Here is a 288,358-nt window from a genome sequence, read left to right on the forward strand (position 1 = left end):
TTAATTTTTAATTTAATTTAATTTAATTTAATTTAATTTAATTTAATTTAATTTAATTTAATTTAATTTAATTTAATTTAATTTAATTTAATTTAATTTTTAATTAATTTTTTTTAAATTTTATTTTTACCCCCACCTATCCATTCTTCAAACTGTATATGTAGGGTCACAGGGCTGCTGCATATGCCATAGGCAAGGAAACAACCTGAAAGGATGGCCAGTCCAAGTATTTATTTTATTTTATAGTCATAGTATGTCTTAATTAATTTTTTTTTTCAAGATTAAATATAAGAAACCAGAATCTTACATTAAATGCTACAGTAGGTTCTTGCTTGTTTGTCTATGACAGATTTTATTTTTTAATAGTGATTAGAACAATTAAATACTAGTTCAGTAGACCATTTTCATCACCATTTCACACTCACAGTCCTGAGTTGTGGTGAGACGAATATGCATCTGGCTGTTTTCACCATTTAAAGCGCGGCTGTCAGCATCTGTCCTTAGAGCTGTTAAAGCCCATGCAGTCATGCTTCAGTTCTCTCAAACACCAAAACAACATCTGTGCTTGTCCAAGGAGTGCTAATGTGCCTGGGACTGTCAGACGCCTCAGAGATTTCACCGATAGGTGCCATAATACAGCAAACACTTATGTCTAAAATACAGTTCTTTGCATTTATGTAGGCTGTGGCTGCTTACATCAGACGTCCTTTATCTGGGGCTGCTTTTGTAAGCGATGAATGTTTTAATTACAATTTACATTGACCAGCCTGGTCCCAAGGCTAATCATAGAGGATTGAGAATCAACATAGTCTTGTATTGCTGTGTAAGTCCATTACATCATCATCAGTCACTGAGCTCCATTTCTGCCAATCTGCCCAAGAATGTCATTTAGGCTAAAGCTGTTAACGACTGAATGAAAGACCTTTGACCAGGGCTAAATGAAGAGCTGACCTTCTGCCCTATTAATCTATAATAATCTCTTTCTGATGCCATATTCCTCGTAAGTGCGTGTCTGTTTTCCGTTTCTGCCTTGAAATTAGTAATTGGGCCTGGCTTGACCTGAGTTCTCCCAACTGCACTTACAAGTGAATCACAGCACACTAAAAATAACCCAGAAGACTGGACTCAGGAAATGAGTAAGGCTCTCGGGTCCTGAGAATCGAGTGATGTCCGCCGCTTTACACTGACCCCTCTTCACTGGATTACAGCCTGACGTCTTCCACTGCAGGAGATCCAAAGACAAACAGATGTTTCCTTAAGATGTAAGGCCGATAATGTTCTAGTTTCAGTCTTTATGTTTGTTTCTGCTGACTCATGATATTGGATTTCCTTTCATCCTGAAACCTCAGCCGCACCTGTAAAAGGAATACAGGTTTGACCACTTTGTACGTTGAGTATTCACATTCTTTAAAGCTTTTTATAATTTTTAGGCCGTGATGCAACCAGTTTGACAGTTACCCATATAACTTGCTTGATGCATTATTGTGATGTTTGGAATGACATTAACATGACTGAGTGCATTGAAGTACTATGTGTGTTGTTTAGGAGTGAGCATTAGGTGTGATTTAAACACATACCAAATTAAATCAAGCCTAACAAAGCCATTTTTGACTGATGGTCTGATTAGTGACATATGTGACCATGGAGCACAAAACAAGTCTCAAGTCGCTGGGGTATATTTGTTGGAATAGGCAACAATACATTGTATAAAATTATTGATTTTTCTTTTATGCCAAAATCATTAGGATAATAATTAAAGATCATGTTCCGTGAAGATATTTTGGAGATTTCCTACCATAAATATATCAAAACTTAATTTTTGATTAGTAATATGCATTGCTAAGAACTTCATTTGGACAGATTTAAAGGCAATTCTCTCAATATTAATTTTTTTTCGCACCCTCAGATTACAGATTTTCAAATAGTTGTATTTCGGCCAAATATTGTCCTATCCTAACAAAGCTTATATATTCAGCTTTCAGGTAATGTATAAATATCAATTTCGAAAAAACTTACCTTTATGACTGGCTTTGTGGTCCAGGGTCACATATAGTGTTGGATGGATGGATATTCAATACAGTACCAAATGGTGGGGCCGGTAAAATTTATTTGATAAAAAATACAGTAAAAACAGTAATATTGTGACATATTATTACATTTCAAAATAACATACAATTATTATTTATTATTAAAAGAATAAATAATGTTAATATTTAAAATAATTTTTTTATATTTACATTTTGTTTATTTATTCCTGTGATTACAAAGCTGAATTTTTAGCAGCCATTACTCCCGTCTTCAGTGTCACATGATCCTTCAGAAATCATCAGTGTTGAAAGCAATACTATCTCACAAGCAATTCATACTTTTTTTACAAGGTGACTGATTCGAACAAATTTGTACAACCTCACTCGTACGATTTTGTACGATTTCTGTGAAGGGTAGGTTTAGAGGCGGGGTTAGGTGTGGTCCTTCATATGAATTCCTACGAATTTGCCACCTCATAAAATATGTATGATTTTTCACAAATCGTACAGATTCGAACAAGTGAGGTCCTACGCATTTGTACAAATTAGGCACCTTGTACAATATGTATGAATTGCCATGATAATGTGCTGCTTAATTTTTTTGTGGAAACCATGATAATTTTTTTCAGTATTCTAGAAGGATGTATTTACATTTATTTACATTTACATTTATTTACATTTAGCTGACGCTTTTATCCAAAGCGACTTACAATTGCTATATATGTCAGAGGTCGCACGCCTCTGGAGCAACTAGGGGGTTAAGTGTCTTGCTCAGGGACACATTGGTGTCTCACAGTGGATTCGAACCTGAGTCTCTCACACCAAAGGCATGTGTCTTATCCACTGCGCCATCACCACCCCATTTACTGTTATTTTTGATCAGTTCAATGCATCCCTTAAAAACAAAAGTGTTATAAAGTATTTTTTATAAATAAAAAAATGAACGCCGTTACTGACGCTGAACTTTTGAACCATAGTGTACCCATAACTTACACTGTGTATACCAATTCTAAGCAACAAACCACAATTTCTTAAAGTAGGATTTCTACATTAAAAATAGTGTATTTTAGTGTATCACATGAGATTTTGATTTGTCATATTCATAACTCAGAGTCATGCCCCAATGATGCTTTTCAAGAGGGTAGGAATTTCTATGGTTATGTACCTCGGTATCTTTTGATCATCACTTTGGTTTTGGTGATGCAATGACTTTTGTTACATTTGTTTTTCTTCCAGTTTTACTAAATGATTTTGCATTGTCTTAATCACCATAATGTGTATTCCTATAACCAAACCGCAAGCGCTCCAAGAATTTACACTGAGAATCTAGGTTTTATTTAAATTGGCAATAAACAGAAGATTTCTGAATTGTTTTCATTTTTTAAACAAGAAAACTTATGACATATAGAGAAATATTTAGAAATTCTGTAATTTCTAAATATTTTCTTGAGACTAAGAAATACACAACATTTATTATTTAACACTAAGTGTCTATGAGTCATCACATAAAAATGTATCTTGAATTAGTTCAATTAGCTAGTTGTGAAAGTAGTTGAAAAACGTGGAAGTATTGTCACCAGACTTCTGTCTGCAGCTCTCACAAGTTGGAAACCATGTGACCTGTTCAATGGAAAAGAAAGTGGTTGGAAAAACAGTTCAGCTATTTTAGGCTTGAATGATGATGATGATCACACTTTGCAGTGTGTATGTTAACCACAAAAGTCAACAGGAAGCTGACATATCAGAAAAAGGCCATGCTGCATAGAAACAATCCAACGCAAGGAAACAACTGTACACAAAGAACTCTGATGGCAAAGAGGCTGTAAACAAACATTGTGTGTTACAAACACAGGTGTCTATGTTGAGATACGTTTCCACAGGATGCATCTATAAATGGGTTGTGAGTTCATCTAGCATAGTTGACATACATTAAGACTTCTTTCCACTGAAATCTGAGGTGTACTCTGGTAAGGTACACCTGTGGTCTCATTATCAATATTATGCGTTTGCAGATGATCTGAGTTTCTTATATAGAAAAATACAGCAGCTAAAAGTGATATTTATTAGATTAGATTAGATTCAACTTTATTGTCACTGTGCAGAGTACAAGTACAGAGCCAATGAAATGCAGTTAGCATCTAACCAGAAGTGCAAATAACAAAGTATATAAATAAATATAACAAATGTGTATATACATTAAGTTTTATGACATATAGTGCAAATTATGAGGTGGAGGGGGAGAGACTAGCTCAGAGCAAATGACTGTACATACAACTTAGGTTGCAAGGAAGTATAAACAGAAGGTGCATTATAAAGTGAGGTATGTAAGTAGCATATGTTTATATATGGCCAATGACCTTATGCAGCAGCAATAAAAAATTTTGACCAAATATTGCAGCATGTGATGATATGAGATGCATTTACTTTTTTACACAGGCTCATGGTGGTGTTTATGGCACCAACGAGCAAAAAGTCTGTCATTAGGCAGTGCTGCATTCCAGTTGCAGTGGGCACAGATTCATCACCTTGATGTCTGTTTGGGTGAGGTCCAGTGCTCCACATCTCAAGCATATTGCTTCACTGAGCTCTGCCAGAAAGGGAGAGAGAACATCATGGAGTCAGGAAAGCTCTGCATTCTGCCATATTTTAGTTCTGGCACATTCTGGTCTTTTGTTGCTCATTTATTTTATTTAATTTCATTAAATTAAAAATGTTGGCATATTTTAAAATTTGTTTTAAAATGTTTTTGTTCTGGCGCATCTCTTTTGTTGCTCAGGTTTGAGTTTTTTTTGTTTGTTGTTTTAGTTGCACCTACATGATATGTGTGCATGACATGTGATTTAAACATATTTCTATTATTTCTTTAACCTATTTATTTTACACATGAAAAAGGAAAAAAAGAACACTCGGAAAATGTCATTTTTTGTCATGAACAGCCAAAAAGTTTTTTTTTAATTATTTATTATTTATTTATTTTTACTTAAGAAAACAAAAAAGAAAAAAACGTTTAACTTTTGTTCCTCGCTCTTTGCGTCCACTTGTATAACCAAACAATAAATCTTAAAAAGGTGCATAACATGTAAGGTCTTTCTGTGAAGGATTTTGACACTGGCACAGAATAGCATCTAACCAGATGCTTCAGTTCTGTGCAACATGTTTCTTTTTGTTTAGCAGATGCTTTTTAACCAAAGTGACGCATATGCTGATTGCAGGGACGGTCCCTCTGGAGCAGCACATTTTTTCTTTCACAGGAACAGTGAAGGGAGGAGGGGATCTCAGCGACTTTACAATTCTTAGATTGAATTCTTATCTGTATTCAAATCTGTAACCTTTACATTGACAAGGTAATGAGACTGTCTGACTTATAAGCTTGCATCAATATTTGAATCAGAAAACATGTCAAAAAATTAATGTAGCATTGACCTTGATCAGTGGTTTGTCCTCAAAGCATCCAATAAGTGAATGTAGGAATGGCTTTGGGTATTTATTTACACAAAAGCAGAAGTTAGGACAATTGAGTGCCATTGATTGCCGTCAGCAACGTCAGTTCTGCATGACGCTCTGGTCTATTGTGTACGGCTGCTGAGTTCTGCTGCACATGAAGTGCATTGTAATAATACCCTGCAAAGAAAAGTACCCAACAAACTTGCCTTTGTCACCAAGTTTGAAAATTTCAACAGAATTTCTACAGTTCTACAGAATGAAGTATATTGATTCACAAGTTTGATGCAGTGCTGCAGTTTGCACAGTTGCACCTCTGGCTCTTGCCCTTGTGCATGATGATTATGAAATGGTGATGCTCACATTGTGGTAAATGGTGAGTATTTATTAGAACTGGAAAATTTTGTTTACTGAGCAGCTTTTTATGTGTGAGTTGGTGATGCCTTGCAAGAGGGTTTTTGTGGTTATGCTAATCTGTTTCCTTTTGATCTGTTTTATTTTCGCATCTGCATCTTTCTTTCACTTAGGTAAAATCACCCTGGGTTAGGTGGCAAACACTTTTTGGCTAAAAGAAGATTAAAAAAACATTTGTGTCAAGGATAATGTAATTTCTAATACATATAAATAGAGAAATAAAACCGTGAGGCTTTCATAAAGTAGGTTTTGACTTTATCTGTTCACACTTAATACACATAATGTGGTCATTCAGAAACAAATAAAACTTTACCAGATAAATGTATTCATCAGCAATCTGTAACTGTCAAGGTGAACTTCCTTTAACTTAACATCAGGCACTTCCTGTTTGTGTATGTATATGCTGATGGCTAGGCCCACACAGAAACTTCATCTGAAAAAATACCACAGATTTCTGTTAAATTGGGCCTTCTGTGAATTTGATCATTTAGATCAGAATTTGATCATTTAGAACTTCTGTGAGTTCTAAATGAACTCAATTCTGTGAGTTCTAAATTATCAAATCAAATTATGCTTTCAGATACTAATAAAAGTGTAGTACTCTCATTTTCAAGTAACATATTTTATCATGTCCATTAAATCCATTGTGCAGAATTTAGCAGCATTTTTGTCAAAATTGGTAAACAACAAATTCTCTCTGGGCTTAGCAATGACACATGACAATGCCATTACTTGATTTTTGCACAAATTAAATTAAATTAAATTAAATTAAATTAAATTAAATTAAATTAAATTAAATTAAATTAAATTAAATTAAATTAAATTAAATTAAATTAAATTAAATTAAATTAAATTAAATTAAATTAAATTAAATTCAGGTATGGCAACCAAAACCCAACGAATCCTAGACGTCATAATGGTAACGTCCACACAACATCAAATTCTAACATCATTTGACGTTGATCTTCAGTTATTTTTAGGTTGTGGCATTAACTAACCAAAATTCAACGTCTGTCCAACATTGGAGATTGACGTCAATCTGACGTTGGGTTCTGACATCAGTATGACGTTGGGTTCTGACGTCAACCCGATTTTCATTTTCAACCAAAATTCAACGTCTCTCCGACGTTGGGGTCCAACGTCAATCTGACGTTATATTGACGTCCGGTGCCTGCTGGGTAAGTAATTATATTTATAAAAAATTACCCTGTTGAAAAAACAGCATATGCTGGTTAGGTATGTTTTGAAGCATGGCAGCTGGTTTGAGCTGGTCCTGAGTTGGTTATAAGTTGGTCCTGAGAAGGAAATAGTTGCTTAATAGTTGCTTAAGCTGTCAGCACGTGACAGCTTAAACCAGCTCATAACCAGCTTTTAACCAGCTCAAACCAGCTGCCATTCTTCAAAACATACCTAACCAGCATATGCCTGTTTTTCAATTGGGCACTGTTGGAGCTGTAGTGCAGTGGAAGGTTCTTGCTTGATATGTTGGTTCAAGGGAAAGTAAGTCTGTGTCTGGCATTTTGGCATGAGGATTGGAAGAATAAGTGTAAAAGTTCTAAAGTTTCAATGAGAATGATTGACCAATTCTAATACTTGATCCTCTCTCAACTATCGTACTATTACAGCACTTTTTAAAGACAAAACACTGAGCATTTGCCTCTAGGGTACTATAAGAAGCTCAGTGTACTCTCAGATAATGAAGAAAGTCTTCCTCTCCATTTGGGAGTTTGTGAGTTGCTCTAGTTTTCAGGTTAGATTTCCTAATGTGTTTTTGTCCTGCTGATTTGAGGATGTACAGCTGTTTATTTGAAGCCTGACAGCAGTAGCAGCTCTGCTGCCTGGGTGGCTGATTATCTGGGTGGCAGGCAGCAAGCCATTTAAACTTGTGCTTGTCCTGATTGTGGCTGTCCTATATACTCTCTTTTTGGAGTTTTCTAAAGTATTTCAGTTTGGTAGATAGCTCTTATGTGTTAAATGTGGGGTTAAATGTTTTACTAACTTTCTTCCTTCACTAAAATTCCTTATTTTGTGCAAATGCTGTGGCATAATCATTTTAATTGATGATCATGTTGCATTAAATTCATTTTAATTAATACAATGTATTACTAACAAAACTGAGTGTTCTTAGACTAAAACCTCAAAATGTGTCAGTAGTGATCTGCTTGTTATTTGTTGACTTGCTCTATACAGAGGTACCTGCCACAGTTCTCAGGAAAAAAACTGGATGATTATATAAATGCAGCATAAATCTCTTGAGAAATGTCACAGTTATGTTGGCACAAACAAAACAGCTACTTGATGCAGTTAGGTCAGACTCGTTTTCAGTTTTTACACATATATACTTAGATTCACACCTTTCTTGTGCATGTTTTCAAGGCCAGTTGCAACCACAAGATATTTTCAGACACCAAAAGAGGAGTGTCATGTCATGTGTGGTTTCAAGGTCGAGAGAATGAAATCAACACATTTTGATGTACGTGGTGGTGCGTTAAGTAGTTATTCTTTGTCTAGTCTGAAATCGTCAAAAATTCAAATATTCAGTATACTGCACATTTTGTTATGGTTACAGAGGAATCAGCCAAACAAACATGTGCACATTACCCAAGAAGTAACTTACTGAATGACAAATTGCCTGGTTTAGTGATGCTCAGTAGTCAGAAGTAAAAATAAATCAGAGCTTAGCTCCAGATAAGTATTTAAGTGAGATAATAGCAGATGACAACATTGCACTGTAACCATAACAAAGTGACGAAAGCACGCAGCAAGAACATTGTCCTAATCAGAACAATCAGTGTGATAGATCATCACTGTCACTGCTGTCTATGCAATTATGCGTCATGCAATATCAGAAAACTTTGGCAAGATGGAATCACAAGTCACAAAAGAGTTTAAAGAAATAGTTCACATTTACGATAAATGTGGACTGAAGTACTATATGTCAGTTTTGTCAACGGAATCATTCCTTGAAACAATCTGACTCAAATGAACATGCCAAAGAGCTAGAATTTAAGATTTTCAGTGAATAGTGACTTAAAGGAATATTTCACCCAAAAATGAAACATTTTGTCACTTGCTCACAGATAGATCCCCTGCAGTGAATGGGTGCCGTCAGAATGAGTCCAAATAGCTAATAAAAAAAATCCCAATAATCTACAACATGACTGTAGTCCATCAATTAATGTTGAAAAGTGTTTGTATAAACAAGACATTTTTAAAATCAAACCTTTACATCCAGCTAAAAAGAATCCTCTATCCATAAACAATGGACTTGAGTCATGTTGTGGATTATTGTAATCAGCTGTTTGGACTCCTTTAAACTTTTCAGCAAATTTCAGTTTGAAAGTTTTTGAAACAGCATGAGGATGAGTAAATGATGACTATATTTTAATTTCTGGGTGAAATGTCCCTTTAACTGCAGCCTACTTGATTTGCAAATTATGAGCTCACGCTTGAATGCTTTTTTTTTTTTATATGATCCGAAACTTACTGAACTATGTCTTCTCTATTTGTGTAAGGCTAATCAAGGCTGTAATGATAGCAATGAACGTAAATGTGTACAGTATCTTTTTAAATATATATTTTTTTATCTGATCACATGTTTGTTTATTGTCTTAGCAGTGTCAGTGGAGCCCTGTAAAACACTCGAAGCCAAATGACAATTACCACACCTTGTCAAAGTCTGCGTCTCACAGACATAAATAAGTGCCGATTATTACTCACACAATACAGTGCAATAAAGTGCACTCCTTTCAGGTATAGTAAAGATAAAACTGATATTTATAATATATGTGCATGTATCTATGCTTATGTGTGAACAAGGCAGAAACTCAGTCGGATCATCTTTGTTTCCAAGGCCATACCACCCACGCAAGCTAGACAACGATCCCAAAACGGGGTTTCCTCTCACACCTTGCCTTTGCAGAGCCCGAGCTGATCCTGCCTGTGACGGCAGCCGCTTGTGCGTCACGGCAACTGTTCTCCTGGCGTTTCACAAACGCCCACAGCTCCCTGAGCTCTTTCCCATAGCTTCTCATCACGGCTAGTGAGAGACTTCCACACCTTAAAGAGTCACTTCTGGCTATCAACCAGACAGAACGCAAACAGTCTTGGGCACAGTAACATCTACTGTTTATACTGTGTGATCTCAGAATTGATTAATTGCGAATCACGAATTTGTGAAACACTTTATTCTCATTCGTATTAATGTCCACGAATGCATTCATCTACTGAAATAACTTCTGTTTATTATATTCTTGGACTCTTATTCCACTGATGCATCAAGTAAAAAAGACATATCCTTGTGTTGTGCGCTGCCTCTGAGAGAAAAAATTGCCATATTTTGTTACCTCCAGTGAGAGTTCACTCTAGCTTCCTAAGACCACAGTTAGCATTAGGGATTTATGGAGCTCAGAGAGGTTCTTCTCAATTGAGTCTTTGTGTAGTACACCTCTAAATAATCAAGTTTAACCTTCTTCAATTTTCAGCTTTGTTTTGTGCACAAATCAGTTTATGTAAGTTTAGAAATGGGTCTGGGATGAGGAAATTGGAATAATATTCTAAGGCATGATCTGGATCTTTGGGCTAATGCCTTGGCCGGATATCAAGGTTCACTTTTTACTTCAGAATTAGCCTGAAAATTCTTCTTTTGTGTGTGTAAATAGCTGCCTGCCTGTCTGTCTGTCTGTCTAATCTATTTATCTGTCTATCTATCCATTCATCTATCTGTATGTTCGTCTGTCCATTTAATATAGATATACATATCATATATAATGGAAAATTTCTTCTCTTTCTTTCTTTCTTTCTTTCTTTCTTTCTTTCTTTCTTTCTTTCTTTCTTTCTTTCTTTCTTTCTTTTTCTCTATTCATCTGTCTGTCTCTGTTTATCCATCCATCTATCCATATGGCTGTCTGCCATATGTCTATCATATACAATGGGAAATCTGTCTGTCTGTCTGACTGTTTGTCTGCCTGTCTATATATCCATCCATCCGTATGACTGTTTGCCATCTAATATATAAACACATATCATATAAAATAGAAAATATCTACCTATCAATCTAGTATACATGTTATATAGCACTATATAACAAACAAGTGCACTAACAAAGAGAATGGCATTCTTCTCTTTCAGCATAATGAAATAAAGAGACATCCCTCCCCCTACACCTACGGGAGGTCAGTGACAGATGGGGGCAGCCCTGAACTGGCTTCACAGACAGCTGCCGGTGTTTGGGGGTGACATGTTAAAGGTCAGCTCTTTTAGACTGCAGATCCCTACATTGCACACACTGGTGGCCTGACAGTCAGACTTGCTGCAGACCCACTGTCAAAGTAGATTATAACTGTCCCAAAGAGAGTTTTTATCTTGCTTTTGATCTGACGTGGGGGTGTCACTTCAGCTGCTGTCCTCATTAATCATGTTGCATGTGGGATTCAGGTATAAGTATGAACGGGGAGCGTATGAGTGTGTTTGTTTGAGGTGGGTGAAGGGGATGTTGTGCTAACCGACTAGCCTTTTCCAAAAGATAATCTAACAAGTTTTACCTCCTTACTCCAGCATTAGAAGATGTCAGTACACAATGTAAGCACAGTCTATCACTGCTGCTCTGCCAGTAAAGGGGTAAAGGATATCCTTCCTGTGGATGTGAGGGGGTGTTTCCAGAATGCATCTACACAAAGTATTTTTAAGTATGAGCTAAAAGTGACAACACCAGTGACAGAATCTGACATGGTCCCAGACATGGAAATGTACTTTTGATTTATCAGTTTGACACCTTCTTCACAGACTATCATAAACTTGCTAAGGAACACCCAGTGACATTTCCAATAAATCCAATAAGTAAAGACGCAGAAGAGCAGTTCGTTTTGCTGCTTCATATCTAACACTGTGTAAAAGACTGAAAAAACAAAGCCAAGTGCTCAACATCATTAGGGCCAAACTTAAAAAATTAGCACAGGTCAAACCACAACTTCCTCCAAGCTAAAGTTAAATTCTCTGGTCTGCAGACATAATCATTTTAAACTAGGTTGTGGCCAATCATTTTACAGGTGTGGGTGGGAGATGGAGGACAGAGAAAGAGAAAAAGATATATTGAGGGATTTTAATGGAAAATAATGTTGGTTTTTGTGGTTTATGTGGACTCTCCATAGGCGTAATGGTTTTTATACTGAACAAACTGTGTGTGCTATTGCCCTGCACCAACCCTACACCTAAACTTAGCCCTCACAGGAGACTTTGTGCATTTTTAGATTTAAAAAAAAACACCATTTTGTATGTTTTTTAAGCCTTTTGAATTACGGGGGTATAGGCAGTGTCCTCATAAACCACCTTCATATTGTAATACCTCTGTCATACCCATGTCATTATACAAATTTGTGTCCTTATAAACCACATAAACATGCACACACACACACACACACACACACATACATAGAATACAAATTTTACATTAAAATGTAATTTATAGCAATATACCACAGTTTTAAAGTTTTAACAGGTTAATTTCCTGCATAACATTAAGACAAACGCACACACACACACACACACACACACACATGCACACAGCATACAGTATATAGTATACAAATTTTACATTTTCTGTGATTTTGTATTTTTATTTTAATTTTTTGGAACCAAAAAGCATTACATAACATTGCATAACATTTAATTGTCGATCTGTTTCATAAGAATTTTAAATAATGGCTGCATGTTGAGCACTGGATAAATAAACTACGATTTATGCTTGACCTTTAAGTTTCTTTTGTGTTGAATGTTATTCTTTCTTATCTTATCTTACTTTTTTAATTTTTAAGTTGTGTCTTGGCAAACTCTAGTAATTTTTTGACATTATGAGAAAAGTTTTAAGTGCACATTACACGTTCTCTCTCAAAATGACACTAGGAAAAAGCCCTCCGGAAAGGAGAAACAGACTTCAATGCTGCTGCCGGCTTGTTAAATGTGTATAACCAGCTTCAGCTCCTAATGAAAGGGCAAAGGATTTGTTACTGGTCAGCCTGTATCAGGTGTTCACTGCAGTTGTGCTTTTAGAAATGTGCTGAGCCCTCTGGCTATATTACAAACGCTTACACAAACACATAAGAACAGAAAGACACCATGAAATAGCATTCCTTTAAGGAGTAACCAAGGCAATGCAGTGACAGGTGTACAGACACAAACACACACACACTTTATTTCATTAAGTGAAAAGCTAAAAGGTCTGTTTGGGGCCTCCAGTCTGTGTTATATGCCCAGAGTGACAGACGTGCAGACTCCTCTATTGTGTGTGCAATGCCGTTGGGCCTCTTTCTCTCTACCGCCGGAGGCTGCGGCGGTGGGGGCTACTACCAGGGTCGCGTGCCCCACTTTCACAGCAGCAGATGGGGGATGAACCCCACTCGCTGCTTCCGGACCTCCGGACAGAGGGTGTCTACACCACCTGTCAAGACCATACAAAAGCCAGACCGCTACGTCACAAAGCCCAAGATGATCTGTAGACTGCTGAACCCAAAGTTGCTTTTCATGCAGCGCCAAGCGTGTAAACACGGAACATACTGATATTTAAAACAGGTCTTGTAGGGGTCACATGAATACTAACAACACACATCTGCCATTGATTCTTCTTGTTCTCCTTCAATCCTTTCCCAAATTCAGTTTTTTGGAAATAGGAATGGTTATCATTAAAAAAATAATAATTATTTGGGTTCCAAATCATAATTCAGGTTCTTGAATGATTCCTTTAATGAATTCCTTTAATTTAATTTGATGAATAAAAATTTGGACAACATAAATGAAATTCTATTGTCAAATGCTGGGATCATTTCAATCTCAAAATACATGTGAAACAATAATGAACAAAAGATGTGGGATGTCGTACTGTATATTAACATATTTACACATTGTGGTTTTTAAAATAAAAATCTTATTGTGTATCTTTAACTATTGTCGTATGAACACCGAGCCAGAAGCTACAATAATTTAAGTGCTGATCTTCACAAGCTTTTAGAACAACAAAACACAATATCACTTCTTTGTTCACAGAAACTGACAACTGATTCATAAGAATTTGTGATTCACTAAAAAGAACTGTTCAGAAGAGTCTTTCATGCTGGAATCAGACTTCTCTGTCCGTGCTATATGATTTTGATTCACATGAAAGAATAGGCTCATACATTTTTTGCTCAGGAATCAGACTTATCTGGTCACTTTGTATGTTTTTGATTCACTAAAAAGAAGGGACTCGTAAGAGTCAATGCTTTGGAATTCGATATCTCTTGCCACACTCTCTGCTTTTGATTCACTAAAAAGAACTGATTCATAAGAGTCAAATCGCTCATGAATCAGAAAACCTGGTAGCACTGTGTGTTTTTGATATGCTAAAAAGAACCAGCTCATATGAATCATTCACTTGAGCATCAGACTTCTCTGAATACAGTATATTTTTTTGATTCACTCAAAAGATCAGCTGACATTCGGATGAGACAGTGCTCCGATCATGTCCATAGAACAATGATAAAACGGAATCAAGTGTAATGAAAATCTGAAAAGTCTGAATATTAAAAAAAAAAAAAAATGTTAACAAAACTAGTTCTGAAGAAAAACAAATAGCCTCTTAGTCTACATTTCCAACCATTTTCTGTCTGAAGTCCTATCAGTGACGAAACATGTTTTGACAATTTGAAAGAACATGAAAATGTACTTAGAGCTGAATGCTTTGTCCTGTGGAAATCCTAACAACTTGGATTTGTAATCATAAGTTATCTAAGCTGCTAAAAGGCTGCAAGACTTGTATCATCATCATCAACCCTTAAATTTTGAGACCTTACACAATGCATACTTATTTCACCTATAACCTACTTGCCCTCTTTTTCTGTTTTGTACATTCATTTTGTTGTCCATAATGATAAGTGCTTTAGGGCTGAAGCAAGCAGTTTGTATATGTAAACTTTGAAAAGGACTCTATAATCAGTACATAACAAGCTCTTACTTAACAATTACTTGTGCATTGACTTTAGGTGAATGCAAGAGCGAATGCATGTATTATGTAATGGGGCATTTGTCTGATTCGATTATGAAAGGAGCGCATGTCTACAATGAGATGACATCATTGACTGTGTCCCAGCACTGTCTGAGTGTGTTTTCCCCTCTCCATCTGTGTGTGGGCTGCAGCATATTCATGGAGCTCCTTTAGCAGCATCTGACAGTCTCTGCCAGTCATAGCCTGAGCCCTGCAATTATATGTACTCTCTTGCTCTCTCTCTCTCTCTCTCTCTGCTTCTCGAAATTTCCATGCGCACATCTCTCCTCTCCCTCTCCTTGTGAAGCAATGCTAATTGCTCTGATGAGGGTGCTTCGTGTTGATTCCTCTGATTGATTCTGCACCTGCTGCTGGATGTTTTAAGGGTTATTTTAGCACAGTTTCCTCGTTCGGCAAGAGAAGAGAGGAATCCAGCAAGGACCTGCAACAATCACACTGTGTCTTCAATGCATATTTGATGTTAAAGGGATAGTTCACCTATAAAGGAAAATTCTGTTGCTCTCAGTGGTATGACTTTCTTTCTTCCATGGGACAGTAAGGGTAAACTTTGGAGTATATCATAACCTTTTCAATATAATGAAAACACGTGTCAAACTTCAAAAATGAAGTTGAAGTTGAAAAGTGAAGCAAATGCAATAGCTTTGTATGAGACGAACTGATTTTTGATTCGTTATTCACTAAAGGTCTGGACATCTGCTCTAGCTATAGTATTGGCTGATTAGTAAACAGCCAGTCAGATCAGTCCAATAAATCAGGTGATTCAGTTCACAAAACTGAGGATTTTTTCATGAATCCGATTGATTTAGTTAGTGATTAACAGTAATATTATCGTTTTATAATCTGCACATCTCAAAGTTATCAAATGACTTCAGAAGATTTAAAGGAACATGAGTCTTATAGATTACTTTTGTGATTCTTTTATGGTATTTTAGTATCCTTTTTGAAGCTTGCAGAACTGCTCAGAATCATGATTCACCCAGAAATCAGACATAGACTCATTAAAAAAAATGGACTCATAAGAGTCATTCACCCATGAAACAGACATCTCTGGTTGGGCTGTATGTTTTTGATTCACTAAAGAGAACCAGCTGGCATTCGCTCGTGAATCAGTAGGGTTCAGTTCAGTGAATCAATGAAAACTTGAGTCCCTAGTCATTGTGATGCATTGAAGAGAGATACCAGCACATTTTTAGAAATTTCTTCTTTGGTTCTCCACAAAAAAAAAAAAAAAAAAGTAAAAGAAAAGAAAAGAAAAAAGGTTGTTTGAAACTGATATTTTATTTGATACTATTTTAGTATCAGTATTAGTTTTTATAAATAAATTATAAAAATGAAAATAATTTTCTATTAATATTAGTTCTTTTTCTGTTTACATTTTTATTTTAATTAAAGTTTTAATAATGTTGTTCTGTGTGTGTTTTTAATATTTCTATATAGTTTTAAAAAATAATATTTATTCAGTTTTAGTTATTGTAGTACATCAAGTTAAACTTACTGAAAATTAGAAATCTTGTGGCGACTAGGTGATATACAGTAAAATAAGTTTTTTGGGGGGAATGTTTTGGTTAAATTTTATTTCAAGTAACAATAATCTGTTTCCATTGTTCTAGTTATGGTTACATAATAACCCTGGTTTGTAACAACATGAGAGTACATTTTTGAGTCTGCTATCGATTCAGAGCTATGTGTCAGTGACAAATTCTTTTGTAATCAGTTTTTGAGGTGGCATTCCTCTCTAGAGGATTACATCACTCAATCGAGGTCAAACTGAAACACAATCTAAAATTCACACTTTCAAATAGCAGTTCACTGCTGTCAGCCATTAAACCTGTCATGGCGTGTGTGCTGATGCAGATGCACTGTATTACATTGCCCTCATTTACAGCGGAAGCATAGAAATTGCAATCGGTCTCAGACTTCAGTGCTACAGCTGTACACTCCAGCAGCATATCAAAGCAATTAATTACCCTTGCACAGAAACACACAAGGACTCTACATAATTCTGCGTAAGCACTCTGAGTATTTCAGTTTTGAACTGTTGTTCAAAACCTGCTGTTTTCACATGCATTGTATGCAGCTCCACGACCGAATGAATGGATAGAAATATACAGCTCAGAGGTATCCATTGATACTGAATGGATGTCATTTAAGCTGTGTTTGAGTGAGGCAGGCAACAGGAAGTCCATGTGATGTGTAACCTAATTCCTTACCGTACAGATTGCCACACAGCAAACCGAGAAATGATGCCAAGCATTGATCTTCTGTCGGGTACATTGATGTAATGCCGGCTTAAGGAGATGAGTGTTTTTTCTGCTTTGTAGCTCTAGTTTATTAGGAAGATCTGATGTGTAATTAATTTATAAATATATTCTGTGTAGATTGTGATAAATTGGAAATTATTTTCCAATTTTACAAATCAGAAAAAAAGTCAACATTATGCAAAGGATTCTAACGTTTTCATGTACATATGTAAAGTATGTAAACAGTCAGTGGTTTTGTCAGTTTTAAGCAATTAATAACTTTCTAGTGCCCAAAGGCTGATCATAGTTCAAAAACAAACAATATGCAGGTGCTTCTCCCTGAGAAAATATTCCATGAATGTGAAAGAGAAACAAATGCGCGTAATGGCTGCTGGCCGGATGGCTGTTTCGTCTGAACTAGGATTACTATGCAAGTTATGTTCCTGTGTTGACTGTGCTTTATGCTGAGGTTTTTTGTCTGTTCTCACACTGCACTCTCTTCCAAGGACGTAGTGTGAGGACACTTTTTTTTTCTCCTCTCTTTCCTCATGTTATGCTGTATTTCTTCTTCTCTATTGCATTTCGTTGCCTTGTACCTACATGTGCAATGACAATAAATTGAATCCAATCCAATCCAATCCAAAATCTCTAGGCATTCCTGAAATCCCAAGGCTGTACATTAGCGATACTAGATACTTGTGATAGTAGACATATCTGATATATAATTGGTTGAGACTTAAGTGTATGTTATGTGCCAGACAAAACCAAAAACAAAAATGATAGTTATGTATAATGATAGATCTGTGTAAGCATTTCTTAGGCAGCAGAAAAACTACAGTCCTTCGTTCGTGTGTCCCATTTTTTGAGTGTTTATCTATATTATCTTCTCACTTTATTGTCTTTTCTAATTTAGTTTTTGTTTTCACTTGTCATTTTTAGTTTTCTAGTTTTTATTTAGTTAGCTTAGTTTTACTGTTTTATGGTTGTCAAAGTTAATGTGCTAAGTAGTGTCATTTAAAAAAAAATGCATGTTATGTTCAATTTTTCTGTGTTATTTCTGTCTAACGTCAATTTCATGTTTAATGCAGGTGGGCTGTGAAAGGTTTTATACAATGCACTAAAAACTGAAAGAAAATTTATTTGTGTCCATTTTTATTTTAGCTTAGTAAATTTGAATCATAAAAAAGTATTTTAATTTAGTTTATTGTTTTAGTATATTTTTTACTCTTCTAAGTTAGTTGTTATTTTTGTTTCATATTTAGTTTTCATTTGCTATACTGTATGTACTAAGCACTATTCATATATTCCATCAGACATGGTGTGAGTTCCTGTCAATGATTTCTATCAGCAAAAGGTGTGAAATTCTATCAAAACCTCAGCAAAATCTCAAGGGTGTTGTATGTATCTTCAGATTTTTAATTGGCCTCCATATAAAATAATCTGTGATGGTACATTGGCAATGGTCCCATCCTTCCGCTGTAAATCTTTTATTGTTGTCATTTTGTTTTATAGAAAACTCTATTGATTTTCCCAGATCACCAGGACAGGGAGCCACAGACTCATTGCATAGTTGATCCCCTGAATTATAAATGTGTGTATATGTGTGCTGGTGCATTGCCACACATTTTCCTGCCATAATGTCTGTGTATATCTTTTTGTTGGAGAAATACTCTTCTTTCAGTAGGCAGAAACAAGGCAATCAAATAGCTTATGATTTATTCAAGCTTTGTTTTTTATTCCCTGGAGTGTTTTCTGATTGCTTACATAATTATGTGGCTTTCTCTCACTTAGTTCTGCTTTGGAGAGGTGCACATTGCTGGCAGGCATGATTCATCATTTGGGCTGCATTGCTTTACTCACTTAATTGAATGGAGCTCGGGCTACATGCCTTCTTGCCTCAGTGCTTATGAGGCCCATGTGAACTTTCTTACATCAGCTGTTTTGACCTATTCAGATGCTTTCCTCTGATTAAAAGCTCACTTTGGTGAGTTTGGTTTCTGGGAAAGGGAGTTGGTGAATTTTAGATCTGCTACTAAAAGTTAATGCTTTGTCATATCTGAAATGGTGTTTGTAGTAGATGTTATGGTTTGTAACCAACGTGTTGTTAATTTACAGTATGTAGAAACCCAGAGGAACATTTTATTGCTCATTTGTGGGCTTTCATTGTTCAAGAGTTTTCAGATATGCTCTCAACGGTAGGTATTAACGTTTAGGAATAAAAACAGAAATTGTTGCAATTGCAATTGTTGGCATATAAAGTAAGCTATAAAATTGATGTAGACAACATTTTTTAGATTATATATATATATATATATATATATATATATATATTGAAATATTGAGTACAAAGTCTCTGGATTTAATGGCAAGGCTTAGTAACTTGGCAAATCTGAACACAGTTTGAGACCTCTTTAAAATCTCTTCTAGGAGACTGTCGATCCAAAAATGAAAATTCTGTCATCATTATGCATAAAATAAACTAAAATTCTGGAACATAAAATTCAGAAAAATGCCTCAGTGTTGAAAGTCCAAATCTATCTGGTTACCAACATTCTTCACTCTTAAAAATAAAGGTTCTTTATTGGCATTAATGGTTCAGTGAAGAACATTTAACATCCATGGAAGCTCTACATAGCATGTTTTTCACACAAAGAAAACTATGTTTTTTGAAGAACTGTTCGTTGAAAGGTTATTCTTTGGCGAACCCATAATGGTTCTTCTATGTGAAAACCTCCTTTTGGAAACTTGGAGTTTTTAAAATATTTTCTTTTATATTTCACAGAAGAAAGTAAGTCATACAATGGCATGATCATTTTAGGTTTAACCATCTATTTAAACAAAAGCCTTCTCGACATTTAATCTTATAGCTGTTAAAAAAAAAAAAAAAGTTGAGATACTGTATTTACGAGACCTTGTTTGTGATTTGGGAATAGTTTGTAATCAGGTTATCCATCAGCAAAATAGGGCACTGCATATAGCACCAGTAATATGAATGATTAACAGACATGAGATTAGATCCAAGATAATGAAACAGCTGTATGTTGTCGTCAAGGAGTGTCGTTTTGTGTGGTGATGCTGGGAGACTCACATGCATTAGTTTCTGGCTCAGACTTCAGTGAGCTCATCCTATGATTACTCTGTGTGGCTGACTTATGGCCAGAAACCAGGGAACCTTCCTGCTGCTGTTGTCAGGGAAACCAAGTTGAACCCTCTGATTTCGAGACATTGTGTTCACAAGCTTTAGGTGTAATAATAAGTGGTGAATCAGTGCTTTAAGTAAAGATTGAGCTTGTGTCATAAGCAGGGACATTCAGTTTCACATACTCTGATATGTTGTACCATGGTGCTTATGTGGGTTTGAACCATTTCCTGTCCTTTCTCTATTACCCACTAAATAAATAGGTAGCAAAAAAAGGTAGAAAAGGATCATGCAACTATAATCTAAGCATTAAATATTGTTTTTATCTATTTATCCAACTGTTCAAACTGAAGCCCTCCAGAAGGCCACAAGTGAGTGCTAGGGGCTTCATGGAAAATTTGAAAGAATGTAAAATGATTAAAAAATATATCAATAGCAATCTATATAGTTTTGTAACATGCAAATGTATAGTTTATGTACAACTGTATAGTATGCATATTTTGCATGCCTGCTGTTATTGCTTGATAACTGGTGCTGGATCAACATTTGTTGTAAAAATAAATAAAAACAATAAAATAATAAAACAATAAAAATAATAATGATTAAAAAATTGGATCATTGTTTTTCTCACAAATGTCAATACCAATGCATCACTTCTCAAACTTTCACTGACTTTTTCATAAAACACCTCTCACTGTATATTTGTCACTTTCTGAATCACTTGTTCAGTGCATGCGAAGCCTATGACAAAGTGCCATTGCACTATTCTGTAATCTTCAACCATGAGGTTCAAGTGAACATCTGCTACTGATGAATGAATGCAACGACTACCTTCAATTCTAAACGACCACTCTTAGCATTTATACTCTAGGGGTCAAAGTTTAGAATATCAACTACTAGACATCTTGGTGCTCATGAGCACTCTTCTTTGCTTTGATGTGTAGTTGGGAGGGCCGGAGCCGTTTTGACATTACATGTGGAATCTATATTAAAAGCAGTCAAGATTATAAAGTCTTCCCTCCTGCTGACGCACACAGAGAAACTGGCCTTTACGGTCCTCTATAGAGGGATGCAGTGTTTAGAAAGGTGTCAGCTGTCTGTGTGAGAAGATTGCGTGGTGCACTATTTCACTCGAAGGGTGCTATTGACTGTGCAGCATCTCACACCTCCGTGCTGTAAAGCTAGGAGAGACTGAGCTGAGGAAAACACCCATGGTGTCAGCCCTCTCACCCCACTGTTTACATTCCTCTTTCACACAGCATGGGAAATCACCCTGTGTGTCTGACACCAAAACAGCATTACCCTCTGCTCAAAGAGACCAGTGATTTAGAACATAATTGCACTGTATTTTCAGCTACATTATCCAAGAGTCTCGAGATTTTCTCTTCTGTTCTTCTGTTCTAAAAGACAGTGTGTGTATATATATATATTCTCTTTTTTAAAGATTGTTTTAAAGATTTCTATTCATCAAAGAAAAAGAGGAAAGAAAATTGACGTGGGTGTGGAATCTATATTAAAAGCAGTCCTCTTTGATATATATATATATATATCAAAGAAATTTACATACCACATGATGCATAGTTGTGCTTTTACTTTGTTGCTAAGATCCTACATCCTGCTTATACACATATATGGAAAGAGAGCGGGGTGGGGGTGGGGGTGGGCTGGCTGTGACCCACCAGAGTGACGGAGTATAAATATGGATCTGCCTGTGGATGACTCATCGTATCCTTGATTTGATGATAGGTTTGGAGGTTTCCCATGGCAACAGGCACATTTCCATACAGGGGTCCCATCTAACTGCGTAGATGGGTTGACCACAAGTGATGCCTAATTACGTAAACAGACTTTTTATTCCATTTTAACATCCAGTTAACATTGCTTGAATGGTAAACAATCCCTAAACGGTTCTTAGAACAAGTAAAAGTAGTTATCAGAGCGTGGTGAAGTATACCAAACCATCTGTGTTTAATGGTTACATAAAGCAATTTTTTCAGTAGAAAGCACTGTTTAGTGTGCACACTAATTATTCTAGTCTTCCTGGCAGAGAGATCACGAAGCCTCTCAGATGTGAATAACAGAGAGCGCTGATGCACCTGGTGCCTGGACATTCCAGCACACCGGCTTTTCCCCTGGATAGAATCAAATGTGTTCTGGAAAGTAAGTAGCAACATGAACATCACACCAGGAAACAGATGTGAGGGGGAGAGAGAGAAAGAGAAAGAGAAAGAGGAGGGTGGGGGCAGCTGCCTGAGGAGATAATGTGTGACTGGAAATACAATGAGAACGTCTCACGCTCTTTCTTTCTGTCTCTCTCGATGGGAAGCCCCTCTGCCGGCTTCGGCAGACTGTACCCTGATTAATCACGGCTGTAATGCTGTAAGATTAATACAGAGAGCAGCTCTGTGGTGCTTTGGGAAATAAACACAAAGTAAACACAGTACATGGTGGGGGGCAAATGCTCCATTTTTTTGCTGCACCTGTGCATGCCAGATTAGCAGGATGATCGATATTTGCGAGTAAACGTGTCAAAATTCTTGTGCTTTCATATTATGTGATAAATTTGATGGAGAACGTTTTGATTTTTATGCAGGATTGCATTCCTAATCCTACACTGATTTCACAAACCGTTATGAATAAAAGGCCTAGTGTTGGGAAGGTAACTTTGGAAATGTAATAGTTTAAAGATTACAAGTTACCCTATTTAAAATGTAATAAGTAGTGTAACTATTTCAATTACTTTATTAAAGTAATGTAACGGGATTACTTTTTGATCCGTTAAAAACACATTTCTAAAATTCTAACGAATGCTTTCAACTGTTAATCATTTTCAACCATTTGGGTTAACCTTAGTTGTCAACACTGATTACTATCAGATTTTCAAAATCAAAATTTCCTTTTAAAGCACAGCCAAATCTTTTTACTTTGAGAATGTTCTGATTTCTGATGTTTACATTTTCAGTGCTGGAAATGCATTTTTATCATTTGCCATGGTGGCAACTCTCAGACAAGTTGTAGCTTTTAGCAGCAATGTGGATTGATGTAATTGGCAGATGTAGTGTGCGGAAAACAAGAAAACCAATCAAAATCATCAGAATACCAACACTTTAGTAAATGGCCTTTAAATGGCAGGAGGCATTGTGCACATCAAAAACAGGCAAAGCAACAAATTAATGTTATTCAACATATCCTAAATTTTTACAGAAAATATTCAAATGTAATCGTTAACATTTTAATAAGTAACTTTTTTAATAATAACATTTTTAATGGATTACAGTAAATTTTTTTGTAATTAAATGATCTAACTAGTTACGTGTAACTAGTTACTCCCCAACACTTCAAGTGACACTGAATTATATGTGAAATTTTGAAGTAGAAAAGCTGAAATAGTACTTTCTTGTAATCTTCCATGTTGGCGTAGTCCTTTGACCTGTGTGTTTTTGTGATCTATGATACTATTGATCATGAAAACTGTTTACTCGAGTGTTGGTAGACAAGTATAATGTAAACACAGGATTTTTTATTTTTTGGTATCTATTGCACTTACTGCATGGCTCATAGTTTTCTGCCGTTTTTCTAAGTGATGGTTCCCAATGGTCTCATGAGACAGCAAGGCATCCACTGGTTGCACAATTTAGAACCTCAACAGATGCAGTACTTCATCTGTATATGTTTACCTGCTGTATCATGGAGACTCAATATTCGGACATGTATACTGTGTATGCATATGCAAAACTGTACATTTTAGATTAGAGGTTTACAATCCTGCTTCTATAGGGCCAATGGCCTGTAGGATTTAGCTTCTACCAGCTTCAACACACTTGTCAGAAAGTTTCAAGCGAGTCTGATGACCTTGATTAGCTAGTTTATGTGTGTTCTATTAAGGCTGGGGCTAAACTGTGCCAAACAGTGGCCCCTAAGGAACAGGTTTGGACCCCCCTGTTTTAGATGTTTAGATGGTCTTTATGACCTGAATTCAGTATGTCAAATAAGGAAGATCCAAAATGTGCCATTAGTGCTAACATGGTGCTAATATGACTGAGGTATGTATTATTTTGCTGCTGCTTCTGATGATTTTGCAATGACATGACTCAATCTAATCATTTGCATGTCATGTGTCTCATTGCAGTGTATTGACTCCGTATTTTTAACAGATAAGATCCTCTTTTATCAGGGTGCAAACCTAAGAAGGAACAGTGTCCTCTCCACACAAATGCAGCTTGTTTCAGACAGCAGCATTTTCGGCTGTGGTTGGCTGGCCCGGAGATACTCTCTTGAGGGAGTTTGGATTCATTTGAGTCCTTCCCATCAGCAGAGCACTCACGCAATCCCTGAATGAATAAAATCTCAGCTCTGCTCGCATATCACAGCACATTTCCTGCCTCCAATGTACCAGGCGTGAAGGCACACCGTTCTGTGTAGATTTGAGAAAGACAGTGATTTATATATATAAAGGTGCAGTGTGTCATTTACAGACTTGAGCAACAAGTCTTGATGCTAAATGCGGAGAGAGTCCAGTATCAGTCAAAATATATCTGAGTAATAGCACAGATAAGTTGAATTCTTGCTGTATCTTTCCTCCCATAAAATTTTCTCTCTCAAGGCATGCCGCCAATTTTTATGTTTTTACATCAGAGAGACATTAGGGAGTTTCGCTTGTCACTCCCATAAAAATTAATTTTATCTGTTGGCCGGCTTTAAGAGCTCTTGTATTTCAAAGATAATCCCCTGAAGTAATATCTCTCACCACACATCGCCTGAGAACTTTGGAAATAACCTAAAAACACACTAAGAGCTTCCTTGTTGTTGTTCAGACGACCCTTAGGACTCAGTTCTTGACCTCAGAGCCTCCTCATGCTGTGTTAATCTACTCGAAAAGGTCACCCACATGGACATCAACACTCCAGACGTACCACCTGCCTCCTACTGAAATCAACTAACACCGTTAGTGTTACTGAACGCGATTTACCGAGAGGAATGCAGAAAGCAATCTTTATGGAGGGTGAACATCCCCTCGTAACACGAACGCGAACGCGATTTCTACCAATTTCTACCCGAGTGGATATGCTCTCCAGGGGGCCCAGAAAACATAGCGGCACCCTTGTGTGAGGGTGCCTATTGAAATCCTTCTACCTCCATGTGGAGAAAAATTCATTTTTTTCTCCTAACAATTGATCATACCTGAACATGCTCAGTTGTCAGTTCCTTCACTTTCATAATCTAAACGTAATATTGTTCATAATTTTCCATAAAAAACTATGCATCAAGACTTATGCAACAGTTACTTAGCATTTTGAGCAGTTGTATCAACTGATAGTTTGATCAATGTAATGAACTGAATAGACACTCAACTCAGATATAATGTGTGAGTTGAATTTTGAAATAGTAATACTTTGATGTTAAGTTGTGTCATTTTAAACCAGTGAACAAATGATCTGGTTTATGTGTATTGTATCCAAGCATTTGAAAAAAGTGTTTTTTGACTGTAAATATATAGAGTTTATCGGTGCTGTGTTGTTAGCTTAGCATAATGCTACCATCTGACTCTATAAAAAGAGATATATTATAAGGTCACACCACACACACAAATGTCACGTCAGGGTATAGTAAGACCTCTCGGCAACTGTGGTGACAGTGCAGTCAGTGGATGGACATTTCCAGTGTGTGGGACTGAGGGGTTGTACTGTTGTTTCAGTTTTAGTTTACTATGGGCATACATTTGTGATATAAATAACCCCTGGGGTTAGATTTGTGATTCTTATCAGCTTGATAAAATTATGAAAGGCTTTGCACTTACGCACTCTCATGCAAACACACGCAAACAAGCCCATATAAACATTTATACAGAATTAATGAGGGGAACATATACACATGCAAAACCCATGAAACATGGTGTATTTAGTACACTGTGCTCATGGAAATTAAATCCATTAATCCACTGTTAACTTTAGATTGGGTTTTGTAAGAATTCTGTAGCACAAAAGCGGTAGTGTTTTCAAAATTAGAATTGCTACCCATGACAGAGAACATCCCAGAATTATCGTGCTTTATTCATAAGCATTTTGGGGCAGCAGAAAGTACAATAAATTTCCCAGCAGATTTCTTGTTCTTTGTTGTTGTTGTTCTTTTTTTTACTCCCTCTTTCTCTACTCTAAAAAATGAGCAGCAGATAGTTAGAGATGTCTGGTTTATGACTGAAGAACTGGGGAGTTTTTGGAGAGAAAGGCACGGTGCTGTCCCGAACTGACAGATGAACATCAAGAGAAGTGTCTTGCATTCCACGCTTCTGAGACACAAGTATTTATTTATTTATTTACCCTGCAATAAAGTATTAAACAAGGTAAATGAATGACAAAAAAGTATAAATTATAAATAAATAAATAAGTAATATGTGTGTGTGTAATAAATAAATAAATAGATTATACATATTTAAAAAATATACATTTCTCAGTATTTCTTATAATTTCACATCGTTTTTTTCTTTAGATTTAGATTTACTGTAGTCTTCACATTCTTTACATTCACATTCTTCTTCATCATCTTCCTCTCTATTATTATTATTATTGTTAGGAAAGGCCCCTTTTGGGTTTTCCTCTGACTGAGTAAAACATTTGTCCTCCGCCCACAGTCTCCCTCAGTGTCTTTCTGTTTCAGCGCGTGATGCTCTTGTCTCCCTCGATTACATTGTCGTCAGAGTTGCACACCTTCAAAACCGTAACCTCCCACTGTTCTGAATGTCACCTCTGAAAAACCCTGTCAACGGATCAAGCATAAACACCCACATATTTCTGTGAAAGAAAAGTTCAGAACTGAACAAAGTGTTGACTGACAGTGTATAGCTAATAACAGTAACGTGTCTCATTTTGAGCTCAGCTAACAGCCTTCAACATGAGAAGCTGAGATGAAACACCTTAGCGTCTACCTTGTAAGGGCAGCATTTCTTCTGAATTTTGAGTTCAAATTGATATCTTAGACTTGAATAAGATCTTTCATTATTAAACAGATTATAATTTGTTTGTGAGAACCTTTAGAAAGGTCAGAAGGTTGAGTCTGGCCTGTTAAGATATATGTATATTATATAAATGGAGAAGTTGTGCCTCTCTGAGTTAATTTAAATGTAATTTTTTTTTTTTTTTTTTTCATACTAGTTTTACAGAAATCAGCTGATTTAACTATTTTTGTACTAAGATAAGTAACTGGAACAGGTTTATTATTATCTTGAACGTCACTGCTTCTGATTAGAAAAATGTTTGTTGTTATTCACAAAAATTCAATATGAATTTTGACCCTAGTTTTGGGTCAACTAAAAATGATGTCAGGCTTTTTACTGATAAGATATGTATGCCAAACAAAAACTTTGTACTTTAACTTTGAGGGAAAGTACAAAGTCGTGTCTAACAGAAGTAAATCACTTTGTCTAAACATGTAGGAGATATACTTCAAGCCTTTGGCTTTAGTGCTGCTGTGATGTGCATCTGGGATCCAGGCAGCCATAATAATCAGCAGGGAATGTTGTGGGAATTCCCCCTATCTATTACTTTGGAATGTCTTATTGGTCTGGCATAATATTTGGGCCTGTAAAAAGAGAAGGTTCAAAGAAAGAAAGAATGAGAATGATAAAGCTTAAAGTCAAAGGACAGATGTTGTACTTTAGTCTGAAATCATTCAAAGCTGTGTATTTGTGCTTTTTCATTTAAATGAATCCAGCTCTGGTTTTGGATTGTTCACATAGTACATGATCATGAAATGCTTAAAAAACATTTTGTCCATTAATTCAAATTATATTTCCATTTGCGTCACAATGATACATTTCCAGTCCAGATGGTGAATGAGCAGGGAGAGTGGGTCATACTGACAATATGTTATTAATAATTCACAGTTTAAGAAAAGATCAGCCATCCATGTGTCATATTTCATGTTATTATTCATTTGTGGACTGTGTCAGAAATCAGTTTTATACATGTTAATGAGTCAAGTAAAATAATTAAATAAATTGAAGAGGTCTAACAACAATGCAGATTAGCAGAAATTATAGAATTTTTCTATATTTTTTAGTTAGTTTTAATTTTTAATATTTAAAATATATTGGCCGGTAGGCTATATTGCCATATGGAAACTAAATTAAATTAAAGTAAATTAAGCATTTTTTCATGCACCTGTTAAATTTGAGATTTTGAGTTTTTTTGTTTTTTCATAAAGTATTTTTTCAGACTAGTGGAAAGAAAACATCCAAAAGACACTGTTAAGTGTTTCTTTTATAGCACTTTATCTATTTGTGTCAATAGATTTCAATTACAATACATATTTTATTGTACTCAACATGAGTTTTCTCTCCTACATTGAGCCATATATCTCCACTTCAGTAGCACTTACACACACCAAACTTTACATCTTTATTCCTATCTATATCCTGAAGGTTTTTACAGAGAGATTTGTTCATATATAATTTGCTTGATTATATACAAGATTTTATTCCCCCAAAAATTGTGAAAATGTTTTGTTTTCTGTCAGTTCTAAGTATTTTCTGAATTATGGAGTGACAAAATGAGATACCCAAAATCCCCTCTGTAAAAACTTTTGACTCTAATATGTCAATAAAATGAAATAAGAATTTTGAAATCAACTTCATCCAGTGTTTAGATTTTTGTTCTAGAAATGTATGCAAATTAGTGCATATTTCATTAAATAATGGCTCATTTGCATATTTAAACATTTTAGAAAGCTTGTAATACAAAAAATGTTTGCAATTATCAATGTAATCAATCAACTAGGTATAAGTAAGGTGATAACTATTAGTTAATTTTTTTACCCTATTAACCTGCAGTGTCTCGCCACCAGATATAATGTGACATACATTTTACTTTATAGTTTACAAAATCAGATGAAATCTTTGGCAGTGACAAACAACAAGTTATAGGAGGTGTCCACATCCTTGGCTGCTGTAGAGACATCTTGCCTGCAATATTGATCCTATTAGTTAATGTTTTTGTCGAATGAGCCTGCTGCTGACACATCAGATCTTGAAAGTCGAAGCAGAGCTTTGCAGTGAGACAAAACTGTCTTTAGGGTGATCGTATTGACACAAAATCTGAGAAAACAGTGTTAAAAGTCAAACAATGCTTTTACTTACCACAGTGTGACTATCATCACATGTGCAATAAAGAATAAAAAGACTGAAAAGGAAGTCGCCATTCCACCCTTAACCAGTTTCGTATGAATCAATTCATTCACACTTTGTTGTAAATGTTTTTGGTTTAATGACAGACCCCTTTCACTAACAAATACACCCTCACTATTTTTTGCTGAGGCAAACTAGGGGGCTTTCCCTGAAAATACTTCTACACACAAAGCTCTGCTTATCTGGCCCTGCCCTGGGCCTGTGCCGGTGTTCAGAGGAAGTTCACAACAGTCTCCCATCACCCACCACCCCTACAATCCCTGCTTTTGTCAGGAAACAAGCCAGCGGACAAGGCCTTGTTTGGTCTTCAGAGTGTTGCCATGTGCTGGGACTGAGGAAGTTCCTAATTAAAACCAGTCGCTAAACATCAGCAATCGCTCTTTCAATAGGTTTGACCACTTCCTCTTTCTGTAGATTACCATGAGGTTTTCCTTAAAGTCCCCATAAAATCCCAAACGGAGTTTTGTGGTATTTAATTCATGTTTGTCATCTATACCAGTGGTTTGGGCTGGGGTCCATAAGTGGGCCTCAGCAAAGGGGGGCTAAAAAAGTCTTACAATTATTTAAATGAGTTATATTAACATAATCTTAATCAAAATGCTGTTGAGTTGAAACATTATTTTTGATTTTTGTTTTGTAAGAACAGAAGCAGGCCCGGCTCCAGAATCAAATCACTGAGGGTGCTTCTTATTAAATTACTGAGGGTTTTGTCACTCATCTTAGTTCATCGTGATCTCACAAAGTTATGTTATCAATATAGTTCTCTACGCTGCACAACAAATCTCTTATTTCCATTGCGTCAACACTTTGTTACAATGAGATGATTCGCGCTGAACACAACCTGAACAAAAACTCTGCCGATTTGAGCAGTGAGTGGATTCTAACTTAAACGCCTCTGATTCAAGAAATCAACAGATATGTCTGTGATTGACTACATTGCTCAATGTTGAAACAGAAATTGATCTCCAGAGCGCAAACCATAATGCACTGGGTATGCCAAATCTGCAATAAAATACCATTAATACAGTTTTTACTGAGGGCGCTTTTGATTTTGTTTGAGGGTGCTTAGCACCCCCATAGAACCGGGCCTGAACAGAAGTACCAGAAGTACACATTTAAAAATGTCTTTGACAAAATGAGGTCTTGGGAGTCAAAAATTGAGACAAAAATCTGACAAAACGACTCTTAATGAGGTATATGCATTTGATATTTGCAGTTTTTTTCTTATAGGAAAACAGACCCAAAGTTTTGATGACTCATCCTGCACTACATTTATTTGGTCCAATCATATGCTCCCTAGTATGAGAATGTCCCGCCCCCTCACACAGCCTAGTAAGTGACAAAAATGAACATTCTGTCATCATTTATTCACCCTCATGTTGTTTCAAACCTTTATGACTTTCTTCAGTAGAGTCAAAATAACATTGGACCCCATTGACTTTCATTGTATGGACAAAAATAGAAGCACAAAAGTTTTCATTTTTTGGGTGACCTGTCCCTTTAATACTTTTGGCATAACTAAAGGCTAAAAATATGGGAAGAGCTCACATGTGTTTGTATAAGGGTCTCTCATTTTCTTTACACTAGATCATATAAGTGATATGCTCTGGGCACAGTTTGTGTTACTCAGCAGAGTCTCTCAGATCAGCCCACCAGCTGAACCTGGCCAAGGAGGCGGCAGCGTGCTATGAAGTTGTGCTAAGGAAATGGAAGAAGCTGTCGAAAGGAAACGAAACTCCTGTCAGACTCCATTTTGTTGTGGTTCCCGAATGTGATTCACTGGTTCTAAGACTGCCTCTGGAAAAACTGGCAAGTGGGTGACAGCGGATTGCTCAGTCAGAGTGAGAAACACACCCCAGCTTTTTACTGTTACTTTTTACTCATGCAGCCTTACTCAAAACATCAAACAACTGCAACGTCAGGTTATGAGAGCTGTGGGATATTTATGAGACAAAGTCATATGTTTAGGTTAAAAAGTAAGCGTTTCATTTCTTACTTTCACCATGATTAACACGTTAGCAAAGAGTTTGATTAACAATTAGACTGTACAATTAGATTTTTGTAGTCTTTGTTTTTGAAGAATGCCTCTTATGCTCTCCAGGGTTGCATTTATTTGATCAAAAATACAGTAAAAACTGTAATATTATTACAATTTAAAATAACTGTTTTATATATTTTAAAATTGTATTTATTCCTGTGATGGCAAAGATAAATTTCCGGGATCATTACACCAGTCTTCAGTATCACATGATCCTTTAGAAATAATTCTAATATGCTGATTTGGTGCTCAAGAAACATTTCTCATTAACATCAATGTCAAAAATAGTACTACTTATTTTTTTTTCTTCAGTATTCTTTAATAATTAGAAAGTTTAAAAGAGTTATTTTTAATAATGTAAAGGTTTTTATTGTCACTTTTTGATCAATTTAATCCTTCATTCTGAATAAAACTATTGGTTTTTGATTGAAACGTACTAATCCCTATGTCTCTTTGGCATGTCATCTGCGTGCCACGCTATGCACACCCACATGTTCTGTGTATGAAACATTGTACATTTAATTGGGATTCAGAAAAGAGGTTTATCTGACACCATGATTAAAGCCAATGAAAAATGCATCAGCGTAAGTCTCGATGAATAATGCAGAGAAACAGAATACTTTGATATGATAATAGGTCAAAATATCAATTCGGGTCTGAATATGCATCTATGGATTAAACATCCATCTTATATTTTGTAGTAGAGAACAGAATCTGTTTAGTAGTTTTGAATTGACACCACTTATAAATCGCACTCAAAAATGTTTTGACTTGTAGATTGTTTGACTAGGGAGGTAACTTTATCAGTAATTATCATTACTTTAATAGATCTGAGGGATATTCATCTTATTGCGATAGTTCATCTAAAAAAGAAAATTATTTTGTTCATGTCATTCCAAACATATATGATGTTCTTTCTTCTTTGGAACAAAAATTATGACATTTTATTTTAATTAGATATTTTTATCTTTTTAGTGAAAGATTTATAATTCAGAAAGAATGATTTGTTCATGTTCGTTCTGACTTCTGTGTCCTGACGAGAAAAAGGGCTCTGCTATCTCAGCTCCAGATTGAGTACAGACTGATCCAGTGCTCCTCTAAATGTTTCAGTTGGGTGACATCAATAGACCTGACGTACGTAGTATTTAAATTGTGTAACACTAGAGCCCTCAGGCCTCTGAGTACAATCAGAGTTGAATTGGAGCTGAATTTTGTATTGTTGGGTCAGTGTGTGCTAACTCCTCACAAGTTGAAGTAGATCAAGCTGACCCTTTACATCAGTCTCTCAGGTGCTTACTGAGGTTATGAACAAACCCTGAAGCCTAAGTATTAAATCTCAATATAACATGTCTTTTATTGGATATGAATGATACATCAAACAGTTAAAAATCTCATATTTCATTCAAGTAGAGACCCAAGCCATACAGAGATGTGCAGAGATATGGATGCAGTGTTATTTTAGTATTATTCATGCAGTTTAATATTTTAGTATTTATATAAAAAAGTAATTAACTTTTATTTTTATATTTTCTGTTTTTGTTTTAATAATTTTGTCATGTTTTTTTTTTCTATATTTATTTTTACTTCAGTCAGTTTTACTTCAACTTCAGTTAGTTGCCAAAGTAACATTTTGAGTTTTTCTTCTAATGTTTATATTTTATTTTATTTAAAGTTTAATTCAATGAACAAAAACTACTTTTAATAGTTTTAGCTTTTCAGTAAATAATCACAGCGCTTCTTGAAGGTTGGTTCTCCAACCTAACAACCAAGCAACACATAGCCAAGAAACCATTATAAAACTTTGGTAAGCATTTGGCGTCAAACGCTACTTTTTCTTCAGAAAAGTAAAAGTTTCAGTTGTGTAACGCAACTATCTACTAATTGATTTATGGAAAACAGAGAGTTCTTCATCTATATGAAAACACTATTTATGGTTTTCCCCTCTCAAAGGTCTTGGCTTTTCAACTGCCTCCACTGTTTGTATTTTTGGCTTGACAGCACTTTTTAAACTCCACTAGTTTATTGATACATCTGCAGACAAGTCCAGACATGCTGGAACTTGTTGACCTTTGTGCATCTGTCATTTATTTCCAACTTCCTCACAAATGTCCTTATGTTTCGCATGACTAAAAACAATACGGAGAATATGGAGAGTTAGGGGTGGAAACTTTATCATGATTATGAACAACAAATTTTCCATTATATAAAGTATTTGTCAGTGATATTCTTTGAGATAACTCTTGAATAGATTATAGTGCCCCCTGACATTGCTAAGCCTGGTTTAGTGAGTCATAGATTCAGCACAGAGGTGCGTTTCATGAGCGGCTTGTGCTTGGATGTGACTGCAGCCCTCCTTTTCCTCTTGATTGCAGTGGAAACAGATGGCTCTGCCTGATACCACCCACTGGCAACTAGAGATCAGCACCTTTTCTCTCTCAAATACAAGAGATCAGTGTGACACACTAAGGCCCTTTGCAATGAAGCTCTACAGCACTGTTGGAAATACAAAAATGACCATATAGCAAAACATTTGCCAACAAGAAATGTATATTTTACTTGATTACCCATGACTGCACTGGACATCAGCCATAATTGTTGATAAGCCAGTCAGGCTGCTGCGGAAGGTTAAAATAGAAGGCTTTCCATGACTACAAGCAAGTTCGTGGCAGATATCCAGGTTGTTCAATGCTCTGTGTGAATGATTGCCTGGCTTGCAGGGCATTGTTTAGTGTGTCTGCCCATGCAGAGCATTTTGACAATAATTTACGGGGCTGCTCTTTACTTAGAGATGCACTTGCAACAGTGAATGTGGACCACTTAGTGACAACATTAGTTGAGAAGAGAGAACCTCACTGGAATACAACAATTTTCAAATTTAAGTGAGCTCCTAAACGGGTAAGGGAATTTGGGGTAACCCATCATCATGGCAATACCAAATACAACATACTTTTAGATGGTTTTGGAAGCCATATTAACATTCATGGCTTGTTGAGATTGACTTTACTGCTTTTATGTTTATGTACATTTTCGCTCTAATCTATTTATAACGCAAAACCTATTAGACAGCAAATAGGTCGCGCATATTTAGAAACGCCTTTTTTTCTAGTGTAGTTATGTTGTTTATATATATATATATATATATACACACACACACACACACACACACACACACAGTCAAACCAAAAAGTATTCAGACACCAGATACAATTTTTGATATTTTTTTACTAGTGGGTGCAGGACAGTATGGTTCATAAATGAAAGTGAGGATAACAAATTAAAGTGAACTGACACACATTGCCTACCAGTAAAATTTGGTATCAAGAATTATTTCGACACTTTGACCTCACCATGTTTTGCTTAAGTATGTTTTCTTTATTTGCTAATGCAACCTTTTTACACCACAGACTGAACAGAATTAACATTGCTTGGTAATTGGTTGACCTAAATTTGTATTATCAAATTGCGTACTTAAATGTAACAGCTGAATAATTATTGGTTGATTGTAATCCATTACATACCTTTCTATATATATATATATAAAATCGAAATTTTATTGTTAATCCATTCTGACAAAATGGAAAAAGTATCAAGCTGATACTTAAATATATTTTCAAAATTATAAAAACAATAAATGTGCTTCTCAAAGAAACTTTGGTAATTCATTTTGGAGCTTGTGTAAAACTTCTGACTCAAGAGCCATTTTAGCTTGTTCATTCTTGCTGGCCATGGTGTGGAAGCTGACGGTAAAGATGTGCTAATTAAAAGATCTTATCTGCGTGAGGATGTACAATCACTTGCTGTTCTTTTCTAGTGACTCAGTTGTGAAAGACTCATTCTTACTCTCTATCCTACCCATACCTGTACTTTTAGATGTTTTTTTACTTACTGTTACTATTGTACATGTGTGTAGAGCGGTAAACTGAGGTGAATGTTTTGGCACGTAGATTAATATCTCTCAAGAGTGGTGTGGAGACAAAGATTGGGGAGAGGCAGAAGAGAGGTGAACTGAACCTGAGATGTGGTATACTGTTGACTCAATCTGAGGACTTTAACAATAACTTACTGCACAGACAGGTGGGAACTTCCCTGACGGTGCTGTTTAAGAAACGTTTCATACATTAAAAAAAAAATCTCATTCTCTTAAAGAAACTCTTCGGGTTGGCTTCCAAGAAACAGATTCAACCAGGTGCCCAGGTTAAAATACATTTTTAAAGGGGTCATATGATGCGATTTCAAGTTTTCCTTTCTCTTTGGAGTGTTACAAGCTGTTTGTGCATAGATAATATCCCTGAAGTTGCAAAGAATAAAGTCTCTCAAAACCAAAGAGATATTCTTTATCAAAGTTAAGACTCTGCCACGCCCCCCTAAAACGGCTCATTTAAACACGCCCCCACATGTCTACATCACGATGTGGAAATATTTGCGTAACGCCACCCAAATGTTCACACAAAGAAAGAAGGCGTGGTTTCAGTAACCGCAGTAGTGTTGATGAAGCCATGTCAGGGAGATACTGTGTGTTTCTAGGCACTTTATTTGGCCTTCCGAAAGTAGATTCATTTAGGAATCATTAAGATTACTTACAAAAGAACAGCAACACATTTTATGGACAAAAGTTTCGTGAACCTAGGAGAGGAGGTAATTCTGACTTTGCTATGACAATCTGGCTCTTCTGAATCAGGGACTGTAAGTATGTTTTGTTATTAGTATAAGTATTTGGTACTGACTGTTCAAATGCAGAGTTTTGCGTGTCGTGTGTGTGTGTGCGCGCACGCATGTGTGTGTGAGAGAGAGAGAGAGAGAGAGAGAGAGGGTCACATCACAGTGGAGTCAGTTTTCTTAATCGCAGCTTGTGTGCAAACACATACTAGCATCATCACTGTGTCTGTCTCGCGACTCTGATGGTAAAACTAAGGACATTATTAACTGTCTTTACATTTATTTTGAAAGCTGAAGCTCGCGATTATGGAAAGGGGCGTTACATTTCCGATGGGTGCTTGTGGCCAGTGCCAGTTGGCCAATCAGAGCAGACTGCGCTTGTCGGAAGGAGGGACTTTGTAGAAATCGTAGTGTTTGAGAGAGGCGGGGCATAGAGGACCTACAATAATGTACAGTATTTGAAAAATAATGTGTTTTTTGAACAATAAAGCATGTCAGCATATTCTGTTACACCAAATACACTAAATAATTATCTTTAAAAAAGCATCATATGACCCTTATAATAGTCTTTTTTTTGTTAGAAGTTTTTAATTGTTATAAGTAAATCTAGGCCTGGACTCAAGCCGTCTCTGGTTGTCTTTGATTAACACTTCACTGGCCTTTTTTCAGTTATGAAATATGTCATTTTATTGGACAAATCTAACATTCACTAAATTTCCAACAACAACTAAATAAAGCTTTTTTTTCCTGCGAGTACATCAGTTCCAAATGGTATTTTATGGCATTTTGGCCCAAACAGGTCATTGATTTTGAGTTACATTCACATTCAATACTTACGCTTGACCGCTTTTAATAATATAAGCTTTATTCTGTGGTATAGCTTTTAATCCATAGATTTACTCTGTTTAGGATTATTCATGTGCTTTTGCAATCATTTGTTCAATCTTAAACTGACACACTTGCCTTTCTTATGTTGGATTTGTGACTCATCATATTGTCACTCTCACAATTGCGTAGTCTAACCTTTTTAATGGCCTACTGATTTATGGAACACCTTTTGAAATAATTTTGTTGAACACAGAGCCCAATTCACAGGGCCAGGACCAAATTATAATGTTGGAGCCTAGCCCCCATACACTCAGAAGCATTGATTTAGTAGGCTTCCTCTAGTTCCAGGGCCTGGGACAATGTTCCTGGTTGTTCCCTCCTGATGGTAGCTCTGTCTGGACTCCCTTTATAAGAAAGAGTAACAAATAACAAAGAGTACCCTAAGCTCCATAAGCATGGATTTATGAGGGCCAAATTCTTGAGCAGTAGGTCTATAACTAATCAATCTCAGTTACCTTTTAAATTAGATCCATATAAATTTTTGGTTCAAGAAAACATTCTAATTTTAGAAATCTGTGTCATTGAGGAAACTATAGTCAAATTTCAGTTTGTGTTACTGGGAAAGGCCCTTAGTCTCATACCTGATTGTGGCTGTATGAATTTAACCACTGAACCTCTTCTACAGTTGACCATCCTGTAAGTACACATCTTTTTCAACAAATATAATGTGAATGTGGGTAATTCCCAGGAAATGATGCCATTTGTGCCTGAATGACTTACTACATGTAATGAATTGAATACTGAACGTTTTACTTACTGTAGTGTGAAGAAAAAAAAATCATAATTTTGTGTTAAGTATAAATCAATAAGCTTATCCTAATTTATCACTGTTAAATTGTAATGAGTTAAATGGAATTGTATCTTTGTAGCTTTTACTAAAATTAAAATGCCTGATGCATTTTCAGAGAAGAAGCAGAATTTGTCTTTGTCCTTTTAAAAAAAAAAAAATAATTGTTTTTGGCACAATGCACTGTGGTAGTAAAAAATGACGTGTGGTGCAATGATAGTTGCTCAGGGTGGGAGCAAAGACATTTTAGCACTATAAATAAATATTGCTACCTGCAAAGGTAACCACATGGATTGAGGTAGTAGATTACAAATGAGTCATTGAATGAATGAATGGACAAATAAATAAATAAAAAGCAATAATCTGATTATTTGTTAGACTGCATCCCATTATGGTGGTTCCCTCAATGTCAGTGTTGGTTCAGCAGTAAACTTTTTCATATTAAATGAATATTTAAAAAAAATATTAAATATAAATATTTAAATAATATGCAATGAATTATTTAAAATATGTATATATAAAATAATAAATCATAAATATGTATAAAGTAAAACTATTTAGAAATATTTTAATTCCCCCCCAAAAATAAAAAAGTAGTTGAGTTTGTTTCTTCTTTGGAACTGATTTGGAGAAATTTAGCATTACATCACTTGCTCACCAATGGATCCTCTGCAGTGAATGGGTGCCGTCAGAAGGAGGGTTCAAACTTACATTTACATTTACATTTATTCATTTAGCTGACGCTTTTATCATTGTGATGTTTTAAACTGTTGATAAAAACATCACAATGATCCACCAATTAGTTCACCAATTAATCCACTGAAGAAAGTAAATCTACTGTACATTTTAGATTAACTGCAAATTAAATTTTTTGGGTGAACTATTCCTTGAAAATTGTGTGTTAAATCAAATGAAATTAAATTCACTTTCTTTTTATTGCTATGAATTAGGTCAAAATTATTGCAAGTCTGTTTATAATTTTACACACACACACACACACACACACACACACACACACACACACACACTCATAAACCACCTTCATATTGTAATACCTCTGTCATACCCATGTCATTATACAAATTTGTGTCCTCATAAACCACATAAACATGCACACACACACACACACACACACATATATATATATATATATATATATTTGTGAAATGTATAGTGAAGAAATGATTAAAATCACTTTTGAATAAGGCTTATATTGATCAATACAATGTGATGTGTGTCCTCACAGATTTCTTCATCATGGCCAGTCAACCTCTGCCACTGTCTCAGGAGACTTTAGCTCAGTTCAATCGCTCCATGTCCACAGAACCAGGTGCCTCAGGGCCTCCAAGGCGACGTCTGGGCTCTATCTCCACTCGCCGAAGCTCTAAAGACCAATCCAAGGACCACCACAGACCCCTGTTTCTCAGGAGCATGACGCTTCCTTCATCCGAGTCATCGTTCTTGAGCCCCAATGTCAGCAATTCTCACATCTCCATGGGCAAGCGGTTCTCATTCGCAGGCTGGCACCAAGGAGGAAGAGTGAGCTTCTCTGGACTGCACCTTCAACAACCTATCCAGGAGGTGTATGTGGAGAACACCTACAGAATGGGACCAGAACCAGGGTGCCATTTCAGTGCCAGCAGGACCCAGCAGATCTTACAGGCCACTTTGGATAGTTATTTGGAAGGTGTGTGTTACAGTCCTGATAGTTGTAGCCAGCTGTGTCAGATGTTAGCAGATCTAGTTCTCAGTAAACTAAAAGATGTCAATCCACCACGATATAAACTTGTGTGCCAGGTGGTGGTCGGGCAGAGTGGTAAACAAGGTATAAGGGTGGCCAGCCGTAGCCTAATGAACCCCAACACTGACAACTACACATCTGCTGTTTTCCATAATTACTCACTGTTTGCTGTGGCTTTAGTACACAGCATGTACTTTGAATAAAGGCGAAATCAACAGCCCTTAATGGGTGTACACAAAATGCATGCTTAATATTCTCTCTAAAGATTCAAACCAAGGTTGCATTTATCTGATAAAAAAAAAAAAAAAAAAAAAAAAAAAAAAACTGTAATGTGAAAAATATCATAATTTTAAAGAAACGATTTTTTAATAGTCAAATAGGGGCAGTATGATTTTTTGGTTTGTTTCTGAATGAAGTCTCTTATAAATATTAAAATGGAAGAACTTTTTATATACTGTAGTAAATAAGTATGTATAAGTAAATTAATATGGTGATGGCAAAGCTGATTTTCTTGCAGACAAACTCCGATATCAGTATCACCAAAAAAAAAAAAAAAAAAAAAAAAAAAAAAAAAGTGTATATATACACACACACACACAATAGGGCTGTAATTTTTGTTTGTTTTTGAAAGTCTCTTATGCTCACTGTCATTAAAAATGTGATGTTTTGCTGAGAAGACATAATTAAAAAAAAAAAAGATAATAATCTTACCAAGCCTAAACTGTTAAACCAAGAAATTAAGTTACAATTAGAAATAGAAATTAAACCAATTATAAAATTAAAACGTTTAATTGTCTTTAAAATCTGAAAAAATTAATTCAAGACACAGAAAATTTATATTTTCAATAAACTTTATTCCCCTCCCCCCCACTCTCCCAATACATAAAAAGTGATCATACTGAACATTTCCCAGTGTTGACACCGTACATGTATGTTACATCAATAAATAAAAAACTATAAATAAAAAAATAAATATAACACGTTCCACAATTAATTAATAATACTATTTAGGATTTGTCTGAGGGTAATGGCTTTCACAATGTTGGTATTCTGAACACTTATTTAACACTTACAGCCATGATCACAGTTTTGAGGACATTATGATTATTTATGATGGAGCATGTCAAGTAAACAAAGCTGGAGGCACACTGAATACATAGTCTTTTTTTCCTCAATTACAGACATTATGGATATAATAACTTTTAACAGCAAAAAGCTTATATCAGGTGTGTATTTGTAGTGTTTCTTCCCCCACTCCTGCCTAATTCGCTTGGAAAACCAAATTTGAAGACTCTATATTAATCCCCTTTCAATCCCTTTGTGACTTAAGCTTGAGATCCAGGGCCATTATTGCACAGAGGAATCCATCAGAAAGGCACTTTAGTCTCTCCCGCTCCTAACTGCTCCTCCATGAATTACAGTTCCACCTCTGCCATTCACCTCTGCCATCTTTAAAACTAATCTCATTAAAAGAATAACCATTTGGTGTTCGTAGCTTTTCTTGTTTGTGTACTATTTAGTGAAATAAAATGTCCTCTTTAAAAAAAAAAAAAAAAAAAAAGCCAAGTGATCGAGCATAAAAAGCCAAGCCCATCTTGCGCAGTGTTTGGGACACTGAGCAAAAGCAAGACGCTTAAGAACCCTGTGAGTTTTATGCCATCGGCACTTCAGTCCAGCTAAAATAATGAAATCATAAAAAAAGAACAGGCTCAAATTTTGGTTGTGCACACTGTGAGTCAAGCTGGTAGTGTGATACGGTTGGTGTAGGCTCAGTCGCGAAAACAACAAGAAAACCAAACGAAAAATAGTGCACCATAGTTCAAAGAGGCCAGCCGATGACCAAGGACAAGGAGATCTTCGTGGCAACGTGGAAGCTTCCCCTGATTTTTTTCTTTGTCATAGTCCTTTTTTGCTTCTCAATCAGAAGCGGTAAGCAGCAAATCGTAAATAGTTTTTAGTCATTATGCATTGGTGTAGTGCTGGAGAAGCTGTACTACGTAATGAAGCCGCTGCCGGAGCTCCGGAGAGCAGCCCCATTCGGAAAGCACGTTCAGAGGGTAGGAATAAGAGACGCGCTCCTTGCTGATGTAGGTCAGCAGGTACGAGGAGTCCGAGTTCTTGGACAGGATGATTTTTGTATGGTCCGTGTAAAAATTAACCTGGGAAAGAAATTGGAAAGAGAGGGAATATTATAAATTGGCTGAGCAATTCAAATGGTCAAGTTTCATTTGTTATTTCTGCACATATCAGAGACTTGCCTGTAGGGTTCGGTTGTCAAAGAGCATGACTAAGGCGTGATCAGTTTTGATCCACTGCAGAAGCAATGGAGAAGAGCTTGGAGGTGGCTTGTCCTCACAGTTGACGTCTCCACCCTACAAAAAGGAAAATTTGTTAAAAAAATAAAATAAATAAATAGTACCCATGTGTGATTTATTATTATGTAAATATTTAAATTAAAAAACCAATTAAAATATATTTAAATATAATTTTCCATTTTTAAAAAAAATAGAATTTAACTTGATAAAGGTTAGTGCTGAATTTTAGTTTCTTATATTTTAGAAAATAAACCATTTAAAATATCATTAAATTTATTAATAGAGTATCTCAAAACAAATGTGACCCTGGACCACAAAACCAGTTTTAAGTCGCTGGGGTATATTTGTAGCAATAGCCAAAAATACATTGTATGGGACAAAATTATGGAAATTCTCTTTTATGCCAAAAATCATTAGGATATTAAGTAAAAAAAAATCATGTTCCATGAAGCCATTTTGTAAGTTTCCTACCGTAAATATATCAAAACGTAACTTTTGATTTGTAATGAGTGTTGCTAAGGACTTCATTTGGACAACTTTAAAGGCAATTTTTTTTTTTTTTTGCACATATTCCAGATTTTCAAATAGTTGTATCTCGGCCAAATATTATCCTATCCTAATAAACCACATATCAATGGAAAGCTTATTTATTCAGACATGTAAATCTCACTTTCAAAAAATTGACCCTTATGAATGGTTTTGTGGTCGAGGGTCACAAATGTTTAAATTCTATTTTTGAGGGTTAATTTCTACACTTGCCTCCATAAGGTTCTGCACCATGTAGTTAGCCATCAAATCCACTATGTGCTTTTGATTCTGGAGCTTTTCTGGTAAAGCGTCAGCTGGAAAACTAAAGTGTTTGTTGTTCGTCAGACAGTAACGTACAGTCCTGCGGAAGTATAAAAAAAAAAGCAATTAGAACATCACACAAAGCAAAGCTACTTAAAACTATTTGGTCAAAAGCAAAGGCTTTGAAAGAGTAAAGCACTCTATGTGGGTCAATCAGAGCTCCGTCCAAATGCCAAACTAAAGCTGACGTACCTCCGCTGATCACACAGGCTCAGATGAGTGCCTTCGTTGAAGAGTACACCGACGTTTTGATTGGAGAGCTGGTAACCGAAGCCGTATTTGTTGGAGTAGTCGACCCACTTGGTAACCCAGATGAAAGGCTTGGTTTTAGAAAGGCAGGGTGGGTTTCTTGAAGCTGGAAGAATAAAAGGACAATATTTGAGTACATGATCAATAGCTTAAGATTAAACATTGAAAATGGCCATTGCTTAAGCGCCACAGTGTGACCAGGGTGTGGGAACAAACCTGTTGGCATGGAAGACAAGCAGCTGTTAAGAACCTTCATGGCAGATTCGGCTACAGCAGCAGGGGTAGGGATATAGTCACTAGCTGAGGGAAAAAAAAAAAAAAAAAAAAAAAAATAGGTCAATTAAGAGGGATTTAATTACTTTAATAAATAAACATACATTTAAAATTAGTGTATTATCTTGGTTATGTTATAGACAACAGTTGTTCTGCTTAATATTAAACTTTTGATTGGTAGTGTAAATGTAAAAAGATAGACAAATCTATGAAGGGTAGAAATGACACCTTGCTTCTAGACCAAGCAAAAACTAAGCAAAAACAAAAAAAAGAAAAGCGAATTAGGCCAGGATGTTTTTGGACAAACTTGTTCCTAATAGCGGCTTCTGAAAGCCTGGGGGTTGCGCCTAAAATAGGCCACATGTATGCAAAACTATTTGCTGCTGTATGTCTGAGCAAATTCGCTTCTATGGTCCCTTACCATCAGTGCTGCTGGCGACAGTGCCTTTGAAGGAACGAGACGCAGACTTCCTGGACTCCTCCTCGGCCGGGGTGTCCAGGGGGCCAGAGCTTGCCAGTTGAACCGTAGGAGAAGTGGCCTGAGTATCAAGAGGAAGTCATTGTTTTAACAATCACAAGTACTTCCTTGTACTCAGTTTTAAGCAATTATCATCATGCACAGTAGACAATTATTTTCCAATCTCGTGTCTCAATCTTAAGATCTATTTGTCATGTGATTAACTCAGTGACTGGGTTTGGTTTTGCAATTTTGGGTTTAGTCAGTACAGAGTTATTCGGAGACGTTCAGCACAATAGCTGGACTATTGCACTCTATTATTCATCTACAGCAGCTTTCAAAACACATCCCCACAGAGCCCACTTTAGCTATGCTGAAAAACAGCATGCATACTGATGCTGGCTGCTTTTTGCGACAGCCATGAGTCAGCAGGGGAGAAAAAAAAAAAAAAATTAAAAATAAGTTTGCAAATGCAAGGAGTTATTACCTCATTCACTCCCATTGTCTTGTAGCTCATTTGCCGACCGATGGAGTGCTTCACCATGCCAGATACCAGTTTAGAAATGTCATCTTTCTCCTCACAAGGTGTCTTTTCAACAGCTGCAATGACATTTTGTGTCAATAACAAAAGAAACCAATGTTTGAATCCAAACCAAAACAACTAAAATAATTTTGGTAATTAAAGTAGGTACATACCTTTCAATTTCTTCTTGCCAAAGAGGCTTTTAGCCATCTTGGTGAAGAACTTCTTGGCAGGGCTGGGTGGATTAAGCTCAGGCACCATCACACAGCTGCTGGGAGGGAGTTTTTCTGGGGTGAAGCCCTGAGGGAGGGAAACAGTAGGTGGATTTAAGAAAAAAAGATTAGAGGACTACAAAATTACAGTCAGAAACGGTCTAAGAAGAAAGTACACACTTAAATCTTTATAATTACATTAAAAGGAAAAGATGAATGACTACTCAGGGATATTAGCATGCTAACCTTTGTGAAATATTCGTGGGCCAGTATCTGATCCAGTGTAAGGCGGTCAGAGGGGTTTTTCTGAAGGATTGCAGAGATCAGCTTCTGTGCAGATGGAGTGAGGGAAGGAGGAAGGCTGTATTTCACTTCCTTAATACACTTGTAGGTCTCTTTCAAGTCTAAGGTTTCAAAAGGTGGATTCCCACATAGGAGTGTGTACCTAAATAGACAAGAAAAAGAGCTCGTCATCAAGGCTGTCAGATCTGATGCATCAAATCAAGTTTTTACTATGGACTTTCCATAATATTAATACATTAATATGCTTCTAATAATAGTCTACACCAGAAATTCACAATCATTTTTGTCAGCTGAACCCCTTTGCTCTAAAACACTTATTTGAAATAGTAACTTAATCTCAGAGGGAACTTTAATCATTTAAGAGCATTGAGAGGCTTGTGGTTCTCTGATTGTTAATGGTCACATGACATGCAAGTACAAAAATGATTTAATACTTTTAACATCAAAACAACATATCTAATTTTAATTTGTAATATTGCATTATGACTTAATTATTAGCCTTTTGTAAGCCACAGTTTGGGAAACCCTGGTCTACACAATAACTATAAAATAGTCTGGAGTAGATTTGATAAGACTTACATTACACAACCCAGCGACCAAACATCTGACTCTGTCCCATGGCCTTGTCTGTTTAAGACCTCTGGTGCCAGGTAGTTTGGGGTCCCGCAGATGGTCCTGTAAGAAATTTTACGTCAGCACACCAATCAAGCTTATTTCTATTAAAGTTACTGAAGGCATGTAAACTCACTTCTTCCTCTGCTCGACTGTCTCCAGCTTGGCTGCCAGCCCAAAATCGCCTAACCTCAAGTCAATGTTTTCATTCACAAAAAAATTACCTGCAAAAACAAATTAGAGCATTATCAAACCAACTGAATATGATGGATGGCATACTATGATTCAAACAACAGGCTAAACAAACAAGACCAATACCTAGTTTGAGGTCTCTGTGGAGGATGCCTTTGTTGTGGAGGTATTTGAGCGCAGATATGATCTGTTTGAGGTAGTAACGTACTTCTGGATCTGTCAGCGTATGTCTGGCTTTCCAAATGTGTGCCAGAGACTGTAAACATGAAGCACAGGATTAGAGTAAATGCCTTGTATTCACCAAAGCAAACCATGAGAGGTCTGTTTTTAGCAAAGCAACTCACCTTTCTGCTGCAGAGTTCAAGGAAGATGTAAATGTTGTCTTGGTCCTCAAAGTGATGGGAAAACTTCACCACATGCTTGTGTTGGAGGCTTTTGTGAAGCTCGATTTCATTAATGATCTACGAGACATAAATCAATGAATAAACAGAGGCAGCTAGAAATATGATGATTCACATATGCATTTGGCCATTGTTTGTTTACCTTCTCTCTCTGGTGTGGCTTTGAGACTCTGCTTTGAGGAATAACTTTCACAGCGTACATCTTGTTGTTGGCAAGATCCGTCATCTCATAACATCGTGCAAAACCACCCTAAAACAAAAGACATTATACATTTAGTCACACAGAATGTTTCAACAGGAAAAAATTCTGGCGTTTCAACTCAAGGTTATGATTAACTTAAAAATTTGTCTGCGGGTGCCTGCACAACCAGTGTGTTTAGCATTCGACTCATACGTTTTCAGCCTCACTAATGTCAAGAATGCAGTCTAGGCAGCTTGAATGGAGGTCAGAGACCATCAATGTGTCCAGACCAGTATTTGATTCAAGGGCATTTTTACCCTTTGCACAAAATAAAAACAGTGTCTCATCCATTTTGCAAATGCTCTAACTGAGGGAGGGGGGTTTGGGGGGTGTTGACCCAATATCGGTCACATCTGATGAATCATGAATCATCTGCGCAAAACATGAATTTATCCTCTAAAATAATAAATAAAGACAAATTATACATGTTTATTAGCTGCTTCGTTAAACAAATGCTATGTTAAGCATTCACCGATATTACCAAAAAAAAAAAACCACTTTGTCTCCATATTTCAAATATTTTGGGCAGTTTTGCACCAATCCTTAGTTGGTCCAGCACATGCACAAAGGAATGACGTATTCTTTTCCCAATTGACCAACCCCTCCTTACAGCATCGCACAATGATGCGGCACTTTAAAAACTGGGGTTAGGAGACTTCTAATAATCAATCGTCTAATTAAACAGAGCCTTGTTTTGTAAACAAGTGAACAAAACCGGGACAGTGGTCACTGGTTCCACAGCTCACGAGCAATGCAGCATCATTTCCATTGATGCACTCATTCATTCATCCATTCATCTTTTCCTGACATCGAATCAAATCTGGAATCGTATTACAAATCCATCCATTAATTGTAAACTGCAAATACTGTCTTTGCAGTAAATCATACATAAGGGACACATAAGATGCAGTGCTGGGAAATCCAGCAGACAGGATCTAGAAACGCAGACACTGCGGTCCAGTGGTTCTGCTGCACCCGAGTACATCTCCCAAAACCAAGCACGAGACCGATACACACCGCACCGTGCACGTTTAAGCACATCAGGAAACGCGATCAAATAAACCGTGACAAATCACAAATAATTAAAACGATGTTTGATTTCAAACACTGAAAAACAGATTGGTACCTTTCCCAAAAGCTTTCCTTTACAGTACGATCTTCCAGTCTTTGCGTCAACCACCACCTGCGCGACCTCCGTCTTAACTTGCTCCGACTTACTCCGGTTCGGCTTGGCGGCCGGTTGAGCCGCTTTGAACAAATCCGGATTCATCATTTTACAGGAAAGACGCTGCGCTGAGGTAAAACAAGCAGGATCCATTCATTAATGTAGATCCTTCGCCCTAGAAAATAAACTCCTTATGTGAAGTCCCAAAGCGTGGCGCAGCTCTGTATCGTTAGTCCTGTGTGAGTCAAACATGCCGCGCCACCGGCGTCCTGCAGTATATAACCGGTCTGGTCCGGGGCGGGGCGACAGAAACAACGCCATTGGCTGCTGGAGATCAGAGAATCAGAGATCAGAGACGCGTATGAAAGTGAATGAATACATCATCCAATCATAGTTGACGCGATTATATGGACCTCAGGATGACTTGCACTGGCTGCTTGACAGCGTCTCTTTCCCCCTGTTTAGGCTTTTTGTACTAGGGTAATATTTATTTAGTAGTATCAAATCAGCTTTACATTATTTGATATTGGTTAATTGTAAAACCCTGCAATTCTGTGTTCGGATTAGATTTCATGACTTTATGTCGTACTGTGTAAAAACAAATTATAGATGGCCGCCACACTGTGTCATCGTAATATATCATTCAGAGTTGAATCTGACATGAAACAGATTTGAATTGCATATACACAGACTGTATTTACATAAAGCAAAATTACATCATTGTGGAAGATACAGCTGTACAGATCTGAAGAGAAACTTGTGGTTCCATGCGCCCCCTTGTGGCTGAATTAATAAACTACGGGGACTTTTTTTCTTTTTGCACAAAATATAATGTAAATAAAATATAATTGACAAACACTGATGCGCAGTTTAGTTTAGGCCCATTCATACAACTGAATAATAATGCACCACAGCAATATTTCATTTAATGAACATGGGTGTTATTAATAAATAAACACATTAAGAAAAATATATTCAGAAGCGCTTTTTTACATTTTCTTTTTATCACTCTTAAGTTATATGGTCCTAATTGCTAGAATAATATTACAATAAACATAAAACCCATGAGTTTCAATGATTTGTTTAACCATAATAGATAGCAAAAACCTCTGTGGTTTGATAATCTAGTGATTATTATTATTACTATTATATTATGTTATTTATTAAGAAATAAATGAGAATTGATCAATAGCAGTATTAATAGTAATACTGCATGACAGCAATATTTAATTTTTTTCGAGTACCAGAAGCAATGAGCTTTTTTTTTCTTCTTTTTTTAAAGGTATGTACTGTAGTATTAATTGCAACAATAATGTTGACTACAGTAAGCCATACGTTTCTTTAATTTTACCACAATAAATATCAAACTCATGCACATCCCTTTTGCATGCACCTCCTTGTGGCTTGATAGGTAAACTACAGCGACTAATTATTGTACATAAAAACACACATTTATGTGTACAATTATGTTATCTAAAAAAATTATTTTGAGACTGTATAAAACTTCTAATGAACAAACACTGTTTTCTTTTATATCCACCGTTTATTTAGTTTAGATGCACTGTTTTCTCTCCATGATGATGAGAGTAATATTACATGACAGGAACATTTAATTTCATGACCACCAGAAGCAATAAATGACTTTTTAAATTTATTTCCATTTTCCACATTTAAGGTACATGGTCTTAAGTGCAATAACATTGACTGAAAATTTCCTGAACATTTGTTTACCATACCTATGGAACAACTTCAAATTATGAATGCTGTGAAAATTACAGTGGGAATGGAAACACTTTACGAAACAATTTTCAGTAACTGTTTTATTTAACAAGAAAAACGTACACAGTTACGTAATATAATCTGAATAAATTGGAATGGTATGTTTGCAGCAGCTGCATTTGGCTGTTTCACTGTGAAAGCAGACCATTAAGCTGGCTTAGAAGTCAAAGTCATCTGCTTTGCCCTTCTTCTCCTGAGACTCAACCCAGGCCTTGTTGATAGTGCGTTTCATCTCGTCATCTCCATCCGTGTAGATCTTCTTCAGCACGCTCATCAGCCCCTCGCTTGGATCAGCCTTCTCATCCAAGTTGGGTTTGCTGAAACAGACAGATTCCCACTCAGTTACCATTTATGACTAATAATTTGCAGAAACAAATATAGTATGATGCTTTATTACTTTGATGTTACCCTGATAATAGTGCATTATGCAGTCAAATATATATAATTTTTAATAATTATAGCTTATACTTTTTTTTTTTTACCTATACTGTCTCGAGGTAGTGCGGCTATTTCTTTATCAGCTATCTCCTGAGGAAATATATATAATTTTATAATTTCTACATTTATATTTAATTTTTATGCATCTGCAACATTTGATATAAAATTTGATTCAATATACAAATTTAAAAAAGTAAAACCAATACAGAACGAAAGTGTGCATTTTACTCACTCTTTCTCCTTAGACTGTTTTTCTACTTGTGTCAAGCACTCCCACTTTTTTGTTGACTTCTTCTTGCACATAACAAGGACCATGTCTGTTTTTATCTGTAAACAAATTTCACAATTGCCTCTTTATCTATACAATTTTATCCATAAAAAAAATCAATTTGCCAATATACAAAAATAGAAAATGACTAACCTTTTTACTACTCTCTGCTAAAATAATAGGATATAAAAGGTTGTTGACTGTCATTTGATGGTTCTTCCCATCCAGATCTTTGACTACAACATTGAAGCTTCTGTGAAGACAGAATAGCAGAATATATATATATATATATATTCGAATGTGAATTTTAGGAATTTATTCATTTGAATATCAATTATTAAAAGCAACAATAAATAAGTAATATTTTACAATAATAAAAAAGATAAACCAAAATTCAGCAATATTCAATGTGAAAACAATACCTCTCTGTAAAGTTGGCCTCAACATTTTCCGCTGGAATAGTATGTACTCCTTTTAGTGTAATGTAGATTTTGACGAATTTGTCAGACTGGTCCCATCCTAAAACAGAAACAAACATTGGCAGATGTGTTAGACCATGCATTTCATTGGTTAACAGTCTATACTGTTTATCATGAGGTATGAACGCACCATAATTATTAATTTTGATTGTGTATCCTTTGAGTGTTGTGTCAGTTTTGTCTCCAGAGTCTTTCTTGGCTTGCTGCAGTTTCTGCGCCAGCTCTTTCTCTATCTTCTTCTGCTCTTGCGTTAACACGTCCCGCACGCGCTGGCGTTCGCACTTCTCCAGCAGACTCGAGATCTCTTTAAGATCACTCTCAAGACCGGCGATCTAAAGACACAAAGTCAACTCTGAGATCAAGTAAAGAAGCATGTTTACATGTTCAGCTGGCAGCTGTCACATCTCACAGCCAATGAGACTTAATTCACCCAAAGTGTATATTGTCCTATAAAACATCCTAGTAAAAGTATTTTCATTCATATTCATAAGCTTCTTTATATCAGTGCATGAGGCTTCACAGTACAATGGAAACGAAACCTGGGTGGTAAGACTGCTATATACCCACTACATGGGACTAAAATGAATAAAACACACACACAAAAAACAGTCCATTATACCAGTTCATTGATATCCATCGCTGCCTTGAAGAAACCACCTTCTGCAGTTTTTAACTGAAGTGATGAAAATGAACTTTGCTTTCACTCGGGCGCTGCTTGTCCGCAGATATGCATGAAGTGTTTTTTCTAGAAGGATTCTTGCTTCCGCGTTATGATGTCAAAATAAAAGTCCTAATTTTGACCTTTGATAAATGACCGCAATTACGCAATTAAAAAATTATTTAAAAGACAAATATTCATAATTATAATAAAAACAATTATTACATTGTTGCAAATTATGATCTATGGGGTAAAATGATTAAAAAACGTAATAAAGTAGAAAAATATACTAAATTAACAATTTAAATGTACTTATAACCTTCAAGCTGTACTACAGCAAGCACAAAATATTCTAATATACTCCAAACATTTACTAGTTAACAAGTAAACTGTACTAGTTTACACTTGCTTAATGTAAGGAGCGCTCGTGTCAATGCACAAATAAGAATTACAATTTTATTTAAAATATTCAAAGCCCTTTGTGTTGTTGATAAAAGGTGTATTTTCAATAATATCATCCTCTTTTTGTATTTTTGTCATCAAAAAAAATCTAATGTCATACTACAGAATAAAGTAATCAATAAATATTAGATAGCAGTAACCTAAAATCTAAAAAAACATAAATGAAAATAAAATCACAAAACACGAAAGTAGCACATAACACCTTTTTATTGTATCTACAATAAAATAACATCAGTTGAAGACAAAAAAAAAGAAGGAAATCTGAATCAATTTAGTAAAAAAATACAAATAAAAATACAACAAATGAACAGGTGCTTGTTGGTTTTCCAGCTTTTTGTCTCTGTATTTTAAGCAAGGATATCTTCTCTTTTATGACAAGGTTTTAGAACAATCCCATGGCTGATCACCACATTGATCTCTGAATTCCAGACATCTGGTTGTGGTCTGCTAAATGCCGAAAAACAATGCGACTAAGACGCCACCTGCGCTTCACTCCACGAGGACGTGATGTCATCACACACCTGTTGCGAATGCGCACGGGACAACTGTCTCGAGGTAGTCCGGCTATTTCTTTATCAGCTATCTCCTGAGGAAATAAACATGAGAGACATGGCCTGTATTATTATCAATATTTTGACATTTAAATTTATTCATTGCAAGTCAAAATAATGACTGTGTAAATGGATTTAAAATCCTGACAATGAAATCCAACCATGTACACAGAAAAGTATATAAAGTGTATATAAACTTCCACCAAATGGAAACTGCAAGACTGTGAATGTACCTGTAACTCTTTTGGCAAAATAGTATTCTTCCTAATGGCATTGATGCGCAGTCTTGTATCTGCATATTCAAATGCCATTTGTCTCCTTTTCACATCCCGTAGCATCCTCCAGTTAACATAGTAGCTCCTGACCTGCTCCACCGCTCCAAGTGAACTTCTGTAGGCCTGAAGAACATCAGATGAGATTTTACATTTGAATACGTGCATATTTGAAATACACCTAGTCAAAACCCAAAACAAATGACAAAAAATAGCAGTTACTAACGTTAGTATATTTGTGTATCCTAGTACAGTGTGTAACGTGATCGCAATCTAAATACAACATCATTCAAACATCCTAACAGACTTTGAATTTACAAATCTGATTTAAAAAAAAGTTAATTTACCTGTCTACAAATCGGCAAGGACGACTGCAGGATCCCCATCCCCGTGCTGAGGAGCTTCCATGCCGCCATGTTGATCCAGCTCTACCTCGCTGGTGGTTTGAAGGTAAGAACTAAATTTAGTATATCGTTACCGCCATCTCCTGGTCATATTAAATGTTCATTCAAGCATTTGGGTTGTCAAAACTCTGAACAAAACACAGTTGTAAACAATTTGCAAAAGTTATGACTTTGTTGTAGCCGACAACTGGCTCTGAATGTCATGGCGAATCATATTTATAGACTTCCACAGAGAATTTTAACTCTAATTTTAAATCTGTTATTACCAGCCATGAAAATAGTATTGCAACACAAAAAAAGTTTCATAAGAAAATAATCAGTAAAAAAAAAATAAAAAAAAAATAAACAAAAACAAATATATATATATATCATAAAGTATGAAGAGCAGTAATAGTTTGTGTGTAATTGCAGCACTGGGCCAGATAGTGGCAGAGTGTTGCTACTAATTCAACAACGACAGAATCGAGACAGAATCTCCTAATAGCCTAGACATCAAAAGATTAAACTAACAAACGTGCTGTTTGACAAAAGCTGTGTGATCAGTATACTTAAAATCTTAAATACCTTAAAGCAGTAGTTCTTAACCCTTTTGACTCCAAGCCAAGACCTCCAATTGCCCATAACAATATTCTATTTTTTTAACCACAATTTCTACTCACCAAAGTATATTTTAAAGCTTGCCATTTTAATTCAATTTTACAGGCCTATGAAAATGCATTGGACAAATGAACAATCGCACCTCGGAGACCTTTGAGACATTGTGAGTTGACCTGCATGCTGCACCTGCATTGTGTTAGTAGCAGTTCAAGACAAGAGAAACAAGCTCTTTTCGAGACAATTGTTTGATTGTAATGCTGACTGGCTGAACAAATAGGATATCTGGGCATGTGTAGACAGCGAATTTGTTGAGCATAGGCCTACAAACTATTAGAATAAACAGGGGACAGACTGAGTAAACCTTCTGTTTTAAAATTCCTCCCTCACAGCTTGATGTCAGACGTAAGTTTAGTCATCTTGTGTCTGTTGACTTTTTTTTGCTTGTTTTTTAAGCCAGCACTTCCATAACATACTAAATGAAGCTTACTTTGCCATTTCTTATGCTCATCTACCATTCTGTCATTACCATAGGATAAATCCCCCCAATAAAACAATGCAACTGAAAAGAAGAAAAAAAGCAGACGACAACAAAATAACAACCAACAAACAGCTTATGTGCTTCTCTGCATGACATTGGTTAGAGTTCAACCCCAAGGCATTCATAAAAACCGTTCTAGTAAATTCCTGTAGAATTTCCCAAGCAACCGGCCTTTGTTAAAAGATACAAGGAGATGTGTTCTGAGAAAAATACTAACATATGTCAAATTGCACAACTTTACAAAGAAGAGCCATTATGTAAATTAAAGTGGAAAACAGATGAGGTCTAGACACCAGGTTATGCTTCTATAAACCAATTGTTATGATATGAGGTTAACGCAAATAAATTAATATGAATAGAAAGCGAACATAACTAATTTTAACTCATGTAAGCAACTAAAGTTGTTGAAGGCTCTACACTGTAAAAAAAATAGTCATGGGTCTTGTAATTTTCATAAAAAAAATTAAAGTGATACTTAAAAATACTGTGTATATTTCATTAAAGAAATTGTGATTCAGTGTTGTATAGAAAATATTGAGGCCTTTTTACTAATAAAACCAAGAGATGTGTTTTCCTCATTTTTTTAAAGGAAACTTCAGCAGTTTTGAGGCTTGAATTGAGGAACTGATTAAACTAAAAAAATTAAGGAAAGAAGGCTATTTATTTTAAGAGAATTAGCTCAATTTTGCAGGTTTATTTTAGAGGTGATTGTTAGTTCCAGCATAGTTTGCATATAGCTGGATGGAGAGTAAATTTGAAAATTAAATGCTATTTTATGTGTTTTTGAGTGAAGGGAAACATCTATTAATGTTTAATGTTCAGTTATGTTTGACATTTGAAAGAGTTTCTGTTACATTGAAGTTTTCATTGCACAGTGCAATAGTTACCATTGTGCAGAAGAGTAGAGTTTATGGTTATGGATACTACACCTCTAAGACATAAAGCCTTGTTCAGTGAGCAGTAGCTTGGCTAGTGCTAGTGCAGTACTTTCCAGTATTTCTCAAGTATTTTCCTACTTGAGCTGTTTGGCTGTATACAGTCTTTAGAGGCCGAATGCAAACAGGCCTCACTCAAAATCACAGAATTTTGAGAATCAACTTAAAATAAATGAGTACATTTCACTAATTATATTAATTGTGTTGTATCGTAGATTAATTAATTTAGGAGATTTTACATGATTTTTTCAGGTAGATTCCATCAAAAAATAAAAACTACTAAAAAATATTAAATGTAATAGTTACCATAATTTTTTAAAGTAAATAGCCCGTTCCATTTTTTACAGTGATACCCATATTTTTCCATTTGTTAATATTTTTTTTGTGTGACATTACTTCAAAAACCACCGCAGTACACGCAGACAATCTTAGGAAGAGCGTTTGACAACTTGCTGGAAAAGATGCCATGTGGCGATGTTTAATTCATGAGCCATATTTTGGATGTTTACTCAGAAGTATCTGGCAACTTTAGTGACCAGTGAGCAAAAATCCTAGAATATTTGCATTAGTTTCTTTGGGAGTGCAGTTTCAAAGGCCCCACCGATTACTAAATTTACCATAATCGTCTTTACACGAAAAATACTCTTTGAAGAACTCCATATATATGAAAAATACTCTTTGAAGAACTCCATATATATGAAAAATACTCTTTGAAGAACTCCATATATATGAAAAATACACTTTGAAGAACTCCACATATATAAAACATTGTGCAAATGATTCTAATTTAGGACATGCTTTGCAAATATCTGTGCATTAATGCTGTTGATCTAGAAAATTATCAGCACAGTTCTGTCTATTTTAAGCTTACCAAGATAAAGCAGAATGCCATTCTGTGTCATGCATGTGCTGCTCTTCTGAAGCTGAATCTAATATCTACAACTCTGATCTTCTGAAGCGTAGGCTTCAAAAATATTTAGTAAATTCCCTGCCGTTCGCAGGCCACTTGAAACCCCACTAGTTGCTTTTAAATGATATCAGTCCTTTTCAAAAACAAAGCAGATTCGGTCTGTGCTTTGTTCTTTAACAAATAAAAAAAATTAAACCTAGTGTTGTGAAGGGCTTCACTTCCAGTGAATTCATATTCAGAAATTCCAGGTTGATTCCCACTGGGGCGTTAAAGTGCAAAACAAAACTGAACCTTGCATGATGTGAAACCAAATGAGTTCGAGGTTGACATTTTGTAAGCTAAAATTGCTCTTTAATGTTTTTAACCTGTTCAGAAAGTATTCTTGTGTGAAGTGCCAAAATAGTTTTTATGCTCTCATATTTAATTTATAGAAAAGAGATTAATGAAGCGTTGCACATGCAAAAGTGTGTATTCTTTAGCATCACCTCTGGTCCATTTAAACAAAATCACAAAGAGCTCAAATCAGTTTCACTTTTACCGTGTCCTGTTTGATTTTCATGAGCTACTTGTGTGGGCTGTTCGTTCTGACGTCACTATATTAAGCCTTGCAAAGTCAGCATTTGAACACACTGCAGAAAAGAAGCTGGCAGTGTAGTATTTGTGGGTACTTCAGTTTTTATATGAGCTCAGAGAAAGTGAAATGGACGAACGTTTGCAAAATGATTTAGTCTGCTTGTGCTAAACATGGTTCAGCATCTATATATTACTACGTCTGTTATTTTGGTCAGTTCTCTTATGCCCTTCATGTAGAGTTGGAAATATTGTAATTACAAGTTACAATCAAATGAATGACTGAGCAAAGTCGTATTTACAAGTGGGAAAGACATGACTTATCGAGTTGGAATAGGGCATGACAATTAAACATTACGGAAACACTTGTAAAAGAGTAGGAAGCATGTCTGTAGTGAATTATAATGTACAATTTAGCAAGTTGTTTTCATTTGATATGCAGAGCCTCAGTCATTTTAAAGCTGTGATGATACAGCTGATAGACAAGTACTCAACTTTCATGGTTTGCTCTGTGTAACACAAACATTTAGTTTTGAAACCATGTATAAATAAGAATATTTATATATGAATATTTTTCAGCATTTTGAATTCAGATGTTGGTATTTGTCAATATTTATGTGTCAAATAAATAATTTGTTTTGTTTAGGCTACTTCTGACTTCAATGCGTGACATGGCTTTATAATGAGTGCCCAACTCGGATTTCCCCAGGTGCACTTGAAGGCAGCATCTTTCAAAAACTTCCCACAGATTTCACTTGAAGAAATTCAAATGTTCCAGACACGTGGAGATGCATGTTCTGAGCTCTTTACCATATGTGGTAACAGGTGATTTTATGGAGCTTATAATATGACAAAACTATTTGAATTTGAATTGTGTTCATTTGAATTATTGACAAGTGTCATTTAACAAAACTGAATATTATGTGGCACTTAACATAGTTCTGAATTTGATTTTTTTTTTACTTGAATAATGAACATTTGAAATTTAACACAATTGATTTTTTTATGGCAGTTTTTTAATAGACATGTATTTTCAAACAGCAGATTTTTTTGTTCTGAATTCTTTGACTGCAAATATCCAGTTTTAAAAAATACAGCTTCAAGTTTTCAAGATGAAGAAGAAATTCGGAACATTAAATTCAATATTTTAAATTCAAAGCGGGCAGAAATTCAGATCTAAAGAAAGTAGGTCAGAAGTCATCCACAGGGAAGAGTAGATTATCTCAGGAAAGTCGAACGAAGCCTTTACTGCGACAGGGAGGGGATGTTAGGCTAGTTTTGTCATGGCCACAACATATTAACTCGTGGGAGTGTGATAATATGTCGTGGCCACGAGATCATTTTGTCGAGGTAATCCTGGAATCGCCACGCGGCTGCCGCTTTCTCTAGTAGTGGAAGTGTTTTGTGGGTCTCAGGGCAGACATGGCCATAGTTCAGGGCTTAAAGTTCTCTGGCACCGTGCCGGATCTCCGGCGTGCCGCTGCTGCGTTTGGCTGCGGGAAAAAAATATAAAAATCCTACATTTAAAAAAAACTTGTTGATATCACTTTCGAGTCCATGAGTTCGCCTACCAATGGTATAAGAACAGCTTTCACTATCAATCAAACTAACATTACAAGCCAATCAGAATTTTTTGCTCTTATAAACACGAGATGCGCATAATAGTATCCAGTAGCTCAGTTGCAGCCCTGATGAATGGAGAAGCTGCGAGGCGCAATGATCAAAGATGTTCATCTAGCGCATATTTACCATAGACCAGTGCTTCTCAAAGTCCGGACTCCGGTCCGGATCCGGACCCGGAGGGAATTCAATCCGGACCCGCTTCTATTTCATATTTCAAGAACACTAATTATATTTCCTACTTTGATAAACGCACGTTAAACTTGTAAATAATTTGTTTATTTATTCTTATTTTTTTATGTCTTTTGGAGAAGGTCCGAAATTGCAGGCGAGATATTGAAACTTTTCCTTCATGACATTTGTTGTCATCATGACATCCAGTGAGCGTATGACGTTTGACATAATCGGGCGACATTTCACCGCTAATATTTTAATTTTTTTGTTTTGTTTTGCTATCACTTATATTATGGAAATTTGTCTTATAGCAGTGCCCAGTGTATACATTTATTTGTGGCGGCTTGTCACAATATCAAAACTGACCGCTACAAATAGATTTTCCAAAAGGCTTATTTCGTTGAATAAACTGAGCACTGCAGTTTCAAAAATAAAATGCTGCGCGGGTGTTTTTATATGAATGTATCTTTTAAAAGAACCGTCCGTTTTCTTCAGAAAAGCTTTGATGTCAATTTTCATTTGGTCTTTCCTGTAATGGCTGATAAAGTAGCGCTTATTTGATTACAGTCGTTACCGGGGAAACAGCTATATATCACGCTCCAACAGCGCCTCCTGCTGGCAGAGAATCAACTTGCATTTGCTAGTCTGCGGGAAACACTGGTGTCTGTCAGCAAACATAAACAAAAAAGCATGCTTCAGAACTGTTTTGAGAAGGTGCTTAAGTTTTGAGCCATGTATTATTACTATGAATTAGGCTACTACTACTACTATTACTATCTTGTGCCCTGCAATAACCATTTACGCAAACTCTCTTTTGATATAAAGAGAAAATCGGCCCAAAAAAATCAGCATCATATATCGGCCATAGGCTGCCCTGATTTCTAAATATCGGCATTGGCCAGAGAAAAAACATTATAGGTCGACTTCTACTGCTGACACTTAAATTAATTGTTTTGCCACTTTTGCACTTGTTATTAAAGTATTTTGAATGCAAAGGGAACCTTTTTTTTTTAAATGAGTGTTTATTTGTTATATGTTATGTATGTTATTAAAAACACGTTTTGTAATAACCAATTGTTCCGGACCTTTGACACTGATGAAAATTCAGATTTGGACCTTTAAATATAATTAGTGTTCTTGAAATATGAAATAGAAGCGGGTCCGGATTGAATTCCCTCCGGGTCCGGATCCGGACCGGAGTCCGGACTTTGAGAAGCACTGCTGTATAAATAAAACTGAATTGAATTAATCATAAATGCAGATCTGCTTGATTGTGATTTTATTTTTTATTGATTGTCAACAAAATGGGGCCATTCAAAACCTTTATAAAGTCCTCTTTCCTCTGTAAACTATCTTCTAATGGCTGACACAACACATGCACCATAGGCCCAGCGGACAACTTGTCTGTATGCTGTCATTATTGATCGTGTTATACCAACGGCATAAAAAAGTGTTACTTATAGGTTGTCATGACCTAAATAGAGTTAACTTGTAATTGAGAATCAAAATTATTCAGACTGTTTTAATATTAAAATCTTTAACTATGTATTTATACATGTATACAAGTATTTAGCTTACAGTAATAAATGATTTCTGCCCTAAAACATGTGTCTGCTGGCCTGGAGAGGTCTATGCTTTCCTCGCATTTCCCACACAAGCACCTATGAATCAAAAACGTGTTTATCTATCTCTCCTGCGGTGATCACGTAACGTTAGTGTCGGATATTAACGAGTGTGACATCAACGCTTATTAGTTTCTATTACTGGTAGTATCAATGCTAGCATTGCTATTGCCTGATTACATTAGCTAATGTGTATATCTGTAAGCTAACAATGATCTCTCACCAAACCATGGTTGCTAGGGTAGCGGTTTTCCCGCACAATTGGGCTATTTTAGAAAAGGAGTTGCGGGAAAAAATACGGAGTTGCGGGTTGCGGTTTTTTGGGCTACATTTATAATGTACCGCGGCCGCAAAAAAATAAATAAAATAAAATAATTGCGGACAAAGATAAAAGGGAACCTTTTATTAGTGGGTGTTGATCCCCGGGAATGAATACTTGGCAACAAACGCTGCTGCTCGCGAGACGCGAGTAGGCGCGCGCGCCACATGTGCTTTTGACATCACAAATCAAGCATCATCATCACGTCACTCCATGAGAGCGTTGTAGTCAGAAGCGTCGGTTCGGTTGTCTGTGGATGAACAAGCAGCATTCTAAAATGTCAGGTAAATGGGGAAAGTATGGAAAGAAGTATCGCAAAGAATGGGAGACAGAGAAAGGATTAAAGGAGTGGATTCGAAGTGTTCCAAATGATGATAGAAAAGCGTCCTGCAAATATTGCAAATGTGAAGTAAGAGCTCTCCACCACGGTGATCTGGTAGCTCATGCTGCGACTGAAAAACATAAAAAAAATGCGGCTCCTTTCTCAAATGCCAGAACATTATTTGACACAGGCAGTTCCTTTCTAAGAAATAATGCACCTGTGAAAGAGGCAGAGTTGAAGCTGGCTGCCCATGTTGCTTGTCACTCAAGCACTTACACTGTTGACCACTTAGGAAGTGTTGTGGAAGAAATTTCGAAAAAAGGCATTAGTTTACATCGAACGAAATGCACAGCACTAATTAATTCAGAATCCAGCCGTTGTCTAATCTGATTGGACACTGAAAATTTGGGCTAGTTTTCATTCCATTTGGGCGGATGTTGAGTTGTCATTGGGCTGGAAATATTTCTGGGACCTGGCAACCCTGCACCAAACACCTGCCCTGTTCTCCTCACATCAACTCAATTTGTCTTCTCTGACCGTTGTTCTGTCTAATCCTGGCCTGTCCTGCTCTCTTGGTTGCATAGCAGGCTCATCATTTTATCTGTGGTCCGTCATACGAGTGTAAATACACATTTCAAATTTCCTCAGCGTCCGAACTGTCATTGCGATCCATTGTTTTCCTGTGGTTTAAATGGACAGCTCTCCCTTTTGATGCATCACGTCCGGTTTTGGCACGTTTCAGATGCGGAAGTAAAATTCTCTCACAAAAACGACTCCAGAAGCCTTAATAGCGTATTTTAAAGTATATTTTTAAAGAAAATCTAGTTCCTACAGTATTTTTCTATACATCGACACACTGGAGTCTCTAACCTGCAATATGCCCTTTAAGGCCTGAACTATGGCCATGTCTGCCCCGAGACCGCACAAAACACTTCCACTACGAGAGAAAGCGATTCCAGGATTACCTCGACAAAATCATCTCGTGGCCACGACATATTATCACACTCCCACGAGTTAATATGTTGTGGCCATGACAAAACTAGCCTAAGTGAATATAATATATCCCCCTCCCGGGATTTATCCTCGTTTGAGAAATGGTCCAGTAAATGCTTCGTTCGACTTTCCTGAGATCATCTACTCTTCCCTGTGGATGACTTCTGACCTACTTTCTTTAGATCTGAATTTCTGCCCGCTTTGAATTTAAAATATTGAATTTAATGTTCCGAATTTCTTCTTCATCTTGAAAACTTGAAGCTGTGTTTTTTAAAACTGGATATTTGCAGTCAAAGAATTCAGAACAAAAAATCTGCTGTTTGAAAATACATGTCTATTAAAAAACTGCCATAAAAAAATCAATTGTGTTAAATTTCAAATGTTCATTATTCAAGTTTAAAAAAAATCAAATTCAGAACTATGTTAAGTGCCACATAATATTCAGTTTTGTTAAATGACACTTGTCAATAATTCAAATTAACACAATTCAAATTCAAATAGTTTTGTCATATTATAAGCTCCATATAATTTGCATACGTAACCTCAAGATTGTTTGCTTTCCACAATCTAGCGTTCTGGGGCAGTGGCTCTAATTGTTTATTTTAAATTTTTAAAAGTTTTCAAACAGCATATCATTTAGAACCGCTCCGCTGTTCTATTATGCAAAATATTGGTTAAAAAGTGGGAAACCATTAACATTAGGCAAACAAAAGTTTTGAAAAGTCAGTGCAGTTTCTCTAACATTTCCATTGTGCTTATTACTGTTTCAGGCAGCCTTCCAGCTATGAGGCAAAGTCCTTTTTGGACTTGAGGTCAAGGCCTTCTTGAATTTTGGAATGTTCTGCATTGCTCCCTCAGGACCGTGTCAATCAAATAGCTGGGGACCGATGACTACCCTCACCGAACGAGTCTATATTTTGTCGGAAGCCCCTGTTCTTCCTCTGTCTCTCCATGGGTCAGTACATGTTTTTATCTTCATTTTACACTCCAGTCCTTCTGTTCAACAGATGCTGAAGCTGATGTATAAAAAAAGAGAGAACATCCATCCTGAAGTCCTATTTAAGATGATCGACAATTTCAGTAAACAAACAAGGGCTCATAAAACGACTCCCAGCAGTGTGATTTTTATTAAATGTTCTGAAACCTCTAATTTCAGCACAGAAGTGCGACAAGTATTTTATTAATGTTTTGTCCCCCGACGCGTGTCTGGTTTTGACATTAGATTAAGAAATAGAGACATCAGAGGGAATGAACCTCGCATGGCCAACCATCACAATCAGAGCGATCATCCTTTCCAAACTTAACTGTTAATCCCATCAAACACAGCATAAGGACGTTTATGACGAATTGGATTCAAAATAAAATATGAAATAACTGGGATATTAGGCCTCTTCAGAGTTTTTTGCATGACCATCTGTGAATACATTCAAAGAGACCACCAAGGTTAACAGGAAGTGTGCTCTCAGGGCACCCACTACCCTTTTCCACTCAGTGGAGTGGAGTAACCCAACAAAATACGGTAGAGCAGAGTCTGTAAACTTCTTTTATTGAGTCAGGTAATTGAGAATGGCCTGCAGAGAGAAAAAGCCTCACATGCGCAAGTCAGCATGTGTTTCTGACCTGTTTTAACCATTTAACTAAGATGGTAAATTTAATCTGTAGACGTTTGGGGAGGGCTGCCATTAGAGGCGAGATTGCTTGACTGATTTCCTCATGCCATGGTGCATTATTTTCAACAGTACATCTAAACTATGTGGATGTGTAGTGTTCTGGACAGCTGAAGTGTTGTATTTCTGCACCCACCTGAGTGGGTGGGTAGGGGATATCTAATTTAGCATGGAGAATGTGGCTGGAGAAATACTTTAGTTCATTTGATTAGACTTCTGGAAACATTTCACACATGATCTTGTATGATATCAGTCCTCTGGCAACAGTGTTTGTCAAAAGAACTTTCAGTTATAGTAAGAGATCATTTATTAATGTAAAAGCAAGAAACTTAAACTTGAACTGTTGATACAGTCTGCTTATCACTATTTTTTTTGTCTTTTTGTTTAGATTTATGTTTTGAAAATAAGTCAATGGTGTATAGTGTGCTGACATTACATAGGGCTCATAGGCTTGACAATATAGGTTTGGCAATACCTCTTTGAGCTTATAAACTTGACCTACTCATATCAACAATTTTGACAGGCAGTGACAAACAAGAATCCCTTAGTGTCTTAGAGAGGTTTATTTAAAGAACATTTATGACAGAGGTAAACTGGAGGAGGCCGTGTAGACATTTAGTTGTGTTGCTCGCTTCTAAATTAAATTTATAGGGAGGGCCTGCGATCTGAAGCTGATAATGCTGTCATAATTGTCTGTTAGGTAAGCAGATAAAAGGCCAGGTTAGATAGTTACAGGATAAATAAATGTCAGTGGAAATGGTAGGTCATGTGATGTGGTGCACTGTAATTATTATAACTAAATTCAGATCTCAGTGTTTTGATCTTGAGATGCGATAGGACAGCTCTTCATCATATCACACTCTTCCCTGTTTCCAAATGAACTAGCCTACCTATTAGCAAAAAAAACGTTTTCATTAGCACCATTTGATATTTCCTGCACAATAACCAACTTATGTTTCTTATTTGTATCTTTGACCAATAGCTGAGAAAACCCCCCTGATGTTAAATAATTGACATTTTAGACACAATATTCCCAGTTACATTGTTTATTTTTGCTCCGCCAACAAATATAATCCCAGATGAAATCAAAGCATAATCATTCTCTCCTTGCAACACACACAGTAACAAACGTTAATGGCATTTCATTCCTGGATCAATCAGTGTTTTCTAACGAATCGTTTGAGTAAACGATTCAATGACTCATTCATTTGTTTGCTTTCTGAATGAATCAGTCCCTGCGTCCCAATGTGCATACTATCCACCCTATCTGCCCTAAGTAGTATTGAAAATTACTACGTATCACATAGAATTTAGGATGGATAGTATGCACATTGGGATGCAGGCAGTGTACAGATCGATTCACTGAATGATTCAATAATTCATTCAAAAACTTGTAACCTGTTTCCACCTACTGACGTAACTGTGCAACCTGCAGAAAGGTTCAAATGTCTGTCTGGAACGCATAAAATAAAGAAAAACCGAGCGATTCACAAACATTGTCAGCTTCCAACGCCATATGGGACATTTCTTCCAGAGCTTCGACCTCTGCTATATATCTATAAAGAAAGAATGTATTTTTTTTGGGCCATGCAGTGCGGGTTGAAACAGCATGCTTCAAGTCAAGTGTCTAGATCACATATCTGAGGAGGAAAGAACCTCGGTGGCCAATGAGAAACAGGTGAGAAAAGACATGCTTTGCTCTCTGGGAGGGAGGTGAGCTCTTTTTGTGCCTGTGGGATACTGTAGAATGATGTTTTGGTGGCCTTTGGTAATAAGTTGGTGTTTTGTTTTCTATAAACAAAACAAAGTATTGAAAATGATGTGATTCTTGGTGAAATTGTCTAGAAATAGATGTAATGAAAGTCCAAGACTGAAAAACAGACTTCTCTACAAAACTTAGTTCACCCAAAAAATACAAATTCTGTCATCATTTACTCACCCTCATACCTTTATAAATATCTTTTGAATATGTTGCTTTAAATGCGAGTGAGCTGGTGCTCCCGGAGAAGAGAGCGGAGCTCAGCATTAGCAGTGCTAGCCTTTACAAATAAACATTCCCGTATTAGTACAAGCATGCTATCTTTACAGAAAACTACTCCGTTTCAAAGTCAGTCTTCTGATTATACTGTGCATAATACATTTGCATTTATGAATTACACAGATGGGAGCACTGCGGGATAAAAATAACAACATAGCTGGTCTCATGCTATCACAAACTTTATAAGTTCCACTTTTGATTATGAGCTCGACAACTTCAAGCGATCGACTCACACTGCTTTCATATGCTAATTCTAACTAAGTTACCACATTCCTATTCACCATCATTCTAGCAGCATGTGAAGGCAGCATCAGTGAAAACACACAAGAGACAATTTATAGCTTTAGCAATTAGCCTTTCAGAGTGCCAAGAAGCTCTTTCAGAAAGACAATTTGGAAAACAAATGCGTGATACTTTTGTCTGGAGCTGATCTTCATGCACGAAGCATTGGTATTGATTCCTAAACATTTAGGGGACTTTACCAATTTTTTTCTGGGATATTGCCTTGAAAATGAAATTTAACCACAGTGTCCTGGGCTCAGATGAGGGGAGATTATGGATACTCTTATGTTCATTATGGCATCCCAAAACACAACACTCGTAAAGCCTCTTTGGTGCTGACAGTGTATATATCTCCAGTAATGGCAGCTTCTCACTCAGGGCATTGCTTATGCTAATAGGGCAGAGAGTGTCACAAATGGGCGGGACTTTTCCCCCTCAGTGACGTGCACAGAGGGAGAAACAGCTGGTTTGGAGAGACTGTTCATGATATTGGTTTTATTAAAAAATGAGTTGGTGGATTTTTAACATTATAGGCTGGTTGTTTTCACACACTGCGGCCACACAACTGTTCAAACACCTTATAAAAGTGATTTTTGCATAATAGGTCCCCTTTAAAAAATCTTGTGACTTGAAGCTCTTTCATATTTTTCAGGTTAGGAACATGTTGTCCCAAAGAGTCCTGCCATGGGTTTAAAATACGTCAGCATCACAGAGGTCTGATTCAGTCAGATGGCACGAATGTGAAGAATGTCTTTTGTGCTGAACTTAAAGGTCACCTGCATGCTGATATGTTTATTGCCATACATATTCCTGCTTTGAGTTACAACAACAATCTTACTTAAGTCTGTTTGTGCTATTAAGACCATCAGTCAGCTTTATGAAGACCAAATCGTTATTAGTAGGATCACATTTTCTCCCATCATTAATGTTAACTGTGTCTCAGTTCAGTGAACAGAGAATTGCGCGACAAAATTGCAACACATCCCAATCGGTTCCTCTTAGCTTCCTACCGCTGCTATGAGAAGCCTTCATTCCTTACGGTTTATTATGATCCCTGCTTTGGAAACAGACAGAAAGATGAATGTATAACATAACCCTAAGTCTACTGTTGACAGTGTGATATAGAATATTGGATCTGTGTCTCACACGTATGTGAGTTGATGGAAGGTTTATTTGCAGAGTTGAGACCTTATGGCTTTGATTTAAAGGTATTTTTTCCCTCTTAGTTTTCTTATGGTGGGGTGACCTTTAAAACCAGCCTAATAAAACCCAGAGGCATTCCTTCTAAATATGTTTAAGTATAGAGATTTAATTTTCTTTATAGATTTCCTTGTGGCTTTGTCTTTGTAGCCTCAAGTCTCTGTGCTTCTATAGTAGACTTTAAATCAAACATACTGTAATAAGTTTAACTCTCAACAGAAGAGAGATGGGTTGTAAAAACATTTTACACCTCTGAGTTTGTCTAATGTGTAGTCTGCTTATAAATTTTATTTATGTTTTTATACTTACAGGTTATTGCTAAGTAATTGTAATCATCATAAACCTCCAGCATAGAAATCAACATTTTTCCTTCTCCCTTTTCCCCCCTATTTTTTATTCAGTGGACCACTCACGTAGTCTTTATTGAAATATGCCCCCATTTCCTTAATGCACAAACTCTTGCTGAGCCTCTGCCTCATAAAAAGCATGGTGAAAGCCATAAGTCTGCTTCACGCCATGCCACATTTCTGCTGCATTCTTGTACACAACACCGGTGGCCAAACACATTTATCAGTGTAAACAGATCCTCTTTTCAAATAAACGGAGAGAGAGGGCCGTTGGTGAAAAATGAGTGATGGATGAAAGCTGCGTTTCCTTTGCGGGTATCATCTCAATACTAGTGTTGAAAAACTGGAAAATAATTCAATAATTCCAAAGGAAACTGGTTTGATATATTTGAGGATGTGTCAGGAGGGACCTCAAACATGTGTATCGCTCAAAGGGTAAATGATTTAGAGCTCTCTGGAAAATGTAAAACATGCGGTCGCCAGATTTGGACTTCAAACGTACAGTATATATTATTCTAATGCATAGTTGATTGGTAAACAAGTGGTAAATAAACATGGCCACTTAAAAATGTTCTTTTTAGTAGTGTCATACATTGGGAATTATACCAAGTTTGTTTAGTAAGAATACATAAATTGACCAAAAGTGACAGTAAAGACTTTTAATTTGTTGCAAAAAAGTATGTTTTTTACATAAGTCACAACTGTTTTCAACATAATAAGAAATCTTTTTTAGGCATCAAACCAGAATGATTTCTAATGGATCTTACGACACTGAAGGCTGAATATTCAGTGCTGCTGTCACAGAAATAAATTACATTTTAAAATATATTACAATAGAAAATAGTTATTTTGCTTTGTAATAATATTTTAAAATTGTTACTGTATTTCTGATCAAATAAATGAAGCCTTGGTGAGCATAAGAGACTTCTTTCAAAGCCTTACATAATCTACAATGTACATCATTAGGCAGCACATAAATAACTAATATTAACGAGAACTGAAATAATAAATAAACAATGATAGTTGCTTATTTAAAGTTATAGTAGTTTTATAAAAAAAAAAAATTAAACGTGAACATTTACTTTATATTCAACTTCAACTTCAACTTCAACTTTATTTATAAAGCACTTTCAAGACCACAATGTGGAGACCAAAGTGCTGTACAGGAAGATTAAATAAAAATATAAGAATAAAAACAAGCATAAAACATCATAAACATATACCATAACAACAACAACAACAACAGAACAAATTACAAAACATTTTCAAATGCTAATGTAAACAAATGAGTTTTAAGCGCACTCTGAAATACAGGAAGTGTAGGAGAAGATTTTACAGACAGAGGAAGATCATTCCAAAGCCTAGGAGCAGATATTTACATCCCTTTATCCGCATACCCTGTCTTTTAAAATCTGTTAAAATTTGTTAAAGTCTTTTAAAATCTATAAACTTTCTTTCTTCTGTTATTTATAGCGGAAGCTGCAAGGCAACATGTGTGCAAGGCTCTTTTCAATACAGTGAAAGTGAACGGTGACCATTCCCTAAAATTCCCTCCTTGATGTTCTTTACACAGCTATCATATGGTTTCAGAAGACTTGGAACATAGCAAATATGCTTTTATGATGATTTTTGTGTGCCTTCACTATTCACTGTCATTACATAGAAAAAATCAGCACAAATTCTGTTTAACTTCTTTTGTGTTCCACACAAAAGAAAGTCATACAGTTTAGAATACATTGGGGTGAATTAATGATGACAGAAAATATTTTTTTTGGTGAACTATCCCTTTAAATCTTATAAATGCATATGAAATATTAAAATGTAAATGCGTGAAATATTCTGTATTAGTATCATTCTATATTACTAAGTACTTAAATCTTACCTTACCTTAAGTCTGCCATTTTCCCAGTATTCAAGTATAGCAGTCACTAAATCATTCACCAAAAAGCAAAATGACATGCAATTTAAAGCGGTAGTACCGGTGTTTACTGTGTTTTTCAGCAGTAATTAAAGACATAGACAAGCACACAATCACTTACTCACTGCTGAGTGAACGGTACTGTAAACTAGCATGACTTTTTTTCATTATACAGCCGGACATTTCCTGACTACAGAACAATTTCTCCCTGTTCTTATTCCCTACATATTCCAACCACATGTGAAAGTATCCAAATATTTATGGAGACAATCAGGTGTGCCAAAGATTTTTTAATAGTGCACAGGCTCTACTTTTAGCCGTTAACAAATTAAACATTGAGTTCGTCATAGACTGAGGGGAAGGTTTTAGGGTCTGTAATAGTGATTTTTTTCAGTGACGCCATCTTTTGAAAGTGTTCCAAGAGGAAACTACTGCCGTTACTATCTGTCTGAGGAAGAATATACAACTACATTATGTATAAAGCTGGACCCCTGCTTCTCTTTAAAAAACATTACACCTGGCCTGCTCTCCAGTTTCAGCCCAACTATTTCACCTCTCTGTAACACAACACCCAGAGATCAACAGATGCCTGGGAAATTATAGCCAAATAACCTTAGTGATGACTTCTGATAATTGCTCCTCCGTTCCACTTAAAATCTTGATTATAGGCTGACAGAAAAATATGTGTGGAACACTCAAAACAAATTAATAAAGATGTTTCAAAGTTAGTTTATTATAACACTAAAAAGGACACAGAAACAGTTTTTATGCAGAACCTGCTAATTTCAATATTAAGAATTAGCAAGTAACACATTTGAATTAAATGTGAAATTTTGAAGTAGAGTGAAGAAGGCTGAAATAGTATTTTCTAGTAAAACATGCTTCACGGTTTTATTTACAATATCACAATTATGACAGAATATGTTTTTTTTTGGTGAATCTAGCCATTGTTTAGGTAGAGATGTGCTTTAAGCAATAAAAAAAGTAAAAGATTACATTTGTAATGAAAGATTAAAATTTAAATGTGTGAAATATTGAAACATAATACATTTTATATTAGTATCATTTTGAAATAGTATTTTGTTGTATAACATGCCTCAACAGTTCATATCAAATATCATATCAAATATATATCAATTTCAATTCTTTTGAGTGCAGCAGGAGGAAAAAAATGAAGATGCATCTTAAAGTTTTAGCTATGGAACATACATTTGTGTACATTTTTCAGAATGTTTCACTGCAGTTTTTCTGAACATGTTTCATAGACAGCACAGAACCAAAATTAATTAGATTAGGAATCAGTTTCCATTTGTAAAGTTATTCCAGTTTTTGAATCAAGAGGAAAATGTGTGGAAAGGATACATAAAAATAATGCTCCTGTAACCATGTAGTTTGCTGCTGTATTCAAGCTCAGGACTGTGTTGACTTTGGCTCCACACGCCTGTCAGTAGCTATATATCACAATTCCTGGAAAACAGATTGATTAGTGCTGCTACTGTAAGAAAATCCTTGAAATAAAAAACGTATTCATTAAACTCTACCTGCGAGAGCTGGCGGTATGTGTGGACCACTCTTGTTAAGTTTGTGTTGAATGGAATAAGTAATGAAATAAGTTCCAGACAATGTACAACAGAGAAGTGTCTCATTACCTCCCTCAGTTCTGTCCTCTATGGTTGAGTTTTGGAGGTAGCCACACCCAGGCTGGCCATTGGCTCAGGGCTGCAATGAGGACATTTAAATTGTTTGAAGGCAGAGAGTTGGAGGACTCGGGACATTGCTGGTCAGGAGGGCCCTGAATGCCCAGTCTGAGCTTGTAAACAGGTGCTTGCAGTAATAGGCGTCCGTCAGTGAGCAGGGATATTACTGTGGCAGGGAATATTCTGGGGTAAGGTATCTACAGCTTCATTATTGCCTCTGCATGAACTTCTCACTTTTTTGCAGTTTAAAAATCTGCTGTTTAATTGACATTATGATGTTTGTGAGGGTAGATAGCATGCAGTGATTTCTAAAAAAACAAAAAGCAAATTTTTTTTTTAAAACTACGATTTAAAAACTACATTTTAATTAATTGCTTGGTACCGGTAATTGTTTTTCATATTTGCTAATTCTTTCTTATTATGAATATTCAAATCCACACTGTAGACATGTTTTGACAGCTAATCTAAAAATATACTAACATCTAAGTGAAAAGTATTATTTAACATGTCTGAATTAAATTAAGTAATTTATACTTTAAGGTTCAGAACAAGTAGAAATATTCACTAATATAGGGCAACTAAACTTTTAGATATTTATTTTGTTTTTATATTTTTACCACTGTTAAACGTTCATGCATAATACTAAGAATCATTGCTAAATTTATTATTTTAGACATTGAAACTATCGACAGTTATTCAGATTTGTCATTTAGGATTATAATTTCTGGTTTGAAAGGACAAACAGCTTCAAATTTCAATTGATAGTGCTCAATGAACACCTTAAAATGCCCATAAATCTTGGGAAGCTACGGGTGTCCTTGTCAGTCTTGAGAAGATAGCATATGTGTCTCAATGGACAATGCATAGTGGAAAAATGTGTTTGCAGCTTGATTATTAAATCAAAGTTTGTTTTAGTATTAAATAATCCAGTTTTATTATTATTTTATATTTATTTTAAAATTATTCTGTTACTTTGCTTTGTGTATTGATATGATGTTTGTCAGTTTTCTTCTGAGCCCTTTCCTACCTGCTAAGAGAAAAAAATATGGTTGTCATCTGTGGCTGTCAACTCTCGCTATTTCTTGCTCGTTCCTTCTCTTTGCTTTTTTTTCTTCTTCAAGGCATACGTTTAGTGCTTAACCTCTCCGGACCCCACTTTTACACAAGATCTAAGATACATCCTCCTCGTCTGACAGATTAAGAGGAAACGCTACTGTGTTGGCTTCAGGTATTATCAGAATCCCAGATCAGATGAACAGCAGATGTTGCATGCATGCAGTCTGCTGGAGGTTTACTATATGCTGCCTGCACACTACACATTACAGGCTAACAGAGTCAGTTTTGGGTACCTGAAAGATCCTGTAAGGCTGCTGTGGTTTCATTCCCCAGTGGTGCATACTGAGGAGAGGAAATGAGTCTGAATCTAGATTTAAGCTTAATTGCTTTCAGCTCTCATCAGCTGAAGAGCAAAGGGGAAAATCACTGGTGCTGCATGTTTGCGGCTTGCAGTCTGCACTCCTCACCTCTCTACCTCTTCTCTTTCTGCATTGGTAAGCCCTGAATCTCTTTCCTAATGGTGCAACTGGGGCTCTGCTTCTGATGCAGAGGAACAGACTGTCTTTGTCTTCTTCCTAATGTGTCTCAGGAGAGGAGAGGGCATGGCACGGCACAGTCTGGCTCTCTGTTTTCCCGCCCTCTACCTCTCTCAATTTATTCCCCTCTCAGAATGTGATTTATGCTGTTCACAGTCTGTTTGTATTCCGTATTGCTTGTAGGTCTTTGCCCTTGTAGTTCCTAAAAGGCATGAATGAATCCCAGTCACAGCGTTGAAAGTTTATATTTTGACTTGGTGTTGAGATCCAACAGAAAACGGCCAGCGGCCACTTAGCAGCCTGCATCTCTTCTGTCTTGAACCAGACTCTGTTAAACATCTTGTTGCAGAGGTTTCATTGGCACGGCTTACTAAAATGGTCCCTGGGTATGAAATTTTCACTGTGTGCAAATTGGCTAAAACTCGTAAAACTCAAGGTGATAATAAAAATTAAACAAAAACAAAAAAAAACATTTCTTCTTCTTCTATTCTTTTTTTAGCAATATTATTTAAGATGAAAACAGTTAACTTATTAATATTAATATTAACTATTCTTAATATAGTATACTAATTTTGCTAAAAGGAATGCATTTTTTTTCTGGGAACAGTATTTTTAAAAATGTTATTATATATTTTATGAATTATATATACAAAATATTTATTTATTTTTTTACAATGTAGTCCATTGGTTAAGAGTCATGAGATTTTTTTCATAATAATTTTAATGAATTTCTTTTCGAACAAATTATTTTAGATTTATTTTAAAATAGTTTAGTAAGGTATTTTCTTTTGATACCTTCCATAAGAGAAAATAAACAACAACAACAACAACAACAACAACAACAACAACAATAATAATAATAATTATTATTATTATTATTATTATTATTATTGTTGTATTCTTTTCTAGTTTTGTTATCAATATTTAATATGAAAACTGTTATTAATATGAACTATTCTTAATATATTATACTAATTTTGCAAAAAATAAAAAATATTTTTTTAAAATATTAAAAATTAAAGGTTATTTTTCTGGGAACAACATTAAAAATAAATTATTTTATATTTTATGAATTATATTGACAAAATATGCATATTTATAATTATTATTATTTTCTCTGTTTTACAGTGTAGTTCATTGGTTGAGAATCGTGAAAGTGATAGTTAAATCGTTTTTTCATTATAGTTTTAATTAATTCATTTTTTCAAACAAATTATTATTTTATCTACCTATCTCTCTGTCTGTCCGTCTGTGTAAATTTACAGTGTAGTCCACTGGGTGAGATAAAAAATATTAAAAAGTGAAACATCTTGCATGAGCAATTCATGGACTATGCAGAGCAATTTTGGTGTCATACATTGGCCAGTCATATGCATAATGTGGGCAGTAAGTATTTTGTGGTTGTTGCATGGCAATTTGTATTGTCTGTTCAATTACTGTGGTAGAAGCAGCATCTTTTTTGTGTGTTTATGTATATGCATGCAGACTCAAACATCCCCTCAGTAGCGGTGGAAGAAGAGAGCTGGCAAGGCTTTTCCAGAGTCCTTTCCAAGATAAATAAAAGAGCAAAAGGAAACGGCGCACATGAAATAAAAGCCTCTGACAGAAAGCAATAAACGAGACCCTCAAAGGGCCTTGCAGCTCTAGCATGTGTGTGGTGTCTGGGCCTGTGATGTGGGCTACGGCAGGACGGTCATGCACCTCACCACTCTGTGCCTTAATACTGCACCATCCAATCTAATTAGCATCAGGGAGTCCATGAGGTCATGGAGAGACTCTCCTGCCTGTTTGAGTTCAGTGTTTAAATGTTACCCAGTGAGTTAAATATCCTGATTTAGATGCATCAATTAGAGGAGATAATGCAGAGGGAAATATTTTGTTACAGTGCACAGTCCCTTTTGAGCCACAGATGTGAATTGCTTTGACTTGACATAGAAACACATGTTAGACCAACAATATTTCCTCAAATAGTCACAAGTTTCTTAACCGACTTGAATAAACTATTTCATATGAACTGTGTTCCTGATTTGTTATGCAGTTACTATTATAGGATTATTGTTTTGCTTTGTATGGGGATTTTGTTTGTGTTGTTGCTGTTGTTCTTGTTGTAAGTTTTGAGGTTGAATATTGCACATTTATTGATATGTATATGAGTCGCATTGGCTGGATGGTACATATTGGATTTAGTGGAAGATTTCGTCTTGTTTATTGGTTTATTTCAAGTTATTATTTGGTGATTTATGAGCACAGAATGGCTGTTAGCATTACGTCTCCTCAGATTAATGCAATGGAATAGGTCTCCACATCTGCAAAAGAGAATCTGTCAAAAACAACAGCCGCCAGCAATGTTTTCTGCTCAGTTGGTTGATCCGTGTGGCATAAACTCCAGATTTTTCTGTGCCTCTGTTCACATTTCTACCTTGGTCCTGAGGGAGTGCTCTGTCTTCTCATTTCAGCTTTTCTGCCATTCCACATCTGCTTCTGGACTTTGATGTGTGTTGTTCCATGTTTATATTTAAGCGCCACATTTACAAAGATTTCCTTAATATTCAAAACAAAGCATGGAATGAATAAATGTTGAAAAAGATGACAGATTCAATTACACCGAGTACTGTGGTGCAAGCATTTGCTGAAATGTTAAGCCATTTACTGTAATTGTCTGGTTGTCAGTATCACAATATCACAATGTTGTGGTCTGTTATCAGAGCTTGTGACTGATGAAGAAATAAATTCCATAAAGGTAAAGTGGCTTTGAGACATTAGTGCTTTGTTTTCATAGGTTATGCAATGTCAGTGAAACTATTTGGCTTTAAAGGCAGAGTAGATGAATGTCAATTTAGGTCCTGTAGGCTCACAAGGGCTCTCGCATTTGCATTGCATAATGGATAGATACAGTATGTGTGTCTCATCTTCATGTGTTCAGGATTTTTTAAAGGAAGTTCTATGTGCTGTCTATCTATGACAATCTGATGTTAGATATATGTTTTTAAATAAAATGTTTATTTATATTTAATGTTTTTTTATTTTATATTAATAAAATTATTAACTTATTCTAGATCCTTATGCTGTACAATTGGATGCGTGCATTAAACATAGACATTTAAACAGTTATTTAAATTACTGAACTATTATTTAATATTTAATTTAATATGAATACAATTCAGTATTTGTTATTTTATAAGTAATAATAAAAATGTTATATTTTTTAGAATAAAGTTGTTTTAAAATTTATTAGAGAGGAACAATTATTTATAAAGACTTATAGTATTAATTTACCCATTATAATTAACTTTAGTATTGTATAAATTATATGATGAGAAAACTCTTTTTCCACATCAAGATTCCCAGATCACACAAGATCATATGCTTACTGCTAAAGAATTACATTGTCTCTGGAGAAAAAAGTTATTTTAATTCACATCTTAGTTTTAAAGCAAACAAACCCCAGGTGGCTCTTTCTAAGCATGCATTTTCTCTTTTATAAAACATCCTACTTTTAAATAGAGATGTATTAAAAGCTTTGAATGACATCATTGTCATGGGGATTACATCATTTAGTTAGAAGAGTTTTCTGCTCCCAGAAGCCCTTGTGGTTGTGGATGTGCAATTAATGGTTTGGATGGAATGTGCTTGGCAAACATACGGTCTGCCCAGTTCCTACTGTAGGATCAGACATCTATAACACTGGCCTTGTAAAACAGATTGTGCCCCATTAAACATAATGTGATGTCTTGCACATTGATTTTCATGTGTAGCATGCAAATCAAGCTCCTTACTGGAAGGTGAGACCGCAAACCATAAGGAAAGTTTGATATTTTAAGAAAGAAATGCTTGTAAATTTAACCACGCTATCATCATAAGATTTCCCAAGGGTTCACTTCTTTCTGCTTTCTTTCAGAAACCATGATTGTAAGATTGAACCGGCTGAAGAGAGGTCTCCTCCTTCTAGGGATGCTCTTTACAGTGTCCCGTCTTGTGCTCTCTGAGGAGGTGGGTCCTGCAGAGAAAGAAGTCACGTTTAGCCATGTCTACAGGATTGACTCTGGTTGCAAGCAGGGTTCTCAAGTGGCTCAGCTTTCCCAGGACCAGGCCTCAGAAGGACAGTTAGTCACAGTGGATGGAGAGAATGACATTGTCTTCAAGCACAACATACGTCTGCAGTCGGCTGGTTGTGGATGTGCAGATTCTGAGGACTTCAAAGCCCTGTTGTACCGTGTAAATGGCCTGGAGGAAGAAGTCACCTACCTAAAGAGCCAATGTGCTCAGGGCTGCTGCAAAGGAGGGTCAGGTATTAGTACTAACCTGAAGATTATTCCCTGATTTTGTAAAACTAAAAATAAAGCTACCTGATTTGGTACGGTGAACCATATATACCTGAATACACCTCAGATATAACAGTTGAATCAATTCAGGCTAAAAAGTTCTAGTAAAAATGCAGGGTTTTTTTTTTTTTTTTTAATTAGTGCAGTTTAACATTTTAGTGCATAATGAAAAAGTGTGAAATGCAGTTGCTTTTTTTTTTTTTTTAATCTTATGTAATTTATATTGGACTTTGACACCAGACTTAATAAGTACATGCATCTGTAATATAGACTGTATGTGACACCTTCGATTAAAAAAAGTTAAAATATTAGCAGAGTTATATGTCATTTGAATTTAGAATGCTTTTTAAAAAATTCTAGTTCATTTTGTGAGGTATCAAGGTATCTAGCAGGAACTAGAATTGAAATTCAAATTTGAATTTAGAATTTTTGAAAGGAATTTACTAGTCAACATTTGAAGTGGATCAAAACCTTTTATCAAAGTTGTCCTTAAACCTAAACCAAAATGCGTTCTTGTCTTAGGACAACTTAATTTCCCAGAATGCAATTGCCTGTAAAATTTCTTTGAATTGCAATTCAGTAAATTCCACTTCCTGTATAGAACCATTCTAATTCATATTCAGTCTCACACAAAAACCTGTAATGTTCTCATATATGTTACTCTCCACTCTCTGCTTCTGATATAAATCCACTGATACTAAGACCGCTTGTGTCATATCTTGTCTTAATCACCAGAATTTTAGTCCTCAACCTCAAAAATCACATTTTATGTGATCTCTTAAGAGCAGGTGCAATACGTTAAGACTGTTCTCCTTTGCTAGGTGTGGACACTAGCTGCAGTGGGCATGGCACATACCAGCATGACTCTTGCAGTTGTAAATGTAACCCAGGTTGGGAGGGTCCAGACTGCTCAATATCTTCCTGCCCTGATGAATGCAACGATAATGGCCGGTGTGTTGACGGACGCTGCGTCTGCTATGAAGGCTACACCGGCCATGACTGCAGCCAGCTCATGTGCCCCAACGACTGCAAAGACAAAGGCCACTGTGTGGATGGCAAATGTGTGTGCTTTAGTGGATTCTCAGGAGAAGACTGCAGTATCGCCACCTGTCCGAACGACTGCATAGGAAATGGACGCTGCGTGGATGGACAGTGCATCTGCGATGAGGGATTCTTTGGAATCGACTGCTCCATGGGTAAGTTGGTTTATAGGAAATTCTGACAGGAAATTTACAATTTAAAAAAAAAAAATTACAGTATACTTAAATTCAAGTATAATTAAATGTATGCTTGATTTTAGAGGCCTCTGTAAGCAAACGAAGAGGAAACTTTTCTAGATAAAGCTTCAACATTGTTCAAACTTTACAGAGTAAACTTACTGCTACTTCTATACTTTTCCAATAAACACTTATATGAGAACTAATTGGACACTTTGAGTTAATTTGCTCATATTAACTCTCTTGTTTTTCAGTCTCCTTCTAGAAGAAATCAGTAAAAGATAGGCCTCATTAGCACAAGGGAATTGTTTTTCATCAATCCTTTTCTGTTCCACACATTTCGCCCTCAGATCTTCAGACAGAAATGGAGTGCCTCAGAGTTGGAATGCATGGATAGATGAGCTGAGCTTCAAAAAATATTAGCCATGGCCAGAGCCTTAGGGTGTGACATATCATCTGTGTTAACACTTCTGAAATGGTTTCTTAGGGGAGTTAGGGCACAGTGTAATTTACTCCAAGAATGATAATAGTAGGGAGGTAAGAGCAAGAACTGCAAACTAGTCAAACAAATCAATTTGGGTGTTACATTCTCGTGATCTTGACACTAATTGGCTTCGGAATATTACTTGAGGGTTTCAGCTGTCCATTACTTGTCTGAAAGATTTTCCATATCTATCGCTATAAGGAACTGCCATCGTTATTAAACCACACTCGTTCTTGCATATATGGGGATATCTGACTTGTAAAATCTTACGAGGATTTTAGGAAGATGCTTTAAAAGTTATACCATGAACACCAGAAGCAATAAAAAAAAAATTGGGGTTATTATAATATGAGGTATTTATTAGGGTTTGAATGCTCCAATACTTTTAATAACCAAAACAATGGCCAAAATTATTTGCCATTAATATATTATGCGTCTGGCAGAATGTAGTAAAAATTTACATAAATGTCGGAATATAAAACAGTGCAAAAATATTCCTTTTAAAACTATTTTATATACATTAATATTTTTATTGTTTTTAAAATATTTTTTATATTCTTACTAAGACTGCATTTATTATTAGTAGTATCAAAAATACATTCAAAAATATTGTGACATATTATTACAATTTATAGTAATTGTTTTCTATTTTGGTATATTTTAAAAAGCTGAATTTTTAGCAGCCATTACTTCAGTCTTCAATGTCACATGATCCTTCAGAAATGTCTTTCAAAACAACAACAGCAACAAAAATCTTACTGACCCCAAACTTTTGTTTACTACTGTATAAATAGTAGCCTAGACTTGACTGGGTTATGTGGAAGCGATTACAAACCCACACAGATTAGACCTGTATGAAAAACAGAGAAAACACCATGAAACGATTCTGTTAATTGTAAATGTGTTCGATCATCAAAAGATCAACGTGGCAACTTTGTTCTGACCACAATGAGTCTAGTGGATTTTGGTGGATGTCTTAATGGCAGATCAACGAAGTGCAGATGTTGAAGATTAGATTTACTGTACTTATTGCTGCTGCCACAGGCTTAGACACTGCATAAAAAGTCACCACAGTTTTGTTGTACAAAAAAGGTGATGACATTGTAAGAAATGTATATTTAGTCGTGATCACAATGGATTATCAATGAAATGTGATTAAAAGTGCATTTATGGTCATTTAAAGTTGCTTTAAGCATCAGGCTAATGTTTCTCTGGCTTGAGGAACCACCACTGCTGATTTATGCAAGTTTGTCCAAGTCCAAACAGAACTGTGTTGTAATTGTAATTTAATTGCTTTGGTTAGCCCTTACAATCAATCAGTGGGAACACGCATTTCTGGCACTTATGCTTTCTTTCCAGCTGGCTGATGATAGTTCAGCAGGCCTTTTTGGGATATTATTTACAGGTGAAATTGTTACTGGCAAACCCAGGAGAGAACAGCAAGAATGGCCGTATTAACTGCCACTGGATGGAAAGCCTCCTGCAAAATTGAAGGAAAACATTTGACTTCCTGCCCCCATGCCATGTGGAACAATGTCCAAACCTGCTGTTCATTCTTTCCTGGGTAATGCGGTCTCCACAGCACCCGTTTCTCCTTCTCATGGATTTCCCAGATTTTTTTTTTTCTCTTGCAGTTTCCTTAAATCCACCACCTCCCTTATGTTTTCCCCTGTAAGCCGTTGGGTAATGTGTTAATGGAAACTTCGCTCCCTGGGCTGCTGACTGTCTGTCTGTGGCTCCTGGTTTGTTCCTGGGGCCTCCCTTCTTTTCTTCCTACTCTGATGTGCAGTTTTGTTAAAATCCCTACTTATTGATGGAGGCTCAAAATCACAGAGTAAGCAGAATGAAAATGTGTAATCTCCATAAAATATCCAACTCAGATGTTCTGTAAACCTTAAGATCACCTGGTATTTCACAAGCTTTATAAATAATGAACAAACTTTAGAAATGAAAGAAGAGAACTGGGAAGTAGAATATTTTAAAGGAATAGTTCACCCCAAAATAGAAGTTCTTTCATTATTTTCTCAACTTCAAAGTTGTGTTTTTTCTTTGGGACACAAAAGGAGAATTTCTGAAGAATATTTTGGCCACTCTTTTTAATAAAATTAAGGTAAATGGTAGGGACTGTCAAGCTGTAAAATTATAAAAAGCACCATCAATTTATTATAAAAGTGGCCCATATTACTAATTTTTTGTTTGAACAAATCAAATTGTTATAATTATTCATTGAAAATCTCTCCTTGGTTTACTCATGAGAGTTCATGAGAAGAGTAGCAATGTTTTATTTGTGAATCAGTTGTTCTTTTGAGTCAGGTCTTTAAAGAGGTCATCGGATGCACCATTCACTTTACAAGTTGTACATAAATTGTGTTTTTTTTTTTAAAAATACCTTTTTCAAAATACCCTTTCTCAAATCGGGCTGTTCTAAGATTCCTGCCAGAATGACGTAGTTCTGTACAGGCCGCTCCCACTATTATTGATGGACAAGGCCGTCTTACCTTAAACCCGCCCTGAATGAGCTGAGAGCTGTCCTCCATTGTGTCGACTGTGTTTTGTTGTTGGATGTAATAATGAACATAGCAGTCGTCATTAACTCCTGACATCTGAGCCACTGAAGACAGAGGATTAACGTTATTTTCGTTTTGAAGGGAATGCACCCCTGATCTGCCTAAATGCGTCTATGATTTTGTATGCTAATCATTCGTGATCCAGCCTTACCTACAGAAGAAGTGAGTATAAGGTTTTTTTAATGAATCTTTGCAATTCACCTTTCCTAATAACTTGCTACTTAGCCAGTTTCGCGGCTAAAGTAAACAGTACTGCTCATCAACCCACGGAAGAGAGGGGCGGGGTCAGCAGAGTCATTAGCATTTAAAGCAACATTGTCTAGAATGGCTTGCTAAAAACAGAGCTGATTTTGGCATGGGGAAAAAAACACTGCCATTGAGAAATTTTAACCAAAGTATGCTATAGACTTTTCATTAAGACCCTAAAGAACCATATCAACTTGTGGAAAATGGGCATCCGATGACCCCTTTAAATGAATCAGTTGATCCAATAAAAAATGGTCTGAATGATTCATTCATGAATCTGAATGATCTGAATGTACGGACACTGACTATGAAGATTGCCGATGAATATCGACTTACATTTTGGTCTGTTTGTCATTGTTGGTTAGATGAACAAATCAATAAATAATAATTAATAATAAACAGGACCCCAATGTATGGGACAACTAGAATGTCATCTGATGTAAATGAATGCTCATTGACAACTTTTCTTTCTACTTCAGTTCTAGGGCCAAAAGGCCTCCGTCTGATCAAAGTCACAGATGTATCTCTGCTGGTGGAGTGGGAGTCTGTGAGAGGAGCTGAGTACTACATCCTGTCCTACTATCCAAAGGGAGACAAGGGAGCCATTAAAGAGGTCCAGGTGGAAAACACGAAAAACTCCTACCTGATCACAGGCCTCAGACCCGGAGTCACATACATAGTGCAGGTGTACGCTGTCATCAGAGGCATTAACAGTGAATCCGATGAGATAGTGGCTACGACTGGTAAGAATAATTGTTTAAATACTACAAATATATTTGTAATGTACATGGAAAGCTTTGTAAAGTCAATTCACTTGTACAATGGGTTTGTCAAAGCAGCAAACAAGCAGTGCTATTTGTGTTAACACTAAGGCCAGATGTAACTAAGCTATTAGAATTCAATGAAAATCCAAAAACACATTTTCATGGAAATGAATGTTTACAGCTTTGCAACAATAGGGTGAGCACTACAGCTTTTTTATGTGGTCAGTCTTTCATTCCTCACAGCACATTAGACTCTCATGAGAAAGTGCTGATCATCTGGATGTGATGACAAAGATGAATGACCAGCATGGGATGCTGTCAGCCAACACTTAACAAAGAATTTGAATGTCTAAAAGCATTTCCTTCTCACATGAGAAGTATAGCTCTGTCTGAAGTGGTAGAATGCTTGGCTGCAGCTCATTTCTGTCATCCGGTGGCAGAATGTTGAGTGCGGATGCTTATAAGAGGAGTACCAGAGACATCTGATCAAAAATATGAAAGAAATCACAAAGGATTTGCATTCATTTGTGTTACTTGTACCCTGAAAAGTGTGTATGCAGAAGCACTGTAGAATTAAGAAAAACGTTTTTTGGGGTTTGTTTTTGCTTGTTTGTTTTTCAGCACCACTGTTGAATTAATGCTAATTTAGTGTAAAATTATCACAAATATCAATATTTTTTTTATTTAAACATGACATTATTGTGGCAGATGAGTAGGTTAGAATAGGTATTACAAATGTGGCTTTAGAATTCAGTAAGAAGTTTTTTTTTAAGAAATTAATATTTATGTTCAGCAAGTGCTGTTCCTTTGAATTTTCTATTTATCAAACAAGTCTGAAAAAAAAAGTTTAAAAAAAGCACAAAATCAGCATTTTAGAATATTGATTTCTGAAGGATCACATGGCACTGAAGACTGGCGTAATGGCTGCTGAAAATTCATTCTTGTCATCAAAGGAATACATTAGATTTTAAGTTATATTAAAATTGAAAACAGTTATTTTGAATTGCAAAAATATTTCACAATATTTTCCCAATCTGATTTTCTCTTCAGAGGTCTCTGGTATTGAAGGAATCAAGGTGCTGGGCCAGACAGAGGACTCCATCCAGGTGGACTGGAAGAACCCTGCAATTGCTGTGGACTTCTTCAAATTGACCCATGCCAGCCCTGATGGTCAGGGAGGACAGGAGAACGTGGTAATGAGCCAAGAGGCCAGAACCAAACACACCATTGTAGGTCAGTCCACTGTTAAGCATCCATCTGCAGTCACAGGCCCCTGAGTTTCAGAGTGTGTTGACTTCAGTGGCTGTGTAGTGAGTACAACATGAATGTGTGTTTTTTAGGCCTCAACCCAGGAACAGAATATCAGATAGGCGTGCAAGCAATCAAAGGTGAAAGCGAAGGCAAGCTGTCATATGCCACAGGGGTCACAGGTCAGTAATATGCCTCGATAGCAATGCATAAAATGGAAAATAAAATTTCCAGACATCACTTTTGATTTTCTTTTAAAGTGGAGACATTGACTTGTATAGTGTTTATTATAATGAGGTAATGATATTTTCTATTCTGTAAACCCAAGGCAGAAACCTTTTTGCATTTTTAGATTTTCTGCAAGACTTTAGGTTATTATTATTTTTTTTACTATAAAGCATTAATATTTAATATGTTTCTTAAGCCACTTCGTTGTGCCACACTGTTGGTGATTTCACATTTTATTACTCTTGCAGGGACATTTGGTGCTTAAAATGTAGGAGAAACCTGACCTATATCTTTATAGAGATTACAACTTTAAAATATGCTGAAATAAAAGAGACAAATAGATGCAGAAATTAGATTATTGTTCTAATGTTGATGCTAGAGATAGAATCTTTATCACAACAATCTTTAATGGAGGGAGTCCTTTCATGCTCTCATGCTTTACTTTCAGAAAATATTTTCTTCTGAAAGGGTTCACTGTCCAATGGTAGTTAAAATCTTTTACAACCCAGTGCGTAAGACATATATTTTCCTTGTCACCATAAATCAATTAAATTGCTTCCTTAACTGAAAAAAATCAACAAATCTGTTTTATTATTTTACCCAGGGCTATTGAAATGTAGCAGTTCTAACATTACTTTTTCTGAAAAAATACACATGTCCAAAACCAACAAATATTCATGAAGAACTCTAGAGGCATCGGATTCTGTATTATTATAGGTATCTTAGTGTTTGGAGCTGCAGATATTTAAAAGTACTGCTCCCGTGTGCTTTAGAACTGATAGTCTGCCAACAATGAGATCTTTATACTAACTAAACCTGTCAAATAATGTGGAAATAAATTAGTAGTGGCCTGTAAATCTCCCTTAGAAGTTCCCAACGATGTCTAATGAAAAGAACTCTTTTAAATATGTGATTTGTGTATGTCTGTGCCTTTCGGAAATGTTGCAGAATAATTCTGATGGACTGGATATTTAATATCCCCCCCTATTAAAATGTCAATTAGCTATGGCCCTTAAATCATTAAAAGGCATCTGTCATGTTTTAGCCTTAAATTTCATAGCCTAAAAGCTTGGACTAATATTTATGTCTATTTAACAGCTATAATGTTCCCTGTTTTATATTTATGCATCAGTGCTTTTGGTCCAATAATAAGATCATCTCTTAAGAATTATGGTTGAAGATGCAAAATTATGGTTGCAAAAGAAAACTTATCATACGTAACCACAGTTATGTTCATATGGCGGTTTTAATATATCAAGCACAGGGCAGGGAACTGCTAGATTTTGTATTCAACATCTGCGTCTTTGATTTATTGCTGTAAGCATAAATATAGTTTACTTTGTCAGGCTATTTACCTATGGGAATTAAGCTCTTAGCCAAAGGTGCTTTAGATAGATAAATTAGCTGTACTCTGACTCTTCCGATTGCTTTGTCTGAGAAGGCAAGTGATGTCTCAGAGAGAAAACAATCATCTGTATAGCAATAAAACTAAATATGAAATCAAATAGCGGTCAAATGTGATTCTAACAGAAATACATTGGCAAATACATAAGATGAAAGTGTTTAAGCTTAAAAAGGTGTTGTTTTAATTAAGATTCTTTTGTTCCTAGAGCCCTAAAGCTTCCTTAAAGGGATAGTTCACCAAAAATAAAAAATTATGTCACCATTTACTCACCATCATGTTGTTTCAAACTTGTATGACAATGAAATTTAATGAAAGTCCATGGTATCCAGTGTTGTTTTGGACCCCACTGACTTTCATAGTATGTAAAGCTGAACGTTCTTCTTTCACAGATGAAACAAAGTATTAAATGTTTGGAATGATATGAGCATGAGTAGATAGAATGTATTCTGATTTTTTATTTGATCCTTGTCAGGTAGCTAACATCTGACCTCATATTATCCCAACAGTGCTAATCTCTTCCAAGAAAAGAGATTTTTACTTTACACAGTCAGGGTGTTGCCAAAAAAGTGGTTGGACACTTTAGCTCTGTATTGGATCTTCTGAGTATTGGCTCAAAATGATAGTATATTTGTCTTAGGGGGCTTCTAGAAGAAATAGTGTGGGTGTTATTGCACTTTTTATATAAAGAGCCATCTGATTTCTGTAGTTGCGCACACGTCATGTAAACCGCAGAGATTCTCAATTTCAGAAAGTGCTCGGGTTAGTGAGAATTTAATACTTGATTCTGCTTAAATTTAAGGTAGTACTACATCCTTTGCGTCTGTTCCTGACAGCTACAGCAGCCATTAGTGGGCCTCTGGTTGACAGTAGTTTCCCTCCGCTCAGCAACTTATGAATTACAACACCAGTCTCACCAAACCGTAGGAGCAGGAAATGGTTTTTCAATGCTTCCTCATGGACATGGCATATTTTGCACGTGTGCATCACAGAGAAGCCAGAGTGTATATTGTTCTTCTTGTTATCCAGTGCAATGTAGGGTGACCATATAGTTTAATGTAGGATTCCTTATGTTTTACGACTGAATAACTGAAGCATTCACACTGACCTGAAGACGAAGAGTGAAATTTATAGATGTGATTGAAGGCCCCCCAACCTGATTTCTTTTACCATCAATGACTTGAACAGCACCATTGATTGTTTTCAAGTTTTTGGGAACCATGAACACAACTTTAAATTAATTGAAAAGACTGCCTCTATAAAAAGAACAAAATGGCTCAACAGGGGACGTTTCTTTTGCAATTGAACACATTCAATTTGCCACAGACTTTGATAATTTTGTTCTACCCTGAATTCAATGTGTAGTTCTTCCTCCAGAAGGGAGTTTAATGCATCATTTGTTCAGTGGAAAGAATCATTGGATTGGACTGTTTCAAAGAACTTAATGTCCTGAAAGTGGGTAAGCAAGACCTCACATCTTGATCAGCTTTACTTTCCAAGAAGGGATCAGGTGTTTGTTTTTCTCTTGAGCAAGGCTTATATTAACTTCAGAGAAGTCTCTCTACTTAAAGGCCGTTTTGAATACCAAACAACTTTTCTTAGTTTACCAACAGTATGTTGTTACACAGTTTATCCATTCATTGCAGTTATATTTTGATTATTCCAATCCTAAATGTTAAACGCACCTGCAAAAATGTAATTTGTCGTTTATTTTCTACCCAAAGCCAACTCTGTATGGCCATATTCTACATCATTTAATCATACCCAATACCTAAACTTAAGAACTACCTTACTAACTATTAGTTTGTATAATAATTCAGTAATCTTGAGATTATGGAGGCAAAAGTTGTAGTTAATAGTAAGTTAGTTAGTGAGAATTGGTCCCCAAACTAAAGTAGACCCAATATATTTAAATAGTTGAAATATTAATTTATATTTGAAAAATTTGATAAAAAAGATATATTCTCTGAAATTCCTGAAGACCTTTTTATTGTATGCAACTGTGAGAATATATGTACATTCTTCTTATAAATATTTTATTTATTACAAAACATTTATTTAAATAAGTAATAATATTTTACTGTAAAAAACAGATAAATATATTTTGTCTGAATTTATTATCATTTTATTTTATGCAGTTTTGTGGAAGAGTATTACATTATATATATATATTTTTTCTCACTAAAAAAAAAACAGATTTAGAAAATGTTTTCTTTTTTCATTTTGCAATATATCAGAGTTGTACGTGTTTATTTGAATAGCTTATTTTCTTGTATTAAAACTTATGAAGTGCTAATTGCAATGCAGATGACATGAATGCACTCACAATTAATTGAAAAAATTACACCATATTCTGTGCATCATTTTGCATTGCATTGTTTCTTCACAGCAAATCTACAGTGTACATTTTATGAAGCAGATAATGCTATAATTCTGCCCTGATTTTCATCATGGATAAACACTTTTCCATGATTCAAAAGAGCTTCCAGCTTTTATCTCCCCTGCTGTACTTTGGCTTGGAATCTTGAAATGTGTCCAGAGAAATTTGGGAGAAATATTTCTAATCTGACCAATCTGGCTGTCGTCTCAATCTCTCATGCTGTTTGATAAAGCACATATTATTTGAATAAGCAATAACAAAGAAAAGAGCTGTTTGGCACATATCTTGTTATTATGACGTGGTTGTTTGTGCTGTGATATTGACTAGGTAATTGCAAGAATCATGAAGTTTTCAGTGTCTCATAAATGCATTTAGCGTTGGCGTTGTATGCTTTCCAGTGTGAGCTGTTGCTTTGTATTCTGGCCCATGTTTCAAACTCAGAGTCAAAAATGATAAGCCCACATTGGCAATCAGAGAGCATAAAATGAGAGCTGTGGATTCTAGCAATCTTGGAAGGCATCGGGAATCAGTTTCCATGATGGGGATAGCATGGTGACATTCGGCTAACCTTGCTGCAGTCACAGAGCGGTAGCCTAAATGATGATTGCTTTTCCTTGTCTCTTCACTTCCTCTATTGCATTGCATGGGCACTTTCTTAGTTCCAGTGGAACTGCTCACAAATGCATATTACACTGCCTATATGACCCTGCGCACATCCTCAGATCTTCAGGTCCTGATAATTGCAAATCCATAAGCCTGATGAAATATGAAACCCTCAACAGCATCTTGTTCTTGCAGTTACTTTCACTTGCACACAAAATACAGCAAGTTCATTCACTAAACAAAGTTTTGTCAGGTAACCTAAACAATATGTTTTAAGCATAAATATCACTAATTGTTGTTAGCTTTATGCTGAAACAGGAAAGGTCTTTTTTTAATAATATTTGTATGGAATTTTGTGTAACTAAAAAGTAAATTTAGCACTGATCAATATTTATATATCAAATATTTTTATTGATTTAAACAACATTTATTTAGATAATTTAGTTTAAATATGAAATTATATTCAAAACATTTTATAATAAAATAATATTTATATGACAAAAAAGACAAAAAGATATATTCTCTGAAATCTCTGAAGTCCTTGTATTATATGCAATTGTGAGTAAATAATACTTATAAGTAAATAAGTGAGTAAATACTTATAAATCTTTGTTTAAATATTATGGATGCCATGCTTTAAACACATTTCACTAAATGCTAAAAAATTATTTGGGAATAAAAGTATTTATGGGAAAAAAGTATTTGCACAATAATTTTTTTTATCTGATTAAATTTTGTGTAAATAGAGTAAATGCCTCATGTTTTATAACTTAAATTTATATATCTAATATCTAAAATTTAATATCTAATATTTTATTCACTCAAACAATATTTCAGTAGTTTAATTATTCAATTCTATTTAAAATATTTAAAATAAACTATATTCAACAAAAAAAATCAACTTTTACTTTTACTAATATCTTTTTATGAATATGAATAAATATATAATGCGAATAAGATATTCTATGAAATCTCTGAAGTCTTTTTATGATATAGAATTGTGAGTAAATAGTATCTCAAAGATTCAAATATTATGGATTTTGTTTATAAATATCTTTAAAAATAATTCATTTAAATTATTTAAATATTTTTCTAGAAAAAAGGCAAAAGCACTGATTTAGAAAATGTTCTTTTTTGTGCAGTATACCATTGTTGCATTTTTTACCTGAATGTCTTGAATTATTTTTTCCAACAGACATTGATGCCCCAACCAATCTGGCAACCAGGGAGGTGACGGAGGACTCTGCAACTGTGACGTGGGATGGTGTTCGTGCTGAGATCGATGGCTACATGCTGACTTACAGCTCTGCAGAGAGCACCAGCCGAGAAATTAAAGTGACCGCCGATGCTACTTCTTACCAGCTGACCTCTCTGAAACCAGGAGTCCTGTACACAGTTTTCCTCTGGGCCTACAAGGGCTCTCGTTCCAGTAGGAAGAGCATGACCGAAGCAGAGACGGGTAAGCTGTTCACCTTCTGGGTGAGGATGTGGGGCTTTACCCTCACTGTTTTTATTTCCTCGTCTCAAGCGTTCCCTCAAGGGATCTTGCCACTATGCTTTGATCTCTTGAGCTTCGGAGTGAACTGAAGAGTGGCATTCTCATATGTTCATTGTTTTCTTGTGCACCTAAGCAGTCATTTCCGTACTTGATTTTATTTCTTTTGCCAGAGATTTTGTCTCTCCAACAAGGCTTTTGCATGCATTCCTTGCAAAAAACATCTACATTTGTGCATTTGTCCGATGCATGGTACGCATTTTGTGTTATCTGAGAATCAGACCATGACCATGGTGTTGCAAGCACCAGCAACCTACCAGTTGTCAACAGTGTACTATGGAGCCATAATCTTCCAGTATTTTCCATTCTCCATAAGATGAACCATAATTAACAAATCTCTTTTAAGCTCTTTTAAACTGCCAAACTTGTAATAAGAAGACTCCTTCATAGCAATTCAAGTTTAAGAAAAGAGAGGTATTTCTGCAGTGGGTGCTGCTGTAGACAGTAAAGCAGATGGTCTAAGTGCATTACCAGCTGACAGTCAGAGTCAGGAAACACAACCCAAACAGAAGCACTTGGATGTATAACAAATGTACCCATGCGTATTCTCTGTTGGGTTTCCATAACTATTTATCACTGTCCACATTACAGCGTCTAAAGAGCATTAGAAGAAATCTGTGCACTGCAGTGTGAGCCACATTGTGTATTTCTGTTTACATTGTTACTGATGCAGCGTTTAACAAACTGCATGAATGATTGGAATAGCTACCTTTGAGGTTTTGCTTACTGGAACCAGGGAACTGAACGTTTAAATTAGCCTTTAAACAAATGTATGTTTTTTGTAAGAAACCTAATTATGTTGCTTACAGTAGCTGGTGCCTAAACTTACAAATAACAGTGCTGCATAATATTTGCTACAAGCTTAATTATCCTCAGGCATGTTAATATGTAATGCAGATTTACGTCAATATTTTATATTAGGGAATTAGCATCTCTGCTCAATAATTCACCCATCACTCATGTTTGCTCTAATATCTGTGCAAATATTAATCTGCACCGTTTTAGCAAAAAACCCTACTTTATCATGTTTTGTGTTTGTATTACCAATTCGTTCAATGTGTAAATCTTTAGTTTAAATGGAAAGTGTCAATCATATGAACTTCTGTCATCCCAGGTAACGCATTTAGGTTATAAAAATGTTGTGGGAACATTATTTTGAAATGTTTCTAAAACATCGAAATGACCAGTTTTCTTTATGCAGTATAGCATAGATATATAACATGATTTAAAGGTTGAAATGTTTCTTACAACTTTCTACTAACTTTAATTTTATTTCACATTATTTGAACATTTATTTTTAATATTCTAAAAATGTTACAATGTCAAGTTTTCTTGTCGTGATTGAGGTCATTTAAATGTTACAAAAATGTTTCTTACAACATTCTACTAACTTTATTTTCAACTAAAATAAAACATTATATGAACATTTATATAACTTTTTAAAAATGTTTGTGAAAGATGTCAGAACATTCCGTATTACCATCTATTGATTTTGGTCAGGGTGGCCTTTTTCAGACCCCTGCAATCATCAAGAATATCAGGAACATCAGGAACAAGATGAGTTCACATGTAAACAATGTGGATAGGAAGTTAGTGAAATTGCAACAAAACAATAAAACCACAGAAGTGGGAAATATTAGAAATACATATTGATTCAAATGCTGCTACATTTCATAACCAGCACTGATTGAACTGTTATTAATTTTGCTCATGAAAAAACACAGGCAATGACACAAAATCAGTGCTTTTTCTTAACAGTTTTGATACTTTCTATATTTAAAAAAAATCTGTAAGTATTAATTTAAGACTGGTATTTAAGAATACTGTTCTACAGCATGTTGTGCTGTGTCCTTCTCTGTCTCTTCGGTGTTGTGATGAATTGCAATATTTATAACAGAACCTGCTGGCTGCATTAATCAAGCTGAAGACTAATTTGAGAAAATTGCACTTTTCATAAGCATAGAACATTTCCAAATTTACATTTAATTAAAGTCATTAATTTTCACTCAACTTTTTGAAGAAGCAAACAACATCAGATAAGATTAAAGACTTTATTGATCCAGGAGGGAAATGAAGTCAAACTGTGATGGGAAATAATAGGATTTACTATCTGCACTCTGGATTTATAGCTAATTGTATCAGCATGAAAAACTGGCTACTTTCATGCTTCAGTGATGCATTCCTTTACATGGACATGCATCTTCTTATATCTCCTCTGCTGCACTTTCTATACCTGCGTGGCTGAAATACAGCAATATTGTGCATTAACTTGTTGTACAAATGGCTTTTTAGATATAGATGCTCCTACTAACCTCATGACCAGGGAGGTGACAGAGGACTCGGCGTTGGTGACGTGGGACAAGGTGCAGGCTGACATTGATGGCTACATGCTGAGCTACAGCTCTATAGATGGCTCCAGTCAGGAGGTTCGAGTAGGAGCTGACAGCACATCCTACAGGTTCACTGCTCTGAAGCCTGGAGTTCTCTACACAGTCTATGTGTGGGCCATCAAGGGCTCTCGCTCTAGCAAAAAGAGCTCGACAGAAGCAGAAACAGGTTTTTGAATTGTCTTCCCAGCAAACTAACACAAAGTTCTCTGATTTGAACAGTTTATCTGTTTGCAGAAATAAGACTTTATGGCATGAAGCCTTAGGTTTCTTTCTACAGATAAACTGTCCATCTGTGCATGGCTTTAATGGAGAAATGTGCATTAAAAGTGAAGCGTGTCATTTTTTTAATGTTAAAATACTTTCTCGTATGCCATGATTGTCCACCATTGATTGATTGATTGGTCTTAATTCTTCTTTCTGTCATTCCAGTTAAACGTCAGTGTAGGTTATGTGCAACAAACTTACGTATTTTGTAAAACAGGCTGCATCATTGCCATTTGCTTTGTTAAATATAGAGTTTTACTCAAGATGTCTTTAAAGGAGCTACCAAAGTTGAACATAACCAATGTTTAGATTGATATCTAAAGGTTTTTCTTCTCAGATATTAAAATTGAATAGCAGCAATAAAACTAACTAGGTAGGTTAGCTGATTACTGTCAGTTTATACTGCTATTAACGCTTTCTCCAGCAAGCGGGTAAGATTTGTTTATGGGATGTTCAAATTCTAAGACTACCAGTTTGGCCAACAAGGAAAGTAGGGCTGTCACTAACAATTATTTTGGTAATCGAGTAATCGGACGAATATTCTGATGATTAATTGAGTAATCAGATTTTTTTGTAGTAATAAAATAGATCTAAATGAACAATAGCCTTTAAAATGACTTATAATACATATATAATAGCAATGAGGCAGTAAGAATTAGTTAAAATAAGGTATCAAAAGCAAGTAATCATATGGGTTTACTGAACAAAACTGTTAAAATACATTATGTATTATAAACAGTAGAGCTAATGTACATTATGCATTATAACAAATGACTGCATAGGGCGCCGACGGCCTGATGATTGTTTTTACACTTTACTGTGTGATAGTAATGCTAGTTACTTGACACAGGTAAAATACAATCAAAGTATTTTTTTTTTTAAATCGAGTACTTAAATTAAATCAATGAATCGTGACTACCTTAAAGAGTAGTGTTTGGGAAACCTGCTTGAAAACAGTAATTATTTTTGCTATTTTCTTTAGTGCCACTAGTGGTAAAGAAATGACGTGCTTCACCTTTAATCAAAAGTGTCAAGTGTTAAATTAGAGATATTCCTACTAAACTCTTGACCAAAGAAGTGAGAGACATCAATGGTTATGGTTGTGTTGTTGGCTCTGGGCATTTGAGAAGAAATCAACAGCGCCCCCTACAGGTTCACTAGCTTAAGTCCTCTAGTTATTGGCAGTTAAAAACATGCCTCTTGAAAAGCTTTCTTTTCTTCTTAAGTACTTCACACAACAAAACCTATTTATGTCTCATTTCTGCAACTTCACTGGTTGACTCTTTATGTTGTGTTAAACCTCAGAAAATGAAAAAAAAAAAATACTGAAGCAGACCAACTGACGTACTTCACTGATGCTTTCTAGATATAGATGCTCCTACTAACCTCTTAACTCAAGAGGTGACAGAGGACTCGGCGTTGGTGACGTGGAACAAGGTGCAGGCTGACATTGATGGCTACATGCTGAGCTACAGCTCTATAGATGGCTCCACTCAGGAGGTTCGAGTAGGAGCTGACAGCACCTCCTACAGATTCACTGCTCTGAAGCCTGGAGTTCTCTACACAGTCTATGTGTGGGCCATCAAGGGCCCTCGCTCAAGCAGAAAAGCCACAACTGAGGCTGAAACAGGTTATCTGATTTAAGCAGGCTGCGTGGCTCTGCGCCCGTGCTTTCTTCTTAAAATGTCGAAGGTCTTTGCTAAGGTCTTGTCTCAGTGATAAGTGATAAGTGAATTAATTCTGAACATAAAGGTTAAATAGAAAGAATCCATCAGTTTTCGACAGTAACTGGAATGCTAATGCTCATAGTTCTAAGGAGAGACATTTCTCATCTGTTAAGAACTCATTAAGAATGAGTTGTATTCTCGTGATCTTTTCCAGACACACAGTTCAGCCACATATGATCATTTAACCGAGTGCTATTTGTTGATCCGCAGAGATTGATGCACCAAAGAATCTCAAAGCCATTGATGTCCAGACTCAAACCTCCACTATAACATGGAAAGCTCCTCAGGCTAATATTGATGGCTACATCCTGACCTACAGGGCTGAGGATGGCAGCATGCAGGTTTGCTCTACAGCTTTTGAAACCTGTTAATTTCAATACTATGTCCATTTACTGGTAACGCTTTACAAGGTGTTTTATGTTAAGATTAGATCATACAATAGCTAACATGAACTAAGGATAAACAATACTTTTTCCGGCATTTATTAATGTTGCTTAATACATTTTAACATTTCAATTAGAATAAATTAACATGTATTATGAACAAACATGAGCAAGATTGTATGTAAATCATATATGATTTTTTAAAATGTAGTCTCTTATACTCACTAATTTAATAAAAAAATACAGTAAAAACAGTAATGCTGAAATATTATTACAATTTACAATAACTGTTTCTATTTTAATACATTTTAAAATGTAATTTATTCCTTTGATGGCATAGCTGATTTTTTTTAACAGCCATTAGATAAATCATTCTAATATGCTAATTTGGTGCTCAAGAAAAAGTTTCTTATTATCAAAGTTAAAATATTTTTGTGGAAAACATGATATGTGTTGATAAATATTTCAGGATTATTTGATGAAAAGAAAGTTCAAAAGAACAGCATTTATTTTTGTAACATTATAAATGCCTGTTTTGTCACTTTTAATCAATTTAATGTATCCCTGCTGAATAAATAAAAACCTACACTCAAACTTTTGAACTTTTGGAAATGTGTTTTATTTTAGAAAACACAAATTAAAAATGCTGCATTTTTCATTGTTAGATATGGCATTTATACAGTGAATGTATTTTATTTGAATAATAATAAAAAAAGAATGTCGTAATGCATGCAAAAAAATGCTGCAAAATGATAATATGCTGTAATATGATAGCCAATGCATTAGCTAATGAACTTTATCATAAAGTTTTCCCTGTTTAATTTGCATCTGTTATATTTGTTACTATCTGACAGACACTTCTCAGTTTGTTTTCCTTTGTTTCACTGATTTTCTGCTTTATTTTTTAGAATGTGGAAAAAATGTTGACTGCACAGGAGAATAGATTTGCGCTTTCTGACTTGGCAATGGGGAAAAAGTACATCGTCACCCTTATTGCCTACAGGGGTACGAAGAGGAGTAGGGTAGTGGAGACAAGCTTTAGCACAGGTAATATATTCAATACTATATTTCTTCATTTACACATTTATGAGACTCCTAGTGTATAAACACATCTCCAAGACTTATTTTCACCAAATATTAGATATATAAAAACCCTCATATTTATTGCACTTCCATTATATTTTAGTGGGCCAGGCCTACCCGTTCCCAATGGACTGCACTCAGATTATGAGAAATGGAAACATGGAGAGTGGCGTCTACACAATTTACATCAACAACAACCGTAGCAGAACCATGCAGGTGTATTGTGACATGACAACTGATGGCGGCGGCTGGATTGTGAGTATGCTGTTATTATTACTATTTTTTCTTATAGATTATTGAATACTGAGATGACTTCATAAAATACAAGGCTTCATATTCTTCCTGTTTTTATCTAATTAATTCCTTTTGTGTCTACAACATACAGTACGAGTGTTATGTCTAACAACTTATCCTATGTTTCAATCACAGGTGTTCCAGAGACGAAACACAGGCAAATTAGATTTCATGAGGCGCTGGAGAGAATATATGAAAGGCTTTGGAGAACTGACAGATGAATTTTGGCTCGGTATATCTAATAAAGATTTCCCATTATACACATATTGAAACCTTTCACTTACCCATGTCTTTGCTTCATACCGAACTAGATATTGATTTTGAGCTTTTTTGTTGTTGACCAGGCTTGGAGAAGATCCATGAACTGACTAATACTCCTACACAATATGAAGTGCGTTTTGATCTGGGCTTGGGATCAGAGCGGACATATGCCATCTACGATAACTTCAAAGTAGCACCATCCAAACAGAAGTTTAAACTCACCATTGGCAACTACAAAGGAAATGCTGGTGAGTTGAATTATGTAACCCGATTATGCCAGCTAATTTGTATGATCTTATTAATAACACATTGTGCACAGGTGATGCTATGACCTACCACCAGGGAGGGTCTTTCTCCACGGTGGATTCAGACAATGACATTGCTCTTGGTCACTGTGCTCTGACTCACCAAGGTGCCTGGTGGTACAAGAACTGCCACCTGGCCAATCTGAATGGCAGATTTGGGGACAGCAGACACAGTATGGTGAGTTAAGAGGATTTTGTTATGAAGCAGATGAAGTTTTGAAAAAGTGGGGGATGTGTTTTAGTGCATTATTTGCCATAGATTCTGCAGTATTGAGATGTAATAACCAGCAGAGGGAGCTCTCAATTTACAACACTGAAGGAGGATTGAAAGCCAAACCACTTAAAAGAAATAGCCCAATAATTCAAAAGAAAAGCAGTGTCCTAGATCTATCAGATATCATAAGTTCACAAATAAGACGATACTTTCAAGTTGGTTGGAAATTTATGTTCCCATTAGAGCCTTTATATCTGTGAGGCTAACAGGTATACTGAATGTTTTTCATGGAGGAAGGAAAATAACATTTTAGGCAACAAACAATAGTAAAGGTTTTTATTTTTTTTTATTTTTTTTTCTAAACATCAGACTGAACTTGGGTGTTAGGGGCTACCAACTTTAAAAACGTATTTACTTATTTATTAAAAATTGTCCATGCTTTATTTCAGTGTTAATTTTGGCATTTTAGTTTGATTTGTAAAAAATATATAATTACAAATGACCCAAACATGCACTACTATTCAGCAATATGTAAATCGATACTTTTATACTGTACTAATAAATTTTTTAATTCAGCAAGGATGCATTAAATTGTTCAAAAGTGACAGTACATACATTTGTAATGCTACCAAAGATTTCTATTTTAAACAAATGTTGTTCTTTTAAACTTTCTATTCATCTATTTCTATTCATGAAAAAAGTAGCATGGTTTCCACACTGTTTTCAACATTGATTATAATAAGAAATGTTTCTTAAGCATCAAAACATCATATTAGAATCATTTCTAAAGGGTATTGTAACACTGAACACTGGAGTTTGGTGCATATCTCTTTACATGCTAATGAGCTCTGCTCACCCCGCCCCTCTCTTCCGTGGAAGAGCAAAGGCGATTCGGAAATAATCATAAAAAATAAAAAGTGTGAGACTTACTTCTTCTGGAGGTGCAGCTGGATCATGAACTATGGGTACTAATTCATCCTTGAATTTTAACTTTTTAACAAAACCTGCCTTGAATTGTCCCTCATTCAGAAAGCAGTCAGGAGTAAATTAATTCGGAGGCGTATTACCATCAAAATCAAAAACAAATCCACCGCGTCCTCAGTGGCTCTGATGTCTGGAGAAAATTAGGAATCTTATATTCTTCTACATCCAACTACAAAACACCTGCATTGCTTACAAGATATTGTTGTCGCACAGCTGCTTGAGCGCGGAGAAAATGACAGACTTCTTACAGCTGGCTGAGTGCGTAAATATGCTAATACGGGACAGTACGTCAGAGGTTGTGGGTGGGGCCTGATCAGCATGATGTCATACTGCTCAGAAAATCAAAATGGCTTGAAATATGAGACTGTTTAGGTTTTTGGGGGAATAAAAAATAAAAGGAGTGAATTTTTATCATTGTAGGGTGGTTGTGTCCACACACTGCTAAGACACATTTATATGCAAATGAAGATATTTTGCATCCAATGTCTCCTTTAAAATTAAATTATTATAATCTTAATTCAACTGATTAAGGATTTCGAACTGACTGACTGTAATCAGTGTTGAGTAATACTGTAAGGTTAACCCTGCCTGGTTTACATGTTTGAAAATGATTAACAGTTGAAAACATTAGAAATTTAGAAAAGTAATCAAATGTAATCAGTTACATTACTTTAAGTAAATGAATAGTTACACTACTTATTACATTTTAAGTAGGGTAACTTGTAATCTGTAACCTATTACATTTCCAAAGTAACTTTCCCAACACTGTGAATGAGTACCTGAATATTAGTAAAATAATCTTAATATTTTTCTGATTGTGTTTCAGGGAGTAAACTGGGAGCCATGGAAGGGGCACCTCCAGTCTCTTGACTTTGCAGAAATTAAGATCCGGCCAGTGGGAGCAGTGGGAAGACAGAAGAGGTCATTGAAAAGGAGAGTAGCTGTGTATTAATGATCACTTGACAAAACTACAAAATGTTATATTAAAATCCAAAACATATGGGAATTGGATCAAACCAAGTTGGAATAGTTCTTCATATCAGGAAAGCCACTCTATGCTGTAGATTGTATGCTGTGTAACTGTATTTTGTATCATTTTACAAAAGGCAGATTTTTAATAGAATATGCTATACTTTTTCAATTTAGTATATATACACCCTGTATATGAAAGAAATCCAAACCAAAATTTGTAGCATGACTGACATCACAGTGCCATTCCTAACCCAAAGGGTGTTTTTCATACATTTAAGTGAAGGTGTATTACATTATAATCTTAAAAAAAAAACTCCTTTTCATTTTATTACAGTGTTTTGCACCAAAGGACTTTGTACAGTATGATAAAGTTTTGAATGGTTATTCAGGATTTTTCCCCATCATAATACCTGACAATCATGATTTAATTCAAATGTCATGTATAAAAAGATGTTTTATAACAGATATTAAGCTATAATGTCTTCCATCTGGTTGTGTACCAAATCAAGTGTCACATATTTTCACAGAAATAAAATTTGTTGAAATAAAAAAGCGGTTGGAATATTTCACTCACACATTTGAAGATCAGAGTTGACTGGCTGTACTGCCAGAAATTATGGGAAATTAGGAAAATTGCACCGCATACTGCAGCATTTCAACATAATCGTCACTGCAGTGGGATGGTTGCTCGAAAATCTTCACATCACCCCCTCAGAGTAACCGGAAATGTAAGTTTAGATCATACCCGGAAAATAACTGTTCTTATAGAGGAACTGACATCAGAAGGAGACATATCAGCCTCAGCAGGAGCTGGACTGTATTGGCTCATCTTCAGGTCTCCAGACATCTGCCAAACTGGCATATACTGGGCAAATAGCAGGCTAAAGAAATGTGGTTTTTATTTTTATTTATTTTCTTTCTATAGGCATGTTTTGTTCAAAATCCCCATGGATTCTGGTACCGAAATGTACCATAAAGAGTCCCGGACCCCTTTCGCACCGCTCAACAAAAGTGGCATGTGTTCAGCCTGCAGCTTAGCGTGCTTCATTTTTCTCTCATCAGTCCATGGCTGAATCACTGTTTTGAATGGGGTTTGCTATATTTCCTCTCTCCGCCTTCTTCTCCTGCATTAGTGTGAGCTGGAGCATGAGACAAAACAAGGTCTGTTTGGGTGGAGGGATCTGGACTGTGGGTGTGTTTAACTAGGGGCGAATTTCCCTTTCAGACCTCTGCCCTGCCTCCTGACGCTCACAACTGTTATGTGATGGAAAGTAGCAGCAATAGGGTGTGTCTGTGGCTGAAAATGTTCACTAAGTGCTTTTTTTCCATATAAACATGCAGACGATTTATCACACCTTGCTTTTACCATATTCTAGGGCTATCGATTAAATTTGAATGAACCATCTGAAGTGTAGGCGTATGAAACCTTCAACTGCATATGTGTGTGTATGTATGTGTATATATATATATATATATATATATATATATATATATATACAGTGTGTGTGTATATATATATATATATATATATATATATATATACACGTGTATATATATATATATATATATATATATATATATATTCAAATGCATATCTGTACATAAACACACACATATGTGTAATTAAATTACAGTTACTTATGGAAAATATATACTACAAAGGGGGTTACATTTGAATATTTCTTGTATTAATATTTATTATTTCTTGTTATGATTTTAAAACTGTAATTAACCTCAGAACAATTGTGAAAGCAAAAAGAGGTGCTAAGTCTGATTTTGTGGTGGCTGTGCTTCTAATTACTATAATCTTAATTCAAGTGATGAAGGATTTTGAAAGTCTGACAGCAATCATTAGTGTTGAGTACTACTATAAGGTTAACCCTGCCTGCATGCTTTAAATGTTTGAAAATGATTAACATGAAAACATTCATTTGAAATTTAGAAAAGCAATCAAACAGTAATCAGTTACATTACTTTAATAAAGTAATTGAAATAGTTACTTATTACATTTTAAATAGGGTAACTTGCAATTTGTAACCTGGTGGCCAAAATTGTTAGAACTCGGCATATTTAAGAGGTCTTTGTTTAATTGGCCATTACAATACCCATAATCTTTTTGAAACTTTTACTTATAAAATTGCCAGAACCACCTGCGATGGAAGGAATTGGCTGGAACGGCCCCCTCAAAGTCCAGACCTCAACGCCATCGAGCAAATTTGGGGTGAGTTGGAAAATAAACTAGACAGATCTATTGTCCATTCAAAGCAAAGCCTTTGGCTTGAGTTGCAGAAGGCATGGGATAACATTAGTGTTGAAGTTCTCAGGAAATATACTGACACTAGTTGAAAGATGTTTCGGTCCCATTTTATATTAGGTGGCCTTAACTACTGTACTTACGTACTTATGTACTTACATTTAAATTAATCATTTGTTACAATGCACTTATTGTGTACATACATGTTTTTACATTGTACTTTTATTTTTTAAAAGACCTATATGTAATTACATCTGCAATTAATTACACTGTTGACCCATCCCTTACACCTTGACCCACCCTTACACCTACCCATACCACAAAACCTGTCCCTAACCTTACCTGTATCCCACCTCTATAGCAGCAATAGTGTTTTGCAATACAGTATGAACTCAATAAGTGCATTGTACTTATATTTTAATGTAAGTACAGTTAAGGCCACCTAATATAAAGTGTGACCGAAGTTTCTTATGTTCACCAAGGCTGCATTTACTGTATTAAATATATTGCATTTACTGAAATAATATGTGTGTGTGTGTGTGTGTGTGTGTAATGGTTTCATAGTTGTTTAACATGATTAAACAAATTATTGTGTTAACTTATTACATTTAAATACATTTTTTATTGACTTTGACAGGTCTAAAAGTACAAAATACAGCACACAATAAATATAAAAATAATTTTATTTAATTTTGCAATAATTAAAAAAAAGACAAGTCTGAAATAATCTGCATGCATCAACCTGCATTGCAACAGAGTAAGAAAATGCTGCTTTAGCATATTCATACAAACTGACACTCATTTTCTTGCAGAACTGGGCTGATCAAAGCTTTGCTATCACATATGTTGAACAAAAGTGCAAGAAACAGAACTTGACAGCTTTGTTGTTCAAACAAATGAAACGTTCTCCTTTGATCCAGCTGTACCAGAAACCAAAAATCAATGAAGGACAAGTATGATCCAACCTCACTGATTACATAATGAATAATTCAGTGGTTCCCCTACCTGAAATGCATGGTAGTGAAACACAGCAGTTAAGTGAAAAAAAGAACATGATGAATGTTAATGCATGACTTTCTGACATGCCTAATCAGAATGTGTTGAAGTACCACAAAACATCTAATTATGGCACTGCAAACATCCCAGCATCTGAAAAGTGCAAGAAGATCAAAGTTTGTTTATCAGCAAGCTCAATTACACTCAACTGTGATGATAAAGTTGTATCTATCAGTCTGAGGTTTGAACAGAGTATAATCATGTTTTCACTGCATTGTGAATGAAGGTGTTTAGGAGGAAATTATGAGATCAGTGTCATGGTGTTGTCGAACTGCCCTCTAGTAAATCCATCCATATGCATCACAGATCCAACACAGAGCCCACCAGACCCCCCCCCCCCCCCCCCCCCCCCCACACACACACATTTAAATAATGGTTTCTCAGGCAAAATAATGGTTTTCTCAGGCGAATCATCACAGACAGAAAGGCAGGTTATATTTATAGAGACATTGTTTTGTGAGGAAACTATCAATTTCTGAAGCCATTTAAGGCAACTCATTTCAAGTGAAGGACAAGTGGTTGCGACCCACTAAGTGCGTCACTACAAGTTTTTGACATCTGTATATTACAGCATCTTTGGAAAATTATTTTATTCAAGATTTGGTTTAAGTGCAGCTTTTAGAAGCATTTGAAATTGTGGTAAACTCTTTGGAAATCTGACATATTTCTGACATTTGATCCTTTTAGAAATGTTAAACAAGCAATATCACACAAGTGTTGTTCCAAATATTGCAGGAAATCACATGGTTGCACGTGATATATATTTTATACAGCAGTTAAAAAAATTAGAATTTCATATTGAGTAACTTACATTTTAGACACAATATTGTATTTTCACCCCGCCAACTAACAAATTCCAAAAGTAGCCAAAACAGAATCAACTGGTGCGTCTCTTAACAGTGCTATGTTTCATTCCAGAATGAATTTAGGATGAATTGGTTATGTAAATGATTCAATGACTCATTTATATAGATGGTAACTGTAGTTTCATTCCTGAATGAATCTTTGTATTTGAACAAATCATTTGAATAAATAAATCAAAGATACACTCATAACTCAGTTGTTGCACACATTCAGAAAAACAGAGTACTAATAATACTGATACAGTTACACTATTTGTTAGGCCACATTTACAAGACTACATAGTTCAAGTGACCCAATTCAGATTTTTTCCTCCCATGTAGCACAGATCAGATATGATCCACCAACATGGAAACATGGAAAAAGCACACAGATTCAGAGCAGTTTCAGGCCTCATTCATATGTGGAAATAAATCTGGTATAAATTGGATACGCAAGTGAATAGATCAGATATTCCTGTCAATGCGACTCGTATGCTCAATCCAGTGGAGTCGTGCTGAAATCCCATAGTTTTCAAAAGCTTTTCATCTGCCTCCATTGTAAATCATGCCATCTTTACTCCCTTTTCCGCTTAAGTTTTTCCAGGTCAGTACGTCTACCTTGGGCTGTTTTGCCAAGTGTATAGTGTAAATGCAGACATCAGTTATGGGTCATCAAAAAAATTGGATATAGTCAACAAACTGGTTATTGGGCATCAAGACCTGCAGTGTAAATGCAGCCTTAGTGGCCATTTAGACTGAATGCTTTTTGCGGTGTAAAAATGTTTATTAATTTATTTCTTCTAACATTGGTTATTGGAAAGCCTTTCAGGAAAACACACCATACAGCATTTTCTTGCACATTCATTCACTCCTAAACGTCAATACAAAAATTCTTTTGAAATTCTCTTTTGAATTTTTTACATTCAGGCACATTTTAGTAAACACTAAAGACACTTTTGTACCTTTACATGTACCATGAAGATAAATAAATATAAAATTATTCACACCATAGTCAGTGCAAGTCTTTCATTACTCAAAGGATCTGTTTTGACGGAGATCCACAAGTCTTCATTATTCTGGCTGCCGTTTTTCTTTTTCTTCTTTTCGGTTTTCATATTTGTGACCGAGGTCTCCTCTTTACGACAACAACACCGGCATCCGTCAGCATTACGACAGCAGCAACAATGACAGCACACCAGCAGAGATGTGAAGAGGACAACCAGCGGTAAAGTCAGAAGCACTACCAGGCACACCGTGTTGTAGACACTCTGGTCGTGCTTGGATGAAGCGAGGTTCCATATATAATTGAAAAACTGCAGGATTTCCTCCTTCATGGTTCAGCGAGAGTTCTTCAAAATCCCTTTGGAGTTCCTATAGAGATCAAACCCAATGAGATCTGAGATGTAAAGCCACCGTAGAGCCGATTAAACCAGTAATTAGCATGGGATTTCTATCTAGAGATCAATAAATTGTCCATTTGATCCAGATCCAAAACCTGCTAAATGTTCTTATGTCATAGCAAGTCCCATCCTGAGGAAATATCACACAAGCCAATTGTAATAAATGGTGGATGGACCACTTCAAAATCCTCGATGCACAGAGTTATTGCTTTAATCCCAAACTAGACCGTTTATCTCATAAAACGCTTTGCCTTTGGGGTCTAAGAACAAAGCATCGCTTATGAGATGTTTCTCTTTGACTTTGCACGATTCATATCTTGTGGATCTGAGAATTGGAGAGATCGTGGGTTGTGTTTATACTGGGTGGATTCCTCTCAGCATCAGTCCCTCTGGAGACTCCAACTCTATTTTAGTCTCTTCTGCCTTGACTCTCACAGATGTGATGGAATGAGGGCATTTCTGGAGAGAGAGAGAAAGATGGAGAGCAAGAGAATAAAGAAATATCAAGAAAAAGAGAGAGAGCAGAAGTTAAGTCAGCTGTGGATCCTCAAGTGACTCCATGTCTCTCATGTATTCTGACTCACATCAATGTTGCAGGCCTGAGTCATGAGTGCACAGCTACATGAGTCAAATCAGGTCTAAAAACAAATCTGTATACGCAGCTGAGTGGGTCATGCTATTTACTTATTTTATTTACTTATTTTATACTTTTTATTAACATTTTTTGTCAAATATGAACTATGTAAATAAAAATATAAATATAAAAATAAACATATTTATTATTTGATTATTATAGATGGCAAAATCAGACTTTGGATAGTTAATTATTTCAGTGATGCTATTATGTTCACTTGTTTTGTTTTATTGTTTCAATGTAATCCAGAAAAATGGACAAATATATTATAAAAGCAAAGAAAGAATACATTATACATCCTTACATAAGGAAGGATGAGGAAACAATGAATATACTCAACTAGAAACACTCTGACGTGAATTCATATACCACAATGATGGTGACAAAAAGATATGCTCAGGAAAACCACCATATGACAGATAACTGACGTTTAGAAGAAATACCACAGCAACATAATGCTATCAATGTAATAATGCAGCAAATTTGTACTGTAAGTTTAACTAAAGTTTAATGATTACATGTAAACTTAGTTTGAGTTGCTATTCGTCCCAAGATTTAGACCACAATGTAGGTCACTGTAGGTACAGTATGTCTCCATTAAACAATACTGCATGTTTTACCTAAAATATTAACTCACTTTCATGCCACATGATTTTTCATACATAGATACACCACATCAACACAAATTCATAATGTTTAGTAACTATAGTAAAAACAAGAAACATTTTGAAGCACTTGGCAAATTCCCGCATCCCCAATCAGGTTTTTTTTTCAAATTCACTTAAAATTTTTAAACTAGCAATTGTGAGTATTCGTATATACATTTACTCTTTGACATAAAAAATCAGTTTATGTTGATACACCCTCCCCACCCTGTTACTGATACTTGCCATTTAAAGTCTTAACCATATGCCCTAAATTACGTGGCTTCTTAGAAGTGACATCATTTCTTTGGAAGGAAAGAACAAAGTATTTGACAAACTTTATTTCATTACTCAAACATGAGTTTTTATCATTTTTCAGAAGACTTACTGTATAGCCTAAAAATTAAAATGTCCACCCTGTTGTGTCAGTATATACATGATAAATTAATAGACTGTATAACTGTATATTAAAATTATTTCTAAATCATCTCCTAGAATGTTGTTTTTTCATAACTAGTAATGGGCTTCATTAGCTTAAACGTCCACCCTGTTACACACTGCACTGAAAAAATGTCATGTAACAGGGTGGACAATAATTGGTCATGATTATTTTGTTCTACTAGGCTGAGCTTGCCCAGTGTTTTTTTCTGAAAGACAGACCTTTTCTCCCTCAGGCTAAAAAAATAATAAAATGTTTAATTTTTTCCCCAATCCTGCTCAAAATCCACCAAACTGTAGGAATGATCCTGGTGTGGATTCATGAAGTTTGCTTACTGACTGATGCCTTTTTTTTTACCCTGAATTTATTTGTTTATCTTTTGTTTCTTTATATATATATATATATATATATATATATATATATATATATATATATGTGTATGTATATATATAAATATATATATATATATATATATATATACATAATGAGCATATAATGCACATTTTCAGATTCAAATTCAACAAATTTACTTTATGAAATTTATTTGATTTTTAGAAATCACAGTACATAAAGTTGTTTTCTAAAATTTTATATTTAAATATGCCAGTGAGTCATTATAAAATTACATATGCACAAATTTGCATATATTTCTAGAACAGAAATAGGAAAATTTAATGAAGGCAGGTTCAAAGTTCCCGTTTCATTTTGTCAAGATATATAAAGTTTTCACAAAGGAGTTTTTAAATATCTCTTTTAATTACTCTATAAATCAGAAAATACTATCAACAACCAGAGAAGAGATATGTGATGATATGTAAACACACCTTTCTGTAAAAACTTTCAGAATATATACAGGAATAAAATTATAAAGTCTGGTGTATGCAAGCACCCCTAAAGTGGAGATTTCTAGCAAAAAAACAACAACTAATTTCGCGAAAATGTATCGTATTGTATGCAGATTGAAATCTACAGATAAAGTGTGATAAAATAAAGACTTCAATATATATTTTGGATGTTTTCTTTGCACTAGTCTGATAAGAGTTTATAGAAGTTATGGGATTGCATATTTTCATATCTCCCCTATTACTAAACAAAAAAATCCTCTGTTTCCCAAATGTTGTGTTGCACAAACTTTCTGAAGCCTCAGCATCTTGTTTTGGCTGTGCACGGTTCATGCGGGCAATGTGTTCGCCCTGCTTCCTGCAGACAGTTTCACAACAGGAAGTCTGTTAGTGCAGCATAATTTTTTAGATGTGATAAACACCTATGCAATAAAAGGCAACTCTCTTCTCAAATACAGACAAATTGAAGACTCCAAGAAGCTTAGCACTAAAAGGCATCATATCATGTTTCCCATTTTGAAGTTTCAGCCGTAGAGTTGTTTAAGACTTCAAGAGCATTCAGCTCTGCGTTCTCATACTCATCCTTCACCTCCTCAGCACGACCCTTCTGAAGAAGAACAATCACTTTAAGTAATTCTCAGATCGGCAGAGGAATGGTAAACAGGAAGACTCTCACAGCTTCACACAAAGCCAGGATGGAGCTCAGAATTTCACTGACAACATCAGTTACATGCAAAGACATGCTGTTGTGCAAGTCAAATTCCTCCAAAATTTGTGAAGAGATTATTAGATTAAACCAGGTAGACAAGTAATTTTTTCAGAGGCTCACAAGCAATTTAACACATTTCGAAAAGACAAATACAGGGACATGATGAACCTCACACAAGAGAGGACACGGTCTAAATAAAGCACAGGCCCTTAGGGGTCCAAAATGTGTCTTCAGAAAGAGGGCAAACAGAAAGCGCTGCGCAATTGCTTAGTTTCATCAGTTGAAAGCTCTATATCAAACAAAACCTAAAGAGTCTGTCTTATATTCAAACTCTTGCTTGCTTCTAGACCTGTTATGGAAATATTTACAAAACCAGAGGATCTGTATAAACCTCCACCTGTCCTGACGATGCCCAGTTTATATTCATGAATGATATTTATCTCCTGCCTTCCTATGGTGATGTCAAATAGCAATATTTTTCAGACTTGAAAGCAAAGTGCACAATCCCAGGCCTCAATATAAACAAATTGTTTTAGCACATCTTTTCCAAGACTAATCTGGAAAAAGGTCAACAGTTATTTAAGGAACATCAGCCAGACAGCAGTTAAGCAAGTCATATCGCAGAATGCACATGTGGTATATATCAAAATTAGAAAAACATATTTCTCAGCAAACATATTTCTAACCCACAAGCTTCTCCATTACACAGAATGTCAGTTACGACGCAGGAGGAGCTCAGAAGTTAAAGGGGCATATGGCCAGAATTGAGTTCTCAGCTTTGCCACATGTGACAAACAGATGCTCATCAGGCTGGCAATCCATCATTTCTCAGCCCATAAGCATTAAACCTTACCGGCTCTGATCAGGGGTCAGTCCAGAAGTCTCTGCAGGCATCACATAACCCTCGTTTCAGCAACACAATCTGCTGCTCTGAATGGACGGCACGTACGGCACATATCCACTGCTGTACCTGAAGCCTGTGTATGAGAGGAGGAGTCGAGTCACTGTTTCTCAGTCTTCCTGGGCCGTACAGTATAAGAAAGAGCCCTCTGTCTGCTCGCAAATCTTTTGCCTGACACACTGCATTCTTGTGGTTACTTTATAAACTCAACTTGCCTGTGATGTCACAGAACGAAGGGAGGGGAAAATGTGTCACCGTGTTTACATAGTGCCCACAATCAGTGTTTAGCATGTAATGAAATCATTTTGAAAGTTCACTGATGAACTAGAGTTAAGATGAGTGAGACAATAGTCTCAAATCCTTTCTTGCATTTTAAGAAATTTTTGTGCTTTTAGACTGAAGTGCAGTAAAACTGAAAATGTTCTTTCACATTGAATGAGGACAAAAGTAATAGTGCATTCTTGTAGCATATTTGATTTATATGGCTTGCAACATTTAGAAAATGAACAGTGAATAGGGTTTAGTTACACTTATGAATATGCCACTGTACCAAAACAAGGGATTATATAGATTCGAATAACAGAATTATCCTTGACTTAACAAAATGGGTCAGGTTAGCCCCATTTCCCTTTATTATTTTCTAACTCATAACATTCCCTACAATTTTTTTTTAATGTAAAAATTATAGTAGTGAATATTACACTACCATTCAAATGTTTTTGGGAAGCACTATTTTTAAGTTTTTATATATATATATATATTTTAAGTATCTGATTCTCACCAAGGCTGTATTCATTTGATCAAAAACATAGTAAAAACAATAATATTGTGAAGTATTATTACAATATCTGTCTCAGAATATATTATTATATTGTGTCTCATATTATTATTATAATAACTGAAATAAGATTAATTTTTAGCAGCCATTAATCCAGTCTTCAGTGTCACGATCCTTCAAAAATCATTCTAATATAGTATTATGGTATGGGAAAATTATTTATTATTGTATTAATATTTTTGCTGAAAGAGTGATACATTTTTTTTTTTCCCCAGACTTTTTTTGGCGAATGAAATTGAAGTTAATATCTATTTTTTTATATATCTATTTTTTTATATATATATCTATCTATCTATCTATATATCTATCTATATGCAGTGTTGGGTAGTAACTAATTACTAGTAATTTAGTTACTGTAATAATATTACTTTTTGCAGTAGCTAGTAGTGTGACTAATTACTAATAAGATTTCAGTAATAATAGTAGTTACTATCCATTAAACAGCTTAGTTACTTAGTTACTTTTGATGCCTCAACCCCGCTGATTTATAATCTAACAATCAAATAATTCCTAGATTTATTTTCATAATTTTCACGACTCGCACATGCATGTGATGTCCCCAGTGCAGCAGGCAAGCTTGGAATTAAAAATATTTTTGGAAAATGAAACAGTTTCTTACAAACTTATGTGATTTGAGAAAATACATAACGAAATATAATCTTATATAGGTAACGGAAAAATGACTTCAAGCTGCACATGACAGTTAATGAGATTAATACAACACTTCTGCTTGAATGTCACTATCAATCACTATTGAGTGTTTGTAATAACTTCTGACTGCGATCCAATATGGATTTTGGTCAAATGATGAGGAAGAAATGTGTTATTAGCAACATTCTAGAAGAATTTTATGTGGACGATATATATATATACATACATACAGGGTAACACTTTTATATATATACATACATACATACATATATATATATATATATATATATATATATATATATATATATATATATATATAAACACACACGCACGCACACACACACACATATGCTGTATATACATGGAGTGAAACAACACAAACGTCGGGAGTTTTCCCGGTGGGCCGCTGTACAATGTGGGCCGGCCCTTTGATAAAATATATATAAAAAATGAATTGTAGTAAATGTACGTAGGCTATAGGCTATCCTTCCATCGGCCCAGACGAATCCGCTTGATTAAAACAAATCTAATTAATATAGTGTGCTCCAGCTCAGTGCAGCCGCAGCTCAAAAGCGCTCGTCAATGTCAAAATGTTTTAAATAGCCAATCAAATCGAAGAAGGCGGGATTTACTGTTCACAGACGCTGAGCTGCACGCGACTTGAATGCAAGCTGAGGTAAGCAACTAAACATGAGGAGACAATTCAGCAATATTTGCCAACCGTTTACGATAAAAAAAAAAAAAAAGTTAAATGAAAGACATTAATTTTCAGTAAACTACTACTGGACTTTTCAAATTTCTCAGATTTTAATGCCATTTACGTTAAAAATAGACTCCTGCTAGGCCGCTGCGTGCGGTGTGAATGCTCTAATCCAGGGATCCTCAAATCTGGCTCGCGAGATCCACTTTCCTGCAGAGTTTCACTCTAACCCTAATCAAAATAAAAGATTAGGAAATAAAAGCCAGAAATGGATGAGGAGAGTTTCATCCTCGAAGTTGAATATGACACCAAAAATCCTTTTTTACAAAGACAATTTAAAAAATGGAGTTTAATTGCAGGAGTTGTATGAGTAGTAAACAAAATTTAACCGGACAAAATATAAACATTAAGCCAACCATTTTAGAAAAGAAAATCGCGAATCCTGCCGCTTCGCTTCTGAAACGCTTCTGGTGTAATAAGTTGGAACAAAACCTCTTCAGAGCCGTAACGTGCCGCAGATCGTTCAGGGGTCAAATCAGGGGTTACGCTCTGTTTGCGCGTTCAGTGTGAAACGGCGTTTAAAGATTATGTGCTTTAATCTGTTAAGCATGGAAAAACTGAGAAATGCAGAACTGAGCATTTATTTTGGGCACATTCAATACTTGAACTTCTCTTAGTCAACCAAGCGAAACAGGAAGGTTTCCAACCCTGCCGATGCTCATTTCCAACCAACACTACTTTCACAATTTTGACTGTCCTGGCTGCTTTGTTAAACTTAAACAGAAGCAAGAGAAGCATTGTCTGGATTTTATATGTATTCATACATGTAAAATGTGTAAAACCTTCTACCAGACTTAGGTTGTTGTGTCCTTGATGGTGTAAACCTGGACTCATGACTTTTGATGTCTCACAGGGTTGAGGTTATTGTGGTTATTCACACCCAACTGTATAGATCCAGGGAAGGCAGACTCAAAAATGATCTCTCTCTACCAGCCTCTTCAATCATCTTTCTGTCTGACGTTCTGTCCTCTGATTGGATCCCTCAGAAGCAGTAAACTGCACATCCCAAAGGCACAGGGTGTGCTTTGGAAACATTAGGGTGTCGGATTTTTGAGTAGTCCCTCTGATGAAAAATAAAGCAGGCTGCCTCTGAATCCAAATATAGCCCAGACCGTTCATATCCAGTCACAACTGTAGCCCATGAGTCATTCTAATGAAATGTATTAGAACGGTGCTATGAAAACAAGAGGAGGGACCAGTGAATGCTCTGTGCTCTGCCATAAATGGACCTGCTCCCTCCTAACTCGCAATACTGCTGGGACTGAAGAAGTCATTTTTCCAATTCTTTTTTGTATACTGTTCCATTTCAAACCAAGAGTGAGGTAATGTTTGCATGTAAAATTTGTAAATTTCCTTACTAGACTTCTGGAGGGACACATTTCTTAAAACAGGGAACTACCCAATTTAGAAAAGACGGAAGGCTACACGAATTTGTGTTGAACCTTGAAATTGAGCTTCCTGTTTCACACGCACCCCACCTATCCCTCTCACTGTCACACTTAAATAAAGATCAGTGTGCTGTGAGAGGTGGAAAGTAATGTTAAAATATGTGGTTTTGTAAATTGAATTCTAAAAGATATTTAAAAATGTAATTGAATTAGCCATTTTTAAAATTAAAATAACCTGCACCTCACCATAATTTCATACAAACAGCCTATATAGATAGGCTAATAAACTACGCTACTTCATGGAGAAATTGTTTCATAATTTTCTAAGATTAACTGAATATTTATGTCAATCACTGGGTTTTTTGCTTCATTTCCTGTTGAGCTGATTACCAATTGAATCGCAGCATGTGTGCTTTTTGCTTTAGTCTATACTTTCATTCAACATAATTTGTGCTTAAAGACCCATGGAAGAAAACTGGACAATCATCATAAAAGAAACATATGAAACATTAAGTATAATTTCTTAAATAACCACTTAATTCTGACTAATATTTCAATAGTTTTAATAACACTAATCTCCTTTTTTTGAGACATTGGTAGTGAGCACTACAATTTGTGCAGGGCATATTATTTTAACAGTGTAATATTAAGATAATGTTTAAGGAATAGTCATCTTCTGTGGAACATAAAATAAAATATTTTGAAGGATGTTAGCAAACTAAACTCTTTCGTTTTCCCCATAGACCAACATTACAACAGAAGTTCACACTTTTTATCAGCATTCTTCGAGATTTTTTTTTTGTGTTCAGCAGGTTTTGTTATGACTTGAGGGTGAATAATTGATGATAGAATTTTCATTTTTGAGTGAACTATCCCTCTAACATTATCTAATGCATGTCAGATTTTTATTTGGATTTTATTTAGAGTCTTGTTGACACATGTACATCATGTTGTTATGTAGTCTAAACATATGACCATATGTTAGTATTGTTCACAGACACTGTTCAGAATATCAGCCTAAATTACTCAAAATAGAAAAACAAACAAGTAGCTTGAGAAAGAAAGAGGTGATAACAGAGATCATGGCTGAACGTGTGAATGTTTACTTCTGCTTTTGGTGAACATGAAAAGAAAAAAAAAAAAACCTTACGTCATTTTTTTTAAAGGAAGATATGAAGGTCAGTATAATTTCTGTCAAAAGATAAAGTTCTTTTAAAGTATTGAATCTTCTTCAGCTGAAAACAGAAAGCTTTAACTAGAACGATTCATTTGAAATGAAGTAACACAAGGCTTAGGTTCAGCCTGGACCATATTGAGGCAAGAAGACAAAACAGTTGCAAAATAATGCCTCCCATAAAAGGCCTCAGGCCTGTACTTATTATTGGGTTTCCAGCCCTAAAGGGCACTTCTGTGGTTTTTGCACCGTATGTTGATACATCTTGATAAAAGGACAAAAGCTTGGGCATGCTCACTACAAGAAGGTTGATGTTGCCTGAGAGCATAAATTCCAACATGGCTGAGGAACTCAGAAAAGCCTGCTTTTGTACTAAAAGCTTCTTTTCTGGAAAGCTATATTTCATACATCAAGCTGAAGTGTGCCCTAGAAATCCAAGCAATATCTTTTCAACAGTTGTCACGCATGCCACAAAATTAGGTGCAATATAAACTTATTGTCTTTCTGTTTGAATGACAACATGCGCCTCCGGATTGACACTTTTCTACAAGCAAACCATCAAAACAATGACTAATTCATCACACACAGATGAAGAAAGCTCATATTTATCAGTTAGTTTACCATTTATATTGCAGCCTAAATGAGCCGTGAAGTCAGGATGGATGAAAATGATCTTATGCTGAAATAAATCTTTAAAGACAGGTAGTATTATAATATTGAAAACAAGCTTCAATGCTTTGCCTGACTGATTAACCAACATAAAACATTTTATACTTTACAGGCTAATTAAGGAAGTGTAAATGATAGCATGCTTAAAAAGCATATAATCTCATTTGTTTCATTTCTCAGTTCCACTGACCTGTCAAGATCAGGAAAAGAAACTACAAATAAAGACATATCACTTCTTTTAGCAAACTATTCATTCTTCTGCATAGAAATCACCTGCAGTTGTATGCATGTTGCTTACCTTCAGATGCACATCGATTGCCGGCGTTTCCACAACATGTGCATGTGACACCGAACGTACCTCCACTGATTATGTTGAAGCTGTTCCAGAGATTTGAACTTGGTTTCTGATTTAACCCTCATGTGTGTGTGTTGCCATTAGAGAGTCCTCCCACAGGCAGTCGCCCAGCCTCTTATTCTAGTGTCAGAAGTGATTAGTTTGCAGCGTTCAGTGACTTGTGAAGATTTGGGGGGTGGTGTATCTGCCTACTTACATCAGACTCACCCTGGGCACGGTGCATGCAGGGACCTACAGCTCTGATAGTAGAGCAAAGAGGTTCTGAGGCCAGGGAGTTCAACCATTTCGAGAGCCCTTTTGATTGGTCATCAGGCCATAGAGTGCATTATCGGGCTACTCTAAGTGTGCTCTGTAAATACCTGCGGCGTGGCTCTCATCTCTACCTCATAACACCTAGAAAGCATTGAAAAGGCAAGCATTAATGTTACTTTAATACGAGCCCTAGCAAGTCAGTTTAAGACTGCTGTCCACCCACCTCCAGTAGATAAAGGGTTATTACAGCTGTAATGGTGAATAGAATCACGTACAAAGAGGATTTCTTATGTATTTTTAGATTATAAATTAACACCTAGCAAGAGTGCGTCTATGGCTGTGAAATGTGTGACGCACAAATGGGAGAGTAGCACAAATAAATGGCATATCAAATTTTGTCACCAAGCAACCACCACTGACTCCTTTTCCTTTTTGTACTTGTCTGAACATTTCCTACAGGAGCGCATGCATCCCTTAACATTTTTTATTGAGAGGTCATGCATATTTAGACCAACAGCTTGATAGTGTGTTATTTACATAAAACAGTTCAATAGTGATATTACTTTCAACACCAAAGTTTGTAAAAAAAAAAAAAGAAGAGACATTTCACACCTAAGCAGTATTCACCTTATTTTTCGATGCGGAATTAGCCTGTTTTCTTTGAATGTGCGAGAGTTCTGATTCATTAGTCACTCTAGGTAAATAACTAAAATAATAACAAGTTAAAATAATATGATAACAAATATGCATAATAATGGACTCTTTTTGCACTGGTGAAATAACTGGAAGCAAATGACACCAGAGGCCTTACACATTCATGTTACAAATGGCTGCTCCTGCTCTTACAATAAAAATTGTATTATTTATGTACCCCAACATAAATTGCTTTATTTAATTCAGATTCAGCTAGACAAAATAGGAACAAATATTTAACACTAGAAAATATATGGCAAACTGTACAAATATAAACATAACAGTAAAAATAACAATATACATACCTGTATATTCTATAACCCTACGTATCACTCGAAACTTTCTGCAGTTTTACATTTTCATTCATTCTGTACGATTTATAAGCTTGTTTCATCATGGGGACCTAAAAAATATTCCCATAAGGTTAGAATTTACTGGTATTATTATACTTGTGGGGACATTTGGTCCCCATAAAAACACAGCCTCTGTATGCATTCTAATCTAAGATTGGACTGTTACTGTATACAGTACATAGCAACCTATAAAGGGTGTCTCAACTGTACCCACTTTACCACCTTGTATATCTCTTAAAATGCTATGTAATCCTTTTAACATTCATGTTAGAAAATATGTCCATTAAGTTGAAATATTACAAAAATATTTTTTTTAACAGAATTTGCATAGCATATGTGTAAATGTAACTTTCATCCTATTATAATTCATAACAATGTACAACTAAACGGCATGTGACGCAATAGGACACCAATCCAAGTACAGTTGATACACTGTCTCAACCATACCCCACTGACATGCTCGCAGGTTTGTCTAGATTATGAAAAGACCTTGCATGGCACAATGTCATAAAATATGTCTATTTTTAGAGCACAGAGTAACATTTGCAATGATATATGTAAAGTTCAACAATCATAAAAGAATAATAAGCTATTCATTGTGGAAGGGACATGGTGAAATCATTTCAAATGAAAATCTCACCTTGGAAAGAAATGCTGATATCTTCGGAGTGGAAAGACAGTAATAAATAATTTATAGGCCTTTATTTGGTTACACAGCCTGCAACGGTGTGTAAAAAATAAATAAATAAAATCACTTCACAGTCAAACTCAGATTTTGTTTATTTTGAATATTTTATTAATGTGTAGAAAATGTATTAAAAAGGAACTATACAGCACATTTTAAGTTAAACTAGAGCTAATTTGATGTTACAATAATATCCAAGGTTATCCGACAGTGTGGTTAGCGAGTTAGGGACAAATGTCTCAAAGACCGTTCTTTTGCACACATCACCTGCTTCATTAGTGTTCATGCTAAACACATTTTCCAAGAGACATAGAGGTAAAGGACAAGCAGTCGAACATTTTTGCTGCTCCATAACATCCTCTTTGGGCAAAATGTAGGGAATTTTTACAATATCAAAATGAAATTAAATAAACATATATGAGAGTGGTAAAATGACCTAGTTGCCTTTATAACACAGAGTTAGAGTTCCAGGTGTTGTTTGTAACATGTTTTTAAGTGTGTTCCCATGGTGGATAAGGAACCATAAGTGGTTTGGTGGATGGGAGGCATGAATGAACGAAGGGGACTTGAAGTGCCCCCACCATATACTGAGTCAATGAATAATGAAGGAAAATCTGCTGTCCCTCTCTGTTGAGAAGCTCTCAATCAGTCAACACAACACTAAAATCTCTATTCCTCTTTCAGAAACCACTACAGAAGGGCTGCTTCACTGTGAACCCACAAACAATTAGTATTCTGACAGAAACGGTTAGAAAACAGAAGAAGGAACACATATTTCCACCCATGTTTTCTACAGAACAGTAACTGGAGAAAATGATGCCTTCTGGTGCAAGCAAAATGTAAGTATTTTTCAGTGTTAAATGCAATTAGCTTGAGCTTATTAAGAATTTACTTGGTTTCTAGTTCCCATCCCAGCTGTTGCTACACTCTCTAATCTTACCCCTCAAAAAGGAAAGAAAAAAATAGAAGCAAAGGAAAAGCATAGAAACTCTTTGAAGACATCATAGTGCCGTCTCTCAGAAGAGGCTCATTAGGAGATTTGCCACTATGCGAAACAGGTGTTGTGAGAAGCAGAACTCCGGAGAACTGAAGAATATTTGTCTACAGCCTTACAGAAATGGGTAAAGCATACAGATATATTAAAGAAGAAAAATCTGAATTATTATCTTGCTGAGGTAAAAGTTACATTGCATGAGGAAGGTTTAGAAAAATATGACATGGTCGCACTCGTTCACGAATCTTTCAATCACTGTACAAAATACACTGAGGCCATGTTAAACTACAGATTGAAATAATATACTCTTGTCAGGTACAAAAAGGTAAAAGAAGAAAGGCTATGTTCTAAGTTGCACTAGCAGTTGCATTGTTTTTTTGACCTATTGTGTGTACGTCAGGTCTTGAAAGCTCAGGCCTGACTGCTTGTCAGCAGGTGTCTGTCCAACTCCATTTTACAATGAATATGCATGAAAGTAACAGAAGATCTATGAAAAGAACCCTTCAGATGGTCTTCACTCTGCATGTACCACTGCTGTACAAAGCACTACAATTCTCCTGCACTCACTTATGAGTTGCTATTAATCTAGAGGATTTACCAAGACACAGATGGACAGCATTATTCTTTCAAGTCTACAGGAACAAAACACTCAAAAGCATGGAGTATGAGACAACTATGTAAAAATTCTCCATATGAGTTTTTCATATGTACATATCAGTGCTCTCAGGACAGTCTATAACTAAAAAAAAAAAAAAACCTGTAAAATTGTTACTTATTAGCCTTGCACAAAATTGTAAAATTAAAAATTAAATCAATGGGGCAAATTATATGACTGAAAATCATGTGACCGTTCTTTTTTTTCCATTTCAATCTGTTTTGACCCAGATACTGAATAATTCTTTGGTTTCTGAGGTTTCAATAATTATAATAATAATAATAATAACATTTTGTGTTCTGTATCATCTTTTCCAGAAAATCCAACATTTGGAACTTCATCGACTGCAACGCTTCAACAGTACAATGGCCAATTGTTAATGTTTAAGTTTAAATATGAGAAATATGAAAATACAGTTACAATAAAACAAATATTGTTGGCTTCAGGGTACAGTAAATGCAAAATGTAACACTGTAATGGGTCACATGAACATGAATCAAAACTGACCAAAAATCATTCAGTTACTTTTTTAAAGGTATTTCTCATGAGTTATAAAAATAGAAGCATCTCATTTTAACGGGCATTCATTTTCTTCTAAAATCTTTTATCTCAAAGGGAGAAATGATCTTGTCTTCACTTAATAATGAGGTTCTTTCCACAAGCCTCATACTGTAAACGTGCTAAAAATACCAAACCCTACCTAGTTTTCAGTCTCCCAGAATCGAACAAATAGCATTAAACATATAGAAAGTCACCGAACCTCAAGGTTTACAATTTACATCAGACATTCGTCAAAGGGATTTTGTCATTCGAAGATTTAAATAAGTTACGTCGCTCCTTCTGTCCTCCTCGCCCTATTTAAAAATAGAAACAGCTAGTAGGACGGTAGATTAATGGGTGGACCTCCTCCGCTTGCCACTGATGCTGCGGTAGTTGAAAGGTCTCATCTTCATCTCCACAAAAGGGATGGAAAACTCATGGCCTTTCCAGTGATACCAGTTTATACCCTGCCGAAGTCAAACGCATAATGTCAATACACAAACAGTTATTTATCTATGATTTCATTAGCATTTGTACAGTAGGTATTCATACATGAAGTGTGGTTCTAGCACAGATACATTGTCATATGTGACCCTGGACCACAAAACAAGTCATAATGGTCATTTGTTTTTTTAAATTGAGATTTATATCAACTGAATAAATAAAAAAAGCTGAATAAATAAGTTTCCCATTGATATATGGTTTGTATAGGAAAATATTTGGCCAAGATACAACTATTTGAAAATCTGGAATCTGAGGGTGCAAAAAAATCTAAATATTGAGAAAATTGCCTTTAAAATTGTCCAAATTAAGACCTTAGCAATGCCTATTACTAATCAAAAATGAAGTTTTGATATATTTACGGTAGGAAATGTACAAAATATCTTCATGGAACATGATCTTTGCTTAATATCTTAATGATTTTTGGCATTAAAGAAAAATCTATAATTTTGACCCATACAATTTATTGTTGACTATTGCTACAAATATACCTGTGCTACTTATGATTGGTTTTGTGGTCCAGGGTCACATATGTATAGATAGACACAGAGACATACAATATCAAAATATGAATTTGTTTTAGCATCTTAAATGTAAAACCTTTACATTCGTACAACTTAAGAAGCACATAAATATTTACAAATTCTATGTGGTTCAAAGAATATTGAATTTGAGGGATAGACAGATATTAAAATCCTAGCCAGTACTGATAAGCCAATAATTATTTGCATTTTATAGCCGATAACTCATAAAAATTCAACACTAAAAATAAACAAATAAATAAATAAATCACTTGTTTTAAACAATGTATTAATAATTTTGAGATTTAACAATGTTATTAAATTCTAAGTGTTTTTAAAGATTAACTTTAAGTGACAGTTGATGAAAGCAAAGGTAATCTAAATGTAAAAATATTGAAATATATAAAATCCAGCAACTGATATACAGAATTGTACAACCTTAATGAATCCATATGTAAAATTTTATGGAATTTCTAATAAATTAAATCATGGTAGGCTACAATGAAACAGTTTTGTCAATTTCGGTTTTGTCAGAAAAGTTTGAAAGGGGTCATGACATGAGAAATCAAATTTGCCTTGATCTTTTGGCATATAATAGGTCTTTGTACCATTAAAACATCCTGCAAAGTTTCATAGCTTAAACATCCTCTTGATTATAAGCAAATCATTTATTTAATCAAGCTCCAAAAGTGGTTTTGGATCTTGCGGGTGCCACCCAGGAGCAGTTGTTTGCAAAAACACTGCCTTTAGAGCAAGACATCGATGGATAGTCATTTTCTCACCATAGGCCCCGCCAACTGGCGTTCAGTCGCTTAACGGCGTGACACTTGATTACGCTGAATGCGAGTGTTTTCGTGTCGAAAGCAAATAGAAATTACAATCACTGCCGCTATCTTGTCTACAATGAATACAGTATACAGATGCGCGTTCAATTTCTGACACAGTCCACACACTTGAGTCTGTTGTCAATAGGACAATGATTGATCAGAGCATTTTGTTTTGGAAATGAGGCACAGTGTCATGGAGATTTCACAAAGAAACATTTGTTGAAAGATGAAGCTGTACTAGATCTGACTGCAGCTGCATCACAAACTGTAAGTACATGATTTCATAATGCTTTATCTGGAAACTACTGTTTTATTTTGATCATGTTGTCAAAACACTCACATGCAATAGTGAGGGGGCGGGGCATTGATACCATTTCCTCTGCAATGACATTAGCCAATCATAGCAGTGGCCAATTACTGGCAAGCCATAAAGCACATGCCCCTTAAAAACAGGCCATTTTAGACAGAGATTCAGAATGAGGGTTACAAATAATAATTTCTCCTCATATTTGTTTTTTTTGCAAAATGTTTTTTATTTACATCATAAGTAAACCTCAAGGAACATATTAAAATAATAAAACAATCTATTTCATGACCTCTTTAAAGATTTGTACAATTTCTAGATAAGCTATGCATAAGTAAAATATTTGTAGATGCTGTCAGTATGTTGATAATTTCAGTATCTATCAAAATGCATAAAAGCATATGTGTAATATTTATGTAGAAAATTGCTCAGCAATTCAGTGTTATTGCCACTGAAATACTGCACAAAGAACACCTCTCAAAAGAATATTTTTCTTGTAAAAACCTTTATTAGTTTTCAGAGGGTTAACCTCCGCTTCTATGAAAAAATACCACTGATACCAATGGGAAATATGACCTTATCGGTTATAATAAGCTACACCAACCCCCTAAAGCTTGTGAGAAAGCTGAAATGAAAGCAGACAGTGAGAAAACAGGACATGACACAATGCAACTGAGCAAGGATGGATCTAGAATATTTTTACCATTGGCCTGTGACTCTCACATATTTAGCTTTATTTGCTTTCAGTTAACTTCAAAATGCTTCTGCATGTTTCCTGTCTTTTTAACGCCTGCCCTTGCAAACAAAACCACAAACAATGAGTCACAAAGCACAAAGGCCCTGTAAGTGTAAGATCAATTCACTGACTTAAGATAGTAATCAAGGTAATAAGTTCCTATGAGATTTTTCTTGTGTAGGCAGGTTTTGCCTGTATACTGTACAGGCGGTGGAAACAACCCTTGTTTTGAGGTGTTAAGGCCACATTAGCAAAATTTCAGGGGCAAAAAAAGGTCAATTGTCTGTCATCAAGAGTTTAGTGATCTTTGAACCACAGCTCACACAGAAGCCACTTTCAAACCAAGCAGCTTTGTGTTTGTCAAACAATGGCAAATCTTGAACTTGTTGTTAAAAAAGCATGGGAAACTTTTTCCCTCACTTGATATTCCCAATCGCTAAGATTCCAATTGAAACAACTGGATTTCACTCGGCACAGTTTGCAGAACATCGATAAATGTGACCGAACCAGACATTTCAGTCCAGTGTTTAAGACTACCTGGCTTACCTGACTATGTCTGGACTCTCCGTATTTGCCGTTAAGGTTGGCCCGGTGACAGTTTTTGTACCACCAGGCTCCTTTGTAGGACAGTGCACAGTTGGTGACAGCGATATCATTGTCCTTGTCCTTGGTAGAGAAAGGTCTGCTCTGGTGGTAGCTTAGAGAGTCACCTGAAGTAAAAAGAGAATATAATTACAACTAATAGGCTTAAATATCCAAGGCCACTCTGAAGAGATCATCTCTGGGGTGTTTTAAATGATTGAATGAATCAAAAACAAGTTATTTCCTTTCAGTATATGTAAAATGAATGCCCAAATGTCCTCCGGCCGCACCTGCGGTGCCATTATACTCTCCTATCCGCAGTTTGTAGAGGCTCTTGGAATCTCCAATGGAAAACCTGTCATAGTTGGCATATACAGACTCCTGGCCGTCTTTCATGTCAATGCGGAGCTCATAACGACCTTGAGCTGCAATCTTCTGAATGTTGTCCAAGCCTGCATGGAAAAATGGAAAAAAAACATGTTCCAAACTATCTCATCCCTGTATTCCACTCTTAACATGTGAAAATGTTGCCTTCAAATACTGTATGGCTCTCACTGATAAGAGCCTATAATTTAATATAAAAGCAGTCCTCCTGTTTGGTGGTCCATCTCACTTTCTCTGACTCTTATATGTTGTGAAGATAAGGAGCAAAAGACTGCAGATAAACAGTCTGTTTATTGAAGATAATCAAATTTTCTGACTGTGCAGTGGAGAAACATCCTGTCTGGCTAAAGACACAATCACTTTTTGATAGCGTAGATGTCTCTTGATAATAGAACTCCATCTGTTTCGTGAGTATCTACAAGCATGTGCCGTAACTCTGAACTGTAACTAAGCCCTTAAACTCACCTCAGGATTTAATGCCACAGAATGAACCAAGGAAGCAGAAAGGTGATGAACTGTAACGGTTAGGGGAAGAGATCTGAATTACCAGACATGTGCAAAGAGCATCTTTAAAGGCAGCCATCGTTGTAATGAGATTAGTTTAAAAAAACAAAACAAAACAAAAAACTCATTAAATAGCAGCATGCACACCATTTTTTTTACTGACCCAATCAGTACAATCTCAGCAAGAGACTGTGTTTTTACTTGATTAAAATCAGCCAGGCATTACACTGCATGATATCCAAAATATTACAGAATCATATCACTTTCATCAACATTTTGGGCTAAGTACGTCACATTTTTATTATCCCACTAGCATTGTTTTAAGCATTAACCTAACCTAACCTAAAATTTCATTAGATTTATGCTTAAAACAGGAATAAACTAATTTCCAAAGGAGTAATAATAAAAAATAAAGTAAAAATTAAAAAGTCATTGTATATGATGGATAAAAAAAAAGAATGAGCAAAACCAAAACATCACGTCAAAAAAATAAAATAAAATAAAATAATTCATTCATTAAAAATAAAAATAACAAACAAGCATATTAAGGTATTCAAGGTATTCTCTGAAAATTATTTTCTTTTTCTTACACAACTTTGCTTCTCAGGTAAATGTGCTGCATCAGTGCATTTTTTTTTTTTTTGACTGTAAAACAAGACAAAGCTAATGAGTTTTTTTTTTTTTTTTTTCTCGGTGCAATGGGGAACAAAATGAACATTTTAAACCATTTTATCACACTGGTTAATGAAGAACAGGCTGTATGCTTCTTATTATAGCATAATTTTGGAGCAGAAACTGAAAATATACATAAAATTAGTTCTGTGTCCTCTGAGGAAAAACACAAATTTTCAAATGCGTTGCAAAGAAAATACTATATATTTTTTTAATCAGCTGCACTGCACTGAAATCTCCTGGAATAGACTACTGGAGTCTATTACTTTTCGCCGAATGACTTTGCGCCTTCTTCCATAACATCATATCTCTATAGCACTGTCCCATCTACATGGTTGATCTTCGGCTCCATTACCAAAATATACCATTGAGGAGCAACTGAGTGTCATGACCAGGTGAGGAATTATAAGGAAACCCGCAGGGACCATGCAGAAGTGAGAAGCACCATAGGAAAGCAGACATGCTCTCTACTTTGAATGCTTGAATGGAGCAGGGCAGCAAAGTTTGTGTCTGCCGGGTTGTGTGATTGATGAACAGAGAGTGTTTGTAGGGGATGTAGGTCAGTAAACGTTTTGCAGATAAATAAGAAATGTGTGCAGTACATGCTACTGCTATGTAAAAAAAAGAAAAAGATTCTCAGTAATTCAATACACGAGGGGCGAATTTTGAAAGTTCAGGGGCCACAATGACTGATTTCTTTAGGGTTGTGAATAACATTTCTTTTTGTAATTCATGTATAGTAACAATTTACGTACACTATGTGTGATATGTGGTATATAAGCATCAAGGTATTTATATTTAAATCTGGTATTACTGTACACTGCCATTCAAAAGTTTGGGGTCAGAAAGGTTTTTTAATGTTTTTGAAGGAAGTCTCTTATCCTCACCGAGACTGAATTTGATCAGCATTTAGTATCTTACATGAACCTTCAGAAATCATTCTAAAATGCCGATTTGGTGCTCAAGAAACACTTATTATTATTGTCAATGGTGAAAATGGCTGTGCTGCTTAATATTTTTGTGTAAGCCATTTTTATTTTTTATTTGATTAACAGAAAGTTCAAAATCAATGTTTAAGTATAAATCTTTTATTACATTATAAATGTCTTCACTGTCACTTTTGATCAATTAAATTCACCCCTGCTGAATAAAAGTATTAATTTCTTTTAAATAAGTAAAAAAAATAAAAATAAAATATATATATATATATATATATATTTATAATAACCCCAAATATTAAATAGTATATCAAAATATAGTTATATTTTTCAGGAAATTCAACCCACAAATAGCAGAAAAATAAAATAGCCTATTTTAATTTTATATGAAACTTGATGGGCACAAATGCAATAAAGATTTTTTTCCAGAAATGAACGATAAGACTGGCACTATTACAAAACAGCTTCACATTACAAAACATGTTGAAAAGCCAAAGACACAACAATAAGTTGTGATACCATAAAGGCCAGAAAACACCTGCAGTTATATCATGTTTCCACCAAACACAAGCGGAGCGTCACACTGTGGTAAAACTAAAAATATAACAAGCTCTCATCTGTGATGCAGTCTATGCAGAATAGATTATTTTCAGCTCTGGTTTTTTTAAATAACACTGTGGTATAACTGTGAAATTTCTACTGACCATACAACCCTGCTAATTATTACTAAGGTAAGAAGGCATACTAGTGATTGTTGTAGGTGTGTTTACCACAACCTCTACTCCAACATAATAGCCATTAAGTGATTTCATTTTTGTAGTTATGTACAGTATGAGTATATAGTATGTGAAGAAGACGCTCTTCAATGCAGAACTGCCACAGAGAGTATTTACTTTCGGCTCATGAGCTGAAATTTTTCAAATGAACTCCTTCCACACTAAATATAGTTATACTTATTATCCAGGCATAAATGTCTGCAGAGGCATCATTTGTAGTGTTTACTTTTTATCTGTAATTGACACAGTGCTTTGAAATCCATGGCGAGAACAAATGCTATTTTTCCCTGATTTTTAATGAATATAATTATAGCTTTCTAATAAGATTTATGCATCAGGGATAAAAAGGAAAAGGGGCTCTATTGTTTTATATCAAATTAGATTTTGATGAAAATAATTACTGGATCATTTAAATAGAATCTGAAAGCTTAGAGTCACCATAACAGACTGAGGGGTCCGGGAAGCACAGAGCCCATACAAACACAAGACACCATATGCGGGAGGGCACACAGAGAATTTCAAAGGATGGTGATTTGATGCAGCCTCTCACAGCGCTAGAAGACTTTGTGCCATCTTCATATTTATTCAGAGCAGCACCATGCTGTCTCTCATTTGAAAGTGTGATCTGTATAATGCAAGTTAATAGGCGAGTTAAACAGTGTCCCTGAAGCAAGTTAGGGTTAAGTACTCGTCTAAAGCTATAGTGGTTTTTCAAAATGAATATCTAATATTTAAATGAAAAGAAAAAACCTTCTCATTGCTAGTCAAGAGCACTCATCACTGAGTTACATTTCCAGGACTGAAGCTTAAATAAAACTCAGACATTTGCGACAAAGTGCTGACCAAATTTAGATCAGCCTGAAGAGATTAATGGGGCCTTAACTGACTATATTTTTAATGGGTCATCACGTAGCAGCTTTTTTTCCAGACAGCTCTAACTGCTTTGTCTATAATTCAAGCGTATTTCATGTCTTCTCACCGAGCCAGAATTCATCCTCCAGGTTGCCAAAGCCGATCTTGTAGTCACTCCACTTCCTGGAGAAATCAGTCAAACCGTTCTGACGTCGCTGGAACACCTGAAACACAATCAGCAGAGGAACAGCTGCCCCAAAAACTCTATGTCAATTAAATATAATGCATTTAGGGCAATATGGAACACATGAATGGCAATTGATCCCAACAGTATCATTTTACTTTGGGATGATGACATCTGCAATAGAGGCAGCTGTGTCGATGGCCATGACCAGTAAAAAGCTTGTTTAAAAGACCAGAATGGGCAATCGCCAGAATATGGTGTGCTTCAAATACTGGTCTCTGGTGTGGGATGCAGGCAGGGTCCAAAATTTACACTTGTTACGATTATAGTTTTTTTGCCAATTTGCCACTAACTTTATTAGGAAAAGCAAACTTATGAAAACTTATGGTTTAAGTTGAATAGTAAAATCGATAGTCTGACTTTTGCTGATGCAAGTAGCGTATGTCTACTGAAGAAAGAAAGTTTTTTGCTCAGTGGAAACATTTATTATGAAAAAGTTTTTTTTCCCCCCCAGACCTCCATGTGGTTTCAAAGAGTGCCAGAGACTGGCTCATCTTGTTTGTAAAAAAATGTTTAAATAAAAAATAATAAGAAATGCGTAAATAAATAATGTAAAAAAATGTAGTGATAATAAAAATAATTATTTATAAAAATGGCTAAATAATCATTGTCATAGCTATAATGATATATTTTTCAATATAATTAATAACTTTAATAACTAATAATTATATTAATATAATTAATTTCAGTTTTTATATTTTACATTACTACAGTTTTTTGGACAGTAAGATATTTTTATGGCTGGTAAATTTTGAACAGGTTATGCCAGCACTGAAAAAGAACAGCTTGTCTTTTCAACAGGAGCCAGTCCTATAATGTGGCATTGTGGGATTTTGTGTAAATCATACATTGTGCCAGACATTCAGTACAATACAGACAGACTCAGATGTCAGATCTCTCACTCACTATCCAGCCGCCTCCATCGGTGGTCATGTCGCAGTAAACCTGCACACCTTGGCTGAGGTCTCTGTTGATGTAGATGGTGTATATTCCACTCAGCGTCTCTCCGTTCAGGAGGTGTTGTGCACAGTTCTGTGGCGTGGGAAACAATCGGTTTCCTGAGGAGGAAAAGGGTTGAGAAACATCCAAAACAACAGAGCAAAAGAAAGCGAGGGGCCACTGGGAGGTTAATGAGTGGTGATTTGCATCGCTGCCATGACAATGGAGTGCGAATTTGTTGATGTTATGAAACACTATCTTTGGAAGTAGGGTCCTTGAAAACACAAGGTAGTAAATGAGGGATGCACACAGATGCCTTGAAGGTGTCGCTACTGATTTGTACTTGATGATGTTGATGGGCCGATAGTGTGAATTTGCACCTAATGAGGTGCGTGAACCCGATCTGAAGTCTACAGGAGATGTGGAAGATTTGCACCTGTTGTGAAAGATGTAGAAACAATGGCGCTGGTCTCTAATCCTCTGGCGGCTTGCAGTCTCACAGTATATTCGGTGGTCTCCGCCAGCCCCTCGAGACGGATCCATGTGTCTTCGGCATCTAAAATCAGCTCCTAAAACGCAATCAAACACAGTCTACTGATCTGCAGGCACGCAGAGGCATTAGTACATTACCTCTGTTCAAACACCGTAGACCAAATCTAAACAAAGAACTGCTCAGTGGCAGAGCGGGTTTGTGGAAAACATACCAAGAGATAGTACAAAGAACAGAAGCTCTTTGCATTGTGGGTAGGAAATATATTCCTCAAACACAAACAGAAAACAGATCACAATTACTTTAAGAACTGACAAATTGCTGTGATCCCAAGATGCTTACTGTTGGGTACTACATACAATACTGCTTTTCCTCCTTGCATTTTTCAACAATATGATTGACAGCTCTAAAGCCCAGGATGGGGGAGGAAGAGTCTTATCAGGCCCTGGTGCTGCTGAGGAGAGACGGCATTTCTATTTTGGTCTTCGGCTCATGACAGTTCACTTCCCCGCTTTTGTTTTTAAAAAAAATCACTTTTATCAAACTAATCTGCCATGTGCCTTTTCAGACTTTTTACCCCGAGGATTCACTAGGGACCCGAATGGATGTTGCCACACGTGACCCAGCCTTGAGGTGTATGCAATATGAAACGTTTGATTCAATATTCATCCTTTTCCAGGAAAAGTTACACATTTTAAGTAATGTGTATGTGAATTATGCAGCACAGCAGTGTTTTAATGAAGTCGCATCAGGGTTGCTCAGTATGCACAGGATATTGAACAGGTAATTGTTATTGGGAAGCTGCTGTCTGTAGCAGAGTGGGACTCATTTTTATGTTCTCCTCTTGATTCTTTCACAATCCTGAATCTGAAATATGGGTTGAGGCAACTTATAGTGGATGCAGACACTGTATTATTTTCAGCATTCCAAGTCTTCGAAAAAATCCCAAATTGTCTGTTGTCAAAACTCTCAGCATTAGATGCCAAGCTGGCTCTAATGGAAAGAGAAAGCTTTTATGTCGCATCAGCAGGGTTTATATCATCTGTGCACCACTGACACCCACTGGACGGATACAAACAGTGGGCTACTAGGTCAAAGCATTCAGTGTTGCATTGATTGTGCGTGTCTGTTTGTAACAACATAAATCTAAAGAATACAATCCATAACCAATTGAGTTTTCCCATCAGGCTGGTTAAATAAAGATGTACAAAACCGATTATAGGACAGTGATCATGCATTAGAAGTAATTCAATTATTTAAAACGGATACTGTATCTACTGTATCATTTCAGAGAAATTATTTCAGGGAAGTCTTTAATAGACATATTGTGTCTGGAATGACTTTGTTAAATGATTTCATTCATATTAATGAGCAACATTAAAGCATTTAATTCAATTGAGCTATTCCGATAGGAAGATCTAACAGCTTCCTTAGATGGTTGATCTCTGTGAGATGTAGAGATTGCAAAGTTATTATAAGATCAGGCAGTACATCAAGTACAGTTTAATGCTGAATTGTAAGTAGCATAGAAATGTGAACAGTTGTTAAGTTTAAACCACCAAACAAACTTCCAGCTGTATTCATTGCTCAAGGGAAAATCCATATTATGCTTGCCTTTCGACTGCCGTCTGCTGCTTTGTAGGTCAGCATGTAGTTATCGATGTCTGCGATGGGCGGCTGCCAGGATATGAGGGCGCTTCGATGGTTAATCTCACTAGCTGTCAGGTTCTGGGGCGCATCCATGGCTGTTTAAACAAAGATCAAAGACACTAAAGTCCCATTACCAGGTTTTCAAGCAACATTACTCTACAGAGTTAACTTTCAAATGACTGTAAATACATAGCTTCAAAAACCCTATAAACAAACCATTTACACTAAATGTTAAAATGAGTTTTTTGGTCAGATAATATAACTTGTTTACATTTGTTTATTAAGTATATATATATATATATATTTTATTTTTTTTTGGTGGCTGACAATGTATATAATAAATGACATGTCTGTTTAAAACATGAATTTTCTATGTTGAATTTATGTACAATGTTCAAGCTTACTTGCAAATGTTTCTGCCACATATGTGTACACATTATGCTCACCAAAAATGCATTTATTTGATCAAAACAGTAAAAAGAGTAATACTGTAAATGTACAATTTAAAATAACTTTTCTGTTTTATTAATTTAAAATGTAATTCCTTTGAAGTCGCATTTTCAGCAGTTATTAGTCCAGTCCTCAGTGTCACATGATCTTTCAGAAATCATTCCAATATGCTGATTTTGTGCTAAAGAAACATTTCTTTAAGAAACATTAATTTCGAGGAAACTATGACATGCTTTTTCAGGAACCTTTGATGAATAGAAGATTTCTGTGCTCGATTTCTGTTATACTTTATTTGTTGATTGTTTTAGTATGTTGTCACATGGAATTTATGGCTGAGGCTCAAGGGTTATGGCAGGGTTTCACAGGGGTCTTATTCCTAGAAAATGCTACTAAAATGAAAGGGAATGCTAACAGATTATAGCTATTTCTAATCTACAAGTATTTCAGACCTGCTGGGTTTAAATGGACAAACTACACTAATAGAGCATGTTTAAACTGACCATCCCCCACCTGACATTCAGCTGTTTTTTCTTTATCAGATTGTTGTCTGTGTATAGTGTGTGTGTTTGGAGCTGTGTCAGCACACCCGCTGGAGGCATGTTAACTGGTCGCTAGCCTGAGGACAAAATAAATCACATGGTTGCGTGTAGTTTATGTTTCAGGAACAGTGACAGATCCATTTCAGAGGGAAGACAATTAGAGTGTGTTCACCGGCGTCCTGTCTCTCTATGTGATCTCTTATCAGTCAACGTGCCACTCTCCCTCCAGCAGAGCGTCGGCACATAACCTCAACACACACACACACACACACACACACACACACACACACACACACACACACACACACACACACACTTTCCTTTCATACTACAAATGCTGATGCTTCTTTTCCATGTCTTCAAAAGCCATCATCCGCTGTCTATGTGCAGAAAACTAGATGTATTATTGTTTTTTTTTCCTTCAGCTCTTTTTCTCAGATCCTATCTCTCATTCTCTGGAACTGAAAGTATGAAATGTCTTAGATATTAAATGTTTTGTTGCACAGGCAGGCGAGACAAAATTTTAATAAGAAACATGCAAAACTCTCACAGTGTTATGTGTAGAAAGTCACATCAGAACATATTATGCATATGAAAAGTCATTCTGGTTTTACACAGAAACATACATATGCAGTTAGACCTAGTATATTGTCTATATTCTATATTGACTATGTATCTTTTTATTTTGTGTGTGAATTTTTCTTAGTGGCTATGTATATAATATCAAACATCAGTTTTGCATGTTTTTGAATTTGTATTGTATAGTAAAGACATTTATAATGTTACAAAAAATGTTGCAAAATATTCTATTTCAAATAAATCCTTTCTATAATTTTATAATCACCAAAATTCAGAGAAAAATGTATTAAGCAGCACAAATGTTTTCAGCACTGTTGATAAGAAATGTTTCTTGAACATTAACCTGTTTAATCCCAAATTTTTCCCAGACATGAAAATATCCAAATGATGTGTCATTAGTAACCCTTTGAAATAATCAATTTCTTTTTTTTTTTTTTAAGTGTGTGAAAAATTGTGTTTTGGGATAATGTCTATACTGAATTAACATATTGTTGTTGTTATATATCTCAGCCCAGCTATTATAAACAGCTTGTTCAAATTCTAGGGTTACTATTATGCATAATAAACCCTTATTCAACATTGATAGAATGATGTTACTGAGCTAAAAGACAAAAAATACAACGGCCGGCCACTCCTGGGAAGGTTCACCACTGTTCCATGTTTTCGCCATTTGTGGAGAATGGCTCTCACTGTGGTTCGCTGGAGTCCCAAAACTTTAGAAATGGCTTTATAACCTTTTCCAGACTGATAGATCTCAATTACATTCTTTCTTATTTGTTCCTGAATTTCTTTGGATCTCAACATGATGTGTAGCTTTTGAGGATCTTTTGGTCTACTTCACTTTGTCAGGCAGGTCCTATTTAATGATTTCTTGATTGCGAACAGGTGTGGCAGTAATCAGGCCTGGGTGTGGCTAGAGAAACTGAACTCCGGTGTGATAGACCACAGTTATGTTTTAACAGGGGGGAGGGGCAAACACTTTTTCACACAGGGCCATGCGGGTTTGTATTTTGTTTTCCCTTCACACAAAAACCCTTCATTCATGTTGTGTTTACTTGTGTTATCTTGGATTAATATTTAAATTTGTTTGATGATCTGAAACATTAAAGTGTGACACATGCAAAAAAATAAAAAATCAGCAAATCACCAACACTTTTTCACACCACTGTATATATATATATAAGTTCAAAATGTTTTAACAGACCAGGCTAAACATTCTGCCCTTGATTTCCCATTACTTTAAACTGAATTAGCAGGCAAACTAACAAAGTGCACCTATCGAGAATGAAATCCAACCGTGGAGAAATGGAGAGAGATTCTCCTGTGCATATCTGAGGAACACATTCATATTCCTGTCCTCACCTTAATCTCTTTAACGATGAAGTTAGAACTGGAATCTAAATCAAAATGACAGACAGCACTAATCCTGAAATAGGCATGAAATTTGTTAGTTGTTGTCATCTTAATTATCCCCTTAAGCTTCCATAAGCCTCCTCATAAATGCCAAAATGATGCATCTATGACACTTCACCTCCCTCAGGATGGGAGCTGGCAGATTCTTAAACACCGCAGGATGGTAATTTCAGGCATTGCAGGCAATGAAACATTTTTATCAGAGCATGGCAGGATCTAAATCCACTGTTATTAGAGCAGAACTGTTTCCGAATTAAATTGTCATTAAGTATCCGAAAAAAAAAAAAGTTTGAAAGCAAATGAACACAACAAACCTCATCAAGCGATTATGTGTCAAGATTCTGCACGTCACTGAGCTGGCACTGTGGCTGCAAAGCCAATGGCCTGTGACACTTTTATGTGCAAATTAATTTCCTCTAAACAATCCAAACTAATGAAGTATTCTGGGAGGGCCGTTTGATTAAAATTGAGGTCTAATTAATCTGAAAGCGGTCCGCCGCTCCACCTCCCCTTTAATAGATGAGCTGAAAGTTTCAATGTAGAATAAAGCAGCTTGAAATGAAACCGCTGCTTGTTCTAGTTCAGTCTTCTGTGTGGAAAAGACAGTTCGCCTCTATCTGCGGACAGCCTCTCTGGGAGGAAAGATGGGTAGTGATGCTGATCTCCTCTTTGTTCTCACATGGGAATCGGAGCTTTGCTGACTTCAGGATTTTTTTACACAAACTACAAAAATAAAGGCACGGCCTTGTTTCTGCTTTGCATGAATCTCATCTCTGCTAAACTAGAAGAGTATGATGGTATAATTAGAGAAGTGCTTAATCTTGCAGCTGTCTATTGGATATATAAGGATATATAAGTGCTGTTTTACTGAATATCTTCACAGCTGCAGGTAATGCGTAACCATATAGGTTAAATATCAGCACTCTTAGGAAGCTGCTTGTCCAATCAAATTTAAATACTGGAACTGTGTATAACAAGTTGTAGATAATGAAATCTGCAACTTTAACTTCTGCTAAACCAGTGTTTCACAATCCTGCTCATCTCAGCACATTTTGGATGTCTGATTCAACTCATCATCTCATTAGTACAGAGCTCCATGACCTGGAGACATTGTGAGGGTGCATCAGGTTAGTGAAACACCTTAAATGAAGGCCATCAGCAGCAGGACTGAGATACATGGCACTAAAATGGAAAATACTATGATTTGATAGTTATAAAAACTTGTCACTCCTTCCCAGTATTCAAAATAGATCTAAGCTTCTGGGGTCATTCACTGATGTACAGAAGCCTAAATAAATATCCCACTATATTAGTGATACAGTTAATATGTTCCTTGAACGGTTTTGGTTACTAAACTACTAAACTAGTTACCTCTCCCAGTCTGTGCATAGCTCTTTCATCTTACCTTAAGATATTTTAAAATGTTTTTGCATGTTTTTCTGTTATGCTCACCATAGCGGCATTTTTTTTTTAAAATTAAAAAATCTTTTATTTTCTATTTTAATATGCATTAGTCAACATTTGAAGTGAATCAAAACCAAAAATGTCTTGATGGCAAAGCTGCATTTTCAGCAGCCATTACTCCAGTCTTCATTGTCACAGTATCCTATCATTCTTATAGAATATGCTGATTTGGTTCTCAACAGGCTTTCCTTATTATTATCAATGTTGAAAACAGTACTGCATGATATCTTTGTAGAAACAATGCTAAATTTGTTCTGGATTCTTTGATGATGAACAGCATTTATTTAAAAAATCTAAATCATTTATGACATTATAAATGCATTTACTGTTACTTTTGATAAATTTTAATGTGTCCTAGCTGAATAAAACTATGACTTTCAGAAAAAAATTTACACGAAAAAAACAAAAACAAAGAAAGTACAACAAAACGGCACCCCTCAACACAGAACCTCTTGTATTATATTTAACCATGCAGTATCTAATGTGTCAGTTTGAATGTCTCAAGTTTGGTTTAGTCTTATAAATAATGCAGTGATCTTTTGTTTGGACTCTGCTCTTGGATTCTCCTCTGCTTCTTTCCCTGAGCTCTACCTTTCTCAGCAACTGGGATAAAGGCCATTAGGCCTGTTCTGAGATAACGAGGGGAGTATAACTGGAACTAGGGGGTCTTGACCTCCTCAATCCCCCCTGTAATTAGAACATAAGGAACAGTGATGGAACACTTACGTGTGACAAAGTTGGCAATGACTGTGCCACTGGTGAGAGGACCTTTAGTGGCATAAAGAGCCACTGAGTAGGTGGTGCTGGGGATGAGCTGACTCAGCTGGTACTCCTGCTTGTTACCCTCCACTAAGAAGGTGTCTGCCGTAACTGGAAAGATAACATTCATTAGTGCAGAAGCAAGTGAAGAACTGGAATGTTTGCAAATATTCTTGGAGACCTATTTATTTTAAATTAGGGAAAAAAAAAACATTATAATTGAAATTCAAATATTACCTACATTGGAATTTAAATAATAACAAACATTGCACATAGGTAGCGACATAACAGTTTAAATGTGCAAAAATATTTAAATGTCCCTACTGTGAACTGGATTGGACCACAAAATGAAACAACTATTAGTTGGTTTCTAAAGGCATAAAGATGACAAGTATAATGATAACTGTATCTATAAAGTTTTAATAATCATTCTAATTATGTGAGATTGAGGAAATACACTCTGTAATGATAACAACACTTTCAGGTCATTTTTTTCCAGGTGATGAAAAACAAATACATTGTTTAAAGAGTCTGTGCATTTAAAGCGGCAGATGAAATCACTACACATATGCTCATAATAAACAGAACATTATCGTCTGTTGGTGTGGATGCTAATAGTTATTGTTATAGTCATTTTTATAGTTATCATTCTTTGTGCAAACAACCCTCTTTTGTTTGTTTATTTATTTATTTTTCCCTTGCATAGATTTGCTAATGATATGTGAGGATGCCAAGAAACTGGTCCATGTTTGCATCTACCTAATTTGCCTAGCATCTACCAAGTTACAGATGCATTAACTGCAAAAGTTCAACTGGATGTGCATCTTTGATGTAAAAAAAAAAACTAATTACATGAGAAGCATTCTCTTCACCCTTTTAAAAAGTTGATAAGCCAATTCATTTTGCTATCCCAACTATGCATGATAATATGGTCAATTGCATTTTATTATTGCCATTTAGCAAGACCCATTTGCATATCTGCATTGCTTTTTCCCTGCTGCACAAAGACCTGAAATAGCAAAACAGCATATATCTTTGTCCAGTGAGAAAATAAGTCACATTTCATTTTAAATTTATGGTTGTGACTTTTGGAATGAGATTTAAAGAGCAAATAATGCGGATAAATGATGGACAGAGACGTTGTTTCCACATACCTTGGTTTCGGGTGAGGGTGAGCACGTAGTTATCAACACTGGAAACAGGGGGGTTCCAACGCAGCAGAGCCCCCTGAGGTGTAACATTCAGCGCAGTGAGCTCCATAGGCATGTCCATAGCTATGTGGAACAGAGGATTACGTGCAGGTTACAGACAGACAGTCGGAGATAAGCTCAGCCAAGGTAATTGGCAGCAGTCTCATCTTCACCTTTTTTTTTTCTTCCTGTGCAAACGATATTCACCGGCAATTTAAAAATAGAGCACCTCAGCAGCTTGGAACTAATTTGTTGTGATTATCTGGCTGGAGAAGATCACAATTTCCTTAATTAGCTGACATCGAGGGGGAAATTAGACAGTCAAATGTGTGCAGAGCTCATTCTCAACAGCATTTCTATGCAAGTGAGTAATGAGAAATGTTGTTCTCCGTAATCCTCTATCCATGCTGTGACTTTCACAGATGGTCTTTCTTTTTTTCAGACAGGAAAAATCTCACTGTCCTCTTTGCACTATGGCGTATGTCCTCTTAGATGAGGTCAGTGGACTGTAATCGCACATTACCATCTTTCCATCCTGTCCCACGTGCATGTTTTTTCTGCCAACCTCTCTGGCAATAGCCATATCACTTCTACAGCTGTAGAGAGCTGACCCTCCCATTAGGCACCATTGACTTTGTTCCAAGAAATTCTAGGCCTCTCACAACCTTCCAGAGAAGCTGATCTCTGCTGCCTGACAGCAGTGCAGCGGCAAAATCCCCCAATTCCCCATCGCACCTTCCCCTCTCTTTGCTTTACCAAGTCTTGACATGCCCTACGCTGACAGACAGGGAGGAGAATATCAGTTTTCGCTTATGCAGTGAACGTGAACTTGATGATCCTCAGCAGGTCATTAGGCAGAGCTGTGAACCAGAACATAGCTCTGAACCAGATCCATCACGTCTCATCAACTCCTCTTGTCACCCTTTACATAACAGCTGAAATAAGCCACAATGTTTTCTATATCCTATTAATAATAAGGTGTTTCCAAAAGATGCAGTTTTAAAAAGTCGCTTGTCACTTTGCATTGTTACAGCATTGGCAAGATTCCTGTCAACACGGGCAGCTTGAGATTGTTTGCTTGTCATAATTTTATTAGCTTTGAACAAAACTGTCAGGCTTTAAGCTGCGATGGGGAGTGTAGCTGTGTTTGATGTATAGGCAAACACTTCCTACCTAGTTATTAGCTAGTCAGCAGTGTTTAAGCAAGGGCCAGCATCTGTTTGTTCTATTGTACTGCATCAAATGATATGACTAATTAGTTAACTTCCTAGGCTCGAGACATACACTAATTAATTCATGTCAGTGATATAATGCACAGGTGGAACAAAGACTTGTTCCATTTGTCTATTGAGACGCAAAGTTAAATATCCCTATATGAAATCTAAAGCACTATTATATTCTGAAGATAAGCTTTTAACATAAAAGCTATACAATGAGAACAGGTTCACTTGGCTTTAGTAATACTCACTAACTGCATATGTGCTCATTTGTGTGATTTTTTAAATATTAGATATTGCTTTATATTTATCATCATGTTTTATGTATAATAATAATATAAATTTTATTTATTTTTAATTCATAAAAAATAAAATACATTGATAAGTATTTTTATTTGTGCAGGGCAACGATAACCGTGATGAATCACATCCAAAAAAAAAGTTTTAGTTGATATAATATATATGTGTTTACTATGTATATTTATTATGTTTATATATAAAGACTCACACATAAAGTATATATTTTGAAAATATTTACATGTATTTATATTCATATAATTTAAATTATATATAAATATATTTAATATATAAACATATTTTTTCTAAATTTTATTTAACTAATTATATATGTAGATATATAACATTATATTGATAATTATAATTATATATATACTAAAATATATCTTATAGATACACAAATAAATTTTAATAATGATAAAAAACATTCTACATATTATTCACAAAACAATACACTACAATACATTAAACAATACATTTGAATAATAAACGGCAGGATAGAGACTCTATGCACAACATTTTTTGCATCTGATGGAAATTTTCTGTCAGTATCTTGTCTGTGCAACACACAGACACTTATCCACAATTAGTGAATGAGACACAACCTATAGTACTAGCTGCCTGTCGCCACCGTGCGGTGCTGTTCAAGTAAGATGGCAGGTGAGCATCTCTGCTGATCACTGATTCCATTAGTAAAATTTCATTTCACTTCTGCGAGATGGCTGGCAGCCTCCCAGAGGACGGGCGGAATGCACAGGGTGAGAGATGGTACTCATCACATGGTAAATGATGTGCATCATTCCTCAGACTGTCATCCATATTTCTATCAAATCAAAGTTCTGTGACGAACGAGGCTATATGAGAGCACATCCTTCACAAAATACCAAAAGACATTTCCTAGGGTAAATTAGAATACCAGTCTGCAGGATGTGCAGTAGTATATGCTTAGTAACAGAAGAGAACAGAAATACCTGTAAAGACAGTAGTGGTGATGACCTTGCTCTCTTGGCTTCCTCTCACTGCGTTCAGCTTGATCTCGTACTCCGTTGCTGGATGGAGGCTGGTTAGGGTGTAGTTTGTGACATCATTGTCAATCACCACATTGTCCATCCTACCTGTGATGACAAATAGTAATGCTGACTTATTTGTCTAATCTGTTCCAATTAGACATGCTTTAAATATAAGGCAGAGAAAGTACCTTTTGGTGATTGGTAAGACATTTTATAGTAATCAAAGGGCGCGAGTGGTTGAATCCATGATATGGTTACAGATTCCTCTGTGACGTACAGCACACTCATATCTCTGGGAGGGTCCATTCCTGCATTATGAAAAAAATGTATCTCAGTTTTAACCAAATATTAAGCAGCACAGATTGTTTCTTGAGCACCAAATCAGCATATTTGAATGATTTTTAAAGGATCACATGACGCTGAACACTGGAATAATGGCTGCTGAAAATTCAGCTTTTCCATCACAGGAATAAATTACACTTTATAATACATAAAATAGAAAACTGTTATTTATAATTGCAACAATTTTTGATCAAACAAATGCAGCCTTGGTAAGCTACAGAGACTACTGTAAAAACATGAATAATCTTACCAACTTTTGAACAGTAGTGTAATTTATATCAATAATATTGCATTGACTGTTGTACTATTCACATTTAGACATGATTAACTTATTCCTAAAGTAGAAATGTCCAATAACAGGGGGCTACTGATATAACAATAGTATTCAGTTGGTCATGAGATGCCAATATGTCTTCCCCAATAAGGTCACCCAAATATATTATATTATTGATAAAAAAAAATTGGCAATGCTTTAGTATAGGGACCAGTTCTTGCTATTAGCTTATTAGCATGCATATTACTAGCATATTGGCTGTTTATTACTACTTATAGTCTCCATTGCATTGTTATTTATTTCAGTGGAACAGTCATTGTAATTCTTTTCTATTCTCATGTAATTTATTTCCTATTTCTGTTTGTCAACAGCCCCAGAGTGGAGGAGTATGAGTATGCTGGATACATGACACTCTTCACAAGGACATTTGCATTGTTATTGTCCACTGCTGTCCAGCAGGGACTCTTTCATGATTTGTTTATCTGTCCCAATAGCACTTAGCATTGCTAAAGTAAAGGTTACACTGCCACTGAAAACAGTTTAACAGACTAACAGTGGTTCTGGAGCATTTTGACAATTGAGAGGGAAATAAACTGATTTACTCTTGCCATTATTGAAGTGGCCAGTCCTTAAAACGAGTGAAAAGCCATTCACACCTCCCATATTCATTAGACTAATGCATTCAATTCATAAACTACAGATGGCAATTCATAAACAGGTTGTCAACCTCATTTAAATGCTTTCAGGGTAAAATATTCCTCAGTAAATGAGTTGTGATTATTCATGTATGCATATCTTAATTTATTTTCTACTCAGCAGAGGAGTCAATAAATTTATATTCAGACTTTGTATAAAGGGTACCAAGAACAAGTTTTTTCAGCCCATTCCATCTGCATTTATTCCGTTTCTTATTGTTGAGCATATGGTGACCTTTTTTCCACTTATGTTAATGTAAAGGAGTGTTAATATGTGAAAATATGGTTTCTAACTAAAGCGAGAACATGCTGAAAATGTACTAAACACATTTCTAAGCTAACAGGCTTTATAAAACACTAGATGACAACAGGTGCGACTGCTTAAATTGCTCATGTACAAGTCACGTCATTACGATGATAATAATAATAATATGAAGCAATGTAAAAGTTGAAACTTTTTTTAACTAATCAAGCTGCTGTGCAGGTGGCCTGCTGCAGAGTTAATTTCCATGTTTAGAAATAGCTCAGAGACTATATCTCCTTTGGCAACGGCAAATATCAGTTCACTGACAGAACAGCTGAATAATTCTTGACAACTCCACATCGAGAGAGAGGTAATTAGGGGAGGATTACACACTGTTGAATTAATTAAGACACAAAAGGGTGAAAAATCTGCTGTGCAGCTGTGTGAGGAATCATAATGAGAAAATCCAACAGGTATAGATGAGATCCTGTTCTGTGCAAGCTCACAATTAACTGTTAAATGACTAACACAAATGCAAAAACCTTTAAGGGACAGTTTACCCAAAAATGAAAATTCTGTCATCATTTACTCAACCTCCACTTCTGTAAACAGTAGCCATAATGTTTGGCTACCAACATTCTTCAAAATATCTTCTTTTCATACAGGTTTGTAACAACTTGAGGGTAAGTAAACGATTTTCATTTTTGGGCTAACTATTCCTTAAAAGAGCACCCTAGGAAAAATGCATGATAACTTGTTTTGTGATTTCTCAAAAGAATGAACAATCACTCAAAAAGACTCTTAATTTAGTAAAATGGTTCCTTTTCAGTACTATTTGCACTATTTTCAGTACTGCACTTCAGTGTGAAGTATCATTTTTATTTTTTATTTTCAACAAAGATCATTGTTCCTCTTGAAATTTGCATATTCATTGAGCCTCTCATTTCTGTTAAGCTAGAGAATTTCATTCACATTAAATAATATGTTTTCTCAAGTGGTGGACTTAAGGAAAGAACAGTATGAATGCTGAATCCATGACTGGCACAAATGTAGTTCAATATCTCTGCAGGTCTATTGTATTGCTTGGAGAAAAGTTACTTTGTCATAAGGCTGCGTTTGAACACTTTTCATATCTTGAAAGAGATGAACTCAACAACTGGATTCAGAAATGGAGAATAGATGGCAGATGGCGAATGGCGAATAGATAGGCCACCATCACAAAACAGGTTTTCACAGATGACTCTATATAAATAGCAAAGTCATGATAGTTGTGTGAACAATTTCATAAATTGCACTTCCTGTGCTGTGTGCATTACAAACGCAGCAGGTATCAATTTGACAGCATGCCATGAATATAGCTTTACTTCAGTTTCTCCATGTTAACTGTTTTTGAAATCAAACGGAAATGATTCATGAAAATGATACATGCAATTTGCATGAGGTCCAGAAAAATATACAGTCTGTTTAGAAAAAGTGTTAATTGTTTTGAGTGCACTGGTGTAAAATCAGCTGAGAAAACCCTGTTTTTAAACATTAAATAAGCACACTTAACCTCAGACATAATATCCATGAACATCACATTCATTATTATTAATACCTGTTGCAACTGAGCCTATAACTGGCTTTGAGGTCACATTGCCGTGCATGGTAACCAGGGTAACAGTGTACCACCTGGAGGGCAGGAGACCAGTGAGTGTGATTCTGGTTTTGGACCCGTCTAGAGCAATCTCAGAATCATCACTGGAGTCCTGAGCATTGTAGTTCAAGATGAATGCGTCAGCAGGCGGTGCAGGTGCACTCCATGCCACAGTCAATGAATCAGAAGTGACATCGGAGAAGAAGAGCTGTGTGATAGGGCGGAACCCTGAAATTGAATGACAACAACTATATTACGAAATGCTGGCTCCTGTGATTAAAGATCTCTCAGTTGATTGGCACATCCTCAGAGGAAGGAGGAAGGAAGAGTACAAGAATGAAGAACAATGAGGTGATCAGATGAAGTTTGCGGAAGAGATGCAGCCAGTTAGTAGATTTCAAGCGAATGATGGAAACTGGATGAAGAAAAGTGGAAAAGGGTGATGGAATATGATAAAATCTTGATAGTGTAGATATAAATGTGTTGATGCGGGATGCCAAAGTAAGTGCGTGATAACGACAAAGACAAAATGCATAAGGAAGATAAAGTCAGAAGAGTTATTACTTTGATAGAGTTAGAAAAAAGAATGAAGTGAAGCAGAGTCTGAGGCATTCTCAAACCCCCAGGGGCTCATAGCTGCAGGGGGTTCTAGAAAGTTTGTGAATGAAATATTAAATTAAATTCAATAAAATTAGCGCTGTTAATTTAATGTGTTAATTTAATGCATTAACTAAAAATAATGAAATAAAAAAACCCTGAATTAATCACGCCCTGACCATTATGCAAATCCCATAAAAAGGGATTTTTTTTTTTCACTAATGGAGCAATTCAAGTAATGAAGAACCATTTTCATACCACCACTAGCACCAACACGCCTCACACTACTGAGAGCAGACAGAGCTATTCTCACAGGATGCACACTTGGATTCCAAAACAGTTGGAGAGAGTGCAGAATGAAACCACAAAGAGAATGATATAGAAAACAGAGGTCACACAACTCATTTTTCAAAGTTGCACTTGACACCCCATCATAAAAACCAATTACAAACTGGATTGCACACTGTGGCTTATGTTCAATCATATTAAAATAAAAATGTATGTTTTGGATATTCATAAATTTACTCTGCCACAATAATGTTGTTTGAACTTTTATCTTTATTTTCTCAGGAAATATTGTTTCATTATATGCAATCTATTGTGTTAATAAAAAACAAAAAAACAAACAAACAAACAAACAAAAAAAAACTGATTGACAGCACTACAAAGATGTTCTATTTGATATTATTATATTTTTAATTTCATACATTTTTAGGACTATAAATCAATTACATGATCTTACCACTAGTTATCAAACAAATTATGGAAATTGAAAAAGTGGATAATGGTGATGAAATATGATTAAATATTGATGCTGTAGATATAAATGTGTTGATGTGCCGTACAAAAGCAACTGAGCGATAAAGACAAAATGTTGTAGGAATGCATAAGGAAGAAGAGCAAATTGATTAAATACATCTATTTTGCTGATAAAAAAGGGTTGGGAACCCCTGGAGTAAAGGACAGAATGTTAATGAAAGATGATTAGAAGCAACTACAAATGAACCTGCTTGAAAAAAGCTACAGGAGCCATTTTATCTTCTTTGACCATGGCTTACAATAAATTAAAGATCTTACATCCACACCCTCATGCAATTATCCAAGAGATTAGCGACATTTCTAGCCAAAACTGACATGACATGTCACGAGGCGGGGATGAGGCAATGCTTTAGCTACTCAACAGTGATTCCTGTACTCCATTTCCCAAAAGATCAAATTACCTGTGAAGGCATCAATAGTAGCTGCAGAGCTCTGTTGCCTGCCTCTCTGTGCTGCAACTGTAATGGTGTACTCAGTGCCCGGCTCTAGATCTGTCAGTGTGGTGGTGTTGACGTCCTTGGGCGCCGTCAGCTCAGTTGTGACTCCAGTGGAGGAAGTGTAGGTCACCCTATAGTGATCAATAGGCCCCTGCACTGTGCCCCACAACAGGGTGATGGTGTTGTCTGTGGAGGCTGTGACTGTCAAATCCAAGGGGACATCCAGACCTAACAATCAGAGTACACTGTGGCTGTTTCAGGGTTTGCAATGGGAATATTAAGCTGTGTGCTTCAGTAAACCTTATCACAAACATTTTATATCAGTTCCACCGGCAAAAACAGGTTTGTACAGAGTCGGCAGCAGGAATACAAACTCCATGCAATTGAAAATAAAATTATTTCACTGTGATCTGGCAACGGAAGGCCTATAATCTTATCCCTTACTTGTTCTGGCATTCATCGTTGCTGGGGTGCTTTGGTTGGCACCAAGAACGGCTGAAATCCCTATGCCATACTCTGTGCCAGGCAGTAAATCTATAGAGGAGAGGAAGTAAAATAGTAAAAGATGGACAGTGATTTAAATAAAAAGAGCAATACATTATGCACATAAGCAATATATTTTGCTGTCAGTTTTTGGTAAATATAGATTTGAGGGCGCTCACAATTAGTTCTCATTATGTATGTGTTTGAAACATCTTGATGCGACTTGCACGTAGAGGTAAGACACAAAGAATTTATTTTCAATACTTATTATAAGAAATGTTGCTTACTTGCACAAAAGCTGTTAAAAAAGCAAAAAAAGTCTGTATAGCAAATTTGAAAGACTGATGCACTTAAAATACACCTAAACTCATTATAATGACAAAGCAATATACATAAATTATATATTGTTATATTTAAAATGTTAGGATTAATGCGAATGTGTGATGGCATGCTGTTTGATTATAAATAAAATAATTTAAAAGTTTTTTCATTATAACTTTCAGTTTTGAAGCAACAATTGTATTTAAAGCATTTTCAAGCATTTTTTTATATTTGAAATTTGAATTTTTTTATTGAAAAGGTTACAAATTACAAATGGAATTTACAAGAAACAATGGTCACACTTTATTTTAAGGTCCATTTCTTGCTATTAACAAACCATTAACTATGACTTTTGCCTCAATAAACTCCCAATTTACTGCTTATTGATTTACTATTATTGATAGTAAGGTAGTTGTTAAATTTAAGTATTGGGTAGGATTAAGGATGTAGAATATGGTCATGCAGAATATGTGTTTTATAGCTACTAATAAACAGCCAATATGTTAACAATAGGCATGATAATAAGCAACTAGTTAATAGCTAGATTTGGTCCCTATTCTAAAGTATTACTAAAGTATTCCTATACTAAAATATTACAATTTTATTATAAATAAAACTATTTCACCAATTACTGGTTTCATATCCTACAGTATATAATATCTGAACGCTGGTTATGTCAGACACAATAATATATTATTTAAAAACTGTATAGAATATTTCAGTACAATAAAACAAAATGTTGGGTTTGAGTTTACCAGCGAGAGTAGTTTTGGTGGTGGCGCCATCGTTGCGTGGGACAATGACTTTGTCATACTGATCACCAGCCAGTGTGCTGTAAACCACCCTGTAGCCTTCTACATCTGCCTCACTATTGTCCCATTCCAGCTCCAGGCTAGTGGAAGTTTTCGACAGCACTCTCAGGTTCTTTGGTGCATCAATTTCTAAAAAAAACAAAAAGACACAATCGATAATGTACAAGTCACTTAGCTGGATAACAGAAGTTGGATTATCAAGTTGCATTTCTGGAATCAAATATAAATGTTTACTTCTGTGAATCAGACCTACTCCACACTTAAAGATGTCAGTATAGCTAAAATAAATAATGTGAAAACTAAAATCAAAAGTGAATGGTGAATGATAATTTACACAGTCATATCTGCTTTACTTCACCTGTGGTAAACTCTGTAGAAATGGCTCCACTCTCAGTGCCATTCCAGACTCCACTGACTGCTACTTCATATGTTGATCCAGGCCTCAGGACTTGGAGGGAGTACTGGCTCAGAGTAGGCTGGAGGCGAAAGGTGGTCTTTGGTCCGTCCACCCCTACCAGCCCATATCGTAATATAATCTGGTCCACTTTAGCCTTGGGTGGGCTCCATTCCACAAAGGCAACCGTGTCTGAGATATCTCGTACAATAAGCTGTGTTGGCCCATCGATCACTGATGGAAAAACATAAGACAACATCATGAATATGAGAAAATTCAGAGCTTCTCAATATGCTAGAAGGGTTTTCAACCATGAGTCTGAGGACCCTGGGTGCCCATACAAACACTCCAGGTGGTCCATGGAGAAGATATAGAAAACATTCAAAATTTTATATAAAATATAAATGCAGTTACTAAAAGTGATACTGAAAAAAATTTGCAAAGGGAGAAGGTCCTTGGCTCTGTAAAGGTTTAATACCCTTAATATAGAATTAATAGAAGTTTCTCTAACACGGTAACAGCGGCATAAGAAATTCTGTTTTGAGTAATTTGTGCTTAAGTGTGTATATTTGATGATTTGAGTTTCATATCTGAAAAAAAGGACAGTCTGGATGAATAAATCCTGTGATTACTGATGGACATAAAAACATCCCTTTTTGTACCATTAAATACAAATGAAGATAAAACACAAATGAAATAAAATATGTGAATTTGCTTGAAGCGTATTTGTCCACAGAAAAACATAGCCCTGAGCTATAGACCTAACAGGTCTTAGTGCATTCAGAGTGAAAAGTACCCACAAAAATTATTTAGTTTGCTATATTTTATCTACTGTATCATTAGAATTTCACCAAGGTAATGGTGCAGGGTCAAAAAGTGTTGGCAAATATATTTAAAAAAAGAAAGTGCAATGTTGTGGGAATGTGTGGAACCTGATAACGCTGAATTTGCAAGTTAAGCTTGAACTTTAAATATAGTGAACTGTGACTGTGTCTGATTTAAAAGGTGAGGTGTGTAATTTATGTGGCACAAGAAGTACCAGAGGAAATTGCAAAAATAACTCCCCCTCCCAAAACAGGAACTCATTGTAATGCCTGCCTCCATCTACTATTATGGCTGCTCAGTTCAGCTTGGCTACCTACTGAAATTTTGATAACATACATTGTTTCTTGAAAAAAAGCTACTTTGTCAGAAAATTGGTAACATCAGAATGCATAGAATGGCTGTCAGTTGAGCAAGATGTTTTTATGGTTTTGTTACAGCTCATGCTAGGCAGCCAAACACTAAATCTAGGGACAAATTCACCTTTTTAAGCCAGAAGTTGAATTACTCGAAACAAACAATGTTTGAAAACTTAGAGCCACAGTGCTTACCTCAAGTCTTATTAACTGGAAATATATATTAATATTGAAAATGACACACTTCACCTTTAAGTTATCCCTGGTTTCAAGTACAGTACATGAGAAGGTGTCAATAATATTCGCCAGCAGGCAGTCCCACTGCAAACCCACACTCAAGCGACTGAATCAAGAGGCCATGCTGAGCCTCCAACAGGCTCTTTTAATAAGACGCTAACTGACTGTGTGAATAATTAACCTGCTTCTTTATATAGGGCAACATGACCATCTGCCTCAGAAACGGGTATTGTGAAGGAAGATGAATATCTCTGGTATTTCTGACCTCAAGAGTTCAGCTCATCTCCAACCTCGACCTCATTCTGCTGTGATATGCAAAATGCTACTAATTGGACCAGGTGAGACTGCGCTGAATCCCATGTATACCTTTCTTAAAATGTGCCTACAGCATATACTGCACATGATGCCATTGTGACTCCCTAAAGAGTATTACAACTACATAATGTGACCCGTTAATCAAACACGAGGGTTTCGAAGGAACCCCAAGTAAATGAGGAAATTATGTCACCTCAGGTTCATGGGAATATTTACTTTAAATTCTCTGAACAGCTTATTCAGTCCACAAGGGTGATTTCTTGGTTTTATTCAAGGCACACCAGCACAGACTAATTTTTAAGTCTAGGCACACCAGAGACCAGGCAGTAGATTACTGTTTATTTTTCCCCGAAAATGTTGTATTTTAGCGCTTAAGCATAATTACTGTGAAGCAAACTCATGAGGCGCCAAGCGCACGCTTAGCGAAAGCTCGTCTTCCCGGGCTTTCTCCGGGGATAGATAAATCTTTGCACACATAAATAATTAAGTGACATCAAATTTGTCTTTCTTTATCCAATAAGTTATCTGCAGTGGACGCGTGAAATATTAATGAGCTTGCATGCATAATTAATGCCTCTTTAATTATGCTCGACAGTGAAGCCCGTAGAAATTAATGGCGTTTTCACAACAGACATGCAATTTCAATTGTCCAGGAAAAGTTCAATTGAATCTAATCCTCCTGTCTGTAAGTGACAGAAGAAGAATTCTTGGGTGAAGTTTACATTAAGTGCATAATTGCTGGCAGACTCACCCATTCATCATAGTGACATTTTCCATTAGCTGAAGCAATGTGATACCTCCTTGCAGTTTATGCCTTCCCAGCCCAGCTCGGCCCCTCTCACATGCCATTTGAAAGCTCTGTTTACACACCTTCCTTCGTGAGTGCACTGTATCACTGGCTGTGTGTTTTTCTGCATGTCTTGTCAGACACATTTGCAATAGCGTTTCGTTCTGACAACACACTGTCAGCAGACTAACAGTAAAATGACTGTATTCGTAGTATAGTTTGAAGGTGAGCCCTCTGTTCAGCCTCACTGCTGCACTACTAATTTCAGCACCAAGGACAGGGGAAAAACAACAGGACATGGCAGATGGGTGGAGGAAATCACTGCTCAAGCCACTTCCAACTTGTCAGCTCCATCTACAAAAGAGACACTAGTGACTCAGCTGGCTGAGTAACCTGAAGGGAAAAACACTTCACATTGTTCGCTCTTTCATCTTCTCAGCACACACAAAGCAACTGTAAACTAGATCTCCCTGCACTGTGCATCCGCCCGAGGAGCATTTGTTTGCTTTGCAAACTTTTATGTCTCCATCAATGATGAAACATTCTGTTCTGCCATTCCACACTAAGAGTATCTATACTGTCTATCACAAAACTTGCTTGCTTAGTGAGCATAGTGGAGCACTTTTGCTGAACACAAAGAAAGATATTCTGAGGAATGTGGGAAACAGCAGTTCTGGGGCACCATTGACTTCCATAGTATTTTTTTTTTCCTACTATGGAAGTCAATGGTGCCCCAAAACAGTCTGGTTACAAACTTCCTTCAAAATATCTTCCTTTGTGTTCAGCAGAACAAAGACATTCATACAGCTTTGGAACCACTTGAGGGTGAGTAAATGATGACAGAATTTTCATTTTTGGGTGAACTATCCCTTTAAGACTGGTTTTGTGGTCCAGGGTCACATATAATATAAAACATATAATAATAACACACTGAGTGTCATTTGGATATTGTTTCAGTTTGCAAAAGTTGAATATAATGTAATATAAAATGATATAATATACATAGAAACATTTGCAAATAAGTAAAAAAACATATTGGGAAATTGTATCAGTAATGTATCAGTATTGTGGACAAGAGGTGTCTAGTATTGCTTTTTCAATATCATATTGGAACACAATGGTAAATTTGTAGACAGATGACAGACCTTGTTCCTAGATAATTAATTACCATACAAATGCATTAGTTTTGTCACTGTGAAGCCATGCAAATGGTCTTCAAGTTCCTCAGAAACAATTACTGAACAAAAGGCTTAAGTTGCACAATAGAAACTTACACAGAACTTATTGACTAAAGGTGCAATATACTGACATTGTAGGGGTAATGAGAAAATGCATGTATTGGGACGCACAAACCACTCTAGGTAGGTCATTATAAATCAAAGACATATACAGCAAGTTCAAGGAAACACGATTGAGTTATCGGAGAATGAAACAGCGAGGCATGGGTGTTGCTATAGATCTGCTGGTACAGCATGGTGCTAACAATGCCAAGGTCATGAATTTGATTCCCATTCCCACACATACACAAAGCGTAATACTTGAATGCACTGCAAAATGCTTGGAATAAAAGTCTGTCAAATGCATAAATGTAATGTAAATGAGTGAGAGGCGTACGTGTGATAACGGTTGCAGTAACAGGCTGGCTCCTTCCTTGGTCTTTCAAGGCCACCAGGTTGACAGTGTATTCTTCCCCAGGCCGCAGCCCTGTCTGGTGGAATGACGTGATGGTACTGGGTAGTTGTGCTGTCATCCCTCCATCATTGTCCTTTGACATGCACAAGACACAAACACATACGAAAATATCACATTTCACAATTCTGGCATCAGAGTGCAGGCAGGCATGCAGGAACAAACAGTACACCGCTCGAATCAACAGAGATTGTTTTCAGGAGGCAGTCGGCTGTGTAAAAAAAGAAGCTGCTGGAATTTCAGCATAGATGCATTTCGCCAGATGTTTGATGTATTGAATCAAGCCTTGTTTTTTCCACAACTCGCTTAGCAGAGCACTTTGTGAGTTTGATGCATCGCACCCCACAAGACATCAACTAACCTCCCCTGGAACGCTTATGAAATCAAGCAATATCAAAGTGCGAGAGGGTTTCTGAAGATGTGACTTCTAAAAAGCCTCTTTCCTTTTGTTCTTTGCCATTGACTCGGTGAACGCACACTTGTCCCTGCCCTCACATCCATTATGATATTGTGGACAATCAGTATGGCTCTTACGCTTTGCAGGATTAAATGCGCAGAGGATAGGACTTCCACTTCTAATATGATTTCCCCAGTGGCTTACTAGAGTTGGCTCTCATGCACAGTACTCTTAGCAGACCCTCTTACCGATGGAAGATGGAAGTACACCATGATCCCCCGCCCTCAACCGTCAGCTTCTTTGTATTCACTTCCTATTCTCCCGAAAGAGGCTTTTTACTTTGTTTCCAATGTATTTTCTTCTTTTAGTCCAAAAATGAAGGATTTATGAAACTCACTTTAATAAATTATACATAAATTTGGTGAGAGCTAAAAGAGTGGGATGAGACCCAGACTTCCCAGCATAGGACAGAAACTGCACTCTTCAAGGGGTCCTAAAATGTGTGGCTTTTACCCAGCTAAGCTCTCAAAACTGTCTGCAAATAGATTTGCCATCTCCTGGCTGAAGGAAATCCTTTGTGTGAACCATTTAAGCAAACCATAATCCTCACTTTACCAGTTTCCATTACACACAAGCACACCTCTGATATGTCTTTTGTTGGAGGGTATGAGTGTGTTTACAGATTCAATGGCTGGGTCTTAATAGTAACGCTACAACCAAACGAAATAAACAACGCCTCAGGGGCTCTGATGGGTATTTGTTATTATACATAGGGAGAGATGTTTCACCTCGATGGGAAATGACAGGTATGTTGCACAGGAGACATGCTGTTTTGCATACAGTGATGTCTCCCACAGCTATTTCATAATGAGGCACTGAGCACAAGCTCCACATTTTGCTGGCATGCAGGTGCTGGACGTTTTTCTTCTTCCTGTGAGGGTGCAGAATGCACATGCTGAAAATGTTTTGTCCTTTCTCCAGATGGAACATTTGAAAGGGGATTAGTGAGAACATCTCTGCCTGGATGTATTGTGTTTCTGCCATGATGCAGAATAATTCTCTTTCAAACAAGGGCAGATTGACATTTATCATGCGAGAGGCACCTGTCAGAATCCGAATCATCTTTGGCTTCAAAAAGCATTCATTTATCAGCTGTGCACAGATGTCTCTGAAAACCTTACATTGCAGTTTTCTTGTTTATTGTTGCGGAAATACAATGTGGCGGATGTTGAAGTCCACAACTGCTACCAGATTCCAGAACCTTAGTGTTGTTATGCCAGAAGCTACGGCAGGGGCAGAATCAAATGAAGTGTGACCTTCTAAGGAAAGCCTTACCTTGGGAATGAAGCTTATTTCCCAACCATCAAACATGTAGTCTAAGGGTTGCCACTGAACCTCCACGGATGTCTCCATGATGGATTTGAAGAGTAAACCGTCTGGATTTGAGAGATCTAAAAGGTACAGATTGATGCATTATTGGCCTCCGTCCTGTGTGTGTTCAATAAATCAACATTTTTCTCAGCCAAGGTGGATCTTTACTCTCTGCTTTTAGCTCTGTAAAAATAGAGCGGTGGATAAAGAGAGGTTCACTTTGCGGACATATGCAGGATTATTTTAGCTTTCCCAGATATTTTAAACATGCAATGCATCTTAAATCAGCTTACATGTATTGTATAAAGGATGCAGTCGGGAAACCCAAAGAATAGAAGTCAGGAAATAGCATTACAGTCATTTCACAGTGCACACAAGTGAACCTCCAACCTTTTCAGTGTCAACAATAGTAAGAGCCTCCAGAGGACTTGAAAATAATATAATGGAAACAATATAATAAAACACTATCTCTGCTGGAAGTGTTCTGCTGCGTCTATGTATATGATGACATAGAAAGGTTTGTAAGGAAGTGATAATGTACCATCATACAATAAATAGTACTAAATTAATTCTGACAGTAGTCTCTGTCCCTCTCCTTCTCACTAACCTACCTACACTACTGTTCGAATATATAATACTGTTTCTAAAAAATATTAAGCAGCATAACCTTTTTCAACATTGATAACAATAAGCAGCATTTTAGAGTAATTTCCAAAGGATCATGTGACACTGAAGACCAGAGTACTGCCATCACAGGAATACATTACTTTATATAATGTAGAAAAATAGAACAGAGTTATTGTAAATTGTTTTCACAAAGATTTCACAATATTACTGTTTTTACTGTATCTGTCTTTTTTCTCTTTATTTACTTCCTTGCTTTCTCTCGCTCTATTTATTCCTTCCTTGCGAAATATTTTCCCATTGATAACTGGACAGGATTTTGGCTATTGCAAGCATATCCTTCAATTGCAGAAAATTGGCAATAATGTTCAACATTAGTCTTATCTTTGTTACATTACAGAAATGATGGCTCCACTAGTTGAATATCTTAGAAGTCTAAGCAAATCCTCGATGCCTGCCAGATGCCACATGCAAATAGCAATTTCTTTCAAATTCATTAAGTTCCAATTATCTTTATTATCTCTGAATTACCTGCAAAAATGTAAGAGACAGAAGGCCAGTCAGTATTGCTTTATGATTGTCTGTAGAATGCCCAACTGGCTTTTCACAAATAATGGAATGTTTGTTATGATGTGTTCTATTCTAGGCTGAGGCATTTTGCTCAAGGCTGACAGGCAGTGACTGTATACGAAAGGCCCTCTAGCATTTTGCCAATCTGGCACTGCTACTCACCAGGTGGTGGGTGTCTAATCATATACTGTTGGCAAAGACAGCCAGTTGTTCCTCTGAAGAACTAACATGAGGTATGTGTGTGTGTGCAAATGGGACTGTGAATCAGTGTGTAATCTCTCATCCAGGTCTATTAAACCTGGGTCATGCTTGGGTAACAATGATGCACTTACAATGAAAATGTCATATTTAAGATCTTTGCAAAACACCTCAGACGTTTCAATTGAAAAATAGCCTTATCTGACCAAAACACAATGCTATTTGAATAAATGAGCTCTCAGGAGAAAAGTGTACTCACAGGTGGAGACTAAGGTGTTCATTGGGGCACTTATGATGCTGTTGATCACAGCGTACACATTGATGTTGTACTCCAGACCCGGCTCCAACCCTTTGATGGTGGTGTTGGTAACATTTCCTGGGACTCTGATCTCTAGTTGGACTCCACCAGGGGTTGTGGGGGCGTAAGTGATGAGATAGTCTGTCAGGATCACAGGCCCCTCCCATTCCAGATCAATGGTGTTCTCTGACACCCCCCAAACTTGCAGATTCATAGGCGGTGACACTGTGTATAAAAAGGCAGATGATATCACATGAATATGAATTATTCTGATCAAAAAGCAATCATTCTGAGGAGATGGTATGGAACATTTCTGATGTGATCTAACGCAAATCACGCGGCGAGCATTTTACAACTTTTCTTCACAGATTTTTAATAGACAGACAGAGAGACAGACAGACAGAGAGACAGACAGAACGGACGACAGAACGGACGACAGACAGACAGACAGACAGACAGACAGACAGACAGACAGACAGACAGACAGACAGACAGACAGACAGACAGACAGACAGATAGATAGATAGATAGATAGATAGATAGATAGATAGATAGATAGATAGATAGATAGATAGATAGATAGATAGATAGATAGATAGATAGATAGATAGATAGATAGATAGATAGATAGATAGATAGATAGATAGATAGACTGTGTTTGGTATTTCGCCTTCGGCCCAGTGTTTAATTTTGTTCGGTTTTGATTTCAGCCAAGAATTTTAATATACGGATAGGCAGACAGACAGTCCGTTCTGATTAACTCCTGTATTTAAATTCATATGTCTGTGAGCATGCATGTGTGTGTGTGTGTGTGTGTGTTTGTGTGCGTGTGTATGTGTTTGTGTGTGTGTCATTGTGTCTAGGGTTGGGGAAGGAAGCATACAACTGCAATAGTATCATAATAGATTGACAACAGATATAAGTAGAGTAAAATAAATAATAAATTATAAAAATCAATTAATAAAGACAAATAATAATAATAATATTAATAATAGAGACAACAAATGTTATTAGCAACAATAACCATAATAATATTAATCATAATGATAATAATAATAATAATAATGATGATGATTTCATCAAAACTGGGATGGATGGATGGATGGATGGATGGATAGATGGATAGATAGATAGATATATGGTTGTTCCAAGCCACATCTAGTATTATCTGACAATGATGTTCTGGTATGTAGTGAACTTGAAAAAGTTAGAAAATGTAGCTACTTATAAAACGAGTTCAGAGAATCCCATTTGGGCTACCAAAGAGACTAAAAACAACCCTGGTCTCCGGAACACATGAGACTTCTTCCTGATACTGGGCTCATAGGAGTAGCTATAAGTGTCCCACAGGGAATTGCTAAGGACTTGAGAAAGCAATTCAGCTCCTTCCACACGAACAGGACAGACTGGCGTTCCTTCTGGTCCCCCTCTACAACAGACCCCTCAAAATATAGAAAAAAGTGCAGAGTGCATACTAAACAAAATTTATCACTCTAGCATCTGTGTTTTTCACCCATATCTAGCTGCCAAGCTCCCCTTTTTATTTTCAAGGAGGAACAAGAGTCCAGGAAGCGGAGCAGATACAGTCTTAGACAAAAAGGGAGCAAAGGTCTTTCAGATGCATCGGGTGCTTCTCAGTTTCCACGTCTCACAAGAAAGTCTTATCACTTACAAACTTGTAAGCTGACATCAGTTATTTGAAAAGTCTTTCTACTGCAAATATATATATATATAATATATATATATATATATCAAATTTTGTGAATATTTTTTAAAATTTCATTCAGCAAAGCAGCACAAATTCTAACAGCAATTTCTCAGTCCATTCAAACTGGATTCATTCTCAGATTTGTACGTGCATTAGTATTGGCAGCCCTGCTTGTCTAGATTATCGATTGCCATGTACTAAAGCAACAATATGTCAGCTAACAGTCTTTCAGAATAGCTTAAAGATTATGTTTTGGCAAAGTGTGTAGAGTATAATTTGCTATTACTTATTTCATGATTACTTTTGTTGAATTATAGTAGAAAGACTTGTTAAAAGCAAGTCTTTGCCCCCATCGCTACCTGTTTACAAAATACCTTTTGCTTACATTTTTATCGGCCTAATTAAACAAGAAAATTGGATAGAGTAACCGAAAGAAAAGCTATATCCTAATTCATTCCCTTGATAATATGACGACCTAAGAGAGCAGAGAATCTTCAGAAGCTGTGTGGAGAGTAATAATTGAGCAGACACTCGCTGTATTCCACCACCTTTCGCATACAACACCCCACTATTTTCTCCTAATTGCAATGAAATAAGCAATTTTGCCTCCATTCAGTCTTGCAGAAAATGAGAGGGAGAGAACTGGGCTGGTAATATGATTTGCCCTTCCCTCTCCCACTCGTGAGATGACAGCTGTCTTCAGCGATGTGGGGTTTCGCCAGCCTTTTCCACGAACTAGCTGTGAACCGGAGTAAGCGTGATGGATAAATTGCTTCGGCCTGGTTAATTTGACACATCTTCCCCAGTGAATGTGACTTTTGACAAATGAATGGTGTTACACTGTGAGTTGTCACCAATTTTACAGCCATGACTGCAGGAGCGTAATGTGGGGTTTAGCATCTGTCGTGTGTGGCAGTAACTGGGGAATCGGTTACTCTTCTTCCCAGAGAGGATTTATATTGGAAAGAAAACATACCAGTTGCACATCACTTAATAAAGTGGCTTGTTTATCTGCAATTGGCTTAAACACTTCGAGAGAGAATATGCTATGAAAATTATGTTCATATTTTCTCAAACAAGCTTTTGTTATAGCTTAATTTCTTCTTTGATGGATTTTAAATGCTAAAAGAACACCAAGCGAGTCAGACATTAAATATTCACTTGCAATATATAAAGCAAAATGTGTGAATTATCTAGCACAAACTCATTTTCTTGGGTAATGGTTAAGTGCATCTACTGTGCCAAAATAGCAAGCTGTAATAATGATAAAACAATGAAAAAATGGTACTGTAAATGCTAACTGTCTTTAACTCCATGTAATGTATATACTGTAAATAGATTTAAAATATATTAAAATATTTTAGATTTAACAGAACAATACGTAATTTAGCTGCAAATTGTAATGAATATATACTAAAAATGTTTAAAATATGTATATAAATGTAAAAAATATAATAAAATTCCTTTCTTGCATCCTAAGTATGTTACAAATACATTTATATATTTATGAACCTAATAAAAATACCTTGCAATTGTACTTTTAGTATACTGAACTGGTATACTTAAAGTCTGCTAAATTAGAACAACTTATTTTGTGCACTTTAATTGTGGGGAAGTAGTGATGAAGTCCAACTAAATATAGAATTAAGTATATTTGATTGTGCTAAAGTGGAAATTGCAATTATACTTCAGGTACACTTTAAATATCTTGCATTAAAGACAGATATTATTCAAAGATCATACTCATCAATAGTGACATTAAAACATATTTTAGGCTTGATATTAAGAAATGTGCACTGTGCACAAGTGGTAGTCCAAATAAAGTTTAATTATAATTTTTATATCAAGTCTCAAGCAATTTGTCAGTAGTTATGTTAATAGATTTGAATTATACTTAGTATGAATAAATGTATTTCAAATATATAACTTTTTTACTAGAGTATTCAATGCATTTCTCATTTAACATAATAATTACTTTATCTTTTGGGGGGTAATTTCTCAGCCAAAATTGATGTGCGATTAATATGCCATTATTTAGATTAATTTGCACATCATGTAATTGATTAGATTAAAAAAAGCAATAACTTGACAGCCCTAGAAACAACTCTAAAATATACAGGGAATAAATGTCTGAAACTTTTGTCTACAAATTTTCTGGCAACAAGAACTACAAGAGTGTTTTTAGACATTGAACACTGACCTGAAGCGCAGTCATCTCCTGTATATCCCTCTTGACAGGCACAGAAACCATCCTTACACACCCCTTTCTGGCTGCAGTTATTAGCACAGAAGATGAGAGAGCAGTCTTCCCCCAGGAAGCCGGGTCGGCACTGGCAGGTTCCGTTCACACAGGTTCCTTGATCTGAGCAGTCGTTCAGACATCTGCCCAGCGAGCAGTCCTCTCCAGCAAAGGCTTCCTCACAAACACACTCGCCATCAATGCACAACCCCCTGTCAGAGCAATCACCTGGACATCGAGGCTCAGAGCAATTCTCACCGCCAAAGTTACGGTCGCATACACACTCGCCTTCGATGCAAATGCCCTGGCTGGAGCAGTCATCTGGGCAGTGGGGTTCAGAGCAGTTCTTGCCAATCCATCCTTCTTCACAAACACACCCACAAATCTCCATGCTGAACGTGCCATGGCCACACTGAGGGACGAAGTCCAAGCGACCTAAGATTGAACAAATATGTTGAAGTTAATTAAAGAAATGAACATGTCTGTCATCATTTATTTGATAACCCACATTGTTCAAACTATCTTCTTTCGTGTTCAGCAGAAGAAAGAAATTCATACAGGTTTGGAACAACTTGAGGGTGAGTAAATGACAAAATTTTCATTTTTGGGTTAACTATCCCTTTAAGTATATAACACTTAAATTATTGACTGTTTTTCACACAAGGCTATCATTGTGTTCTGAAATAATTCATACCACTTTTATCATAATTTTATAGTGCTTTTTTTTGGTCATCTTGGTCCTTACTCAGTATCCTGGACACTCTTTTAGACATATCTTTAAAAATGACTGCATTTCCCTCAGAGGAAACCAAGTCAAACAGAATTGGAACAAAAGGTTGGTAAGTAAATAATGACAGAATTCACACTGGGTGAGATATTCACTAAGCATGCATAAACATTGTTTTCTCAAATACACAATCATATACATACATTCTGCTCACATATTATTGTAGCCAAGTTTGTGCTGATTACAGTGTTATTAAACTTTAGCCACTAATATGTTTATATGCAACTGAAAAAAAGCACAAATGTCAGGGCATGTCAAAACTTCTTCAGGGCCCCAAAACACCCTCGGACCCCAGAGGGTTCATTTCTATCAGGTTGGGCTAAAATTAACCTTACGTAAAAAATAGAAAATAAATAAATAATAATTCTGAGGCAATATCTTGCAATCTTATTAGCTCCAGCACATGTAGCCTGGTTTGATTCAGCAAACAGAGGACTTATCAAAGGCTTGAGGGGAAGACCTCTCCAGCAGCAGTGCTGTAATTAATCTAGTTCACAATCTAACCTCATTTGTATAGCTTAATATGACTTTCCCTTTACTACTGCAGTGTTTCAGCTGTTTTTAGCTGCCCTGGAGGGGCTCCACAGCCAAGGTTTGCAGGTGTGAATCCACTCGAGTGCCCCTTTGAGACGTTAAACAAGCACAACACTACCACCGTCCACAGTTCTGTTGTCCCTATGGGTCAATGCACAATATAGTCTCTACTTCACTTAGCACCGCAGTCACATCATAACCGACAGAAGGACCAGGATGCACTTTTGTTTCATCCATTGGGTACAATGAGCCAAAAGCCACTTGAAATGGATTCAAGATTAAAAAAGATGAGTTTGATTAATCCATTATAAAACATCAAGGGGCGGTAGATACACAGTCTGCATATAATACATCCATGCTATTTGATTATGAATATTTATCTACAGCAGGACATATTAACTCTTTCATACAAGATGAAAAAGGATCCATGGGTGAGACAACTATCACAGGATAACACAGTATAATACAAAGAAAAAGTAGAAACTGTTTTCTGAGTTCCAGTGAATGGTTCTTAGATAATACTTCACTAATTCAGTGCTATTTGAGTCTGACTAAGAAGCAAGTTTTTTAATTAAAATTAGTCAGTTAAAAATTTTTAAGCTTAACTTATTGTTAACAGTTTTAGATTAAAGAGAAGAGAAAGAGAAAGTGATTTTCTCTTTTTATTGTCAATCTTGCTGATTAATATCCTCTATTTACCCATTTTGTACGTATATGTAATCCAAAGGCATATGATAAATGAAATTAATTCACAACTATTCAAAGATTTGGGGTTGGTTGTTTTTGTTTTTGAAAGACTATGCTCATCAAGGCTGCATTTATTTGATCAAAATACAGAAAAAATAAATGTTTTCTTATTTTAATATATTATAATATGAAATGTATTCCCGTGATGGAAAAACTGCAATTTCTGTAGTCATTATTCCAGTCTTCAATGTCAATTTTCAATTATTTTTAGTAAAGCATACAAATAGCTTTAGCAAAGCATGTGTTGTACATACACATAGGTACAATAAGGAGCAACAACTAAATAAATAAAAAATTAAGTAAAATACATTGACAAAATCATTCATGGTTTTGTCTGATCTCACCCTAAAGTAATATATTTAAAATACATTTATTTCATACTAAGTATAATTCAAATCTACCATATACTGACATATCGCTCAAGAGTTATACTGCATACAAGTTATAATAAAACTTTATTTGGATACTACTTGTGCACAATGCACATTTCTTATTATATTAAGCCTAAAATGGGTTTTAATGTCACTACTGATGAGGATAGTATTATCTTTGAATACTATCTGTCTTTAAATGCAAGATATTTAAAGTTTACCTGAAGTGTACTTACAATAGTTTCTTTTTAGGACAATCAAATATACTTCAGTATATCTTTAGTTGAACTTCAGCACTAATTCCGCACAATTAAAGTGCATTACGTAGTACGTACAAAATTAGTCCAGTTCCAGACTTTAAGTGTACCAGTTTAGTATACTAAAAGTACAAATGAGGGGTATTTTTATTAAGTACATAAATATGTAAATGTATTTGTAGTATACTTAGTATGAAATAAATGTATTTCAAATAAAGTTTAGTATATTTATTTTTCACTAGGGCATCCTTGGCTGAAATGAGTTTGAAATACTTGGTTTAAACTGCTTGAACATTTTTAACTAATCTTGTTTTTTGGATCATTGTCTGTTATATAATGAAAATACCATAACAGTAAACATGCTTGCATGAACAAATCCAGTCAGATCTCAGAAACATCACTTTTTTTATATATAATACTGCAGGATATGCAAGCAATGTGTATCCACCTCAAAATTTAAAACTTACCTATAACAGAGCTCTCTCCGCAGCAGCTGGAGCTACACTGCGCTCGAAGCAAGGACACCTCCCTCTCCAGCATCTCTATGCGGTTAGCCAGCTGTTCCATGGCTGCAGCCGCAGGACAAGCACAGGCCTGCTTTGGGATATTGATGCGATGGGTGAAGGTCACCTGGCTGTCCGAGTCCACTGTCTCTTCTGTGTACTCTGTCGGCATCTTGTCACTCCCAGCTGTACCTTTGTTTGTCCCTGGCCCTGGTACCGTGTCTAGGTCCACTGAACAGAGTGACTCTAGTGGTACATTGATGTTGTATACATGATTGAAGATCATGGCCTGGGTCTGGTTGCTAGAGGGACCCCCTCCTTCAGGAACCTGTCGCCTCACTCTTGTGGTCCTCACTAGTTTGTTGGTGGGGTTAGGAACAGCTTGAATCCCAAAGAACAGTAAAGCCAGGCTCATCATTGAACCTTGTATTGCCATGGTGCACCCCCACATCACAACTCGGGCACTAGGGCGAGATCATTAACTCCACAAATAGACCTTTGATTGGCACTGTGAACAAAAAGAGACTATTTTTAGCACTAGAAAACAGGAAAGAAAATAGCAGATCTTAACAATAGCAATATTTTTACTGGCCTCAACCTCAATATATACATATTATAAATAGGCAAGCAGTTTTGTGCTAGAGTTTATAACATTACAATTAGTCTATTTAATAGCCTTTAGTAACTTTTTATTAAAAATATCTGACCACTGATTGACCAATCGGGTATTCCAGAGTCATGTAATTCATCCTACATACAATTGCAAGCATGAGAGGCGGGTGTCAATCGCACTGACAGGTTAGTCAGCCAATCACAGAAATTAAGAGAACGTGATAGGCGGGCATTATACAACTGACAGGTCATTGAGCCAATCATGACACTGCCTTCTCTCATGTGACTTTTCACCTGTATCTGGCCTGCCAGAAGTAAATGGAGACCAAAAGAGGTGCTGTCAAAACACTGACATTGTTGTAAGACAGTTATTTTTTTACAAAAAAGTTTTAAGTATTAAGTAATGCTAAAATTAGTTCAAAATACAATATAAACATTAGATTAAAGTTCCCCTATTATGGGTAATGAAAGGTTTATATTTTGGTTTTGGGAGTCCCCAATAACAGGTTGACATGCATGCAAGGTCAAAACAAAACTTTCATAGTCTTATAATATGCATTTAACCTATTTTTACCTTACTTGCTCAAGGACTCCCAATTTCCAAACAATTCGCTCAACGATTCATTTTTCCTAACCCTGCCTTTGCGTGACGCTAATCTGCGGTGATTGGTCCGATTGCTCTTATTTCCATTTCATCTTGCCTGTAATGTCTGATAAAGCAGTGTTTGTGAGTGCAGTGCTGCTTTGTGTACAGCCGTTAGCGGGGAAACCGCTATTGTACTGCTCCAAAAGTGGCACCTAGTGGCAAAGAATGAATTTGAAAAAATGTTTGAAAAATGGTTCCTTGCCAACTAACTGAAATAAAAGAAGTTTAGGTTTCAGTTGAAGCACTAAAATGACTAAAACTGTCATTTCAAAAAATGACAAAAGCACAAAATGTAATAAAACTAAAAATAAAAAAACTGGAAATATAAGAATAAAAGCTAGTAATAAATATAACAATAGTATATACATAATTCTAAAATAAAACTGTTAGACACTGTTTCATACAGTTTTGCCTGTCTGATTTTTATCCCTCAGAGAAAATGCCCTGCTGCAAAATATTATCATTTTTAGCTAGTGCTTTCAGGACTATTAAGTAATTCTTCCAATTTCATCAAATCTAGACAATGTTTTTTGGTGACATATAAATCAGCATAATTCACAAGAACAGTCTTGAGAAATCCAAATGTTTTTGGGAAGTGCAGCTCATCCAAACTGTCTCACACTGGCCACGTTTCATCAGGCCCTTTTTACTATTGAGCCCTGAACCTAATAAAGCAGAACTGTTATTGATTCCATATTTTGTGCTGAAATTATTTTCTTATAATTGTATAGACATTTAACCTATAAGCTTACCCTACAGCATGAGAAACATTTGAGTAGTTCGACTGGGAATTTTGTTGATATGGTTCATTGATTCAGTAGAGACCTATGTATGGCATTTTCTTTAAATCATCCTTAATCCCTTATCAGCTACAGAACTCAGGACAAGAGCAAACTGTAAAATGAATCACTGAGTCAGACTGACACCTGGGCTTTTGGGCTATGGACAGAGTGATAATCTCCTCTGACATTTTCTACTTTTAATGGACTGGCAGACATAGTCTTCCCTACCGAAGAAACTCTTTTTGTTGCTGCTCAATCACCTGGATAACAGTAGGAGACTTTAAAGTAAATGTATAGTGCGCTATAATTTCTTATAGGAGAAGAATTCATACGTAGAGAACAAAGCATCCATCCATCACTTCAGTCCTAATCACTCCACTTTAAACTAGCAATCTAAATGTACTTTCAGATTAATTACTAAAGTCTACTGAATATGTGTCACAAAAGAATGAATAGTTAACTATAGGCTTGTGCAGTCATATATTCCACACACTGTGACATCTTATTTCTATCTGTCGGAGCCTGGGGTGTGTCTATGCGGGTTGCTCTCGTTTTATTTGTGGCACTGGACCCTGGAGCAGGTGGCTCGTTAATTCCTAGTGGCAAACTGCACAGAAGTGGTCTGACATTACGCAGCCAATTTCACCCTCACACCTTCTATAGAAATATAGTCTGATGAAACAAAAATTCACAAATATTAGCCAAAACAATGCCAGTTGTGAAAACACAAATGCCAAATTTTTCTCACCCTTTGGTCATTCAAAATGTAAATGAGCTTGGTTCTCATCTGACCATATTTAAAGAAAGTAGCATTAGATAACTTGCTCACCAATGGATCCTCTGCAGTGAATGGGTGCCGTCAGAATGAGAGTCCAAACTGCTGATAAAAGCATAATCCACAAGTAATGCACACAACTCACAAGTCATGTAATGCTAAATTTCTCTAAATCTGTTTTGATGAACAAATAAACTGATCTACATTCTGGATGGCCTGAGGGTGAGTACATTTTTTAGCAAATTTTCATTTTGGATGAACAACTCCTTTAGCAGCCAAAAATGTCCTTTTCCCTGAAGTGTTAAGTGTTGAGAAATGTCTTTCCTGTAGTCTAGTGTCACTCTCTTTCTCTGTCTCTCTTTCTCTCATAAAGTATTGTTACATTTTTATACATGCCGCCTTCAAAGGAGAAGTCAGACCAGGTCACGCAGACAACTCTGTGTTTCTCCTGTTATAATGGGCGGATGGGAAACTTTTCTCTGACTGGAGATCTTGGCAATGCCAAGCAGCCCATAGCCTTTGAAGAGAATGAGTGCCATCACGCTGAATGACGAAGAGGCTCAATTAGGAGAGCTCTCAATTAAATACGACAGGGAAGACCATGGGGCCCTTTGACTGTGCACTTTCCCCAATATCCTAATTTATTTTTGAACAGCACATGTTTCTTGCTGGGATTTTTCTTTCAGTCACTTAATGGTTGTCCACATGGTAGAACCGCAATCAGAACTAACAGTGCAGTGAATGAAAGGAGTGAAAGGAGCGCAACAGTAAATTCTGCATCACAGGAATAAATTACACTTTAAAATATATGAAAATAGAAAACAGTTATTTTGAATATAGAAATGGGAGCAGAAGAGACATGTTTTAAAAACATTAAAAAAGTCTTACCAATCTGAGTCATTGGTAATGAAAATAAGAAAATAATTTCTTGAGTTGAAAATTTATTTAATCAATGCCAACCCTTTTGGATCCCAAAAATATAACTTCAATTCAATAAATATCACTTCAATAACTGTCTGATTCAGCTCAGCTACCAAATCTGACCTCAGAAGACTACGGAGGGTAGTCCGGACTGCTGAGCGAATCATTGTACAACCCTCCCCACTCTCCAAGAAGTGTACTCATCCAGAGTGAGCAAAAGGGCTGGTAAAATCACTCTGGACCCCTCACATCCAGCACACTCCCTATTTGAACTGTTACCGTCTGGTCGGCGCTACAGAGCTCTGAGAACCAGAACGACCAGACACAGAAACAGTTTCTTCCCTCAGGCAATCCATCTCATGAACACTTGACAATAAAACACGGAACACACAACTCTATTATTTATTCACCACTTGCTTACTTTTTTATTTATCTAATTTTTTCATTTCAAATTTGCACATATCAGACCTGTACATACATAATTGTCTATATTATATACTGTGTTTTTGCTGTTTTGTACATTGCCTATTTGGATATTTGTATATTATTCTTTATTATCTGTGTCCTGTCCTGTTGCTGTCTCTCTGTTGCATTGTGGAGCTTCTGCCACTAAAACAAATTCCTTGTATGTGTAAACATACTTGGCCAATAAAGCTCATTCTGATTCTGATAATTATAATGTATGTATTAACAAGTTAACAAAAAATAGAAAGAAATAATAATACATTGATTACTGTTGTTATTGTTAATTAAAACCATTAAAAATAATTGATGAAAAACATAACATAACATAAAGAACTTAAAAACTTAAAATAGTTAAACAAGTTGAAATACTAAAATGACTAATACTGAAATAAAAATAAAAAGGCTAAATAGAATAAAAGCCAATTCAAAATATAAACAAATACTATAATAGTATATAATTAATTGTAATGTAATACTGAAATCGACTGAAATCCTTATAGTTAAAATGTATACATTTTCCCTGGAAACGAACTACAAATCTAATATTACAGAGCCAAGCAAATAAATTCAAGATTTTTTTTTTGATCAAAGATTGGTCTGCAAATGTTCTGTTTCTAATGAATGCACGTGATGCTGTAATTATGTGAAAGAAGAATACATAGTGGAAAGAGATGTTATAACTAAGAAAAGAACAATTGCATCATTATTGCCTAAATTACACATTAAAAGCGCTGATGTAACATCCTGTAATGTATCACCCCTGTTCCTTGGCATTTAAACAGCATTATCTGCTTTGTGGTGAAGGCTCTGGAGCTGTTGTTATACTGATGATAAGCATTAACCTCCTTTAGAACTATGTTAAGCAATACAGAGAGTTGTGGCTGCCAAATATAATGGCTTTATTATTATAATTTTTGAAGAGACATAAAATTGACAAATTTAAAGAAAGATATTAAGAATGCAAAACAATTCTCATCGCTGAAAAGAGCTTCACCTTCTTTTGGTAAAATGGCTTATTCTTGTTTTTTTAAAATAAAACCACCTGCACCACCATTGAGATGATGACAAAATAATTTTAGTATTTCAAATCTCTTTCTTCCTCTTCATCGAGAGTTACATTTGACTCATAAAATTGAGACATAACAACTAAAAATATGAATTTTACCAAATACAATGTTTAGTAGCTAATGAACAACCAACCAACAATCTAACCTAAGTAACTACCAGCTGGTCTAACCAGCTTCTGGTGTTTAGATTGTTTTTTTGAACATGCTGGCCAGTCAACCAGCCAATGACCAAATTGGACGAAACAAATCCCACAAATACCAGCTTAAGCTGTATTTTCCATCAGTGCACATGCCTGAATCGAATGAAACCTTGTGATGAGATCATTTTCACCTGCAAGACACATCATTGTGACACATCACATCATTCATTCTTCAAAGAACACAAACACACCACTGATTTTAATGTCAGGGCTGACATGAATTACATGATGAGTATTACATGATATCAGATAATTATGTCTCTTATAGATGTTCTGGTGATATGACTCCAGAAATGACCGTATTTGTAATTTTCATGCAGTAAGCTGATGGATGCCCACATGTCTTCAAGGAGTGCTGGTAATTCTCCGGTGTCCTGCATGACAGTTCTCCTATGGTAAATGCTTGTTGTGTTCTTAAGCCATGATTTGTTTAGAGAGGAAGCAGAGGAATTTTAAAAAAACTGAGCGTGCACAGCAGAGCTGTGATAAAGACATGTAGCCCGCATGATGTTAGGGCATCAGGAGGTCAACAAAAGCTTTAACCTCTCGCCAAGATAACAGATGGGAATGTTTGTTGGCTTCGAATTGCATTTGGAAAAGACTTGTTGATAATGGAAAGATAGCAAGGAACATTACTGTGCACTGTTGCTTTAAGAGCTACAGTACAGTGGCAACATGATGTAAACGGTCTTTAACTGGTCTTAAAGAGTGAAAAAGCCACAATAGATGCAACTGGATAAGATAACTTTGAAACAGCTACAATGTCTGCCTGACACAGTTTTAGTCGAGAGTGAAGACTGCTGATTTTCTGAGCAAAATAACAGACACAAGGCTTCAATGAAACCCTTTTGCTTTTTTCTCAGCTTTTCAAAATTCCAAGTCTGTTTTCACATTAAAATGAGAACAAGATTTCATGATGTAAACACAAGTGTCTCTGCATCAAAGCAGAGTCAGTTTTTTTTTATCATTCATCATTTTAAGTGTATTCAGTGGCGGATCCTGGCAGACAGTTTTCAGATCAACATTCACATCTCTATCACTCACCAAATTTCTCTCTGTTCTGCTTGCGGCTTAAATTAACTGTGTACAGGCGGGTGTCTTTTTATCGGTTGCTGTCTGTTGGCACACACTGAAGTAGTCTGCGCATTAAAAAAGTGTCTTTATTTGATAAAAGTCAGTAAAAATCAAGTTAATTAAATAAAATGTGCCATTGATACATTTTATGCAGTTGCAGTTTTCCTTAGTTTATTAAAATGTATATTCCTCCAAGATTTGAACCCAAGACCTTTATCACACATATAGCAGCTCTCACTGTTGTACCAATGAGCTGTGCAATGTCACTAAGACATTTTTTAAAATAGATTAATTGTATTATTTAACTGTACATGATTAAAATGCATGCTTTCAACTGCATTGTTCATTGTTTAACTACTTTTAAGCTATTCTTATGAAGTGGTAACACTTCATGTCTGTTGGGAGACCACCAACGTGTTAGCAGATATTAACCATGCAGTCTACTAATACTCTAATGACTGGTAGCTGACATGTATTTACTTATAGTTAGTAAAATGTCAAAAGTAGACTATCAAAATAGTGTTATCACTGCTTCATAAGAGTGGCTGAACAGTAGTTGAACTTCTTTTAATCATGACTAACTTCGAATTTTACAAGCGACAGTTTCAGTGCAGTTTTCTGGTCTTAAATCTACCTTTTCCCTCATTTGACATGGTGTTTCCAGCTGACCAAAGTGTATCTGGCAGCAGGTTAGTAGAGTTCTTCCTTTATTTCAAGTTCGTCTAATCTAGTATCGCTTTGTCACGTCTGAGAGAACATGAGGAGCAGTTCCCCTAAGAGACAGCTATGCCTCATCCATCTCTTTATCCCTCTCTAGAGAGACATCTTTCTCTCTGTCTCTCTTACTTCGACATATTTTTCGCACATTGCTTCCTGTGGTTTCTTCTGCTTGCACCGGCTAGATTGACATGAAGAGATGTCTGTGTTGCCTGTACTAGGAGCTGTCCTATGACTGTGCAGGGTGAGTGTTAGCCTCAGTGAGACACAAACACAGGCGGATGGGTGGGGGTTTTGTAACCCCTATTTATGCAGGTTAATGTGCAAACACCTCGACGTGGAGACTGCTGCGCATGCTGGCCTCGGCCTGGCTCGCAAATGCCCCTGCAACAGAGCTCAGCCCCGCAACATTAGCATTCTATTCTCATTATTTCGACAGTGCCTGCCAAATTGCCTTGTCTTTCAGGATCATTGGACACTGTTCATTTCCAGCACCTGCGACCCAGCGGGTGTTACTTCACAGCCTCCTTCTCACTCGCACTCCCAGAGTTCCCAAGGCAACGTGGATTTAAGCATGTTGGGACACAATGAAAACGTGTTTAAAGAAAGTATAATGTGAAGGCCACACTCCTTTTCACCAAAAGAGCTGTCAGACGTCTACTACTTTTTATTTTCCAAGAAATAAGCATTTATTCCATTATTCAAATAAATAAGCATTTGTTATTCTATTATTAGAAATAAGCAATTGTTATTCCATGTAATTACTGAACAATCTCATGCATGACTTATTGAAACTTTAAAGAATTTTTTTTTTATTTTACTTCAAAATAAGAATATATTTATTAATAATCTTCTCTATTTTAATTGTCCCTTATTTTTTCTGTCCATTGGCTATGTTGAATTTATATTGTCATAAATAAATTATTAGTTATAGATAGGCTATTAACTAAAGATAAGGGTCAAAGGTCAAGCATGTGATGTTTGCATGCAAAATCACATGTTTAAAAATGCCTTTGAAAGATCTGTCCATCTTAATTAAAACACATAATTCAATATGTAAATTGAAACCCCCCCCCCATATTAACTATTATTTTTTTACTGAAGAACTTATCGTTTTTTGAAACTTTTGGAATCACAAAATGAGTAATTTATTTAATATATTGATATATTAATACTCCCAGTTCTGTTAATAAAAATGTTTGAAAATTTGAAAAAAAAGTATATATATTTATGATTGAAGGCCAGCATCACATCAATACTACTGATGTCTCTATTAAATTGTTTTCTCCCCTTAATATTTAACAATTGACTGTAGCCATTCAGCATTTCAGTATAACTGAGAGCTATCAATTTGAACAGTTATTAGATTTAACTTCTAATTTAAGTGAACTGAAAACAATCTTCACATGAACCCATTGTAATAAATGGCATATTTAGCTACTTGTGCCCTTCAGCAGAAATATACAGAACATGACCAAACACTAAATTCTAAATTAAATATAGGAAGAGGAACCCCTTAAAGCTATAAAAGTTATTGATTTCCTTTTTTTTCTTTTGTTCTTGGATTAATAGACATCACAGCAGCTGGTTTTTATCTTATTTGCTTGCTATTGCTTTAAAAGCTGCTGCTGCTGAACGTGACGCGGATCTGACATGCATCTTATTTTCTCACAAATCTCTGTACCTTTTCTGACCCACTTCAGGTCTTAAAGTCTCTACTAATGAGCGGACGAGTTGAATGGTGTTTTAGATGGGAGACGGTGCTGGGGTGCCTCAGGACAGTTTTTAAAACCATTTCAGAGACATGTTCTTAAATGTGACGCATATACTGTATTTGGTTACAAACAAGCAAGATTTCTGGCTCTCACAGACCTGTAACTTCTTTAAGAGGCTCCTCTGTCCTCCACTCATTACCTGTATTAATGGCACCTGTTTGAACTCGTTATCAGTATAAAAGACACCTGTCCACAACCTCAAACAGTCACACTCCAAACTCCACTATGGCCAAGACCAAAGAGCTGTCGAAGGACACCAGAAACAAAATTGTAGACCTGCACCAGGCTGGGAAGACTGAATCTGCAATAGACAAGCAGCTTGGTGTGAAGAAATCAACTGTGGGAGCAATTATTAGAAAATGGAAGACATACAAGACCACTGATAATCTCCCTCGATCTGGGGCTCCATGCAAGATCTCACCACATGGGGTCAAAATTATCACAAGAATGGTGAGCAATAATCCCAGAACCACACGGGGGGACCTAGTGAATGACCTGCAGAGAGCTGGGACCAAAGTAACATAGGCTACCATCAGTAACACAGTACGCCGCCAGAGACTCCAATCCTGTAGTGCCAGACGTGTCCCCCTGCTTAAGCCAGTACATGTCCGGGCCCGTCTGAAGTTTGCTAGAGAGCATTTGGATGATCCAGAAGAGGATTGGGAGAATGCCATATGGTCAGATGAAACCAAAATAGAACTTTTTGGTAAAAACTCAACTCGTCGTGTTTGGAGGAGAAAGAATGCTGAGTTGTATCCAAAGAACACCATACCTACTGTGAAGCATGGGGGTGGAAACATCATGCTTTGGGGCTGTTTTTCTGCAAAGGGACCAGGACGACTGATCTGTGTAGAGGAAAGAATGAATGGGGCCATGTATCGTGAGATTTTGAGTGAAAACCTCCTTCCATCAGCAAGGGCATTGAAGATGAAACGTGGCTGGGTCTTTCAGCATGACAATGATCCCAAACACACCGCCCGGGCAACGAAGGAGTGGCTTCGTAAGAAGCATTTCAAGGTCCTGGAGTGGCCTAGCCAGTCTCCAGAACTCAACCCCATAGAAAATCTTTGGAGGGAGTTGAAAGTCCGTGTTTCCCAGCGACAGCCCCAAAACATCACTGCTCTAGAGGAGATCTGCATGGAGGAATGGGCCAAAATACCAGCAACAGTGTGTGAAAACCTTGTGAAGACTTACAGAAAACGTTTGACCTCTGTCATTGCCAACAAAGGGTATATAGCAAAGTATTGAGATGAACATTTGTTATTGACCAAATACTTATTTTCCACCATAATTTGCAAATAAATTCTTAAAAAAATCAGACAATGTGATTTCCTGGATTCTTTACCCGCATTCTGTTTCTCATAGTTGAAGTGTACCTATGATGAAAATTACAGGCCTCTCTCATCTTTTTAAGTGGGAGAACTTGCACAATTGGTGGCTGACTAAATACTTTTTTGTCCAACTGTAGATAAAGGTTTATCTTTGTCTCATCAGTCCATAAACACAGTTCCAAAACTCTTCTGGCTCACCTTTGTGCTTTTTTGCAAACTCTAATCTTGCCTTTCTATTTTTGGTGCTGGTCAGAGGTTTGCATCTTGCTGTGTAGCATCTGTAATTCTGTGTCAAAGTCTCCTGAGGACAGTAAATTGTCAGAGCGTCACCCCAGCTTTCTGGAAGTTGTTGGTGATTTTACAGACATGTCTTTTAGGATTCATTTTCACAACTTTTATGATTTGTCTGTCATCAACTACTGTTGTTTTCTCAGCCGATCAGGTCGTTGTTGGTTGCTGGTGGTTTCCAAACTCTTGATTTCTCCATACCCTTTGTTTTTGCTAGAGCTCTAACTGACTTCCTCTTTTCTTTTAGCATCCAAATTGTTTGCTTTTCTCTCAAAGTCAGCCCCCTCGTCTTCATCTTGTTTTGTGTGTGTGTCATCATCGAATGCAAGACTCAGAATGCAGGAGTAATGGATATAACTGATGTGACACATTCCCTGCTTTTAATATCTGAAGAATTAATGCAACAGGACCCAACTGATCACTTAGAAAGAGCTGTGAGGCAACTGTTCCAATACTTATGCTCACATCAGATAGGGGGATGAAACTCTAAAAGTGCTGAAATTCTTAGCTGGTAAAACATTTGTGTTAAATCACCCAATAATAAAATGTGACATTCTGTAGTTTTGTCTCATATTCATCTTTTAATCATATTTGTAAATGTCTTGACTCCACAGCCAACAGAGCAATTTTGTCTTTACTGTTACAATACTTTTGGAGGGCACTGTATATACAGTATATCATATATCATATCATATCATGTCCATATTGTTCTAAAGCATGAACAATATATGGACTTTGAAGAAACAGCTGTGCTTTTGTTTATGGAAGAAGTGTTTTTGTTTATTTTTTTCAGCTGTCCATTTGTCCTTGCTCGGTTTGCGCCTGCCAATTTCTTGCTTGAGTGAATTGTGAATAGAGAAATGTGTTTGACTTAATTTTATGCTTGAGTTTTCATTTTCATTTCAGAACAAAGTGGGAAACTGTTGAGTTTAGACCTGGCTTGGGTTTAGAGTGATTCATAATAGAAAAAAAAAATATTCAAAATGTGTGTACTGTCATGCTGGTACAATTCTGAATGTAAAAGGGAAGACTAAAGGTTTTTTTCAGCCACTATTATAAGAAACCGGCAGGTAAAAATGCATGCCATCAGACCAAATCCTTCAAGTAAAGGGAGAGAGAGAGAGAGAGATGTTCAAAGACTTCATTTACATTCTAGAAGCTCCCTGTGCACAAAAATGTCAATCCAGTCCCTCAATCCACTCAGGCCTCAGAATAATTGCTCATAAAGTGCTCCACTATTCTCAGCATGCAGTGCTGCCAGTTCAAGAAAACCGCCATTCAGACTCAGACAAAATTCCAAATGGAAGAACTGGCTTGCTTTCAATTCATGAGCTGAAAATGGAATGGAATTCAGAAGAGTTCACTAATTTGAGTTTACAATTTTTCTTAACTAATTAAATGAACTAATACATGCTGTCAGAACAGCACCACAAATTATCTATTTTGAGTACATTTTAGAAAAGTGTTGTTCTACCATAGTCTACAAAAATGAAAGTTTAATATAATGAAATACATTGATTATTAAAATCATATATCGGAATGATAACATATTTATCAGTAAGTCATACTGAAAAGTTAGTAATGTGCATACACAAAATAAATGTACATTTACAACAGTCCTTAAATTCAAATTTGATGCTTTCATTCAAAAATATTTTCATTTCACCATATTGCTTCCTCGATTCAAATTCAAGAACTGGATTGGAGCATTTAAGACACTCTCAATTGATTTCTGGATGGCACACAACCCTGCTGTTACCATTTCAGGCTGGTTTTTCTCTTGGTTGTCTTGAAAATGATGCACAGGTGTTTTTGTTTCATTTTTATACCAAAGGCTGGGTTAGAGTCAAACTCATCATTATGATTTTTTGGCAGTCCTGGTACAATTGCACAACCATTATGACCACAAAACGATAGCTATTCACAAATAAAAAGTAAAATAAAATTTCTTCACAGGAGTTTTCTGCTTTTTTCTGGGTTACACCTTGAATTATTGCATCACTGAGTGCAATGAAATTCTTGCTATGTATGTAGTAATTGTGCAGAGCGAGTTTGGCAAGATATGAATTAATAAATCTTTCACAACTTTTCTGATACATCCGAAGCTTCTACTACCTCTCAGGCAGAGTGTTTATGGTACTATCATTGCCTTTGCTCTCCCTATTATGATTCTCTCTCCTATATATCAGTGAATCAAATAATTTATCAGGGGCTACGTTTGACAGGAAGTATGATACCCTCTTCCCTTTAAGTGCAACCCCCTCTGAAAGAGCTATTCTCTGCCATCCCTCTCTGAAGAATGTTTACCTTTCATCTTTTTCTCTCACAACCCTCTATTTATTTTACTCCCCAAACTGACAGTTATTGTTTGGCTTTCATAAAAGACAGAAATGTCTCTGTTCTAAGATAGACAACAAAACACAAGATAATTTCAGGGAGTATCAGAAAAAGAATGAATTACCTAGAGGTCAAAGTAAACTTGAGTATTTTGATTATTTATTTCCACTGTCAGTACACCCTGTCACATCTAATAAGTACAGTATATATTCTGTGCATGTAGCAGCACTACTTTGTTGTGTTTACATTATTTGAAGTGTAGTTTTGTTGTTCGTCCTTGTTCAGGGGTGATTTTTCCCCTATTTTATGATGTTTATCTCAGATTTCAACCAGTATGGTATATTTACAGCCCTGCTACATAAGATCTGATAGGATAAACTTTCTATAATTTCACTGGAGAAACCATATTTGGCAGAATTTATCTGATTTCTGATATACTGTATATCATAGTTGAGGTTTTTAAGTAAACATGCGGTGGACTGAGATATCCACATTTAAATGGAAAGAACTTCACATTTTAGAGTAAGAAATAACTCTGAGACTAAAGAAGGTATTTTATGAAATTATATATTATATATTATATTATATATATATATATATATATATATATATATTTAAAAAATTGTTATGACAAATAAATGCACATTACTGTAACTGTGTCATCCTAAGAAACAGACATATATTTATATAAAATATAGATTTTTATTTTTTACATTGCAGTAATATTTCACAATATTTCTGTTTATTACATTTTTGGACAAATAAAAATAGGCTTGGTGAGCACATGAGATATATATTAGACATTGGTGTAAGGTAGATCTTTGATAAAGTGAGATTGTGGATGCCAGAGAAGCACATTTGGGATATACACATCCTTCAAAAAATTGAATGCCTCAGTGATGGTCCAAATATTCACAAACCTTTTGTTTTCAGCACTGTCAAACAAAGTTAAGTCTTTGATCTCTCTAACATAACAGTCTTTGTATATAGCTGTGGTTGTGTAAGCTGTCAGAAGAGATACGGCTGTAGATATAACATGAAGCATAAGGAAAAAGACACGACTGTCCCAGATGGTGTACCTGATACTGACAGATATCGAGACGCTGATGGATTAGAGGATAAAATCGGACATGCATTTCAGATGATATGACTCCCACACATTCATTATTGAGTAGCTTGGGTTCAGATTGATCAGGGATCTCGCTGCTGTCTTTCTCAGGTCGCTGGATTTCGATCTTCCCCTGAACTCGAAACATGCCTGTCTGAATAACATTACAAAACTCTCGAGCCTCCACTGTCAGTTTTTACTTTCTAAGACATCAATATGAAAATGGATAGATTATATCACGTTTATATAATCAGAGAAAGACATGGTAAACATATGAAAATATCTCCTCCAGGACCTATAACATAACATAATATACAATAACATAAAGGTAAAGTTAGGATGGCGGTGAGATGCCCTTTTGCAAGTGGCACACTTGATGTGGATGGCATTGGTCTTGCTAGATTCTATTTTGGGGGCTTTAGCTGTCTTGTCTTTCATGTGAGCTCCTACAAAAGCTGCCAGGAAAAAAAGCTATAAAAATCAGCTTTTTGATCTTTCTTCATGTTTGCCAAAAAAAATTAAAATAAATAAATAACACTTCAGCCACAAAAAAGGTATGGTAAATAGTTAGTGTAGCAGGCTTGTGCTTTAGAATTCAGTGAGACACTTGTTTTATTATGGAATAAATGAGCATTTTTAAGCAAATTGAAATTATTCAAAACATTGTATCTCTTGCATAAGAAATATAGCATATTCAAGCCTGAAATCCTAGAATATTGTTTTATTGTATTTGCTTATGAGTAACACAGCTACCAAAAATATGTTTTAAGAACATACATTTTGCTAATGTTCCCATTAAGTTATGAACATTCAAAACGTCCAGTTTATTTTTAAACATTTCCCCCAAACATTATGGGAATGTTACTTTTGACTGAATATTCAAAAAGAAAAACAAAAAAATTCAAAGGGCTGAGGGCATCATCTGAGAGGTGCGATGGAAGTTGACTATATATATCTTTGTGTTCCTATCAGCTTAATTAAATCAACATACGCCTGCCATCCTTCATTTTGCTTTTCTTATAGATTAAAGAAGCCATTCTTAGACAACTCAAACTGACTAACTGATTGACAACCATAGGCAGCATGAGCCAGTTATCAGTGTCACCCTAAAGTGCGCTCTTATCCACAGAGATCTGTGAACTGGTATCTCTCTTAATTCAAGCCATGCAAATGGCTCATTAATATGAGAGTCATGGGGCTGTCAAAGACATGGCGCAGCACAGAGCTAAAGGACACTAATCCCCATTGATTAGAGTTCTCAGATCAAAGGCTTCCAGCGCTGTCACTTCACCTCTATTCTCCCCTACCCACTCGTGCCGCAATTAGGAGCCCTCTCAGCGTTTCATTAAGATGTTAAAAATACCAAGTCGTCTACCCCTCAAGGGACCTAGTCACTGAGACACATACCGAAATCCTCATCTACCACTATGAGAAACAAACCGTGGCATCTCCCTGAACATTTCAATCAGGTGGCAAGCCCCACTCATGCCTGCAGTACACAAAAGCAAATGCTGAGTCCTCAGTAACCCTGGACTCTACTGCGCATGCAATATGTGATAATGAGCTCATCGTCCACCAGGGATGAAAAAAGTACATTTAATTTGCAAGCGAAAGGCTGTTTTTTTTCCTCTTTTTTTTTTCTTGAGACAAAAAAAAAAAGAACTTAAGTGAGCTCAACAGCAATAATTACAGACTTTAAGTAAGAGTGCAAATTCACAGGGCATCCCTTGATGTGTAAGTGAAAACTGTCAAAGGACATTTTTAAAAATAAACCTTTGACACAGATAAGAAAGAAGACAGGACATTATAGGTAATTATGTTTAAATTGGCATGTTAAATACATTGCTTTCTTGTTTATTTTCTGTCACTTTTTATAAATATCAGTGAAAGGATATTATCATATGTGTGTGTGTCCATGGTGTTCCCATACGCTATGGGCAGAGCTGGATGGATTACTTAGAGGTTTTAGTCCGTTACTGATCCCAAATTACATGACAAAAATTGTAGTTAGTAACGCAATCAATTGCATTACACATTTCAGGTAATGCAATCAGACTACTTTTGATTACTTTTAGATTACTTTTGACTTAAGTTGTTTATCACATTGATTTAAATAGGATAATCTTGTACCATATTGATGAATGAATGAGGCATATATATATAGCGCTTTTATTGTGTATTGCTATACACCCAAAGCGCTTTACAATCATGTGGAGTCTCTCCACCACTAGTGTGCAGCATCCACTTGGCCACAGCACAACGGCGCGAGTGCGCTCACCACACACCAGCTACAGGTGGTGTATTTTTGAATATTGATACAAAAATACAAAGAGTAAGAAAAATATATTCCATTCATTGTAATTAACAACATGAAATGCATTAATCATTAACCAACAGAGAACCGTGAACATGCAAATGAGATACTTAATTATTAAAATATTTATTTTAAAATCTCAGGGGTACTTCAAGTAAATAATATATTAGGCGAAAGATGTTCAGCTGACAAAAATGTTTGGAAATGCTTGCATTACATGTAAATAAGAAATAATATGAATTTGTGAATACAGTTTATACAGTATAAAAATCGCTACATCTATGGAATGTCCCCATAAAACATGGAAACCCAACATGTGTGTGTGTGTGTGTGTATGTATGAAGCTGGAAGAGTAGAGATATATTAGAACTGTTCCCAAATACTGAGCCTTATCTTACCTTAAGTGCCAGTGCTGATGTTATTCTTGTCTCGCCACACAGAAGGATAATCTACACCTGGAAGAAAGAGGAAACATCGCTGAATTGAGCCATACATATGCATTCATGCACACTCCCAGCAGGTATTCGTAAATTTACTTGTGCATATAAAACACATCCACCCAACAATCATGTACTAAGGCAACATTTGTTTTCCTGTTGGGAATAAATACACGGATTCATTTAGGAATGAAACAAGCAGCTGTATTTTTGAGCAAGTCATTGAATCATTCACTCAACCAAAATACTGCTTCTTTCAGGAATGAAACACCACAAGTGTGCAGGGCCTAACCACCGATGACATTGATGTCTCTCTCTCTCTCTCTCTCTTTTTTTTCCTCGTCAAAAACCTTCAAAATCTGCCTCAGCAGTCCAACAGCACTCGCCAATGTCAAAAGGATTGAGGTGGCCAGTCAAATCAAGGCATTCTTAACTGTTTAGAGAAGCCGGACATGAAAACCAGCACAACTCTTCAGATTTAATGAGATAAGTTGTAAGTAGATAAATATTTCAAATTCAACAACTGTGTTATGATAGAAATGACCAACAGTAATATGCAGCAATGCAAACAATTTTTGTTCAGATTTCTGTGAATTGAAAATAACCATCATTACCAGTGATATGTGTAATTTGTAATTGAATTTGACAAGAAACATTAACAGAGCCATTTTTGACATTCAATTTCAAAGAAATGTAATTTGAAGATAGTTAAAATGGACTGCTTTTACTGTTTGTCTTTCTTCTTTTTATTCCCTGCTTATTACATACTATATTCCTTAATCTACACAAAGTATCGGTTAATATTATGTCTAAAATATAACTTACTCACTACTAACCTCTTGTTTTTTGAACTGTTGTATAGGCTATGAGCATTTCTGTTTTGATCAGAAGCTATTTTCTCATCAGTGTGGCCATAATCTTTGTATTTCTTCCTTAAGGAGAGATGTTGTTCACCAAAATAAAGCCAATTTATTTCTAGCTTCGCTTGTCAGCAGTGAGGTTGAACAAATGTGAAAGATTATGGCATTTAATTTTCTTTCTGACCGTAGCACGATGCCATTACAGGGATGGCTTTAGGGTAGACTGGGGCTTAATGCTGTTCTGGAGAGATGTAAATTAAGTGCATACTTCCTATAACACAATTCTACCAATATGCATATGGATATTGATCGACACTTCTGAATAAGTAGACCCCAGAGCACATTTCCCCTGAGGACACATGCCATGTCTGAACTAATTTGAATATTTAGTCCTCTATGCAAACAATTCAGAATTTGTGTAATGTAAATAAAAATAAATAAATAATGAAAAAATATATAAATAAAAAAATATGTACAAATACTCTGTGTCGCCTCCCTCAGAGGCAAAACTACTGAGGCATTTGGGAAGAGCAAGTAAGCAAACTTTATAAATGTAAATAATTTCCCAGAGAGCAGAGGATGCAGGAGGCAGGCCGAACAAAAACAGTGCTGCGTAGGCACAAAAAATGGATCCACAAAATGAATACATGAATAAAATCGAGCATGCTCGAAAAAAATATGCTCTATCCATTCAACGGTACGCCAAAAAATCTATGTGAACCAACAGCGTTCCTGCTCCAACAGATGTCAGTGCTCATTTTCTGGCTCACCTTCCATCACTACTCTCAACCTGTGAAGTGCTACAATCAACAGTGTGGCCAGTTCGCTTGCAGTAGCTTTTCAATTCTTGTTCTCCTAAAAAGAAATGTAAAACATTCACGAAGGACCAATATGAAACTTCTGAAGCTTCTGTTTTTCCCACCCACACTTTTCCTTCACTGTTTGAACAGGACAAACATTGTACAATTTCTGTAGTTTTTCCATATGATTCATGGGCCTCACTGTTTGCTGCAGCCTAAACATGACAGAAGTCCAGTGCCTAACATCCAGTCCCTGTGCTGGAAGTTATGTCAGTGAAGCATCAGAGAGAAGGATCACCATGGCACCAGTTCTCTGTGAATCACAGCAGACTCGCTGTAATTTGTTATCTTTCAGAGATCCCATTTCCGATGTGTTGATGTAGCAGATAGATTCCCATACCGTAACCATTTATCACCTGTCACTGGAAACTGTTGTCACACTTTTTTTTTTTTAGCTTTCTGCGGGAAAATAAAATCAGCTTTGAGAAATGCTCTTTGTAGAAGCCAAGAGTCATAAACTCTGACAACATACAGTATGAAAATACAAACAACATACAAAATACACGGTTTACATGTATTCATGTCAAAATAAACGTAACACTGTAGTACTACTGTATATTATGTTTGCAACACAATGCCTGTGTTGGTTTGAGCTCAGCTAGTCATGCTAAATGAACACAGATAATTAGTCATCTTAAAAGTATAATACACTTCCTGGTAACTTTTTAACAGATTATAAAATGAGTAATCCCAGGAGTGTCCTCATGTCAGAGTATTTTAAGTTAAATTAGTAACTTTATTTTTATCATCCTGCAGAATTTGAGAGGTGCAGAAAATTACTTTATTTTGCTGTTGTTTGTTATGAGAATTACAAAATGTTTTTTTTTTAATGTTCTCCTTTTATTGTCATGTCTGTACATATCTTCACAATGAATAAATAAGGTCACTTGCAAGAGAATGTGACAATTTTATGGGAATACAAGGTTTCTTTATACAATTAGGTTCAATAAATTGGTGCACATTAAATTAAGTCAGCCAAAAAAAAAAAAAGATAATTAAGACATTTGTTAGGTTTTACAGTGATTAATTGAGTATTGACTCTTACTTAAGTGTCATTGCTTAAATACTGCACAGTAAAAATATAGTAATGAAAATGGCACATGTTGTTCATATGGCTGTAATTGTGTTTCCAGAAGTGAAAAATGATTCGCATATGGTGATGTTCAATTAAATCTGATTAAGATTAATCGCTTGTCTTGGAATTAAAAGTGAAAATGCTGTTTTGCTCAACGAGTTAGCAGAAAGGGTGAAGTCTCAGAGCCCCATTGCTCAATGATTTATGAATCCTTCTGTATTTAAATGTTAGATTAGAATGTTAGAAGTCATCTTTTAGTAAAGTTGCACCATGGTTCTTTTCTATTTGTAAATGACTTGTCATTTAATTGTGCCCTTAGCCTAACTCTGTTTGGACAGCAAACTTACTTTACTTTGGTAAGTATGTCTAATGGTTAGAAATGATTAATGGAACTGTCCTTTTGTGCCTTCATATAAATGATTAAACAATATTGAAGTTATGAGAATGAAATTGAATTATCAGAGCAGCAAATTCAACAGGTCGAACAATGTCTTTTGTTGCCACACCCTCCCATTTAGAAAGGTCTACAAAAATGCCCGAATCAGCATTCTGTCTGCAACCATTGCTACACCTCAGAGCTTTGATATAAAACCTGTCAAATTTTAATTAATATTAGTTTCATGGCTTGGGTTTTTATGATCGACACTTCTGATAATGAATTTCATTCACCAGTTACAGACTGTGAATAAGGAATATGTTTCCTGTGCAAGACAGTGGGTAATATTCATCTTCTTCACTCTCTTTAGTCCTACACAACGAATCACATGATTTTCATTTCTCATGAATTGGCAATTCCTTGTTAAAATGGTGATGTGTATTGAATGAGAAAGAATTTGTTACCCCACATCCATGGCTAAATTCCCACATTCCACCTAATCCCCCTTACAGAAAAAACACATGTGGTCACATATACATGTGATTCTGCACATGTGAAATTTCATGTGTGAAAACATGTGAAAACCACATGTGAAACAAAGCATTGCACATGGGAAATGTCTGGTTGCATGTGAATCCCGTGAAACCCATGAGATCACATGTGAAACACATGTATATTGCCTTGTGAAACCCATGACACTTTCCTATGTGAAACCCACGTGAAACTCATGGGATCACGTGTGGATAACATGTGAAATACATGTAAATACCCATGTGAAACCTATGGTATATTCCCACGTGGAAAACATGTGAAATTCATGTGGTTTTTCTGTAAGGGCCAAAATCAATGCTTAGTACTAATAAAATAAAAAAAACATTTCCTTCTCTTTCTGTCAAAGACTTTTTATGTGGTGAGTAAATGTGCACATAGTAAATATACATGTGCAATGGAATTTCAATTGCTATCTTTAGCCTGGAAGAAAAGTAGACAATGTTGAAAAGAGCTTTCATCCTGAAAGTTGGATTACTTTTTTCACTTTTGCTGAGGCCTCAGGATCTTTTCGGAGTGCTTTTATCTTTAACGTTTTTTCTGAATTGTGAGACCGGGTTGAAGTACTGCCCTTCACTAGGCAAAGTGTCAGCCTTCACCTGGTGAAGCTATAACATCAAAGAAAGCGAAAATGGTTTTAAACTTAAAACCTGAAAAGCAAAACGTTTTGACCTCCTCTTTGCATTCTGATGAGAGTGCACTATTCAGTGTAATGTATAATAACAGAGTAAGCCTCATGAGTACACAGGCTTATTCTGTTCTTCCGTTGCATTCATCGGAAAGGCTTCCATCAAAAGAGTATAAAATGGCCTGGGAGTCTGAAAATAATGTGCAGGGGGTTTGCAGTATCTTATTAAAAGCACTTTTATGCCTCGTGGCTTAACCGACATCGGCTTTAGTGTCTAAGGAGGTCAGAAACCCTCTTCCATCATGCATCACAGGATCTGAATACAGAAAAGCAGGAGAGCAGTTTTATCTCTCAGAACTCAGCAGACACCAAATCTGATACTCATTCCTTTATGCTAATGAAGATAATAATGTAATAGTTTAAATCCGTAGAGTCTATCAGGCACTCAGGATTTGTTATTATGCAGACAATTAATAATCTAGAGCAGTGCTATGTAAAATGGTACAAGACTCTACTCTGGATGTTCAAAATACTATACTTTATAAAATTTATAATATATATATATATATACAAACATCTTGTCTTATTTTGCAATTGTAGAGAAACATTTAATCTGGAAAGGCTTCGCTTATTACTAGGCTGATTATTTTTTAGTATAGTACAATGGGTTATTTGTTTCTTAGCAGAAGTTTTAGGATAACATACAGGTATAATTATAAAAAATCATTTTAAATCAATAGTTTACATCAACACAATTATTTCCTTGGTGAGTAAACACCTGCTGACCACTAACACAGCTAATAGGGAATGTTCTCTGGCTAATGTTCTGGCAAGGCTCTCTCAAAGTTATGAACAAAAGTTCTTCCATTAACATTAACAGAATGTTTATTCAAAGTAATCTTGACTTTAATAATGTTCTCAAAATATTAGCACAAAAGCGTTTTTTTATTTTTTATTATTGATTTATTATATATTATTTAGTATATTCAATTTAATTGTGGATTGTAGAAACAACTTTAGACAGTAAATCCAACACTTTATTTGATTCGGTGGGACATGGATGTGATACGTGTAGGTTGTTATTAATCTGTTTTGTATGGTCATAAAATAATTTTAAAAACGGACCGTTTAGACATTATTCAGTTTGCTCTAAACATCTAGATGCTGTATTTCAAGGCAAGTTCTAAAGAGTGGCCTTCTTTTGACTCAGTATTGATAATGTAACCAATCTGAGAAGCTCCAAGCTCTTCTAGACAAATGGGAGAAGTTTTAAGATTAAATTACAAAATATAAATATGCTTGAATCACACTACAATCATTTTTATAGGATAATTTCGCAGATTGATGGCCTGCAGCTGAATAATTTATTTTATCTACAGAAATATAGATATTAATCAGAAGATGTCATTACATCGCTCACACAGTACTTGAGTTTCTGTTTAAAGAAATGTCAGTGATGCTTGACCTGAAATGTTTGACCAACAGAATATGCAAGGAGAGCTACTTGTAAGATCCCCACAGAAACTTACAGAGAAAGGAAAATGTGAGCAAAAAAAACAGACAGATTTCCATCAGGCCGGCACAAAGCAAGAGAAACCGTGAGAAAACCGAAACCTATAATCTTCAGTCAATCTCTATTGAGCTGTTATTGTATTTGGATGGTCTTTAGAGAGGTGAACTATAACTTCAGTTTAACATTCTGGGATTAAGAAGTCAAGTATAAACAGGATTTTGGCCGCTGTAATGTGAGATGATTTATTTTATGCTGAAAAAGAGCTGAGAATCACGTGCATTTTTGAGAGGTTCTACTGCATATATTCTGCTCATTACATTTACGCATTTAGCAGACGCTTAAAAGCGACTTACATTGCATTCAAGTTACAGTTTTTACATTTTTTTATCAGCTCTTGCTTTCCCTGGGAATTGAACCCATGATCTTAGCATTGCTAGCGCCATGCTCTACTATTTGAGCTACAGGAAAGCTAATATAATATAATATAATATAATATAGACAGGCTGTTAAACAAAAACCAGAGCAACAAACATGGCCTGAGGAAACCATCGGTGCACACAGATACTATCAATGTGGGCAGCAAAGAGGAAAAGCAAGCACAAATAATCTTGTTTACCATGATAGTTGCGTAAATCCCAAGTCCTGCCCTGCCTCAGAACATTGGATGTACATGGCCTCAGGACTACCAGGCACTTTGGTGAATGCTAATTAAAAACTATGAAACGATCAATTGAACTGCTCTGTGCTCTTGTAAAGTGCATAGCGAAGCAATGGGAGCAACCTCTCCTCTCTCTGTCTTTCTGCCCTCCTCGCACTCTTCTCTTTCTCTTGCTCGCTTATCCACAACATCTGCCTTTCACTGCTCTCCTTTCTGTCTTCATGTCTTTCTCTTTTCAGTCTCCCTTCACTTTTTTTTTTTTTTTATAGGGTTTTGTGATGGAGCCTTTGGAAAGCAACTCACCAGAGCTCTCTGGGGTCTGACTGCATGACAACAGTTTTTAGAGTTGGGCTTTATAAGAGCCCGGAAAATGAGGGATAGCAACCCAGAGTTCTTTGGTTGGACTGTAAGGTTCTGGTATTAGGTCTGTAAGTCCCCTGCAGTTCCATTTCAAAGAGTCATACATGAGGATAAGAGCGTCTCTCTTCTAAGAGTAAGGACAAGCTCTATAGTTAAACAGTGTGCTCTCCCCAGAACTGAGGAGTTACTAACTAAAGATACTGTAGTGACTCTTTACATTTTTCAGTACTGTGACAGTAGTTAAAAAAATAATGTCTGCCTGTAGTGACACGCCACTTTTTCCAGTAGTACAGTAAGGTATTCAGATTCTGTATTGCTAATTGAATTGATTGAGACATTATGTTTACTAGCCACACTATTTGTCAGGGACGTGCAGAGAGTTCCTCCGGGGCAGGGGCTCAAATGTAAAATAGGGGCAATTTATATATATATAAATAAACAGTAAAAAAAAATCACAGCATTTATTTAAAATATAACTTTTGTAACAATATATGTGACATGAATCAGACCTCTGTGGCTCTCTCCGATGGCCTCTCACCTGAGTATTGACTTTCTCGGACTCCATTTCCCACGCACCCTGTACTGAGACTAATCACCTGCACAGGTGCTTCCCATCTACTGCTCTACTTAAGCAGCATTTACATTCACCCTCATTGCAAAGTCTTGTTTTGCCCCGGCTGACATTTCTAAGTTTTCCCCTGTATTTCTGTGATCTTTCTGTGTATGACCCTGGACTGTTTGACTACTGTTGATTCTCTGCCACCTGCCCTTGTGATCTTGCTCTCTGGAACTCTGATTGTTTTGCTGCTTGCCCTGGCTCCTGCCCGGTATCGTTTCTGTCTCTGCTTTGCTTCTGATATACCTGCCTCTGTTGTTTGATCACTGCCTGTTTGACCCTGATCAAGATTATTAAAGTATCTGCAAATGGATCCACACACTTCTGATCCTTCATTACAGAAGACTTCGCCACTCAGAGATCCAGCAGCCATTTATCAACTCACCTCTGAGGTTTCAGCTCAGGCTGCCATGTTAACGTCACACCAACAATAACTGCAATGCCTCACGTCTATCACGGAGGAGTTAGGGAAGACACTGCAATCGCTTCATCTAACCACACCACCGGCGCACCCACCTGTACCTGAGCCTCAGCCCATCATTTCAAACATGAATCTCTCCACAGCAAACCCTCGACTATCCTTCCCGGAGAAATTTGACGGCTCCCCGGACAAGTGTAAGGGATTCCTGTTACAATGCTCTCCATTTATGGATCAGCAACCACTGTTATACCCCACTGACAACAGTCGCGTATAATTTATCTGTTCCCTGTTAACTGGTCGAGCTTTAGACTGGGATACTGCAGTATGGGAAGGAGGAAGCATGGCATTTCCCTCATACACGACTTTCTTTTGAGAGGTGGTCGAGCATACTGCTGGTAGCAAAGAGGCAGGCGAACAACTGCTTGCACTCCGTCAAGGGAAAGACATGGAAGCTGACTACTCTCTCACTTTCCGCACACTCGCAGCCCAGACTGGTTGGGGTAACAGTCCCCTGAAACTGCTATATCGCAAGGGCTTATCGACTAAACTTCAAACTGAACTGGCCTGTTGCGATGAATGAAGGACACAGGAACAGTTTATGGATATCGACACCTCGACAATCTACTGCGCTCACAACGTCCTTCACGACACTCTCCCATTCAAATGGCCACCTTCGCTATTGCCCCTGAACCCATGCATGTAGGAGTCACTCGTCACTCACTTTTGTCATCAGAGGAGAGGGAACGCAGAGTGCGAAACCATCTCTGCCTGTACTGCGGGTTATCAGGTCACCTGCGAGCCAACTGTCCCACTTCCAACTGTCCCACTTCCAAAGATACTACGACGGTGAGTGTTTCTCCCAATATTTTAAATGTACCCATTTCTCTAACTAATACGAATGTTACGGTTGAGATGATGGCTTTAATTGACACTGGGGAAGCGGGAAGTTTCATTGACATAAATTTAGCTAATTCTCACAAACTTCCTCTTCCATGTGAATCCCAGTTGGCAGTGGCAGCGCTAGACGGACGCCCATTGGGCACAGGACTGGTCAAATTTACAAGCCAAGACCTCACTCTAAAAGTCGGCTCTTTCCACACCGAACTCCTACGTCTCTTCGCCATTAATTCACAGCAGAACTCGGTGATTCTTGGCTTAACCTGGCTGGAGAGACACAACCCTCATATTTCCTGGACTACTAAACAGATTCGACAATGGTCAGAACCTGTCAAAAAGAATGCCTTTGAGTTTCAGCTTCATGTCACAACCTCCGAATCTCCTTTGTCTTCAGAAACCCCAGTCATATCAGACCTTCCAGAAGAATACCAAGATCTTTCTGAGGCGTTCAGCAAGTCGAAGGCCTCTCAACTTCCACCACATCGATCCAGTGATTGCACCATCGATCTGCTTCCTGGAGCTATGCCGACGAGAGGCAGAGTATTTCCCCATCACAACCTGAGTCCGAGGCTATGAAAGCATACATTGAGGAGGAACTGGCTTTATTAGATCATCCATTTGTCAAGAAGGACGGGGGTCTGCGACCATGCATTGATTACCGAAGTCTCAATGATATCCCAGTTAAATTCCGTTACCCACTGCCTCTGGTCCCAGCCGCCCTAGAGCAACTTCGTACTGCCAAGAACTTTACCAAGCTCGACCTCCGCAGCGCCTATAATCTAATCCGCATCCGGGAAGGAGATGGGTGGAAGACAGCTTTCTCAACGACCACTGGGCACTATGAATACCTCGTTATGCCGTTCGGCCTCTCCAATAGTCCGTCTGTCTTCCAAGCCTACATCAATGATGTGTTCTGGGACATGCTCAATCGTTGGGTTTTAATCTACATCGATGACATACTAATTTACTCAGACTCTCTGGAAATGCACGTCCAACACGTCCAGGCAGTTCTAACTCATCTAATTGAACATCAGCTGTATGCTAAGAAAAAAAAGTGTGAGTTCCATCAAACACTATTGTCCTTCCTGGGTTATATCATCAGCGCCGACGGGGTCGCTATGGACAATAACAAGGTACAATCAGTGCTGACCTGGCCTCAACCAACGACCATGAAAGAGCTGCAACGGTTTCTGGGCTTTGCCAATTTCTACAGGTGATTCATACTTAACTTCAGCACCATAACGGCTCCGCTAACTTCGCTGCTCAAGGGAACGCTTAAACTGGTCACCATCAGCTCAGAACGCTTTCCAACAGCTCAAGAATCGCTTCACCACTGCATCCATCCTTCATCACCCAGACCCAGGTCTAGAATTCATAGTCGAAGATGACGCTTCCAACACTGACATTGGAGCCATCCTATCTCAACATCAGGGCAGTCATCCCGAGCTATTCCAATGTGCTTATTCACGCAAATTGAATTCCGCCGAGAGAAACTATGACGTTGGAGACCGTGAGTTGCTGGCGATGAAGGCAGCCTTCGAAGAATGGCGACATTGGCTAGAGGGTACTAAAGTTCCTTTTCACTGTTCTCACAGATCACCAAAATCTAGAGTATATCCGATCAGCCAAACGACTCGATCCCCGGCAGGCCAGATGGTCATTGTTCTTCTCACGCTTCGATTTTAAAGTCACCTATAGACCCGGGTCCAAGAACTGTAAAGCCGATGCACTGTCAAGACTACATGACTCTTCACCTTCTCTGAGAAGCATCAACGAAACCGTCATCCCGTCAACACTAATCGTAGCTCCCGTCCAATGAGATATTCTCACTGAGATCAACGAGGCTCAAACCAATGATCCCACTCCACCAAGTTGCCCCAACGATCGAACTTATGTTCCTCATGACCTTCGCCAACGAGTCTTACATCTGGTGCATGACTCACCCAGCTCTGGTCACCCCGGGATTACAGCATCACTACAGCTGGTGTCCGAACGCTTCTGGTGGACATCGCTACAGGCTGACACGATCACATTCGTCTGACAATGTCCAACCTGCAATATGTCCAAATCATCTCACCAAAGCCCCACTGGGTTATTACAGCCTCTGCCCGTTCCTCAGCACCCATGGTCTCATATTGCCATTGATTTTGTTACTGACCTCCCCAATTCCAGGAATTATACAACCATTCTGACGGTGATCGACCGATTCTCCAAGGCTTGCCGACTCATAACCTTACCTAAACAGCCTTCGAGACCGCAGAGGTTCTCTTAGAACAGGTCTTTCGCTTCTATAGACTCCCCAAAGACATAGTTTCAGACTATGCTCAGTCCGCAATTCATGTCTTGAGTTTGGAAATCCTTCTGTCAACAACTCAACATCAACGTCAGTCTCCCCTCTGGTTGCCACCCACAATCCAACGGCCAGGTGGAGAGACTGAACCAAGAGATAACCCGATTTCTAAGATCCTACTGCCATCAAAACCAGAACGTATCGTTTCTGTCTCTGCTTTGCCTCTGATATACCTGCCGCTGTTGTTTGATCACTGCCTGTTTGACCCTGATCAAGATTAAAGTATCTGCAAATGGATCCACACGCTTCTGATCCTTCATTACAATATGTTGAAAAGCTTGAGGTCTTTTTTTTTTTTTTTTTCATTCAGCAAAGATTTGCCAAATTGATAGAAACAGTGATAGTAAAGATTGATATTGTTAGAAAACATCTCTATTTTGAATAAATACCGTTCTTTTTATTTTTTTATCAATGAACCCCAAAAAAGTATTACAGGTTCCAAAAATAATAATAATGAATGAATTAATAAAAATAAGCAGCACAACTGTTTCCAATATTGATAATAAATCAGCATTAGAATGATTTCTGAAGGATCATGCACTGAAGACTGAAGTAATGATGAATTAAAAATGAATTATGATGAATGAAAATCAGATTGATTCATTAAACAGTTCACTCTTCTGTTAAGTCTGAACAAACTAATGAATTGGTTAGCTGTAATTGGTTCATTTTATTCTCTCATATGCGCTGTATTAGTCAGTTAACGTTAAACAATTCTTCCTGGTTTACTGTTGTGAATAGTTCACACTAAAAAGTCCTTTCTTTCATATGCAGCATTTGGAAATCTTATTTGTATGATTATTTATTCAAAAGCATATTTTCCTCGTAAGTAGCTCAAATTTAGTCAGCTTCAATTGTTAACTTACAGTGTTACCACATTTTCAAAAAGGTTGCTAGCAGAAGATTTGGTAACATTATGGTAACATTATGTAACTTTTTTTGCTATTTCAAATGTTGATATTATAATACTGATAGTTAATGCATTTCTAATCACTGTTGCGTTTACAAGTCTCCTGAAATATGTGATAAATGATAACAAATGTGAATGTGAAATCTGTGTTAATTCATGCTTTCTCAGCATGTAACTGTGGTAGTAGCTGTCCTGAGAAAACTAATAAGAATAAATTTTTCTGACAGCAGTCATCACTTTAACAAGCAAACACACACACACACACACACACACACACACACACACACACTCATCTAGTTACTCAATGGGCTTGAAAAGCTGTCACAGCTGTCACAAGCTGTCTTCAGACTTAGTTCTTATACAAGGTTGTCTCCTTGGAGAAAGACGGAGAGATAGGCATAGCTGAATTGATTTTTACACATAAAGTCAAAGTGACAGACAAAATTTACCCAAAAAACAACCCTGGGTCATGGTCAGAGAGTGCATTAATGCCTATACCAAATACTACATCATGTAAGACTGAATGTTGCACAAGTTGATTAATAATGTTATCAGCTCCTTCATTTTCTGTTGTCCTCTTTGATAAATTATAGATATTGCCATATGTGGGATGAACAAATATAGCCTAGCTAAAGCGAGGCTGAGCCAATCACACCAATTACCATCTCATCCTAAATGAGAAAATCATCAAAAGTGTGGCATCCTGGTTTGAAGTGTCCATCATGGATGAGCATTTATAGCCAGTTCTCAATATTTCACTTGACTGTAGTTGGTCAGCAGGGAGTTGGGCTGGTTTGAGAAAATCAGACAGGCAGAGTCGCTGCTGGCCTCAGGACATTGACACTCTGGTTTGTGAAGGGGGATCTATTGGCCCATTTTTGTGTTGGAAAGTGGATCATAAGAGGTCGCTCATAAGGGGAAGCTGCCCAGTTCAACTGGACAGAGACCAATCTGTTCCTGCTCCCCACATGAGCGACTTAACAGTACAAAAAGTTTTTGCTCTAGTAGTGGAGATTTTTTATTCAGTGACACAGGTTACAGTCAAGCCAGCAGGAGGCGAGAAGTGACTGTTTTTATGAATGAAACAATGAATCATTCATTCAGTGGATTCGTTCTGATTCATTCAGGAATGAAATAAGCAGCTATATTTATAAATGAGTTTTTGAATCGTTCATTCAACCAATTCGCTCAAAAACACTCATTGGAAACAAAAAAAGTGGGCGCTGTTGTGAGAGAGTTTTTGAATCATTCCCTCTAGCGATTTGATGAAAAAACAGCATCTTTCTGCAACAAAACACTGTGTGCTGCTCGAATGTACATAAGGTAGGCTAAATGGCAGTATTGTGTTTAAAATGTAAGTAACAACATTAACTTTCCATTAATTGAATTATAATTAATGGAAAGTTCCATTAATTGAATTGTTGTATAAAAGCAATATCGACACCTGTTTACCAAAGGTTACAGTTTTTGTTGGCAGTAACTTAAATGATCACAGCATATAATTAGTTATGCTAGTGGGTTAAACTCAATTTGTTGTCGGTTCTCTGACGTTTTCCAATGGTTCTTGAAACCAAACGTTTCTTTGTAGTTCAGATTTACATAGCTTTATCAATTGGTGACCAATGCATCTTATGTCGCTACCATCTACAAATTGACAGAACAATTTTGTGCATCAAAACACTGCAACTGATGAGTGCATGTATTTCGATTCTAACAAAAAGATAGGGAAAGCATTTTCAATTTCCATCGATTAAACATTTATTAAATAGTTATGTCTTTGTTGCATTTTATTATTTGCATTCAGCAATGCTAATAATAAAACTGCTGCTCGCATATCAGAACCAAGCAAGCTCTTTTGTTGCAACCCACTAGCAAGACTATCGATCATACATTTCCTAAACATAGATCACGAGTTCAAAAATCTGATTATTTTTTTTCGTCTTCCTCTTTCTTTGTTTTTTCACCATCTACACTATCTTTTAGAAAGCATCAGAAAACGTGCAAGGTCACCTATCTCTGCATGCAATAATTTCTTAGGGGCGTTTTTAATTGCCAGACCACCATCTGATATTGAAACACTAGAGAGTAGCTCAGTGAGATAACATTGTCTGTCTTCCTACAGGGGAGGGTCACATAAATATGCTCTCCTCTCCCATCAGCTCTTTATTAAAGACTGAATAATGTCGAACTGCTGATGAGACTTTATTTGCATCTCCACATTAATTCTAGTCAGCTCCTTTGTTCCTGCCAGAACAAGAGGGTGCAACAGCTTAGTAGCAGTAACAAAGCCAGACCCCAAAAAAATGACAAGACCCCTGCGTTTGTGTGTGCATTGCACACAGTGATTGCTGGTATCACAGCCTGCTACTTTGGTATATCATCCATCATGCTTGGTTTGGCGTGAAAGTATGAGGAGCACATTAATCTATTTTTAGAAATTTAAATGAGGAGGATACTTTGTCATGCCCAACTAAATCCGTGGGCACAGTTGATGTTTAAAGCAATGGATTACTCCAGCTGGAAGTCATTTGCAGCTAAGGTCAAAAGTAATCGAAAGTCATTTTTACTGGGGGCTGTTTTCCATGTGTGAAATACTGCATGCTCAACTCGGGATGGGGGTTGGCCACTCACCCAAATCCCCATGAAAACGCCACCCACAAAACTCACCAAAATATAGGATCATCATAGCAATGAAAAATGCAAATAAAGATCACCCAACAACTGATCTTAATGCACATTTCAGGAAGATTATCACCTGCCATAAATACACGCATAAAGAGGTTGAGATTTGCAGTAGGAGTTGAAATTATGAGAGAAAGTTTAACAATGGTTGTCTGCTATAATAATTTCATAGAAAATCCCTTATTAGTCACAGAAACACTTTTCATTATTCAGAATCTTTAAGCTGAAGTGCCTGGCAGAGAAAGAAAACTTTTCTTAGTTCCCTTGCAGTGAATTTCGATCATTTCACAAGGACATTTTGAGTTTGTCCTGTTCCTTTTCTGCAGGTTTGTGGCTGGAACATAATGGCGACCATTTTAGCGCGATGCCTGAGTGATTGAATCCTTTCCAATGTAATTGGACCATAATAGCTTGGTCATTGGCCTTCTCAGCAACAGCGATCTTCAAGAATCCAAACAGGAAATTCACACTGGACAAAGGAAAGGCAAATGACTCCATTTACCTCCTGTGGTGTATGTGTTTTAATATGTATGCTTAGAGACCAGACCTGGATTTTTGTTGAGCTACTAGTAAAACAGGCTCTCCTGAAATAATAGAAAAATGAACAAATACAGTGGGGGATTGTACGGATCTTGGCTTCTAAATAAATATTCAAGGACATTTACTCCGCATTTTAAGCACATTCTCATTCTCTTGAATGTGTAAATATGGTGCCAACAACTGACTTCCGAATGTTTCATTTTCTTCTAGCTAATTAATAGGGTAGTTAAGGCAATGGAAACAAGACTGTTTAGAACATTTCCTAGCACTCAGTTATTTCTTGGAGTAGCAGTTCAAATATTACAAAATTTGTCAGTGCCACCGTGGTAATGGCAAGTTTTGCAATGCGAGATCCCAAATCTACCGTAGAAAATAGATAATCGGAGTTCTTGCAGATACCTGTGCATTTCGGAAATTTGCAGAGCACAATGTATTTGGAAATTGTCACCCTTTCTCCTCAGTTGAGCTCATGTGTTAAACCAAATAAAATGACTCAAGAGAAATACAAATTGTCAATTTTCAGCGTAACTGAACGATCAGAGGTAAAGAGATGATGCATATCGCCGCTTAACGCTTATGCTTTCTAAACATCCCCACAAAATGCCATTGCATAAAAGATCTCAAGGATAAGTCCTTTTCCCATCTACACTAACGGCGTTAGCTCAACCCGATTTAAAGTGAACCCGAGTCAGATTTTCCATTGCCGCCTATGCATCATGCTCACTGAGGGTTGAAAACATAATGGCCATTTAGTTGACAGATCTCAATGAGATTATGAGGAAAAAGTGGAGGAAGTGTGAGCAGACTCAAGGCTTTTCCCGAACAGGCACATACCAGCTTAGGCTCCGTAATAAGATCTGAAAGCGCTGATGCACATTAAATGCTCAACATCAGTCACAGGTAGGCAGGGCAGCGCTGGGTTTACACTCACCTGTCAATGCCTATCAAGCTTTATCAAGGACATGGATATAAATCAGTGCCTTGAGCCACAGAATGTGCCGCCGAATGCTAAAAGCAGGTACCTATTCAATCTGTTATCGTAAGGCTACTTGGCAGACCTGAGACAAATATGTAAGCATGCTCTGCTGTAAAGGTCCATTACTTGTGGCACTGGGAAGCCATTCGTAAGATTGAACTGCTATAATGTTGCACTCTCTCAATGAATAGTAACGAGCCAACTAAGACTGATAGTGTATTACCGTGAACCTTTCGGTTTTTGCCAGATTTGATACCTTTCCTGTAAAGCCATTATTTAATTCATGATTACTGAGCCAGCTTTAAAGTTATTATCCCATTTGCTATATTAAAAGCTGATATGCAGAAAGGCAGAAGTGTATGTTGTTGGGCCACAACAAATTAGTCATATTTATTTAGGCAGCAGCTATTTTCTCTAAAAGAGGGCAGATGCTTTTTGCACTAAGTGTTATAGAAGTAATGTACCAGAGGAAGGGAGAAAATAGCCTTGCCATCAAGATTGGCTATTTGCATTTGTAAACAGACACTAGCTGTTCAGTGTAGAAGAGGAGTAGAATTTATTTTGGTATGTAGCTTGTTTTTATATTAGCTTATTAAAAGGCAACTAAGTGGCATCTTCTTGCTGGGCTTTTTTAAGCAAAAAAAAAAAAAAAAAAAAAGCGCTGGGATAGATGATTTTCTATGTCATCAAGTATGTTATTACCGCTAAGACTCCTTAGGCAAAAAATTGGTCCAAAACAATTGAAAATGACAGCTGAGAAACTGCAGTATTTTTTTTTATGTGTTCATTATTAATGAAGTCAGTGATGAAAGACTGGCTTGAAATTCTTTTTCTTTTTTTTTTTTTTTAAGGAAGTGCACCAGAAGGACAGTGATAAGAGTTAATTAGCATTGTTTTTTATGTCTTTTGTGAGTTTTAATGACTTTGCTAATAAGGAGCAGCAAATGCCCCAGTGGCTGGTCAGAGAGTGTTTTGTCATGAAATATTCATGTTCACCTAATGCTATTCCAACACTTTGGCCCGCTTTCCAGAATACACATTTTTAAGATAAATAGCAAAACATGCCATCATATTCAGTGTTTATAATCCATTTATAAACCAGTCATAAGGGTCAATTTTTCGAAAAAAAATTTTCTCTGAAAGCTGAATAAATAAGCTTTCCATTGATGTATGGATAGGTGGATGGAGATGTATTTGTTAGGATAGGACAATATTTGGTTGAGATACAACCATTTGAAAATCTGTAATCTGAGAGTGCAAAAAAAAAAAAAAAAATCTAAATACTGAGAAAATCATCTTTAAAGTTGTCCAAATGAAGTTCTTAGCAATGCATATTACTAATCAAAAATTAAGTTTTGATATATATTTACAGTAGGGAATTTACAAAATTAATATCCTAATGATTTTTGGCATAAAAGAAAAATCTATAATTTTGACCCATGCAAATGTATTTTTGGCTATTGCTACAAATATACCCCAGCGACTTAAGACAGGTTTTGTGCTAAAAGGTCACATATAAATTAAATATAGCAATTGCACAGCATACAGCATTTTTTTCTAAATTTAAATGTAAATAGAACTACTCCACTGATTCTTTCCAAGTCTTTCATCGCAGAGTTCACAGAATCTAATGCCAAACTTAATGCATCAACAAAAGCAGGAGAACGAACAAAGAAAATGTGTTGTCCACCTCAAAATACAGTGTTGATTTGGTCCATGTGGGAATGCTGTGACTCCCTGTGCTGTGTCAGTGAGATTGAGTTCTTTTTGAACTGATAGCACTTTTCTAGTATACATCAGTATCAGCAGTTCTCTGTTGCTGGCAAACACTGCAATGACAATAATAGATACCTTGTGTTTGCTGTTGTGCTTTGGCACTCAGGTCAAGAGTAGAGGAGATGGTTTATTCAGACAGCTTACGTCCCTCCCACCTCCTTTTGAATGATGCTTTTCGACAGTATCTCTGGTAAGATATATGCATGCAGTCATTTTTCATTATGGATGTTTGTGTGCTATCTGACGGAAAGTCGATCAGTTCAATCCCATTTGAGATTTGTCTATAATGCAAAAAAGTGCTTTGTGTGTGTGTTTGCGGCCCAATTTAGAGAATTAAAGGGATAGTTCACCCAGTAATAAAAGTTCTGTCATCATTGACTCACTCTCATGTTGTATGATTTTCATTTCTTTTTCCATGGTACATCAAAAAAATATCAGACAGAATCTTCATACTGTTCTTTCATAGTTACAAACTGACAAATGCACTACTTTGTAAGATATTTTTAAGAAATTAATGCTTTTGTTCAGAAAAGAGACAATAAATGTATCAAAAGTGAAGACACTTATGATGTAACAAAATAATTATATTTCAAATAAATGCTGCTCTATTAAACTTCCTATGAAATAATCCTGTCAAATGACTGTTTTCAACGATGATAAGAAATGTTACTTGTGCACCAAACTAGCATATTAGAATGATTTATAAAGGATCATGTGACACTAAAGACTGGAGTATAATGGCTGCTGATAATTCAGGAATAAATACATATTAAAATGTAATAATCTCTCTCTCTCTCTCTCTCTCTCTCTCTCTATATAGACTATATTGCCAAAAGTATTGGGTCACCCCCTTCTAATGAACATGTTTGACTACTTTAGTAATTTCTATGAGTACAATCTTAATGTTTAAGCATATAATGATATTCTAGGGAATTGTGTGCTTCTAATTTTATAGCAACAGTTTGGACAGGACCCTTTTCTATTCTAACATGACAGTGCCTCTGTGTTTGAGGCACGGTTCAAAAAGTCATGATTGATTCAGTCAGTGTGGAAGAACTTGACTGGTCTGCAGAAAGCCAAGTCCTGATCCCAGCTGAACACCTTTGGTGTGACTTTATATGCAGACCTTGAGCCAAAAACTCATCACCAATATTGCTGTTTTTAATGTATTATTGATCAGATGCAGCCTTGATGAACATACTGTAAGAGTTTGAAAAACATAAAAAATCTTCACGACCCCAAACTTTTGAATGTTAGTGTATAAGAAATGCATACACACTCTAAAAAATGCTGGGTTAAATATAACCCAGCGCTGGGTAAAATATGGACGAACCCAGTGATTGGGTTATTTTCACCCAGCGGTTGGGTTACTGCCCAGAAGGTTGGGTTAAACATTTATCCCAACTGTTGGTTGAAAACAACCCAGCATGTGTTCTGTCCAATATTAATAGTGCTATCCAATAGCACTGGGCTGTATTTAGCCCAGCATTTTTTAGAGCGTAGTTTTCAAGCAAATGATGAGTGAATGATGACAGAAGTCATTTTGGGGTCAATTTTCCCTTTCAGAAAACCACCAGAAAAATGTTTAATATTTTTAATTTATCCTATCCCAGGCCTGCGTCATCCTGGTAAACCCCTAATATCAAAGTTAGTTATTAGCAGTTGTGTGAGCTCCAACGAGAGACTGATGAAGAGCATGTGGACTGATGGTAAGTTTGACCTGCCTGTTGGCCTCACCAGCTCTTCCTTAGCCCTGCATCACTGCCTTAACGCCTCCTTACACTGCTGTAGAGCCTACGACCATCAGCAGAATCTATCATGTGGACAGAATTGCTGACTAGCTATTACTTCTCTGCAGTTGCCATAAAACCAGGCAATTAAATGCTATTGGCCTATTCTGTTCTGTCTTAAACCAGTGAGTTCTGGTAGGAGGCAGCCAGTGGAAATAGGAAATTAAATACTGTGACAGTTACTGTGAAATTGCACCTGATGAGGTGGGCTTGGAAAAGAGCTATGGAAATACTTTGTCGTCTTCATTGAAATTCAGCAGTCTAGACGGATTACTTGTTTGATAATCATAGAATGAAGAGTGCTAGTGTTTATAAAGTTAGTCTCGATCATGTTATAAGATGAATATATTAAACAATCATAAAACTCCTACATAATATATTTTCAAAGTTTACCTTCAGACTTGTTGTGGTGTAGCCTATATGTTAAAAAACCAAGGCTGGTGACTAGTAATTAAAAAAGTTCTAGGTTTGTACTCTGCAAAAGGTTTATGCTAAAACTTTGACCATTTTGCACTTTTATTACTGTAATATTTAATAACATAGAGATTTAAATTCTGGCCCATGAGCTGAAAAATATTTTCATGCTATTTATAATAAATGGCCGGTATTAAAATTTTATCATATAATGTCTAAGTAAATAAACAAAAATCCAACAATGCTTCAAAAAAGACGATACATAAATTTTAGCATCAGAACATTATAATATAAAATATGAAAAACCAATGTTCATTTTCAATACTTTTATATTGTTACAAAAAAGAATCCTGAAAAACTAAATTATCACATTTTCTACAAAAATATACAGTTTCTTGAGTGCCAGATTTCTGAGGATCATGTGACACTGAAGACTGAAGTAATGGCTGCTGAATAACACAATTCAGCTTTGTTATTATAGGAATAAATTGCATTTAAAAATATATCAAAATAGAAAACAGGCATTTTAAATTGTAATAATATTTCACATTATCACTGGTTTTTGCTCAAATAAATGCAACCTTGGTGAGCATAAGAGTATTCTTTCAAAAATATTCTTACAGACTCAAAAAGTGTGAACAGTAGTGTAATCTGAGTGTATAAGCACTATAAGTAATATAGGATAATGATTATTTAAAACATTACCAATATGTGACCCTGGACCACAAAACCATTCTTAAGTCGCTGGGGTGTATTTGTAGCAATAGCCAAAAATACATTGTATAGGTCAAAATTATTGATTTTTCTTTTATGCCAAAAATCATTAGGACATTAAGTAAAGATCATGTTCCATGAAGATATTTTGTAAATTTCCTACCATAAATATACCAAAACTTAATTTTTGATTAGTAATATGCATTGCTAAGAACTTCCTTTGGACAATTTTAAAGGCGATTTTTTCAATATTTAGATTTTTTTGCACCCTCAGAATCCAGATTTTCAAATAGTTGTATCTCGGCCAAATATTTTGAAATTTTGAAAAACTGACACTTATGTCTGGTTTTGTGATCCATGGTCACATATGGTACTGATATGTTCTGGATTCCTACTCAGATAAGTCTGAATTCTCAGTCCTAGCTATAGGACCTTTGGAGGGAATGTAAAATGTTAGACTGTCTTCTTACATTTTATGGTACCTCGGGGGTCCTAGTGGTCGGCTCACACTGTATTCACCATATTAGAGTTGTGGGTTTGTACATTGTGTGCTCAGGGTCCTCGTTTTCAGCTTTGGCAATCTCAGACCACATGGCTACAGGTTTTGGAGGCCTGTGGCAGTCTATAATTTGGCCTGCACAAGCTGTACTGTAATTCACTTAATAATTTCACAGTTCAACATGGTGCAGTTAAGAGCAAATGCCAAAAAAATAGAGTGCCAAAATCATTTTGTCAAACACCTGTTGAGTAAAAATTAACTTAAAAACTTTGCGGTTTTCAATTAGTGCACTAGACATTACTTCTATTTGAGAGATGTCATAACAAGAGATGTCATCCTCCACCTGAGCATGGTTTTACTGGTATAGGATGTGGGCATATAACTGTCAATCTGCTCATGGATATTTACATCACCAACCATGAACCATATTTCTATTTTATCCATCACTGAATTTTATGATCTTTTTATGATCATTATATCAGCACAGGCTCCAATACCTTTCTGTGACATCTAATTTACTGCATGTCAACATTTTTGTCTGAAGTTTTTACTGAATAGTTCGACTGATAGACTCAGAATGCTGTTTGGGCACCTGTCACAGGATGAATGAAGACAGACAGATTTTTATTCTTAGATCATCTCTTCATTATATATAGAATATATATATTAAACAGTCTATTGGGTTGATTCCAGTTTATTATTTATATGCTGGGCAGTACTGATGTCCCCAAGGACAAAGGAATGTCTATGAGAGATTGCTGCCAACTCTGCAGCTGTTTTCTCCTCTGTCACATAAGAAAAAGGTTCATTCATTCTGCCTCCACAGTCTCCATACACTAAAAATAAATTGCAATCAAGCGGTATGCAGGTACGCAATGCACCAAAGCATTACATGCACCCGACTCCAGTGAAAGGATCCAAATAGCTTCATGTCTCATTAGTGGAGCGAATGATTTAACTTTCATTTAAATCCTGATTCCACCCACTTATCCATCTTGTGTCTAATGCTTGTCACTGCCTGAAATTGGATGGATTTGAATGTAAAGCAGCCATTTGACATTTTAAGCACATCAAAGTGAGATCTGGTATCAGTTTCTGCCATGATAGTAATTGTGGTAGTGGTAACTGTTTTTGAGAGTGTTTTGGGCATAAAAAATGCATCCATACTGTTTATTGTTAGTAATTGTCATAATACATTTTCCTCCAGTCAATATCTGTTTAAACAAGTTAGTATGAGAACGTCTTAAGCAGAGAAAGTGTTACAGCTTAATATTGAGCTGAGGAAATAGAAGCATAATTTAATATTGCATTTGACATTTAAACAGAAAAGTTCATCCAAAAATGAAATTACTCACCTAAAACTATAGAGACATAGGCTATTAAAAAAATAAAATAAATAAAACTAATAAAAGTCAAAACTTTAATATTTAATTAAAAATGGAAAATATAAACTATATACTAAACTATAATAGTACTGTATGTCAATGAAACTAAAATAATACTGCTGTTATTTTAAACCTGAATAACATACCAAGGAACACAAGAGGACTTCTTTTTTAAATATAGCAGAATGTCCAAGCTGCTTTTTCCATTTAATAAAAAGTGAATGGTGACAACTGTCCAGAAATAATTTTAGTTATCATATATCTGCAGATGATTTGGATCATATGGACTACTGTGGTGCTTATATTGTCCTTTGTGTAGCTTTTGTAGCATCCACTGGTCACCATCCACTTCTTCAAAACTTTTGTGTTCTAAAAAAGAAAGTAAGTCATACAGAAAACATGAGAGCAAGTAAATGATGACAAAATATATTTTGGGTGAACTATCCCTGGAAAATAAGCTGTAAAAGAAAATGATAGAAAACTAAATCTCAAAGTACTGAGTTTGCTTGTTAAATTTGTTGAACATCTCAGCCAGGTATTCCGAACTCGTATATTGATTTCCGTGTGTTATCATTCCACATCTCTATCTCTGGCTCTTTTTGTTCTTTCAGTTCATTGATACTTAGTAACTCTTGAGTAGTGCCCCTCAGCCTTTCTGTTTGCCATGGTTTAAATCCACCTCGATTGCAATGGGACTGATCCTGTATTACATCATGCCATCATTGCTTTGCACATCACCTTCTTCTCCCTAGGCAACAAGAGCTAGAACTGGCAGTGAATACTTATTGCATTGTTAACAGTGGATTGTCATTGTACTTGTTCTGTCTTGAAAGTCAGAGCTCAAAGTACAGTGTTAGTAAAGTTCAATCCAGGGCAAAAAAATAGAGCTGTCATTTTGATGTATTAATTTAGTTCTGTTAAATGTAAAGAACATTTAAAAAAATATATATAAAAAATTTTAAGGGATAGTGAACCCAGAAATGAAAATTGTTTTGAAGAATGTTGGTAACCAAACCGTTTCCGTTCACATTGACTTCTATTCCAGTCATAGGGAACCAAAGCTCTTCAGTTCTTCAACATATATTATTTTATGTTCCACAGAAGGAAGTAAGTAACATAGACATTTTTGGTGAACTATCGCTTTAAGCAATAAATCATGCAAATGTTATATTATGGGATTTTTAATTAGCAACATTTTTTAACTAATTTGAATTTAAAAATGAAATGGATTGACAGTTCAAAAAGAAACAAAGGCTTTGAATATTGAAGTCTCACACTTAAACCAGTAAGTCAAACAACTCTACCTGCTGGTCTTTAGTCACCTCTCTCTTTAAGGTGGAAGTTCCTGTGATTGCACCAGATAAAAACAAACACTTAGCCAATATTGGCTGCCATCTAGATGTGCACGTACGCACATTGTTTTCCTGGCAATCGATGACTCCCTATCTTTGCTTTAGAGGGTGAGAGTGCGTAGCAGGGGGTGTCCGCTTCAGCCTCTGAGGCATTCGGAGGGGGACTCTAGACACATGCCTTTTTAAAATCCAACCAATCAATGCCCGCTCACAGAATCGATAGGGGCCTCCTATTAGGAGTAATTAGAAAGCCAAACTTAGTTCTGCCAAGCACATCTACCTATGGTCTAGTGCCTAGGCCATGTAATAAAGTTCTAGGTGATTTAAAGGGGATTGCGTTAATACTAACGGCTCCTTAAGAGTTTCTTATTTTTCAACTTAGGTTAAGTCTCACTGAGGAATGATTCAGAAAATGTGGACTGACTGAATCTAATAAACTAGTGAAGGGAAATGCACTGCAGTGCTGCACACATTTGAACATTTTGTTCTGTTTACCGTTTTTTATTATCATTGTTTTGAGAACAACGTAGTAATAAAGAAACTTTGCCTTGGGATAATGTGTACTTATTGTGGTATTTCTCTTTGTTTGGAACACACACAAGGTGGTTTCATTAATAGTTTGTGCTCCTGTGCTATAGAGATAAAATAATCTATTTACGTAAGGACAGGTATAGCCAATGGCCCAGTTCTGAGAATGAATGAATTTTGATCATACTCCGCCAACACCAATCGCCCCCTTTTAAAATCAGTATTCACCTCACACCACTGAGAATTGTGCCACAACCTCTATGCAAACACCAAAGGAGTAGCCATATGCGGTCGTTATTTACGGGCGGCGTTAACATCACAATTTTCATCACAGAAATGATACGGCGCACAGCTCATTCTCAGATCCCTTTTCACCCTTCCTGCACTTTTTATCAAATTACAGGCTTGTCTTCCAAAGAGCAATTCTAGAACTTCAACTGCTTCCCTCTGGCTTAGCTGGCTCTCTGATTCGGAACAGGAGGTTTAGCATGATTGATGTAATGTACCCTGCACCCAAGCTCTGCTTCTTTTTCAGACACAACATGCAGTGCTCGCCCAATATACTGTCTGTAAGGAACAGCCAATTCTTCTTTAAAGTCATCCTTCGGGTAATGTGGTATATAAATGCATAGTTATGTAATAAATGGAGGTTCTGTTAAACGTATTGGATGCTTCCTCTCCATCTAGTGAGGTAGTGAATCTAAAATAAAAGGAATGTGCAATGAACTCAATGCTGGATAGGTGAAACTTCATCTTCTCGTGGGTGGAAATAGGATTTCCGCATCAGTGCAATAGTGCTGCATAAATTTATATATTTTAGTATTGTAGCACAAGGGAAACGGTCATTAGTAGATTTCTATGCACCGACTGGAACTTTCTTATCAAAGTCAACCAATGTTTTCGATATGCTATCTACCCAGGGTGTAAGATATGAAATATTAATTAGGTAACTAAACATTTGCCCAGTAGACATAAATGACTTGCTGAAGGCGAGAAAGTATGCTAGTCATATTAGGGTTACCAGCTGGCAAAGGCTTTTGCAAAAGTCCTTGTTTTACATGGTCGCCTGCATTTTTTGTGTGTGTGTGTGTGTGTGTGTGAGAGAGATTACCTTTTAAAATTGTTATCTAGCAGTTATGATTGCTATCACCCTATTTTCTAAACAGTGTTCATACATATTGTCGTGATGTTAAATTAATAATGCAGTTGCCAGATAGTTGGGACGGAATTTAACGATTCTGGTTTTGTTTATTCTTAATGATTCAAGTCTTCCATTAAGGTACCATCATTTTAAAGATGGCAGTTCTATTTGACTCATAGGGTCAAATGATTTGGAACCAGACTACACTGGTGGTGGTGTATGTTTTTAATTCTCTATAAAGAACCACCTCAAAAGTGTCAGGCATTCAGGAATCATAATACACCGTTTAGCCAGTATGTTTATTCACTAAATGATTCATAAGATTAATTTGTTCTGTAATCAGACTACACTGCTCACATGGTCTGAGTCTTTCGTTTGGGAAATGGATTACACTGCATCCACTGTCAGCAGAACTGTTGAACAATTATTGCTGTAAAATCGGAAAAATTTCAATATTCCTTATACTTTTGGGGAAGGTTGCATGTGCTAGAACAGTTAACAAAAATTAACATCATTCAGTTTTGGTATTTAAAAAAAAAGTATTGTCAGTTCCCAACCGTTTTTGAGAGTGTGGTTTATGTCTAAAACAAGTACAATTTCAAAGCAAAACCCCTCATTCTTCACTCGCTGCACTGTCAATGATAAGTTACCACTTTCAAATTAGCCAGAATGCTTTTATTTTGTGCTCATTTAGAAAGGAAAGAATCGGGATATTATATTAGCACAGCAATACGAGATAGAATTAATGTGCACGTATGGCAGCATGAACAAGCAGATGGAGCCTGAATTTCACTCTCTTTCCATCTCAGAGTCTACCAATTAATTTCCAGGTGGGTGGGAATATAATGTGGAGGATGTGAGAGTTCTTTGCTGAAGAGGAATGTGTTAAAAATTTCTTCTTCATTTATCTTCAAAGAGGCTAAAGCAAGCTGGAATGATAGAAGCTTTCTGTACTGTAATGAAGACAGAAAGCAGAACTACTACACGGTGTTAGCTTCAAAGCAGAGTTACGTACATGTAATACTGTACATGTGATTAAAATAAACACATCAGTCTATAATACAAGACATATCAATAAGGAGTCAACTAGTTTGGGAAATTTAGCAAGAGAGGAGTAAACTGTTGTTTTCTGGTGAGGTTGAGAAAAATGGTCTGTATGATCATTGTAGAGAGCATTTTTTTTTTACTTATCAAATAATTAGGCACATCCCAATCTATTGCATTTATGCACCTCACTATCTATTCTAATGAAACCACAAAATAAAATAATAATGCTGCAGAACTGCAATTTTTATTTATTAAAATAAAATGTTAGATTAGGGCACATTAGAGCCCAGAACCCAGTGTACTCAAATCAAAAATGCTACTTAACATTCAGACTGATCCATTTATCCACTGAGCTACAAAATCCTGGGACCAACAGTGGCAGACGAATGAAGATTTTAGCATTTGATTTGATCAGCAAGAAAAATTACTCCCCCAAATCCCTGAGAAATGGAAACTTTGTGGTACGTTGAAAAATAGCAACTCAATTGTCTATTGATTTGGACATTTTTTGACTTGGAAATGAGCAAATACTGTGCTGCGGACTTTGGTTAATACATCATATATTTATCAAAATATTTCACATTTTTGGTGCCTAACCTAATTAATATTTTAAAGCTAAGACTTTTCCACTGTGATGATGCATCCAGCACATCTGTGCACCCCCTCTGTCTCTATCACTTTTTGTTAAACAAACTGATGCTTTCGCTGTATCCTTTGACCTCCTTCTGTTTAAATATTTAGGTCTATTTTCCCTCCCAATGTCTGTTTCTCGGTGAGCATGACGGCGTGTTGAACAGAATGCATTACATTCAACCAGGTCGCATTCAGTGTTCGGAAAGTGTGATGATGGATATTTGTGCTGGCTCTTCTACAAGGTCACTCCTTTGCTTGAATAAAAAATGTATTTATTTGTAAACGAGGCCAACTAAACCTCAATATGCTCTATTCATTCCTTTGGAGAATGTGCTACAACAAAGCAAAAGTGAAGCAATGTGTTTAAGCCCCTCAACCAAGGTGACTCAGCATATCAGAGTCCAGCTCTATAGGAAGGAATGTACTTTATTATATTCATTAAAAGATCCAAGGAAGAGCATCCTGCTATTTTTGCTGTGGACTTAGAGGAGCTTAATATACCATGAATGCAGTGTTTGTGCAGAGGCACTAATAAGAAATCATTGAGACTCACCTCATTTAAAATGCATGAGGCAATGGATCTCAGATCTAATCCTGGCAATTAGTAATTAACAAAAGAGACTCACAAGCACGCTTGAATTGGAGAGTTGTTTAGATAACGCTTTGCTAGACCTATTTGTCGTTAATATCCATGCACTTCCGTGACAGGCTGAAAAATAACCAATAGTGATTTAGCCGGACAAACTTTATGCAGTATTTTATGTGGACCTGTCTGTGCCGCTGCCCTGTGGTTTTTCGCGGGGGTAAAGGCTTTCATTATTGCTTGACCCTGTCGCAATTAAACTGACCCCAGCTGTCCACGCTGCGCGGAGTGGCGGAAGCTCCCATCACTCTCGGGGTGAATAACTTCAACATCCGCTGTTGTGCATGCCTGAGCACTAATAAACATGCAGGGTAGAGTGTGTTAACTATGGCTGTAAAGATGTATGCTGTATGAATACATCACCGCAGTCACAGTCCACAGTTCTCAAGGGTTTTTGCCATGTTTTATTTGTTGCTTTGACTTTTCTATTGTTGTTCTGTTGTTTTTTTTTGTAAAACTTTCATCTACTAAATTTGACTATATACTGGTTAAATATTTTGGGGTTGGCAAGATGTTTTTTTGAAAGCCGTCTTCTTACCGAGGCTGCATTTATTTAATAAAAAAATACAGTAAAAGCAGTAATATTGCAAAATATTATTTAAGTGTTTATAAGATGTCTCATATGCTCACCAAATTTGATCAGAAAATACAGTAAAAACAGTAATATTGCTAATATTATATTGTGAAATATTATTATTATTACTACTAAATTTTAAAATATATTTCAAATGTTCTTTATTCCTGTGGCAAAGCTGAATTTTCAGCAGCAATTATTCCAGTCTTCAGAGTTACTTGATCCTTCAGAAATCATTTTAATATGCTGATTTGGTACTCATTTCTTATTATTATGAGGGTTGAAAACAGCTGTGCTGCTCAATATTTGGAATTCTAACTAAATTTAGAATTTAAATAGTAAATTTTAAATTTAAATTGTAAATTATTTAAAATATTGAACAAATTCAGATTGGAACTTATAATATTTTGTCATATACACGTTTTGCACACAAATACATGTACACATGAGTATTAAATGAGACACAGTGGGTCTCATTCACTAAACATGCGTACACACATTTCACGCAAAAATTTGTGCATACGCAATGTGCGTACGGACGTTTTCATGAATAAATCATGATTCATCAAAAACTTTTGTACTAAAATTTATTCTAAATGTACGAAAAAATTCGAGAACAATTTATACCACACGTACGCAATAATCATGTACGCCCGGGGCCTTATAAGCGTGTATAAAGAACCCTACATATAATTAGATATGTTATTTACAGGGTGGGTGAAATGTAACTAGACATTAAAATTGATTATAAAGTATAATTAGAGGTCCAATTATATATATATATAGGTCCAAACAACAAATGACCTGATCTATCCTTATATAAACGGTGATTATTGTGTCTCACCTTGTGTTTGGAGGCATGGCACACTTGGTACTGCTTGAAGACATTGCGGCGCGTGCTCTAAGGAGAGAGCACATCTTTAGAGACTGCGAGAGCGCGTCTTTACCTGTGCCCGTTACGCCAGTGGATACACTTTTAAATAGCCCATTTTTTCTGGCTTCCACTTCCGACACCAAAACCTCACGATCATTATCGTTAAAGTTCTTTTTCTTTGTCTCTTGTTTCGGTGCCATAATTGTATCTCTCTGGATGAGTGCCACTTTGGGTAAAGCCCTTATATGGAGCTGGTTTGGGTGTGTATTATGCTAATTACTAACCTCGTGCACGCGGGTGCTCATTTAGAAGACTCCAAATTCACCAACAGAAGAACGAGTTTAAGAACAAGCTCATGTGCGTACGCACGTGTTGTGAATTAGGTGGAAAGTTTTTGTGAGAAGTTCAAATGTGCCTATAAATATGAAAAACGTACGTAATTATTAGTGAATGAGACCGCTATCTTTTGTTACAATTTTCTACAACCATTTGACAATGGTGTTAATATAAGATGGCATATGTTAGGTTAAAGAAAATATAGTCCAGAAAATCCTAAAAAAAAAATACATGATTCATAATACATAATTCATAATGCTGAGGCTGAATGTGTAAATGTGAAGTGCTTACCATTGTTGACCTAGTAACCCACTGCCCACCTCTATTCACAAATACAGCAATGTTTTTCCATCTCTCCCTTTGCTTTCTCCCAATACTCACTCATGTGGAGACAGTATCGATGCTCCAAATGGTTACATGAACAGTTTTCGAATGGCCTCCTCTCAAATGTGCCGTGGGGATGCATAAAACATGAGCTTCCAGGAGCTAATTAAAACTTCCAATGCTGACAGACAACACCACGCCAGAGATGCAATCGCCTTGTCTCTCCATGGGGGAGAGGAATAATATGATTATCTTTTCACAGAATCAATTCAGCTTCGTTTCATGGGAAAGAGGGACTCTCAGCAGAATGAGCTGTTTGAGGTGGAGAAACAAAGGGAGTGTAATGTTTTTGAAGGTCCTGCTTTCATGTCTCCAGCATCTGGTGCCTGGAGTCTTTGCAGACCCTTTGCACAAATAAATGCTTCAAACATTTGCCTTTCTTACTCAAAACTGGCTGCCTAAGTATAGAACCGAAGCTTCTGAGACCATTACCAATAGCTGAGCGCTATGAGAGCTAGTCTTTGACTCTTAACTCTACTAAGGTCAAAGTGGTAATATCAACAAAGCAAGCTCTTATTTTTCCTTGGTACTCTTTCTCTGTAAACATGCAAAGATGTGAGCTTAAGGGAACCAGTCCAAGTGTTTTGGATTCTTTGTGCACAGCACATAATTTTTCTTGGCTGAAAGCATACTAACTAAGGATGTGCAATTGGAAGATCAAGGTTATAATTAAGGGATTTAGGCTGTCTCTTTATTATAACAGAGCTACAGATCCTACAGCCACAAAAGTAATGATCTGATTCTGTACTAGATGAAGACTTTTAAATGTTTTATTGAATTTGAAATAGTATATCTTGGAACTGTAATTCTAACACACTGGCACTGTGTACTGTGGAATCTAAAATTTTAGATTTTAGTATCTAAAATATGGCTAATCATTGACTTGCCATTCCTATAGCATCTATATTAGGGCTGTCAGTTTAAAGTGTTAATATGTTAGTATCAAACATGAAGCATATTATAGGGCTTTTGCAAAAGACTCTTATTTCTTAAAAGTGACTCTCTTTATTGGAGAGTCATTTGAATTATTTATTCGACCAATTCATTCAAAAATGTAGATTCATTCAGAAACTAAACAACTGACTTTTTACGAGTGATTCATTGAATCATTCATTCAACCAATATGCTTAAAAACAATGACTCATAGAAAAGAAACAAGTGACTGTCTTAATATGTGAGTCATTACATTATTTGCAATGACAAATGATTCATTCAGAAATGCTGAATCTTTCAGCCAATTTTTAAATTGTCTACTTCAGTAATCCAATGTTTTAAATTCTTCTTTTCATGACCTGGAGGATTTTTATCAGCAAATATTAATATACTTAATGCCAGTGTTATTTAGAATCATTTATATTTTATTTATTTTCATATTTTTCATTTTCCTTTTAATTTTATTGTTAATAATTTTGTTTGGCTTTTATCAGTTGTATCACTAGTTTTTAAATATTTTTTATTCATCTTTCATTTATTTTATTTAGTTTTAGAAATGTTTGTAATTTAGCCTCAAATTATTTATTTCAGTTAGTTTCCAAGGAAACACACACACACACAGACATATTTCAATTTCAACTGAAAATGATCTTTAATAGTTTTAGTTAACAATATAAGCACATATATATATACAAGTAATTTGATTCATTAATCAGCATGTCCTGTAGTTAATTTTCTCATTGATTGTCACCCATAGTCTTATAAAATAACTGCTTTAAACTAGTGTCAAACTAATTAAGCAACCTAGTAAAAATCTGGGATCTTTTTTTTTTTCTTTCAGGATCTACTATCTTTTGTCTTCTAATCCCAGGTAAAAAAAAGTCACAAGGCAGGAGTTGGGCCCATGTTGAGGCAGAGTAACTGATTGTTTGACCCGACTGCACCATTTGTTTTTTAAGGGTATGAATCTAATGTCATTTCTCCTCATTACAGTTCAGCCTTCCAATGCCTGTGCTAATTCCTCCACCAATTCCTTAGAGAAATCTCTCCGCTGCCCTGGCTAGCATAAATCATTTTTATCGCTGGTACTTCGGCCTCGATCTGCACAGACGGGTGATGTTTTAAACCCTATGTGGATAGTAAATCTGCCAACTTTAATTAAAATGGCATCTTTCCCCTTTTGTCCTGGTGACATTATGGCCTCCAAACTTCCTACAAAGGATCTCTCAGGACTGACCTCAAGGAAAAAAATTATATATATATATATATATATATATATATAAACAAAGGGACTACCTCATGCATTCTCCAGCAGATGACCTAGTTTAAAAGTTCGAGGTAAAGTAAGTTTTAGAGATGCTATTAATTAATAAATAAAATAATCTGCAACACATAATACCAGTAAATGACAATAAACAACTGTTGTTTAACAGGCAAATTCCACATAAAAGAAAAGGCATGAAACACAAGGTACTCCACAGCTGTCAAGGATAATAAAATGTTTCACTTTCATTTAATGCAGTCATTTATCAAGTTTAAACTACGAAACAGAAAGGTTAAGTGAGATCACATGAGATATATGTTTTAACGGCAACGCTTTCCGCCACAAAGAGCCAAGTCATCCATGGCCTCTTGTCTGTCTTCATTGCTGTTAATAACAGTGTGAAACTCAATCAATGAAAGCAATTCATTTCATTTTGCATGCTAATCATTCAGCATTGCTAAACACATAAGCCCTTATTTGAGAAGCGCATGAATTGTGGCAACAGTTTCCTCTCGCTCCAGCTGTAGTGCTTAAATTAAAAACTCATTGAGAAAAGTCAACACTGATTGCGCTGTACTGCATTAAAACACAAATATTTATGCTGTGACATTTTCCACAAATCAATAACTTAATCCACTTTCTGCCAAATGCTTTTGAAAAAGGCCATGCTGTACTATAATGGTCTGGTCTTTTAACTACAAAAGCCTTTCTGGGAATTGAACTCCGGACCCTGAATCCATCCATTCTCATCTTGGAGGGAGAAGATCTGTGTGTGGCCATATTCACACCAAAGCAGAATACAGTGTCTGTCCTTAGTGCAAAAAATGCAGTTTACATAAACTTTATTATGAAAATGAAGTCACATCCCATTCTTTTTCAAGCGATTTTTACGCATTTAACTAGACAAATTATTGTTAAGTCTGAACACTAAGGTTTATTTTTTGCCAATAAGTTTTATTTAGTAAGAAAGAATTAACAATTTTCTTCAGCAAGGACAGATTAAAATTTACCAAAAGTGGCAGTACTGTTTTATACAGTTAAACATTTGAAATAAATGCTGTTCTTTTGAACTTTCTATTAATCAAAGAATCATAAACACTTTTAGAATCGCCTGATATAAACAAAGAATTCTGACTTTCTCGAAATTCCTCAGAATTCTCAGTTTATATCTCACAATTAGTTTTTTTTGGTTTGGGCCACAGAATAAAAAAGGTAAATTACTTTTTATCTCACACTTTTGAATTTTGTTCTTGCATTTGTAGGTTTATATCTCACAATTCACAATTTTATATTCTGAAATTGTATTATAAAATTTTAATATTTATATTTGTATATATATATATATTTTTTTTATCGTGTGGCGGAAACAAGCTTCCATACATAAGAGACTTTAAAAAATCTTTCACACAGTAGTGTGTGAACCTAGTCTATGTGAAATAACCAACCTTTCTAATTTGTCTTTGTGGACAGCCACTAATTTTCCATTTCATTTTTCATCTGGGCCCTGCTCTTTAACAGCAGAGATATAACAGTCATCGGTGTCCCGGAGACACTATCAAAACCTGACAAAGCGCCCCAGTGTGGGCCTAATAAAGATCCTTTATGAGGCTGAGTGCATTAGCAGGACTTAGAAAAAGCATTGGACTCCATTGATTTCATGCACAGTGCGGTTTATTTACACTTCGTCTCTATCTGTTATCAGACACAGGCTGCTATTGTTTTCTCTAGCGTGGGCCACTTATGACGCTTATTTTGCAAGAGGTGTGACTGGCATGAGGAGTGGCCAGACTATGGTGTATTTTTATTTCCCCGGTTGTCTTTTTGTACATCTCTCATATACAGAGGTATTTCAAAAGATTTTTAGGAAGGAGGGTTGGTGAGCTTTGCAATTGAGCGATGTCTTTGCATTGATTTAGCTCCTGGGTAGGTACTTAGAGACCACGATTTTCCCTGTGTGAAGCAAAATCAGCAATTAAATGGACTGAAATGCTGTTTTGTTACACTGTATGCTGCCATTTGCATGCAACATTGTTTTTGTTTGAGGACTAAACAAAAACAGTACTTTACAATGAAGGTTTGACAGTGGTTAAGATTTTTCCCTGCTGACCTTTTAACACAAGGCAGTGTGATGTTTTTGTTAGACTGACAAGAAAGTGCTGCCCACTGCATTGAACCTTCAACTTCTCTTTTTCCTCCTCCATCAACTTGGATTTGATTTTTATCAATACTTTCTTTAGAAATGCAGTAGGAAAAACACAGTTGTAAAATGTCAGGCATCTGGTTTTGTATTTAGTTATTTGATACTTTTATAGGCAAATCATATTGGATTGGATGGATGGATAAAATTTTTTGCATTAATAAAAAAAAATCAATCTATCACACTTACCCTCTGATGTACTGCAAAGTCACCAGTGGTCTTCTGAAAAAAAGAGAAATAAAAATAGCACAATTATTTTCAAAAAGCCACCAATGTAATGATTTAACCTTTTTTCAAATTCTCAAAGGTGGAAACATAGCCTTTTAAAAGCAAGTTACATAATAATTCAGTCTTTTTCATAATTCATAGCAAGCACAGCATGAACTGTACTGTAACAAATATCTGAATGGTGGGAGATAAACGTTAAGCTCTATACCAGATGCCCCCAAACCACCATTTGATGCTCTGTGTCGTTTGCTTTAAAGAGGCTGGTCCTTTGGTTAAAAGGGTCATAAAAGCATAATAAGCAATGCTTGCACGTTGGTTATATAAAATGTGGGCAAGTTAAAAACAGAAATGAATAGAATAGAACAGCATTACATCTAGTCACAAATCCCTTCTGTGCTTGCAGTCTTAGGAAATGCTTTCATAGTTAGACAAAGTCTTTGTAGTTTGCTGAAGAACACATAATTAGGCACTATTTTTGTTCTGCTTATAAATGCTTCTTTTGAGGAAGAAATTACCAGACGTTGTTCTGTACCTACTAAGCAATGTCTTTCATTTCATTTGCAGAGTGCAAAACCATCCTTCATTTAACAGCTGCTCAAAAAGGCTTCTATTTTCTACAAAATATATTATTGGTAAACACCATGCATTTGTGCAGTAAGGTGAAAGTAAAGATTACAAAAGTATATGGCCCCATTAGTTTGTTTGGTGGTGGTTTACAGCTAAGAAGAACCTTAGCAGCTGTCATATGAATGTGCTGCTGATGATTTATAGGAAATGCTTATTCTACAATAAATCACTCTATGACATGTGTAATCTGCTCATTAGCCAAAGATAGTAATTTCTTATGTATTGATTAACTGACAGTATGAATAATTAATTTTTCATACAGATAAAGATGTTATTTTTATTAATAATCCGCAATCCATTAGTGATGGGGATTTCAATGACTTGTTCTGTAGTTTACATATTACACCAGTAGGTGGCTTAACTCTTTATGAGTGAATCACTCGAGTCATTCCTTCAGCTAATTCATTCAAACAAGCTGATTTATTCAGGAACGATACAAGTGTGTCTTTATGAAGGAGTCATTGAATCATTCATTCAACCAGTTCATTCAAAACATCACTGCTCTGTGTGGCTGTACTTTTTGGAACTAGTTGTAGAAAACAAACAAACAAACAAACAAAAAAACAGATAAAGTAGAAACTAGTAGAAAAACAGATAAACCTAAATATAAGTGATTCAGTATTAACCCGTTGTTTAATAAAACTGGATCGACAATATCACACTCGCAGTTGTGCTGTTTTTATTATCAAGGCTTGTGATTATTGCTTATGTTTCTCAGGTGATAGACTGGTATTGTTTCCATTTAATCATGAGTCTTTTTTATTACATTTTATTGTATTTGAATAATTTGTCACCTTAAAAAGAAAATGCAGACTGAGACAGAATGTCACATATTCACAGATCTTTGGTGTGAAAAGAGAGAAATCAATGACACTTTTTAAGGTGAAGGGTGACCCTCGAGGCAGGACAGATCTATAGACAGCACATTAGCCCTCTGTGATGACAGACGTGAGTTTGAATGATTAATAGTGCATGTGCTTGAAATAAAGACTTATTGATGTGACCTTTGAATGCAGGAATTTGGTGCAAGTGGAATGACATAAATCCGCAGAACTTATCCTTCCTGATATTTCCATACCATCATCGTCCTTGCCAGGAGAATAGAATACTGTAGAATTGTGGCACAACTGTTCGATGCATAATATAAAACAGATTGTTATGTGACGTTTTTGTATGTTGTCAGCTGACAACATTTTGTCACACTTTATATTAGGTGGCCTTAAGTACTATGTACTTACATCAAAAAATAAGTACAATGTACTTATTGTGTTCATACTGTATTTCAAAACACTATTGCTGCTATTGAGGTGGGATACGGGTAAGGTTAGTGACAGGTTTGGTGGTATGGGTAACTTTAAGGGTGGGTTAAGGTGTAAGGGATGGGTCAAAAGTGTAATTATAAATGTAATTACAGAAATTAATTACAGATGTAATTACATATAAATATTTTTAAAAATATAAGTACAATGTAAAAACATGTATGTACACAATAAGTGCATTGCACCAAATGATTAATTTAAATGTAAGAACATAGTAGTTAAAGCCACCTAATATAAAGTGGGACCCTCTAAAAAATGCAGGGTTAAATATAACCCAGCGCTGGGTAAAATATGGACAAACTCAGCAACTGGGTTGTTTTGACCCAGCGGTTGGGTTACTGCCCAGAAGGTTGGCTTTAACCTTTAACCCAATTATTGGTTGAAAACAAGCCAGCATGTGTTCTGTACAATATTTACCCAACACTGGGTTGTATTTAACCCAGCATTTTTAGTGTAGAAATTAAATAAATTAATTACATATATAAACTAATTTATAAATTAAATATAAAATTTTGTGACTAGTAACTTTTTGTTTACTTGAGTGTATATTTATTATTTTTGACACAAACTATAAAAAAGCTTTTTTTAATTTCAACCATTATTGCTCAGGGGGGGAAATTAGAAGTGACAATTGTACAAAGAAAATTTATTTGAGTCACATTGACCTTTTGTCACACTGTATAGGCTAAGTTGTTTGTCATGGGCTGTTTTTTGGATTTTTTTTCTATACAAAATCAGAATTGGCAAATAAATACTGCAAATTATAAATTGTAAGAAAATTGTGAGTATTTTTAACTACAGTATAATACAAAACTATAGATCATGTTAAGAACGTTTTGACTCCTTCCAGTTTCTAAAATACAGTCCTTGTGAACGTTATTCTGTGACAATTAGCTCCAATCTCCTTAAATATATCTCACATAAATGTCTTATTACAACACTGTGCACTCCAAGGAATGAATAATATACTGCACACAGTCTAGACTCTTTGATCATTTTATTAACTAAGCCTTTTAACATAATTTCAAGGTTTCTGTTTATTTCCATAAGTATGCATAGGTTCAATCTATGTACTTAATCTAAGTGATGAATCTTACAAAGACTGCAAATTAGTTTATAAAAAAACCTCCATACACTGCTTACTAGCAGCAAAGAGCAAACAGCTATTCTAGGAAAATGAATACTGTTATTTTGGCTGATGGGATTTTAATGAGTAACAATATCTACTTTTTGCCTCGTAAGAGGAAATGCTCACACTGACAGCAGACGTTGTCTTACCACAGATTTAATGTGTCATTGAGGCACAGGCTTATAGCATGTTGTAAGACTCTCAGGAGAAGCTCATTCAAACAAACACAGATGCTTCCATCTGTTAAGCTCATATTTACCACTCTGTCCCAATTCTTCTCTCTCTCTTCCGTGTGGGCAGTCCAGGTTTAGTATTGATTTGGGTGCTCCTACCCCATTCATCTAACTTTCTGCCTCTGTCCGCCCCGCTACAGCTCAAGGACCCAAAAGCTTGGGGGTCCTGGGATTTTGAATCGCTCTACTTGGCTTTTTTTCTTGGTGACATACTGAAGATCCACTTAGGTGGTAATGTAAACAAAATATGCTCTTTGTCTCTCTCTATATATGTTTTTCTATGAGGACTATTTAACTTAAATGGAAAGCAGGAAATGTCAGTTGTTTAAAGGTCATGCAAGCAGTGTCTGAAATGGCACTTAGACTTAATTTAATCATTTATCTAGTGTCTTTGTCCTCTAGATCTCCTTCTGCCCATTGTGCTTGATGTATAATAAGCCAGGAAGATTCAGAAAAACCCTTTATGATAATCTAATGGGCCTTTTCTGTTTCTCTCAAATATCCATATAATTGATGCTAAGCTCAACAGCACTGCTGTATATGGAGATAGGCTAAAGTTTTCACAAAACAGTTAAATGAACATTCAACCCAGCTAGAAATAGTGTTTTACAACCTTTTATCTTTTGTTTTCAGTAAAGCTCAAGTATGCCTTCATAGGCAAAAAGTGTTTCTCCATATTCATATTGACCTGTGTATCATTTAGCATTATAATTTATATTATTATAATAACCATTATTAAAGCACTGAACTGAAGCTTCGGATTTTTAAATATTCTAAAATAGAAAGGTTACTATAAATGACAAGTTTTATAACAATATTACTTTTTTACTATATATATATATATATATATATATATATATATATATATATATATATATTATTTTTTTAATGTTTATTAAATAAACACAGCCTTAATAACCATGAGATATAGTATTTCTTCAAAAAAACAAACATAAAATATGCCCTACACTCTAAAGCCGTATATATCTTAAAATATCACTTAAAACATTTTCTTTTTAAAGAAACGGAATACATAAGTTCTTCAACAAAGGATGAACAACAAGTTGGCAAACCATCTCTCTCAGTTATTACTGTCTGTTGCTTAACTTTCGCTTTTGTTTGTTCCTGATCCTCTGCAATTCCAAACATACTTTCTGTATAGTTGCATCCGTCTCAGGAAGGTTTAGTTACATGCAGCTTCGAAACACAATTACAGTCATATCAGTAATAGCGACATGGCTGAATTCCCAAGCCATAATTAGACAGTAACACATATTTAATAAGTAAAACCACTCTTCCACAAATAATTAATGAGAAAATCCGCATCCTTCATTAATCTCAGTCAATTTGAAAAAACAAAGCCTTGGTCTTTGATCCATATTAATGTTATGAGTTTTCTGCTGAACTAATCTTTAGAAATTAAATCCCCACTTCACCAAAGTAAGCTTCGAAGTTTTATTTATTTATCATTTTTGTTTTGGAAGCAGAAGGTTGTTGTTTTGTTTTGCTTCAGAAGAGCTGTGATTTATTGCAAAGCTGAAAACTGGGCTAGATAAGAAGAAGAGGGTTTAATACAAATGTGTTTGCGGACACATTGACCCACAGTCCCTCGAATCCTCATAGTGTGTGTTGCTGATTAGTGATGGCTGAGCAGTAGGAGTGTGCTTTCATACATCCTGCTTCTCAGAAGACCAAACAGGGAATTTGTACACTGAGTTTTATTAACTCTGCTCAAAGAGGATATGGCAAAAATGACAAATTCATGTTTGATAGGATAATCCCAAGGTACTTCATCATGGGTGAGACATGCATCAGTTCTCCTTTGAAAGTCAGAAGGAAGGCGTCTGCTACACTCCTCAGACAGCGTGAATCCCATGAGTACCTCAAAAAGACCGAGTTACACTCTTTTTCAGATGAAAGCCTTTTGCTCAACAAAGTAAAATTCATCTTAAAACTTTTTGAAAGATTTTTTATACAAAAACAAGGGGGAAAAAACCCTAGTGTCAGCTGTTATCACAGTCAACAAATTGGTCAACAAAACTCTGGTATTCTGGTATCAAAATTCTGGTAGAGCTACACTTTTCAAGACAAACTTTGAATGTTGGCTTGAGAAAGCCATGTTTGAAAATGTGGTAACACTTTAGTATAGGAACCAATTATCACTATTAACTAGTTGCTTATTAGCATGACTATTATTAACATATTGGCTGTTTATTAGTACTTATAAAGCACATATTCTGCATGACCATATATACATCCTTAATACTACCCAATACCTAAACTTAACAACTACCGTACTAACCATTAATAAGCAGAAAATTAGGAGTTCATTGAGGCAAAAGGCATAGTTAATGGTTTGTTAATGGCGAGAATTGGAATATATTGGAAAATACCAAAAGGGTTCAAACAAAACTAAAATGTCTTTGAAATTTGATAGACAGTTTAGCTAATGGTATTGGAAAAGTAGTATAATGGGATTATAATCTATCTATCTATCTATCTATCTATCTATCTATCTATCTATCTATCTATCTATCTATCTATCTATCTATCTATCTATCTATCTATCTATCTATCTATCTATCTATCTATCTATCTATCTATCTATCTATCTATCTATCTATCGTATGAAACTGAAAGAAGCTGCCAACTACAAACACAGTAGAAATGCTATCCAATTTTGTTTTGGCAAAGTTTAATTTTATTTGGGCTCGTAGCACACGCTCTTCAATTGCACGAATGGCAACGACGTGATATAGCCTATATATGTATTTTCATATTAAAGTGCAAAACTATGAGCATGCAATGTTGTAGTTATATTCATCAGTTAAGTCATGACGTTACCAAAAAGGCGATTAAATCTGCCTTAAAACTGTGCATGCTTATAGTATTTGTTAGATACGAGTCACATTTAAGAACATGTCTCTGAAATGCAGTGGTTTTCAAAACTGTCCTGGAGCACCCCAGCACTGTCTCCCTCATCTAACACACCCGATTCAACTCGTCAGCTCATTAGTAGGCTTCAAGTCCTGAAATGGGTCAGAAAAGGTAAAGAGTTGTGAAAAAATTTGATGTGTGTCAGATCTGCATCATGTTTACCAGCGGCAGCTCTTAAATCAGCCAAAATAACATAATAATCCAGCTGATGTAATGTCTATTAATCAAAGAACAAAAGAAAACAAAAGGAAATCAGTAACTTTTCTAGCTTCAAGGATTTATTTATATAATTTAGAATTTAGTGTCTGATAACTTTATTCAGTTTCTGTATATTTCCTACTTGCTGAAGGGCACAGGTAAATATGACATTTATTATAATGGGTTTATGTGAAGAATATTTTAAGTTCACTTTAATTATAAGTTGTTTTTTAAAGTGATTGATAACTCAATTAAACTGTAATGTCAAATGGCTATAGTCAATGGAAAAATATGAGAAAACAATTTCATAGAGACAGTAGTATCGGTATCAGTGATACTCGCCTTCAATCATTAAACAATTTTTATTTTATTTTTAAATACTATCTTTATGTTGTTTCTACATTAATTTGAAGATTGAATGTGAAATTATTGCAATATAAAAATACATTTAAACATTTTAATGTTAGGTGGAATTAATTGTGGTTACATAGTAGGGTGTAACCAATACAGTTCACATTCCAACTACTGAATTGTAAGCGAGCCAGTTCTGCAGTGGTGAATTTTGCACAAGCCTCTTCCCTGGTAAAGGATTCTAGCAGTGAGAGCCTTGGTTTGAATTCAGATTTGGGCTAGGACATTCACTCAGGGAAGGAACAATGGGTCCTGCTACAATAATGTGATATAGTGATGGCTGGACTGTGTATGTTTATTTCCCAGGCCTCTTTGTCATCGCCAGATGCTGCTGACCTTGTGTACGACACGGTATCAGTGAGCAGTCTTTATTCCCAAGCTTGAGAGAAAAGTGTGCTCACTGGTCACCTTTGTAACCTTGCTCCAAATGAACATGTCCTTTCCTGGACACAGTTTTCATTGAACTCTTTCAAACTTTAAAATGAGAGTATCTGGGTCATGTGTACTGTAGTTAAAACACTGTTCAAAAAATAATATAGTGATAGTGACACGTAATAACTCACCAGACAAATCTGTTGATGAACTGTGCTAGCTAAGTCAGCATGGAATCTCGAGGTTATATTTGATGACCAGCTCAGTTTCACACAACACATCTCAGCAAAATATTGACAGACCAGTAGCTGCAAACACACAGAAAATCCAAGCCCACCTAGCAAGCGCTGACTGGCAGTACATATGGCAGAGACTAAAGCAGTGTTAGACCCTCCAGGAAAGCAGATTTTGGATGTCTCTCTTATCTAACACACCGGATTTAACACATCAGCTCATTAGCAATGTTTTTCATAACCTGAATTGGGTGCGTCAGATTAGTGAGACATCTAAAATGTGAAAAAAATAGTTGGCCCATGTAAAATGAGCGCTATAAAACTGAGTATGCGTCATCTGTCAACTGAATGAAAGTGCAGTCGGTATGTGATTATTTTAATATGGCTGTCACCAATTACCTGCTATGTTACCTAATTAATATTCATAAGCCAGGCTGACAAGCAATGAAATGTGTCCTCTACTTTTCAATCATTCCTATGATCTTTGACAGCTATGAACCCTCCAGGGTTGCACACCATTCGGAATTTTCAAGATTTTGAATGATGGATGGATGGATGGAATGCATTACCTGTGTTGCATTTATTTGAACTGTATTCAGTAAACTCGTCTTCCTGTCATTCCAATTCAGGTTCCCCTGGGGTTTGGCCATTTCAAATCCCAATTCGCAAACTGAAAGGGAGCCACATCTTCAGTTCTGAATTTTGCACTTCCCTAACCTGATGTAAAACCAACTTCTCTGCCAACAGTATTGGAGCCAAGAATACAACTTCTCCAAATGATGATCAGGTGCTGTCTGTGGCTGAGATTAGCAGACATTGCAAAAAGTCACCCTATGAAAATGTATTGGCCCAGATGGAATCCCTGGCAGGGTGCTGAGAGAATACCTTAGTAAGCTGTTTGATGTCCTCTCAGATATCTTCAACATCCCGCAAACACTGGCTGCTGTGCTTACATTTCAAAACCATGATCATCTTTCTGCCAGAGAAGTCAATGTTAACATTCCTTAATGATGACTGTTGCCTTGAACTCACACTCGTCATAATGAAGTGTTTTAAACTACTGGTCGTGACCCACATTAAGGCCTCCATCCCACGCACACTAGTTTGCTTACAGCCAGAACCGTTCTGCTGTGCATGCCATAACATCTGCCTCCCACTTGGTTATTTCCCAACTGCACAATGCAAACACTCATGTTAGAACACTCATTGACATCAGTTCAGTGTTCAACACTATCATACCGCTGACACTAATTGGCAAACTCTCTGTACGACGAAAAAGCACCAACCATGAGAGTTTACATGTGGATGAATAGAAAAATAGACAAAACAGATGAGCTTTAACTTGAGATGGAGATGAGAGCAATGAAATTATTGTTTTGATATTCATATATGTACATACATAAATGAAAAACTCCACATTCTAATATTCCACAATGTGCATAAAAGGTTTAAAATCTCTTTACACTATAAAGCACACTCAAATAACAGGCTAATCAAATTATTTTCTTATGAGTGCTGAGTTTTGAGTTATGCTTATGAGTGTTGCCACTGATATTGCAGATTGCGCCATTGTGTTCCTATATACTAGAGTGACGAAAACCTAATGTGACAAATGGAGTTTACAGAGTTAAAGTTTATTATTACCTATTAAAAGGAGTATTCAGATGGCATACTACAGTGCTTTTCAGCAAATGTGCAGAGAGATCACATAATCATACATTTTTAAAGGGGCTGACAGCTTAATAGCAGATTTTAGGGCAGATGAGATGACAGAAGCCTGTCTAAATAGGGTCTAGCAAATGCCTTGTCCTTACAATGGCAAAGACATGGCAAAGGCCCAGAATAGTAGAAATGAGCACCCAGATCTATGGGTTCGTGGCAAAAGTCATCTTGACCTGCAGTATCATTGCTGTGACGCTCCTATATCAACTGATAACCTCTAGTTTCTTCAAACACACACACACACACACACACACACTGTACATATTTACCTCTCAGGAGTTCTATTTCCAGAATAACCTCCTAGGCTATAAATCCTTCCATAAGATGATTGAACAATGCTGCCGTTTCTCAATTTGCATATATTTTTCTGCACTAATTATTACGGCTGTCATTCCATTAAAAATGTTAAACAGATTAAGTACATGATATGCCATTTAAAACATTAATTTAATCACACACACACACACACACACACACACACACACACACACACACACACACACACACAGTTCAAAGAAAAGAAAGCTTTTGCAATGTATTGTATAAGCATATGTTGTAGTGCTCTATGGCATTGCATGTTTTAAGATGTTGCTTTAACCCTGTTAAAGTATGATTAATTGTGCCCAGGTTCATTTGACTGCTCTATTATATATTTAATTGAAATTATGACATTCTACAAAGTCTTATGTTCTCTTGAGAGAATGTAGAACACAAATCACCAAAACAACTTTGACTTTTTATATACACCAGTTGTACTGAGCCTTTGAAGCAGAAGTAACACGACATGATCAGAATGTGACAGCAGATTACACTGTTGAATTACGAGAGCAGCTTTGAGAGATTTGGACTTGTTTAACCCCACTTTGTTCTTAAACTTGTGCATCTGAGTGTGAATTTCTATAGTTTAACCTCAATCTGATTGACATGATTATAGGCTCTGTTTAATAACAGCAGAAGTTTCTGTTCCCTCTGTTTGATTTGGACAAACTGACTGGCATTCAGTACACTAGAGAAAGAAGCCGACTCTCTCTCACTGTACTGTACAGACCCATGCAGTTAAATATGCATGAAAGAAAAGCCTCCAGAAAGATCAGGTGAAGTTATACAGGGAAAATATGAATGGGAAGGAATCTTTAACTGCTTTATAATAGAGTGGGCATTAAAGGCTTGAGCGCATTACATTAATTGGGCAGTTCTCAGAGACCACAAACGCAGACTGTGAAAAATGAAAAACTGAAGGAAAGCCAATAAAATAGCAAACACACCAGCAACTGTTGCCTTTTAGTTTATGGAGGCCTTGTAATTAATCAGTGTTCACGAGGGTGAGGATAATATTTATGCAGCCAAAATGTCACAGTTACTTTGAGGCACTGAATTTAATACAGCTGAGATTCAGCCAGGGAGCTTACGCAGTATAAATACAAATCTAGCCCTGGGCGACTTCAAAATTATGTTAATAAGATGTGAAATATGGCTGTGATATTTCCTCCCAGTTTTGACAAGGAGGTATTTTTCTTTGGCAAAGACTGGCTTTATGGGGTTTATGGAGTGAATTCTAAAACTCCATCATAACTCAGCGCTCATTACTTCGCTAATGAACACAAGCGTTTTGAACTGTTGTATGTGTATAGGAATGTAAGAGAAATGTCAGCATTTCTTAGGGCTCCAGACTAAAAAAATGACAACGGAGCTATATGCCTCATGAAATGAAACATTTTGGAGCCAAAAGACTTTCTAAGTTGCTAAATTACATAATCAATAAAGATCAGATTTTAGAAAAGCTTGAGATCATGAAGTGCATAGTTGTCTAATTTAGCTTCTAACAGTTATTGACGAAGTAAAATTTTAGTATAGAATGTGATGCTTTACGTATATATCTATAAATATTTGACAAATATTTTAATGATTTTTAGAAATTATTACCAACATACATCTTCACTTTTACATTTAGTCATTTAGCAGACGCTTTTATCCAAAACGACTTTCAAAGAAGGACGATGGAAGCAATCAAAATCAACAAAAGAGCAATGAGATGCAAGTGATATAACAAGTCTCAGTTAGCTTAACGCAGTACACTTAGCAAGGTTTTTTTTTTCATTATATAATAAATAAAAAGAAAACAGATAGGATAGAATAGATAAAGAATAGAGCAAGCTAATGTTAGAGGCCTTTTTTTGCTTTTGTTAATTGTATAATAAATAAAAAGAAAATAAATAGATAAAATACAAAAAGATTAGAAAAGCTAGTGTTATTTTTTTTAAAAAAGAAAACAAGCAGTAAATAAATAGAATGCAAGTCTAAAAGGGACAAGTTTTTTTAAAGAATAGAATTAGAATAGAGAATGCTTGATGTTTTAATGTAGTCATATGAATGATTAGTCTTACACAATGTATGTACACATTACAATAACGGGAAATTTACTCAGTTGTGAACTCAATCATGGCCCTGAATCATTCACTGACTGACTATGATTCCAACTGTTATCTCATGAGTGACTTCAGTTGTGCTTTGCAAATCTTTTTGACTGACTCATTACAAAGAACTGGTTCAGAAGAATCAATCATTTGTGAATCAGACAACACTATGTGGTAGGTTTGGTGCTCATTTTAAAATTGTCCTAACTGAAAAATGACTCAGGGTTCAGTGAGGGAGTCAGTTATGAACTCATTTATAGCTCTGAATGATTCACTGCCTGAGTGAATCTTATTCAAACCAGTTTCTAATGAGCAACTTCAATGGGGTTTCACTAGTCTTTTTCACTGACTTGTTATGCTCACTTGACCGGTTCATAAGAGTCATCCATTCGCCAGTTTGACAGCACGGCTTGTATTGTGTTTGGTGAACATTTCAAAATAGACTCAATTGAAAAGTGACTCAGAGTTCAGTGAGGAAATCAACTGTGAACTCATTAACGTCTCCAAATAATTCACTGACTGTGCGAGTCTGATTCCAACCACTATATTGTAAGTGATTTCGGTGGTACTTCACAAATCTTTTTCACTCATTATAAAGAACCAGATTGCAAGAGCCATTCGCTAATTGGATAGCATGGCTTGCGGTGTGTTTGGTGAACATTTCAAAATGGACCCAATCGAAAAAAAGACTCAGGGTTCAGTGAGGGAGTCAGTTGTGAACTCATTAATGGCTCTGAATGATTCACTGACTATATGAGTCTGATTCAAACCAATCTCATGAGCGATTTCAATGGAGCTAAACAAATCTTTTTCACTCATTATAAAGAAGCGGATTGCAAGAGTCATCCAATCGCCAATCGGACAGCACGGCTCGCAAAGTGTTTGGTGAACATTTCAAAATGGACCCAATCGAAAAAAGAATCACGGTTCAGTGAGGGAGTCAGTTGTGAACTCATTAATGTCTCTGAATAATTCACAAACCCTATGAGTCTGATTCTCGTGAGCGATTTCAGTGGTGCTTGACAAATCTTTTTGACTTTTTATAGTTGCAAAAATCATCCATTCACCAATCGGACAACATGGCTGGTGGTGTATTTGGTGCTGCTTGCAGAAAACCCAAGCGGTCATTGTTGCAACCTAACTAGATCGTATCTGACAAATCCTTATATGAATAGACTCAAAGTTATCCTCACGGTGTAGATTTTCAATTATTGTCACAAATGTTTCATTTTTGTTGCATTTGGAAGCATTTTAATTGCAGTCTGGAGCCCTGTTTTTTTCACCCTTTTGCTGCTTCATCTGCTTTAAAGCTTGTATTCAAGTATCTGTTTTTACATCTATGCACTCTCGCACAAAAGGTGATATTCAAGCTGTACAGTCAGTAAGCAATATCATTCATCAGACAGCACAGTAAATGAGCTCCCACCTCCATCCAAACTGCATTTACACACAGATACAATGCTATATTTTTTTCTGAGGAGCTCTATTCAGGACAGGCTATAAATGGCTGTATAAGGACACCTATTTGTTTCATGTCAAAGACTGAAGTACTGTGAACTGAAGAGGTACGCTAAGGCATCTTTTCCTAGCCATAACTCTACCTCGAGAGAACTTCTATGCATACATAAGAGAGTGCAGGAATTTATGAGCATTGCTTTGCAACAATTGCCTTTGATGAATTGTGTACCTATACAAATTGTTGGTGCTCTTCATATGCTCTCTGTCTTGATAAATATGCTTTATGATGCACATGTTGAGTTATTCTTTTTCCAGAAAATATGCTGAAATTACAAGTAGCTTATTCCTAATTGTTTTTCATGAGTACACTGAGTACGCTTTCAGAATGTAGATTTATATGGACAGCTGCAAAACTGTAAAGCAAAGCAGTCGGGTAGAAGCTGTTTTTGAAGGAGAAAATCTATGCGTGTTATTCCTTCAGCCTCCCACACAATTAACAAAGTGATTTTCACAGCTCTCTGTACAATTAATCATTCACCACAGTCCCTTGAACACAAACGCTCCACCAACCCCCACAGAGCCAAGCCGCAGAGAGTTGGATCCGAGGCCAGTTTGAGGCCTGTTTCACGCGGCGCATAGAAACATTGCGCAAGCCATGCAACAGCATACAGGCTAATGTTGTGATTTAACACTGAGAGCATTTGTGATGTGTTACTGATATAACAATGGACATAAATTAAAAATGGTTGTGAGAAGACAATGTAAAAATTTGCAAGTTAAGTTACCAGTTAATCTACATAGAATGGAACCCAAACACCGAAATGTAGCTATATACTGCCTAAACCTATTTCTTTCATGACCACTCTCGGAAGATTTTACCGTGGTAATGGATATGACAGCGATAATGTATTTGGTCTTGGTGGAATAGATCTGCTACGCTGCTGCTGAATTGCTGCTACTATTGGTTATTGCTGTTGTTGTAGAATATTGCTGCTGCAAGCAAGTACAGGAACTGCTATATTAGATCTATACAGGTGGAGCTGGAGAAGGTGGAGGGTTTCATAGGAACTCTGAAAGTGCGCTGTGAAATGCTCTAGTGAATGCTAGCTAGCCATTTAAATGTAAAGCAGCAAGCTCATTGGCTGTGTACGCAACATGAACCAATCAGTTTGTGTATGTAAATATAATCAGTTTGCGTTAACAACACATTTGGTCCAGTTTCATGACAGAACTTGGCATTATTATTATTATCATCATTTATTGTTTAATTTTTTTTATCTTAAATCTATTCCATGTATTGAGACTGTAGGCAATATTCTATAAAAAAAAAATCTGCATAATGATTTAACCTGCGAAAATGTTCCATTTCAGTGTGTGTCTTTTTCTATTATAAATATTTTTATTGTGTGAAATTTATTTATTTTATTAATTTTAGACAATGTTTAATTTATTTCACTTTTCATGGTGTATATTGATGCTTTGCCAATATTCAACATAAAACAATCATGCCAATAAAGTTCTCTGAAATTGAAATTGCTTAAATGATTCAACTTGAGTTAGATTCACTGAATATAAATTGTTGAATGTGACAGTATATGGTGTTCTTGTTGCTCAGTTGGTAGAGCACGCTGCTAGAAACACCAAGGTTTGATTTGCAGAAAACACATGCTTTGGATAAAAGCTTCTACCAAAAATGTACAAATGAAATCTTGTATTTTATTTTGCTTCCCAAAAGCCTATATTGCAAATATATATTTTGAAATAGGTTTATACTGCATTTTTACTACATTTTCTTCAGAGTTCTCCATGCTTTATGTAACAAAAATAGGATTGGTGCCAACACTACTCGCACCTACGCTTATGCCGTGCTCCTAGTATGCAGCACTTTTTTGGTTAGGTGAACAGTGTCAATACTATTCCATGTTAATATGAGATCTGAAATAAGCTTGATAGCATGTTATTTTAGTTGTGCAGCTGCCACAATGCATCTTCGCTTCAACTTCACACATGGCAAATCTGTGACAAGAGGTCAGCGTGATGTCACAGCGTATATGGTATTTTATCAGTATGTATGAACAGCACACAGCAACCCAGTTATGAGTTAATAAAAGGTAGGTGAGATGAAAGTGACACCCAGCACCTGTGAGTCAGAAGAGCAGAAGTGAGACAGACAGTAAAGTCAGACAAAATGGGCAAGAGTGTCTCAGAGGAGACGTTTGCATCCCAGAAGGATGGCAGGTTCAAACGCAGGTAAAGAAGCAGTGCTGCTAGCCCTAACGTGCCCTTCAGAGCTTTCCAAGCTTACAGAGATGAGGATAGAACTCTCTGGCCAAGACCCACATCCCAAGCTGACTATCTACCGACCATGTGGGGAGCTTAGGAAGATAGATGGATTTGGAAGGAGTTCAGAGGGATTTGATGGTTGTCGCTGAGGTGGCTGTGCCACTTGGCCTGTAATACTGTTGACATCTCCATGATGGTGCAGAAGTTTCAGCTGCTTGGCAGGTGCAGGACGCCAGCAAGAAAGGAGATGTGGTGGAAAGAGAGAGGTATTGAGATTCGGCTTCCTCTGCCAATAGCGCCTAGCACTTTTCCTCTGGGATCTAGTGTTTTATTACCCCCTAAATGGCTACTGACTGCTCTGTATTTGAAGCGTGACAAGAGTGTTTGCTTAAAACCTGTGACTGGAGAAGCAATTGGCCTATGCCTGTCGATACCAAAAAGAGTTTTGAATAATTAGTAACGCTGAGATCCAGAGAAATAAAAGGATGATTAGAGAACCCAGCATGAAAAGCGGAGCATAAACAATATTGCCTGTTGTTCTGCTGAGTTCTGTTGGTACAGAATTACTGCAACCCTATGATCATCGTGAAAAGAATAGAAAGGAAAAGAAAGAAGAGAAGAACAGAAAAGAGAAGGAAGGAAAAACAAGAGGATGAAAAAGAACAGTGCAGTACAGAAAAGAAAAGAAAGGAATAAGAGTGAACTTAAAAAAGGTAAAGGAAAGGGAAAACCCCAGCTGAAAAAAGGACCCTGCTTAAACCACTTTCTTAAACCAGCAAACAGACCAGACTGACAAGGCTGGGGGACCAGATAAGTCTAGCAAACCAGCTTAGACTAGTTTAAGATTTCAACTAAGAAGAAAAGTAAATACAAGGTAAGGTAATGTAAGCTAAGGTAAGGTAAGGTAAGGTAAGGGAAAGGAAAAGAAAGGAAAGGAAAGGAAAGGAGAGGAGAGGAGAGGAGAGGAGAGGAGAGGAAAGGAAAGGAAAGGAAAGGAAAGGAAAGGAAAGGAAAGGAAAGGAAAGGAAAGGAAAGGAAAGGAAAGGAAAAAAAGAGAAGAAAAAGAAAGGAACTGTACAAAAATCAGCAGAAAATAAAGGACATGAAAACCCAATACCAATAAAACCAGCAAAATGGCCAGCATTACAAGGCTATGAGGAATTCAAAGAAAAAAAATTAAAAAAATGAAAGACAAGTTAAAGAAAGGAGAAAGAATGAGCAAAAAAGAAAGTAAATAAAAGCTGCTTAAACCAGTCTCCTACAGTGCTGGTCTTTAGCTGGTTTAAGCTAGTCTCCCAGCCTGACCAGTTGAAAAATATCCAGAACCCCCAAAGAGCAGGAAACAGACAAGGCCAGAGAATCAGCTTAGGTTGGTTTGAAAAGAAAAGAAAAGAAATAAGAAAAGAAAAGAAAAGAAAAGAAAAGAAAAGAAAAGAAAAGAAAAGAAAAGAAAAGAAAAACATGAATGAAAAATAAAAGTGAGAAGGATTTAAAAGACAAAAGGTAAATGATAAACTAAGGTAAATGGAAAAATGGAAGAGAGGAAAGGAAATGAAAAAGAAAATAAAAAGCCAAATACAAAGGAAAGGGAAATGGTGAAGAAAAAAGCAAACAAAAGTGACTAGATGTATCGTTTAATTTCAGCAAATGACAGAGCTGAAAGAATCCAGTAAACAAATAGGTTGAAGACAATTAAGACGAGTCAAGCAGACAGATTGACTTCTATAATTTACAATTAAATTAAACTGTAATTTGTTTTCACAGAATCAAATCGGCTATCCAGCGACAATAAACCAGCGCAGAAACATTAAAGGAAGAAGATGGCAGAGCGTCACAACATGGCCGTCTACACCCATGCTAATGTACTGATGGCCTCTATCACTCTCAGTGTCAAGCCAAAGAGTCAATGAGCAGTACTTAACGCAATTCCTTCTCCACATACATGTTGGCTAAAACCCACAGCTGAAGCCATTTAAGTGAAAGTGGGAACCTTTTGTTGCCCCGGTGAAGCAACATTTGCCCTGTTCCTACCGTCAGCTTTGATGAAATGCCACAGACCTGGGCTCATGTGCGCAGGTGGGCTGCTTTTGCCAGTGGGTACACAGAGTCTAAACACTGTTCCTCAGTCAGCAGGGAGTGGGATTGGGCACTAATTTACAGAAGTTGCCCGGGAGCCCTGGGATATCGCCAGCTGAACTTTTGGCAGTTTATTGAGTGGTTACATGATCTGGAGACTCAGTGGACTGATTCACAGTCCGCTTCTGTCACCGCTGAATTCATAAAACGGCTCCTCGGGGGCAAAGAAAACCCTGTTTTTTTGGGCAAAACAGCAAACAAACTCATAATGTATGTCCTTATCTTTAGCGCAATGCCGGTGCAGACCACACCTAATGGGAAATAGAACAGAGGATGCAGCAGACCTGAGAGCCCCTGTCTATTTCCAACACCCTTCATGGCCTGACACCCGTTTCCTTGGCAACCGCATCGACGGTACAGGGGCTGTGGGGGTCGTGAAGTTCTGAGACATCTGAGACAGAAGAAATGGGAACTACTTATGCAGGTCCTGACACTACTGGCTGGCTTTGTCTAAAAATACTGCTCCTCACATCACCCCAATATTCTCCCTCACTTCCCTGCCTAATTGAAAACGAAATTTATGCAAACCAGTTTTATTTCATTTTAATGCCTAGCACCGTTCTCTTGTTACTTTTTATATGAGTTAAAAAAACTATATAAAGAAATTACATTTCCTTTAATAGGAAAGCTTACATTTAAAACCACTCATTTAGAATATAACTACTTTGCACATACAATGAGGCAAGGGCAGCTTTTCTACAGCTTCACACAAAGTCACAGATTTCAAATTTCCTTTTTCCTTTTGTTCTATGAAGGTCACCTTTTATTTTTTAGTGCTTTTCGAATTTGTGCGGTTTTATTATTTTACCCTTGTTCCAGACCCAGCCTTTCACTGAACGCGAACGTCTCACCCTCCCTGCAATCACTGTCTAAAGCCACGCCCCATGCATGCATATAGATGCTCACAGACGAGAATATCAGAGACGACATTACTACAATAGGCTACATCAGCGGTCACCTTTTATTTTTAGTGCTTTTCAAATGTGTGCAGTTTTATTATTTTACCTTTGTTCCAGACCCAGCAAGTCTGGATTTGAACACGGCACGCCCAAAGCGAAACGGCGCTACATGACGACACACTGCCCACGAGGCTATCGACGCCGACAATGAAACTGTATTTAAATTTAAGATACAAATTGACTGTCCCTTGTTTTATGGAGTCTCTTATGATCACCAAGACTGCACTTATTTAATCAAAATACAGTAAAACATTGTGAAATTGAAATTTGAAAACAACTATTAACTATAATAAACTATAATATCAACTATAATACATTTTTAAAATATAATTATTATTATTATTACCGCTTAATATTTTTGTGGAAACTGTTGGGGAATCTTCCCAGAATTCTTTGATAGATAGATGGATAGAAAGTTAAGTATACATACATAATATTTATTATATTTCCGGACCAAAACTATTAATGTAATTTTCACAGATTTCACATGCATTCTTGTCATTTTATGTAGTTTAAAATTTGTAAAAATAAATGTGCCACTTCCTGAATATTAAGTGTTAAGTAGCAAACTGCTATTAAATATTGCTTGTCAAGATGAACAACACAGCGGCAGAATAGATACAGTCTAGAACGCCCTTCATTTCTTTCTTTGAAGAATAATGTATGATGTTGTTTTCATGTGTAGCTCTCTGTGTCCCACAATCCCTGTCCTGGGATTATATTGAACATACACCATCCTACGCAACATTGAATGAATGATATATGCATTTTTGGATTTGATATGTTCACCTCTAAGTCTGTGGATAGCCTGCTCCTTTTCTGAAAAGCTTAATCCACTGGTGGGCCAAAATGTCCAATGTGATTAAAAGAGCAAACATTCTGACCTTGCAATCGATAACTGTCATGCTAAATTCAGAACAGAACAGTTGAAAAGCCTAAAGATGTTTATTGATTCTTCCTGCATTACTCCATATATTGAGTCCTGTCTCTGTAGAACCATAAGTATGAGGGTATTGCTGAATAATTTTGGCTCACCAATTTGTCTCCTGGCACCCACAGTGCACTGCAACTGACAGATATGGCACAATGAACAAGGACTTGTTGTTATTATTGTTGTTTAATAGCATGGCGGGCTTAGATTATTTTGAAGCAGTGTTCCGAAAAGAAAATGAGGTAAATGGAAACTGGAGAACTGTAGCTGCTCAGGCTTGTTTAAACTGGATCACGATGCACAAAAAGACAACTTTAGAAATATGCTAAAACCTTGTCCAGAAGGAATGTCTATAATGACGTCTCTGCGAATAAGGCTGCAGCTTCTTCATGGAGCATTATCATTCTTTATTTCAGCAGTCTGGATACTTTGAGCTGTACAGTGAAGACAGATATAGAGCTTAAGTCTTTAAAAGTGCAGCTGCACCACATGAAAAGACAGGTATGTTGGTTTAGATGACAGCAAATGGTATTCATGTAGTTCCCTGTATTCATCTGCATTTTTTAAAGCTATTTTTTTTTATCTCTGCCTTTATTGCAGAAGTGTGTCATTTATGTGCCATTAGTGCCACCAAAGGCAAAAAAGCAAGGAAATTGTGAAAATTATCAACTCAAATAGCTTTTTTCTTTTTGTCTTCCTTTTGTTGGACAAGCAGATAGAACTTTTCCAAACTCACAGGATTTGATGAGCCAGAGTTGCTGTTTCAGGTTGGATGGTATACTCAAACAATAACAACAACAAAAAATAATTAAAATAATAATAATAATGTTATTAAATAAAATATAAATACATATTTTAATAAATACATTTGTGTCTAATTCAAGTTATGTAATTATTATTATTATTATCCCAAAGTAAAAAAATATGTATTTTGAGAAAATAAATAAATAACATGTATAAATATATATATTATATATATATATATATATATTGTCCTATTCAAGACTTAAACATATTGTAAAGTGTTATATTTATTTTATTTATTTATTTTACACACACACACACATGCTGGTTTTTGTGGTTTATGGAGACTCTCCATAGGCGTAATGGTTTTTATACTGAACAAACTGTGTGTGCTATTGCCCTACACCAACCCTACACCTAAACTTAGCCCTCACAGGAGACTTTGTGCATTTTTACATTTTCAATAAAACACCATTTAGTGTGTTTTTTAAGCCTTTTGAATTACGTGGACATAGGCAGTGTCCTCATAAACCACCTTCATATTGTAATACCTCTGTCATACCCATGTCATTATACAAATTTGTGTCCTTATAAACCACATAAACATGCACACACACACACACACATTTATATACTTTATTTGATTACACATTACATTGAATGATCCAACAGATTAAAACAAATCAGCACATTGTTATGGATTAACAGTTCTAAGGGTACACAAAACATTGACTTTTCCAAATAAACATGCTTCCTATAATTGCTGAGATTGAACAATACTTTGCCAACTGTTTGGCCCTTGTTTTAGATAGCCCCCCAATGCAAAGTCCACGGATCGCCGGCCTGTGTACATGACCCAGACTACCAAACACTAGCACAATAAGCTGGCATTTGTATCCAAGGTTCTTGATGATAGATGTCAATGACTGATATTTTAAAATCTTAGAGCAATAAGAATCCTCCAAAAACAAGTCAAATGCACATGACACCTCAAATAGTGTAACTGTTTTGCCATTCTGAGAGATGTTAAACAATATCTGGTGTATTAGCAATTCCTAGAAAAGTGTTTACAGATGAGTTAAACCATTCAGACTGTACAGTAGTATGTTTAAAGATCTGCTCATCAGCCACGCAGGGAATCTGAGCACCAATGAGGTCCACAAGTCTGTCATGCCTGACAGTATATAATCCTTTAAATGATGAACAACTGTTCATGATGTGGGCTATTGACTCCAGGTGTTGAGGGGGGTCATGCAGCAGACACACACACACACATATATATATATATATATATTAATAATAATAATCAAACATCAACTCGTATCAAACATATGATATAATGCAAATTTGCTAATTTTATTTAAAGTTGTGTTGTGTGGAGGCTTGGATCTAAACCAACACTGCAATGACGTTCACCAGGATAAAAAAAATCATTTTCTCTCAAGAACACCCCCCCCCCCCCCCCCACTGAGATTGCATTCTTCCTCTTCAAAAGGATTTTAATTATATAAATGTGACCTCTTTTTTATCCTCCACTTTACCATTTCTTTTGCAACATAATTGATTCTTCAGTCCAAAGGTCTCTCTACCATAAAGGTGTGCACTGAAAATTACGGTCAGATTTGAAAAGCAGTGACCTTTGAAGTGCCTCGCGATAGTCGGCTCTTCATGATTCTAGCCCATGAGTAGCTCCTTCATTCTGGTGATATAAGAATGACTAGAGGACATAGGAGGGAGGGCGATCACTAGAGGCTGACAATAAGTGTGGTATGTGATCCAACATGTCTGCCTGAATATGTGATTTCACTCAATTTCAAGCTTGACTGCCCCTGCACGACTCGCACTTTTCTTTAAAATATTCCCGGAAAACATTTATCTAATCCCTTTCAGGGCTTTTTGGCTCTGTAGGCTGGATAGTGCACGACTGGGAAAGGACAGTGTCAACTTTGCACATGCAAGCGTTGTATTTGTACTGCTAATGCTGTCAGTTAAAAAAAAAAACCTAATTAAAATAAAAGCCTTTTTTGGAGGGGATTGGGCTTTCCTTCCCTTCAATCTTTTTTTTTTTGTTTTTGAGTTTCCAGTTCACTTTTCTCACATTTAGCTCTGCCAGCTTTAAATTGAATAATCAAACTTCAAAGGTTTCTTGCTTTTTAAACCACCGTGTGCCTGTGCACTGAATGGCTGCCATTCTGCTCTGAAATGGTTTGTGCCTTATCTCAATAGATAGATGTCTTCTCATCTTCAGTATGGTGATTTCAACATCTTGTGGGTCTCACAATTTGACTGGCTCAGTGACCAGCAACAAGCTGGAGGTTGTAAAGTTTGGGGAAAAATGTATTTCTAAACTGGTTTAACTTGAGAAAATAGGGCTACTACAAAAAAATCTGTTCTGCTACAGATAATTAATTAAACAATTCATAAAGCAGGAACTAAATGTTGGTGGGCTTCCTGTCATGAAAGCAGGATTAACAAATGGTATTTGGGCACGTGTCCGGGGGCACCGTGTCTAGAAGGGGGAAGCACCACACCCAGGGGGGCACCATGGCAAATAGCAAGAAAAGCAGCACAATGGAAATAGTACACTAATCCAATTCATGAGAATGCTAATTTCATAGGCAAATTATGATGAGAAAAAAAAAAAACACTATATTTTGGAAAATGGAGAACATTTACAAATAATAATAAAAAAAAAACCAACAACTTTTTGTCTACTATGTGACACTTAAATGTCAGGAAAATATCAGAAATGTTAACAGTAAAATGGACAGAAAAATAGGCAACACTTAATAAAACATTGTTGGTGGGTTTAAACATCTACCATTTGACACATTTAAATGTTTTAAATATCAGCAATCTTGCCAGCAACATGGAGAGATAAAGAGGCAACATTTAAAAACAATAAGACAATTCTTGGGGCATTTAAACATCTACTAAATGTCTTAAGTATTAGCAATATCACTGGCAAAATGGGGAGAAAAAAGCCAACACTTTTAAACAATAAAACTTTTTGGGGGGACTTTAAGATCCGATAATAACACTTGATTTCTTTTGAAACTAAAACACTTTTTTTCTAAAAGAACAATATTCTGTTATTCTCCAAGCCTGCTGATGAATAACACAAAGTGTGTGAAAACTGGATTTGATGCAGTAAAAAAAAGGATTTCATAATGAATAGATGAATAAACAAATAGAACACATGAATAACTTCTTATTTCAACTCAGAGGCAAAGCTGAATGTTCACAGAATACAAAAAGTGTTCAAAGACTTTGCTGTCTCCTCTGAGGATTTGACTGTGAAAACAATAAAGCTGATTTCTTTTTTCAAGGACAATTTTCGTTATTTTAAATACTGTATTTATACAATATGCACTTTTTTCAAAATACATTATGCACGCTTTTGTGTTCTTAGATATAGAGTTCAATCGTTTTGTTCCAGATCTGGACATGGACAGTAAAAGGTCAAAGAATTTTTTGTGCATTTTGTTTGGTCAGTTCTGTCTCGCTCCAGTGCACAAATTCAATACACATTGAGGTCAAGTGAATATCGAGCGTAACACATGGAAATGTCATTTTGTTTCTGTCCTTCGGATTTCAGCATATAAATAATTTGCGCAAAACAAATATACCACCAGAGCAAACTGATGTCCTATAGAGAGAACTTCACCTCACAACAAGATATGTCAGAGGGTTAGATTTAAATTTTGTGAAGAAGATTGTGATGCCTCTCACAAAATGGCTTTGATATTGCACCTGTACTGAGTGAAGATTCATAGGCTGCATCTGGTACATGGATTCACCTGCAAGTCATTCTTTTGAAACTAGATAAGTATAGACTGGATTAGAAACACTTGAAACAAGCCTTTAAAGATATACTAGCCCCTTTTCAATGCATTGCTAAACATATTACAGTGTAATTGAGGAACAGACATTTGTTTGCTAAATTAATCACAATATAATCCCAAATCAGATTTATTCACAAAAGAAAAGAAAAAATATGACTATTTTTTCAAAATAGTCCAAATGACTAAATGTAAATATTAATAAAAAAGGTTTTCAGTGAATATTCTTAAAAAGAAACTCTAGAACAAATTCATACAGTTTTGGAACAATGTAAGGGTGAATAATAATTTATTTCAATTGCTATCAGATGCAGTTTTTTTTAAGAGTCATCACCAGAGGTGGGTAGTAACGAGTTACATTTACTTCGTTACATTTACTTGAGTAATTTTTTTGAGTAACTAATACTTTTAGAGTATATTTAAAATTGGGTACTTTTACTCTTACTCAAGTACATTTTTAGTGAAAAAAAGGTACTTTTGCTTAGTTACTGTGGGCGACGCTCCTCTCGTTACTTTATCTTAATGCAGTAGGCTACGTAATAATAAAGATTAAAATGCTTCAATTTATTCCAAACGCGCCGTCTACCTTTCTCTGGGCAACGAGCGATGTCCGTTCGCGAATGATTCATTCTTTTGAGTCAATTCTGTTCGAAGGCTCGATCAAACCAGTTGGCAAACCAGTGAATCGGTTCATGAATCATTTTGAATGATTCATTCAGTTCCCTGCCGCACGCTGAAGCGGTTCTCACTCAGAAAACAGAAAGTTTATGAACGTTAAGAGCGTTGAAGACGTGGCTTTGGATCTACAGTCAGGTGAAAGCAAATCTGCAAAGGCTATGGTTTGCTAGCTATGAAGATCTTCATTAGATGAACACCGCGTGTGCTGTCGGTTCCACAGGTATAGATTCGTTTACAGTACACGAACCACTATGACATTACCAGTTTTTTGTAAATGTAGGCTACCTTATACATTAAATACATTAAATACATTAAATAAGCTGTCACAGAGTATGAAATGAACACCCGCCAAACCCGCGTTAGTTCCAGGAGGAATGCCTTTGCTTAGACACAATTAATGTTGATATTTTCACAATATTTACGCTTGCAGAAATAAAAGCTACATTTGTTTACATTTTGCGGAACAGACGGAAATATGCATTTATTTCGTTATGTTCCGATGTTCTGTAGCGGTCTTGTGAGGAGATTTCTCTCTTCTCCATGTCAGAGGTTATATAAAGACAAAATACATAATTAATAATTAATATACTTTAACCTGTTAACCCGCATCGGCCCGCGGGCGGGCCGGAAGGGCGTGGTCGGGCGTGGTCGGACTTTTTATTACCTTTGTTTTAGAACAATATTCAATCAATTATCATTAACTATATATCATTTGAAAGCTAAAACACTCAAGATTAACGATGTGAGCTTGTTTTTGAAATCAATACACCAGAGAGGAAAGGGTTAACAGAAATGCTGAAAGACCGGCCATTTAAAATGAACAAAGCGAACCGCAGTACTCACGTTTGATCGCCAATAGCGCTGGTCAGCTCAGACTATTCCAAGACACACCAGCATACATTTCAAGAGAAGGGTCCACTCTTCAAAATGCATCCACTTTTTAATCCAAAACAACGAAAAAATAGGGGAAAACACGATAGATCCTCCTTTGTTTACATAAGCGATTCGAGTTATAGTTATCGATAGCGTCCATTTTCCAATAAATATCGATTATAATTCGTATTCCAGCTTTGAAACGCCATCTATTTCCAGCAGAATCGTCTCTTCCGAGTAAGAATAGCCCTCCCTCGTCTCTCTCCTTCAATCGCAGGAGCTGTTATAACCCGGGACAGTAAGCGCGTCCGTGAATGGGTCAGCGAGGTGTCAATCCGGACACATCACAATAGGGGTGTTTGAACCCAGCCAATGCCTCGCCAGCACAGTTTTGATGGATGGAAGTGTTAGCCAACCACAAGGACGTTTAAAGTGATTGACAGTTTGAATAGTTTACGTAAGATTGTTTAGAGAATAGCTCGGCGTATTGTCCGTGTGTTTTCGTGCGCTCTCGGGTTACGCATGAAGCGTACACATAATGGCGTCGCAGCGCTACACAGACTGGCTATCAGCGAACAGATGTTGCCCAAAGCTCACATCTGAATCTCTCCATCGTGGATCTTCGACTTGAGAAGTGTTTCTGTGGCGTTTGGTGGTGTTTTGGAGGACGTGGGGAGAAAAATGGCTAATTTAGTAGCCGAATACGCGCTGAGATCGCTGGGAAGCGTGGATAGCATTAGCACGTAAGTGTCTCCACCCTCCTCTTGAATGTTTATGTGTCTTTATCATGTATTTGCAGCTTTTGTTTCATGTTAGCTGTTTTAGATTCTAAAAATGACAACGGAGAGGGATAATATGAGGGGATTACATGAGTTTTGTTCGTGTGGGTGGGTGTGTTTGTTTGTGGGTAACGTTATGTCCCGGTTATTGTGTGTGTGTGCGTGCGCGCGTGTGTGTGTGTGTGTACAAAATGTAAACAGTGTTGCAAGTTTGATTTGTTTTGCTTACACACTTTCTCACTCTTTTTCTCTCACTCTTCCCTGTCTTTTCAGAGGTCTGGTGAATCCAGATGGTCAGAAAAAAAACCATTTTAGTGGCTGCTAGAGCGTCTTCCTCCACTGTAAATACTGTAAATAGTTTTTTTTATTATTATTTAGTAATATTAGTAATAGTAATCTATTACTATATTAGTAAAATAGTAATATTCATAATATTCACCATATAAAATAAATAAAAAATACAAATGTTGTAAAAACAATGTATTTTGCATGTTTTGTGTTTTCACTAGTTCAAAAATGATCAAATCTGTTTTGGTTCACTGTTTTCATTATTGGAATTGTTCAGAATAAAGACTGTTTAGTTATGTTCAAATTCTGAAATAGTTTTGTGTTTTTTTGTGGTTTCATTGGTAGAGCAGTTCTGAATTGATATACATATGTAGTATGCAGTGTCTTATGGAGTCTCTAAATAGCATTTTTGAAAGGATTCCTAGACTTTTCTTGAAATAAAATATCCAAATGACTTTTCCAAAGCTTTTCTTGAAATGAAATACCATAAAGATGTACTTTCTGTAAGTCTTTACCTATAAAAAAATTATTATTTCATATTTTATTTCAGGAAATATTTAGGCGTTTTTTTTCAAAAATGCCATTTGTAGACTAACCAAATGACTAAATGAGTCAGCACTACAAATGCTGTTCAGAAATAGTTTTTTATTGTGTGTTTTGGTGGGCAGAGCAGTTCTGAATTGATATACATATATGTATTATGTAGTTTTGACTCATTTGGACATTTGTTTACAAAGTGTCTATTTGGGGTCTCCAAATGGCTTTTTTGAAAGGACGCCTAGATTTTTTTTAAATAAAAGCTTACAGAAACTACATTTTTGGGAGTATCATCCTCAAATTTGAATCAAAACATGGTCAGATGTTCAGCTTTATCTTTATGGTGTTTTCAGGCCTTTGGCATGAAAGTCTCATCCATTTTTCCCTTAGTGAGCTTCATTAAAACATATCGCGAGTCAATTTCATGTATATTTTACCTTGTTTTACTCTATTGCTATACTAATTTTGAGTTATTATGACTCTAGAGTAACAAAGGATCAAGTGTCTAGTTTCAAACAACACCAGATTTTTAAATATAGACCTTAGGGTTCAAGAGCTACAGACATTTTTATTTGGTTATATCGTTTTTTACAAAATGCTCAAAAATAGGGGCGCAGGGTAACAGGTTAAAATATAATTTAATTCAGTGATGCAAATCTGAATTTTTATCAGCTGTTACTCCAGTTTTCAGAGTCATATGATCATTCTAATATGTTGATTTATTATCAGTGTTGTTGAAAAAAACAGCATAGTTTGGTATGTTTTGAAGCTGTGATGCTGGTTTATGCTGGTCCTTAGCTGGTCAGACCATTTTAGGACCAGCTTAAACCAGCCCAAACCAGCACCCCATGCATCAAAACATACCTATACCAGCATATGCTGGTTTTTTTTCAACAGGGTTTTGATGCCGTTTTTGGAACCTGTGACATTTTGTTCACAATTCTTTTATGAATAGAAAGCTGAAAAAACAGCATTGATAATAAATCAAGATATTGGAATGATTTCTGAAGGATTATGTCACACTGAAGACTGGCTTAAAGGCTGATAAAAATTCATTTGCATCACTGAAATAAATTAAATTTAAAAAAGAAACCTTTTTGAACGGCAGTTTTGTGTGTGTGTGTGTGTGTGTGTGTGTATATATATAAAATTTATCTAAATATCTATACATCTAAATAAAAATAGACTATATTCAGTATATGATCCAAAGTAACGAGTAACTAACTACTTGAGTAGTTTTTTTATCTGATACTTTTTTACTCTTACTCAAGTAAATATTCAGACGATTACTTTTACTTTTACTTGAGTAAATATTTCTACAAGTACTTTTACTTTTACTTGAGTACAGTTTTTGGGTACTCTACCCACCGGTTATCACAGTAATACTGCAAAACTGAATCACATAATAATCCTAGTTTCCCAGAAAAGTTTAGCTCACTGAAGAATAAGAAGAATCAGTTACTCGTTTTCAATCATGTTTGCAAGTTTCTTCTTAACACAAAAAGAGATTTAAAATATATATATATTTTCATTAATGCAGTCATAATAAATAGGGACAGCTGAGGTTACAAATAAATGCATGAATTAATTATTAAAAATATCATAAAAGCAGTCCATACCTTATAAAGCAATACATTCATGATTCAGCTTTATGTGATGAAAACAGATGAACAATTTTGTCATTATTTACTGAGCTATTAACCAGATAATTGAGTTAATGACTACATTTATTCATTCATGAACAAATCATCCAGATCAGCTTTGCAAACCAGATTCTACTTTATAACTGATGCATTCAAAAGATCAGACTCAAAAGACTGATTCATTCATTTATGACTCGGGAGAATCAGGATAATTATTTCCTGAACTATCACAAAATTGCTAAGTGCATGAAAAAGGGGATATTCTTCACAAATGCACCTTGTACTGTATGTTCCACGGCAACGCGGTTTTGGAACAGCGCATAGGGTGAGTAAATACTGACAAAATTGTTTGTTTTTGGGTGAACTCTCCCTTGAAATGAAAACGAAAGAGCCTATTCAAGACAGCCTGATGAGAACAAAGACCTGTTGCCAATTCTAGTGTCCTTTCCTTCATAACAGCTCTTCCACTGTACCACACACACACTGCCGGCCCAGAAAAGCCTCATTGTACTCTCTTGCTGGGCTGGTGGGTTAATGTAATGTGAAATATGAAGTCAGACTGTGCAGACCGTGGCTAGATTTTATAAACACTAATCAGTCTGGAGATGTTTTCTCCAAGGATGTGTTCCATAGGCCAGCACACATTAACACCACTTAAAAACATGCACAACCCATTTCAGCTTCATGGTATTTGGGAGAAGGAGACGTGTCTTGCTTGTTTATGAGATAAAAACCTGAAAGAAAAAAAACTGTGAATGGTAGGATGACACTTGTGATGTGCAAAGGGGAAAATAAAAATCACATTATACTTTTAGATATTGGAAGCACTGAATTAATAACCCACTGTATGTTGGTTGAATTCTTGAGCAATTTTACTAGAAATTCAGCATAGTACTATTTAGTTTTTATTTTAGATAATTACGTTTTCCCCAGAATAAACCAGTATGATTTTCCTTCTTCTGTGGATGAAAGAATGTTTTATGCAGCTCTTTTCCGTACAGTAAAAAGTGAATGGTGACCAATTCAAAAAAAAAAAAAAAAAAAAATGTAGTCATGACTTTTTGTTTTTTTGCTATATTGTATAATACTATCTTTGTGTATGTAAAATATTGAAACTTTACATTTGTCACAAGTTTGTTGTCAATGATGCAAAATGTAGTTGGTTAACCAATCACAATGTGCTATTTTTTTTTCTTAATTTCATTGATTACCATTCACTTTTATTGTATGGAAAAAGCAGCAGCAGAAATATCCAACTTTTTTTGTAAGTCAAACAACACGAGGGTGAGTAAATGATGACAGAATATTCATATTTGGCTGCACTACCCCTTTAATGATTTTAAAGACTGTCCTAAAAGTCTCTTTGAAATGCCGAGAGTCATCTTCAAACAGCTCTTTCTACACCGAACACAATGTTGACCGAAGGAATTTACATCAAATGACAACATAGCCCTGTTGTGGTGTATTTGAATGTAAATCTCTGAGTCTACTCGCAGTTCTTCCCTGACTCGGCAGGCAGCATCTATTTAAATAGAACACTCGTCAGCAATTGTGTGGGCTTTTGTTTAAAGATCAAGTCTCCCAGACGATCACTTGAATGCACTTGTCCATTCAAATAAGACACAGGCTGATATCATTCCGCATGCATTCAGCTGAAAAATCAAGACTTTATTAGTTATCCTGAAATGTCCATGAAAGAGGCAATGAAAGGATAGCTGGACCGCTTAGTGAAGATACAAAGGATCCAAAAATGCTTCAGTTTTCTCTTTTAACTACAAAGCAGGAAGGTTGGCAATTGGCAAAGAAAACTTTATGTGGGAGTGTTCATCCATCTGCCCGCACAGATGGGGACAACTAGCGAGTGAAAGACCAACATGAGCCAGCCACACAACTACAAACAATAGGTCAGAGCAAATATCCACAGAACATATCTGCTGTTTCCTGCTACAACATAAGGGCTGTCTGCGATATATATACATTTTTCAACAAACCACCTCTATTCAATCTTTATCTATTGACAAAGGGGCAGGAAAGACCGTTGCACAGAATATCTCTGCGTCTGACTTTTATTGCACTTCTCAAACCGCAGTCATTTGATTGGCCTATTGCTTCAGGGTGAACAGGAAGCAGGAGCGGATGGCTGATGGGTGTTTGGGCTGGGCTGTCTCTCTGTGGGAAATCAATGATATTTGTTTAATTATTGGATGAACTTTATCAGTTCCACTGCTGTAATTACTGGCACTGCCTAGAAGTCATTATAAAATCATTTGTTTTATGCCATCTTGGGCTGAAATAATGAATACAAGCAATTTTGCCGAGGAATGTTTCTGAATAAAAGAAGATAAATATTTATTTACGATTTTTTTTCATGGCTAGCTTTAGTTTGCATGGTTGCTGTTCCCCGTGTCCTTTAGCAATATAGATTTGACACTTTGTCGATGATTTCTTTTGACAGCAGTCATTGACTGTGTGCCTTCCAGAATCCAGCTGAAGTGTCAAAATACTAGGAATAATTGAGAATGACTTTGTATCAGAAAGATTCATTTTACATGTAGGTTCACATCTGTATCTCTGAGGGTGTGCGTTTTGAGAGCTACAAATGAAATGTCAGCACGAGCGGGAACATTTCTATTCCTAACATTTAGCAGAGGAAATTTGTGAGCAGATAACATATTAAGTTAATGATACAATTCTAACTAATTGAAGACAGATGGAATCTTCACTGGAGCAAATAATTGTTTTACTCCTTAATCACATGTCAATTAACAAGCGCAAGATCCGCAGCAAACCTGATTGGCTGAAATAAATGTGACCTCACCCACACTGGAAATCAAAAACTGATCTGACTAAAGAGGTAATGCATTAAAAAAACAAACAAAAAAACATGTGAACTGGGTGTTTAGCAAAAAGACAAATTTATTCATACTTTTGCCAGTTTTGGCAGATGGCAGTTTGTGCAAGACGTTATAGCGTTCTGTTTATCAGTATCTTTAGGGCGAGATAAACAGACAGGCAATTTAAAAATGAGAAAACATGATTTTTATTTTTTATTTTTCTTGAACTCATGTGTCTGCCACAGATCAGATCAAAGCGTGAACTTTTAATCACAGTGCAGAAACCACATGGATCATGGTCTTTAAACAAGCAATTGTTAACTCTTTAAGAGATCAGTATCTGGACAGATATGAATGTTCTAATATAAAATCTACCAACCAGTTTAGCCATCAAAACTAATGTAAGAGACTAAGAAAATAACTAATCAATTTTAATCATGATACATGAATTATGATAATCATAATTACATGATCTTCAAATGTATTAATGGCAAATAATCACATAAACAGGGAACCGTGTGCAATAAATGCTTTGCATAAAGATACAGTTTCAAAGGAGGAAACTGAAAAATGGTGTGTGTTGACATCTTTCCTCGGCTGAAACAAGATACCTTCTGATACCCATTCGTGTTTATTTACACGACAACACGATAAAGAGCTACAAAATGTATGAATTTCTTAAAACAATGACAAAATTTGAAAGCTGAGACTTGTGCTAATGTAAACTCATAATAATGAATTACAATTCAGCTTAATCAGCAAAACACATGACAAACTAAACATGTCTTATTTGTCTTTCTCACTTGGTATTGATGAACACAACTGGCTGTTGACTACCTGCTGTCTTCTCACTTCCTGTCCTCTTTTAGATGCTTCTCCTTTAAGAATACAAACACACTGTAGATCACCGCACTTGACCGCTCCTGATAGGACCTAAGAAATACCTGGCTCTTATCTGTGTGTTTGTAAATCACTCCTAATTTATTCATTTCTTCCATTTCCTCCAGAGCTTTACAGAGCAATCAATCGCCCTGTTAGCTGGCCCTGATCGAATGAGAGCTGATAAGTCAAATGTTCTTTGTCACTGAGCACTATATAACAGTGTTTTTTTAGCCCTTTATTGATTGCTGATTTTCTTTGGCTCAGCAAAGCCTTTCAATATCCCACTAGTTAATCTAAAATTGTCAGGCTACGTGTCAGGTATACCTGATATAAGGCCAATAAGAACACACAAAACCTAAAGTGCTGACTTGTTGCATTTTCACTATTAAAGGTGCTGCAAGCAATTTTCTTTTTTTTTCTTGAGCATTTTTTTTTTCTTGAATACCAAGTATGAAATGTTCCAACTATGTACGTGACCGATATCACTGAAATAGGTGTCCTGAGAAATCACACCTGTTTTGAAAAAAATTATAATAATAATGCACAGCACACTCTGTTTTAGCCAATCAGAAATGCTCTCTGCATGTAAATCCTTTTGCGCTTTTGGCTTGCTAACATGTCTGTGGTTGACTGGGATTTTTTTATGAGAGTATGCAGTCTAATTCATTAGCTAATATAGCATATTCTTTTACAGCACATTTAAAAGGAAAATGCAATTTCACAGCACTAAACAGAAGTGCAATATGTTGGTTTGAGCACCCAGACTAAGACAGACATGTCATTTTCTTATTCAGTAACGTAAATTTAGGGTGTAGGTACATGTTTTCTGAACAATGGCGGACAAAGTGAGTGCTAAAAAAAACATATTTGAATACATTTATAATTTTGAAATCCTGTTTGGTGTCTCTAGTAGTGAGGAAATGGCACACTGCACCTTGAATGATGAATCGTTTTTTTTACTCCCAGGATTTCTTGCCCACTCTGAATCAGTTCAATCCGATTAACTCGCTAATCAGAATAGCCAAATAAACATTAATCCCATTAATTTAGAGCATCACACTGCAGTTCAGTCATTGTTTGATGTGTTCAAACGATCATCACGCCATAAGCCCATTTTCAAATCAAAGCAAGAGCTCATTGGCTCCCCCTACTGACTGCACTGAAGTCTGGGAGTCATATGCAGAAGGATTAGGACACATTTGTAGGCAGAAAAAGGTGGCAGGAGAGGTAAAAACCAGGTGCATGAGCAGCAGGCAAGGGTTCAAGTAATTTTCCTTCTCCATCACTTGCTCTCTTTGTATCCTAGTATTATTTAAAGCTAGCGTGGCTTTCAGAAGGTGAACACCAAAACAGCTCAGTGCCGGCGAAGCATTTATCAAACAGATTGAACCCATGACAGAACGGACCACGGCTTCATGTCTGAGGGGGTGAACAAGAAATGCCTCCTTTGTATGGTATAATTTTCTTCAGCAACAACAGTTTTTGTAAGCTAACATGTCCTTGGGTTATGCTGAACATTGAGGGTTGGTAATTAAATTGAGAACAATAGTGCTCAAAAGGGTCATTTCAACAGCAGGAGCACATTAAAAACGCACACAAACTGCAATAACATAGCGTTATGGTAAGCGGATCCATCAGCTAAGCTGTATTTAAGTCAATGACAAAAAAAGAATAGTCAATTGAAAGCCATTTATGGGCAGTTGAACAGGGAGTGCAGAGAGAGCAGAAGCCTCAACCTGCATTAATTTTGGACAATGATCCTCCGGTGGTCCAATATATGCAGCCCCGTTTCTTTTTAAACGCTCGTGTTCTTCCGCAGAGTGCATGCAAATAGGGCCTTGGCTTAATTACCATTTAGCAGTCTAATAGCAAGAGTAGAGGAAACTTCTGCAACACAGTCACTGATGGGCATTGTGCAGAGGCAAATCCCCTGGACTGAAATATTATGTAAATTATTCATTTCCTCATAGACTAACACAGTTGTGCTATTTGATTACCCACAGGCGTGCCGCTACATGTTAATTAATCTCACTGAGAGGGGAAAGTATCAGAAAAATCGAATTGTATTATGCAATCATGATTAACATGATATTGCTGCTCAGGTGTGTTTATATTATATTAAATTATGAGGTGACTCATATTTTTTTTACTTACAAAAACAATTTTACTGTAAAAGTACACTGCATGTGTACTGCATGTTTTACCATACTGAAATGTTACTTCAGATAATAACGTAATGTAATATTTTTGCTTTGTTCTGAAATGTAGATCAACAGGGTATTTTCTGTTGGTTAATTTGGCTTTCAGAAGGCAACATTTCAAAATGACCAAAAATGTGTTAATAAAAGTCACGTCAAACAAATTGTCCCCTCATTGGTCAGAATATTCGACACATGGCAATAAATTTTAAGGTGGCTAAACATCATCTCTGCAGACCAATAATAAGCACCGAAAGAAAGCCATGATTTGTCATTACATTGTTGTGTTATATAATCTTAAAAGTATGGTTCACGCAAAAATTTCAATTGGGTGATTTGGAACACAAAAGAAAATATTTTGAGGAATGTTTCAATTGATTTTGCCCATATAATGAAAGTCATTACGCTCAAAATGACATCGGATCACACTGACTTCCATTTTATGGGGGAAAAACAAGACATTTTTCAAAACGTTCTTCTTGTGTGGAAGCGTCATTTGAATTGGCATGTTATTCTCAGCACCTTTGTCCTGGCAGTGAGTGTGCCGTTTGCCATTTTAGCATTTTAAAGTTGAATGTTTGTTTCTCCACATTATTGATTTACATTTCCATAAATTTGGTTGAGAAAGCCTTCTGATGGCTGCATGTTTAATAGATAGGCCTGCGTGCTAGTGGGAGCAGAGCGCGTTATCTGAATTCTCAGACTCAGGGAAAGCTTTGAAATCATGCCTAAGACTAATGAAAGAGGAGCAGGAGGAAGGAAGGAATGAGCCGCGGAGAGGTGTGATCTACCTGCGGAGAGATTACCATGTACCCCTGGGCTCTCATCTTACACTGTGTGGGGAGGCGTGCGGTATCGTTCGTTCACATGGCAGCGCAGTGAAGAAAAGGTCTCGTAGCCGAGGTGTTAAGATTTATACTCCAGCTATAAATCTGCAGAAAGGATCCCCCACACCAGATTTTTAATATACCACACTCTCTGCCCATGGACAATATGTTCAACTGACTTTGACAAATCAAACACTTAAGAAATACGACAATATCCCTCACAGAGCAGCTCTGCAGGGAGGAGGAATGGATGCACAACAGCAAGTGTGAGAATATTTCTCTGTAAAAGGTGGCACAGGATGTAGGGGAAGAAATAAACAGCCAGTTTATCCACAGGATGGATGGTGACATCATTATCTGCCCATAACAGCATCCCCAACTATTTGGATGGAAACTTTACCCACAGCACAGAATAATTGCTCACTCTGGGGTACAGTGAGGCTGCATGGCTTTCAGAAAACATCTATGTAAAAAACTGCACAGAGCAATCAGATCATTCTTGATCGATTCTTAAAACAAACTACATCTGGATTTGAAGGAAATTGCTGCTATATGTCAAAGTTTGAAGTAATAGAGTTGCCCCAAAATCTATTGAATATATAATTATAATATATTATCCTTGGATTTATATTTCTAAACAGCACAAAAGTAACTATATGTACAATGTACTTTTTTTTTATATTATTTCCAAATGTTTTTATATTTTGTCTATATTATGGTATACACTTACTTCTGTATATATGTTGACATTTTTCTGATATTCAAATTTCAGCGACATTGTTGTGATGTATTATTCTAAAAAATGTGTACATTTACACATTGAGTGTAGTGAACAGTAATATAACTGATGGTATATAATATATACAAATAGTACGATAAAAAATCTAAATAATTTATTTAATAATTTATATAATTTATTTCAATTTCAAAAAACTTTATCGGCATGATTTATGTAGAATATTGCCACATTATACACCATAAAAAGTGACAAAAATCTAAAATTAATAAAACAATAAACAATTTAATTATGATATTCAAAAGAAAAAAGTAACCAATGTAACATAAGATATATTGAATATATATAAGATTTATACTACAGCTGTGTTGTAACAAATTATTAATATTCAGATATCAGTAACAATGTTATGGCATAATTTTTTTTCTGTACAGTGAATTTAGTTCCATATAATTTTCTAAAGCGTCATATAGAACATTTTATTTATATATACATATAATCTCTACAATTTTAAGTATTATACTCCATAACCATATTCTATATTATTATCGAAATGTCAAATATTACTGAAAGTAAAGTTCTGCAATCATAACACAGTATTAAAAGAGCATATGAAACCAACCTCTTTAAAACCATCCATGCAATGTTTTTACTCACTGTACTTGCACTTGTGAATCATCCAAAACAACATGAATGCATAAAACTGATCCTACTTATGGAGTACTGCTTAAATGAAATCTACTCAATGCATATTCAAATGCATGTAAATGATGTAATCGAAGAAGAATACAGCTTTGGTTACTCAGCTTAGCTCAGAAGGATAATGTTTTGATTGATGCACAACCCACAAACCAATTCATTACCTGAGCCCCCTCCCATACCCCAGTCAGACCCCTCAAGTACAGCACAGCCGCCATGAGAAGAGAACACTTATTAAACACCAGATGCTCAACTTACCTAGGTTTGGAACCTGGTGCTGTAATTGCCTTTAGATCTTCACCTTATCTACTCTTCCCTGGTCCTTGAGCAGCTTTCTCCCTCTCACAATGTTCCTGGCAAAGGTCTATTGATCGGTCAAGCTGTGTTTTCAGTAGTCTATTGTTGCCACTGGTTAGTTTGGAGCTCCTCTCTGGTTGCCTGTCGCGGCTGCAATGAGGAGGCTGAGCAACGTGTGCACCTTGCTCTAGCTCTAACTCGGTCTCTCTCTGTCTATCGCACCCTCCTCTCTCTCTCTCTCCCTCTCACACACGCACGCCATCTCTGTCTCCCTCCCTCACCCAGCGACACCCCCCGTTCTCTTTCCTTCTCCTACCCTCCCTATGCCTCTCTACCCACTGTCTTGTTCTCTCTCTCTCCCATTGTATTGATCTGCCAGCGCTGGCGTTCTCCTCCTGCAGCCTCTAGAGGGTGTTCCAATAGCCGACAGTAGCCGGTCCAGAACTAATCCCACTAGCTTCAGTTCGGCTTCGCTCTGAAAGAGAAAGCTGGAGAGAAAGGGGAATGGAGAGAAAGAGAGAGACAAAAGGATAAGATGTGGATTCTCTCTCACACTAAAAAGACTGTTACATTTACAGTAAAATGTGGCAGCTTTTGTTGGCACAAGTTCACTGTGAAAATACAGTGACAACATTTCAGGCATTACAGGAGAAATTTTGGTGCATATTTCACAGTCCATTACACTATATATTTTTAACTGATGGGATGATAATATACCAGCCTGTTTATGCAAATGTAATAAACTTTGTATTTTTAAATATAGTGGAATATGATAACAGTGATAACAGTTTTAACTCCATGATAACAGTTTTGAATTTACTGAGACACTGTATATGTGACCCTGGACCACAAAACCAGTCTTAAGTCACTGGGGTATATTTGTAGCAATAGCCAAAAATACATTGCATGAGTCAAATCAAAACAATCAAAACCAACCTCCCCAACACACTCGACCCGCTCCAGTTTGCATACCGTCCAAACCGCTCTACGGACAATGCAATTTCCTACACCCTCCATCTGGCTCTTACCCACCTAGAAAATAAAGACTCCTATGTTAGAATGCTGTTCATTGACTTCAATTCGGCATTCAACACAATAATCCCACAACAGCTCATAAATAAACTAAACCTGCTGGGCCTTAACAATTCCCTTTGTAATTGGATCCTGGACTTTCTAACCGGAAGACCTCAGTCAGTCCGTGTCAGCCACAACACCTCGAGCACTACCACACTGAGCACAGGTGCCCCACAAGGCTGTGTGCTCAGCCCGCTGCTCTTCACACTGCTGACCCACGACTGCACTGCCAAGTTCAGCTTTCACCCCCCACTGACCATCGACAGCTCGACTGTGGAGAGAGTCAGCCACACTAAATTCCTGGGGGTGCACATCACAGAGGATCTCACCTGGACCACCAACACCATGTCACTCTCCAAAAAGGCACAACAGCGCCTACACTTTCTCCGCCGGCTGAAAAGAGCAAGTCTCCCTCCACCCATCCTCACCACATTCTACAGGGGCACCATTGAGAGTGTGCTGACCAGCTGCATCACTGTCTGGTACGGGAACTGCAGTGCTGCTGACCGCAGGACCCTCCAGCGGACAGTGAACACAGCTGCAAAGATCATCGGTGCCCCTCTCCCCTCCATCCTGGACATTTTCCTTACCGGATGCTCCAGCAAAACCAACAGCATCCTGAAGGACTCCACCCATCCCTCCCACAGTCTCTTCCAGCTCCTAACATCAGGAAGACGGTACCGGAGCATCAGAGCCCGCTCCGCCAGACTGCTCAACAGCTTTTTCCCCCAGGCTGTGAAAGCCCTGGACTCAAACCACCCCACCCCCCTCTGAAATCCCATGCAAACCCCTACCTCCTGAAACATGGACCACCCCCCACCCCAAACCTTACCACACCAAAGAAAAAAAACTGTATGGAACTTTTTTTGTGCAATTCGAAGTGTGCTACACACAGGTGAATGGGCCTGTACAAACCACCTGTAGTAACACACTCTCCTCTATGTGCACTAGACACTTTACACACACTGCTGCGTGTACACAATCCCACAAAGGCTCAGCAATATATGTATGTTTACATGCTCATGCACTACAAATCACCCTGCACTGTTCCCCAACCAGCTGCTTGACTCAAAATGTTTCTCTTTGCACATGTACAGTATTTATGTGAAGCATTCGTATAGTTTGTATTTTTTATCTTTTATTTTTTTTTAGATTGTATAGGGTAAATATTTATATATAGTATACTTATAGTTAAAATCTGTCAGTAGGTTAGTTGTGTATAGGTTTATAGTGTATAGGTTTATAGTGTTTTTTTTACTTCATTGTTGTATGTCTGTATTTATGTAGCACCGTGGTCCTGAAAGGCACGACATTTTGTTCCACTCAAAATTATTGATTTTTCTTTTATGCCAAAAATCATTAGGATATGAAATAAAGATTATGTTCCAGATATTTAGTAAATCTCTTACCATAAATATACAAAAACTTCATTTTTGCTTAATACTATGCATTGCTAAGAACTTCATTTGGACAACTTTATAGGTGATTTTCTCAATATTTTTTATTTTATTGTACCCTCAGATTCCAGATTTTTAAATAGTTGTATCTCGGCCAAATATTGACTTATCCTAACACACCATACATCAATGGAAAGCTTATTTATTCAAATTATTTACATTTTTAAAAATGAACACTTAAGACTGGTTTTGTGGTCCAGGGTCACATATATTAAAAAATATATATAAAAAAATGCACTGGTAATTTCCATTAACCCTAAAACACAATGCAACGAAGTGCAAAATTTAGAATACAGGTAAAATGCCAGCAATGTTTTTTTTTTTTTTTGTTTTTGTGTACCATATTCATATTTCATGATGAGTTTAGAATGTACATGATGATGATACATAAAGGGGGAGGGGGGGCGTAATTTAGCTATTTAAGAAAAAATAAAAGTGGTCATTTGCTCAATTAGCAAAATGTATTATTATTTGGGTAACAAATATCCTCATCTGTCATCTGTTTTTTTCCCCGAATATATAAAAATACATCTTATGTCATTTTCAATGATTTATTTATTAGTTTTGTTGTCATAAATGTGATTAATAGATTATTTGACAGATCAATCCATCCCAAAAAAAAGAGAAAGGGCCTTTAGTCACCCAAAGTGTCTCTCTTTAACTTTTCACTTCTACATAAAATATTAATGAAAATAATAATAAAAAAGTAATAAAAATATTTTACCCTACAAATCTAAATAAATTACTATGTCCACAAATCCCCCACCCCCAGATTAATAAAGTTCAAATTAATTATAGTTAATTTGCATGTAATGTCCCTTTAACATTTTTTTTTTTCTCTATTATTTTAAAATTACAAATATTTTTCGCTCTTTCACTCTTACTGTCTCTCTTCTCTCAGGCAAAGTGCAATCTGTGCTGTCAGCTGGGCAGCGGGACCCCTGCCTCAGTGAGAAACAGTGAAACCGAGACAGGCATTAATGTTTCAGCAGGCAGTCTGAAGCAAATGAATACAAACAGAGAAGGTGAAGTCATATCCCTGCTGCGCTGGTCTTTACAATCAAAATTGGAAAAGAACCTTTATAGCACCTCCCAGGAGGATGTCAGACTATTATAAGTTGATACATTTCATCATATTGTCATAGTGACAGTGTTCAACTTGCCTTTCAGGATTTTTTTTTTTTTTTTACGCAATCAGCATTAGTGCTCAAAGCTGAGAGGCTGTGATGTAACAATCTGTCAATAAATCTACATGCCTGTGGCGTGACACGCAAGGTAAATTACACAGATTAAATGCAGCGGTTTTCGTCTGAGCCACGGTTTTCCCACAACACAGAAAAAGAAACCTCATGCTCATATTGTCATTATTATTAGTTGGGAAATTCCTTTAATTGAACTGCTAGCTGGATCTTTTTCCACAAGTGGCTTTTATTTTTCAGTTACACTGGGAAAAAAAATGGTGTAGGATGTGAAACTGTTTTCACTGAAAAATTGCTAGTAAATTTCCAATGCTATCTCACGACCAATTCGCACAAATTCGTACGACCTTACTCATACAATTTAGTAGAATTTGTCTAAATCCCAGTGACGGGTAGGTTTAGGGGCGGGGTTAGGTGTAGGTCATTTGTACAAATTCATACGAATTGGCAACTTGTAATATACGTACAATTTAGCAAAAATCTTATGAATTTGTACGAGTGAGGTCATATGAATTTGTACAAATTATGTATAAATTGCCGTGAGATCGGGCTGTAAATTTCACAAATAATTACAAAGAAATGGCAATTAACACATTATATTAAACATGAAATTCTGAAAAACCGAAATAGTATTTTCTTGTAAAATGTAGGCTACTCCCAAAAAAAAAAAAAGTAGCTTCATTCTTGTATTGTGCACTATATAAATGTTATTTCATCATTGACTCACCCTCGTGTTGTTTCAAGCCATTTCTTTCAACTGTGAAACACAAAAGATATTTTGGAAAAAAAAGAAGTGTTTTTTGTCCATAAAAGTCTTTTTCTGTAAGGAACAATGAGTAAATGATGAGAGTTTTCATTTTAGTGTGAACTATCACTTTAAGCTGTGAGAAAGCCTTCGCCGTGCTAAAGAGTGGGCTGTAACAATAACAGGCGTCTGGAAAAACGTGCACTACCATGATGAATAATTGAGAGCGTTCATAGTTTTTTTGGAATTCCCAGAGCCTGTGGTTCCTGTACAGTAGACCACCAGCTACATTACGAGTGTTAAATGGCTGTCAGCACAAATAGAGGGCAAAGCTTAAAGACAGCAATGGAATAGTGATTGTGCTTTATGTATTGGTTGTTGTTCTACTTGAGTCAGAGGTTAGGAGAGTCGACAGCTTTCACAGCACCGACTCAGAGCTCCTTAGAACAACTTGAAGAGTTTAGTAAAAAAGGAGCGTTATATTTTAGAGGCAAGTCTTAAGTGTGGTACAATACACCATTTTTGTCTTAAAAAAATACAAAACTGCCCACCTCCTTTTGATACAGTAGTTCACAACAAAATCATAATTTACTGAACCTTATGTTAGTCTAAACCAGTTTGACTTTCTTCTGTGGAACAAAAAAAATAATAAAATGTCCATACAGTAAAAGTCAGATATTGTTTTGGACCCCACTGAGTTTAATTTTATGCCCGAAACAGTACTTCATAATATCTTTTGTGTTCCAAAAAGGCTTGTAGCGTTACTTAGTCAATGATTGTGGATTATTTTCACAGAAATAATAATTATGTTCTTGTATTATTTCTTATTCCGGAGAGTATCAATCAGAAATCACGACACAGTGTTGAATATAATTATTATAATTAAGGTTGAATGAATCATTATTCAATGAATCATACACTAAATAATGATTATTCAGCCTTGAACATGAAGTACTGTTCAAGACGAGGGTGTGCCGAGTTTGATCTGGAAAAACAAGCACTGAATTTCTTATATAAAGCTAAATCATTAAAGTCTTCTTCAGTTCATCTGTTGTGCTTCTGTTGTATTCTGTTGTTGCTGATCTCAAATGTGTTCTGTTTTCCATCATCCATCTATTCATTAATACAGTAATGAAAAGAGCAAGGCATTATATGTCCTCAAAATCATCTTTTGATGTATGTAGTTTCCTGATTACCTGGCATTGTTCGTGCATGCCTTATATAAAGATATGATTAGCTGGTTTTGTCATATACCTCATTCATACTCTTCATGTAATGAATGGGCAGGGTCTTCAACTATCCTGCTGAATACCCAAGTCAGGAAATTGCGGTGATTACAAAAATAAAACCTGTAATTTCAGGCACCTAAACACTGAAATTCATAAGGTGAAATCATAGACTAATCAGGACCCTTCTGTGGGTCAGCTCAAACTCATTTGCAGTTACAAGTGCAAGTGTGTACAAGTTGGCAATCAAAGTAACCAAGGTAACTTTATGATTGAACACTTGGTTAATAAAACTGTTCAAATTGTGTTATGCCACTGATCTATTGCTGGCTACAGTGTTCCCCCTATAGCATTCATATGTAACAGATTTATTCGCTCAGAAATGTCCAGTCTCAATATTTCCTTACATTGTTGCCTTACAACATCTCTTGAATTACAATTTGCAACTAGACGGATGTATTATTACTTCCTCTATAGTCAAAAATCTGGGTGTTATATATTAGACAGCAAATTGTCCTTTGAAAATCATATTTCCCATGTTACAAAAACAGCATTCTTCCATCCTAGAAACATTGCCAATCTTCGAAAAGTTACCTGTTTCTGATGCAGAAAAGCTAGTTTATGCATTCACGAACTTAGATTAACGAGTTTGTTTGCCCATATAATCAATAGGAAATATTATCAATATCAATATAATATCAATAGTAAACTTTATTTGGCTTGCTGTCCACTGATGAGGAGCTCGATGAAGCAGCTTCAACTGGAGCTCTGATATAGCACCCAGGGACTTGATATAAGGTGATTACAAAGGGCAAGGTACCTAAGAAGAAGGTGGAGATTGGGGAGGTGGAGGGATGCTGGAACAGCTGATACTGGAGAGAGGTAAGCAGCTGCTTATATACTCTGGCTGTTGATTGAAAGATTAGATGGGCTCGCTCCTCCCTAACTTACATTTAGGAACTTAATTTATTGTAATGCACTGCTAGGTGTTTGTCCTGCATCTTCAATAAACAAGCTACAGGTAGTCCAAAATGCAGCAGCTAGAGTCCTTACCAGGTCAAGAAAATATGATCATGTTACCCCAATTTTACAGTCTCTGCACTGGCTACGTTCCGTATCAGTTACAAAATATTATTACTTACCTATAAGGCCCTTACTAGTTTAGCTCCTGCGTACCTAACTAGTCTTCTATCACGCTACAATCCATCCCACTCCCTAAGGTCGCAAAACTTTTGGTAGTACCTAGGATAGCTAAGTCCACTAAAGTATGTAGAGCTTTTTTACATTTGGCTCTCAAACTCTGGAACAGCCTTCCTGATAATGTTCGAAGTTCAGGCACACTCACTCTAAATCTAGATTAAAGACACATCTCTTTAGCCAAGCATTCATTTAATGCATCTCATAATCTTGTACTGCAATTATATCTGATCAAATGCACATTATTATTCTTTAGCTTGGGTTGAACAAATCCTTTTGCTTGGTTGGAACAGCAGCTACGCTAATTATGTCTCTATTTGTTTCTCAATTTCTGCCACGGGATTGACATCCCATGGTAACTAGGAATTACACAGTCTTCAGTCTGAATCCAACCCTTTAAAAGATCTGAGATGACTGAACACCTGAGAAGAGATGATGCCAACCCATCAGAGGACCTCAGATGATGCCAACCCTAAAACAACACATAGAACTTCCAAATTTTGCTATAAATTTGATTGCAACCTATAATCATTGCTGTTAATAATGTTCACCGCCTGTTTGATTACATCATTAACTGATTTTTACCATACATGTTTGCCATATGTACATCAACTTGACATATTCACCACTGATAAGCTACTACTAAATATATGGTAGAAACTTAATTTCCTGTAAAGCTGCTTTGTAACGATTTGTATCACTATACAAATAAGCTTGAATTAAATTGAATTGTTAGCAATGTGTTATTGCAGAATACTGACTGTGTGTTGCTCAAAAGTAACAGTGGACTTTTACATGTCAAAATGTATTCACATTTCAAAATAAATGCTTTTCTGTTTATCAAAAAAGTTTGAGTTTCCACAAAATTATTGAGTAGCCTAGTGTTTTCAACATTAATAGTAATAAGAAATGTTTCTTGAGATCCAAATCAGCATATTAGAATGGGTTTTGAAGAATCGTGTGAAACTTGAGACTGGAAAAATGGCTGCTGAAAATTCAGCTTTGTAATCACAGATATAAATTACATTGTAGAATATATTTAAGAAGAAGACAGTTATTTTAAATTGTAATAATATTTCAGAATATTTCTGTTAGTATTGTATTTTTTAAACAAATCCAACCTTGGTGAGCATAGGACTTTCAGAAACATTTAAAAATGTTACTGGCACCAAACTTTTAAACAGTAATGTATAATAACATATAGTATAGTAATTGTTGCATAAATCTATATATAGTAGACAGAAATAAAAGATTTTAAAAAGAATAAAAGTTTAGAATAATCACAAGACAATTCAGAAGTTATTTAAGTGCATTAAAAATACAATATTTAGCAAATCCAGACCTGCTCTTTAAAATAAATAATTTTATTTCAGCCAGACAAAGAAAATTAAGTGGTTGCTGTACAGCAGTCTACTCTGTATGTTTGTTTATAATTATATTAATGCATGATATAAAATAATTCACAGTAAGAATGCAGATCTAATTCATAGTTCAAAAAAATGTCAAATGCTATGTAGAGTTTGTTTGGACACATAGTGATCAGAACACACCTGTTATCCATTTTTGGATTGTGACCCAACAGTTTAGAGCCACTGCAGCAGGTCTTGTCAGTGATGCTATTTTGCTTTCAAATACATCTATAAACAAGGCAAAGTCATTATTTATTCATTCAGTCTCACTGTTTTTAGCTGAAAGCAGTATTTCCCCGAAGCTTAGTCTGCTTACCATTTGTACGATTTACAGTGGCACAGTAGGCGCTCGCACAGTCACCATAGAGATATATCTGGTATCATAGCAATTCTGTAGCAGCCATCTTTGATCTACCACTCCAAATTGCCATGGTACAGTGACCTGATCTTCTCATTCTAATTCTATGCACTTCTCTTTGAAACTGCAGTGTTTAGTCAAGCACTTACTGAATATATTGCGAAACATATGAAGTGAAACGCATCACTTGCATTCCTGAGAACTTTCTTTTAATCTAATCATAATTAGCTATTTTTATTGACAGAATATTAATACCCTGAGAGAACAGCAGATGTTCAAATGCTACATATAAACAGCCTTCATCTGTAGTGCTGCTAAAATAAATGTAAGTGCTTTTCTTTAGGATAAAGATCCCTTGGGCTGCTCTAAGCGTGTCAAGGGTTAGCAAGAGTACTGTGTAAACGCAATTAATCATGTATAAGCGTTAAGGACACAATCACTCCCACTCACGTAACATGTAGCTAAGTTCTTCACACTGCAAAGATGCTTAAAAAACTGTTGGCTTGATGCTGGAAACAGCCTTGCCATTGTGTGATTTAATATTAATGAGTTTAAGTCTAAATAAATAAATAGCTACAATGCTACAAGAGGAAAACTGTTACTGTGACTGTATCTCAAATGATTTTTTTATGACAAAGTAAACCAGTAATCTTAATGGTTTTCATAAACAAGTGCTCATAAAAACCGTCCTCAAGAGAGTTTTTTGTTTTGTAAGCTGTGTATTGGCTACTTGTCATATGCACAGGGCAAAACAACAAAGCTTTCTATATTCCCACATGGTGAATGGATTTAAAGTCCCAAATATTCCATGCATTTTAATGGCATGAAATTAAATTTCTGAAAATTTTGGAAGCTCCCTCCACTTTGCAAAGCCTAAACTATAGAAGTAACTGTCATCTCTACCAGGATAAAGTCAAGTTCCGAATAGTCTTTCACGTAATTGTCCAATCTATGCTCATTGGAAAACATACCTCTACCTACATTTTTACAAAACAGTTGCAGTTTTCAGCTTAAATGAAAACTAGTGGCAATAAAATACTTTATAAAATAAAAAAAACTTGTATTCCTTTTCGAGCAAATTATGATTACGGGGCAGATTATCCGTTAATAAAAATATAGACTTATTTTCATGCAGTTCCTTGCACAATGATCACATAATTTCTGGTGTAGTAAACTTGCTTGGTAGCTTACCTGGTACATTGCTGCTCTCTGTTGTGCAGAGCGCTCTGGTACGAATTCTGTTATACATGATTCAGCTCAAAGACTTGTAGAAGCATGCTTACTTCAGCAAGTCCAGTTTTATCTCACACTTGCTTTAGTTAAGTCTATTGGTTAAGTTTAGTGTAGGGTTTAGTGCAATGTATACAAATGCAATAAAGCATTAACCTTTTACCTGCACTTACTGGACATTTTATTTTTGAACTGCTGCGGTATGTACAACAATCAACATAATAAAATTTACATTGCTTTGTTTAGGGCTACTCACTGGACATTTTACTTTGAAAATGCAAAACATTCAAAAAGCAATGTAATTTAATGTTGCTGAAATGTCACCACAGATACGTTTTTCCAGAGAGACTGGGTTGCATATGCGAAACATACTGTCAGTGATTCAAACATATTGTCAGTGATTCATATAATAGTAGTGCTTTACTATAATTTTTTCACATCACAGGCAAGAGAATTTAAGTGAAAACTGTTTAATAAAATTGCTTTGACTAATAACACCAATTTTCTATTGGCCTGAGAGGACACTAAATAAAAGGAAAACCTTCCTCTAACTACAAACTGTTGGCAAAAAGCCTTTGTAATCTCTCCTGTGTGTCCTCTTCTTTCTTTCCACAATGTTCCTTTTTAGTGTTGACACTCATTTCCAAGCAACCCACAGTCATTGAGAGCATTGGCAGCAGGTGGGGATGGGTGGTTGTCCTTGCTGAAGTCCTTATGTGGCCTTTGCTTAGAGACAGTAAACTCTGAGTAAGCACCCTTCACCAGCAAGTCACCTGCCCTCTACGTAACCTAAATCACCTTATACAATAAGAATGAGGGCGATTAATATTAAGTGTTTTGTTGTTGTTTTTTTAGTACCAACTCAGCATGAATGAAATTATTTGTTACTATCCTGCTAGCTGGCTATCCAATTTGTTGTGCAGTGCCACTCATGCACACAACAATGATGTATTCCTTGGTTTTGTTGCTTTTTGCTCTCCATAGTGATTAACAAGAAAAACCGCACACAGTGTTACAAAGAGTGCTGAATCTGACCTAAATAGTAGCATTAGGTCAAGAGAAGATTGTTGACACTGCTTTGAAAAATGTTTTTTCCCCACCTTTCGTATTTTTGTTATGTAGCTACATGGATACTATAGCATTGCACTTCTCCAGCAGAATATGTGCAGTTATACTGTGCTCAGGGTCAATGATAATGATTTTATTACGCAATAAAGTAATCCTTTATGGAAATTCCATGGCACAACCTATACACTGAATGACTGCCAGTGCATGTTGGGGATTCTTATTAAAATTCCATATTAAAGCTGTCACCAAATGAATTGCAAAATAATGACTGTTTTCAAATAGGTTTCCTAAAGATTCTGCCATTGAATAGACAGTTAGTCCCTCCCCCTAACTCATATCATTGGTTGAGCCAGTGTAAAAACTGGAATAAACTACTTTGAAAATCTGAATGCATAAAAAGTGACATATGAAGAAAAGGATTTCACTGCGACTTTAAAGAATTGAATCATAGTCTGAAGCTATGTGAGTTTTCTCTGACTGCTCAAAACTTGCAGACGGTCTTTGTCTTTTGACAACTAGCGTCATCAACTCATCCAGACTGCAAACAGTGACAAAAACCTGGGTAAATTGTGTAGTGAATTCCAATCTTTATTCAAACAAACCAAACGACAGAGCCACAGTGTTTACATTTTTGTGGAAATCAGCCTGTGAATGGCCTTCTTGTAGTTGTCTTTGCAAGTCTGTTAAATATTTTTAAATCATAAAATATAAGTTTTATAAATCATGACGATATTCAGATTCACAAACTGAGCTTTAAAAAAAACAGTCCAGTGAGCTTAAAACACCCTGAAGACTCACACAGCAGTACAAAAAAAAAAATCAAACACATCAAGATGTTTAAATAAAACACACTTTAACCTTTAAGCTTGCCGAACTAGATACTGAATCTAATCTGTGAATCCTGAGGTAATTCTTGGGAAAATGCATGATCTCAACAAGCCCCGTTTCAGAGAAGAGTTTTAAATTAGCCAATGTCATGCTGACTGAAGGTACAGGCAGACCATGATCAATACACTTTTCTCATTGTTTCACATGCGGTTCTGCCAATGCCAATAATCCAATTACAGGCTGCAGTCACAGATACACTTTGACAAAGGAAAATAGCCAGAGAGAAACTGAGCGGGAGAGAGTGTCGCACTAACTTAACTCGCATATGGGCTTTGACAGAGTCCGATTAATTAACACCTCGGTTTCATCACAGGTCTGGTAATGTAGAATCAATATGTCCTTCCGAACTTAAACTCAAAATGTCTTTAAAGATACAACAATGGCTGAATGACCGTTTTTTTAAATAAAGAAAACAGGCAAAATGCCTATGCAGCATCTTTAAAGTCCCAGAGAAATCTGTGTATTGACAAGGCAAGAATTCTAATCCTTCGTAAGTCAACAGAGTTGATAAAAATCTGTGATTCAGTGTTTTGTGAGAGAGTGCTGAATAAAGGCCAGCGACAATCATCTACTCCAATGTGAAAGCAGCTTGAGCAAAAATGCTATTACATTCAAAAGAGACAAAGGAGTATAAGATCTTTAAAAACACTAATAAAAAGTCAATTACTCACTCAGTCTATGCAAGGTTGGGACAGATCTCCCTCAAGGAGTTCTATAATACATGGAGGATGCAATCAATTAACATTTCCATTCATCTCAATGGAAAAGCTGTTATTCAGCTGTGATAGTAAAGGCAGACAGGAAAGAAAACTATTCAACACATCCAAAAAAACTGAGCATTGGTAAAACATACCATCTAATATTGTAAATGGCCGTCAATGGAGAAAGATGTCCTTGCTCATGATTGACACATTACAGCAATTTATTAGTAAAAAACATAAATTACTGCCATCTGATGTGCAATAGCACTGCATTGAGGTTTTGCAATGGATGACAAAACCTTACAATTGAGTTCACAGATATATGGAGTTTGGCTATAATTTGGCTATACACTGTAAGAATGGCAGTTGCTTATATTGCACATGCATGCAGTTATATTATCCAGAGTCCCTAACTTTTATTTGTATGATAGAGCCATTCTTTTTTTTTTTTTTTTGATGAAAATCCAGACATAAGCAGTGTTAAAATATAAGAGTCAAACCAATCACTCAGATTAATGCTTTTGAGAGTTATGGCATCATAATGTATATATACACATAAAAAAAACATGTATAATATATTTGTCACGGAACACTGGAAAGATGAGGTCTGGGTCCAAATGCAGGTAAGGATCTCTTTAATACGAAACAAAAAGGCCAACAAGGCAAAACAAAACAGGTTAAAAAACGGGATACATAAAACGGCAACACAGTGCATGTATCCCCAGAGTTCAACAAACACTACAACAATACAATAAATTACAACTAATTCACCCAGACAGAGCAGCGGGAGTGTGGTGTATAAATAGTCCATGACAATGGTGAACAGCTGAGAGTGCAATTTGTGACAGGTGTGTGTGATATGCGACAGGTGTGTGGAGTTAGGTGGAGAAAGGAAGAACTGCAGAGCCCGGACTCATGACAATATTGAAATGAGTAATGCGTTAAACGATCAGGAGATATCAGGGAGGGTCTGTGCTGGAGCCTTTCCAGATGCCACATGCTTTGCACTGTTGATCATGTGACTTTTATTTATGGTAAACCGGTCAGGAACAACATTGAAGGTTCTGTTCTAAATCCATTTCAGATGTTCCCTCAAATTTATCCTGGGTTTTAGAGGTCTCTTGAGATAAGGAGATTTAGGGCAGGAAATCGGCCAGCCAGTCAAATGCAGATGCTGGGAGTGGAAGTCTTAACTCCTGCTGGAGTTAAGACTTCCAAGGAATATGCTGCCTTGAAATTATTTTGTGTGTGTGTCCTGTTCTACTAGGCACTACAATGCTCCATGTGATTTAATCTCATGAGAGTCAAACAGTCTGTGAAGTCCACGTCGCAGGGCACTATCAGACAGTTGGAACACACACACATATATAATATGTCAAAGTACAGTTGTGCACTCACACTCCTGGGAATCTATCTTCCTGCAGATTTTAGTATCAACCCTGCACTACACACCTGCCTGTAATTTTCCTGTGAACCCACAGGCTTTGATTAGCAGCTTCAGGTGTATTTGATTAGAGCTGAAATTAAACTCTGCAGGATGGTTGAGCTCCAGCAGCAGGATTTTGGCATGTCTGGTATAGTTGGACACATTAAAGCATTACCGTTAACACAATGTTCTTCACAGAACATGTAAAGAGTTTCTTCACCAATTAATGTAAAGGTGATTGTAATGCAGCTCAGATGTTACAGTCTCTCAATTAAATCATGACAGCAAATAGGTGGTAATTTTTTTTTAAGGTCGACAGAGGACCCAGCGCTATATGCTGGGGGACTATAAATTTGCCATCCAGACCTTTGACATTTTCTTCTGCCCTGAATGTCAGTAGTAAAACTGTTTTTTTTTTTTTAATTAGTTCTGTCAGTCAATTCATATTTGACTTTTATTCTAAGTGTTTAATAAAATATTTAATACAATTAATGAAAAATACTCAAATGAAGCCAGTTATTTGTTAATTACATTTATATAATATATTACATAGTGTTCAAAAGTTTGGGGTCAATAAAAAAAAAAAAAAAAAAAAAACCATATATATATATATATATATATATATATATATATAAGTATCTCACAGAAGGGAGTACACCCCTCACATTTTTGTAAATATTTTATTATAGCTTTTCATGTGACAACACTGAAGAAATGACACTTTGCTACAATATAAATTAGTGAGTGTACAGCTTGTATAACAGTGTAAATTTGCTGTCCCCTCAAAATAACTCAACACAACTCAACTCTGCTTGACTGTAAGCAAGACATACTTGTCTTTGTACTCCTCACCTGGTTGCTGCCACACACGCTTGACACCATCTGAACCAAATAAGTTTATCTTGGTCTCATCAGACCACAGGTTCTAGTAATCCATGTCCTTAGTCTGCTTGTCTTCAGCAAACTGTTTGCGGGCTTTCTTGTGCATCATCTTTAGAAGAGGCTTCCTTCTGGGATGACAGCCATGCAGACCAGTTTGATGCAGTGTGCGGCGTATGGTCTGAGCACTGACAGGCTGATTCCCCACCCCTTCAACCTCTGGAGCAATGCTGGCAGCACTTATACGTCTATTTTCCAAACACAACCTCTGGATACGACGCGGAGCACGTGCACTCAACTTCTTTGGTCAACCATGGCGAGGCCTGTTCTGAGTGGAACCTGTCCTGTTAAACCGCTGTATGGTCTTGGCCACAGTGCCGCAGCACAGTTTCAGGGTCTCGGCATTTTTCTTATAGCCTACGCCATTTTTATGTAGGGCAACAATTATTTTTTTTAGATCCTCAGAGAGTTCTTTGCCATGAGGTGCCATGTTGAACTTCCAGTGACCAGAATGAGAGAGTAAGAGCGATAACACCAAATTTAACACACCTTAATTCACACCTGAGACCTTGTAAAACTAACGAGTCACATGACACTGGGGAGAGAAAATGGCTAATTGGGCCCAATTTGGACATTTTCACTTAGGGGTGTACTCAGTTTTGTGGCCAGCGGTTTAGACAATAATAGCTGTGTGTTGAGTTATTTTGAGGGGACAGCAAATTTACACTGTTATACAAGCTGTACACTTACTTCTTTACATTGTAGCAAAGTGTCATTTCTTCAGTGTTGTCACATGAAAAGCTATAATAAAATATTTACAAAAATGTGAGGGGTGTACTCACTTCTGTGAGATGCTGTGTGTATATATATATATATATATATATATATATATATATATATATCACACACACACACTATATTGCCAAAAATATTGGGTCACCCCCTTCTAATGAACCGGTTTGACTACTTTAGTAATTTCTATGAGTTTAATGTTTAAGCATATAATGATATTCTAGGGAATTGCGTGCTTCTAATTTTATAGCAACAGTTTGGACAGGACCCTTTTCTATTCTAACATGACAATGCCTCTGTGTATAAGGCAAGGTTCAAAAAGAAATGATTGATTGAGTCAGTGTGGAACAATTTGACTGGTCTGCATAAAGCCAAGTCCTAATCCCAGCTGAACTTCTCTGGTGTGACTTTAAATGCAGACCTTGAGCCAAAAACTCATCACCAAACACCAATGACTTGTACATATGGGTACTGTAATTTTAGACACTTTCAAAACTGTTTCAACAGAGATCAAAATACAATTTTTAAATACATGAACTATGTTTTCATCTTTGTTGCCAGTTTTGGAAGTGCCTTTTTCTGTTCTAAAGAAAGGGGTGTCACAATATTTTTGCCCATATAGTGTATGTACAAGTCATTGGTGTTTGGTGACGAGTTTATGGCTCAAGGTCTGCATTTAAAGTCACACCAAAATTTTGCTAAAATTCAACATTGCTGTTTATACCTACAAAGTATTTGATCGGCAGGCAGTTTTTATTTCTATTTTTTGGCCATTACACATTTTCAAAGTATAATTAGGGGACTATTTCTTCAGGTTTGCCTTGCTCTAACACTGTGGTCAACAGCATTCCTAGAAAAAAAAAAAAATCTTGCTGAGTAGGAGAGTTCTGCACAAAGAGGCGATCAGGTAAATGAGCTACAGTCTGGCAGTGTGGGTGTCACTACTCAACAGACGGAACGTTTGATTGAGAGGCTGCAATTATTCAAAGAGAATGCAATGTGCACAGCCCAGGTAATATTATGAGCCGTTCCATAAAACCACCCATATTGCTGTACAAAAGTGTCCTCAAGCTGATGAAATCACACTGTTGTTGTTATACATTTTGCTATCTGTTGTCTTCCAGAGGACATTTGTGAATGATGCATGGGTCTTACGTCACCTAGTGCCATTCAGACTTCAAGGCTCTTTTATTCTGCACCAAATTACTGTCAACGCTGCACTTCTTTCCAGGAACGCTCACTTGAAGCAAATTAAAATAAGAAAGGGTGGGTCTTTTGGTCAAAGCACACGCTTCATGTAGAGTCTACACGTAAAGACATGTATAGATTGCAGCTGGCTCATTGTCCTTTATGCTAGATATTTCATATGAATCTTATACTTGGAAATATTACACCACACAAAGTGTACAATTAACCTAAGACGACAATATTCAGGAACTTGCTGTGGTGTTCTTGTTGCAGTCAATCTCTCTGACCTACAACTCAAAATTACTACTCACTGCCCAGTTATAATTACCCACATATAGGTATGCAAATGCATCTCCCACAATGTGCAAGTGGATTGTAAATGTAGCAAAATACCAGTGCTGATTCACTTGCTTTTGTATAGTACAATACTCTCTTGAAATGGAAAATGCATTTAGGTATACTTTATAAAAATCGGTTAGGGAAAGCATGGAAAGTAACACTTTGATTGTTCAGCCTACTGGTAATTTTATGACACAAAAATTTCAATTCGAAACATGCAGAGGTTTTGATGTGCAGGCCTTATTCATATTATCAGCCTATGGTGCAAGTTGATAAACTACATATTTTAATCATTTTTAAGCCCCAAAGAGATGCTTTTGAAATGTAAAATACATCAGTAATTTAAAATCATGCCTAAGCTACACTGTATCATTACCAGGTTGGCAAAAAAAAAAAAAAAAAGACTTAGAGAGACCTAGACATAGTTATTCATGAAGACACAAAACTATTGATACCAAATCAGGCCAAAAATAAAATAAAAAATACATTTATTATTTAATTTATTCTAAACCAAAAATGAATTAGGGAAAAAATACACAAGGAAGTAATACACATTTACTGTACCTTCACATGTCTGATAAGACTATAGTGAGTGCATCATGCATTGAGTTATTACCATGCATTACAATTATCCCTGCACTCAACTGTTCTGAGGATAGCCATTGTTAATTTGCCAGTTAATTTATTTGAGTGTTTCCTCACTGCAATCTACTAAAAGCATTTTTCTTATTAAGTTACTGTATAAACTATGCCTCAACAATATGACTCTCTGTTTTGCTGAACACAGAAATAATGGACATAATAACAGAATGCACTTTTCACCTGAATTATGAACAAATACTCTTTTTGTATCTCCACTGTTACTTGCCATTTACAGAAAAAGCAAAACCTTTGCCTGATGTAACATCTTCCCTCAGGCTGTCCAGATGCCAAGCATTTCTCTGCACTGGATGTTCATCATAATCTTTTTGACGATCACTGTTTTTCACATATATATATAGTCATGGGACATGGTTGTCGTCAGGATAAGGGCCAGGGAGAACGAAGTAGCATCAACACACGTATTTCTTTAGTATTATTTTGTATTTTTCTTTAATATTTATATATATATATATATATATATATATATATATATATATATATATAGGAAATATTTCTGTTATAAAGGCGAGCCAATGGATATCACACATCACAAATGCCAGTGAACTTCTTAACCAGTCAATTCACTAAACAGAAAGTGAAAGTAAAAACTGACAGCGCTTTCAGCATCTGACGCTGCATTACAAATACGCATTTATCCAAAGCGACTTACATTGCATTCAAGTTACAGCTTTTACATTTTATCAGCTCTTGCTTTCCCTGGGAATCGAACCCATGACCTTGGCGTTGCTAGCGCCATGCTCTACTATTTGAGCTACAGGAAAGCTGTATTAGTGGCACATAATCTCTCAGAGAAGACGATAAACAAATCTACTTCAACATATGCTGATAATGGTAAATAACTGCCTTAATTTATTCCCTTAATATAATCTTGTGGCCTGTACATTCTGAAAACAATTAGAAGAAACGTATTTCACGTTAAACAGGTTGTTTTTGAAAGTTGGTGATAAAGCATTTTCAATGATGACTGCAGTGTTTATATTTTTTATTAACTGTATAAATTAGACCCGTTTTAAAAAACCTTTTTTCTTAAAAACATTTTGAATGAGAAGTAAGCTAATTGCCTAATCTTTTATCATTTCCACAGTGCGTCAGTTATCCGGTGATGCGTTACGAAATTATTGTTGGGCAATAATAAAATTAGGCCTAATAATAAGAAGAATGTAACAGGCCTACATTAATTCGAAATGCCAAATCCTCTTAATATTGACAATATTTGATGCTTTTGACCATATCTCTGGCCATAATCATCGACACATGATACGATGCACCCCAGCACGAGGAGGTTATCGCAGGACCCCCCAAACATGCCCAATTTTATGATCTTTAACGGCTGTCTGAAAATGTACATTACTTTTCATTCTGTACATGTCACTGATCGCTATTTTTTTTCTTGCGAAAAATACCCAATTCCTGACACAAATTACTCTTAAGAGACGTAACTGGTTTTGGTTATTATGCCAGTTTATGCCACAGAATAATAAAATTTTTATAAAAATAAAAAAGGTAATTGTGACTTTTTATCTCATAATTCTGAATTTTTTCACATTTCTGAGAATTATGAGAAATAAAATTCTGAATTCTGAGAAAAACAAGACAGAATTGTGAGATTTTTATTGTGAGATTTTAACTTGTAAGATTTGAAAGATTTAAATCTCATAAATTTGTATGAACAGAATTTAATTCCTATTGAAATATGCAAATGAATCAGAGCCCAATTGGAAAATCTATATTGATACCCAGCCCTATTTACCAGTAGATTAACAGTGAATGGGTAAAGTCCTAAGTCCTAGTTATTGATTGTATTTCCACTGGTCATTCAGTAACAGCAAATATACTGTGGGCACTTTGTGGTCATTTTAAAATGGTTGGTGGTTAAATAAACATTATTGCAATTTTATGTCTGGTAATTGCATTCAATTACATTAGGAGAATGTGATCCTTGTGTGATGCAATATAAGCACACAAATCGCTCAAGAACTTGAGGCCATCAGGACCACTAATATTAAAGATTGGGTTGTCAGAAGACCTTTGAAGTCAGTTTGTTCTAGCTAACATGCCCAAAGGCTTACTTGAACATTCTTCAAACATTCCCCAGCGTCAGTACAAAAACCTGACAGCAACTTTCTGTTGGCCTCTGGGTTATATGGGGAAAAGAGCCGTTCTTTATTTTGATTAAGACTTTCATAAGAGAATTCCCTATAGAAAGGAGTTTGTTTTTCCATTCTGTTCTTGGCAACAGTCTTGTGTGCGCCTCTTTGTAGATGGTATGTTTTGAAGTCATTTAACAACTGTTGTGCTAAAAGAAAAGAAAAAAGAAAGAAACACTTGTAGTGCAATAACTCAACATGGATGAAGTCTGTGGACTTGAACTGTTAATAATTATAATTACCAGCTCATCTCATGGACTTCCAGCTTACCAAAATCATCATTTGCATACTTTATCAAACAGATTTAAATGCAAATTCGTGGATAAAGGCACCAGCAACCAAAGTATATTTTTAAAAAATATGTTTCGACAGTCAGCTTAAAAATCAAAAGTGCCTAAAACATGCTTTTAATGTGAATTGCAGGGTTCATTCTGCTGGCCCTAGGGCATTGTGCATGCAAGCAAAGTGCCAAAAAGTTCAATATCAACAGCATGAATAATCATGAAATGACATTTCTTGAAGAAACAACCAAACACTTATCACACCTCACCACATTATATGACAACAAAACACTGCATTTAAAGTTGCTAACAACAAAAGTGCTCTGGACTACTGGGAGTTGAATGTGAGAAATGATTTATGCTTTTGCTGTGTTAATGTTTTGTTTGCTTCATGCCATTGCATCAAGGTTAAATACGTGACTCCGAATACAGTGAAAATAATAACACATGCTTTCTGCCTTGATGTAAATTGCTTAGGCTTTCCTATTCATATAGCTAGCAACACTGCAAGCTATTAACACAAAATTGCTTACTACATTGAAGGTCCTTGAAGAGCAAATGCCTTTACTGTCATCAAATTACAAATGCTGTCCTTTATCTACAGCTAATGCATTTAAAAATACAATTAAGGCAACTGCATCAAACTTGTGAATATGCGTCGCTGCTTGCAGAGGGTATTTACCACAAGTTATCACTGTTGAAAAGACCAACTTTGTTGGTAACCAGCATAGATTTTCTTTTGGATGGCAGTCGTGGGATGGTGATATGACTACCAGGCTTGGTCTACCAGATAAAATCAGAACCAGTTAAAACAAGCCTAAAAAGCCTGCATTGAAATTCATTCTGGTCTAAGATGGTCTTTTCAACAGGGATGCCACTGGGTAGAAATTACCACCTGCTGTTAAAATACCCGCCATCTCTTGCCAGGCTGCTGGCTGAACAAATTAAACTGTCACAAATTTCACTTTTCGCAAAATCATTTTACACTTATTTTATTATAATCCCACCAGACACCAGGACATAAATGAACCCTTTTGAGTTGAATGGCACCCCTGATTAATGTTCCATGCCACAGTCACCATAGTCCAGCTGGCTCTGCTGCAGAAAACCTCACTTAAACTCCCCGTGATGCCTGGCAGCATTAAGTTCATTTTCTCTTCAGCCCTCTATAACTGGCACTGTCCCAGCGGACATCTGAGAAGCTTCCTCCTGCCTCTCTGCATGCTCACTAAATAGCTAGCCATGTTATAGTCACGTTGACTGGATGCCCCAAAAGAGGTGGATCGATACTATGCACCTTTGTCCCACTAAATGTCCTTCGATCAATACAAACCGTTTCATTACAAATGTTTCTGGGCTTGAAGAGATCCGCGGCTCAGGGGAAGTGGTTACGGCGTAATGTGTAGCAGCTCTGTTGGATTAATCTCAATGTCACTCAGCATCATTATACCGTGCTATTGAAATGTATTTCTCGTATAATTGAGTCATGCAGGCATTTGTGATGTGATAAAAGAGACACGGATAAACACGCCGAAGGAGTTGCATTTTAAAAATGTGTTTCATATTGTTATAATTTGCAGTTAAATGCTTTTTTTTTCAAATAGAAGGCTACATGTTTGAATCCCAGTGGCAATACAGCGTTTTGTACACAGATACACAGTTTTGTCTTTATTCAACATATGTTGGAATATTTAGATACTGCAATGTTATTGGGATAGTATTTAAGAGTGATCGATATATAATTTAATGAACAAATGAACAAACAAACAAACAAACAAAAAAAAAACAACAACTGTTTTTCATATAGCTCTGTATCTTTTAAATATTTAAATAATTTATTTGGAATCTAACTGTAGTACCTCAAGTCCAAAAAAAAAAATATATATATATAGAAGTTATATATATTAAATATATATAAATATATATTTTTGTGTATGTGTGATATATACACACTACCACTCAGAAGTTGGGAGTCTGTAATGTCTCTCTCTCTCTCTCTCTCTCTCTCTCTCTCTCTCTCTCTCTCTCTCTCTCTCTCTCTCATTCTTACCTAGACTGCATTTATTTGAACCAAAATGATGTAAAAAGAGTAATATTGTGAAATATTATTACAATTTAAAATAACTGCTTTCAATTTTGAAATGTGATTTATTTCAGTGACTTATGATCCTTCAGAAATCATTCTGATATGATGATTTTGTGGTCAGGAAACATTGCTTATTAATATCAATGCTCAACGCAGTTGTTTAATGTTTGTGTGAAAATAATACATTTTAGGTCAAAAAACATTTATTTGAAATAGAAACATTTGGTAATTATGTCTGTCAATTTTGATAATTTTAGTGTTTTTTTCTGAATAAAAGTATTCCATACAGAAAAAAATCTGTGTATCTATAAAAATAATGTATCTATACTGTACATTTAAAACATACAGTGCTGTGAAAAAGCTTGCAGGATTTTTCCTGTGGAAAACAAAAGGAAATATTAAGCCAAAGCTTTTCTATTCTTCATGAAAATGTATGTTTATCTCTAGATATCAAGTTCAGGTCCACTTTTGATAGGGTTTAATTCAAAATTTCTTAGATGTGAATCAAGTCTCAAATGAGCTAAAGGAGAAAAAGGTTCTAGGCAAACACATCTTATACATTCAGTATATGGAGAACCATTAAATTGACAATAGCCTTTCTTCCCCATATGGTCATGTCTTATCTCAACTAAATCAGCAAGTGAGCCACGAACAGCACTTCTGGTTCACAGGTTCATGACTCCCCTCTCTATAACCTTGTACTTCTCTTTCTTACCCATGAGGAAAAAAGCCATATAATTTCAGAGCAGAAGGAGCTCATTAGCTTAAAGGAAAAAAGGTAAACTAATTGGAAATTGTTTTGGCGTAAGAATAAGGGATGAATCATCTCAGTGTGGATGCATTGGTGCTCTCAGCCTCCTGTGGGGAATTCTATTGAGGCTATACATATAAAAAACAAAAGGATGGAGCGGTTCTGGCTCTCAGATAGTTTTTCATGGTCGCCAGAGAGAATCACATGGCACATAAACACACACAGAGATGAAAGCAACTAAAAGCTGTCATGAAAATATAATGTTTTTGTGGTTCACTTAACCATGTAAGCCTACCTCAGGCTGCATTGTCAGCATGTACATAATGCTGAGGTTTCTATGGGGTCTATGGGTATATGCTGTGATGAATCAAGTTGGTCAAAAGGTCAAGCTGAAATCCTGCTGTTTATGCACATGGACATTCTTAATCATAGCTTCTCTCAACCCACACGAGCTACAAAACTTCTCATTGGCAGCTCCGTGGAGATATACAATGTTTATATTTGAGTCGTTTAGCTTTTGAATAATAAATGGATTTAAATATTCCCCCTGGATCTAAACAGTACAGCATTGCTCATCCACCTAATGGTTTGTAAGAGGATGCAATAGTCGCTTAGGGAAATGTTTAACTCATCGATGTCCTGATATCATCATTTTATTCTGATGTATTTAGATCATTTGCATATAGATCATATTCCTTTTATTTGTCTTTTGACAGTAGTTTGTACAGAGGTGCCGCTTCTCTTTATTTGTTCACATCTTCTCTTCAACGGTTTCTTTTGTTTTTACGTATCTTTTGTTTGATCACGTCCCCTATCAGGGAATTCCAATGCTTCAGATGACTGTGTATGTTATGTCAAAAGACAAATCTTTACTTGTCAGATGTGCTGGAATACAGCAGTACTGTGTACTGTGGGAAGTCGTGGCCTAATGGTTAGAGAGACGGACTCGTAATCCAAAGGTTGCGGGTTCGAGTCTCTGGCCGGCAGGGATTGTAGGTGGGGGGAGTGAATGTCCAGCACTCTCTCCACCCTCAATACCACGACTTAGGTGCTCTTGAGCAAGGCACCGAACCCCCAACTGCTCCCTGGGCGCCGCAGCATAAATGGCTGCACTGCTCCAGGTGTGTGTTCACGGTGTGTGTGTGTGTGTGTGTGTGTTCACTGCTGTGTGTTTGCACGTTGGACGGGTGAAATGCAGAGCACGAATTCTGAGTATGGGTCACCATACTTGGCAGTATGTCACTTCACTACTTGTTGATAATGTTGCTGCTGACAATGAATTTCAACAAGCTTAACCCCATATTTAAAATAAATTAGATAAAATTATATACACTACAAGTCAAAATTTTTTGAACAGTAAGATTTGTAATGTTTTTTTTTTTAAGAATTCTCTTCTGCTCAACAAGCCTGCATTTATTTGTTCCAAAATACAGTAAAATCAAGAATATTGAGAAATATTCTTACTATTTAAAATAACTGCTTTCTGTTTGAATATATTTTAAAATGTAATTTATTCCTGTGATCAAAGCCAGATTTTTAGCATCATTACTCCAGTCACATGATCTAATATTCTGATTTGCTGCTCAAAATCATTTATTATTATTATTATTATTATTATTACTAGATTTTATTTCAGAAATCTATCTAATAGAAAGTTCAGAAGAACAGCATTTATCTGAAATAGAAATGTTTTGTAACATTGTCTTTATCGTCAGTTTTAATTCATATAATTGCTTGCTAAATAAAAAAATATATATGTATATATATATGTATATGTGTGTATATATATATATATATATATATGCATATATGTATATATATGTATATATATATATATATATATATATGTATATATGTATGTATATGTATATATATATTTATATATATGTATGATGAATACACTCAAAGTTGAATATCTAAAAGTTGTTCCTGAAGTAAGAATAATATAACCATATGAAGGTTTTTTTTTTTTTGGATCTGGTCTGCATCAGGATTCAGGAGCAATGAAAGCTGAACAGATCTAGTCTCAGATGTGGTTATTATTGATGTATGTGGCAGAGATGTCTGGTTAATAGAGCTTAAGTGGAATTAGCTGCCTGCCTGTGGTGAGAAAACATCATCCTTGCCCAGACAGAGAATACATTAGTATATGGGTTTCTTAGTTTAGTCTCATGACATGCAAAACCTGCCTCCGAGATCTGCTTAAAAGTCAGATTTAATTTTTGTTTGGAAGTTGAAATGATTCTGCAGAAATGTCTGAAAAAGGAATACTGCACATTACCACAGCTATAGACACCAGAGTCCAAACCTTTGAATTCTTAGTCATTCTCCTCACATCAAGGGTTCAAGACAGTCATAGTACACTGACAATGATTTGTTCATTATCCCAACTGTGATGTGAAATTGTTTCCACCCCAATAAAATGTAATTCAGATCATCTTTAACTAACCAATATAGGATGAAAACATTTATTTCAGTGAGATTGCTTCACCATTTCCCTCGCTGCCTGTTCCTGAAAAGCTCTGATGCTGAATCAGAACACTAGCTGAACATCTTTTCCTCAAGACAACACAAAAGTTACTCAATTGTTACTGCATATTTAAAGTGGAATGGCTAATGATGTAATTTTAAACATCCAAATCAGGTCTACAATGGCTATACTTTGAAAATGTTTAAAGAATGAAGCTTGCATAATTATATGTATAACACGTTTAAGCGTAATTGTCATTTAATTTGTAATGCCACATCAGCTGTGAATGCGTAATTATTCAGAGCCCGTTTCAGGGACAGATTAAACCCATTCTCCACTAAATTGCAGCAGTAAGTCTCCATTGAAAATCCTTTTTAGGACTAAATTTGAACTAAATTTGAACTTGTATACCCACACACACACATATATATAAAAGCACAGTTGGATCTTGCCATGCCTACTTGTGAAACTATGAAAAATTGACAAATAATTAGATTGCAAAATGTTCATAATTTTCACAGTAGTTTCACTTCAATTGCACCCTTGAAAATAGCAGCAGTCTAACAGAAAATGGGCTGATAAAGTTGGTGTTCTGAGATGATGACAACATTAATCACAGTCTATAACAGATAAAGGCTCAAAGTGAAAGAGATGGTGAGGTGGGTTATGTAAGGGCAGAGTAAGAGAGGCCACATGGTCGCTCATCTCATTTGAATCACATGGATGGTAATTAATGTGGCCACTGGGACGTTGTGATGGTGTCAGTGTGCTGTTCTGGGTTTTTGCCCTTGAGGAACATTGCCACCATGACACACCCTGCTGGGAGACAGCAGTGCCATGATTGCTGTGATCCTTAAGTAAGGTCATCATTCATTCTCTATAGGGTGGGTGACAAGTGCAGGCTATCCTAACCTCTTTGTTAAAAGGTGTTTTTGAAGGAAAAATAAGGAAAACATATGTTACGCAAGCCACACAAGCAACATTAAACAAACACCACAAAGAAAGTGAATGGTTTAGCAAACAGTGATGCATTTTTACTGTTCAGAGGAACTCATGTCTCCAATGTTGAGTGGAATGAGGCTTGAGGCTTTTTTCCCCTCCATTATATTACTTTGGTCTTACCACTCTCACCACACTCACAGTGATCTATCATCTGGCCTCCAGTGATCAAAGTGGATGAGACAGTGTTTTTTTTTATGCTGGTTTGATGGATCTAGTGCCACTAGGTTCATCAGCAAATGAAAGGCTTACCGATTCCCAACACACCTGGCCAGCAAGCATGCAGGCCCATGACTTTGATTTGTACCGAAGACTTTTATTTTTTCCCCTTTTTTGTCCACTTAGGAATCTTAGGATGTTCTTAATGGTACCGAAAACAAAGGCTGTATGACTTGATGGAAAATAATTGAGCTTTTCAAAGCAAAATTCAAAGTTATTACAAAAAAGGATTTAAAAAAATTAGTAAAACTTTGTACATGTCATATCTCAACATCTATCTATCTATCTATCTATCTATCTATCTATCTATCTATCTATCTATCTATCTATCTATCTATCTATCTATCTATCTATCTATCTATCTATCTATCTATCTATCTATCTATCTATCTATCTATCTATCTATCTATCTATCCAGGGCTCGCAAAATCGCTATTGTGTTTTCCAGTCGGGCTACCAAAATGTATCATTGCCCTGCCCGACGGGCTACCTTAAATACAGGGCTCCCACACAATGTTCCCTCTAAGCTGAGCACATGCGCGACCACGCTCTTCTTCCACCGCGGCCGCGCAGAAGAAATAATGTGCCTCGCGCACACAAAAATTAGTTGGGAAGCCATTTGCTTGAATGCAGCGAGTAAAAGGGAAAGGATAGCAATGCTCGGGCAAACCGCTATAGAGCTGATGTCACAACAGAGTTAGAACCGGTGAATTCGGTTTACAGGTTTCATAGAAAGAGAACGATGTGCACCAAATGAGTCGCTGTAGAAACTGAATACTTCAATGGTTGCGGTGCGCTCAACACGAGAGACGACGCAAACGCAATGCCATGTGAAATAAAACGTCCTCATGTATTAAAGAAGAGTGGCTTGATTAAGTGCTGGAAATAGCGGAGGATGGGCAAAGAACGGTAACAAAACTCTGAAACATGTTCAGTCACACACAAGAGTATTGGACAAACTGTACTTCATAACCATGTTTAGACAGCTATAGAAGAATTCATATGTTCACGGTTTTTATATTTAAATTACAGATCGCAGCTTAAGTTTAGCTTCAGTTTGTATTCTATTCTATTCTATTCTATTCTATTCTATTCTATTCTATTCTATTCTATTCTATCAGTTTAAATAGTTTGTTTTGATAATATATTATGTTAGGGCTATATTATAAACCTGATAAATAATTGACCTTGTTTTTGAGTCTTTGACTTTGAGTCTCTTGCTCATCAAGGCTGTATTCATTTCAAAAATACAGAAAAAACTGTTATATACTGAAATATTATTGCAATTTCTAATATTGGTTTCCTATTTTAATACATATACTTTAAAATAGCATTTATTTCTGTGCTCAAAAAAATTCTGACCCCAAACTTTTGAATAGTTTATATTGTAACACAAAATCTCTATTTTGACTAAACACTGTTCTTTTTAACTTTTTATTTTTAAAAATATCACAGGTCCCAAAAAATACAGTATATAAAAAAATAAATAAATAAATAAAATAAAAAAAGCAGTACAACGGTTTCCAACACTGATTAAAAATCAGCATATTAAAATGATTTCTAAAAGGATCATGTGACTCTGAAAATACTGCTTTGCTTCACAGGAATTGATTAAATTTTTAAAGTATATTAAAATAGAAAGTTTATTTTAAATTGCAATAATATTTCACAATATTATTTTGTGAAATAATGTTCAGTATTTTTTATCAAACAGATACAGCCTTGATGAGCATAAGAAACTTCTTTAAAAAAAATGTATTGATCCAAACTTTTGAACTGCAGTGTATTGTACAGTAAAAATGTGTTCTCAGGTAACCTAAAATGTACATCATTTAGTTACATCAAGGGTCAAATCAAATATAAATAGCACATTAAAGTTAAAAGTTAAACACTTTTTTGTGTGCATGCTGTACAGGTCTGGTATAAAGAATGCTTTTGCTCAGGTGACTGAAATGTCCACCCAATAGAGAAAAGTTTTGCTCAGCAAGAAAAAAAATTAGAGGGAACATTGCTCCCACGGGTCCTTAAATTTGATACAGCTAAACTGAAGAGTTTTTAAGGCCTTAGACAGTTTTAAATACATTAAATGGTATAAGAAATAATTTTTCAAATTGCCTTAAATGGATTTTTAAGAATTCTGAAAATACCTTGTAAATAGTAAAATAAAACTCTTTCCTTGATATTCGTTGATATTTGTGTATTGAAAATGTTTTTGATTGACATTTATGGTCTTTATTTCATTTGGGCTAGTTAAATTAATTTTCGGGCTACCAAAATCTTAAGAGTACATGCCCGAAGGGCTACCATGGATTTAGAAATTTTGCAAGCCCTGCTGTCTATCTGTTTTATATTTAATGCAACTAGATCTATTACATAAATTAACAAATAAAATTAAATTTTTACAATTCTAAAGCTATTTCTGTAACAACTTAAAGCTTTTATGTATAATGCATTATAAAAGTATAGTTGTAATGCATTAATTATGCCTTGTAATGCACCTTATAATGCATTGAACAATCTCCTGAATAATTTATAATCACAGTTATTACATTATAACAATGATCAATTCATTGTTACACTATGCATTTTAAATTCAGTTATAATTACACTGTAAATAATGTCAGACCTCCCAACTCAAAAGTTTCTTTTTGGCTCAACATATTATTTCTCATTGAGCCAATGTTAACAGACTGTTGCCACAATTGATAGCAGAAATTGCAATTGGGCCATTGAAAAAATTTAGATGTAATCGGTCACTAGACATTTTTGAGTTGGGAGGTCTGTCAATTTTTTACAGTGTAAGTATAAGAAGAAGATATAGAATACACATTATGAATAATTACAATGCAATATACCCTTTGATAACCCTTTATTATGCATTAAACAAAGTGTTTGTTTTATGTTTTAGATGCTGACAGTATGTTTTATGATTAAGCGTACAGTATATCCAAACATACAAAAATGTTCTTGTAAACATTATGTAAGATACATATATTTAATATACTGGCTCAATAAATCATTTCCGTTGAAGAATTAAATGAGAAAGCCACTGTAGTGTACCTTTGACATTATTTGTACACTGCATCATTAAGTCTACATCATATTTAATACAATTCAGCAGGTCTGGAGCTAATGGTCTTTGAAAACAACTTCACCTATGTCACAAAGTGGGCGGGGCAGCTTTAGTTTTCAGTTTCTGCCCTGTAAAGCTATTCATACACACATTTCTAAGGTCATTCCACTAGTCTGAGCTACCGCAATGACCAACAATAAGGGACGAGCACGTCGGTACCAGCCTTTCCCCTTATCTAACTCTTTAAAATAAAAGGCCAGACACTCGCAAGGCCAGTGGTTGTTCTACTTAAATGGGGGCAGAGGGTTAGAGTGTGCTTTCGTGATATGTGCTTTGACAACTGAAAATCTAATTATGTGTGTATACAGCAGAATAGTGAAAGTAGGCCTGCCTGTAGGCATGGCTGAGTACTTGTCAATGTGCTGCCCTTGACTGGGGCCCTCAAGGTCAGGCAATAATGGCTTCATTACTCTGTGAGGCAGAGAGCTCATGAAAAATGAGTCTAATCTTCAAACAATGATCTTCTCTTAAAAGTGTGATCTCTTCTGTAGATTCTTATTTTTTAATACTTTCGTCAGATTTCAAGCAGGCACTTCTAGATTTTTGGCTGAACTGTTAGGTGAGACACAAATGGAGACCATCAGTAATCTTATATAGAGCTTTGTGAAAGGAATCCCAACAATGTACTTTCATAAGTACTAGAACGCAATTACTATTTGAAAACAATATGATAAAATGTAGCAGCTAAAAGAGATTCTATAGACCTTCAGACACATATCATGGTTATTATTGTTAAATCATTACTTGAAAGAAAAATAATATTAACTGAAAATAACTAATATTTCAGCTGCCTATATATATATATATATATATATATATATATATATATATATAACAGGGCTGTGGGGGAATTGATATGCTTTCATTCTTCTATATTTCGTTATTAAACGGTTAAAAGTCCAATGGGAAATAAATAAGTAAATAAAAAAATTTTACAAGCCCTGGTATCTTGAGAGGCATTCATCTTTTGCTTTGTTGTGACCAACATTTCATTCAGTTATCTGTTTCTGTCTTTGATCTTTTTCACAATTTGTTGAGGGCTTTCTGTGCACTCTGGCATTACACTGAGCCTCACACAGATGAAAACCTGTAACCTGTTCAGAACAGATTTAGTCGTTCTTCTTGCTGCCTATCATTTTGATAGACAGAGTGAGTGCCACTGACAGCTTGTTTCAAGGGATTTCGTTTTGGACTGAAGAAATAAATGGCAAAAGCCCATTGTAGGGCAGGTAACCAGAGAGGAGGCGGTACTATGAAAGCCGATTGTTAAAGAGATCTTGTAAGGAAAGTCTTTGACTCTCCTTGAAGCTGCTTTATTGAACCCCTTGAGAGGAAAGGTCCTGGTACCTTCCAACAGCGCTGCTCACCAGTGACCCTGAGAATACGTCACAGCTAGTGTGCTATAGATAGAGATGACTTCGCTTGCCTGCCACCTGGGATTAACTCACCATTATATTTTTACTTTTGTAAATTAATTGAAAAAAGTAGCTAAAAGTCACTCAATGCATAACAACAAACTATAATGTTGGAAATAAACCTGTGGAGGACTGCGAAAAGCAAACTAACAAGGATAAAACATATAATTTTTTTTTCTGTGTTTGACTGAGAACTATGTTAAAAAACTCAACAAATATTGATGTAGAATAGAGTAGGAAGGGGCAATTATAACAGTTTTACGTTTGTCCTCCTTAACGTACAAACCACTATGAATCTAGATACATCTCTAGATACATTTCTGCAAAACTGAAAAAAAACATACTTATATGTACACTATATTGCCAAAAGTATTGGGCCACCCCCTTCTAATGAACATATAGCTATAGCCTACGCACTTTCATGAGATTGTGTTAGACATCAATTAGCTATTTTATGGGAATAGGCTACAATGAATTCATAACAATGTTTTACATTCAAGCTACATTCAAGCTTAAAAACCCTTAAAATGTATAGTGAAAACTTCTTTAAAAGCATCTGGAATGTAATAAAGTCATTTTAAAGCGGTTTTTAAAGCATTTGCTGCATGGATTAAAAAGATAGGCCAATAAATAATTCACATAGTCCTATCAGTCAGACAAAATTGCGTCGTAGCAAATCCTTTAAATTTCAAGGACAAATATTACATACTTTTTTTTATTATTAAATACAATTATAAAATAAAATGCCAATTATAATCGGGCCTGTTTTAGGCTTTCCCTTATTTTTATATTTTAGATGGTGACGGGGAAAAAATGACTCGCAGAGAGAAATATAAGCATCTTAACGAATTACATAGGCTAATGAAGAGTTTTTGCTTTGCTTTTCATTATTTCGTTTTAAAGTAGTAATTTAAAGCTTTCTATAGATATATCATATCTGTGAGCCAGTTTCGAGTTGCTGAGTTTAGGTTCATCATTGAAGCGCTCTTGTTCAAGACCGGCAGAAAGCGCATTCTCTGTTTTCCTATTTTATAAAAGCACAGTGTTGATATTGTGAATGCACACAAATAAAAGTAGACCCTTTACAGTTCCAAATGATATATTACTCTTACCTTTATGAGTAAAAATCACACAGCGTATTTTAAGTGGTTTTACTGTAAGAAAAAAAATACAAGTGACCACGCTGGAGCCTCCGTGTCCTAAAGCTCGCTTCAGCTTCCACTCTCCACACAAACTCAAAGATGAGTTTACAGTTTACAGTTGCCCACAGAAAAAAACAGGGGGTGCTGCACCCCTGTTCCCGCGCCCCTGGGAAGAACTTGACTGGTCTGCAGAAAGCCAAGTCCTAATCCCAGCTGAACACCTCTGGTGTGACTTTAAATGCAGACCTTGAGCCAAAAACTCATCACCAATGACTTGTATAGACACTATAAGGACAAATGTGTTGGGACACCCCCTTCTTTAGTACAGAAGAAGGCACTAACAAAACTGTGGCAACAAAGATGGAAACATAATTCATGGATTTAAAAATTGTATTTCCATCTCTGTTGCAAAAGTTTTGGATGTGTCTAAAATGACAGTGCCTTTATGTACAAGTCATTGGTGTTTGATGATGAGAGTGTCACATATCCAGCTTCATATGTATGGGTTTTCATATTCAGTAGGTTTGTTCGGTATAGCTCACGCAGTATGGAGTTGCAATTGAGAGGTGAAGAGCCCCAGCACAAATTCCATGAAACTACAGTTTGACAAAACAGTTCAAACCTGCATATATGGAAGTTCAAATGGCACGGTTGCATCAACAAATGTGTTTTTATATCAGTTTTGCATTACTATGGTAGTAATAAACATGCCAGTGTCACATATTGAACCCATGTTAGCGCCACTCACAGGACATTTCACTTTGAAACTGCAGGGAAACATGCAGTAAGGTACGTAAAAACAATGTTGTAGAAATGAATCTAGAGGCATGTATTTCCATAAGCCTGCGTTGACTCGAGGACCTTTCCCGATCCCACCACCCCATCTCTCTCCCACTTCGCTTCCTGTCATCTCTGATTTATCATAATAAAGGCGAAAATGCCAAAAATAAATCTTTCAAAAAAGAAAATGTCACATTAATACACTTATGATACGATCATAATATGAAATACAGTGAATAATGAGCAATTGGAATACCTGAAAAACAAGTGTATCTTAAATAAGAACATGAGTCTAAGCAACCATATCATTGCATTAATACTAATTATACTGAATAGTTTTAATCTTTATTTGAAATTAATTATTTTAGCTGCTAGGAATATGTGATTAGAACAAAAGCCTACATTATACTGCTAAAGTGGGATGACCATTATAATGATCTAAAATAAGGTAAGTCCATTTAAACATGATTTTGAACTAGATACTTTGATTAAATAATATTAATTACACATTTTAATCAACCAGTGTTACAACTGCTAGTGACCTCACAGTCAGAACAAAATACTCTATTTATTACCATATAGGAATCTGTATTTCACATTAATTTTCAACCGAAATGTTGGTTTAATTCAAAATACAGAAAAGCAGAGAAATGTGCAAGTGCTGAATAAGCGTCATCATTTACTGATCATTTTGAAGAAATCTAAAATGTGACATCTGCCCCTACTTTAAAAGCTGCCAGAAATTTTCATGCATTTCAAGCAACCTTTTTAACATGAACCAGATCGCCAGGAAAGAAAACTATTATTCATTCATGGCACATTAATTTGGAGGAGCCGATTGATTGTAATCAGTGTTTACTGTTACAAAGATAAACAGTCATTTATCAATTTATCCTGAACATTTACTGCACAGAATAGTAATATTTCTAATTCCTTTAATCCTTTTAGGCAGTTTCAAATTGTCAGTCCAATAAAGCCAGCCAATGTGAACTTACTGGCAGTGTGTGGTATGACTAAGAGAATCTAAGCGTGCACATATAGGCGCTCTTTTCTCTCCTCCCTCTCATCAAATCCAATTACTCTTCCTACCCAGCGGGCTCAGGGACAGCAGTCTGAGAGACAGGGTAGCTCCTGCTGATGTGTGCGCACAAGAGCATGTGGTTGGAGCTTCGCTGTTTGCCACATGTTGTCAGTGAACCTCTGTTTCCTAACGCGTCACTACTGTATAACAACATTCAGGAGCAAGAGAAAACAGAGACTAAATGCCATGTATCCTGGTACCAACCCTCTCATTAAAGCCTGTAACAGAAGCACTGTCTTGGAATATCAGGGAGTTGTTTCAAAGCAATGCTGAAATTTTCATGCACACTGTTGTATTGGGTTAGAGATCATCTTGCCTATGAAGCAGGTGCATAAGAATGCAGTCCTCCTGCAATACTTAACTGTCTTTTCTGAAATGTGGGTCCTTTGGCCTTTATGATACCGTCAAGTCAAATTATAATGTTCTGAAATACCCGTTATTGCAGTTGGGAACATTTTTACTCAGAGATTCAACTATAGACAGAAAGCTGAACATTCTTCTCGCAGAAAATTTTCATATTACTATTGTACTGAGGACTAAGAAATCCAGTATGTATAAGATGTCTATAATGTGGCAAGTTGCTACCGAGAAACGAAGGAGAGAGAGAGGGAGTGGGGATACTGAGGTCTTCATGACAGCATGTGGCTAAAGAAAGAGAGAGGGAAAAAAATGAAAAGCACAAAATGAACATGACCAAAAGGAGAGGTAGAATGTCAACACCTAGATCTGTAGATTTTGAAATTTCTATTCTATAAAGACACATATCCAGAGATAGCAGCTTCACCATTAATAAAACATGACATTGATCAGAATATCTTTTTGAATGTAAAATGAGAACTGTGGGTGCCAAATGTACCAAAAAAGAGAGACTTTTTTGGATTGCACTGTACTCACCAAATAAATATAATAGTGCTGTCAAACGATTAATCGCGATTAATCACATCCAAAATAAAAGTTTTTGTTTACATAATATATCTGTGTTTACTGTGTACACAGTAAAATCCCCAGTGTTAAATCAACACTGCTTCAGAGTGTATTTGGTCCCACTCCAAATAGTGTTAAAGTAACACTGAAGCAGTGTTAAAGTTAATGAGATAGTTATGTGATTAATTAAGTGCTGATTGAGCATTAGTGAGGAACAGCTGCTGTTAACAAGCAGAATAACTGAAGAAATGGAGAAACACAAGAACTACAACTGACTTCAGCCATAGCCTTTGATAAAATCAACTGAAATAAAAGACATTAAATCTCTCAAGATCTCAGCAGAGGAGGATTAAACAACTCCACAAACAGAATCACCAGCTTCACTAATGATTGACTTTATTTCTGTCAGATGAATACAGAAGCTCTTATTGAGAATTATCAGAGGTTTAAATGTTGATGCTTTATTGGTTAAAAACAATGCCACCATCATGGAGATCAGTGTTTACTTTGGTTGGGCTCTTGACCCTTGACTTGTGTTAGATGTTTATTTGCAACAGTGCATATGTTGCTGTAAAGCAGAGAAGTCAGTGCTTTACACTGAACACATAGTTGCTTCTATGTGATGAGATAACCATTGTGAAATTGCAAGATTAAATTTTTTTATTGTTATTCTACCACCATTTATATATTTAAGGTTTGCACAACTAACTCTCTGACACTACAGTATAAAAATAAAATGTTGCAGCCAACAGTTATCGTGAATGATTTTAAATCCATGTGCATAATTTTTTTTGAACAACTATATTATACACTCACCTAAAGGATTATTAGGAACACCATACTAATACTGTGTTTGACCCCCTTTCGCCTTCAGAACTGCCTTAATTCTACGTGGCATTGATTCAACAAGGTGCTGAAAGCATTCTTTAGAAATGTTGGCCCATATTGATAGGATAGCATCTTGCAGTTGATGGAGATTTGTGGGATGCACATCCAGGGCACGAAGCTCCCGTTCCACCACATCCCAAAGATGCTCTATTGGGTTGAGATCTGGTGACTGTGGGGGCCATTTTAGTACAGTGAACTCATTGTCATGTTCAAGAAACCAATTTGAAATTATTCGAGCTTTGTGACAACATGGTGCATTATCCTGCTGGAAGTAGCCATCAGAGGATGGGTACATGGTGGTCATAAAGGGATGGACATGGTCAGAAACAATGCTCAGGTAGGCCGTGGCATTTAAACGATGCCCAATTGGCACTAAGGGGCCTAAAGTGTGCCAAGAAAACATCCCCCACACCATTACACCACCACCACCAGCCTGCACAGTGGTAACAAGGCATGATGGATCCATGTTCTCATTCTGTTTACGCCAAATTCTGACTCTACCATCTGAATGTCTCAACAGAAATCGAGACTCCTCAGACCAGGCAACATTTTTCCAGTCTTCAACCGTCCAATTTTGGTGAGCTCGTGCAAATTGTAGCCTGTTTTTCCTATTTGTAGTGGAGATGAGTGGTACCCGGTGGGGTCTTCTGCTGTTGTAGCTCATCCGCCTCAAGGTTGTGCGTGTTGTGACTTTACAAATGCTTTGCTGCATACCTCGGTTGTAACGAGTGGTTATTTCAGTCAAAGTTGCTCTTCTATCAGCTTGAATCAGTCGGCCCATTCTCCTCTGACCTCTAGCATCAACAAGGCATTTTCGCCCACAGGACTGCCGCATACTGGATGTTTTTCCCTTTTCACACCATTCTTTGTAAACCCTAGAAATGGTTGTGCGTGAAAATCCCAGTAACTGAGCAGATTGTGAAATACTCAGACCTGCCCGTCTGGCACCAACAACTATGCCACGCTCAAAATTGCTTAAATCACCTTTCTTTCCCATTCTGACATTCAGTTTGGAGTTCAGGAGATTGTCTTGACCAGGACCACACCCCTAAATGCATTGAAGCAACTGCCATGTGATTGGTTGATTAGATAATTGCATTAATGAGAAATTGAACAGGTGTTCCTAATAATCCTTTAGGTGAGTGTATACACACACAGACATCAAGAATAAGCACATGAATCTCAACAATGGTGACAATCAACAAAACGCTTCACACTGCAATGCATGCTGGGTAACACCATAGTAAAAACTCCCATCATGCTCTGCAGTATGAATATTTATTGTCACCACTGTTGTGGATCATATGATAAGTGTTAATGTCTAAAAGCTTGACTTGAATGTCTTCATTATTGAAGTGTTATGGTGCCATATGTTTAATGTTATTTGGGCTTTTTATTAGTTGATGAATTTTAGCCAATTACCAAAGAGAGAGAGAGAAACCACTTTGTGTTGATTAGGCAAATGCTTTATAAACAGAAAGTGTAATCTGCTACATCAAGCTTCTGATTCAGCTACGTTCAAGTGTTTGCAGTGAAACATAATTGCAACTGCTTAGAAGCTAATTATTTAGTTCTACAAGGGTCAAGAGTCCAACTACAGCAAACACCGACCTCCATGACGGTGGCATCATTTTTTGACCAATAAAACATCAACATCTGATCCTCTGTTAATTCTCAATAAGATCATCTGCAGACGTCTGACAGAAATAAAGTCAATCTGGTTAGTAATGAGTGAAGCTGGTGATGCTGTTTGTGGAGTTGTTTAATCCACCTCTGCTGAGTTCTTGAGAGATGTCTTTTATTTCAGTTGATTTTATCAAAGGCTGTGGCTGAAGTCAGTTGTAGTTCTTGTGCTTCTCCTTTTCTTCAGTTATTCTGCTTGTTAACAGCAGCTGTTCCTCACTAATGCTCAATCACCACTTAATTAATCAATTATCTCATTAACTTTAACTCTGCTTCAGTGTTACTTTAACACTATTTGGAGTGGGACCAAATACACTCTGAAGCAGTGTTGATTTTACACTGGGGATTTTACTGTGTATATATATATTATGTGTATATAAATACACACACATTCATGTATATATTTGAGAAAAATATGTTGTTTATATATTAAATACATTTATATATTATATAAATTATACGAATATAGATATATACATGTAAATATTTTCAAAATATATGCTGTATGTGTGTGTATTTATATATTCCTAATAATACACACACATATATTATGTAAACAAAAACCTTTACTTTGGATGCGATTAATCGCGATTAATCGTTTGACAGCACTAAAATATAAATTAAATATTTATCCAAGTTCAAATCATTTTATAATTCTATATATCTTAAAATTTATAAAAAATAACAGTAGGCCACCACAAAGTGCTAAACTAACAAAGTTCATAAACACTGCAATAACACTAGGAATATTAACACTGAAGGTCATTTTCACAAAAACCGATAACTGAGACACAAGATGGCCCCAGTTGTGTTTGTACAAAATGAGAGAGTGAGACGAGAGACATGAAAGTAGCTTGATTTCTGACACCTGCCATGCAGAGTTGCCAGTAGAGCTTTGCAAATATTAAGAAATGTCTGACTGCTAAATGCCTTGATTGCCAACAAACATTTTCTGATGAACCGTGTAATAAAAACGATAATTAATAGGTGAAAATATAGTGTTTAAATATGAAAAGGGTTGAGGAACTGCCTATTAAAATGTGTAACACAAGAACAAAACATGATTTTTTTTTTAATGCCTCTCACTAATGAAATGAAAACCAAGTAAAAGACAGAAGATAGATGAAACCATGCACAAGAAAACGGAAAAATGAAAGAAAAAGCTGTCTCTGATACAGGCTGACAGTGTAGGATGTTATATTTTGGATGACTCTGATAGTTTTAGCATTACTCAGCTTCTCTCTTATCACTGCCAACATGCAGACCAAATGATGCCAAGCAGTGAGAGCCAGGAAAGAATGGGCAGTGTATGATTTCAGTCAGCTAATTTCATTTTATTAATATTGTGAGATTTAAATACAAGATATACACTAGATCAATGTACGTAATCCGATCTGTATTTGCATCTAAACTAAGTCTATTCAAATTTTTTTTATTTTTTGCATGCCTATGGTGCGATTTGTTTCAGAAGTCAGCAAATATTTTGTCAGTGTTGCAAAATCTGTGTACATTAATCCATAATGCCACACCCTAGCATACATAAAGCTATGAGGGGAGGATGCACCATCTTTTTTAAGTAGATGGATTTATAGCATTTGGAGGACCAAAATAAAAAGTAGATTTTCTGTTGACCCAATTCAGACAAGATGGGTGGAGGAATAAGCTGTGCCAATTTTTGCATCATTTAACCAGGCAAAAAAGTTTAAAGATGGCAATGACAGCTTCCTGCCCCTCTCGATTTTTTTTAGGGCTCTGAGTAAGAACTCAGTCATACCGGAGAGAATTAAAGTGCAAGCTGTTGCCTGAGAGAAATCGGGAACGCTGCCCACATTGCAAAGTGGAAGCCATCGGGTAGACCGTTTGCAAAATATGGTGACAATTTGACTTTCAAAATGTGTATTCATAAATTGAATTCCGTTTTTCCCATAAAAGCTGATGTTATGTATTTTGACATCCGGAAATAATAGCTGAAGGAAAACTTTGCGTACATATATAATTTCACATATAATATATTATAATTTCATATTAATTAAGATCACATGTAAATTAGGGTAAAAGAAAAAGTACACTGAAAGGTACACAATCTTTTCAATATGGTAGGTATCTTATGTTCTCAAAA

General features: G+C 36.1%; 6 protein-coding genes across 15 annotated transcripts; 1 reads left to right on the forward strand and 5 right to left on the reverse strand.

Annotated features, from left to right (window-relative positions):
• Positions 1-34,198: 34,198 nt before the first annotated feature.
• LOC306846158 (tenascin-N-like) lies at positions 34,199-98,462 on the forward strand. Of its 8 annotated transcripts, none has more exons than XM_079379291.1 (17): positions 34,199-34,406; positions 39,089-39,529; positions 75,926-76,315; positions 77,171-77,545; positions 81,343-81,606; positions 82,678-82,860; positions 82,968-83,057; positions 88,684-88,947; positions 91,336-91,599; positions 93,064-93,327; positions 93,635-93,765; positions 94,716-94,854; positions 94,994-95,145; positions 95,320-95,416; positions 95,529-95,693; positions 95,765-95,928; positions 97,775-98,462. In XM_079379291.1, exons 2-17 carry the CDS (start codon positions 39,100-39,102, stop codon positions 97,898-97,900), a joined length of 3,498 nt encoding a protein of 1,165 aa, XP_079235417.1. In that variant the 5' UTR covers positions 34,199-34,406; positions 39,089-39,099; the 3' UTR covers positions 97,901-98,462. The 8 variants fall into 8 exon arrangements, with proteins under 8 accessions (XP_079235417.1, XP_079235418.1, XP_079235419.1 ...); XM_079379293.1 differs by lacking the exons at positions 34,199-34,406; positions 39,089-39,529 and adding exons at positions 60,085-60,255; positions 62,057-62,241; XM_079379292.1 differs by lacking the exon at positions 93,064-93,327 and having other exon boundaries at positions 34,239-34,406.
• On the reverse strand, positions 40,427-47,627 carry LOC306846160 (serine/threonine-protein kinase PLK3-like). Its single transcript, XM_079379300.1, has 15 exons — positions 47,337-47,627; positions 46,112-46,219; positions 45,913-46,029; positions 45,695-45,824; positions 45,513-45,600; positions 45,344-45,439; positions 44,708-44,906; positions 44,423-44,549; positions 44,214-44,326; positions 43,691-43,808; positions 43,213-43,296; positions 42,940-43,102; positions 42,658-42,787; positions 41,842-41,955; positions 40,427-41,742 (listed from the first exon to the last, which is right to left on the reverse strand). Exons 1-15 carry the CDS (start codon positions 47,526-47,528, stop codon positions 41,545-41,547), a joined length of 1,977 nt encoding a protein of 658 aa, XP_079235426.1. The 5' UTR covers positions 47,529-47,627; the 3' UTR covers positions 40,427-41,544.
• Positions 48,908-51,117, reverse strand: LOC306846714 (calcyclin-binding protein-like). Its single transcript, XM_079380292.1, has 6 exons — positions 50,959-51,117; positions 50,470-50,671; positions 50,283-50,379; positions 50,014-50,113; positions 49,825-49,919; positions 48,908-49,471 (listed from the first exon to the last, which is right to left on the reverse strand). The coding sequence occupies exons 1-6, from the start codon at positions 50,974-50,976 to the stop codon at positions 49,312-49,314; spliced, it is 672 nt and encodes a 223-aa protein (XP_079236418.1). The 5' UTR covers positions 50,977-51,117; the 3' UTR covers positions 48,908-49,311.
• LOC306846161 (small ribosomal subunit protein uS14m-like) lies at positions 51,649-52,725 on the reverse strand. The gene is made up of 3 exons (XM_079379301.1): positions 52,630-52,725; positions 52,244-52,408; positions 51,649-52,045 (listed from the first exon to the last, which is right to left on the reverse strand). Exons 1-3 carry the CDS (start codon positions 52,696-52,698, stop codon positions 51,863-51,865), a joined length of 417 nt encoding a protein of 138 aa, XP_079235427.1. The 5' UTR covers positions 52,699-52,725; the 3' UTR covers positions 51,649-51,862.
• A 2,384-nt stretch (positions 98,463-100,846) lies between the features above and the next one.
• On the reverse strand, positions 100,847-113,543 carry LOC306846245 (uncharacterized protein). 3 transcript variants are annotated; one of them, XM_079379475.1, is made up of 3 exons: positions 113,420-113,543; positions 107,594-107,717; positions 100,847-103,931 (listed from the first exon to the last, which is right to left on the reverse strand). In XM_079379475.1, exon 3 carries the CDS (start codon positions 103,404-103,406, stop codon positions 103,074-103,076), a length of 333 nt encoding a protein of 110 aa, XP_079235601.1. In that variant the 5' UTR covers positions 103,407-103,931; positions 107,594-107,717; positions 113,420-113,543; the 3' UTR covers positions 100,847-103,073. The 3 variants fall into 3 exon arrangements, with proteins under 3 accessions (XP_079235601.1, XP_079235602.1, XP_079235600.1); XM_079379476.1 differs by lacking the exon at positions 107,594-107,717 and having other exon boundaries at positions 113,420-113,524; XM_079379474.1 differs by lacking the exon at positions 113,420-113,543 and having other exon boundaries at positions 107,594-107,732.
• A 2,017-nt stretch (positions 113,544-115,560) lies between these two features.
• LOC306846554 (tenascin-R-like) lies at positions 115,561-160,712 on the reverse strand. The gene is made up of 21 exons (XM_079380011.1): positions 160,542-160,712; positions 159,315-159,858; positions 156,113-156,586; positions 152,166-152,429; positions 150,479-150,594; positions 148,672-148,822; positions 144,505-144,774; positions 144,090-144,275; positions 142,975-143,064; positions 142,495-142,758; positions 137,675-137,794; positions 137,448-137,591; positions 134,927-135,046; positions 133,740-133,883; positions 128,533-128,663; positions 126,865-126,997; positions 126,396-126,547; positions 125,373-125,469; positions 121,410-121,571; positions 121,084-121,247; positions 115,561-118,115 (listed from the first exon to the last, which is right to left on the reverse strand). Exons 2-21 carry the CDS (start codon positions 159,799-159,801, stop codon positions 117,999-118,001), a joined length of 3,786 nt encoding a protein of 1,261 aa, XP_079236137.1. The 5' UTR covers positions 159,802-159,858; positions 160,542-160,712; the 3' UTR covers positions 115,561-117,998.
• Positions 160,713-288,358: the final 127,646 nt, after the last annotated feature.

The sequence above is a fragment of the Barbus barbus genome (genome assembly GCF_936440315.1).
Source record: "Barbus barbus genome assembly, chromosome: 26".
NCBI classification, from domain to species: Eukaryota; Metazoa; Chordata; class Actinopteri; order Cypriniformes; family Cyprinidae; genus Barbus; species Barbus barbus.

Bases quoted from the DNA above. Each gene is read 5' to 3' on its own strand.
- LOC306846714 (XM_079380292.1), bottom strand. The intron at 49,920-50,013 runs GTTAGTCATTTT...ATTTGTTTACAG, and splicing joins TAGCAGAGAGTAGTAAAAAG to ATAAAAACAGACATGGTCCT. The intron at 49,472-49,824 runs GTGAGTAAAATG...TGTCTGTTTCAG, and splicing joins AAACAGTCTAAGGAGAAAGA to CAAACCCAACTTGGATGAGA.
- LOC306846158 (XM_079379291.1), top strand. From the start codon at position 39,100: ATGGCCAGTCAACCTCTGCCACTGTCTCAGGAGACTTTAGCTCAGTTC. The intron at 77,546-81,342 runs GTAAGTTGGTTT...TTTCTACTTCAG, and splicing joins TGGAATCGACTGCTCCATGG to TTCTAGGGCCAAAAGGCCTC. The intron at 91,600-93,063 runs GTTTTTGAATTG...GATGCTTTCTAG, and splicing joins CTCGACAGAAGCAGAAACAG to ATATAGATGCTCCTACTAAC.
- LOC306846160 (XM_079379300.1), bottom strand. From the start codon at position 47,528: ATGGATCCTGCTTGTTTTACCTCAGCGCAGCGTCTTTCCTGTAAAATG. The intron at 44,907-45,343 runs GTAAGTCTTATC...TTGTCTATTTAG, and splicing joins TGGTCGCTGGGTTGTGTAAT to GTACACACTCCTATGTGGGA. The intron at 41,743-41,841 runs GCAAGTCTCTGA...TTTCTTTCCCAG, and splicing joins TTGACAACCGAACCCTACAG to GTTAATTTTTACACGGACCA.
- LOC306846245 (XM_079379475.1), bottom strand. From the start codon at position 103,406: ATGAAGGAGGAAATCCTGCAGTTTTTCAATTATATATGGAACCTCGCT.
- LOC306846161 (XM_079379301.1), bottom strand. From the start codon at position 52,698: ATGGCGGCATGGAAGCTCCTCAGCACGGGGATGGGGATCCTGCAGTCG. The intron at 52,409-52,629 runs GTAAATTAACTT...GATGTTCTTCAG, and splicing joins CCTTGCCGATTTGTAGACAG to GCCTACAGAAGTTCACTTGG. The intron at 52,046-52,243 runs GTACATTCACAG...TTATTTCCTCAG, and splicing joins TTTTGCCAAAAGAGTTACAG to GAGATAGCTGATAAAGAAAT.
- LOC306846554 (XM_079380011.1), bottom strand. From the start codon at position 159,801: ATGTGGGGGTGCACCATGGCAATACAAGGTTCAATGATGAGCCTGGCT. The intron at 137,795-142,494 runs GTAATTTGATCT...TTCATAATGCAG, and splicing joins TACTATTGATGCCTTCACAG to GAATGGACCCTCCCAGAGAT. The intron at 118,116-121,083 runs GTAAGCCAGGTA...TGACTTCGGCAG, and splicing joins GAGAGTCCAGACATAGTCAG to GGTATAAACTGGTATCACTG.